Source organism: Glandiceps talaboti, chromosome 12, assembly GCF_964340395.1.
Source record: "Glandiceps talaboti chromosome 12, keGlaTala1.1, whole genome shotgun sequence".
NCBI classification, from domain to species: domain Eukaryota; kingdom Metazoa; phylum Hemichordata; class Enteropneusta; family Spengelidae; genus Glandiceps; species Glandiceps talaboti.
This window is the reverse complement of record NC_135560.1, coordinates 7,353,499-7,598,625: the sequence shown is the minus strand read 5'-3', so window position 1 is coordinate 7,598,625 and position 245,127 is coordinate 7,353,499. Positions and strand designations below refer to the sequence as shown.

Sequence of the window (245,127 nt, the reverse complement as noted above, 5' to 3'; positions counted from 1 at the left end):
ATCTGGATATATTAAAGTTACTAGTAATCTAACTCATACCTAAGTTACAGTATCGGTTTGAACAGTTCTGCAGCACGCCAGCATTCATTGGATCTAGTTGGAGCGAGATTATCAAATATTGTACGATGGCTACATACTGGTGTAATAGGAATGATATAATTATGACAACACAGTCAACTGTCCCAACAGTGCCAGGATACATTTGTAATGTCATAGAAGGCATACGTTGATATTAACATTATATTAGAATTATCATAGTTTAATCGGCGATTTAGGTAAGTATTTTCACTTCAGTAAAAAGTTTATAAACTCAGCGTAAGCCACTTTTATAGATATAAAAAAATACATTATCTTTTTATTTCGACAATTTTATTTCATTATTTACTCTGTTTATACTTTTACTCTGTTTATTTACTAAACTGGATAAAATGCAGTGCAGGAAGTCTTCTGATAGAATATTGAGATGAGTAAGTAAAATATCTACATTGAAATGGACTGAAAAGTACGCAGGAACAGGTGGTACCACAACAAGGGTTAAAGGAGGACATCGGCAGTGAAATAAGTTTATCATAGTGTAATACAATTTATACATGAATATCATTTATTTGAAGAGTTAGATTAACATTTCGTCTTCAAGACTCGGAAGACCTTTAAGATTCAATGGTATACTTGCAAAGTTGTATCATCGTTGTTTATAAACTTTTGTTTTAGAGGTATAACAGGTATGTCTAGATGTTCCATTATTCACATACTAAAAACCGCCAATGCAATCTAAAGCTAAGCGACCGGTCAGTTTCTCCAGCCTGGGGGGGGGGGGGGGCGGTGGATTCTTAAATCGGGCCGACAAAAAGTCACTGACCCCCCCCCCCATCTGTAAAACCAAAAACAGGCTGACCCCCCTATCACTTAATTCTAAAACATGATGACCCCCCCCCCCCCATATATAATATTCGCATGACAGGTTTTTTTATCGTGACTCAGTGTGGACTGCTTGACTGTCTTGCATCTACTTTACAAGATCCCGGGTTAGCACTATCATATTTATAATTATTGACTACACAGGGTAAATATATTCGAAAAGGAGTTTAATAGCATCTTGGCAATGAAAGGTAGGAAAGCTTGAGAAGGGAATATGTACATCTCTTATGGGGGTCCTAGGGGGTCTCCCCCTAGAAGCCCAGGAGGTTTTTAACTCTGAAAAGTCAATTTTTAGACTATTCAGACATTTTCAGAAAATAATTTCCAAGCTTTACAAGACAGCACCAACATGTAAAATGCAACTACATAAGGTTGAAATATTTTTGAAATATAGTTTGATAGGATCTTGACAGTAAGAGGTAGGGGGAAGATCTTGAGACTAGGATGTGTACACCTCATGTGGGGGGGGGGGGTCCTATGGGGTCTCCCCCTAGAAGCCCTGGAGGTTTTTAACTCTGAAAAGTCAATTTTGAGACTATTCAGACCCTTTCAGACAATAATTTCCAAGCCTTACAAGACAACACCAACATGTTAAAGCAACTACATAGGGTTGAAATACTTTTGAAATATACTTTGATAGCATCTTGACAGTAAGAGGGGACGAGCTTGAGACTGGGATATGTCCACCTCATGTGGGGGGTCTGAGGGGGTCTCCCTCTAGAAACCCTGGAGGATTTTTACTCTTAAAGCCAATATTTAGACTATTCAGACCCTTTCAAGCAATAACTTAATCCATGCTTTACAAGACAGATTTGGAGTTTAAGGCAATTTTAGACTATCTTGGCAAACGTTTCAGATCATTGAACGAAGCATTGATTGTGAAACAGCCAAGCATTTACATGACATGTTCTGTAACTAGTGTGGTAGGTAGGTAATACCGGTACATGTATATGAATATGTATAGTTAGGTTTGAACTAATAAGTAATGTTAAAGAATGAAAAAGAAACAGGGACAAGAACAAATATTGACATGTACCACATTTCAGACAAGGCTATATGCCATTGGAGAAATGATTTTTTTCTTCCATCACAATCTAAAACACAATGACCCCCCCTATCCACAATTTTCAAAACAGCATGACCCCCCTACTGCCAATTTCAAAAACAGGGTGACCCCCCTACCAATCCACCGCCCCCCCCCCCAGGCCGAAGAAACTGACCGGTCCCTAAATTGTTTAAAACGTTACGTGTAAAAGAGATTCGCTGTCTTGTCTAAAACTCGACAACATTTTCCAACCATGGGGCATAATCCTGCCAATACGAAATAAAATGGTTTAATCAGTAGCCCTCCATTGAGGAAAAATGACTAAATTTATTGTAATTACTCATTCGAGGACCATTTGAGGTCTGAATTAATGCAAATCATATCGAAAAAGAGTGTGTCGTCTGCTGAATAATACAACACATACATTCAACATACTTAATTGCATTTTTTCTAATAGTAACACTTTAAGAATTATAATGGGACGGTAGGTCGGTCGGTTAAAGATAAATCATGCTAAGTGTAAGCTTACATGTTGCATACTTTAAATTCATAATTATATTTTAAGCGATCTGATACTTATAAATGACATTTTCAGTAAGAAGGAAATTTTGAAACATTTGTTTCATCAAAGTTCCCAAATTTCAGCAATGAACGATGATTTTCGGCTCGATACTTTTTTGTCTGGCCAATATAGACACACTTTCAAATAATTTAATGAATTTGTATCTCTAAATGGTAACTGACCTCCACTGTGCATGTTTTCTCCAAATTTTCTCACTTTCTACTTGATCTTTTTTTATCATTATTTGTGTCAATATGACTTGAAATGATTTAATCTTTTGAAACCCTAAAATTAGTGATACTTTTATGATATAACTAAGTTATGTTTTATTTGTGAATGGTACTCTAACTGATCTCCAAATGGTGTTCATTTTTCAAAAAGCTCTTACCGTGGCCACCCCCCCCCCACGCTTGTATAGCAGGCGCACGCACGCGCGCGTAGCATGCACTTCTCCCCATACTGTTTCCAGTTCTCTCCCTACTTTGAAACTTACTGAAATCCCTAGGTTTATAATTATATTAACTCCATTTGTAATATTGTACTTTACAATTAGGTGAATGGTAATAGTTCACTTAATGTAAGAGATATCTTAGAACTTTTTGTTACTAAACCATGAATATTTTGCATGTCCCTGAACAGACAATCATACTTCTCATAGGGGTCCTGTCTAAAGAGCTTTATACATGTGAAGCAATGGATTTGGGACAGCAATTTACCAGATACACTTAAACTTACTTTGAATGTAAGAAGTAAAATCAACTATGCAGTGTGATGTACTGTGCTTTGAGAATCGAGAGTGTCTTCGAGAGAAGAATATTTCTTGTCAACAGATGTCGGGGGGGGGGGGTCAGTAATTTTTTTATTTGTCAGAGGGGGGGGGTGGATTGTTTTGTGGATGAATCACAGGGGGGTCACTATTTTTAAGTACAACACGAACAAGAAGTCACCGGCCCACCCCCGGTCGTAAAAACTGATCGCTCCTTAAGGGCGAGTTTGCCGCCAGAACGCGTGCATTTATTCGTAAAAATAACATTTTATCAGAACAATGCAAATGAGATAAGTAAATGTTGTTACTGTGTTGCAATGTTGGGCAGCGTACTAAGTGGTTTAATTGGGTCAATTTTTCCCCAATTTTGACTTTGTTCTAGACAATTCAAAGTATTCGGATTGCTTGTATTGAAAGGTACTAGTACGTATATCGAAATATATATCTGTAAGTTTCTGTCCAGATCTGATTTTATATTTTGAGAAACCAAACGAACTTGAGAGCCATGGAAATTCACCTCATTGTGGCGGGTATCGCGAAATCAAAGTATAGAGTGGTAGCATGCTTAACATAAGGTATGTAAACTTTCTGATGTGAACTAGCGATGTTACAACGGTTTGAATTTTGTTATTTATTTGACGTGGAAACGAGTGTACGAGTGGAGTCTTCAAAGTCAAGTCAAGCTTTCCGGTATTGAGAATCGGTAGCGGATATTTGAATAACTTTTTCGACAACTAACTTTCACTGGAACTTCAAAAATCATAGACATAGTGCTAAAAGTCATTATGTTCAAATGATACCAATAAGCAATCCATACATTTGTTCTGTATGCATGGGTAAATGTACGTATGTCTGTATGTATGCATATATGATGTGTGTGCATTCCTGTAAATTTGAATAATTTGATTTTAAAAGCCATTACACCTGTTCCACTACATGTACATACATAGATTGATATCACAAAGTACTTTCAGATTAATATAGTTTGGCACACCTTTTTGTCAATTCAGGGGTATATCATGTACTAATAGCCTACTATAACAAAGATTGTTGCATTCCAGCAATTATTATGTGTAGGAACAAAAAGCTCAATATTACCCTTACGGAAGGCATTCAGTTTAAATCTGGTTTTTATTATTTCGCAAGATTGAGGAAATATAGGGTCGGGATAATCATGAAATATAGAATTAAACACAGCAGCTCTAAAACATTCTAACTGTATTTTGTAATAGAACCTTGAACAATAAATTAGATTTACACTGAAAGAAGATACATTAAGATAGAACGTGGACTGAAACGTTACAGGTGCATTCGCTATCTCTTCCAAACAAAAACTCACAGAAGGCTATATATAGATATAGTCTTTCATCATCTAACTAATATCCCGGAGATGTTTCTCAATTCTTAAAATAGCCTGAGGGTACAAAAGTAGTAATCGTTGTCTTATCTTTTATTGAATCAACCCCCTCCCAACAAAAAAGTCCAAATCATACAGAATTGTACAATTTTGTCTCATTTGTACTTACTAGAATTACAATTGTGGTATGAAGTATTATAGATTCATCTTTTTAATTTTATTACAACATGCTAGATTACATGGACATTTGCAGTTTCAATTGACGTGTATTGGTGAGGCCATGTCATACAGAATGGGAAACGTGTATCATGTATCCCATTAAACAGAGACAGCAAAACATTCACCGTTTTCGAAACACCTAAAGGCAGCAACGATGAATTGTCGTGAATCATTTGTGGAATGATCTCTTTTTGATTTGTACTCTTGGACATACGCTCCTTGGAAATCAGACAAACCTCGCCAGTGTACAAGATTTTGTAACAATATGTTTAATATTTTCGAAACCCAGAATTGCTACTTAAGAGATTGTGAATATCCATGTTCACCGGATATTGATGGATATTTTGTTGTAGAATATTAACTTAATAAATATTCAACAGACTTTCTCGAAAGACATGTAGAATATTTGAAAAGATGACGCCATCAAATATGTTGATTTCTTTGAAAATGTATTTTAAAATATAAGTTTACATCTTAAGATTATATATACAGACTGACTACCCAAGTTGGTGACAACTTGAAGTAGAAAAGTATTTTATTATTCAAAGCACTTGTTTCTGAGAATCATTAGGTTGTTAGTACATTTTTATGCGAAATTTCCAATTTTCTCTTTGATTGTTATTCGTAAGCGTACTTTTGTTACATATCATGAAACAGTAATTGTTATGCTTAAACCGTTATGAAATGTGGCTTTGGGAACTTATAAAATTGTACAGTGAGTCGTTCTTTGTCTCAAAGTCAGTTGAATTACACCTAGGCATACTAAGCTTATAATGCCTACCAAGGGTAACATTGAATGCTTTCTTCTACACGTCATGCGGATAACCTCAGAAAGGTTCAGGAGACCGTCGGGGGGACTTGCGTGTCATTATTATTCAAAACAATATGGTAATTCGACAAACATCAGAAGTTAAATGCTAATCAATCTACGTTAAGAGGGTTAACAAATCTGTAATTGAAAGGGTCGAGGTAAAATGTCTTCTTATTTTGTCATCATGTTAAAATCAAAGGACCTATAATGTTAATATATCACATAAATGATCCTATGTTCCAAAATCGCGAGTGTCATCCTTTTTATACAAGTATACACAAAGAAATCAATTACGTTGTTATTCAATACCGCATATAGTTTGGCACGTCATTGTACACGCACATGAATGTATTACGACTGCCCATTTACTTCAATAATGGACAAATACTATACACGCTTTTACGTTTTTGTCTTTACAAGAGCCTCGAAATTGAAGATTTAAGAGTTTATTTGTCTATAACACATTGAACCTTGGCACTCAACCTTTGTAAATGGAGAAAAGTGGTGGTGCCACACACGAGAAAAAAATTTGTATAGTACTAAAGATACCATTAATCACGATCGTATGTACATTTGGAGATATGGCTGCTAGAATTCTGTATCATCATAAGTGGGAATTCAAAGGTTTTGCATATCATTTAACCGACAGTAACTATAAATCGAGGATTATTATGTTCATCGTGGAAGCAGTATGATAAGGTGGACTGCCATACGTTTTATTGACGGGATGATGTACATAGCTAAAAGTCAAAATAACAGTATTCTTTTACCCATGTGTTTTTGCCTGTCGACGATCTTGAGTTAGTTCTGGAGGTTGATGGCCTCTTTCTGTTATGTGTTGGCGAATTGTTTATTTTTTTAATGTTCTTCAAACGGTTCTTTTACAGGTTTCCACTATGTAGAGGAAACTGCATAGTAACAGTAGACAAGAGATTTGATAGATACCGACTGTCTTGTTCTCTTTCTTGCCTATAGCTTTGGGTTTGACCAGATTTTCTTTTAATATATTGCTGTGTTTGAAAGACACTGCTTACTGCTGTAAATGTCCATCAACATCCTAAACTTTTTTTAAAAAATCATTCAAGATGATCGACTGGGAACCACACAGAAGACTATTGGAGGTCACGTATGTCAACTTCAATTATCAGTCACTTAGATGTAATGCCAGTGTAGGAAAAACCATTCAGCCACTCTAGAGTGACGTAGTCAACGAGAATGATGGACCGTTTAGACAACAGACAAGTACCTTCACACCTGAATCTATATCTTTTCACGCCTTCGGTTTATTCAACATCTCCAGCTGTTCCATGATCACGTTTGTATCATTTTGCCAGATCTAGTGTAAAAACTGAATCAAGGACATTCAAGTAATTTATTCTAAACTTGTCGGTTTTCAAATCCCAAGGGGGAGTATTAAGAGAACTGATATACCAAAGGTAATTCTCGAGGATGTCTTTCCTTATTAGTATATGATTTTAATCGCATTAAGCCGGTATTTTTGCATACTTTTGACAGCAGAGCCGTCGATCAATGGTCGATCTTACATCCGTTGACACGAATGCAGTTGTCAAAATGGAGTCATCAAATGTGAATTTGTACCTATTGGGTAGTTTAACGTGTTCCAGTGTTGAAGGGTAATATTTTTCCGGTAATAATTATTTCTGACCAGTTTTCTTTAGCATATAAGATTCTGAAAAGGAAAGAATTTCTTTTCTCAAAAGATTCATTTTAAAAGAACGTTAACAATCACCTCATTTACCTGAACAAATTCTAATGTTATGACGTTGATCGTTGTTATGGTGTCTGTGCGGAGCTGAATTACGATGCCGTGGTTACTGATAAAAATATTCATGACTATATCATTTGTTTGTGATAATCATAGAATGGAAGTCATTGGATTCGTTCAAGTATACCCTTGGCAAATATATACTGACTCTTTCGTGTTAATGTTCACTGGCTCTGTTTAATACAACCATGCAGAAACCAACAAGAAACTGCACATGCTATACTTTAAGATGACAATAACAAGATTGAATGGATACAGTTTCTGGCGACAACAGTACTTTGACACAGCTCTATCTCAAGTGATGGATGAATGATAAGTGGTAGTTTGTTAGGACATTTAGTCGATCAAACCCATTTTACAGGCATACTTTCTTAGATCGCTAAGTATTCTTAAAATCGTGGGTTAAAAAATATCACGTTTATTTCATTTTCCTATATATTTCATTATACATGTTAACTAAGGCTTCGGCAACGCAATTTACGTCAATCTACTTATTTATCACTCAAAGGTTTCCAAGGATCCGATGATTAAAATGTTTGTGAGTTAGTTCACTTCATCATAGAGACATACACAGCACCTTAACGACGGCTGATCTGTAGTTAATTACGTCAATGACGCGTAGGTCCGCGAGATTGAAACAAAAGAACGCCTTGAGGACAATTGTTTTCCAGACACGCTATCTTATTAAATACTACAACATGTAGAGTCATGACACCCTAGACTTCCAGACAGATGTCCTGACATACATACATATATACATACATACATACATACATACATACATACATACATACATACATACATACATACATACATACATACATATTATTACACACAAACATTTTCTCTAAATGAAATGAATTTACATACCACTGCATCATGCAGGCATCCAAAATTGGCGCCCGTGTATCTGCGTTCATAGTTACACTGAGTACGTTGAAATGGTTTATTTCACCAAGAATATACAGTGAAAGGAGCTGTATGAAAACTATGTTTTTCAAAGATATAAAATCCCGTGGTTTTCACATTGTGCCTGCAACGCTGTAATTCACAGATAGCAAGTATATTACGCACAAAGGACTGTCGACAGTTCAGCAGCTGTGTTAGGCAACGAGCAGATTTATGGCAAATTAAAGGGGGGACTGAGGAGAACATATTTCGAGCTATCAAAGAACCCCCCCCCAAAAAAAAAAACAACAACAATATTTTCGTAACCCTCAAAAGGCTATACACAGATTTTAACATGTGCAATATAGGGTACCCCTCCTTTTCCCACATTCTGGAGATGTACAAATGTACGGTACACTACATTAAAATAACAGTGGCTATCGACTTAAACGTCCATACATAATAAGAAATTTCTTTACAAATTAAATAGACGTGGCCGTGGTCTCACATTGGGCTGTAACCTATAGATAATTAGACAGCAGGGTTTCCCTCTCGATCTTGATTTGGGGCAGAAAGAGCATCCCCATGATCGCTAGTGGGGAGGGGTTGGAGAGAGTGCCCCCCCCCCCCACGGTTAAACCAATTTTTGAATATAAGGACATTTTAGGACGTTATTTACACGCATAAAATTTCAAATCACAAACATTATTGAAAACCATAGAGCACTTAAGTCTTCAATATTGTTTCCAACATCCAAATGTTACTTTCTGTCAGTACAGTTATACATGGCTAGCTATATATTTATTTCACCTTTGCATCGGTACAAAAAGAACTATAAAATAGAATACAATATACAGACAGATAGCGAACAAGTATACATGACAATACAAAATCAAACAAAATCAACATGCATGAAACATATAGGCTTAGAAGAACTTCAATTGCCCCCTTAGCAATTTGATTTCATGACCACCATTATCTCCTTCGCCCCCCCCCCTCCCATTCCGTATATTCTGTGGTCTGAGGGGCAAGTCGTGTTTTTAACAATGCGATAACAATCTTACATAATCTTTGGGTTTTTTGTTGTTTTTAAATGTGACCTGAATTGTGTGAACTTGATATTTTCAATCGTGATCCATTCAAGAATTTGGGTTGGTTCTGTCAGCTGCATTGGTTATTTAGGTTCACATAAAAGTAACACGTCGAGAATGGATTGCTGCATACTTCTGGTATGATATGCTAATAAGAAGGTTTCCTCGATTAATCACTTCGGCGCTTTAGTATAAACAGCAGCGTCTACCTGTGGATAATAATAATTTTACCGGAAATGCCCGAGGGAAGATTTTTTCGACTAAAATGTCAGCAAATTGATAATGTTAAAGTGTACGTCTCGACCGCGGTGTATATCAAATTAAATACAGTATATAAGTAAGGGTGCAATGTAACAACGATAAACTATCTAGTTATTATTCTTGTAATAAGACCTCAGATATGCTTTCGGAAGGCTGCCGAACAAAACCCGAGGATGACACACTTGTGCTCTCAATGTGCATCTTTGTTCGCCTAATATCAAAAGAAAGCCCCGCGGCCTAGTCTAGAGTCTACTTGTTTAATTTTGTTCGCAAACGTAGTCAACATGGCGATTTTGTAATGAACCATAGCCTACGGCCTAGGTTTAGGCTGCGGTCAGAATTTATGGCAGGGGGTGCCTAGGGAGAAAATGGGGGGGAGCATGACAATTCTGATGGTCTGAGATGGGGGCTTGAGATATTTTGCTCATGGTTTAAACAAAATTAAACCTCAGGAGCGATCGCTTACCGACTACATTCCTTTATTCGGTGAAGAGGTGGGTGACTGTCATAATGTATATGCCTTAATATATATATATATATATATATATATATATATATATATATATATATATATATATATATATATATATATATATATATATACAGGTTTTGAAAATTTGAACCAAATTATATGCTATAGACCCTACAGAACTGTTTCGTGAGGTGCGTAGTCCTCACTCATCAGGGGTAGAAACGTTTGACACAGACACACATTCACTTACATGGATATCGACTGCAGAGAGAGAGAGAGAGAGAGAGAGAGAGAGAGAGAGAGAGAGAGAGAGAGAGAGAGAGAGAGAGAGAGAGAGAGAGAGAGAGAGAGAGAGAGAGAGAGAGGGGGGGGGTAGTGACGTTTGGATATGACCACTGTGGAGCGAATCTAATATACTACGTTTGTACGTATATGGTGTGTACCCTTGGAGATTTGATCAGTGTTTTATCTTTCACAATGAGGATACCCTTGAAGATTTGATCAGTGGTTTATCTTTCACTATGAGGATCGGTTTATGATAACCTTCAAGGAGGAGATAAAATAATCAGTTTGCGCAACAGCAATGGTATGCTTATGGGGTGGACCCTGGTAGAGATTCACCCACGGCAATCATAATTACGTTTAACATCAACGTACATACGTTATGATTCTAAGGAGGTGTTCTTGGTAACAATTTAGTGTGCCTTAGGGAACGGAGCCTTCAGTGATGACAGGGGGAGGGCCGGGGGAATGGGAGGGGGTCACTTTTCACAAATTTGTTCTCGGGGAGGGCCGTAGTTTAGAAAATGGGAAAGGGGCGGGCGACATTTTACTTCGACTCGTTGATTCTGTTGTCTATTTGTTTTCATTTTGGGGGGAATTTGGCATCCAAGTGCTGCCACATCGGTTAGGGATAGGGTATCACAATATCAGACCATGTCAATCAAATCACTGTTGACAACCATGTAGTGAATTAATTGCCAAGTGTGATGTGGAGAGAAGTCACAGTGGGTCTCACTGGAGTAAAACAGGAATAATGTTATTGAGATGTTGACCTACGTCCCGACAATATCAGGAGTGTGCCCATCTAGTGTTTGGAAGTTAATGTTCTGGCTTCAGCTCAGCTAATGAGATAAAAAACACAAGGTATGGATTGATGCAGTGCTGATTTCACGCAAATTCACAACAGTTGTAATAGTTGGGAAATAACAAATACCGTTTAAAATTTCAATGTGGTGGCAGCGGTGGGATCAAGTCCTTTAAACCACTGATTCTGGGACTAAAGTCCTTTGCCATGTCTGACGGCATTTAAACCATGTTTTTGAAATGTCTTAACAGGGGAGGGTAATGGTTTAGAGAAAGGAAGTTGAGGAAGGGTTTTAGCACGACAGAATCGGGAGGGTCATATTTCACGCAACAGCCCGGGCCTGATTTCTCACGGCCTCCCCTTGTAATTAATGAAGGCTCCCTTATCATCTTCGCACGTACACGATATGATCATTATTAGTGAATCTAAACACGAGGTCAAATACTCAACTTTAAAATATGAACTGTAATTACCAAGTGACTGTTCTTCCTTTGCCGTTATTTTTCTCAGTCCCAAATACAAATACATGCAGGTAAAACAAGTACAGCCTATTTCAAATTACTGATCACCGGCTATGTTTGAGCATGCAACTACGCAGACACTTCTAAGTAACTGCATATTCTACAGAAGATAGGAAGATTGCAATTTCTTGCGACATTTTGTCTAAATGAATTGAACCATTTAAACGTACTGCAACTAGACACAGACACGCGGGCGCCTATGTTTTGACGTTTGCATTTAATGTCTGCATGGTGGCACATTAGATCATTTCATTTAGGCAAAACGTCACAAGAAACTGCTCATTCAACTTTGCCTCGTTAAAGTGTAGCATGTGCAGTTTTCCTATCAGTTTCTGCACAGTAACTCGAAACGGACAGACAATATGATAGTATTACTTATATTACAACAAATTAGGAACCACCTTGCGTTAGAATTTCTCTGATGAACAGCCTACAAATGAATCTTGTAGTTTTAATTCAACTTATCCAATAAAGTAGACGTACACAATCGCAGTACACAGGAAAAAATTTGATTCATTCCCCAGTAATCAATAGTTTGTCATGCGATCCTTAATTCAATGCAGGTTGTAAACTTTCCAATTCGGAGGAGGGGGGGGGGGCAATTGTTTATTGATGTGTTGATGGGGGCAGTACTTGAACCACGAAAGGGAACAACTCAGAGGAGGTTGACAAGTTTCATGCAGACTGCATGATACTCATTATTGAAAATATAATGAAGCCAATGAGAGGCGTTTTATTATTTCGCTCATATAGACGAAATGTATATACGAAATACAAATGTGAATGTTGAGTATTTGTCATTAGTCGATCTCATGTTTAGCAGCACATCGAACGTACCTGGATTAAACAACATTCATTATACACGAATGGAGATTACTTTGAAAGTACATTTAAAATTTATTTGAACATATGTGCTGATTAATTTTGAAAATTGTAAGTCATGCTTTGTTTCGATATCCCACGCCTAAGAGCTTAACACATTACGTTTCACAGTATTTATGTGCCTTGGGATGATTGATATTTTCAATACCAGAGACAAGCCTGCAGTACAAAATGTTGATAAAATAACAGTACACTTTGGACGCTTGTAACCAGCAATGACGTTTATCAAATCCAGCTGTTATTCTATGAAAGGTGAGAGAGTGAACCGGATAAAGAGATGTGGAAAGCAAGAATACAGTTCTTCTTCCAAGAACAACCTTCGAAAGTACAATGATAACGTTTAATGAGTAATTCTGCTCTTTCGTTCAAATTGACCGTGAACATTATCCATTTAATATGTGTAGTCAATTTATTTCTTAACCATTTATATAATGATAAATGAAATAATGCCTGGCGTCTTAATGTGAATACCTTGCGATTATTATTAAACGATGATTGATGGCCCGTTAACGCATTAACTCTTGATCTTGAGAGGAAATGCTTCTTGAAACCCAAGTAATGTAATCAGTGCGTGTAGTGCACTAATTCATTGTAGATGGAGTGGATGAAATACTTCACTTCCTGGTGATATTGAAGTATAATTGTCTTAAAGTGTCATAATTCATACATTTTGGAGTCATCCCTCCTCCACTGAATTCATTAAAATTGAGATCGATGTGAATGATAAACCCGGATGATAAACAAAGACATTTCGTTGCCATGGGAAGTGATTTTTGTAAGACCTCTGTACTTCGCAACTTCGTTTTATAAACGAGATGTGACAGAATTTCTATTTCCGACGACGTTGTAAGTAATTTCTCGTGACAGCTTTGAACAAACGATATATTTGAACTCCTATCACAGGAGACACACTCTTTTTTATGTCATTTTTTCCTAGTTTAGTCATAGACCCGTTGGTGGGGCGTCTATGGTTTAATGTATTATTTTCAACCAGAGATTTTAATAGCTGTACGAAAATCTATTTTACCATTCACTTGCAAGGTTTAACGAGTCTTTAGTAGAACACACTCCAGGACCTCCCCAATAATACTTTACTTCTGTCTGTCTGTCTGTCTGTCTGTCTGTCTGTCTGTCTGTCTGTCTGTCTGTCTGTCTGTCTGTCTGTCTGTCTGACTGACTGACTGACTGACTGACTGACTGACTGACTGACTGACTGATGGATGAATTTGATTTTATTTTGTAAAATTTTGTTTCAGGAGGTAAAGATCAAGGTCAAATATACATATAATAACAGACAGTTCAGGTCGTATCTAACAATAAAGGGACGGATACGTGAATTGAGACTTTGTGCCTTTTGGGTTCTTGAGCTACTGTACAAATGGTAGAATTTTAGAACAAAGATGGTCACCGTTTAGTGAGAAGTGATATAAGCAACATGATGCATGTGTGTATGACTCTTCTTCTGTAGCACCCTTGGACAAAATATGAAATAAATTGGTAACATTTAAATAATACAAAGTTTGTAAAATAGTACACTATGGAAGACATTATTTATTTTTTTGTATTTGACCCTGAGGGTCAAAGTCATTCGAAATGGTCAAATGCTTAAAAGAAAGCTTTCCTCTGATATTATGGGAGTAGACACTTGAATGTGATCTCTATGCATTACAGTTTTTTAGTTATGCAGTACAATATTATCTGTACAACAAATATGGCTGCCATTCAGTTACTAGTATTTTCCATGATGGTCGAGGAAGGTCAAATAGAAGGATAGACGAAATCCCATGGCCAATTAATAATGCAAAATATGACTCTATAATTAATTTTTTACGTTGTGGGTTTTGATTAAAATGTGATCAAGGAGAAATTAAAGTTTGATTTCATTTATCTACCTATTGTCTTCCTCGTTCATTCTTTTACTTCGCTTGTGCATCACGTGCTTTCTTTCTCCTTGAGAATCAAACGTTCTCCGTTGTCAGATTTGTGCAGGTTATTACGTGGCCATGGTTTATAAATAAACTTGTATTAACTGTTGAATAATGAACAATAATCACCGACGCGCCATCGATTATTTGTCTCCCTGAAGACTGCGATAAGAAGTGCAAGCCCATATCTGATAAGCACATCCAGTACCAGAGGCTTTGTACCCTCTTTATGCCTTGCTTCAATTAGAGGTGCTCTTGCTTATTACCAACTCCGTGTATCTTCTTTACCATAGGCGTGACAAACAAAAAACTTCCCCCAATTTCAAAGTGGATCTAAGACGCGGATAAGATTGTAGAAAGAAAGCACCACAGTTGAATCAAGTTCACTTCTTACAAATAGAAAAAGCCGCATCTTAGAGACCCACTTCCGAGGAAGTTCTGAGCAACATACTAGCTCGTATAGCACCCATTCAAGGCTGTAGAGAGTTATCGCTTTGAACCAGCACTTCTTATAAATTACACTGCAGCAGACAATTTGCCCTTAAAAAACCCTGCACTTTTTCTGTGGTAGAAATGGTTGGGGGGGGGGGGGGGCTTCTTACTTAATTCTATGTTTCTTATGACCCGACCGACCCCATAATTATTTCTTATTTCTTACGAAATTAAAAAAAAATCGACGCCCTCTACGGGAGTATAAGAAAAAAATCTCAACATTACTGCTTCTCAGATGGCAACCCTACGAGCGTGTATTTGAGCGAAAATTGTCGCTTACTGCTAAAATTCGGGAAATTTAATAGAATACATGGTTCAAATTTTCTTTCTTAAAAGTACGATTACGAACTGAAAATATCACCAACATGTACATTTTATCCTTTTTCTTTTCAATTTTTAACTGACCCATCATTTTAAAGGTGTTCTGTTGAGAAACACAGAATAAAGTATGGCGCCCTTATCATGAATTGGCAATGAAATACATTGAACAAAACACATTCCACATCCTGAGCATTTGATAAAAAAAACAGCAGTGGAGAATTTATCACGCTAGAGGTATTTTACTAAGTGTTAACATATATCTTATGGTTACTCTTGTAATAGACTCAAATCAAGCACCGAGTCATCACATAGATGCTGCTGCTTTAATATTATAGTGCATTGCATATTAATTACTAATCGTTCTTACTGTTTCATATAACCAACTTGAAGCAGAAACGAATAAGAACTGCATATACTACACTTAGTCTAGTCTTTAAGATAACAAGATTGCAATTTATAGAAAAGGCCATCCTTAGAAGGAAAACTAGGTTGTACAGACCTAGCTAGTTATGTATGATTTATTTATTTAACCTTTGACTTGTTATTTTGCATTTATTTATTTATCACTCTGTACTTTCACGTTTAAAGTGACATATACGTCCATTGGGCTGGGAGGTTTCATATTCACTTTCTTAATTGCGAGATTTGATATATAATACCTCATGTCACTATAATAAACAAATTACTTACATACGTACTTACTTACTGCAATAAAAAAATATTTTTTCATGTAATAAAACCGACATTTGTAATATCTGCCGAAATTTGTAATAATTTGTGCAAACGACAGATGTAATAAAACTTGCTGACATTTGTAATTAAAAACATTTGAACACAATTACTGAAATTTGTAATAACACATTAAGTGTCTCAAGTTTTGACAACATGGCTTCAATCTCGCACGCGGTGTTTTATTTCTTCTCTGGTACAGACGGCAGAGATATTGGACATTTTTAATAAGACATCTTAGCAAATAATAAAAACGCCTTGCAGTTCGTCGGACATGACAGCGAGCGCATTTCATAACTACAACACAGCTAGCATGTATATGTATACATAAACATCTGCCACATGATTTTATGCACAAGGGAGGGGGGGCTACTTATGTATAGCCCCGCCCTTGTCAAGAATAAATAAGGACGTGAGTGTAATTATCTAATTTCATGAATAATTCATATCATAGGCAAGGGTACCTACTGACACAAGTCTGTGGGTTAAACATTGTTTCACAACCTTTCGCGATCACTCACACTCAGATGACTATTTCAAAAGGGAAAGCATACATTTGTGTTTCAAATATTTATTCAAATACAGATTGAAAATAGCCCGTAGACTTGAGCAAGTCTAAGCCAGTGTTACATACTAATTCCATTTGTTGTCGAGCCAGGCAGTTCTCAAGATGCAGCCAACGAATCTGTTTATACAAAACGCTGTTCGTACACAATTTTTTCAGTTGGTGGAAGTTTTGTTGTTTTGGTCTGTGGGCGGGGAAAGGCAGCCTGTATTTCAGTGGGCAATGTTTATATTTCAACAGAATATATGGGCAAGGGGAGAAGGTAATGATGAAAGATGGGGAGAGGACAGTAGGGAATATTCTGATATAGGGAGAAAGGATAGGGGAGACGGACACACATATTTTTTTTGGTAGTGGGTAGGCAGATCCTGCGGGAGAGGGGGGGGGGCATTTTGTGATGAGGGGGTATATATGAACTGCTTTCACTTTCCTTTTAATCGGCAATATAAAACTAAACATTGTGTTCAACTGTTTTGACAGGATTCACCATATTAGGTTAGGTCCCCTTTATTTGTAGCGTGGGTGTGGAAACCGTGTCAAGCAAAGGGTCACGACGAACTAGGTTATATACATATTGCTTTGTATGCCATCTATGTGCAGTATACTTAGTACAAATTGAATTTTTAAGAAGAAATGTTTAGGTCGGGTAAAATAGAATCATTTTATTGTGTTATCGTGTTTATACGTACACCATTCAGGTCTATCACAATTCTCAAAGAATTAGCTTCTGATTACAACCACTGACATCAGATTGTTGAGGACCGGAACCTGAAAGTAAACAACTAAATTAAAATTGGATTAATTAATAACACTTAGCACAGCATGTAGGAAGTACATAGATTTGTATTACTTTCCATCATTCGATAAGTTTTAAAACTTCCAACTTCCAACATGCTGTGCAAAGTGTTATTAATTAATCCAATTCAGTTGTTTACCTTCAGGTACCGGTCGTCCACGATTAAGGTTCACGTTATGTATGATCAAGGTTCACTTTTGCAAAACAAATTTCCAGTTCTCCTGGCATTTCAAGTTCACATAAAGAGGCCATACAAAGGTTCTTTATCAAACGATGGGGTGTAATACATGTCTCTGTTGTTCTAACATGCTGAGCCAAGTGTTATTAATCCAATTCATTTGTTTAAAACAGGTTTGTAACAGGTTCCGTTCGTCCAAGGTCTGGTGTCGACCACTGGTTTGTCTGTTTTACCAACTAGTAGATCGTTTGTGGTGTTTAACCATAGACAGCTAAACGCCAAGATCTCTGATTTATCCTGACAGTTGTGTGACATGCAAAGTACGTTATTCGCAAAGGTTAGCCTACGACTACATTAACGTGAATAATCTTCGATCATGTTACAGGTTATTTTCCTGCGTGCACGATCTTTAAATAATAAATTTTCACTGAAAACATTACCACTCTCTTCTGATATCAAACTCCTACGACAGTTTCAATCTTTATATTGTTTTTAATAGCAATACTTCCAGGAGAACAACATCGTAGAGAAAATCGCAAAAAAGTGGGGGTAAATTAGTACGTGTAAGTTCTATGTAGATAAAATAAATTTATACTAAATCATTAATAAATAACATGCATAAACTGTAATTGCATTTCTGCTTTCAAAAGTTGGGGTTTTCCAGGTTCAGAGCTTCTTATTAGTTCGTTCATCTCCCCTAATACATCAAAGTTTCGCAGCATGTTTACTGTCGTTCATTTTGTCATATTCTGAAAGAGCAGCAGACGTCTGAATTACACGAGCGCACCTTTGGGTCCATGCTACGACAATATAGCCACATAGTAACGTTGGACGCTCAAACAAAATTTTGCAAAAGTTACATGATTTAAGATACCCTTTCCCCAAAGTGCACTCTGGCGTTATGTAATGGTAATAGAGCTTGCATTGTGATTACGATGCAACAACATCATGTTTGTCAACAAACAAACAAACAAACAAACAAACAAATCCAACTTCATCTGTGTTGAGACCATAAGGTAAAGGACGAATAATAAATTTTGTTCGTGATTTTCCGGATTTCTAAAATTATTTTCTCTATATTTCAAATTAAGTTTTAAATATTGTTTCCTCTCACTTTTTTCCAATTTCCTACAGTTATCACTGTCTTATACTGCCACTAGTCGAAGCAGTTGATGTTTACACTCACTGCGCAATGTGTTAATTGTGCAATTAGGCCGTGAGTTTGTTCATTATTATTATTATTAGTAGTAGTAGTAGTAGTAGTAGTAGTAGTAGTAGTAGTAGTAGTAGTAGTAGTAGTAGTATTACAAGTGGAGGGGTTTAAATAGTACATAATAATGAAAAATGTTGGGAGAACTTTAGAGGAATATCACTTATGGTTGATGTGTATACGTAGGAGGTGTAAAGGTTGACGTTTTACACCCATAACTAATTGTTCAACATTTCCCATTCAAGCTTCAAGTCGTAACAATTGGGAGCTTGGTACTTGCCATGTATATGAATAAAAGTATGACAATATTATTTTATTTATGACTAAATTGGGGCCCAGCGAAGATCTCAATTGTCCAATATTCCCCGAAGCATTTAGGCACTAATATTTGATTGACAGCTATGGTAGCGGTAGCGATGACTCAGATTTTCACAAATCCCCTTTGGATTTTTCAGACAGATTGGTGTGCATTTAAAAAAGTTGAACATGAGCTGAGCGAAGTTTAGTTGTCATAAAATAATGTTGCAAAGTTTAGTGAAAAGAATATCGATTTCAAGTTTTTTCTGATATGAGCGCAGTAGTAACCTAAAATATACGAAATAACTCGAAACTCTCGATTTTATTTGCCACACAGCTTTCATGAAATTAAAGACTGATTTTTGTGAAAGCAAATGCTAGGTCAGTCTGTATGTATTACGTGTAATTTACTTACAGAATAACGAAGTTAGAGGTCTGTATTTATGTAGGTGTACATGTTAAATGTGCCGGTTTACAAATTACAATGGTTTTCTTAATGAGTTTTAACAACATAGTCAGCGATAGCACATCAATTTCCAGAAAAGAATTTAAAAAATGACAAATCTAAAACCAAGAGATTTTTTACAAAACCCCTTTGGTCTCTATTTATGAATTTTCAGACCGATTGGTGTGCATTTGAAAAAGTTGAACGTGAGCAAAGTCCAGTTGTCATAAAAGAACACGGCCATTGTTTTTCTATGGGAAATCTGACATAGTATTCGGAAGTAAATGTCAAATTTGCACTCAGCCTACAATCGCTTGATTTATTTTTTTTCATCTTTGCGTTACTTGCGATAAAATTTTGAGATTTTAAGTCGTTTCAATCTCTTCTAAAATCGTATGGTTTTGATTTGATTTGATCGCAATCGAAAATGCAATGTCATTGTGCTGGCATGCCATAAAGTTGACTTGACCTGTGTCTTCTGCTACTGTAAAACGTTGTAGAATATTGTTTCATTTATTACAAATTGTACTTTCATGAATAGCCGATAACATGTAATAATATATTAATCCGAATGCAAAAACGTACCTGAAATTATGAAATGTACGGCATACATGTGGAGTGCACGTGATATAGGTCATTCCAGGCATGATGATATTGTTACACTGTGTAACATTGTATCACATTCACATACAAGGTGTTTACGTGTGCATCTGCACAGCGTGTGTGTACTAAAACAACGCAAATAAAAGGTCACGACCTTGATGGTGACACAACTGCGAAATCATGGATAATTTATCAATATTCCCTTAAAAATGGAAGGCATGGAAGGCTACTCATCCTCAACTATATAAAGCGGCACTGTGTTCAATCATAACGCAACTAACGGTTTCCTTGAACGCAACTTTGGTTGGATATTTTGGTACACGACTGTCACTGTTGTGTCAAACCGGACCTTATTACTCAAAGACCTATGTAATCGAATGTTACATCGCTTATCCATCACGATCATGTCATATATATTCAACTGAAGTTTATGTACTACGTGTGCATATATATATATATGTATATATGATTTACACTGCCAAGAAAGGAAAGTTGAACTTTGTTCATAGCAAAAGGTATGTAGAGCTGATGACTTTGTTAACGTACATGGTTGTAATGTCAGCACAATTAACTCAAAAGGACAAGAATATGTCAAGATGGGGTTCGTTTGTACTAGGTGTATGTCAGATGTATTTCTTTACTAAAACATGGCATTTGTAATGTAAGCATATTTTATGTTTCCATAGAAGCCACTCTCCAATTTTAGATAATCTGTCTTACAATGGAACATTGGTCTAAGACGCCATGTGGAACGTTTGATGAAGAGAACTATGGCTAGACATGTCTTACAGTGCAAATTTTTGTTTTTTTTATTTTTTTGGTTTTGATTTTTGACGTGGGAGCGTGGCATATGCACTGCACTGTGCTTTGTCCATATGAATGTGTGTTCGCCGAGATGTATGTAATTTTCTAGGTAGACGCAACAATGGCAAGACAAACAATCCGGACTACGTATGCATTACAAAATATTTGCAATGCCCATTTCTGTTTTTAAGTCAACTTCGTGTAAATTTTAGCTACTTGTAAATTACTGATTATTCCTAGTCGTTCGGCAAAGTCATGTAAACAATAAAGTAGTGACCTGGTCACTGCCTATCTTGCTTGTGTATATTATATGTGTATGGCACACGTGTACAGTTGCATACACACATAAATGCAGTGCACATGACATGTGTGATTCGCGTGATAACTATAGCTACATTGTAATACATTCTAGTGACGTCAGTCGACTTGCACGCGCAAAATATAACAGTCGCCATCTTGCACTTGTCAGCAAGCTTCACGACTGAGAAATTCTGGATAATAATATTGATATTCCTGTAACAATCGATGTAGTGATACTGTGATCGATCCCAACTATATTGTGTCCTTATCATTTGAATTTGGCATGTGTCACTGGGACCGGGAAATATGTACGTACGCATACACACATCATGATGTTGTCAGTTGAGTTGGAGAATTTAAAAGCAGATGATATTTTGTTGGATAAAATCCAAGTACAAACAATAATATACAGTTGGAGTCAAAGATCATGTCAACTTGTACTCAAATGTGTGTGTACACGTACTTTGAAGATTTTGTAATAAAAGACTGAACCAAGCTGCATAAATGGAATTGTCAAGGACTGCTGGTATATTTTAGGTATTTACAATTTATTCTGGTGATTTTAGAGTTTTAGAATTGCATAGGTTTGATACAGATAATTTCAAAACTCATGAAACCTTGTTACAACATATATCACCAACCCATACATTCAAACAGCAATGATGTTTTTTTCCTAAATTTGAAATTTTTAAAGTGTTTTATGTCTAATTTTTCAAAAAATCACATAATATGGTTATTTTGGTTACCATGGCAACTGATGTTCATTAAATGACCACTTTTTTGAATTCAGCATGACAAACTACCCTTGGTAGTGGGGTCAGTGTGCAAATAAAAATTTATAATGTTATTTGTGAGATGTTTGTGTATGCAATGAAAACATGATTTTCACGTCTACCTTATGTTTCCATGGAAACAGCCATCCAATTTTATACAATTTATGTTACACCAGGTAGCACTAACTCATACATGTCTAATACAAGGACATTTTTTCACTGTATTATCTTATTTTTCAATGTTTTATGTCAATTTTTGGAAAAATGATTAACATATTATGGTGATTTTGGTTACCATGGCAACATATGTTCATAAAATGACCCCCTTTTTTGAACTCAGCATACAAAACTACCCCAGGTAGGGTGGTTAATATTTGAATAAACCTGATTATTATAAAAATTATGATTTCTATGTACTATTATTATAATTATTGACATAATGATGCCATTTTAGTAGAATGAAACCTGGTCAGTTTGTGCTAGGAAAGCGACGTCATGACCTAAATGCTTCAATAGTTCAGAGGCGGGCATCCACCCCATCGTTATATTTGTTCGACAGTTAACGTTCTCTCACGACCATTTTGCTGAAGAGGTCAACTAAATTTGGGATAGATTCATTAAAATTCGTAATGAATTGCAAAATCAAATCGCAGTCAATATGTTGGTGGAGGGTCTATGGTTTGCCTTGTACAGCAATTTATCTAAAGGGTAATCGTACTTATTTTAAACTAAGCCTCACCCGCGGCAACATCGTATCACAGACAATCTCCCTTGTCTGTGGATCGTATTCATTAAATAGAAAAAGAAAACGACAGTTAGCTTAAAACATATTATAAGAATGATAATCCACTCTGTGCTCAAAGCGCTTTACAATTATTACCCGGCACGGATCTATAGCGGCCCCATCGTCGTCGTAAAACACATCCACTTTTACGGCACCGTCCATGACGCACCCCAGTGTTGCGGAGAAATAACAGCTCTGGTTTGCGAGAATGAACGGCCCTTTACTTCCTCAGCTTCCTGGGGAGCATGCAATCCATTGCAGCCTCTAAAAGCCCATATGAGTAAAACATTCACATTGCAATCTCTATCCTATCAGGTCCTCAATCATACAGTTGAGGCACAACCGTGATTCAAATCTTGTCCATCAGAAACAAACGGCAGCAATGGGGGATCGAACCTGCAATCTGCAGATTCAAAGCCGACCACTCTATAATTATTCCCCCATCATGACATACCCATTTCTTAAAACACAAGAATGAAAACTAGATGGTCTCAACAAAACTCAACTAAAGGGCATCATTACGTTTGAAATAATAAGCTTAGTCTAGCTACATAGACCTCGGATGTTCTTCCGATAGAATACGACAAACGACCGAACATCACTATCGAGGAACTTCGTTCGCTTATCGTATCGGAAGAAAGCCCACACGTCTAGCAGTAAGACTACAGAAAGCTAGGGTGTGAAAAACAGTAAACAAAAAAAGGTATGAAAATAGGTGGGAAAGTTAAAAGTTAACGTACGTGTTATTATGTAAAATGCCAGGTGTTTCATTATTCATATTTTCAGAGTTCAACGTTCGCAATCATTTAGTCCAGAAGGCCCCTCTGTCAACTAAATCAATCAATTTTAATCAATATTTTATACATGTATATTGTATTCATAAAATAAACTGTTGTGAGAGTTATTCGTGGTTATTAAGTTTGGTGTAGCCGCACCATTTCCCAAATATTATTGCTCCATTATTAGTAATGATAACTACTGGGTTCTCTCCAAACCTTATTCAAAACTTTAGACGCTGCCCGCTTTGTTATGATCACATGAATCACAGACAAGTGTCTGTGCATGAATTCAACGCTTCCTGGTAGTATGTTTAATTAAGGAGTTATGAACAGTTATTCTACAGTATATTGTGCACATTTGGTATGTATACTTTATCAGAAAGTAATCTATAGACATTCTATGTGTGGTATTAGCCATATGAAGTCCAAAATGGAAAGACGAAAGCTAATTCAGACACAGCTTTCTTAAAACTGTTTGTGATGGAAATAGAAACGTTTATTGTATTAATCTTGGACATGTATCCTTTTGTATATTGTCGTTATAATAAGCAATCTTCATAATGTCCACACTGAGTATTTCCAAAACGTTTTAAGGTGCTGCGACCTTCTTCTGTGGGTCCATTGCTCTAACTCTTTGTCGTAATATGTATTTGAAGTTCACATATCTAATGTATGAATGGCGTTCTGATACTCACTTACAATGCACAGATAACGAATTACATGTTAATAATACATTATACAAAAGTCCAACAAATTTGAGATTTGACGAATCCCTTTGCGCATGTACTACAGTTCCAACTACATCAATATATTATGACTTATAACACGCTGCACGAAAGTTCACTGAATTTGAAACATTCCTCCCTTTGAATTTACTACAGTTTGATCATGGACCTCATGTAGGGTCTATGGTTTAATAGGAGGCGAAATGTATTGTTAATTCCTTTAATTTGCGTGCCGTATGTTGCGTACAAAATGATTTTAAACTCATGAAAATGGACTCACTGCAGCTGCCCTTGGAGGTAGGACTACCTCCATGACTGTCCAAGTTCAATTTGTTCATCACAACTTAAATCCCGCCATCTGGTCAGCATTAAGTGTGAATAGGCTAGGTGACAGAATGCTGTCGTAATTACATGCGTGCCCAGACCACTTATTAGATCTATAGGTCTGCGATTTGTGCTATCTAGACTCTAAATGGACAAATTCGAACTGTTTCTCCGATGGAAAAGGTAATGTAATTTGATTATCTATAACCCGAATCTAGTCAACCCGGAGTCGTTACTGTTAGATAAAAGATATCAAATTATTGCTCCGGGTACTGAATCCCAATAGCGCAAAAATTCAAATTAAATTCCAAATGTCAGTGTGGAGGATTGCCAACTCTCTTCTACTGCCCCCTGCATTCACTTCAAAGGCTTTTGACTATGTGACTTGCATGCAGAATAATCAAACGCACACGAAGCCTTGGCGCCCGTCGTCCGTTGCCGCTCTCCTTTGATAACTTGGATAGTTCTCATATATAGGGGTCAGGTTACAAAACTTGTTATCACTGGAGAACCCTTGTCTACACGTTCTGAGAAAACAGATTGTACAGAGGTTTACGCATAAGCTAAAATACGCTTGCACTAAAAGACATACAATTCACATATTAAGGACCATATCTGTACAACTATTAGTAGATATGAATTATAACACCAAAAATTATACTGTGTATTGGTATTTGGTTATTAAAAGGGTTGGGATTAAAATTTATATGTGAAAACAGCTGTCGGGTCGATTTACAGCAAAGTTAGACCAGGACGTACATAAGAATGATTCCACATTACTCTTACAGTTTCATGTTCTCTGGCTAGAGTTCTATGTAATCTTTATGGTAAAGATGACACTGAGGCAAGAACCTGGGATTGAGACCCTGGCCTTTAAAGGAACACTTTTAATGTTCCTTTTGAATGTGAAGAGGACACACTTAGAGATATGTATGATTCTATAACTTACATCTTACTCAGAAATTACATGAACTGTCTTTTTTCTCAATGTGTAATAATACAATTATAAATTTATGTGTCTTTCATTGCAGCTTGAGAAAAGGCAAATACAGGTTTTATTTAAAAAAATAAAGATACTCACGTTTATATTGTAAACCGAGTGAGGTGGTTATTACTGTTTTGGCTAAATCCCCGCCATCTCCATTCAAACGATTTAATTCTTTAAAATAGGACTCATGATTAGACTGCGCTAGATGTAACTGACGTACCAATTTTCGATCAGACAACCAACACTATTAAGAGCTTATATACATGTTAATTCGAGGTCGATTTTATCCACAAGTACTGAGTACAGGTTGAAATCGTGATCGCGCTGGGCAGCTAATTTTAAGGCATGAACTCAAAAATCAATTGATTGGATTATCGTACCATATCATATATACAGCTATACACATTACAAAGACGTTTATCCACAGGTGATTCAATACTGTTCAGGGTATACGATATTACAAGTAATTATATGTAACAAAACAGTTTCCAAAAATTGTTCAGTTTCAGCTAGAGCAGATTTGATATAGCGACAGTCACATTTCGATCCATCTACTATTACCTTGATCGAGATTAAAAGAATTCTATCAATTATTCAACGTCAGTTTCTCCGAAAACGGTGACACGATAAGTACGTAAATTGATTGTAATAACTCTTAATAGGGTTTTCATCTGAACGGAAGGATCAATTCATCCCAATTAAATTGTTTTAAATTTTCCGTTCCGAGCGAGGTGTTTATATTTCATTGTCTAATTTGTTTCTTGGAAACAAGGACAAAGTATTTGTGTAGCGTCAGTATACGACTCCGAGTCATGGCTTAACCAGATTAGGCTGGAGTCAGAATTTACGGCGGGGGGGGGGGATTATTTTGGATTTTCGTTGCCCCCCCTCCCGGCTACACATATTTTAACGTGTAATGATACAGTACCCCCCCCCCCGCTCCACTTCAGAGTTGATGGTATGGTCCACTACATTAAACTAACTGTGGAAATCAACTTCAGCGTCCATACATTTCTTTATGTATATATGTGGGCTTTGTGAAAAAGGTCTCACATTGGCTGTACTTTGAGATACTTAGTCAGCAGGGTTTTATCTTTCAATCGTGATTCTGAGCACAAACAACCCCCCCCCCGATAGCTAGTGGGGAGGGTGTAGGAGGGGATTTCCCCCTCACACAGTAAGAACTTCTTTAAAAAATAAGGACAGTGTCACGTAGGGGGCCATTTAAAGGCATAAAATTTTAAAGCCATAGAGTACCTTGAAAATTGTCTTCAATATCCCAGTTTACTCAAGTTAATACATTACTATACAACTGAGTGGCTACATTACCTACACTTTAACTTATCTCTATTCAGAGATATTTTGGCAGACACACACATTTGTTTGGCTATTGACTGCATCATAATTACATGTAAATGTATGGTAGGTAAATGAAGTGTACAATTTTTGCAAAGTACAAGGTATAAACGACTGCTTCTGAGGTTTGATTGTTCAAAAAAGTCTCCACAGAGAGAGAAGAATTAAGAGAGATAGATAGATAGAGAGAGAGAGGGGGGGAGACAGAGAGAGAGAGAGAGAGAGAGAGACAGACAGACAGACAGACAGACAGACAGACAGACAGACAGACAGGGACAGAGAGACGGCGACACACAGAGAGAGACGGAGACAGAGACATGAGACAGACAGACAGACAGACAGACAGACAGACAGACATACAGACAGAGGAAGGCATATAAAAAAAATTGGCATAGCTGTCACCCAACCCATCACTAAATATAGGTCCTAGAAGGTATTGCGGCAAAGCCGCGAGAAATTTGTTAATTTACTCGGTAAACGACCGCTCCTGAGGTTTAATTTGGTTCAAATCATGAGCAAAATATTTCGGGTCACCCCCTTTCAGGCCATCAGAATTTTCATGCCCCCCATTTGAACCCTCATTTTTTTCATGCCCCCCCACCAAATTTCTCCCCCCCCCCCGCTGTAAATTCTGATTCCAGCCTTATCGCTTTATTTATGACACGTGGCCGCCAGTAGTGAACACTTCACGTCATGTGCAAAGAAATTAAATTTCCCGCGATTCGAAGTAAAGCGGGAAATTATTGTCTTGGCTTGGCGTGACGTAATGACTGGCAAATATATAGGAGGCAAGCTTTGCACTTGTGTTCTGTTCAACCTAGTAAAATGAAAAGTGTGCTAGTATTCGTGAGTCTAGCATTGCCACCAGTACGTTGTGCATATCCACTACGAAATTATTCATTATTTCATTTTGCATGTTGCAGTTCTAGATCAGCTTTTTATTTCCGTTTCACAAAAGTCACCCTTCTGTAAAAAAGATGCCAGACTTTTTTCAGCATATGCTGCCTTGCTTTTCGAATACAGGTTAAACGTTTCCAGACACTTTTTTTCCTAAGAATTACGGGGGGTGGTTTTATTTCTGGTTTTTCCAGGACGGTTATGTGCTCTCTGGACTAAAACATGATCTCCTCCCCTCCCTGTTCAAATATTTCAGCAACAAAAAACATTATTGTGGTAAAAATGCTGTCAGACGCGAAAAGAGACACGTAAGAGTTCGAGAATCAATGGACCCATGACACGGCAGGGGAGAGTATGAGTTGGGTCGATCATAAGCCGATTTTAAAAATTTTGAACTAATTCTGATGCCATTTGGTGAAATATTACAAAAGAAATGCGACAATGTCAAATTTGTTTTAAGGGCTACCTGAGAAAATTAGTTTCATGATATCCAGAGGTTTTTTTCAGGGATGTTCTAAAATAGCTAATTCCACAATAGTTTTGCACATTCACAGATTGAATAAATTAAGACACGAGACTGGTCAACGAAAATTCGGTTTTTTTCTCTCCTAAATTTTAATAGCCAGATGCGTACATAGAGCAATGACAATGTACAAAGTACTTGCAAGAGTAACGAGAGGGTTCAATGATGCGTAAGCATTCGGGTTAAAACGTGACAATTGGCACATGTTCATACATACACCAACTGTCACGTTAATACCCGATTAATGCTTACACATCACGTGTAGGGCACATAATTATAGTCACCTTGACGAAATGCTATTGACACAGACAATGAAAATAAATAATGAAATTCCTGAGAGTTAACGCGAGGCACAGCTGCCTTTCCTGTCGAAATGTTAGTATTTTCACTCGGATATCAAATGACATTTTTGCAATACACTACATTAGTACTAATACACGTAAATCTACCCGTATAACAGGCACACTGTTCTTAGGGCCAAAGACAAGATTAGTATTAATAATGTACCACATCGAGTACGATCGCATGGAAATGAACTAGCATTAACTTCCAATTCGTGTTGTTCTGTATGGACCACCATATCTCTAAGACTGGTATCACGACGCCAAGCTGTGGTATGTTAGAGCTAATATGGGACGATCGCGATCGTTGTTACTCTTCTGATCATGTGATTTGATACAAGCTTCCCTAGACAAAGATGATACTTTAAGTAAAGCCTCATTGGTAAGGGAGTGATCAGTTTTTACGGCCGGGGGTGGGCCGATGACTTTTTGTTCATGTTGTACTTAAAAATAGTGACCCCCTGCAATTCATTCACAAAACAATCCAACCCCTCTCTGACAAATAAAAAAACACAATGGACCCCCCCCCCCCCATCTGTTGACAAGAGACACTCTTTTTGTTCTTGCAAAAGACACTATTCTCAAAGCATAATACCGCACACTGCACAGTTAATTTTACATGTTACATTTTCAGTAATTTTAAGTGTATCTGGTAAATTGCTAACCAAAATCCATTGGTTCACATGTATAAAGCTCTTTAGATAGGAACCCTATGAAAAGTATGATTGTCTGTTCACAGACATACAAAATGTCCATGGTTTTAATAACCAAAAGTTCTAGGATATCTCTTAGATTGAGTGAACTATTAATATTTATTAATTCAGCTAATTATCAAGTACAATATTATAAATGGAGTTAATATACTTGTAAACCCATGTCCGTAACTGTTACACATAATGATGTACTTGCATCATATAATGAATTGTTTACATCATATAAAGATATGTTCACATCATATAGTCATAATATATAGTTTTCTTTAGACTTAACACAACTGCGGCTTTCCATACATGTACACGTTTGCACTCCTCAAGGCACTTGTTTGTCCTGATCATAATTGTTCAGTTTAATCATGGCACTGACTCAAAACTCCACCCTCCCTCCCCCATTCATTGACCACACTGATAATTTTGAAAGGTTTAGAATAATGAAATGTGATAAATGTCATTGGTTTCAAAATAGAAATTAAAAAATGTCATAAAACTGTTTTCTGTACTACAGCAGTTTCTAAACTAGATTACTAATTCAATTCACTTACTACAGGCTATGTTGTCCAGTATATTGCTGGCAACATGATAGCCTTTAAAATAAATACACTCTAATACCATGGAAATGTAACATTATGATCTGCTGACAAAATTTTACTCTCAGTATACAGTCACTCAATGTGGATACTAGATATTCCAGAGGAGATGTAAAATCTAATTTTCCTCATAACTTTGCACCGTGTCAGTACTATAGAAGTCCTGGCTACAGTAAATAGCCCTTTACTAGATCATCATCAAACAAGTCTGTGTTTATAACTTTGTTTATCAGTCATTCACATAATATATATTCTCTGAAAATCCGATTAATATTGTGTTCACCTTGGAATATATTTCTTTCTTGGTAGTTTATGGTGTAAAACAATAGCAAGACAAAAGGGGGTTTCACATGTAGCCTGGTAACATGTATTAAACTTGGTGATGGTCACAGGTATCAGAGAAGAAGTGAAACACGAACACAAAAAAGTTATTTTTGATAAGACATGTAGTTCGTACTATACCTATGCTAAAGTAACAGTTCAATAGTTTGTACAATCAACATATTAGGGGTGAGATCAGTAGGTAAAAAAAGGCCTCAGAATCCCTTCCTCACCCCTTCTAACTAAATTGGTAAAATTGTTGCAGACAACACAATCAATTTCAAATCAGTATGTAGTATCATGTAGTGCTATGAATACAAAGCCAGTATGTAGTGAGGAAAAAATAGCCTTTTTATTGGCACAATAATGTATTCTAGGGCCATACATAACAAATATTTTTCCCATTTTTCAATTTGACATTTTTAGAAAAGTTTGTATTGGGGTACAAAACAGATTTCATTATAAAAGACCTCCTCTCACCCCATCCCTCACTAAAAGAATTTAGTTTTTACCCTACATTGAACTATTGATCTCAACCATGAATCAATTTGGAACTTCTAATGGAGATGATTGTAGTTATCATACATTATATGTACAAAAATGTATAGGAACTAGACTAACTATATACATGGACATTGAATATCCAATATCTAGACACAGGCTGGGTCAGGCACTTTCAATCACAGTGTTTGCCAAATATTATTTCAAAGTGTCCTATGTTTGTACACAATTCAATATGTTCAGGTCAATGGAGGAACAGATTTTAGAGCCAGTAAATCTTAAGGTATTTCATTTCTTATGTTTTACATGTACAGCTACACATGCAAGTTTTTGTTCCACAAGATGACACAATGCAACTCATGGCATGCAATAGCGAGAAGTCAATTTTCTAACAAATAACTGTTGCTTAAAGGTGGCCATGGTGCAGTGTTGTGATGCCATACCATATGTATTGGATGTATCAAGAGACAGAGTTTATGTTATATTTGAATGATTGTATATTTATATCTATTTGTTTATGGTTTATTTTATGCACATACATTTTTTGTTTAATAGCTTGCACAGTGCCCACAAGCAGCACCATAGCGGCTCAATGACTAGTACACATGCGTGTCCTATACACTAAGCGATGTTTTTTTGGTGGTTTTACCCAAGGATGCATTGCAGTACAATGACTACGCATGCAAATTCTATGTACGATGTGCAATCTCCATGCCAAGGGCACTATCTATGATATCACTGTGAGGCAGCCGGTCACAAATGAATCTACCCAGTTATGTGAGCTTGGGGGTTTTGGCCTAGTTATGATATTAAATGTATGGACATTGAAGTACAGGAGCATGGCTCATGATTTTGTTTAGTTGAAAACAAGGTGACCCCCCCCCCCCTTTATTCACCTCGTAAAAATGATGACCCCCCCCCCTTCTTTGAGTCCAAAATTGAGGTGCCCCCCCCCCGATTTACCGGCCCACCCCCGGCCGTAAAAACTGATCGCTCCCTAACCGACATTGGATAACCACGTTGATGGAAGTACGTGCAAAATTCAGCAGACTTTTCTCTGAAATCCAAATCACTAATACAAACGACGTAAACGAAGTAATTGTGAATAGGGAATGGAATCTTTACACTTATTAGGATGTGATGAACCATACTGCAAATATGAATGTGAATCAGTAGGTTTAGTATAAATAGATGTAGCTATATCATCACCATCAATCCTAAGAGAGATGTCAAGGAAATTGATAGTTATTTCAGAAATATCATAAGTATACTGAATAGCAGGATTAAAATGACATATTATGTAGTTAATAAATTGCATACGGTCCTCAAGTTTGAGTGAAGCTGCACCAACGCCGTCATCAATAAGTCGTTTATATAGATCAGGTAAGATCCCTTGATGCGAACTAAAAATAAGGTGTTCTTGATAAGACATAAATAAACAAGCATAACTAGGTCCAAGACAACTTCCCATACCAACGCCGCGTTTCTGCACAAAATACCTGTCATTAAAGGTAAAATAATTACACGTAAGAACAAGTTCAGCCAATCTCAGAAGTACGTGGGTAGGAGGGTCAAGTACAGGTCTTAAATTAAGGTAGTGTTCATTTGCAACTAAACCTTCATTATATGGTAAGGAAGTATACAAGGACTTAAACGTCCATAGAAATAAGGTATCGTGGCTTACCTTGTTGGAATTGGAAGCCATTTAAGTACTTTAAGAGCATGGTTCGTATCTTTAATGTAGGTAGGCTGAGATATGTGTTCCGTAGGACAGTTACAAGCTGAGACGATGGGCCTACCAGGAATATTAACCTTATGTATTTTGGGTAGTAAATAAAACACGACTGTCCTAGGTCGACGGACTATAAGGTTGCGTGCTTTTGTACGTAATTCGCCAGCGGATATAAAAGCGTTAACAATATCCATTATATACACTATAATGTGTGTTTGTATGTATGCACGTGCGTTTTGTTGTATATATAGAATACGTATTACACAAACATGCGCCCGCACACACAGTGTAAGCAATGTGCTTGATATTTATCTTTCCATCTCTAGTAAATGGCAAAACGTAAAAAGAAGTCACCGAGAGTATGTAAAACTATTGTTGCTATACATATACAATACCAGTGTCTTACAAACTCAGTCAGAGATAAACATATGAAAGATAAGCATCTAAGACGCATCTGAGATATACGATTCCATCTAATCTCATTAGCATTTTGGGATAATTTACGATTATTCTATGACTTTTTTTTCAAACAATACCAGGCAATGAACGCATCATAAGTTGATTCCTATGGCAAGAACTTGTACATATGCATCAGGGGCAATGGTAGAATATGCCCCCCCCTCTATAACCCTCCCCTCCCAGCTGAAGAAATAGGCCTGGGATTTTTTTTATAGTTGTGAGAACAGAAATATGCTTTGTCCGACAAGAATGTTGATATTATGGAATGTGTACATGACATCTTCTCTAATATTAAAAAAAGAAGTATCAAGTCCATACTGCAGTTCTTGTGTACTTATTTCTAACTTTATTACAAATTTCATCCCTCTAAGGTTCATTTTCCTATAAAGGGGAACACCACTGCAGGTAATAAGCACTTAGGAGTCGAGAATATTCATTGTACAGGTATTGTATTTACGCTGACTGCCACGAGACAATACATCGTTGCAAACCACAGCCTCTTTTACGGCACCGTCCAAAACGAGCCACCAACATTATTTCGCAGTGTTGCGGAAGAAATAACAGCTCTGGTTTCCCCTGAAATTGTGCGTACTGTAGGTGATGTAAAATCATGAAATGACTCCAGAATCAAAATGTATAAAAATGCCTTTACTTCCTGGAGTGGCTTTCTCATTTATAATATATGAAATTCAAACTGATGTGCTGGCCATCTGTAGATGTCATTCACAATGTTATATTATCACGTGTACAATAAATGACACCACAAGGTATGATACATTTATAACCCTTTATTAAGATTTTTATTCTTTTTCATATTTATTAATTTTTCATATAGACATCATTTTGTTTTTATCCTACACATTACAAAGGACAAACTGATTTACAATTAATGTACATACATACATACGTACATACATACATATAAACATACATATATACTTCCATAAATCGATAAAAAACAACCATGGCTTGTAAAGTAAATATTACAACTGCACTTTGCAAGTTCCGAAAGAATATTTACACTTCTACGGTACTTATGTATGGTTCTACATCATTACCATGCAAGGATGTTTTGACTTGTCACCCACACACACACACACAAAAATCAATGACAGAATGCAAACAGCTTGCGACACAAAGTATTGCTGTAGTTGAAGCGTTCAACTTAGGAAGCATTTGACAATTGCGACGAAATTACCTAACAAAAATAAATGCACACTACTTATTTCTATTCATTTCATAAACATACCTGATCACTGTTGATTGGTTATGAAGTCTACCTTATGACATGGCACTCCAATATAATATTAATGTTCAGAAATAGACACTGATAGACAATTAAACTTGCTATGAAATGAGCAACGCAATTAACATGTCAATCAATAGAAGGCAAACACTAAATGACCAGTGTCGCCATTTACTCTACCAAATGCATTTACAGTTTGCTTTTTAACAGTCTGCAGAATTAGTCGTCAACATACTGAGTAAAACATACTCAACAACAAAAAAAACATACACAACAGCTAGTACTAAAGATTGCATAAAACTGTTCTGTTCACTTATATCATATTACTGATTATGTACACATAAAGACAATCGTTCTGTAAATTACTGCATTATGTCAACAAAAATATGTTGCATTCTCCAAATACTAATAATACATTAACAAAATATTCAGTTATCGTTTAGTCTTTTAGCCTCAAAAACTAGCATTCTTGCTATCTTCAAAAAAAAATGTGACAACAACACCTGGTTATACAATTTTAACTTACGATAATTTTATGCAATCATTAAAATGTCACTGCATAACTATATTATGAGTGTTTCAAATACTGATTTCTTTCTTAAGAAATCATTGCATGGTAACAAAAAAAATGACCCAATGGCACAACCGTCAGAGTATTACCAATTTTTTTAGTATGTGGGGTTACCTATAATAGTGACAATTATCTCACAATATCATTATTTTCAAGACAGAACTTCAAATCACTTTTCAGTTTTGTTTCTTCTTGAACAAAAAGATTATTTTTTAGAAAAAAAATTAGATAAATTTGATTTGAATTTGTCCATTGGGCATCATGCAAAAAATTGACTCCAGCTTGTCGTAATATCTCACATAGAAACACATCATGAACCCATCCTTAGTGTATTGAATATCTGATTTCAGTTGTGCCGTGGAAACTTGCAAGTCTTCTTGCCTTGCCATTGGTAATGTTCCTGCTGATAAAGTGGCTATTTTCAGGCAAATCATTTGGATTCCCTAGAGTATAGTATGGCCTCTAGACTGCTTGCAAACAGGATGTAGCTTGTATGTATAGTATTAACCTTTACAATGGCTTGTCAATGGCTACATCTTACCTTGCATTCATGTGTGCAGTTTCCCCTGTTCCTTAGAAACTACAATGTATCAATCAATCAATCGTTATTTACGAACACAAGTTCTACTTCAGTAAGTGAAATACAAAGATCTCCTTTTACTGAATGTTGTGCTTACCAGGCATATCTTAAACACAAGATAGTTAGTCCTGAATGTGCGAACACTGTTTGCAAAATCCAGAATACTTATACCTTTTTCTTTCCATGCTGCTGCCACAGAAAATTAGTAAATTTTCAAGACAGAACAAAAAAATATCCTACAGACATAAATTTGTTATTCTGATGGCACTATTATGTTTACTACACATCACAAAATTTAATTATACATTTCACACACTCTCTTGTCCACTGGAAACATCTGTCGACATTGCTTGCTGACCAAAAACATGTGTCAACACCACAAATAAATGAAGCTCCTTACAATTGTATTATCTTAACTGGCAAACATCATATCATGAACAAAAATATATTGCACTTCGTAAAGGTTGCATGTCTTATAAAAGACTTGTTAATTTGCTAGGTGTACTGAAGTATGTTCCTATAGAGTTTGGGCAGGATAAAACAGTCGACTTATTTAATCAAATGAAATGATATAATACATATTAATTTTGATTCTAACTTTACGATAGCACAGTAACTGACACCATTCTAAAATGGACATTTGATATGCTATATCACTGTAGGTGTTAATTCTTAAAAAATACATTTTACTTGAATATCTCCTATTCCATCACTATCACACCCCGTGCAATCCTTCTCACCCACATCTTTCTCGCCTTTCAAATTAGACATGGTGTCTTGATTTGCAACTGAAAGTAAAACTGTTCAGAGTGTTGCTTGCTTGATGTATGTACAGGAGACTGAAGTACACACACAAATATCACATCTGTAAGTACTCCATAATATCTAGGCAGATAGTCATTACATTGCTATTGCTATTGCTTACAACAACTGAACGCCAACTGTATAAGTTTTGTTCTGCAACAAATTCTTGTTGCAACCAATCAAATGATAGAATCCAGTTTATTGACAGTTAGACTCTCTAGTTGTTGGTTGTAAAAAAGTGAAGTAAGGTGAAGCCCCTCTAGTGACGAATCTTTCAGTATACATAATACATCGGCATCAAAAATGAGGCATACGACAGTGTTTCCCAATTTTGATCGGCGAGCTGCTGGATTAATTATATTTTATTAGAAAAGCTGTTTGTTAAATCTTTGAAGAGCGTTCAATTGTCAATAAAGAAAATCAGTTTACTGAACTTGTCACAAAAATAGTCTAGGTCGTTCATGGGTACACAATGTCACATGTTAGACAACTAACTCATCTAATCTATTCAAGAGATTTATTTGATTTTTTTCGCTTATTCTGTAAAAGTGATTTGAAATGGTGTTTTTATCACCATATGTAACATCAGTGTTGTCATCATCATTGACATCATCATTATCATCATCATCATCATCATCATCATCATCATCAACATCATCATCAACATCATCATCATCATCATCATCATCAACATCATCATCATCAGTTCTCTTTCTCATGTGTCTTGTCTCCATGAGTGACTGAATTCAAACTATGTAATTGTCAAAAAATATAGCTCTATTCCAGCAAAACCTGTGATAACTTGATGTTTACAATGTCTGCACCACGCTGTCTCTCTCTGGAAGAACACGCCACTTCATCGTCCCATCAGCACCGCAAGAAAATAAATTATGGGATGGTGAGAGAGTCAGCTGAACAACACCACCTCCAACACTGCGGAACAGAGTTCCCTTAGCATGCTCACCAGGGAAGGAATATAACAGATTATGTACAGCTAGGCCCCACACCTGTCAAGAAAATAAACATGGAGATATCAACATGTACACTTATATTCACAAGTGTGCATTTCCCTTACTGACAAGAATTGAGGTGTTTTAATTAAAATTTGATTGAATATTGATCGGTCAAGAAAATAAACATGAAGATATCAATATTTTTATTACAATCATAAGTGTGCAAATCCCAAACTTACAACAACAGAGTACCTAATGGTGTTTATCATCGAACGTTGATGAAGTATTTGACATGTCAAGAAAATAAAAAAGTAGATATCGTAATTAATGCATACTTTAATACGACAACCGAGTAACTAATGTTGTTTTTATCAAATTTTGATAAAGGATTTGATTTGCTGCACTCAAGTAGTTAACCATGACCTATTTTGTAACCTTTTTATCTACTTGAGTTTGTACATTACGTTTTATTTACTTTGCTTGCTTAATGTACTTTCCTTTTCAGTCTAACTACATTTCGACACCATTTTGTTAAAATGAGGGTTCACTTCAGTTCACTAATAAAGCAAAAGTTTTGGATTACATTGGCACAATTCTTTTTGAAATAATCTGGGAAATAATCTTATTTTCATAACATAATATTTAGCTTCTTTACAATGTTATGGTTTGTCAATTTCACAAAATTTGCTGTAATGTGTAGGAAGTGTTAGTTTTATTTGTTGGCCAACGTTCCAAATCATTGTTCTATATGTCATGATTTCATATATACATGTAGTCATATATGAAATAGAGATATATAGTCATATTTTTTCTTTCTGAAAATGGAATAATTGTTTACCCTATTAGGAGTAAATTGCTGTCAAAACTGTCAGCTACAAATTACACCAGAAGGCATATGAAAACAACTATGAGATAAGAAAATAAATACTCGGTAACTTAAGCTCTATATTGTCTAGATATAATAGACCAATATGCTATCTGAATGACGTCAATGGCATGATCAGGTCGTTCTCTCCTTTTAATGGCCTCCTAACAGTACTTTGTATGAGTAGACACACATAAATTGATTAAAAAAGGAGACTTCCCTTGGGTCCATTCATAACCTACTTACTATCAATGAGATATGGCTGCACAAGTAATGAACATGATGACAAGAATTGTGTGAATCACGAAACTAGTGAACCACAATGGATAAAGAGAAGTAAGTAGCAAGGGATTAAAAACAAGGAATTTAACTATGTGTGAAGATTAGTACATTGCTGGTATATCATAATTAAAGTATGACTAGTTAATGATATCTAGTACATGTAATTTAAGTATACTCAGACAGACACACAAAAAGCACACACACACACACACACACACACAGACACACAGACAGACCACACACACTCAGACGAGGCAGCAGACAGACAGACCACACATACATACATACATACATACATACATACATACATACATACATACACAGACAGAGCCACAGACACAGAACATGTACACAACCAAAAAGCTTGCTAAGGCTGTAGAACTAAAGTACTTTACTCTAAACTGTCCTACAAATTATACTTGCGATTTTGCTCACCCTTTAATACTATTATTTACTATACACATGACCAAATGAAGCTCAAATAATGGCATTACTATCCAGATTGGTTTAGAAAAGATCCAATGTCTGACATGCACATACAGTGCATGAAACATGATTCAAACTTGAAAACACCCCTACAGGATAAGGGAACATCCCATGGACTTTGGCCAATTAATTATGTAACAGTATATATAACTATACCCCATAGACTTCCTCTGTAAAGGACAAACTATTTGGATAGAAAATCACCCTGTTTTTACCTTAAAACCACTGTTAAGATCACTTTCAGTTGGATGTTGGACAATTTGTTCATCTAGACACCCAAAGTAATGTCTCCACCAAATCTCAAGGCAATCGATCAGGCCGTTTTTGACTTTAAATCCTTTACACACACACACACACACACACACACACACAAACAAAACAAAACAGAGTTGTATCTCTCATACCTAAATAAGATAGCAAAAGTGTCCGAATGAAAATACTAACATTTCGACAGGAAAGGCAGCTGTGACCCCGCGTTAACTCTCAGGAATTTCATTATTTATTTTCATTGTCTGTGTCAAAAGCATTTCGTCAAGGTGACTATAATTATGTTCCCTGTACGTGATGTGGAAGCATTCGGGTATTAACGTGACAGTTGCTGTATGTATGAACATGTGCCAATTGTCACGTTTTAACCCGAATGCTTACGCATCATTGAACTCTCTCATTACTCTTGCAAGTACTTTGTACATTGTCATTGCTGTGTGTATGCATGTGGCTATTAAAATTTAGGAGAGAGATAAAACTAATTTTCATTGACCAGTCTTGTGTCTTAATTTATTCAAACTATGAATGTGCTAGATAGTGCAAAATGATTGCGGAATTAGCTATTTTAGAACATCCCTGAAAAAAACCCTCTGGATATCATGAAACTAATTTTCTCAGGTAGCCCTTAAAACAAATTTGACATTGTCGCATTTTTTTCCTAATATTTCACCAAATGGCATCAAAATTAGTTCAAAATTTTCAAAATCGTTTTTGTTGTTGTTGAAATATTTGAACAGGGAGGGGAGGAGATCATGTTTTAGTCCAGAGAGCACATAACCGTCCTGGAAAAACCAGAATTAAAACCAACCCCGTAATTCTTAGGAAAAAAGGGTCTGGAAACATTTAACCTGTATTCGAAAGCAAGGCAGCATATGCTGAAAAAAGTCTGGCATCTTTTTTTACAGAAGGGTGACTTTTGTGAAACGGAAATAAAAAGCTGATCTAGAACTGCGACATGCAAAATGAAATAATGAATAATTTTGTAGCGGATATGCACAACGTACTGGTGGCAATGCTGGACTCACGAATACTAGCATACTTTTCATTTTACTAGGTTGAACAGAAGACATGTGCAAAGCTTGCCTCCTATATATTTGCCAGTAGTTACGTCACGCCAAGACAATAATTTCCTGCTTTACTTCGAATTGTGGGAAATTTTTTGTGATGCCTCAGCCTGTAGCCCTACAGAAGTACTTTTAAATGAGTGTTCAGTTGTGCTAAAAACTTCCAAACTTTACATATCTCATTCAGTCATTTCGCCATTTCATGATCACAAATTTGTCATAGAGTATCTACATTCTGAATGTCAATGGCCCTATTTTCACACAGTATATACTTAGGAAATGAAAGTTTTACATTTTTTGTACTTTATTCAAGTTAACTCCAACCCAGGTTAAAATGAAGAAAGACATCACAGTCACCAATAAATTATTTCAAGAGATCAAATTTATATTAGAATTCACTATTGCTGCCGAATTCTCTATAAATCGGAAAATTAAAGATTGTCAATTTCCCTGAAAATGAGAAGACCTTAAAATTTCTTTCACTATCTCAAAACAGCCAGGCACAAGCATTCATATGGCAAAGGTTTGGAGAGCTTGAACTTTGATTTTCATTTCAGGGAAATTTGTCCCCAAAGCACATATTCAATCTTGCAATGACCTGGTTTTAATTTGGTTACAATTACCTTGATATCTCCTTCAGCAGAACCTGTCACAAAAAACTCCTCTGTTGGATCAAGGGCCAGACATCTTACTTCTGAATCATGTGCTTGGAATGTGTGTCGAAGTTGGCGCTGCCGGACATCAAAGATAGCAATGTCACCTTTCTTTCCTCCAGATATGATTAACTGTTGATGGGGAGCATACACAAGGCAGTGACATCCTCCTTCATGGCAGGTGAAAGCTGTAAGGATAGTCAAAATACAACACTGTATTTGAGTTTCAAGAAAGAAAGAAAGAAGATAGATAGATAGATAAATAGATAGATAGATAGATATAGATAGATAGATAGATAGACATGGATAAATATAGATAGATAGATAGATAGATAGATAGATAGATAGACAGATGGATAAATAAATAAATATAGATAGATAGATAGATAGATAGATATAGATAGATAGATAGATAGATAGATAGACAGATGGATAAATACAGATAGATAGATAGAGATGGTTAGATAGATAGATAGTTAGATAGATAGATAGAGATGGATAGATAGATAGATAGATAGAGATAGATAGCTAGATATAGACAGATAGATAGATAAAGTTAGATTTATTGTGTTTCTGTTTTATTGTGTCTGACCATGATGGCTGTAATGACTAAATCTATAACATTACTTTTCTTTACTGATTGGTATCTCAAATGAGGCAATTCAAACTTCATCTGTTAAATCATACACAGCAATTTTTAGAGAGTAACACTACTCGATCATTTAAAGTGATGGTATCAAGTGTCAAATAACACTGTTTCAACTGCTTCAATTGTGAGCCCAAACAAGGTCATTCTCAATGTAATCAATGTGCAAATAATGCTAGCAGTAAAAAGTAAGTAAACTATCAGAGACCGGAATGTAAACATAGACAACATCAAACATTGTCCACATCTATAATGGAGAGTTATTGAAACCTAATGAGTTATGACGACACCATTCCTTGTTGTTTCACCAGTTTATAATTTTACTTGCAAATTGAGTCCATGAGATGAGCCTGAAGCAACTAGAACTTATTTCACACGTGCTATGAATGCTATTTCACACGTGTAGTTGACAGTTCAATCACTTTACTTTGGAAGTTCACGGCTGGATATGAATTGGACAGATGCATTTTATTTAGTGTTCCTTTGTACATCCTCTTGAAAAGAAACAAATCCTTGAGTGAGCACTCAGACAGCTTTCAGTGTAATACAGCTATCTCTTATGGTAATTGGAAAGCTCTTCACACGTGCAGACAAGGTGAAATGGAAATTATACAGAGATAAGACTGTCCATCAATTAACAATGATGTACTATTTATGAGGTAAAATGGTGGTATTGATGATATCTGGTGAACACATTCATCAATGAGTCCTGCGTACCACACTCTAACATAGCGTATGAAGTCACGTTCTATGCACATGCAAGGTTGAAAACTGCAAATAGTCCTGAAATGCTATACTAACTTGGCTGGCACGGTAGATTTCTAAATATAAATATATATTCTTACTGATTTGAGACATACTGAATGTTTGTATAAGTCCTCTGAGGGTTTTGTTTTGTTGACAATAATAGTTGAAACACAAATTATGCACTGTTATTGCTGGTACAAGTTTTTTTTTTTAAACTTATATTTTTCATTTCTGTTTGCCTTAAAGGGACATGAGCTGAGTGTATGTGCTTTTGGACATAATTGTATTGATGCACATTCACAATTCAGGTACTTGTAGTATACTACTTACAGAATGTAATTAACCATCACTTGCAATTGACTTAAGTTAACGTGTTTTGATCCATTCTTACCCATGTCAGGGCTAGGTTAACACATGTCAACCCATGTTTACCCATGTCAGGTCTGGGTTAACACATGTCAACCCATGTTTACCCATGTCAGGTCTGGGTTAACACATGTCAACCCATGTTTACCCATGTCAGGTCTGGGTTAACACATGTCAACCCATGTTTACCCATGTCAAGTATCGGTTGACACATGTCAACCCATGTTTACCCATGTCAGGTATGGGTTAACACATGTCAACCCATGTTTACCCATGTCAGGTCTGGGTTAACACATGTCAACCTATTCTTATTCACGTCAGGTCTGGGTTAACACATGTCAACACATTCTTACCCATGTCAAGTATGTGTTACCAAATTTCAACCCATTTTTACCCATATCAGGTATGGGTTACCATATGTCAACGCATTTTTACCCAGGGTTAATTACCACATGTCAACCCATTTTACCCATGTCGGGTATTGGCTACCACGTCAACTCATTTTTAACCATGTCAGGTATGGGTTACCACATGTCAACCCATTTTTACCCATGTCGGGTCTGGGTTTACCCATGTCAAGTATGGGTTACCAAATTTCAACCCATTTTTACCATACAAATGCAATCAAATAATTAATGTGTTTAGTTAGCTAATGAATTATTTGTAGACCACAGCTTATGTATAGTCTCCTCCTTGAAATCTGTCAAAAATTTAATATTGTAACAATGTAACAATGTATTCTTTTTTGCTATATTTGTATCATATGTATGTTCTTTGAAAGTGTAGCTTAGTTTTGTTATCTGGTGAAATAAATAAAATCATGGTAACCCAACACAATCTTTCAAACCAGCAATCTAACCTATTACCCAACACCCTCCACACCCATTTACCCACCCTGAACTCCAAAATAGAAAATCAGGGATCCACCCTGTAGGAGAGACACAGGTTTATATAACAGATACATACCTTGCACAAGTGAGTTGCGACGTGGTAACAGAGTATCCCACAAACAGATATTTTTACTCTCTGAGGAGTAACCAGCTGTGGCAAGGAGACTTGATGAACCAACAAATACAAAATCTGTTATTGTTTTGTTGTGACACTGCAAGCTCTGTAAAAACAATAAAGACACATCAATTTTACGTCAGTTTTTTGTCCTGTAATATGTTTTTGTGTGTGCAGTTATTGAGATGTACAAGCTTTTAGGTTTTCTTTTCATTAAACTGAGGTCCATACGATTTGTTGACGAATTGTGACAAACCATTACATCAATAGTTGATGAAAATAATAATAAATTATATACAGGACCTTGTCAATAAGTTACGGATCAATGAGACAAACCCTTAAGTCACTAATTAAAACATACATGTGACATAAGAGAGGCTGTTTTTTTCCTTTATCAAAGAAAATATAAGTGACATATGGGCCTTAATTTTTTTAGTTGTATAAAATATAAGTGACATAAGGGGCCTTTGTTCTTTTAGTTGTAGAAAATATAAGTGACATAAGGGGTCCTGTCAATCAGAGTTGGAGACAAACTGTGACAAACCCTTGTCTATAGTGGAGGAAAATAATTGTAAGTGACATAAGGGGTGTTTTCAATAGGTTGTGCAAAGGAATTGTGAAAACCCCTATTCTAGTAATCTGGCTGAACATAGGAAAATACATGAGAATAAATTCTATTACAGCTTAAATTGGGAGAAATAATGACAATATTGAATGACCAGACTATAGTTCCCATATTTTCATTTTGAATGTGTACAACTTACTTGCATACGGTATTATGCAGCAAGTATGACTGCATAATTACAAAAATGCTCCTGAGATTTGCCTTCATACAATTGTGTGTCACTATGACAAAAACTATTAGTTGTCTCGTTTCATGTCTTGTCTCTTATTATAGATAAGAATTACCGAATTAATGAGTGTAGCTGGAGTACTGCAATGGTAACTATACAACAGTGTCTCATGAAGTTGTGTCAAATAACATGAGCTCACTTACCAGGTATGGTTTAGGACCTGCCGCAGCAAAAGTGCCAATTTGCCAGAGACAAAGTTGCCCACTGTCATCACCAACTCCAAACTGTTAATAGAGCAAATAGGTACAACACATCATTAGTATGTACATGTCAATTGCCATAGTATCTTGGACTTTTAAGGGCGACCTGATACAATAAATCTAATCAACGCTCGTTGCCATGGTTATTTAGGTCTTTTATACAAATACTACAAGTGTCAAGACAAAGAGGTTGGTAAGGATCTGAATGTGATGTCATCACCCACCACAGGTTCTCCCATAAACCCTTGCAGGAAATCCCAAAAATGGCTGGACACATGTAAAGTGTAGTGGAGCTTCTTTGCAAAGTTTACTAAGTTACCGAGGTGCTATTTTATCCCCCTCCCCACATCCCTAAATTACACAAAGTTGATAGCAAAAATCAATCCAAGTGTATTTAAGGTAGAAATAAGTCTGACTGGACTTTTCCTATAAGTTGATAGCAGTAGACTGGACTTTCCCTATAAGTTGAGAGCAGTAATCAATACAAGTGTACTAAAGGCAGAAATAAGTCTGACTGGACTTTTCCTATAAGTTGATAGCAGTAATCAATACAAGTGTACTAAAGATAGAAATATGTCTGACTGAACTTTCCCTATAAGTTGATAGCAGTAATCAATACAAGTGTACTAAAGACAGAAATAAGTCTGACTGGGCTTTTCCTTTAAGTTGATAGCAGTAATCAATACAAGTGTACTAAAGGCTGAAATAAGTCTGACTGGACTTTCCCTATAAGTTGATGGTAGTAATAAAGGCAGAATAAGTCTGAGCAGACTTTTCCTTGAAAGGGCTAATTTTCAATCCCAGGTCAATGTCTAAACACTTCCCAATGGGTATCAAGCCAACATTTTCACAAATACAGTCCCCAAACATAACTATTATCAAAAATACAGACACTGATTTCTTTCCTGTATATTCATACTACCATATTCCAGCATTAGGAGATAAAAAATCGGTAATACTCTCTAAAATGAGTTTTATAGGGGCTCTGAGTTTTGTGAGTGGGAACTTACACTCTTAAATTTGCCATATGGATGAGGAGTGAGTATATATTTTGGATTTTTAACTTACGAAACAATTTTATCATGGCTTCCCTACTTGAAAAATCAATGTGAAACAACATAGACCAAGTCAGTGTTTGTAACTCAATAAATTGCAAAAAGCTCAAAAATATGTAAAAGGTTTGTCATTGTACGAACAATAACAAACATTTTAAATGTTTATTAATCTTTTTTGCAATGTATTGAGTTACAAACACTGACTTGGTCTATGTTGTTTCACATTGATTTTTCAAGTAGGAAGCCATGATGAAATTGTTTTGTAAGTTAAAAATCCAAAATATATACCCAATCCTCATCCACATGGCAACTTTAAAGTCATCAATTATCCTGAGTATCATACAATGTATAATGGTGTTAATTCTGCCTCTTTTTGTGTACAAATTAGGTTTTTAATTTCACAAAAAACGTTATCCTAAGTTGGGCTTTCTTATCCTTATGTGGTAAATGTACATGGTGTATATGGCAAAACCGACGTCTAAACAATGGGGATTGGTGAAGTGAAGTCGTGAAGCTTAAGTCAAGCACTTCTATTGTACTGTAAAGTTCATATTCCAGCTAGAACGATTAGTATTGCCTCTTCAAATTTGACTCTTGCTTGCTTGCAGGGTATTAGTAATAGTTATAATCACCATCAGTTGCAGCAGCTGGAGTGATTTCAAAATGCTTAACTACAGAACATAATTACTTGTATGGAATACGTAAATGGACGTCTCTCTGGGCAATTATTTTGTCAGAGTATTAGGAATATAAAACATATGACTTTGGTATTTATAGACTGGATTATGGAGGCTTTGTAGATGACTATTATGAACCAAAGCAGCTGCAGCGAAGAATTTGAAAAGCTCAAAAGAAAGTATTATTGAAAATTTAGGTTTCTGGTATAGCTTTAATAATAGGTGAAGTGTTCAATTGCAATCTCTTCTTGAAATATGATAACCCTCAGTTTCTTTTATTCACTATTCTTGATTTGATGTTGAAAGGAAACACCACTTCAGGAAAATAAAGATGTTTTCATAAACTCCAGGTTCTGGAGAGTCATGTCATGATATATTATCACATAAATTTTGAACTATTGCCAAGAAGCACCAAACTGAAACGTGTTTCATATTCATTGTCTCAGCAGTGATCTAGCTTTGCCCCATGGGAGTTTTAATGCATAGGCATTAGATGAACAACAAACATTCATAACTATATATCGGAAGGTGGTATGCACTTAGGAGTCACTAAACAATGAATGTGAAACCAGAGTCGATTTGGTATCTCTTAGCAATAGTGCAAAATGCATGTATATGAGATATGAAATCATAAAATGATTCTTCCGAACCCTAAAATTTATGAATATGCCTTTCTTTCCCGGTATGATGCTCCCCTTGATATTGAATCATTGATGGAAGAACTGGAGTAACAATTCCTTCACAATTAATAATCTATCTAATTACAAAAATTGGATCAACTTGCAATCACCGAGTTTCTGACACCACTTGTCATGTAGACTACAACTCAGATGTGACTCCTTAGTCTTGCTGCTAGACCGCTTGGGCTATTCTGCTAACTGTGAAGGCGAGCTAGCGAGGGCGATAGCTTGTTGTATTGTATCAGAAGAAAGCCTGAGGTCTAGCAGCTAGACAAGTGACTCCTCAGTCTGTGTGACAAGGTGTAATTAGGTTACATATATCTGCATCACTTTGAACTATTTTCATGAATAAAGAGCAACTTGAAACATCTAGAAAGTTAAATTCTCATCCAGCTTGAAGTGCCATAAAGGCATTATAGCTGCAACTGTAATGTTTTTTTCAAGCTTTTTTGTTGGCTATAGATATGTACAACTTATAGATAAAATATACCTCTAATTGACATGTATGATGTCTAATTATTGGTATTTTAACAATTTTCAGTGACAATGTTGGTTGTCTAATTGAAAAATGATACCCCGCTTATACCTAGTGCAGTTTTAAGGGTATTTTTTAAACCCTGATAAAAATTGTGCTGAAGTTGTCACTTTAACTGCTGGGCTGTAACACGTATATTGTAGTAAACAGAACGAAAAGAAGTATTCCTACTGTTACGGTAGAAATTACCAAAATAGAAATAAAGTGAAGTATACGCCATGGAGTTTGAAGAAAGGAATTTTACTGCAACCTCAAAAATTAATTAACTATTTACACAAATAAATGGCTAAGAATGAAATAAAGTTTACAAGTATTACTACTAAATAAATAACTAATACCTTGCTTGGTCGAGAGCACAGTGTAATCAAAAGTTACTGTAATTTTGAGGGTTCGCCGCAGAACAGTCTTGAAAAGTGTCAATGAGTTCGAAGAAGTTCACAGTATAGTTCAGTTGCACGATAGATTAAGTCCGAAAATTGTCTACGTTAGAAGGCTACACATGTACAGTTGACTGACGTGGCAATATGCAAATACATCGACGAGGCAAAATTGTACCTTTTTTCATCCAGCACTTCAGAGCCGTAAGCTTCAACTTTTACCAACTTTCAGCACTTTTCCTCAGCCTTGCACTCCGCTATTCATTTCAGGCTTTCATCCTTCAAGTACTCAGATTCTAATGGCTATCTCCCTTCACGTCTTGTCCACTCGGATGTTTCCAGTCTCTGCTGAAATCTCGAGCTGTACTCTTATATAGTGACTTAACATCTGGCTAAAGTATTTGCATCTTGCATTCCAGGAACAGCTTCACCTGGGCGAACGAGGGCGCTGTTAAATGTGACCTACTTTGAACATGTAACGCATACCCTCATTAATTTAAATACGTCCTCTCGACCAAGACATCTCTCTCGACCAAGCTCGTTAAGTTAATTTTAGATAAATACATTCACAAAATATGGGCATCATAACACCTCCCCTTTAAAAGAAAAGGTTTGAATGTAATGAAACCCTGTCAAATCATCTGGTACTAGCTTTGTCAAATGAGTTTTCATACTATTCTTAAATTCACAAAATACACTCAAATTATTGGAATTATTTGTTGCACTTTAATAACAATCTCTACTTAACTACTTAACGCACTATGCATATTCAACTCTTGACAATGCATCTGCAATTACATTATCTTTTCCTTTGATATGACGTATTTCTAAATTATACTCTTGCAACATTAAACTCCATCTCAGCAATCGTTGATTCTTACTTTTCATCTTATGTACAAATGTCAACGGATTGTGATCAGTGAACACTAGGATAGGATGCAAAGTGACGCTCAAGTACACATCAAGGTGTTGCAAAGCTAATATTAAAGCCAAGCATTCCTTCTCGACAGTTGAGTAGTTTCTTTGATGCTTGTCAAATTTCTTAGAAAAATAACAAATAGGGTGGTCAACACCATCCGTGCCTTGTTGCATCATCACTGCCCCCATACCCATATCACTGGCATCTATAGCTAACTTAAACTGATTGCTAAAATCTGGAGCGGCAAGAACTGGTGAACTAGTAAGTATGGCTTTAATCTTGACAAATGCATCTTGACAACTTTCAGACCATACAAACTTACTATCCTTCTTAAGTAAACTAGTCAACGAATTAGCAATAATTGCAAAATTTGGACAATAGCGTCGGTAGTAACCGACCATACCCAAAAATCTCATTAGCTCTTACTTATTTCTCGGCACAGGAAAATTTACAATTCCTTCAACCTTGGCATGTACAGGTCTAGTTTGACCTTGACCTACAATGTGACCTAGATATGTGACAGTGGCGTGACAAAATTCACTCTTAGCTAGGTTTACTGTTAACTTGGCTTCAGATAAACGTTCAAAAAACTTGCGTAATCGTTGCAAGTGCTGTTGCCAAGTGTCACTATGCACACTCACGTCATCAACAAATCCTCCACATCCCTCCAAATTTGCAATTACACGATTTATTAAGCGTTGGAAAGTGGCAGGGGCGTTCTTCATACCAAATGGCATGACTTTATACTCGTATAACCCATCTGGGGTCACAAACGCTGACACCTCTCTCGCTCTATCGGTGAGTGGAATTTGCCAATAACCCTTCAATAAATCGAATTTGCTCACAAATTTTGCATTTCCTATTTTGTCGATGCAATCATCAATTCTAGGGAGAGGATAGGAGTCTGTTTTAGACAGAGTATTGACTCGGCGATAGTCGGTACAAAACCGATAACAATTACCTGGCTTTGGCACAAGCACGCATGGAGAACTCCACGCACTATAGCTAGGTTCTATGATGTCATTATCTAACATATATTTAACTTCATTTCTTAGATGTTCTAGCTTCATAGGATTCATCCGATAAGGATGTTGTTTAACAGGGGTTGCATTTCCAACATCCACATCATGACATATTTTATCTGTTTTCTCTGGAACATCGGAAAATAAATGCTTAAACTCTAGTATGAGATTTTTCAATTCTTCACTTCGTTCTCTACTTAGATGAGAAAGTTTAGTGTCTAAATCAGCAAGAATATCGGAATTCTTCAATTTGAAATCACAGTCAACACCCTGACCCTCAGACTGACTATCTTCTTCGTCATCATTGTGATCACTTAGCTGGGTGGTGACTGTGGATGACACAGACTTACTTTTACTATTCTCATCTCTTTCTACATACTCCTTTAACATATTAATGTGACATAATTGACTTTCTTTACGCCTCCCTGGAGTCTTAACAATATAATTCACATCATTAATCTTAGACTTGATTTCATATGGACCATAGTATCGAGCTTGTAATGGATGTCCAGGAATGGGGAAAAGGACTAAAACTCTATCACCTGGTTTAAAAACTCTATTCCTGGCATCTTTATCATACCATTACTTCATTTTCATCTGACTCCCTTTTAGATTTTCTCTAGCTACATCACATGCTCTAGTGAGTCTCTCTTTGAATCCAGAGACATAATCTAAAAGATTTATTTCACTTTCTTCACACAACCACTTTTCTTGCAGTAACTTTAAAGGACCTCGGACCGAATGGCCGAACACTAGTTCAAATGGGCTAAAACCCAATGATTCCTGCACTGTTTCCCGTGCTGCAAACAACACTAAATGGACTCCCTCATCCCAATCTTTCTCATTTTCGAAACAATACGTGCGAATCATATTTTTCAAAGTCTGATGGAAGCGCTCAAGTGCCCCTTGGGATTCCGGATGATAAGCACTAGACTTGTATTGTTCAATGCCCAACTGATGAAGGACCTGTTGAAACAGATTTGACATGAAATTTGATCCTTGATCTGACTGCACAGACTTTGGAAGACCTACTAGAGTGAAAAATTTAGTCAGAGCTTTCACTATTCTTTGAGCATTAATACTTCTAAGTGGGATAGCCTCAGGAAATCGAGTAGATGCACACATTATGGTCAGCAAATACTCATTTCCTGACTTTGTCTTTGGTAATGGTCCCACACAGTCGATTAACACTCTACTAAATGCTTCAGAAAAGGCGGGAATTGGCTTTAGTGGGGCGACTGGAATCTTTTGATTAGGTTTGCCTACCACTTGACACGCATGGCATGATCTACAGTACTTAGCCACATCCTGTCTCAATTTTGGCCAATAGAAATGATTTAAAATCTTATTATAAGTCTTATTGACTCCTAGGTGTCCACTCATGAGGCTATCATGGGCCAAACTTAATATATCCCTGCGATACAATTTAGGCACTACTATTTGATTGACAATTCTCCATTCGTCGCCAACTAGTGCATCTGGAGGTCGCCATTTTCTCATCAATAAACCATCCTTTTTATAATAACACACAGGGACTGTATCTACTTCCTTAAAGGATATTGACCTCTTACTTAATTCAATAAGTTCAGGATCCCTCTCCTGTTCTCTAATCAGTCGATCACGACTTAAGGGCTCTTCTTTTACCTGTTTATCACCCAATAAAGGTACATCAGCCTGATTTGAGACCTTGTCACCAGTATTTAAAGGAAAATGACATCCATCATTCAGCCTAGAAAGAAATGTATCCTCTAGCCCTATTTCTAAGTCACATCCTTTTTCATTAATTGGCATGTCCTCATTAATAGTCTCCTTTGAAACTTTACTCATGGCCCTTGTTACAGCACATGCAGGGAAAATTTCGGCTTCCTGATCACCATTTGAATCCTCCAAACAAGGCTGTTTAGTTACAATAGGATCGGGGAATACTTTTCCCCCCGCTAAATCATTGCCTAACAACATGGAAACGCCCTCTACGGGTAATTTAGACCTTACACCCACTTTAACTTGTCCTGAAACTAAGTTAGATTTCAAGTTTATAATATGAAGGGGAACGCTAATGAAGCCTAACTCTACACCCTTTATTAACACATCTGCTTTTGCAGAGCTCATTTCTGATAAAGGTAAAACACCTTCTAATATTAGGGTTTGAGAAGCAGCAGTGTCACGTAGTATCTTAATAGAATGCAAATTAGCCTCGTCTCCTATCATAGACACGTACCCTTCGAAAATGAATGGCTTAAATTCTTCCATCACATTTTGAGACATGGACTTTTCCATTTCTCTCCCTTCAACTCTCAGCGGCTTAAGTTGCCTGTTACGCCCTTCAGCGACTGTACAAGCAATGGGGTAAGATTTAGCATTCTTCTCTTTTTTCTGTAGAAACCAACATTCAGAAATAAGATGGCCCTTCTTTTTACAATAGGCACATGTGGGTACCGTCTTAAACATTCTCTCCTTACTTTTCTCAGAAGAATTAGAATCAGAAGCTTTCCTTTTCTCTGAAGAATCTGATCTAGCTTTTTCCTCGTGAGATTTACTATAATATGGAGATCTGTAATTAGACTTAGTAGGATTACTCTTAACATAATTTAGTTTATGGGTAAGAGCGTAATCATCAGCCATAATTGCTACTTCATGTACTACATCTACTTTATGTTCATCTAAATTTTATTCATCTAAATTTACATGTTCAAAGTAGGTCACATTTGACAGCGCCCTCGTTCGCCCAGGTGAAGCTGTTCCTGGAATGCAAGATGCAAATACTTTAGCCAGATGTTAAGTCACTATATAAGAGTACAGCTCGAGATTTCAGCAGAGACTGGAAACATCCGAGTGGACAAGACGTGAAGGGAGATAGCCATTAGAATCTGAGTACTTGAAGGATGAAAGCCTGAAATGAATAGCGGAGTGCAAGGCTGAGGAAAAGTGCTGAAAGTTGGTAAAAGTTGAAGCTTACGGCTCTGAAGTGCTGGATGGAAAAAGGTACAATTTTGCCTCGTCGATGTATTTGCATATTGCCACGTCAGTCAACTGTACATGTGTAGCCTTCTAACGTAGACAATTTTCGGACTTAATCTATCGTGCAACTGAACTATACTGTGAACTTCTTCGAACTCATTGACACTTTTCAAGACTGTTCTGCGGCGAACCCTCGAAATTACAGTAACTTTTGATTACACTGTGCTCTCGACCAAGCAAGGTATTAGTTATTTATTTAGTAGTAATACTTGTAAACTTTATTTCATTCTTAGCCATTTATTTGTGTAAATAGTTAATTAATTTTTGAGGTTGCAGTAAAATTCCTTTCTTCAAACTCCATGGCGTATACTTCACTTTATTTCTATTTTGGTAATTTCTACCGTAACAGAAAATGGGGGCCCGTCCGGGAATGAAACAAAATTATTCTGTGAAAAGGCAGAAAGTGGAACAAGCATAATTTTGCTGTTCTCGTTTGAGACATTGAGTTGTAAATTAAAACAAGAAAATTGAAAGTGAAAGTGAAGCCAACAATGGAGTTCGAAGCTGAGGCGTTTATGGAGAATCCCTCCTTCGAGGAGTTTGAAAAGTTGAGAAAACAAGAGTTACTAGTACTGGGTCAACACCTGGCACTTGCGGTTAAGCAGTCCATGAAAAAGGATGAAGTGAGAAATGTCATTATCAAAGCTTTAGTAGATAAGGGGAAGTTTCAACCGGATGTCTTGGATAAGATTTTAGAAAGACATAGTGCACGTGAGGGTGATATCGTGAAGTTGCAGCAATTAGAACACGAGTTTAGGTTGAAACAATTAGAAATGGAGTTTAAATCCAGAGAGATAGAAATGAAGATGCAAATAGAAAAAGAATTGAAGTTAAAAGCAATGGAAATGGGAAATGTGTCGGATCGTGTCACACCTTTATTAAGTACTGAAAATAACTTCGACGTGACAAAGCATATACGACTTGTTCCCCAGTTTCAAGAAAGGGAAGTAGATGGATATTTTCAACACTTTGAAAAGATTGCAGCTAGCTTAAAGTGGCCGAAGGAAGTTTGGACATTGCTATTGCAAAGTGTTTTGATTGGAAGGGCCCGTGAAGCTTTTTCAGCCCTACCCCTTGAGCAAAGTAGTGATTATGACTTGGTCAAAGACGCAATTCTAAAGTCTTATGAGTTAGTGCCAGAGGCCTACAGGCAAAGGTTCAGAAATATCCGAAAGTTGAATGACCAAACACATGTAGAATTTGCAAGAGAGAAGGAAAGATTATTTGATAGATGGTTATCGTCAAAAGGAATAGATAAGAGTTTCGATAAGCTTAGGCAACTCATGTTAATCGAGGAGTTCAAACAATGTGTACATACTGACATAAAGACACATTTAGATGAACATGTAACGCATACCCTCATTAATTTTAAATACGTCCTCTCGACCAAGACATCTCTCTCGACCAAGCTCGTTAAGTTAATTTTAGATAAATACATTCACAAAATATGGGCATCATAACACTACAAACAGGAGAACAAAGACATCATCGATAACTACACTAATATCAGGTAATTACAGCACATTCAGAAGTTTGATCTCTAAGGAAGTCTATTCGATTTTATTAATAAAGCTACACACATGTACAACCCTTTTTTTGTAATGTTGTTTTGCTAACAAGTGCTTCTAAAATTGACCATTTCGTGAGTCTAAGAACACTATATGAGCTACTAATTACGAACCCTTTGTGTGAAGGGATGTTATGCTAACAAGTTTATCTAAATTTGATCATTCCACATAAATTGTAGCAAACAGAACAAAAAGAAGTATTCCTACAAACAGGAGAGCGAAGACATACGTGTTAAACAGTACATCAATATCAGGTAATTACAGCACATTCAGACGTTTGATTTCTAAAGAGGTCTTTTCGATTTTATTAATAAAGTTACACACATGTACAACGCTTTGTCTGAAATGTTGATTTTGCTAACAAGTGCATCTAAAATTGACCATTTCGTGAGTCTAAGAACACAAGTTTGTGTTTATGATGTATTTATGACTTACTAATTATGAATCCTTTGTGTGAAGGGATGTTTTGCTAGCAAGTTTAAATACATTTGATCATTTCAAGAGTCAGAAAATACGAGTTTGAGATTCTGACGTACTAACATTCCCTCTAACCTACTCATTCTGAACTGTTTGTGTGAATGTTCATTTGCTAATGAGAATGACTAATCAAAATATGTTGCACTAATGATGTGATTCTATAAGTGTGTTACTGAAAGAAAATTAAGCTTATACATACAGGGTTAAACTTTCCATTCTACTATTGTGGCACTACGTTAAAGAAATTTGTTTCTTAATTTTATATTCCAGCTAACAATGTTCCATGTTGCTCTGTTAACAAGTACAGCTCATTAAGGATGTCTGACTAACAGCAAGATTCAGGAGAGTATGCTGTTGAATGAAAATGATACCAATATATGCAGGACTTCCTTATACTGTTAAGACACAGAAAGGAGGGGGGGGGGGGGATTTGCATCTTAACCTTTCTCAAGCTTCAAGTGTGATGTGTGAAGTGCTGTTTTTGCTAAAAAGCATCATGGTTCACACAAATCTAACTGACAACAAGATTTTATAAGCGTGTGCTGCTGAATGCAGGATTTCCATTAGACTATTGTGGCACTGAAAGAAATTTGAAAATTATTCCAGATTCAAAGTATTGTACCGAGACAGTTATTCCGAAACCCAACATATCGTGAGTCAGAATATACCAATTATTGATTTTATGACGTGCCCACATGACCTACGAACAAAAATCTGGCTAATAACTTGGAAAGACTCAGGATTATAAAGTCACAGAGTGAGTGTGAGATCAGACTGTGAAAGGAATGTAGGGATTTCAGATGAAATTTAAGATGAAATACAGTAGGTCTTCCAGGAAAATATCATAGTTCATAGCAACGCTAGACATTTAGTTGCCCTAGGTCTGTTAGAAACACACCAATAACCTGAAAATCTGTCCACCCCATCCTTCAGAAGTGAAGGGAAGAGTTCATAGTGAATAAATTGCTAAAATCACTGACTATGCAAATCAGATAATGAATATTCATTAAGTAAAAACTGAATAAACACAATGGTTGGTTCTTTAATAATGTCCCTATGCATAATATTTAAAGCAAATTGAACATTTATGTGAGGATTTGAAACATTCGTTTCTTTTGAGATACAATTAAAAAATACCAAGGAATGACTAACAGAGTAGTTTTTCACTATTTTGATATGATGGTAATCATTCATGTACATTATGAATTAATAAATGCTATAAGAAGTAGTGTTCCATTTATAAAAGTCAAATTTCATGAACTACATTGTCATTGTAATTTTTGTTATTCATAATATCTAGGAATGTTTCTGTGTTTGTCAAATTAGTAGGCCATCATTTAAAATACGTGAGTTTAACTAATCTGATTTGATAAAGTAGATTCAGTAAACCATTTTATGGCAAATTTGCAGAAGATACTCCCCAAAACAACACACAATTACCTGTCATAGCATTGTCTGCCTCCTTATTTCTAAATCACAGGGGACAGTTTATTCAAAACATGGCCGTATTAAAGCAAAATATCTGTGAGGCCATTTAAATGCATTAGTTACAGAAGGTATATATATATATATTAGTCTAGATGCTACCCATGATATTGAATCATCTCTGACCCTGTGTATCAAACTCAATGAGAAATCATGATTCAAAAGTTGTTCATGCAAATGAGAGAACCTCTGACTGTTATAATGATGTAAACAATGTATAAGTAGCATCCTGAGATATTTGGTCATTTTGTAACTATCCCAATAAACACTAACTTATCATTGGACAGTATTCTGTGATTGACTAACAAAGACATGATGTTAATGACTGTGTGCAGTGTTCTCCCAATATGCAAATCAATATGCAAACTACCATCATGTTATTTATATGTAAATTAATATGCAAATTAGCCACCATCCTTGCAATCTATCCTGGGGAGAACACTAGTGTGGGTGGTTTCGATTAAATTTGAAATTTCATCGAAGGACATCATTGAGCTAACGTAGACCTCATTGAGCTAGACGTAAAGAGAGATCTAGAGATTTGATGCCACGGATGCCGCTAGACTAGTATACATATACATGGACCGATCTGTAAAGTCATCAATGGAATATACTGAGAAGTAAACAACTGAGTGAATGTGATTGTAGGGGGAGAGTGTGACAGGTAATGGGGGCAAAGCAGTATTAGAGAAACACAGCACTGGGCAGATGGTGTCTGGCAGACGCACAGGAAAAAATCACTTGAAGAAAGTAATCTCCTTTGATGTTACACAACACGGCATCCGTTGATATACAAACATGGTATTAGTCAGCACTGATAGAGAAGGATGGATAATCTTCAAGATTAGGGTAGTCTTATTCTCAGTCCTAGTGTTCATAAACATACTCAGAAAAAAAGAATGATCGCTGCAACTGCGACATTTTTTTCATCAAATAAACTATGGCCTAAAAAAAATAATTGACTGGTTCTGATTTACTTAGCTCAATTTTAGAATTGGTGGGGTAGGTAGATTTTTTTTTTTTTGGGGGGGGGAGAATTTTTTTTTCATGTGCGAATGTCTAGTTCGGGTAATTATATTTTTCATTTTTGTCTATATGGTCTCTGTGTTATTGGTTTCTTCCCATTAGATGTACAGTCATTACAGATTGGAAGAACAGTTTTATATAATTGTCTTTTTAAGTTGATGTCAGTTTCTGCATCCACTATTTCTCGCGCACTTCACAATTTTCATGATTTCATTATTTTTTCCTCAAATACGTAAAAAAAATGTTTGGGGTCGGCAGTGAAAAACTAGGTGGGGTTGAGTAACTGGAACCACACAATTTTTTTAAAGGCTTTTTCAAAAATGCTAAAAATTGGTTAATCACTTATAAAAAGACAGGATATATCTTCATTAGGGGTCAATATTATTTGTAGGTAGTGTAGTGACAAGTTTAAATCTTCAGCGAAAGCTTGGCTTGAATTAGTTACCATGACTATTATTTTTCGATTAGACAACCACATGAATATGTTCAATGAAAATTGTTAAAATACCAATAATTAGACATTGTACATGTTAACCAGTGATAATATCAATCATCAGCAGTACAGAAACAGGTTGCAATCATGATCACTATTGTGGGCACCAATTGTGGGTGTGAATCCAAAAATCAATTTGATTAGGTGATGCAATACTGTTCATGTGTACAATATTACAAGTAAGTTAAATTTACAAAAAAAATATTAATAAATTCTAAATATGATATCATAGCCTTGGTTGAATTTCTAAAGTTTTTTGCAATGTTACTGATAAGTGGATCAATGACATTGATAACAATTGATACCACACACATGGAACTTTCCTACGTCATATGTAAGACTGTATTTATCATACTTGTAGTATTGGCAATAATGCACTACCAAGGATAAGGAAGGCCCAAGGAAATGCTGGAAACCCTACATGGCTGGCTAATGAGTCATTCCCTATTAGCAACACTGCAATGGTGTAATTAAGCACACAGACTCGCATATCACTTGTCCTTTGTGTTATTTCTGATTGTACTTATCAGATGCAAGCAATATATGTGACTGTATGTCACCCCCCTCACGTATGTACAATGCCCCCCACACCTGAGAAATTGAGTCTGAATTTGAACAAAGAACAAAGTGCAACAATATATTAAGCGATTCCATTTCTGTAAGTGAAATGCTACATTGTCATTTTAACACCAACTGTACAGTTGTATTACTACTTTAAGAACCGTTTTAACATTTCACACATCACCCACACATAAATCTGTAGTACTTGCTCTTTAAAATTAGTCAGGTTCCCTGTTCAGTATGTTACAGTAAACAGATTTATTTTGGTCCATAAACATTTGGCAGAATGGCACACTTTAACCTTGTGGACAGTGCAAGGGGAAAGTAGGCAATACCTATAAATCACTGATCCAGCTAAACATAGAAATTTGACAAATCAAAGGCTGGCAGGGCTTAGTTTTTGTGGAAAAGGATATTGTGCATATTCACGTTAAAATAACTCTAGCACTGAAAAACATAAGACTATATGTTACAGTTATATTACATTTTGTTTAGGTATTGTATTGTGTATTGTATAGCATGGTATTGTATTGTGTAGTTTGTACTGCATTGTATTGTATAGTGTTGTATTGTGTATTGTATTGCATTGTATAGTATTGTGTATTTTGTATTGTATTGTATAGTATTGTACAGTATTATATAGTGTAACAGTGAATCAAATTGCATCGCATTGTATTACATCACATTGTATTGCATTGTATTGTATTCTACTGAATGACACTGAATACTTATTTACTGTTCAATTCGCTGTTTTATGGTTTAAACATTAAACATTAAAGCATATCTTCTCCCCTTTGACATTGTTGTTGTTTTGGTCAATAAAGGTAATCTTAGTTTTATCTAAATTTTGGGACAACACAAAATGTTTATAAAAAATATGTAAACTTCTGTAACTACGTTATTTCAAAGTAAAATGAGTTGTCATGTCTTGGTGAGATAGGTGTATATCTTGATACAGTATTAGTATCTGTTTTTGTGTTATGGTAGACAATGCCAATTTTAGACTCTTGAGGGCGCTCATCAAACTTTGCAAATCAGAAAAGAATGATGTTCAAAGGTTATAGAATAGCTTATTGCCCGATGTCCTGGAGAATGAGAATAGTTATGCTAGTGTAATGATCCAAAATTTCAATTCTGTCACTGAATGTCAATATTGATGGGAAATGAGATAAGATTTCAGTAATTGAAATCCATACATTTCGATCCTGAGTAATTCTGCCTTTTACTGTTATTGTTGCATACATGACGAAAACTGTACAACAAAAATATCTGATTGAGAAAAAAGAATTCAAACTATATATTTTTTGGAGTGATTTGCAAGAAAGACACCATCTATAATCAGTTCACTGTTTGGCATTCGTACCTCAAAGTTAACTGTATAAGAACTATTACATTTTACCATACATGTAGATTAATTAAAGTGGCCATATGGATGAGAATCGGGTATTTATTTTGGATTTTTAATTCATAAAACAATTTATTCATAGCTTCCTACTTGCAAAATCAATGTGAACCAACGCAGACAAAGTCCTTGTTTGTAACTAACTACATTGCAAAAAACTAAAAAATGAGTCAAAATGTTTGTTATTATACTGACAAACAAACTTTTTACACACTTATCAGTCTTTTGCCATTTATTGAGTTACAAACAAGGACTTGGCATATGTTGTTCCATGTTGATTTTTCAAGTAGGAAGCCATGATAAAATTATTTTATAAATTACAAATCCAAATTAAATACCTAATTCTCATCCATATGGCCACTTTAAGCTACCAAAAATCTCAATACAAACTAAAATTAAGTTACGTTGAACAGTTTTTTTTGGCTATGTTGAAGATTCAAAGTACTGAATCACATCTATCAACAACTCAGAAAATTTTCCAAACCTTTTATCTAAACAACTGAAAATGTGGACAGAATACCTATAGTACAAAAATGCTCCATGTGGCAGTCATTGAATTTGAATCACACGATACAACATTCAGTTCTTATCACTTTTACTCACAACAACAAAAATTCATCTTAGTTCATACATTTACCGCTGTGTGCTCTCTTAAGGAGCTTCCTTTAAAGGGCACAGAGCGGTATATGTATGAACGGATGTTTTGATATACAGAATACCTATAGTACAAAAATGCTCCATGTGGCAGTCATTGAATTTTTTAATGTCGTTTAAATGTCTGCATGGAGTTCACACGATACAAGATTCAGTTCTTATCACTTTTAAATACTCACAACAACAAAAATTCATCTTAGTTCATACACTTACCGCTGTGTGCCCTCTTAAGGAGCTTCCTTTAAAGGGCACACAGCGGTATATGTATGAACGGATATGTTTTGATATATTAAAGCAGGGTTTGTTGATAAAACCTGTACAAAAATGCACTATTGATACTTGGGTACACACTCAAGATAGAGTGAAGCAGTTGAAGGCTTTTTAGCATACTAGAAAGAGTCCATCATGACTAAGTACTTAGCTACTTCACTACTGCTGTTAGAATTCTGAAGTAGGTAATCCTACAAGTACTGTTGTAGACCTAATATTCACTAAAGAGTAATTTTTTACATTTTTTTTTTTTGGGGGGGGGGGGAGAAGTAGTGACTAAAATGTCTTCTTTACTTGTATGTAAGCATACTTCACAAAGGCTTGGTAATTTTATTAAACTTATTCTTTAGGAACAAGCTGAAGCAGTAAAATATGAATGAAACAGTAACATTTTCTAGTCGAACAAGTAAGTCCCCGTCCCGGACTTCGTCCGGCGGGGACTAAAAATATATGCAGGTTTACAGTATTTGTTCTGGGCAGTTAGAGGGTAAAATCTTCTGGAGTTCACCAGACACGTTGCCACGGTTTCCCACTAGAAACAACAAATTTTACATGTCAACTACATATTCTACACTCTGCTTATTCAAAAGAACGTCTCAAATCTAGCAAAAAAAACAACAACCCAAACTGATTACACACTGTCCTCCCCCTAGGAATTTGCCTCATGGTGACTTTAAAACCCAACACCTATGAATTTGCAGTGCTACTGAATTTCCACCCTCTGTGTCTAAAGGATTCACAAACTTCAACAAAATTACTGTGTTCTCCCCTAGGTTTTCAAGCTGTCTCAAGATGATGGAAAAATTAATCAAATTGATGATTGTGAGATTTTGTACAGTAAGATATGAAATTGAGTGTCTATTGACACTGGTGTCTTTTATCAATATCATTGTACTCTATGCGTTGACATACTATTTCCAGCCTTAGATGGGCAGTAAATGGTTCCCACTAATCACAGTTTCCATGACACAGATAACCTTGCTAAAGGCATGCATGATGTTTTGCTTCTCTCTAATAATGTTGCTTTGTCTCCTGTCTAATCGAATGGCAGCAAAATAGGGCTGCAGTAGCTGTCACATAATATCCATTAAAATGCCACTGAGTATAACGTCTGTCCAGACAGTGCTCCATCGGATGTCAACACAAGAATAGATCACAACACATCTGTTTAAAGATAAATTTAGGCTGTTTGCCATGGTGATAACGCTTGAGTTTTAAACATGCTTTTCAAGTCATGACAACAGAATGTGATAGCAACTGACAACATGATTGAGTATGCACAAAGAATCAACTAGATTTTGATGGTGATCCAATCCCAGATCTAAATCTCATGTTGTAACACTTAAAACAAACATCAGCCATCAGGCACCAACCCACAAGTGTGCATGCCCTCAGCATTGGCCAAGATATACAATGTATATGCACACCACCAAATGCCATAATATTTATTTGTTATACAATAGACACTACACAAAAGTAGGGTCTATGGTTATACTTTATATTTTGACCTACCATTTCAACTGAGCCTAATACCACATTGCCACTGACAACTGATCAGTGTAACTTGGTTTGAGTGTGAGAGTGGGTGTATACAGTGTATATGAAAATGAGAGATATCATAGGGATGCAGTTGTATACCGAATATCATCAAGTAATCACCACAAAAGGAGCTGTGATATTAGTAGGATATACAACTAGGCTCACGTACCTACTTTTATATCCTTTACTTAGATGGGCAGTTAATAGTTTCCACCTGAAATGCAGTTTCTATGAGACAGAATTGATTCTCTTGATTTATATATAGCATCACAATGTTTTGTCTCGTGTCTGGTTGATGCTATTACTGTCACATGATGGCCATTAAAACATCACTGAGTATTATCACTCCTGTCCAGATAGTATTCCATCTGACATCCAATCAAGAACATATCACAACACATCTGTTCTTGTTCAAAAATAGATTTAATGAACTTTTTTCTATGGTGATATTCTTGGTGTTTAACATGCAAAATTTCAAGTCAGCATTGGTAGATGTGTGTTGACTGCAACAAATCACAGACCACATTTATTTGACCTATTTTGACAAAAATTTGATATACCATTTTTGACAATGTATATTTGCTAGGACGTATCTGTCTTGGACAGTAGTGCACACAGTGGACATAGTAAACTAAACCTAGTACGTATAAGGCAACTGACCTTCAAGTTGAGGGTCAAGGTCAAATTGAAATACTGACTATCTTCCTATAGTTTCCTGCAAGTACTCTGCACACCTCTCAAGCAAGTTTAATAATTTATAAAATTAATATCTATTCAACTAAAAATCAGTGATATCTAAACCAATGAAAATGAGCATTCACAAACTCATCAATGGCAAATCTATGTTATGTCAAAAATGCATTTACAAACCATGTACTCTAGTAAGATTAGCCTGACTTCAATGAGTAATGTCTGAAAGTACAAATCAGACAGCGTTTTGGAATATTCTGACTACGGTGCAGTTTTCCAGTGGACACTTATTAATTTGCAAAGCACATAGTATGTTACTCATTATCAAAAAGCCATGAGGTGTTCTTGTGGAAAACCAGATATATATATATATATATATATATATATATATAATTTATATATATCCCGGTATATAGTATTATACCATGGCACAAGCAAAGTTGACTCCAAAAAATATGGAATTTATACGCTGGTTATTTTACATCATGACAACACGTGTCTACGTCACAGCAACATGTGTCTATGTCACTTTGTTCAAAATACAATGTATGAGTCAAATTGTTCAAAATTGCCATTATTTTCCTTGTTGTGTTTTTATATTACTGGAGCTTGCATAATTATGTTATTTGCCAATATTTTTGTTTTTCTGGAAAATTCTTGCGATCTTTAAAGGATAGCAAAGAAAATTACTGGGAAATAACATTAAAACATCATAACTTGACGTCAATTCTAACAATACAAGGTAGTGAGTCATCACTCACGTATTGACTTCTCACAATACAAATGCTATCAGGAAATACAACTGTTGTATCCCTTCATTAAACGAATACCATGCGGATCAATTAAAATAGGATAAAACCATTTCACTTCTTTATTTCTCCACTCCTATTTACAATGCATAATGGATAACTAAAGCATTTCAGCTACTTGCCCGATTCACTAAGAACGTTCATATCAGGTGTCAAATAACAATGTTTTAATTATCAGCCCAGTAGTGGACGCTCTAAATGTACTCAATTTGTAAACAATGTTGACAGCAGACGAAACCCAACTGTGTCACAATTAGAATATAGACAAATGTTATTGACACATTCACTGCTAATGATCAGCTTAGTAACCCTTCCCAATGAGTAAACATTGTTCACAGATAGACTACATTTAGAGCGACCACTACTGGGCTGATAATCAAATGCTGTTATTTTACACCTGATATGAACTTTCTGAGTGAATGGAGCAAGTAGCTGAAACACTTAAGTTATCCATTTCAAAGTGGCTTTTTCCTCAAATCTGCCAAAAAAAGCGACTGTCTATTATGAACTGTCTTGTATGCTCTTGTTAAACAAATAACATGTTTATTCCATAAAACTGTAAATAGAATATCTGACATTCTTGTTTTGATAAAGGTGGACCACTTTATTTTTATGTTTCTAACGACCCAACCAATCTTATATTTCTTCAGTCCTATGATAATTTAAACAGGTCTTTATTGAAGACACTGATGTACCTTTCTGTGTTAATGAATAATTTGCATAATTAATGAGTTTCAGTAATTAGGCTATATCTTAAGACTGCATACTTCAATTTCAATACAATTCAGTACATACATTAACCATAACAGAGTGCATATGTCCTATAGTATAAAAGTTGTTGATTTCGCTTAAAGATTTAGTGAATAATTTACATAATTAATTATTTCGGTAATTAGGTTATATCTTAAGACTGCATACTTTAATTTCAATATAATTTACTTCATACATTAAACACAACAAAGTTTATATGCCCTATAAAATTTGTTGATGTACCTTACAGTGTTAATAACTAATTTGCATGATTAATCATTTTTGGTAATTAGGATATATCCTAAGAATGCATACTTGTACAGTGTTGATAACTAATTTGCATGATTAATCATTTTTGGTAATTAGGATATATCATAAGAATGCATACTTGAATTTCAATATCATTTAGTACATATATTAACCATAACAAAGCAGATATGTCCTATAAAATTTGTTGATATAGCTTACAGTTTTAATGAAACATTTGCATAATTAATGATTTTAGGTAACTACACTGTATCTTAACCAGATGTAAACTGAACGTCTTCCGTAAGGGCAAAGTTTTGAGATTTTCGTTCCTACAGACAATTGTTGGAATACAACAGAACATATCTAATAAGTTATTTTTTCTCATTGATTGCTATTTGCTCATTGCTGTTAGTGATCTCCTGGCCAACCACAACATGTACTGTGACATTTGTTGTGAATGTAAAAAAAAAAAAAAAAGAAGCGCATCGTCGTACCACTTTAGGGACGACATCGAAATCAAAAGCATCGTAATTACGCGTCGTAACGAGTAAAGACGAGTAGCTACTAGTAGCTACGATGTACTACGCGAAACAGGAGATAATGAGGTGTTCAAGTTCATGAATAACTGACAATAGATAATCAGTTCACTTTTCTTTGTTTCCCTTAAAGACGTCGTCTTTGAGCGTAGATACGCGTAATTTTTTATCGCCAACACACAATATAGATAGTGATTCTCACCTTCCGTGTTTCCAATGATGACATCGTCTTCTATCGTAGTTGATCGTAGTTTGTCATAATTTTCGATCGTCAAAGAAAACCACGTACTCAGCCAGTAATGTGCTGATGAAACTAGTACTGCACATGTTTTTATGAGTGCAAGTTCATGGGCGATATTCATAAAAAACAACAATAAGATACGCACGAAATCAAAGTTTCATTCAATAGTCAGTAAATCTTTTCACGAACAGGACGGTATGTATTCGAAATTTATTGTGATGGACGCATGGACGTAATATTGTAACAGTCCTGGGTTAACAGTAAATCTTTGAGGAAGATTATCGTACAATTGTGTGACTCTCAAAGCATCAATCGCGGTTAGACTTTCTTTTTTTGTTTTTTGCACGGTCAACAAACTAACAGTACAACTTACAAGCTCACGCTTGACGGCCATGGTATGGCCAAGAAATGCTGTTGAATTTCCGGGTTGTGGAAGTGCAGTTTTGACTTTTATATCATCGAATAACGGGATTTGTTTTATATATTCTAAAACAACAACTATTTTTTTTATGTTTCTCGGTACAGTAACATTCCTAAATGATGGGGTTGAGTTGAGAAATCGCAATGTTCGGCAACACGTGGCGTGATGCATGATGTCGGTAGATATATAAACATAGAGACGCAAGTGATGAACATATTCAGTTATTCGTAGCCCGAAATTTCGTTATATAAATGACGTTTTTCCTCAAAATTTTGAAGAAACAAAACCTTTTTAGGTGACTTCTAAATCAATCAAATCAAATGATATATTAATGCGAGACAAGCTTTAGTTTTTAATTTGTTTTTGTGGTCAATGTTCGAATTCGACTGACGAATCCTGCGACAAGAATCTAACACGATCAATGCACCGTTGACCAGCCAGACGAAAATGGTCGACATGTTTGTTGACCAGCCGAGAAGTGCATAAGGAACTTGCGAGGCAGTCCGAATAAATAGATGTAAAATCCGACGTTTCGAATAAAAATTCTTCTTCAAGGTATTTTTAGGCAAGACATATTAGGTAAACATCTGAATATATCTGAAACACTTAGTTGACTAGCCGACTGTACGAATGCCATAGAAGGCATCGAATGAATAACAAATAACATTGAAAAAAGTAAGCGTGAAACTGATTTGCACAGGAAAGAAAATCTTTTTGTTTCGTTATTTTTTTCACGATGAAGACTACGCGTAAATGGTCGTAGTTTGGGCTCATGAATAAACGGACAATAGGTGTTTACTTTTTATTGTCTACAACCTAAAGTACATGAATATGCGTTGAGACTTATGAATATTCACCGTAGTACATCGTAACTACTAGTAGCTACTCGTCTTTACTCGTTACGACGCGTAATTACGATGCTTTTGATTTCGATGACGCCCCTTAGACAACATTTCCTGATGAGAAACTATTTTTTCCTTTTTAGTGGCCTACAAAAATATGCCAATAATTTATTAAAACTACAAGCTACATCAATAATATTTTCAGGACAAGTGTGCTTTGGTATCGCAAATGCATGTATCAAATTATATTGAATTTTGAAGTGTGCATTCTTGAGAAATAGCCTAATTACCGAAAAGCATTAATATTCTTGGGATGTTTACCGAAACCTAATCAGTTCTTGTCACTACCCTACAGAACACATGCAATAAATTTCGTTTGAATTGAGCCGGTCGTGTTTTAGAAAATGGTGATAAAGTCGCACCACTTTAGACGACATTTCCTGACGAGAAACTATTTTTTTTCTTTTTTGTGGCCAATCGAAAATATGCCAATAACTTATCAAAACTAAGAGCTACATTAGTAATATATTCAGGACAGGTGCGCTTTGGTATCGCAAATGTGTGTACCAAGTTATAATGAATTTGAAGGGTGCATTCTTGAGATATAGCCTAATTACCAAAAATCATTAATTACGTAAATTGCTCATTAATATTCACAGGATTTTTACCAAAACCTTATCAAGTCTTGCCATTACCCTACGGAATACGTCTTCAAAATTTCGTTTGAATTGAGCAAGCCATCATGGAGAAAACGATGACACAGATCCTTTTATATTCATGACGATCGTGTATACAATGTACCGATAATATGCCAATATCTTATTAAAACTAAAAGCTACATTAGTAATATTTTCAGGACAGGTGCGCCTTGGTATCGCAAATGTGTGTACCAAGTTATAATGAATTTGAAGCGTGCATTCTTGAGATATAGCCTAATTACCGAAAATCATTAATTACGTAAATTGCACATTAATATTCACGGGATTTTTACCAAAACCTAATCAAGTCTTGCCATTACCCTACAAAATACGTCTTCAAAATATTGTTTGAATTGAGCAAGCCGCTATGGAGAAAACGATGACACAGACAGACACACACACAGACACACAGACTGACAGACTTCCACCCATAAATATATCTCTTCCTTACGGAAGAAAAAATGCAAGCTTCAAATTTCATATAATATGGTACATGTATATCAACCGCAATAATACGCAACTGTCCTATGAAGATTGTTGCTACAATTTTTACCTTTAATGTGTATTTTATATATCAACCACAATAATACGCACCTGTCCTATGAAGATTGTTGCTACAACTTTTACCTTTAATGAGTATTTTGAATAATGAATGATATTCAGTAATTAAGTAGTATCATGCACTCTAAAAATTCTGTATAATTTGGCACATACATTAACCTAACAAGGCACACTTGTCTATAAAAAATCATGTTACATTATAATTTTTTTTAGTTTTGCATAATTAGTGACTCCCTTACGAGAGGCATTCAGTTTGGTTTTCTTTGAGGTTCTGATTATTTTATTTTGCTTTGAACAGTTTTCCAACGAGACACCTAAAGTAACATGCTTATGAAAAACTAAGGAAAGTGGTCTATCACATTACCGATTGTCACCAACATAGGTTGGTCTTTTGGGGATTAATTAAAAATTTATTTAATTTTAGTTTATACAGAATATTTTCATAAGCCTGAACATTCCATTCCTCCTGGCATCTAGTTCACAAACCAGTGTTCAAATATGCTCACAGGAAATATCAGAGGATGTACGTCATCACCAGATTACATGTGTATACGTAAGGGGAGCACAGGAAATTGTCAGAATGTTTGTACTATGCATAATTTTCTACTTAGGCTCCTTCTAGCCTCAGTCTAGTTCAAGCTGCGTTTGGAGAACATTGCTAAATTTGTCTCTGCCTACCGAGTCAATCCCACCCACCATCCCCATCAACACCTTCGTTTACTTGTTCTAAATCAGGCAGTTCTCTCAGACATGTTAATCGCATTTCTTTATCCTTGCAACATGCGGTGCTATACATGCCAGACATAACCGGCTCTAATGTAATTACCATTTGTTTTCTTGCAGATACTTTCAATCTGTTCTGTAAATCTTCTTTGGTTACTCAGCACTACCACAGTGACGGGCCTTTTCCCCTTGTTCAATTACCCCAATACAGTTTACAGTCAGCTGAAAACTAATCAATCAGCTCATTTCGAATACAAATTCATTCACCTAGCTACATGTATGTCTGCCGGGTCCTCCCCAGGTAGCTAGGATAAGACACCTGCCGGGTCCTCCCCGGGTGCTCTTCTTGGCGTATTGTAAATTCTCCCCAGTACAAATTCAACCTAGCTATGTCTGCCGGGTCCTCCCCAGGTAGCTAGTATACAGACGCCTGCCGGGTCCTCCCCAGGTGCTCTTCTCGGCTTACTGCAAATTACCCCTGTACAATTCACCACCTAGCTATGTCTGCCGGGTCCTCCCCAGGTAGCTATGGTTACGACACCTGCCGGGTCCTCCCCGGGTGATCTTTTCGGTTTACTTATGTTTACATTCAGGAGCACACATAGGACCTATCTGCTGGGACCTCCCCAGGTAGCCTATACTCCTTACACCTGCTGGTGATCTTCCCAGCTGCAAGTGGTGCTGAGTAGCCCTCAAGATAGCCAAAGTTTGTGTATGTACTTTGTTATTGATTTAACAAGTTAGTTTGTTACTAGGACATTAAAGCTCAAGTTTTTTCTAGACATACTTGCCAGTCTCACTACTTCATTCTACATTCACACAAGGACAGTAACAGGTACCCAATATGTGGGTATAAATCAAACATTGTCATGCTATACATTAATGAAACATCTCATAGTACTCACAACTTCATTAATGAACTACCGGGAATACAATTCCCGGACATGAAATGGCAATTTATTTTGAGATTAATGACTACAGCAATACTAAAAGTCTCTGAACACGTGAATTTATTTCACATGATATCACTTTGCAGTCTGACCTTCAAGAATAACAAACGCAATCTCACCATACAAAAAGGATGGCAATTCAAAGCATCACTTTATCAACGTCATTGTCACCCAAGTAATGAGAAAGAACAAAATTTCAAAGTGTACCGGTATTACTCACACATGTCAGACCTTTTCAACATGCAGTTGTTTGTTGTTGCTATGCTTTTACAAAAAAAACAAGTGAATGTCTTGTTCACCAAAATTGACTGTTTTAGATTCTCCTTATTGTAGGAGAGTGTCATAACCATATATTAATATTATCACATTTTGATTGGGGGGAGGGGGGATTTAAAACCATGGTACTGAAGAAGGGGAAATCTGGTAAAAATAACAAGCGACCTATTGGTCAGAATAGCTCCGCTGTTTTTTTTTTTATTTTATTTTTTATTTTGGTGACACGTAGAAGTGGTTCAGTTCTTCAGCTCTTCACTATGCAGTTTTGTTTTAGCGATGCAATAAAGTGGTTAGTGGTTCATATGATGTCTCACTGTAAAACACATTTTACACAGAAGTTGGTAATGTATTGTACTTTTATACCATAGTCACCATTTTATAACAAAAATCTACTGTTATGAAAAATTGCACAAAATCTCAGAAAAAAATGACTGGGAAATGCACACAAGAAAAAGAAAAAAAAGAGGATTTTGAGGTTGGCTATAAATAATTCCATTGTCTTACAGCTTTAACCCTGGGAAATTTTAATGATGAATGAAATAAACTAGGGATCTAAAATAATTTTGAGGCAATTTCAATTTCAATTTTCTAACAAATTTACCAAGTCAACAACATTCAACTTGTACAACTTGTAGTAGATATATATAGGGAAGAAATGTATTAATCGTCATCTTAGTTTCCGGACGGCGACAATCCCCGCCAAGCACCCGAAAGATAGTCATTCTGGCAGCCATACTTTACAGTGGTAACACTCGTTCATGTTCTATTACCTTTCATAAAGAAAACACAACGAAATGGTTGAAGTGATCTTTTTTTTTAATTTCTTTTCATCACAACAACAAAATCTGCGTGATCAAAAGTGTTGTAAACTAAACCAGAAAGAATTATCGGACTGGCTAAACTTCCCGATGAACTGGAGTAAGGTCCAAGTCCAAGTAAGCCTCGATAGTACGTGAGAAAATCGTCTCAAACTAACGATACAACTTTCAAAATATAACTTGACATGTCTTCATTTGTTAGATTTATACAATTCAAGACGCGTTTTCACTCGAAAACAACAATTCTGTGAATAATGACACTCAGAACGCAGCGATTTCTCGGACGATGTTACCACTGTAACGTATGGCTGACAACGACTTGCTTCCGGGTTAGTCCCTCGTGCATCCGGGTACCTGGGGTTGTCGCCATACGGAAACTAAGAAAGATGGAATTTACAGTGTTTCTTGTGACCGGTGCGGCGCCTGTCAGCAGACTCGGCCATTTTTTTTATCATTCCATTGTATTTAAACCTTGTACTTGACATTTCGCAATATTATAATTCTCAACAAAATACCTCAACATGCCTCACTTCGCTCGTACTCAAAACAGCCCCTCGCGGTATGATCACTGATGACATGACGAGAGAACCTTTTCGGATTTACATGTAACACGGGGAAAGATACGCAAAACATAATGCAAAGTCTGAAGCCAAATTAAAGTTGTGATTATTTTAATTATTTTTACTTGCCAAATATTTGCATTTTGGAAATGGCAAGACACGTTCATGTCGTTTAACTTTACATGTGAACTGTCGGCCAATAAACAAAATTTGGTTGATTCACAGTCCGCAGTGAGACTGCTCTTGCATAACTTCAACCGCATGCCTTCCTTATGCAAGTTGTCTTAATTCTGGTTCACTGTCACTCCAAATTGCACGACAATATAGAATTAATCACAAGTTACATGTTACCTGAAAACATCACATTTTTGTGGGTCTGAAGTGAGATTTTAGTGAGTACCAAGAACGTCCTGTGTTGTTACTTGCTGTGGAAAATCGCCCGGTCAAATGAGGTCAGCTTCAGCTTCTGGTCGAATCAGGATAGAGTATGCAAATAAGGACGTTGCGGACTGGCTGATTATGTAGAAGGGGTGCAGAATTTGGATTTGAAGTTTACAACCCTGTTTCGAAAAAACGCTTGTCACTTCATGCATTTGGGCGCCCGACTGATTTCCAATATGGCGTCGGTCATTATGCTCATTAACATATTCATTTTTTTTTCAAATTACAAAAAAAAAATCATAAAAAATAAAAATGAAGATGTGTTGACTTGAAATTAACAAACCTGAGTAAGCTACCCCCTGCGCATCAACACATCTGATATCAAAGCAATCTGACGATAAGTTTTCACGGAGATGATGAAAATGACATTTTATGAAAAAAAATCATAAAAAATTGAAAATGGCACAGATCAACTTGGCATGAACAAATCTGAATAGCCTCCTCCCAGCGAACACGCACACCAAATATCTAAGAATACTGACTGTCACTTTCGGAGAAAATAATGAAAATATAAAAGTTTGACGGACACCTATGATTCACTCTACTCTCTATACTCTATACAACCTATACCTAAAGCTACGCTTTCAGCTTTCGCTGACAGCGGAGCTAAAAAATTCAAAAGTTTACACTTAATATCTCCAACCTAACACTGGACACAAACGAAGGTCTCCGGACCTGAAACCCTCAAGAAACCATCTTTGACTTAATCTGCCTATGAATATATTTCTTTAAATATCTGAAACAGTCATATAAGAAAAAAAGAGCACTTTGCTCAAACCATGAAATTTTATTTGTTTTAGACCTGACGTCAGTAGAATTAATGTTTATAAAAACATGTGTCATTCAGAGATGTATGACAACTTATAATGATCTTTGTTGTATTATTTTGAAGAATAACCCAAGGACCTAGTAGTTAGACTAGCCTACATCATGCCATGTATTCAACCATAGGTATGTCAAATAATGACTCCCTTCCTACCTTGTTTCCCTGTGGATTGAAGTGTATCCTTGTCACCTTGGGGTAGTTTCCGGCCACTCTGTGTGTTTGTAATTTCTGACTGTGCCCCCATTCCCACATGTGAACACTTCCGTCCACTGATCCAGTAAGATCTGGTAGCAAGATATATGATAAATGACATTACTTAATTGTTGCGAAAATAATAATAATTTATTTATCACACAGGAATTTTCCAGAGAAAAGTATCAGATTTCAGTTTTTCTCTGTAGTGGGCTCATCATGCTGTATCATTATTGATTCAATTTCTCCAATGCCATAACAAATACGTGAACGTGCAAAAAATGTTTTCATCTGTCTTCGTACAAAAAAAAAATCAAAAAGTTACTGAAACTTACAGTATGGTAAGCTTGGATGCGAAGTCATTCTTCTAACCCCATGAACTTGCCTCCGTAGCAACTGAAAATGAAAATTTAAAGATATTAGGAACGATGATGGTTAGGAATTGTGTATAATAACTAAATTATATAATGATGATTCTAAAAACCTTCCTAGCCAAAAGACTTGTCTTGGTGTTACTGCCATAGCTCTCTATACCAAGAATAGACATATGCACAGAATTCTGTTTTCAATTTGAAATTACCACCAAAATATAAGTACAGTAAAATGTCAATTATCCAGACACTTAGGGAGACAGGCTTTTAGTTTGGATATGCGATCAGTTCAGATATACGATCTGAGGGGTCTCAGGTCAGATTAGGTCATGTTCATACCATGCCTACTTGCACACAAACACAAACACACATACATCAACAACAACAACAACAACAACAACAACAACAACAACAACAACAACAACACAGTGAATTTATGTAAAGGCATACTGATTTAATAATAAATTTTGTTTGAATGTCCACTTTTTGATCGCCATTCATGAAACTTCACATACTCAACAGATTATGGATATCAACAATAGAACAATTATCTTTTTTTATATATTATATTTTAAATATTTTTTTGGTTCGGGGACACAAAGTGAGTTCGGATGACCGGGCAATTTAAATAACTGACATTCAGATAATCAATGTTTTACTGTAGATCTTACTATATGTGTACCAACCAATGATGTAAATGTGGACCCCCTGGCTAAAATTAGGAGGAAGGCCAATTATGATTGGCTAAGTCAATAGAAGATCCACGTTTGTAGTGGTAACTTCAAACTCAAAAACAGATTTGTGTGCTTTGAGGTGCATATGGCTTGACTTGGTGTAGAGACCTACATGTATAGTAATACAAAGACCAGTCTCTGGGCTAACATTGATCATCTTGAAAGTTTAACCGCACGACTAAAATCTCCTGAATTTGTTCTGTATGGAAGTGTGTATTCTGTAGCATTTGCTGTCCTATATAAACTCTTCAACCTCAAGTAGAGCTAGGCACTCCCAAGGTAGGATATCGAAATGTAAACATGTCTTGTGATATTTCTAGTAGACATAAAACCTCATGCTGTATCACTGCATCTAATGATTGATTGATTGATTGATTGATTGATTGATTGATTGATTGACATCTCAAGCATAACATGTATTTTGTAGCATGAAGTAAATACTATGTATTATTACATAGGTACAAGAGATTACTTGCACTGGTGTGTGCACATACTAGTGGTATTTGCACTGTGTGCGTGCCATTGTGGGTACTCATGGATATTTGCACTCGTGCTTGCAGCGTTTCCTGCCACTGAGAACACTGGAAGTACTCATGCAACAAGCCATCGAAGATGACACAGCCCCCGCAGTGGATGTTTGAGACTTAAAGTCCTAGCCCCCCCAAAAAATAAAGTGTGTTTTGGTGGGGACAAAGAAAACAGTATTGCTTTTGCAAATTGCCATGATTTGTCAATTGGATGATAATAATGTGTAACTGGTACAGAATCACTAATGATTTTACAATCATTATCACTGTGCTGATAACTTGTTTGTGAAACAGTTCTTTGTAATTTGTCTGATTTACACACCTGTGTCATGCTATGGACTCTATATGTAGCTATCTCACAAGTGTTTTTGTGAGTTAATGTTTGTTGTTTTGTTGAATATATCTGTACCTTTTTTAAATGAGGTTTTGTGACATTAATTTTAAGTACACATGACAAAGGTTGTGAAACAGTTCTTTGTAATTGGTCTGTTTTACACACCTGTGGCATGCTTTTGACGCTACATGAAGCTGTTTCACTGGTATATTGTGTTAATGTGTCTTGCTCTGTTGAATACATTTGTACTTCCTTTAAATCAGGGTTCGCGACATTAATTTTACGCGCACATGATCTTTCTGTTTTTGAGAATTTTTTTTTAATATCAACTTTAAGTGTTTGTTTCGTCTTATGTATATACTTTTCTTCAGTTGTACATGTTATGATGGCAGATGAACATATCCCATAATGTGCTGTAAGGTTAAAGGAATCACTTGGACTATTTGTTGTATAGACTTGTGTAGGAGTAATTTCAAAAGCCACACTTGCAAGAGAATCCTCAGTCAATATTGATGTTAGTTGTCTTAAATGGGTACAGAGATCATGTATTGTCTTGAAAATGATAAGAACTGCATGTCCATCAGGCATTGAATAACCTTGATCATTTCTGCTATGAGGATCGAACAAGTGGAACTGGTCATCTTGAGTAAATAATGCCATACCATAGTCTTTCACTATAAGAATACACTGGGATGAAATTTCTAGAGCACTCTCAAATACACTCTCCATTTTATGAAATTCAATATCAGTGGTAGGAGTAAATTGTTGGATCCTGTACTGGTTTACAAGCATACAGACACAACAAAGGCACACACCTTGCACAACAGACATAAATACAATAACATAGTTCTCAGAACCCGAGAACACTCTTCAGTTGAGGAGGTTAAAGTAGGATTTGGGCACCGTCCCAAATTAACTGCTGGTCTGAACATAGACCACTAGAGAACTAGAGAACACAAAGAGAACAAAAGCAAAGACAACAACCAAAATCTAATAAAACACATGTGATAGGACAGTACATACATAAAATAAAAGACAGGTGATAGGACAGTACATACATAAAATAAAAGACAGGTGATAGGACAGTACATACATTATTAGAAACTTGTCCTAGAACTCACTACAATATAAGTTGTACCAAGGATACAAACACTTGAAAGAACTAGAAATAGAAAGTTCAATTGTCTTAGTTTATATTTCAAATTACTGACTAGGTATTAGCAATAAAACAATCATGGGAATGTGTGTCCAACAATACAGGCAGTCTGTAGGAAGTTTTTATTCTGTGCACTACATGATCAATGTAAAATTAACAAAGATATTGTCCTTCTGCTGCGCTTGTATTCTTCACCTTTACTTGTATTATAATTATTACACCAGGATGTTGCTCCTGCTTGGAGGTGATATAGAAACAAACCCAGGTCCTCCAACACCAAAACAGACTTGCCCTGGTAAATTTGCAATTATTGGTAGTATACATCAAGGTTCACCCCAATTTTTGATTACTGAATCTGGTGCATGTCATTCATAAAAATTAATTGAAAACAATTCATTTCCCTTTATTTCTCTAAAATTTGATATCCTTTTAATTTTCATGAATGGAAAATGATTTTTCATCCAAATTTGCCGGAAATACGTACATTTTTAATGTGACGAATTTGGGCTAAGAATAACCGAATACGTTCAGTGCAAATGTGCAGTAACAAACATGGCTGCCACATTGGAGCTACCTCGTGGTACTACGATCGCGATTCACATCCAAACGTGATCATTTAGGACATAAATTTTACCATGGAACCGTACCGGAGTAGTTATTTCTAAAGAACATGTATACATTTTAGGATTTTGTTCGTATTTATCGATACAATGCGAAAATTGCCGTGACATCGTACATCGTATGCGTACTGTATTACGTATACGGGAAGGCTTGGAAATTACCGGCTTGATATACCCGGCCATAGAAACTACCAACATACCGTCTTCTACTTTACGACGGTACTACATTTACTGTTTTTGTTTCGGCTACCATTGTTATAATCAAGGCGATAAATAAGTTCATAAATGATGATAGACGCAGTGTCGCTGTTCACTTCCTTCATTAACGGCATTGAATAGAATCTCTTGAAGACGTTCACATCAAAACAAAGGGGCGCTGAACGCAAACAGAGGGGCGGTGCGCCCCTCAAAAAACCCTCGTGGAGAACACTGATAATGTAGGGTTAAACTTACAACGGAATCTACTGTATCGTGGAGAATGGAAGAAATTTTGTGCGAGCACTACAATTCATGAATGAAATCTAAAGCACATACGTCATCAGCCTCTTTTTGGATGATAACGTTGGCGATCTTGCACAATATTCTCAGATTTGGATTCACACTATTAGACATATTCATATATTAGACGAATTGGATAGGGACCAAATAATTCTCAAAAAGTACAATAAACCGTTTTCCGGCCATATTTGATGATTTTGATAAACAAATATGCATACTTGCGCTTACAACTTTCATTCAAAAGCTTTATTTACACACATACCATTTACCACAAATGTACAATTATGATTGGCACAGCATGAAATGCATTGTATGTAATGAAGTGTGCACTAGTTTTCATACAGGTACAAAGCGCATTGACAATAAAGATTAATAATTATCCAAAGCACATTGACAATAAAGAATAATAATTCTCCTTACCTTTTATCGATGCAGATATAAAAAACAAAAGTCACTCTTACAAACATCCGAATCTAATCTGAATTTGAATTCGATAATCTAAATTTGAATTCGATGATTGCAATTCTGAACCCATGTTCATACACATGTACAATTTACTCTACAAATTATTGTTACAGACATGTGAAATATTTTAAATGTTTGTAAATCAGCTAAACCACATCGCATCCAAAAGAAAATCAGCGTGCATATGTAACTCATATCTAATTATGAATGTACCAATTTTGGAAGGAATCGGTCCATGATTGTCCGAGATATGGCTGAGGACGGACACACGCATGCATGCATGCACGGACGGACGCACGCACGGATGCACACACGCACGGACAGAACCCAATTTATAAAGCCCCCGCCTCGGACTTCGTCCGACGGGGGCTAAATACTCTGAGTACGGTCAGAGTGAGGCTATGTGGACATCAATACACTTATGTAGAGACATCCATGAGTAGATCACCTGACTAAACATTGTTTATACTGGTACTATTTATGCGTATATCCTCACATACATCTTACCCCAAAATTAATCAGATCTAGCTATTACCCAAGAGAATGTTTACAAAATTTCATTTGATCTGATTTAGCTGTTTTTGAGAAAATGCTGACACAGACAGACAGACAGACAGACAGACAGACAGACAGACAGACAGACAGACAGATGGCCAACGTCACCACAAATATTTTCTTCTAATACAAGGGGTAAAAAACATGACAAAGTTAATATCAATTTGATAAACTACTCACTACGGTTGTGCCTCGACCTGTTTGTTTAAGGTCTGTCTGAGTAGAACCAGGTAGAGATAATAGTTGAGAGCTAGAGCTGCTCGATGTCAGTGCTCCTGATGATCCAAAAGTTGATCCTAATGTTGAGGATGATGTACTCTTTTCCATTGTGTGCACCAAGATAAAATCATCATCTGTCTGGCCTCTTGACATAGATGAACTACAAAATAAAAAAAAAGGATAGTTTCTGTTTGAAAACACATATTAAACTTTGAAATAAATTTCTATAGTAAATAGTCTTGTAGTAAGACCACGGATCTGCATTCGGAAGGTTGCGGAACAAAAGCCAAAGATGACGGTACCTCCAGTGCGCAGCTCATTAGGTGTAAACGTCTTCAATGTACACCTTATTTGCAATTATCATTATTTGTCTGGCTGTGAACAAAAAACAGGGATTTCATACAAAGATAGAGTGAATAGTGTTGACTTTCCTTGTTGGTGGCAATCAGGAATTAGACATGTTTTATGCCATGACATAGCAAGCATAGGTCATTGATCAGAGTATTACAACAGTGATCCCAACCAACCCCGTTTATTGAAGCTGATTGAATGTTCTTGATTGAAGCATTGTATAGTCCAGTACCAATCCCAGTGCAGAACTTGTGAACATTCATTTTTAAGGGGGTGGGGGAGGGGGTTTCTGACCTAAAACGTAGGAATTTGATGTGTTCATTTTGAGAGGTGTAGTCCTTTTTCATTCTCAAAGTTGACTTTAATGTATACAAATTAGGTAGGCAAGAATTTGTAGTCTGCAGAATCATGGTATTACGTAAAACTAACATTGATTTTGTGGGATTATATATTTATCACAAAATTAAGTTTTTCACATATTTTTCCTACAATTCTGAATCGAATTTTACAAATACCGCATTGTTTACTCACACTATTCTTTATCACATATTAAAACACGGCGTCCGGCAACTATGCAAATTTCATCATCGTGTGGCCTGATGCGAGTCAAGCTTACATACAGGTCAAACTGTTCTATTGTTTCTCAACCAAAAATAAAATTGTCGGTTATAACCTTGCCATGTACATGTAATATCAAATTTAGTTTCAAAGCATAATTAATCTCTGTCTGAATGTGACTTTTGCTCCGTCATTTTAATCATATTCGCTTGGGGTTGACCAAAATTGGTTGTTGTTATTGGGTGTGGTCATTGTTGCTAGGGCAAAAATGTTTTACAGAAAATCTGCAGAATAACACTTCTAAGAGTATATCCACCAAATTTCAAGCCAATCTGCCCAGTAGTGACAAAAAATCACATTTTTTGACCCAAAAATGGCTCTAAGTCGGCTAAATTGCATCATATCCCAAAGCAAATTGATGTGCATATGTAAGTCATAGTTCATTATCAATTTACTAAGTTTGAAAGAAATCGGTCTATGAATGTCCAAGATATGACTCCTGACGCACGCACCAATGGATGGACACAAGCACACATGCACGCGTGCATGCACGGACGGAACCCAATCTATAAGCCGCCATCCCGGACCATGTCTGGCGAGGGCTAAAAATAACAGTGCCTCTACATATCAGTCCACACTACCCAAGGATGTATGTAAAGTAATGTGTGCATTTACATATTGAAAGAACATAATTATTACGATAACTTAAAATTCGGCAGAACAGGGGTGATTTTGATTTTTGATCTGCCCTGTTTGACATCACACAGGTGAAGATCTGTACGTGTTTATGTGATAAAACATACGTTTCAAAAAACGTTCCAGTTCCAACCAGTGCAACTTTAAAACATACTTTCATAACATATTACTTGTAAGTTGTATATTAACCATAACCAATTATTTAACATAAATAACACCTAGTTTTAATTCTAGTTTCTTTTTAGCTTTGGTGTGTGTATGTTTTTTTCAGACAATCATCACTGATTTAAAGTGAGGTGTTACTGCATCATAATTGGCAGGTAAATTTATGCATATATAATGAGTATCGTTGAGTGGCATTTGCAGAGATATGGTAATCATGTCGTACTTTATGATAAAATCTCACAACACGGCAGATCATTCTATACTTCCATCATAGTCTAGCCAGGGATTCCCCTACCTGGTAGGGGTGTTTGATCTGAAATGTCGATACTTTGGTCGATAGACGTCAACATTACGATAATTACACAAAAGCTAACGTTGCTGGCATATGTATGTATAAGTGATGAATTTATATGTATAACCTATACACAAGAATTTCAACTAGTTTATTTTAATAAAGCATGGAATATTGTAATGTCTTAGACACATATCCTTTCTGTTAATAGTTGAAAGGATATCTACATATTCTTGTTTTTGTATCTGATTTAAATCATAACCAGGATTACTAAACACCATTCCAAAAAATAAAAGTATTTCCATAAATTTTAGGTTCTAGAGAGTCATTTCAATGATTTCGCATCACATAAATTTTACACGACATCAAGGAAACACAAAACTGAAACAAATTTATTTCACCTCAGCATACACGCTTATGTATTTAGATGAGCAACGAATATTCATGACTCATGACTACCTTCACATAAGTCATGAATATGTATTGTTCATCTGATACATATACAATAAAAGTCTCCCGAGACAAAAAAATTGCTAACGCTGCTGCATTTTAGCATCTGGTGTGACAAAAATCTTACCACCATCGCTACATTTTCTTTGCATGCGCCATCTTTGGTGACCTGCATTCTTAAAAGGCTTTTAAAAATGTAACAATTATACATTACATTTTTTGTCATGCTAGACACAAAATGGTAGCAATGCTACAAAATTTATTATCAAGCCAGATGTTCTGTTCAGGTTAATTAACATGCTTCCATTGTAAAATATAATGAACCTGTACTGCCGAGACATACCTATCGGTTGTTGTGATGTCTTCATAACGTTCCTCTATCCAGGCCATTGGTTGTGGATTAAGTAGCAATGATAAATCTAATTCTAAAATGTCTCTAGGTGTTGATACAACCATGCAGCTTGGATTGGCCTGCAAATATCAACAACATTTACGTTAGTATTATTCAAGATTCTCCAGTTTAAAGACCAAGGATTCAATCCCAGTTTCTTGCATTAGTGTTAAACCTATCACTGGCGACATACTGATTATACAGAATCAGTGGATTAACGTTTCCTTAAAGCTCTGCCAGATAAAAGTATTTTGTTTCCAAGGTGTATAAACTAAAGGGGGTAAAAAACTAGAAAAATCATTTCATAACTTTCATTTCCAAGCAAGTACATTTTTGTAGGAGTTCCCAGAAGTGGTTTGAAATTCCAGACTTTCAGGTCTTTCCAGCGTACAATCCTTATGTTACTTACACTGATTGTCAAATTTGAGTTTTGTTTTTTTGTAGTTGAAATGGTACCAAAATGCTTTTGAAAATGAAGATTGAGAAAAATGAATCTTATATGAGCAAACCATTAGGCTATACATACTACCAATATCCTTCTTAATAATATTGGCTGTAATTAAAGTTTAGAATTTCTGATATCAGATATTCAAGCTGTTTTCCTACTCTTTTACACTGGTGACTTACACACACCAATTTGCTCCAAAGTTGTAATCTATATCAGAAACTCACCAGTCATCATTATCAAGCCTGACTTTTGCAGTCAGAAAATACACACTGATTTATGTTAAAAAATAAGTGTGTGTTTCCGATAACATGGCCTCAGAAAGGTAGGTAGGTCGTGATTTGATTTGATTTGATTTTTTTTTATGTTTGAAAAATATTGGCCAAAAGAAACAAAATGTCGATCAGAATACTCCTTCTGTGATAGTTTGATGATATATGTAGAGACATCACTGGGAAAAGAAAGGTCAAGAAGACAAAGAATTTCTTATCATTTTGTTTTAAATGTTTTAACAAATGTTTGGGGTCCGAGGCTTAAACTAGTGTCGGTGAGGTTTAATATTGGAAACACATAATTAATTTTACTTGCATGAATAAACTTTTAATAGCGATGACATTATTATATTTATATCTTAGAATTAATCAATGTGTTATTTTTAGCTGAAACAAGGAATAACTAAACTCATTACATTGCTTTAACCTTCGATCTAATTCTCTACATAATGGTGGTATCTTTTACGTGCTGCAAATAAGAGTTGTAATATTTTGTCATGGAAAGAAAGAATTACACTATAGATAGCTTTATAATAGACAGTGAAAGAGTTGGCGTTGTGGGTGCTCCATACTGCTGCCGTATATTAAAGTAACAGCAATGCCATGGAATACAAACAATGGCGAACCCTTTCAGTCCCTTGATACTTTTACTTCATACATTTATTGGAAGAAGGAAGAATTGAATATTCAGAGCTGGATTAGTACATTATCACTGAGTTATTGAATATGTGAAATTTAAAAATTGGCACAAGCTGAGCTTATAAGTGTTTACTCAAGTGAAAATACTGGCATAAAACCTTGATTAAAAGTTAATGTTGATACATGCCTTCTCTAACATTACAATTGTCTTCTGGCATTGTTAGAACTGTTGATTGCATATGGTATGGTTTCCTCCACATTGTATGTGTATAATGAATTACATCATCGGATCTAGACTCTCTCACAGTCCTCGGAGCATCGCATTGCTAAAAGGGCCATTTTGTAAGTACCGATATCTACTGCATAATTGTACTCGAATATCCTTGTACTGATGTGGGCAATCATTGACTACATAGGGATAAGAATTTGTTGACACGTTACTTCATTATTGCAATAACACAGCATAGAAGTAACATGTCAACAAATGATAAGCAATATGTAGTCAATGAGGGCCCACAGTACAAGGATATTCTAGTACAATTATACAGTAGATATGGGTACATATAAAACTGCTAATAATGATGCTCCTGAGGACTGGTGAGAGAGTCTACATTGGATTGTTTATAAGTTATATCTTAATACTAGGTTTGAGTTCAGTACAAGCGATGGCTGAATGTGCTTTAATAAGCAGCGAAAATTATGCCTCCACACGTATAAACTCAACTTGTGCCCTTTGACTTCATAATTCCACAATGCTTTTTGCACCTCTTGAAATCAATTACTTTAATCACCATGGTACCGGTATGTAGACTGTAAGATACATTGCATCATTCTACCTTCTTCAGGTGTCAAGTGTTAATATATGATATGCATGACAACGTGTATTTTGCAAACTACTTTCGTATGCAAACTGTCACTATCTCTTACTCAGATAAAAGAAGAAACTACAGTTTGGTACTAAGTAACTATGGTAACCATTTCAAAAGGTGCAAACAAACATGGCATTCCATCATTAACCTCTAACACTTCTCTTCGATATGTCTTAAAATACACCTTTAAAATACTTCACCCTCTGTACATATATTATGGGATATGATGAACTGTGCCATTCACAGCTGAGAATATCCACAGCGATGAAATTCTAATAAACTTGTAGCAAAAATTTTATGAAGTGTAAACTTTAAATAAGTGTATGTTTCATGTTTCATAGACTTTCCCAGGGGGCGTCACTCCATGAATGAACATTGTCCATGAACATTCTCAGCTGTAGTCTCTTCATATCCACATCTGCCCCCAAGTCTACCGTGTGAGTACTGGGTGTTCAGATGCAAAGACATTCTTACAATTGCTATGATTTTGAGTATTCATCATGCATTTGCAAAGTTAAGGGTTCAATCTTGTTTGCATTCAATATACATATCGCATTATTGTTCAGACTAAAAATAGAAATAAGGAAATATAACATTTCCTTGTAGGGTTTGTTTTTGACGATCGATTCATTACTTTTGTCCTTGTAAATAACCACAACATCCTCTCTACACACACCTACACATATCAAATTGATATCATATCAACACTGCTATTGTTCCTCCCAAAAACTGAAGTGCCATATTTCCTTTCACGGATCATATTTTGACCATTGATTCATCAATCATTGTTGGGGTTTTATCTTACAAAAATACAACATCCTCTCTGCATCAATGCATACATATATCACTTTTTGATATGCAAATCAACATAACTGATCTCATTGATAAACCAGAGATGAACTAAAAATGCTCCCGTATGAGGAGAAATGTTGTTAATGTGCTTGTTGAGACTTTGAAATGTCTTTCTGTACTGTTGTACCTTTGCGTAATCAATATCTGTAGCAACTTCACTTGAATTCAGTACAGTCCTGGCTACATATCCCTTATTGCAAAAGTTCATCAAATATGCAAATTAGCAATTGACTTGATACCATCATATCTTTGCTCGGTCAATATCTTTAGTAAGTTTCATCAAATTTGGTGCAGTCTTTCTTGGAATAGGCCCTAATTGCCAAGGTTTGTTAATTATGCAAATGAGCAATTAATTGACACCACTAAATTTCATTATAAAGAACTATCATATCTCTGTATGATCAATATCTGTGGCAAGTTTCATCAAATTTGGCCCAGTCCTTCTTTTTATAGGCCCTAATTGCCAAAGTTTGTTAATTATGCAAATGAGCAATTAATTGACAGCACTTAATTTCATTAGGAACTATAGTGTCTCTGTATGATCAATATCTGTGGCAAGTTTTATCAAATTTGGTGGTCTTTCTTGGTATAAGTCCTAATTGCCAAATTTTGTTAATTATGCTAATGAGCAATTAATTGACAGCACTTAATTTCATTAAGAACTATCATATCTCTGTATGATCAATATCTGTGGCAAGTTTCATCGAATTTGATAAAGCCATTCTGGATACATAACCTGATTTACAAACATTCATTAATTATGTAAATTAGCCCTTAATTAACCTGACACAAGTTAACGTCTGTTATTGCCTTTATATCTTTGTATGATCCGTAGATGTAGCACGTTTCATTGAATTTGGTGTAGGCGTTCTGCATATATAGCCCCATTTATAAAATCATCAATTATGCAAAATGTCATTAATTATGCAAACCATTCCCACCAAAAACTAATCAGCGCTAAGTTAAAGCCCGACAATGCCACATAGTAAATTGCAGAACATTAGCTTCAGTACTTTTTGAGATATCAGTGGAACAACATTTCTGCACGGACAGACAGACAGACAGACAGACAGACAGACAGACAGACAGACAGACAGACATCACCATGACATCAATTCCCATACGGGAGCTAAAAACAGAAATACCATACTTCCTTTTATGGATCATTTTTTGACAATTGACTCATCAATCGTTGTTGTTCTCTTTACAAATCATCCACATATCACGATATACGAATCAACGTTACTATTGTTCCTGCTCCAAATTGAAGTGCCATAGTTCATATTTTATGGATGGAAAATTCACCACTTTTTGTTGGTTATTTTTTTTTGTTACAAAAATACAAAATTCACTCTACAACACATACATATATCACATTGATATGCAAATCAATGTTTCTATTGTTCCTAAAAAATTCATCAATTTGTGTTGGGTTTTTTGGTACAAAATACAATATTCTCTTTACAACACATACACATATCACGATGTACTACGAATCAACGTTTCTATAGTTCCCACACAAAACTGAATTGCTATTAAAGTTCATTTTGAGGATAATTTTTTGAAAACTCATCAATTTTTGTTGGGTTTTTGTTATAAAAATACAAAATTATCTCTACAACACCTACACAAATCACATTAATAGACAAATTAATGTTTCTATTGTTCCTGAAAATCCATCAATAATTGTTGGTTTTTTGTTACAAAAATACAAAATTACCTCTACAACACCTACACATATCATATTAATATACAAATCAACATTGTTCCTATTAAAAATTGAAATGCCATACTTCATTTTACGGATCATTTTTTGACCAGGATTTATACATAGTTCATGTTACCTGTCCATATGTTGATCACTGTAACTCATCAATTCTTGTTTTTTGCCCAAACATTAACCTTTTACATCACATACATTTTGAAAGTGGTCATTTTAGAAATGTACCCCTTTCCAATGATTATGCATCCATTGTAACTTAGGAGAAGTGGAAGATGAAAAACACTATGTCATAAGATGTAAACTATACAATGATTTCAGAAATGTTATGTTTGAATTAATTAGCGAAGAGAATGATTCTTTTGTAAATTTAAGTTCCGAACAGCGTTTTATTTAAAATAATTGTATTCGACCACTAGCAAAATTTATTAAAAGTGCCTTCAGCAGAAGAAGAGAAAGATTGTGTAATTTATTTTGTATATATTTGATTTGTTGTGATAAAACTTAAATGATATCTTTACTAGACAACTCTACTGATTTTTTGATGTACTCTAAAAATTTTATTCAGAGTGACTTATAAGCCTGTAAAGGCAAGGAGAAAAATGCTTCTTTTTGTGTATTCCTATTGGAAAATGTCACTATAATAAACTACTGCTACCACTACCACTACTACCACTACTACTACTACTACCACTACTACTACCACTACTACTACTACCACTACTACTACCACTACCACTACCACTGCTATTACTACTACTACCACTACCACCACTACCACTACTATTACTACTACTAACACTAACACTACCACTACTACTACCACTACCACCACTACTACTACTACCACTATTACTACTACTACTACTACTACTACTACTACTACTACTACTACTACTACTACTACTACTACTACCACCACCACCACTACTACCACCACTACTACTACCACTACTACTACCACTACTACTACTACCACTACCACTACTACTACCACTACTACTACTACCACTACTACTACCACTACATATATTACATTGATATAGAAAATATCTTTATTGTTCCCACTAAAAATTGAAGTACCATGTTTCATTTTATGGATATTTTTTTTGACAATGGATTCATTTATTTCCTATGGGCAAAAAATAGAAGAACATCTCTACATCAAATACATATATTACATTGATATAGAAATCTTTTTTTATTCTTCCCACTTAAAAACTGAAGTACCATATTTCCTGTTGTGGATCACTTTTGACTACTGGTTCATTAGTTTATTTATTTTTGTTTTACGGAAATACAACATCCTTTCTACAATATTTTAATATATGGCATCAACTTTCAAATCAATATTGGTATTGCCCCCATTAATTACTAATTAAAGCACCATATGTCCCTTTATGGTTCACTGTCAACAATTGATTAATTAGTTTTGTTGTCCAAAAATAGAACATCCTCTCTACATCACACACGTACAGTGAATCAATATATACATATCAATGCTGTTATTGTCTACACTAAAACCTGATCTACCATATTTCCTTTTATGAATTTTTTTCCCCCTACTATTCACTCAATCATTTTTTTTTGTACAAAATACAACATCTTCTCTATATCAAACTCAGTCAAGAAAATAGGTGAATGACCTATGAGCTGATCACACACACACACACACACACACACACACACACACACACACACACACACACACACACACACACACACACACACACACACACACACACACACACACACACACACACACACACACACACACACACACACACACACACACACACGCCGGGCGATCCCTATAGCACTACTGAACCTCAGTTCAGTTGTGCTAAAAAACCATGGCTACAGTGTAAATCTTCACTGAAATTTCATTATCTGAACACAAAAGCAATTGCCAAGAAAGCTACAGATAATGTGTCTTATAACACCCGCCACACTCTCCACTCCATTGTGGGTTCATTTAAATAAGGTCTCACCCCAGATAAGTAACAGCTTGATGTCATACAAATAAATATAGAAATGTTTTTGTGCCATCTGCAATTAGGGTGCTTAAAGTGGCCATATGGATGAGAATTGGGTATTCATTTGGGATTTTTTAATTCATACAAGGGTTGTAGGGTTGTTGGTGGCCAAGTGGTTAAACCACTTGCCTCTTACCACTGCATTCGGGGTTCGAACCCCATTCAGGGTTCGATTAAATTTACCACGCTGTAAGTAAGAAGAGTGTCGTTCAGTTTGACTCTACCGAACAACGCAGGTTTTCCCCGGGTACTCCGGTTTCCTCCTGCATTAACACTGAACCCATGAGGGATGGCCCTCACTGGACTTCTTGGGAGACAAGTGTTTAAATGCTTAAAGAACTATCCAGTATAAATAAAGATTATTACAATTATATCATGGCTTCCTTCTTGCAAAGTCGACGTGAAACAACAGAGACAAAGTCTGTGTTTGTGACTCAATATACTGTGTAAAAAAATGTGTAAAAGGTTTGTTATTGTATGTACAACACACTTTTTACACATATTTTAACATTTTGCAAAGCATTGAGTTACAAACACAGACTTGGTCAATGTTGTTTCACATTGATTTTGCAAGGAGGAAGGCATGGAGCCTAGGAGACAGACAAAACGAGCTTTGCTATTTTCCGTTCTCCCTTTATCTAAGAATGTAAAATATTTCTTTTTTTTGTTTCAATGCTGTAACAAGTTTAAGTTTAAGTTTATTTATTTTCTAAAGCACCTTTTCTATTTAAAATATTCAAAAGCGCTGCACATAAAATACAAAAACATAAATAAGGTGAATGCTACAAAGACATGTATGCCGTTAACACCCTTAAAATGTCAAATGTTAAAAGGATAGTGAATGGTCATTAAAATTATAGACTGAGACTTGTTATAACTTGTTATTGTGTATTTGCTTGTTTGGTTGTGGTGGTTGTTGTTGTTGTTGTTGTTGTTGTTGTTGTTGTCCACCTATATTTATACAATGTATTTTGTAAATCCTTTATGATTTTTTTCTATTCTGTCAATATTGCAATATACTCAATTTGACCAGCAGCCCCAGTAATTAGTAATTCCTAATCCCTAAGATTGTAAAAGGGGACGGACTCCACTAGTTGCAATGACAACTATTTTTCGTCTCCCTTTCCCAAGTTGAATACTTCATATATTGTAGAATTGTTATATATGTATATGTATATATATATTTCTGGGAATAAAGAAGATTATTATTATTATTATTATTATTATTATTATTATTATTATTATTATTATAACAGCCTTAAAAATGGGTAACAAATAAATAATAATGATAATATTGCTTTATAAATTAAAAAATCCAAAATAAATACCCAATCCTCATCCACATGGCCATTTTAATCAGTCATACACTAGAATATATAGACTCACTGTTAAGTTTTATTTTTTGTGTTGATGTTTTTCATTTTAGTGTGTTTTGTGATGAGCTGTGCCACCCTGTGGTTTTGTTGCTTATATTTTAATGTATTACTTTTAAGATCACTATTATGAAGCTTACCCAACATGCTATTATACAATAATTTTGGTGAGGAACAATGGTATAGAAGAGGATCTAGGAAACTCATGGTGGAGTTTACATATCAAATTTGTTCAATGTAAACTACACATGGTTGGACCGCAGTACTGTGCCCAGATCATAATCATCTGTTGTGAATGCATCTCTTTGTATATTACTGAATTAATGTGTTGTTGTATTTAAGTGTGTAATCACAAATTCAAATTGTCTAATGTAGTCATCGGAGTCATGATTGGCGAATGGTTAGAGTGGCCAGCTTGGAATCTGCAGGTTGCACGTTCGAGCCCCATCGATGCCATTTGTTTCTGAATGGCTAAAGTCACTGGGCAAGATTTGAACCATGACTGTGCCTTTGTCAAACCCAGCTGTATAATTGGGGACCTGGTAGGATAGAGGTTGCAATGTGAATGCTTTAATCCTACGCACATGACTCATAAAAGTTGTAATGGATTGTATGCTCCCCAAGGATTGAAGGAAGTATAAAGGGCCGTTGTGCCAATATAGATCCAAGCCAGGGTATAATAACTGTAAAGCGCTTTGGGTGGGAAAGTGCTATATAAAAACCAACTTTATCATTAATGCACTTATGTTGGGAAAATAAGATTACATATTGAATAGGGAGGGTATTTTGAAGAAATCTGAATTGAAATCCATCATTTTCTCAGCGTAAAATCATGCAAAAGAAAGGGTCGTAGGCGTTCATAGACGAAAAAACATGACAAGATGTTTTGAACACGTGTATTAAATGTCACATTGATCTGATGTTTCAAACTTTAATGACACGATATCATTAAAACCACAAAGTGTGAACAAACCCAGAGAAACTCTCATTGTTAATAGGCCACAATTTGAGAAAATAAGAAACACCATGGGATTTCAATTCCATTCATGAATTTACATATAACTAAAAGACTGCTAATGGCAATGTACATAACTGAAATCACATGTTTGCCATACATGTGCGGCGAGACAAACATACTTCAACTCTGAAAACACCCCTAGAGGATGACTTCCACTGTGTAAACACACACACAAGCATACACACACGTGCACACACACACGTGAGCTTGCACACACACACACACGTGCACAAGCATTCACATGCACACACATTTTTTGAAAACATAAAAATTATCTCCTATTACAACAAAGATGGCACCCTTAAGGTTCACATTTGCATGATGAATACTTCTGAACAGTTACATGCTGTGTTGTTAGAATTATTTAGGATAGTGCAAATGCTCAGAGCAGTGAGCAGCCAACCACCTGGGATAGTGGGTGCAAAGAAATAAAACTGAAATAACACAATACATACACTAAACACTCCATTGTATGATATGTTGGCCCAGGCAGCCTACACGTTACAGTGAAGGTGGGGGGGAAATAAAAACAATTAAAAAACATAAAATAAAGCTCATCAAATCAAAAGGTTGGCCATGTACTTAAAATTATCCAATTTGACTGGAATTCGACTAAAAAGTTTCATTTTTCTTGTTGATTTTTACTAGCAGTTTTCTATGTACACTGAAGGATTCATCATTGTGGACACTTCAACATTTTGCAGTTATCTATAAAGTGGCCATATGGATGGCGACTGGGTGTTTATTTTGGATTTTTAGTTTCGGCATCATCAATTAAGTTCTTAATTTTCCGTCCGTCCGCATGTGGGTAGGTTTGTTTGTAGTTTTAGAAGAAAGAGAAAAAAAATTTCATTTTGCTCAAAATTTCAGCAGAGGTCATGGAAAGACTGTCAGAACAACTTCACACATCACTAAATAGTTGCTCGAGACAATCAAACTCTGAATTGTGACATTTCTATTTCACCCAGTCTCATAAATTTAGGTAAGAACAGAAAATGAATCAACAGAAAAGTGAATTTTACATGACATGCTAGCATTGTGGGAATAGTTTTATGTTTTTTGTTTTTTCCTCCTGTCTGCCTGTTACGGTTTCAGAGAAATTCAAGGATGGTAAACACAGTGTTTTAATTGATGGAGCCGTATAAAAGAGTTTTATCATGGCTTTCTCCTTGAAAAACCTACGTCAAACAACATATGACAAGTCCCTGTTTTTAACTCAATAAATTATAAAACATTAATAAATAATATATAAAATGTTTATTATTGTATGTACAGTATAGTAACAAACATTTTATACAATTTTAAGCTTTTTGCAATGTTGAGTTACAAACGCAGACTTTGTCAATGTTGTTTCACATTGATTTTTCAAGAAGGAAGCCATCATAAAATTGTTCTATACATTAAAAATCCAAAGTAAATACCCATATGGCCACTTTAAATCAACAACAGTAATATGGAATGCGCACAATGAATCCGTTTGTCGATTCTCGATGTTGTTGTTTCATTTTGAATTATAACTGCCATTATGTTCAACTGACCAAGAGTGATGTTTTTACTCATTTTTTCTGAATTACTGTTGATAGGTTCAATGACCTGAATCAGCTGTAGGCTGAAAGCCTTGTCACTGTTGACACTATTTTTATCACTTAGCAATCAGCCATTAAAGCTACACTTGCTGTGACTGGAGTATTATTTTTTTTCAATGAAACATCCAACAACACATTCACTAAACGTTATCAAAATATCAGTAATTTCCATATATGTTAATTAGGGGTTCAATGATTGTATCTATAAGTACAACATTAGGTTGAAATCGTGATCACATTGTGGAGCTGATTTTTGAGTATGGACCTAAAAATTAATTTGACTGGATTTCTAGTACCATATTATGTGTACAGCTACCTAAATACATTTACCCAAAGGTGATTAAATGCTGTTGTAGGTGTACAATATTATGAGCCCATCACTGTATCTAACAAAATAGTTTTAACAAACACTCCAGTCTCAGCTTGAGCACCTTTAAGGGGAGTACCCAAAACAATAAGTCTTTTAAGTGTCAGTCAACTGGAGACACAAAGAAATTGAAAAATTTCAACTTCACATAAAAATCAAACAGACCATCTTCAATACCTAAAAAATCACTTCATCTATTTATAAATCAATACAAATATATTTTCAGGTTTTTTCTTTCCTATTTTTTCTCTCCTTCTAAATTTTTTAATTTCTATCTTTTATCGTGGCCAACCCTTTGACATGATGATAGTTAAATAAAGCAACTACACAATACATGAATCACAATAAAATAAATACAATCAAGGCAAGCAACAGTTGTAAATCTTCAAACAATACAATTACATATACCGCTACAACTGAAAACAAAAGTCAATAAAAATTTGCACAATTCACCACTTGAGGGTGCTATGCAAAGAAAAGATATCTATTCTTGAAAGTTTGGATCTATAACATTAATATGTTATAAAGTGCAAACATTGACAATTTACAAATAATAAACATTATTTTCTTAATTAAATGCAAGAGAAGTTATGCCAATCTCTTTACAATAGAAACTGTACAGTTGTTGATAAAAAATTACATATTTTGCACAAGGATTAGTAAATTCCTAGTAACATCTCTTGAACATCTTAGCATGTATACAGGTGTACCATGGCAAATAGCTACACACTTTCTACAGCTAGATTACAGGTAATGGTAATAGCTAGCAACTTCTAAATAGTTTGAAATTTGATACACATGTATAAGTTCCTTTAGGAACCAATACTTTTTGATATGCAATCCTTCTGTGTTTTGGACACATGAGACCGTGTTAGGCATGCACACGTTGGTTTTTATAACTACTACGGCCCATTTCATATTAGTGTTCACTGGCTCTGTTTTGATAGAAACCAAAGAAACTACAAGTTGTACACTTTAAGATAGCAAGATTGAATGAATACAGTTTCTTGTGACATTTGGTCTGAATGAAATGAACTACACATGCCACATGTCAAATGTTTTATTTCATTCAGACAAAACGTAGCAGGAAATTGCTATCTTATAGTGTAGAAAGTGCAGTTTGTTATTGGTTTCTACGTGGTTGTATCAAATAGAGCCAGTGAACACTAACATGAAATGATCTGTAGCTGGTGGAATTTGAACCCTGTGCACTTGTGACACGTGTGAAATAGGTACAACAATTGAAAACACCTGGCATATTCCATGGTACAACTGCATAATTACCAAATGATATCACTCTGGTAATTGAACCTTCGGTTTTCCAAGATAGACACAAACAAACACTAGTGTGGCAACATGTTGATACAATAGTGGTAAGCTATTGAATGGATGTTGGTTTAAATTATATTATAGTCTCAGTAGGGAGGTGTCTCTGAAAACAAGTTTATTTAGAGTTACATGAACTTGCAGTGAGTTACATGACCTTGCAGTGTTGTTTTAAGACTTCCAACGTTTAAACTATCTTGATCACAGGGTGATTACAGTCACACAACACAGGAACCGCTATCACCCACTTGTGTATTAAATCTACCACATTGAAGAACAATAGATTTAGTTTGTGTCTAGCTAAGTAAACCGAAGGCTGGATTGCCAGAGTTGTATCTAAAGAGATGCGATAAATTGAGAATGACTGAAAGGAACTGATCTACTTACATGGTTGATTGTAAATGATGATATTTTCTCGTTTTCTTTGTGAATCAAACGAGACCGACTTACTACAACTCTTCCATCAGTGTCATCTGTAGATTCCACCTGATAAGAAAAAAGTATCAAATTAGGAGTATCAAATAAACCTGACATGATTTTAACAGAAAATCACTCTTTTGGACATATTTAAACTTGAAAACCACTGATCGGATCTTGGATCGCTTTCATTTGAACAATTTTTCATCTACACACCATAAGCAGCGTTCTGACCAAAGTTGAAATCAACTGATCCAGCGGTTCTCATTTTGAGTTGTTTCACTCACACACACACACACACACACACACACACACACACACACACACACACACACACACACACACACACACACACACACACACACACACACACACACACACACACAGACAAAACTTAATACCTATAGCATGCTGAAGGTCAGTTCAGTTATACTTATTAATAAAATGACATTCATTTCTTTGTCTACAACACTGCAAGTAGAATTATGATCACAGTTAATGCCCTCCATATGCCATATACCAGTTTCAGATGATATTGCGGTCATTTTGCACTAACATATTATAAAAGATATCATTTTGATTGGTACATTAATTTAACACATGGCCAACAACCAATGAGAAGTCACAACTGTCCTTCCAAATCAAAATACATCATCTTGCCTGGTTGGTCCATGGTGCCAAAAAATGGATGGCAAACAACCAATCACATGTTAGGACTGTCTTTCCTAATCAAACTATGCCAACTTGTCTGATTGGTGCATGTCACCCTAAAAATGGATGGCAAATGACCAATCACATGTTAGGACTGTCCTTCCTAATCTAACTATGCCAACTTGTCTGGTTGGTGTATGTCACCCTAAAAATGGATGGCAAATGACCAATCACATGTTAGGACTGTCCTTCCTAATCTAACTATGCCAACTTGTCTGGTTGGTGCAAGTCACCCTAAAAATGGATGGCAAATGACCAATCAGAAGTAAGGACTGTCCTTCCTTATTAACATCCATGCATCAACTTATCTGGTTGGTGCATCTTCCCAATTTACATATTCTTACCTCATGACCCCTTGGCTTCTTCTTGAATATATAATGTATAAATATATCTTGGACTTGTTCTTGTCGGACTAAATAATTCCACAGTCTTTTCACAGGCAGAGCTGATCGACTGTTTGATCTAATAAATAACAAAACAATAACCATCAAATATTTTGATTTCTAGTTATCATGACTGTATCAGACTGTTGACCATTGTGAGAATCTCTCTATAGTGGTCCGAGTGTGAATCAAAAGATAGTGGCTACCGATACACAGGATTTTCATGTTACCATGATTCCGAACAAATTCTTTGTTCAACTGAGAAAACACAACGGACATACTAGGTTTTGTTACAAGTCGATGACAAGTAGTGTATGTCATTTTTAAGCAGAATGAAGAAAATACTGAAGAATAACATACTAATGCCTTGGTAGGTAGATTTCACGAAAAAATGGGGAAATAATAATGATTTTGAATGTTTTGACTCATAATGCAAGCTCTGCTGAACAAATGATCTAAAACACTTATTGAAGAATGTTGAATAATACAACTAATCCTGTTTTTTCTGTTTGAATGTGTACAACTTGGCTAGAGTGCAGTACATGTACTTGCTGTACATTTACAATGTATAATTTTGAACATGTTGATAATATCAGTATGCATAGATGCAATGAAGTCAATGTATTGATTAGACAGTTATCAAATTATTTAGAAGGTGCTCAGATCTCTCACTGCAAAACTTTGATAAAAGACAAAATAATTTTTAGACTAACCACTAGAGGGCGACATTTATATTGCTGATTTTGGTCAAACTATTACAAATTCCTATGAGAGTATACCTGAAAGGTGTATTAGAAGGGTCCAGCATGGCTTTGTATCTGAGAATGGCTGGTCCCGCAACCCCTGTGGTAAAAGCACCAATGTTGTCATACGCTAAGGTAGTAGAAATGTACTCTGGAGGTGGGCCGGCAAATAATTCCAGTTTGCCCATCAATAGTTGCTGCCATCTTTCTAGAGTCTTTATCACAGAGTGAATTAACGGAGACACCACAGGAAGCTCTGTAGGAGAATACGACAACAATTCAGTTTGAGAATTTAGGATTGCATCACTTATCAAGACATACCGCTTGAATATAAAAGAAGTTTGATACTTATACGAGTACTTCACAACACTTTTAAAATTAGAATTTCATAATATACGAAGCAACAAGTCATTGAAAATGACACAGTCCCCGCTATGATTGGGTTTTAAGGAACTGGCAGTTTATGTTGTCATTTTCAAACCTGGTTAATTTTGTTTGGCCTAATATGGTTGTTTTTGATATCACTACTTTGTTCAAGCATGTCCGAGTTATGGTTTTGGACATAAAAACTGCGCCAACAAAATGGCTGCCAGGCAGCCATATCGGATTGCATCACGAAGAAAATGGATGTGCACATGTATGTCATATAACACTGTGCTAATACCAAGTTTGAATGAGATCTGTTCAAGCATGACTGAGTTATGGCTTTGGACATGGAAAATTCACAAACAAAATAGCTGCCAGGCAGCCATATTGGATTGTATCACGACAACAATGAATATGCACATGTATGTCATATAACACTGTCCTAATACCAACTTTGAACGAGATCTGTTAAGGCATGTCTGAGTTATGGCTTTGGACATGGAAAATTCGCAAACAAAATGGCTGCCAGGCAGCCATATCGGATTGTATCACAACGAAAATGGATGTGCACATGTATGTCATATAACACTGTCCTAATAGCAACTTTGAATGAGATCTGTTCATGCATGTCTGAGTTATGGCTTTGGACAGGGAAAATTCGCAAACAAAATGGCTGCTAGGCGGCCATATTGGATCGTATCATAAAACAAATTGACGTGCATATGTATGCCATAGTATGTTGCCCCTGTACCAAGTTTGAAAAAAATCAGTCCAGGCATCTCCAAGAAACGGCTGCGGACGTACGGACGGACGGACGGACACATGGACGGACGGACAGAAGGAACCCAATCCATAAGTCCCCATCCGGACTTTGTCCGTCGTTGACAAGTAATACACAGCATAATGTAATACAGTTCATGACATGACATAAGAAATACAACTTCATTTTTTTCCAGTGAAAGATGCTATGACAGAACCCATGATGCATAAGTACAAGAGTACTCAGGGTATTTGCACAAGTGTTTGTAATGTTCTTTTCAGTCGTGCTTCCACAAGCTCTAGCAAGTGAAGGTGAGGCAGGAAAAAACTGCAGGCACGAGTGCAAATACCCATGGACAAAACTCCCTCTTAGGTGCAGTGTGCCCTCTAATGATAGCCAAATTTTGTTGTTGCGAGCCAAAATGAGAAAAACTGGCATTTCTTGTGAGTCACAACATATCAAGAGATAGGGAAACACCAAATTTTGGTGAGTCACTAGAAATTGTGTGTGTCAGTGGCGCCTCAAATTGGCTAAGTTAGAGGGCACACTGGTACTCATGCAGCTTGGGGTTCGATCATTAACACATATCATGTTCATCCGAAACAGCAACTTTCCAGAGAAATTATCTTGTGCGATCATGCACTTTCATGTTAAACGAATGGCCGTGCCCTCATTTGCATATCAATTGCATTGTTGACTAACCTGCAAGTTCAATACCAGAGACAGGAAGAAAGCCTTGTAGTTTGAACAGAACTAAGCGTACTGTGGCATATCTCATCAGACACCAGCTATAGGAACTGAAATCTGCATGCTCTTCACATGCAGATGTTGTGGTTGTGACGGTGAAGACATCGTCATCTTCGTACGGAGGTGACTCATCTTCCATATTAGTACTCTCATCATCAGAATCATAATACAACCCGTCCTGTGCTGGTGACACATACGGCTACAAAGTAATACAAGAATTGTTACTTCATACGTATAGTTATCAAATTCAAAATCACAGAATTTTACAAAGAACCACAAATTCTCTCAGAAAGAGGTAACTGTCCTTACATAATATTCCACTATCAAAACATTGATAATCTTCTACAAAATTATTTGTATCTGTTGTTTTCCTAGTGTGCTAGCATGTACCATGTAGCAAGGACATTGGGAAATCTTCATACAAACAAAAGAATCCCAGACTATGTACCAGAGGGCGATGTTTAACTTAGTTATGGGGGGGGGGGGGGGGGAGAAACTTTATAAAGACAAAATAATTTTTAGACCATACAATAGAGGGCGACATTTAGATTGGCTAGTAAATACTTAATATCCTAGAAGTAGGTAGTCAGGTGTTAAATAACTTTGTATGTTACTGACCTTGACCATAAAATAATCCATCATACTGGTTTCTGGTGATACAAATTTCTCTTTGAATGCTGTTCTTCCTTCTGGTGTTGCCATGATCCTTGGTGATAGACTGGTGTTACCTTGGTTTGGATTAGATTTACCTAGGAGTTTGAGGTGGAGTTGTCTCCTCTGCTTTGCCAGCTTCTCATCATTTGCCTTGGTTCCTGTACATAGTTATTTTATGATCAAATACATCAGTAGTTTGCAATCGTAATGTTTTTAATAGATTGTAGAATTTGACAAAAATATGGCACAAACATGATAGATTTTACAAAAAGTAAATAACAAATGGACAATAAGATATTGTTCGCTCGATATTTTTATTTATTCAGATGAGGAAAATAAGAGTGACCTAGGGGGCCTTCTGAGACAGAGTTTGATTTTATATGCAGTAAAGGACAAATTGACAAGTGCATGCAAATATTAGATTTAACACACAAAACTATGATTGCAGTAATCTGTCAACTTTTGCATAAACATTTTCATTCATTCATCTCTGGAAACGACTATAACATCACAGGCAGCCCAGAAACCATGTTACAAACAAACAAACAAACAAACAATAAATAATCAATCAAACAATAAATAAATAAATATAAAAATACACAAAACAAACAAACAAATATACAAGAGTAAATGACCATAACATCATAAACACTTGCATAGCTATCTACATACATGTATGCCATATACATTTACATGTACATACCGGTACAAGCCATTATGTTTCTGTATACTCTATAGTCATACAACATGACAGTATCAACGTTAGTATATAGAAAGATAGCATATTCTTTTAAGAGTATACAGACCTGTATATACGTGTAATATTCATGTCTTTATGACATTTTAATTTACTCATATTTTGGTCACTTCTTTGTGTATGTTTATTTTTATTTATTTATTTATTTATTTATTTATTTATTTATTTATTTGTATCACAGTTCCTGGGCTCCCAGTGATAATACCAGAACCAGTTCAGCAATTCTAGTCTACATGACTTACCTTCATCACTGGGTAGTGTCACATGAATCAGAACCTTTGCACCTCCTCCAAACACCGATGACCACATCTTCTCATCAAAGTTCTGTGCCACAAGTCGGTAGAGTTCCCCAGGGGCATTCGTAGTCAATGCATGGGCCAACAAACTACAGTAAACAGAAATCACTGTCTCACACAGGAAAATATTCAACTTTGGCATATCTTCATCGCGTTCTGTTGCCAGTAACGACTGCAGGGAAGAAACACCTGTGGAATACATGGATTGATGTATCAATATTAGCATTGTATATTACAGTGACATTTTTCAACAAAATGAACACATTGGAGAATATTTTGTCTATGGTTCCAAGAATCAATAAGACAGTAAAATATATCTGCTTTGGAATGTTAAGTTAGAAATGGAGAGAGACATTAACTCTGAATAATTAACTATTGCATTATCACAGTCCATAGCAGACAGATCAAAACATCACACTCTTTTTCTTATTTATACTATTCCAAATTAACTACATGTATATCTTCCTGTCCAGTTCTCTATAAAATATATCCTTTAGCTTCTACAATAAATACACTGTACTGATCTGCCCATCAAATTATTTTCAAGAAACTTTGCGATGTCTGATTTCAATACTTAGTAGTTGGTTTGAATCAAGTAGTGAAAAACTTTGCCTTATCATTGGTTGACTACAATGACCTCTGTGTGACATCAGAATAATGTCAGATGTCATCTTTGGATGAATTGACATCGCATTCTCAGTACCTGAAATCGAATATTACTGCCTAGTTGCATCATAAAAATAACAAATATTCGATTTCTTGGCCTACACCATAACTTCTGTTCCACGTGTTTCACATGCATTACTATAGGTGTGCGTGAAACTAAGTCAACCTTCATGTTCCATTTTGACCTTCTAGCATGAGATAAAATGTTATTGTAGGTACAGAGAATAAATCAACCTTCTTGTTCTATTTTGACTCTCTAGCATTAGGTGAAATACTATTGCAGGTACTGAGAATAAGTCAACCTTCTTGTTCTATTTTGACCCTCTAGCATTAGGTAAAATGTTATTGCAGGTACTGAGAATAAGTCAACCTTCTTGTTCTATTTTGACCTCTAGCACAAGGTTAAATGTTATTGCAGGTACTGAGAATAAGTCAACCTTCTTGTTCTATTTTGACCCTCTAGCACAAGGTTAAATGTTATTGCAGGTACTGAGAATAAGTCAACCTTCTTGTTCTATTTTGACATCTAGCATGAGGTTAAATGTTATTGTAGGTACTGACAATTGTAAACAAGCCATCCAACTTGTGTGTTGCTTATTGCCACAATACCACTTCAAAGAAACAAGATTTACATTTATATTGGCTTCCAAAGCAACCTAAATATATTGAAGAGATTCAAAATTCCAGTTCAAATTCAATAGTTCTTTGGTTTTTGTCACATACAAACATGTCTAGATATGGTTCATACAGATATTGTTGCACATTTCAGAACTTGCAGTGACCAGCTCAGTACAAGTACCTGACATGTTTTTGATATAAACCCACTCCTACCTCCTCCTTCCCCTTTTATCGACAGCTGTGTGAGTAAAATTTGTTGTAATTTAGTTTCTTACCAGGCCATTTCGATGGTGATGTTGTGACAGTAAGGTTTTCATCTGAGAAGTGTCTCTTTCTGCCACTGAGAAGATGTCCAGGTCGATACACCATACTTGAATGACTTCTTCCACTATACACATCCATTCCGGCTGTTCTGATGTTTCTCACCAAAGCACCGACACTGTCGCTATCACACAGACTTTGGTAAACACATGATGACAGGGCTGCACTGAGTGTGTGGAGAATACGAACCATGCTTAAGTTTTTACCGGGCCTTGGCGGCGTTGTGAACTGTACGATCGTATTGAGGATGTCGTGAGTTATATTGTTTAAATGAACAATAGGATCTGCTATGACAGTCTTGGCACTGGCAACACTTGCTGATAGCAACGGTAAAGTAGTGGGGAAGGGAAGAGGAGAAAGTAACTGCTGTTGTGTTTTCTCTTGTTGCAGCTCTTGTAAGAGAAGAATAAGTTCCATCTTGACTGATGCGAGACCACCTCCTGACGAGCCGTGAAGACTAGTATAACTCAACAATGTCCTAAGTAAATTCTGATTAGCCTTCAGCCAGCCTTTCCTACGAACAGCTCTCTCTCGCTTAGCTTCCAGATCCATCCGATCTGCCATCAGAATTTCATGCAAACTTGTACCCTGTTTGTTGTCAACCTCTGTTGAAAGTTCATGCTGAGACAGATACTCTGGTTGGTCAGAAAACAAATGCATTTGACCATGCTTTGAAGCTTCCACATCCTTGCCACCATAATTGCACAGATTCTTCAGTACCTCCACTTCTCTCTCCAGCCAGACATAGAGTTGATACCTCAGCTGGCCTCCGTCGACTTCAAAGCCTGTCGCCAATGTTCTTAATTCTTCCATGAGTATTTTGAGGCAGGCTTGAAATTTCAACTGTTGTGCCATGATATCAATATCTTTCTCAATCACACTACTGGACTCCATGCTGAAACTCTGCTCTAAACCTTTTGATTCATCTTTCTCTTGTGACATCACATGACTTTTATCTTCATCATGCCCAGCAGATTCTGTATCTGACTTGTTATCATCCTCATCATCATCATCACTCCATGTTAACTCCAACTCTTCTTCAAACCTTCCTCCAACCGGCTGGCTCCAGTCCAAATCAAGGGCAGAAGATTGATCAGCTTTCAACTTGTTTGACACAGGTTGACTCCAGTCTAAGCTCTCTGCATTGCTCTTAGCGAATCCAAATTCTCCAATAGTACCTGTATCGATCATGTCCTTGTTCTCAGGATTCTCGTCTTGTGATTCAGATCTGCTCATAAACTTTGACGTGTTCTTGATCTTCAGTTTTGGGAGTTTTAACAGTACTTCAAGTGCAGCGAGGGGACAACCAGCCACAAAGTGTCCACGGGCAGTGTGGAAAAACAGCTGTCTCTCAAGTGGTGTGATCTCATCCTTATACAATTGGTCAGCAGCCTGGATACTACTAAACCCTGTGATCAGGACCGAATTAGGTCCAAATCTGTCACGTCCTGCAAACTGTCTTCGTAACAGCAGCGGATGGGTACGTAGGTAGTTATAGAAGTTAAAGACATCAGGGTTGGCAGTGTACGCATCTAACAAACTCTGTCTATCACTTGCAAAGCTTTCAATACTTTGCGTTCGGTACAGTGAAGACTTCTGTGGTTGTTCTAGCAAAGTCTCTAGAGCTTTAGAACAGTCTTTAAGCATCCAGTATGCCAAACTACGAAGAAACGGGTCTGGACACACAGTCAAATTTGGCAGCCTCTCACCAGTCATGTCGCAACCCAGAATATTACCAAAGAGAATCTCTTTCTGTGTGGTAGGGATCTCCAACTGTTCTTCATACAAACGAGCAATAACCATGGCTAGCTGTATATCTGATAATTTATCTAAGCAGACTTCTATGGCATCTTTCAAGGCACCTGCTAATAAGAAGAAAGCTGCAGCATGTTCAAATCGTTGCTTTCCAAGAAGTGCGAAGGCATTTTTTAAAGCTGCCCGACGCCATCTATCCTCACTGAAGTCATTCTTGAAGAAGGCTGTCATCTTTGAACTTCTTACAGTCCTAAAAAACAAAGAAAGGGCAAACTCTTATAAATTTATTCATATTTATTTTGATATCCAATACACTTGCTTTTCTTAAAACATTAATTTCTTCAGAAGTCCTTAGCATATTGAGAAGATTTAACTTCATGATAAGATCAACATAAAAGGTATAATATAAATGTGACCATATTGCTCTTCTGCAATACGTGAGTACAAAAAATGCTTCGACTTCTCCCAATTTGTGTCTGTCTGTCTGTCTGTCTGTCTGTCTGTCTGTCTGTCTGTCTGTCTGTTTCTGTCTTTCTCTCCCTATTTCTAGTGTCTGTCTGTCTGTCTGTCTGTCTGTCTGTCTGTCTGACTGTCTGTCTGTCTGTCTGTCCATCTGTATGTCCATCCGTCTGCCAGCCTGTATCTGTCTAACCATTTCCACTGCTCCAGGACAACTACTCAGACTCCTAGTAACATCACTTGCTACTACATGTGTATATATAGTACATTGTAGTACTGAAATTCTCAGCTATCAATTCATAACCGTAGCTATTTTGAGGTCACGACAGTATTTTTTCTTTTTCTTTTTCATGACAGTAGGGCTGAACTGACTCAAACAACTCTACATCCCTGTTCTAATAAAAATGATAGTAGCACCTAGAGATGCACTGTTTCTATGTAATAAGTTGTACAAGTTTTATAGCCTTACCTGAACAGCCCTGTCACTAGAGTCTTTTTCCTCATTGCTAGATAGATGAGAGCAGCATCTAGAGGATCATTCTTTGACTGGAATTGTGCTTTGGCCACCTGTAATGTATCATAGTTTGGGTTTAATGTTCAGACGAGTATACAGTTTCATAATGTAATCATAAGAATTGGAAGAGACCCTGCATATATGATGCAGTGCTTTCTTATCGATACATACATGCATGTACATACATACATACATACATACATACATACATACATACATACATACATACATACATACATACATACATACATTCATACGTACATACATACATACATACATACATACATACATACATACATACATACATACAATACATGCATACATGCAACACACACACACAAACACATACATACACAAACACATACATACATACATACATACATACATACATACATACATACATACATACATACATACATACATACATATAATACATGCATACATGCATACATGCAACACACACACACACACACACAAACACATACATACATACAGAAATATTCACATATATTATGTAAGTTTCTTCATATGTTTGGTGGAAAACAGAGGGTTTCAAACTACAAAGTCAAGTTGAAGGACCACAGTGGCAATATATACCACATTGTTTGGTATAACCATCTCACCTTTTCCATGATTGTCTTCAGTGTTGTATTACTTCTGATCCACCATCCCACACCAACAGCTCGTAATTCAGCCCAAGTAGGGTCACCACGCTGTACAGCTGGTACAACAGCCAGCAGTTCCTCCTGTGCTTCAGAATGGAAAGCCCATGCAAAGCTGCTTGGCCCTATACCTTGCTGGTGGAGCTGAAAACGCTGACGAGGAGGCAATGCTCCAATCAGACACATGTGGTGTCGCATGGCTAGAAGAAATCGCAGACCACACTCATCTAAAGTATCACCTGAAACAGATAATAACAAGTAGGGTTACCATCATTTGTCTAGTCATCAAACCAATTTTTTCCTTGATAACGGTGATAGTCCTCAAAACTGACAGAAATGCCCCTCCCCCCCCCCCCCCCCTTTTTTTTATCTGAAACTAATATATAAAATGAAATAAAGGTACTTTTTGTAAACTATTGGTGCTGGAGTTTCATATCATGATGTTTTACATGCATTATGTGTAATTGGTAAGAAACACTAAGTTGAAACTTGTTTCTCATTCATTGTTTTGTAGAGGTCGTTGCCATAGACACACATCGTCTCATTAGAGTCAGCAGACATGCAAATACTATAGGAGAACATGAATATTCATGACTCCTAAGTGCTTATTACTTTCAAATAAAACAATCATGGATATCAATGTTCTACTAGGATATCAAATCTTCTAGATGGAAAGATTGGTTGGTTTTTCACTCAACCACATTCCTCTGGCTTAGTTGTGAAGCTCATACAACTCAATCTCCAAATTCTCCCAACACAAACTGCTCACAAACAACAACAGACTATACAATATGGCCACCTTTAATGACCTCTGTGTGACCCTGGTGTACTCATCCAAGGTCACACACAGGGGTTATGAAAATGAAGAATTCAAAATAACCTGTCTACAAACAAGTACAGAATATACCATGGCCAACTTCCGTGACCCCTGTGTGACCTTAGTGTACTCATCCAAGGTCACACACAGGGGTTATGAAAATGAAGAATTCACCTTACCTGCACTTTCATTATCAAGTCTTCCAGAACTGGCATAGCCTGCTCCTTCCTTACCCAGCACATTACCTAGGAGTGAATACATGGATACCATATAATTAGGGGCATTCTACCTTGAATCAATCATATCAACCATTACAATAAAGTAGAAATAGTGTAGTACCTAGAGATAATATTACTCAAAATACAATTAGAGAAATTGATATCTGGTACTCCAGAAAAGTACCATTCTTGTAAATTTTAAATATTTGTAAAAATATTCTTATTTTAAATGTCAATACTTCCAAAAGGACTCCAATTCTATTCATTTCATAGTTTAATGATTGATTACTCATTTTTCACCGTGATGAAATTAAAACCACAGAAAAGAGTGAATCCTGCTTTTGAAAATTAAATCCCTTGAAAGCCAGTAAATATTTTATGACTAATTGTAAAATAGATGAACTTGTGGGAAAATATATTCCATGATTCCATGGTTCACATTAAGCAAATCTTTTTCCTCCACAACATTCCCAGGAATTGAGCGATATCATTTCAACTCGACCCCTTCACTATCAGTAGTTTCAAAACACTCAGAAATCTTCAAATTTTAAAACAAATTCACGTCTATCAAACACCTACCATCAGCAACAGAGGGAACAGGTTTTCCAACAGGCAGATCTGTTCTAGTGGTTGCTATGGTATCAGCCAATGCTAGTAAATGCATCTGATCAATACTGGTTAAACCTGGTAGATGTACGTGAGTTAGATGATTAGTTAATAGTTTAACTTGAGCCATGCCAAAGTATGACGGGTTACAAAGTCTGGCCTTCACTTCAGGCGTCATGTCAGGTCGCCGAGGAGGACTTCCCAAGTCTAGCTCGTCATCCTCTACATTTGGTACATCAAAGAGGGCAGAGTAGTCCTGCTCACTTTCAACATTGGGGTTACCGAAGCCATTCATCAATCCTGGGCTTAGATTGGTAGGTTGATCTTTCATCACAGTTTCTTCAGACCGGTCAGCTTCAATGAGTGCATACAGCGGGAGTGGAGGAATAGAGTTAATTTCAATGTAGTCTAAATTGAGATCAGAATCTAACATCGCTACATCAGCTGGGCTGGCACTTATGCTGTGACGAGCCTGTGAATGTGTTCTGGTGTGAAGTTTTTGTCTCGGTTCGCTATCGCCTGCTACGACAGCTTTCATGGCTGCATCTTCACCAGCAACGCATCTGACGAGGTGAGCAAGAATGGCTTTGACGCGGTTGAATTTACCACACTTCATCAACTCATTCAGTTGTTTAGGGTGATACTGTGGGAGTACAGGTGATACTAACTGTGCAGCTTCAAAGAGTCCACACTGCTGAATCAGATTACTGACAGAATCGTCACTTTTTGAACCTGACTTTGGTTGCTTGGAATCCGTCGTCTCAGTACTAGAATGTTCTTTCCTCTCAGCCTTCGTTAATGGTATAGATTGAACACCGGAAGATGTCGTTTCAGTCACATCTTTTAGTGTCTTGTCATCTGCTCTCTCTGCCACTAAACCTTCATCTTCGTTCTTCCACTGTGAGTAGACGTGCATCTCATTCTCCATGCCGACCACTAGGATTCCATCCCTGACCCAAGACAACATCATCGGCAGTGGTGGAAGGCTATCTGAGGTATGTAACTCCACAGTTCTTAGTGGAACCCATCTGGGTTTTGTTTCTTCGTCATGTGGCAGGGTTGGAGCCACATGGAGACTCTTCTGGGCTATTAACGGATTGCGGAACGTTGCTGGTTTGTCTACACTTTGTTCAGAAAGCTGAGGCATGTTGGCCAATTCACCAGAAACAGGTGCATACATCAATATCTTACTTCCCGCCGTTACTGTCAATATATGTGACCCGTCTTCCTTTGATACCCAATCCAACTGCACTATTCTCTTTTGTAGAACTTGTCTTGATGAATTTTCACTATTTCTCAAATTCAATTCATTCAGTTGATTGTCTGGGTGTTTGTTGATCTGTGAGAAATTTTCGACCTTTGAACTTCTCTTCATAGTTTTGTAGTTGAGGGTTTCTGTTTCCAGACCTCTCTTTTCCACAAAGGTTGGAAAATTTGGCACACTGACTTTGCCAAGATTAACAGTGTCTTCTAGTATCCATTTTGAGCCACCAGTTGACTCGCACTCAAAAATTCCAACAGACAGATAAAGTGAATTGTCATTAAAGTTCTGAAACTCTCTCAAGTTATAAGCACAGGCAAAACGGCCATTGTAAGCACAACTAATGGCGATGGGATATCCATCAACTTCAATAGCACTTGAGCTACTTTCTTGTGCCATCAACTGCCATTCCTCCCACTGGTAGCTGACAGTGTTGAAAACATCATCTAAATTGCATTGGAGATCAGTATTGCTTGCAGAAGTGACAGAAACATTTGGTTTCCCTGTATCTGACTTAATGCCGAAATCAGAAACTTTGCAGTGCCAGAACCGAACTTGACCGTCAGAACAAGCTGTGCTAATCAGATATGGTGCCATGCATGCTGGGTAAATAGATGATGAACTGAGATGACCTGCGGCTGGTGCCACACTCACTACCTCTACCCCCTCTGGGAGGTTGAGTTTCTGAGTGCACACTTTGCTTGAAGTGATGCACAGCTTGGTGGTGGACTGTGAATGCTGTGGACGTGAATGAAACTGTAGGGGACTGTCACTACTCGATGACCTGGGTGAAGAATCTACCTGTGGCACATCAGGTGAGGTATCATCAAACACAAACTGTGGAACATCTCTGGAACCTGTAAAGATGAAAAAAATTCTCATTTTCTAAACAGATACAAACTAAACATTACCGAGTAGAAATAATGTTTTCATGTAAATATACCATATCTCATCTTTGTGCAGAGTTTGTATCAATGCATGTCTCTTTCATATTTGTGCAGGGTTTGAATGAAGCAACTTTGTAACATGAAAACAATATATGGCTGCATGTGTATAGTACAAAGACATGTAAACACATAGTGGTACTTCCACTCTTGTTATATTGTAAATAGTGCAATATCAACCTTTTACTGGTTGTACATCTAATAGTCAAGGTCTCACCACTAACCTGTGGGTGTAAGTGGTTGGGTGGCTAATTCAATATACCACATATGAAGGACAGAACGTCCCTCCTTGGTCTTCTCAATAACAACGAGATAGAACTCCTCATCAAACTGACAGGCATTCTGTCTAGGTGAGGTTGGATCTTCACCCTCATGCCTTGTGCCAGTGGGGGCCATGCCAGTAATAAATTGCTGCTGGAATACATGCATGAACTGTACACTTTGCCAATTCTGAAAATGAAATAGATTATAATTATGCAATTTGATTTATTTTTGCATTTATTAAAAACAGTCAAATTAATATTATGTAAATTCTTTAGTCAAGATCCTTTTTGATGGTTTCAAAATCAATACGCTTATTGTGTGAATGACAAGTCTCAATATATAACTGTTACAGTATAAAGGAAAGATGACACTAACCCTGTTTACACAAAAAAAAACCAGTACAGTTAGAGTTTCATTTCCTAGAATCCCTCAGAAACTGCAGCTTTCATAGTCTAGCAGTTGATTATAAACTAACAATACTGAAATTCAATACCTGTTTTGCATCTGTCAGGGCATTTAACTCTATAATACAGCCAGGTCTAGCAGTTGATTGTAAACTAACTATGTTGAAACCATTGATGACGTCATCAGCTTTGCCAGCAGTAACAAGAGAATTGAGAGATGAACAACTGCTCATATAAGCCTAGGGAGAAAGAGAGAGACGAAACCCAAGAGATTAGTCACTACTTGTAAATGTCTGTGGTGATCGTAATACTAACATTTCAAATTTTCATTTTCATCTCCTAGTAATGCCCTATCCGATTATCATTTAGTGTTAGTAATCTGATCACATGATGCCACTATTTGGTTGCTACAGAAATAGCTGATGCATAGAAAAGAGGAAATGAAGGGGAAATATATTTGGTACAGTAGACATGAAATGCAGCGTGGAAAATTAACAAAGCTTCCCACTCGGTCAGATTTTAGTCAGTTTGACTTTTTTAAAGTTTATCCTTGAATTTCCAGCTCTTCCTTTGCTGCCTATTTGTGGCTCCTAACAATTGTGAAGTTATAAAAGTGTTTTTGGTAAAATATGACAAATAGTGTACCTTTTCATCAATTGACCTTTGACACAAAAATGAATTCTGGGAAAAATCAAATATGGCCGATTTCAGTCATTAATTTGCAAGACTAATTGATTGTAGACCAAACAGAAATGGTAAAAGTGGGTTATAGTACATGTATATATACTCACCTCAGGTTGTTCGTAACTACTGGCAACTTCTGTAAGAATTGATCTTGCATCTATCACAGCTTGATAAAGCCTAAGACTAACTCCATCAGATGCAACAAAGCAGGCACTGGGTGAATTAGACACTGGTCCTAGGGAAGAACTTGGAATCAGTGTTGGTAGCCACGCTACATTAGAAAATGCTGATATCAGGGGTGAATTTATCCTAGCTAGCTCCTTCACCCCTCCAGATTTAGAGAGTGGTCCAACCGGATCAACTCTCCACAAGATCAGTTCACTACATAGTCCTGTTGGCGCCTTCAGATCTGGCCAGTTCATTTCTGATCCTAGCTTCTCACTCAGTATATCTACAGTCAGTTTGTCTATAGGACTCTTGCTGATTTCACTCGTTGAACTAAGAGGTGAACCCATCGTTGTTTTATCTTGATCGCAAAGTTGGATCTTACTAAGTGAGCTGCTTGATCCCCTACTAGCGAAAGATGGGCTGCGACTTCGACAGGTTGCAATGACTGGATCAATTTCCACTTTTGGAACGTTGTGATGTGATGTGGTTAAAAGAAGGGGTAACACTGGATGGCATGCTAAATGATTAACACGGAATCGATGTCCGCAGCATCTGGACACGTGTAATATACTAAGCACAGTTGAAAAGTTGGAATTCTCTGCAAATCCTATTTCCCATTGATTTAGTGTTCCATTGGTGTGTTTTGACAGCATCGATACTTTCTGTGGAATCAGATTCATTCCTACGCCTCCCTGTTTCAGTTTGGCTAGGCTATGCATGAAACTGTAACTCGGTGACAACTTTTCCATATCCGCTGCAGACCCCTTTCCACTCTCACTAAGTTTTTGTGCCATCTTAGACTCACACAGACTGTTAGTCCTGTACAAGACTATATTACTACACATGGTTGTTGCATCACCTGTTGGGAATGCCAGTGGAATTCGACAAGAGAAACTAATCTGTACTTGACGGTACGAACAAGGAATGTATTCGTCCAGGAATTCAACCAACCACACTAGGAATGAACCGTCCACTGGATGGATACTGAATACCATATCTGCCGACTCATTCCACTCTCTGATCAGACTTTCCATGCTAGCGTGAAGAGTTTCTGTGAAGGAGAGTGGCACAGTTGGCTCTTTTGGCCTCAGAGAAGCTTGCTTTGAAACTACATCAACTGACGGTATTTCCTCATGGAATCCTGACGTTGCACTTGAATGCATGCTGGCTGACGTATCATCACCTAAATAAAGAAGAATGCAATCTTTACAACACTCAGATACAATGACTTGACTTGAACTAAATTACTTAAAGTGACACAAGCTGAGTTTATAACCCTTTTTACTCAAGTGAAAATACTAACAAAAAACCTGATTAAACTCTTCTAGTATAATATTAATGTCGGTGCATGCCTTCTATGACTTAACAATTATCTTCTAGTGTTGTCAAATCAATTTATTGTTTGATTTGACATTTTTTGGTATGTACCAAAAATTTATGTCATCGGATCATTCATATGTTATAATACCAGATTTGAGTTCAGTTAATTGCAAGGGATAGTTACATTTGCTTCAGTAAGTATCATATATACTATGATTGACTTTTAAATACGCAGCATAAATCTCACCAAAAACTGTATAAACTCAGCTTGTGCCCCTTTAAATCCATCAAATTATTTAACATTTTTCAAATGCTGCTCAAATTTCAAAGTCAGAATGTTATCACATCAATCAATGGTATGGGATGAAAAGCAAAATCATTTACCATGCCAATAAGTTTGATATAAAAACAACAATTTTGACTTTGGGTACAAATATACAAATTGTACAGCGATATAATCAAATGATTCCCAATATCACCTCTTCATGCATTTGAAAGAAGTCAAAAGCTTACCATGATGTTTAGTATTTCATGCCAAAGTCAATAAAAAAAAACCTTAACTATCCCTACAAATGTGTGTTTAGGTATGTTAGGTGGGAAAGTGATTTCTACCGGAGTGAAACCAAAGTCACCAATTCTGCATGCTAACAGCTACACATACTGTACACGTAACAGTTCTCTCTCACCACCACACAGTGGCTTGTTGATAACCCAAAGCATGCATAAACTAGAGTTGGTAACTCTAGGGGGGGATATTAACCTGAAGCAGTGCAAAGCTACTTAAAATAGCTCAGCACACTTTGATGTACATACCCAACGCTTTCATTGTTAATCCAATGTCATCTCTACTATCCTGGTCTGTAAGACAAAACACCTGTGTTTTGACACCATTTTTCTTATAATTCTTCCTTATTCCTTATTTTTAGACCCACAGGTTTCAGTTACATTTCTTGTTACCCTTGGTTTTTGGACATAATACTCCCCAATGATTTTGTAGATAAACGTAATACAATTTGGGAAGCATTTCTTGTGAAGGGAAGGTTGTCATGCATACATGGGTTTGGGAGTAGTACGACAGGAAGGGATTAGATGCAATATACATTTACTTCACTCTGCAAAGCATGACATGATTTTCACTTTATTTTATTTCCTTCACTTACGTTAAAATATTTCCAAATTGTGAAGTAGCCCAAATTAGGAATCAAAGTTACATTTGAACCAAGAACATCACTTAATTTCTGGTCAAAGTAGCGCTTACACGTTTTCCATCCAAACAATTCCCTTGGACCTCTGAGTCTACATGTATACCTAGTTATCCATATCCATTCATTACACCGTACCTAAATCAAATTTGATTCCTATAAATGAACCACTTGTTTCCTTACCTTCGTCAGAAAGTGATTCTGTGATGTCTTCCTTGCTCTCTGATACCTCAGATGGTTCCGATTTCTTCTTGATTTCTTGTAAGATGTTTTCTGCAGCCAGTGTAAATTGGAATTCCTTGTTGTTCAGCCAGTGCACCATGAAGGAGCCCTCCCCACTTCCTGACATTGAACTGATGGCCGGCAACAAAGGAATATCTACAAAAAGTCAACATTTGATTACACATTTAGCTTTAGGGAATACTGTAACCACAAACTATGATCACCCTCACAGACACACACAGTCACACACACAGACACACACACAGACACAGACACACACACACACACACACACACACACACACACATAAATTATATTTTCTACATTCTTCAAACCATACATATTTTCTTTCATTTTAGTGCAAATACATGTTTTTACTTCACTAACACTTGAACGGAGGTTTACAAGTCGATTTATACGTCAGTTTTCATTCGAAAGTCGTCAGTCAATTTTGATATTTGATAAAGTCTTTTATTGAAGATACACTCAACTTCAGCATTTTTTTCTTTCTGAAAAGTTGCAAATCGATATTTGAAGCTGTGTTTTCAATTACAGATTTAACTAGTCAATTAATGAAGCTACAGCTACTGTGTGTGTGTGTGTGTGTGTGTGTGTGTGTGTGTGTGTGTGTGTACGTGTACGTGTGTGCATGCATGTGTGTGTGACACTGTTTTCAAAAACCACCAACTGTTTATTTTCATATGACAATAATTTATTAATGTCTAAATCTAACACATTCATGAGTACATGTAGTTAGTTCTCAGTGATGTGTGTGATTGTACATGATTGTTTTGTAAACAAATGTTTCAAAACTACACGAAGGGAAATAGCCAGGAGTTGGTGGGAAGGTGATGAGGGGTGGCACATTACAGGGGCATGGCAAAGAAGTTCTTGTTAAGTATGTCTGTCTGTCTGTCTGTACATACTTATGTACATGTATGTATGTATGTATGTATGTATGTATGTATGTATGTGTGTGTGTGTGTGTGTGTGTGTGTGTGTGTGTGTGTGTGTGTGTGTGTATGTATGTATGTATGTATGTATGTATGTATGTATGTATGTATGTATGTATGTATGTACATGTATGTATATGTATGTAATAGTATGTATGTATGTATGTATGTATGTATGTATGTATGTACATGTATGTATATGTATGTATGTATGTATGTATGTATGTATGTATGTATGTATGTATGTATGTATGTATGTACATGTATGTATGTATGTATGTATGTATGTATGTATGTATGTATGTATGTATGTATGTATGTATGTATGTATGTGTGTGTGTGTGTATGTGTGTATGTATGTATGTATGCATGTTTGTGTGTGTGGGCAGTGACATTTGAATAGTCCAGTGAGAGACAATATGCAATAAAAGTGTAACAAACTCATTATTGGGGTGAGGGGATGGGGTGGGGTATGAAAGGAATATTAGAAAATAGTCTTCATATGAACCTCACATTGGCACTACAATGAAATCCTTATTCAGCTTCTCAAGTTTACTATTTGTCTTCACTCTATGTTTTGAATGCTTTCATACCATAGTATCAAGATTTTCAAACCCTGTCAATTTATTTACCTGTGTTTGGGTTGATTGCAGATGAAATATGGAAATGAACAGGGAAGATTCCATGTCCATTGTTTTGGTGCTCTTGATATACATGTTTATGGAAATCATGCTCTCGCTGGTGACTTGGCAGAGGAACTTCTGGTTGGGTAGCTTTCCGTTTTCTGGAAAGAAATTGAAGTAGGTTAAAGTTCAATTGTTACCTGATACACAGGTCTGTGTGGAGTGCGTTTTTGTTTGTAGACAACAAGTCTTCATAGAAGACACAGCCCCCCCCCCCAATAGTTTACTTCTAAGTGACTGAATGGAGACATGATTTTTTGAAATTATTGGCAAAACACGATTTTAGAAATAAGTGACAACAAAGAAATATTAAAATGTGTCTGTGATATGCAGGAAATGGCTAGATTTCACTAACTGACCCTGAAAGTTGATGTCATGCTCAAAGGTCAAGGTCTCAATAAGAAAGTTTACACCAAATAATATAGGGCTAGACACTTGAATGGAGTCTTCAAATGAGTGTTTGAGATATGCAGTAAATAATGATTATATGTACATGAAATGCCAGGGGAACTGGAAATTTCTTTGTGAACATGAACTATTATGTAAAGTGGCCATAAAACTGTTCTTATCAAATGCTGGAATGTAATACAAGTCTCTGTACTTCCAACATGCTGTGTCAAGTGTTATTAATCCAATTCAGTTGTTTACTTTCCCTGTTTGTTACAGGTTCCATTTGTCTATGGTCTGATGTCGGCAGTTGTAATCACCACATACTCACTTTGATCGTCCTTTGATTGTAAATTTTTGTTTCAGATGAAGACTTTTGGCAAGTTTTTCTGTCATTCCTCCATGATGTTGTGGGGTGAGATTGAGGAGACTGTTAGCTGGTAATCGGCTTTCACTCCAAACTCTACAGATGTTATCTTTACAGGATGTTAACAACGCATTGCCAACAGCACCCCTGATGAACAAAACCAAAGAAATGAAGTTTTAGTTCCACTTTCAGTATTCCAGGATAGCCGGATATGGAACAGACATTTTCCTATCAGAAGTTGGTGTATCTTTGTTAAAGTATTATTTTTTTTCAATCAAACAACCAACCATGTATTCACTAAAAATCATGAAAATACTAGTACCTATCATTAGACATTGTACTTGTTAACTTGGTGTCGATTGTGTCTGTAAATACCAGTAATACAACATGTTGAGATTGTCATCGTGTTGGGGTGCTAATTTTCAGGTGCACACCCAAAAAATCAATTTGATTTGATTTGTTGTACCATATCTTGTGTAAAGTTGCACAAATACATTTACCCAAAAAAAGATTCAATACTGTTCAGAGTGTACAATGCTACCAATAAGTCATGATATCTAACAAAAAGTTTCAAAAAACATTCCAGTTGCAGCTAGTACAGCTTTTAAAGCTCACAAAGCAGTTGTACATATTTAGGTGAAAGGACTGAATTCAACATACTGTCAAAACATAGCATACACTTTAAAGAATCATATACCTGAGTGTGAAGACAAAGAGTTTAGAGTAGTTGTGATGTCAGCTTCATAGGTCCCATAAACCCCCTTGAAGGAAAACCCCAAAACGGTTGAACACGTACATGTCAAATGCAGTAGCTTCTTTTAAAGAAGATTCCAATGTTGTGCAAGTTACCTAGGTGGCATTTTATCACCAAGAATCTTAAGGTTGATAGCAGTAACCAACACAAGTGTACTTAACTTAAGATACTAAAGGTACAAATAACTGACTGGATTTCCCTTTCACACAGTATTTGGCGGCCATATTGGATGGTGGCCATATTGGGTGATGGCCATATTTGACTGTAAAATGGCTTAATTTTGATAACATTTTGACCGCTTTCAAAATTTGTACGATGTCACCTGAAATTTTTTTCTTGCTTTTAACTGAGAATGGGTTTAAGTTTTCTTGAACAAAATAACAGAAAACGATCAAGATTTTCATTTCCGAGGCACATACTACTTGAAAGGGGCTATTGGAAACACAGTTTCGTTGTTGTAGTTGTTATTATTTTGGAAAAACTTGGGAGTGATTTAAAAATGTGATACTAATGTGATATTAAGTGTTTTTCCCACAATTAAGAAATATGACGTCTAATTCTAATCTACTCACATTGTCATATACTTGCTGGTTTTTCTCCATGAGAATCCTGTTACTGCTCTGGGATGTGCAATATATACAAAGTTGTACTTGACTGGTGGTTCATTTTTACTGACTGGACTTGCCTGTCCAAGCCTTGGTTGTTTTATATCATACCATATTTTAACTAAACGATCAGCCTGGTAAAAAAAATACAATAACACTAGGGATGTAAACGATTGTTCAATTATAACATGAAATCTAACTAAAGTTCACACAGAATTATACAATCACAATTGTTCACAGGAACAACCTTACACTCCCTCCCCCACACACATGGCACAGATGCATACATACATACATACATACATACATACATACATACATACATACATACATACATACATACATACATACATACATATACACATACATATACACATACATACATACATACATACATACATACATACATACATACATACATACATACATACATACATACATACATACACACATACATACATACATACATGCATACACATGTCATAGACAGATGAACACAAAAACAGACAGACAGACAGACAGACAGACAGACAGACAGACAGACAGACAGACAGACAGACAGACAGACAGACAGACAGACGTGTGCACGTACATACAAAGAAAGTGATTGATTCTATTGCCTACCTTTCCAGCTGATGCAAAATATTGGCCATCTGGAGAAAACTTGAGGTGGTAAATCGGTGTGGCAGTTCTGTTGTCATAAAGAAGACATGTTTTTAGTTTCACAAAACATTAAGATTATGCAGACCATCAGATTACAACATTTCCTTCTTAGAAAATATTTTCTACATATTAAAGACAGAAGTTAGATCCTCCAACTTACTTGCATTGCCATACACACTCCCATATAGTATGCTCATCAGAATGTTCACTACTGTGCTCTGATATGTCTTCTACAGAACTGTTCTCAACCACACTATTTGCCCATAGTTGAATAGAATCACTGCCAGTCAGAAGTCTGCTACCTGAAACACAAATAAAGCACAATTTTCATTTTATTTTGACTGCATTTATTCTACTACTTTCCTTCTCCGTTTGAACTTCAGAAATCGAAACTGAGTTGGCAGCAACCCTCACTGTCTAAAATTAATTGGGCAGCATCTAGGTTAGACTGCAACATAAGCCTCCATCATGCTTTTCTTGAAATGTCATCCGATATACATGTGGCTCAACACGTCGTATCTTACACAGATGGTGTTTAGGTCTTTATGGTGTATTTGGTTGTTGAAGGATTATGTGAAGAGCTATTATCACATTCTACTAACTGTACACCTATAGTATCGCTAAGGTATACTCACAATTAGTTCTCAATCACCCAACATTGAGCAGGTCTTACACTAAACGTACAACACACCTTAGGTACAAATTTCCGTGAAAATCAAAATTCTAAAAATCTCACCAAACTTTGCCATATGAAAGGTTATTCCTGGTCCTTTTTAAAATAATGAAAGAAGTTTTGGGTTGGTTGTTTTCAAGGAAACCAACAATCTTTTATTTTCTCAGACAGTTATTACAGAGTATTTGGCGGCCATATTGGATTCTACAATGGCTTCAATTTTGATAACATTCTGACCTCTATTTCAAAAATTTTGTATAATGAACCCTGATTTCCCTCTCTTGACAACTGAGAATGGGTCTGAGTATTCTAGAATGTAGTTCAAGCGAAAGGTTCTTATTTTCAAAATGCACACTACATACAATCAGGCATTCCGAGTCATTTTGTTGGTATCATCTTGGCCTATTAATAATTTTTCAAGGATATTTTGTTGTACCAGGTACACTTAAACAACAGTCTCGGATCACCATTTGACTTTAATCACAATAACATGTGTGCTTATAAGACAAGTGAATTTTGGACATTGTATGGGCAAATGATATTTCAAGTTGGCCCATGTCCATGTGCATAGCCAGGAAGGGTTTACTCAGACTGCTTACATATGGACATCACCTCAGAATACAAAGTAATATCAAAACCATGTAACCAGTAAAATCACTGACATGACTCTCCAGAACCCAAAGTTCACGAAATGCCTTTATTCCCTGGAGCAGCATTCTCCTTTTAATATTAAACTAATTTGAAATAGCAGACACAGACTACTTCCAACAAAGTTTTGGTGTATTTTCAACAGACATAATTTCACAAAAAAGAGCAAACAGTAACAGCTCCTCGCACTTTACATATTTAACTTCCAAATTCCCCTTTTATCAATAATGATTATCTCTGATCAAAATAATATTTTCACACCAAAATAATTTCTTTTATTACAGTATCATCAAACAAGCATGTCATTAAAATGTGTAATCTTCATATCTTGGTAAAACTGTTATTAAATTTCATCTCCATAGTGTTTAAATAAATGTGTCTATTTATCCAGGGAAAACTTTGAAAGGCCGTTATGTAGACAGGAGTGTGGGCAGCATAATCAATCAATAAAAGTACCATCAAATAAAAAGAGAATGACCTTTAGAATTTGCTTAAGAGTTGTACCAACATTTCAATAACTGATGAGAAATGAAATTAATTTCAGCATAAATAGTATATCTCTTTAAAAAGCGTAAAAGAAAATGCTATGACCCATTCTGTAATCCCTGTTATTTCACTCACATGACATGGAAAGTGAAGTGACTAGATAACAAACATCAAACAGCTGTGAAATTAGGACATCCAATGTACAACATCAACAACATGTAAGTTAAGTCATTATATATATTATACCACTCACAAGCCAAGTTGATGTGTTCGAACAAAAACATGGGCTTTATACCCTGATTGTTCTACGTTAAGACAACTCACACCTACATCATTGATACCGTGGTACTGAAAATATGAGTCATAACTTTCCAAATTGCCATTATTTTCCTAAAGTATGCTACAGGAAATATACCAGTGCCAGTTATATTGAAGAAAATTCAGGCAATTTTGAGAGTTTTGACTCATATTTCGAACACAGCAGAACCAATGATGTAGATAAGCATTGCCATGTCACAAAAATGTTGTACCTGTATAACTGACTAGCAAAATTATAAATAACATTATCATTGAAAGTAAGAATCTAAAAACATATTTATTCTTGAGAGCCTTCTACTACCGATACAAAACTTCTAAACATTACATTATACTGCATAACAGTACTATTATTTGATTGATTGATTGATTGATTGATTGATTGATTGAGTGAGTGAGTGAGTGAGTGAGTGAGTGAGTGAGTGAGTGAGTGATTGATTGATTGATTGACTGATTGCCATTTGACGGGTGGTATGCACATATGAACAGATACAGATTGACAAATGGACAAGTTGACAAACAGATTGAATAACAGATTGCCTGACAACTGATTCTTTAATTGATTGATTGATTGATTGATTGATTGATTGATTGATTGAGTGAGTGAGTGAGTGAGTGAGTGAGTGAGTGAGTGAGTGATTGATTGACTGATTGCCATTTGACGGGTGGTATGCACATATGAACAGATACCGATTACATTATATTATTACATTATATTATACTGCATAACAGTACTATTATTTGATTGATTGATTGATTGATTGATTGATTGATTGATTGAGTGAGTGAGTGAGTGAGTGAGTGAGTGAGTGAGTGAGTGAGTGAGTGAGTGATTGATTGATTGATTGATTGACTGATTGCCATTTGACGGGTGGTATGCACATATGAACAGATACAGATTGACAAATGGACAAGTTGACAAACAGATTGAATAACTGCTTGCCTGACAACTGATTCTTTAATTGATTGATTGATTGATTGATTGATTGATTGATTGATTGATTGATTGATTGATTGATTGATTGACTTACGACATATTGATATCAGTGGCTAGATATGGAATACAAAATGTCTGTACTATTGTTCAGAGAATTTAATGATTTACTCTCATATTGAGGAATCAATCCCTACAGGGACATTTTGAACATGAAATGGTAAGTAAAAGGCTATTATACACTGCCTGACCTACATATAGCGACAATTAGTTTACAGACTTTATTAATTATTCAGGCTATCACCTCCGACACTGATATCAGTTGTGGGACTTGTGGCTACGCTTTATCATCAAATAGTAACGACAAAAATAATATGTTCATCCTTGTACATGCAACCGTAATAGATGAAGTCACATGCAACACAAACTTTCTCCGATGATTAATATTTCATGTTGTAAAGTACAAGTCTTCTAATTCTCCTGACACTTCCTTTTATACATTATCCACCCACACAGATATGTTTGCAGAATGGATTAAAATTAAACAAGTTAGTTATTTTCACCTACTGCTGATGTTATAATGATTACTTATGTATTAGTGTACAGCTGATCACTTGCCCAGTCTCTATGTAATTACGTACACAACCTACTTGGTAATATCCTCAGGGATTGACAATCACTGACATCATGTCTCGCAGTCCACCAAACCACCTTTTGGTATTTCTACATGCGGCATGAAATCGTGACAGAAACCATAAATACTTGATTCCAAATCCAGCAATTATGTAGCGAAAGTCTACAAAAATGGAGCCATCAGTCTGTGCGTGTGTGTGCCCTTTGGCTATACTAGAGTAGTGCGTACAACTATTGAAGTGGAAGAATGCGACTTGGTAGACTCTACATATCAACAAGGAACGTGGGGTTTCTATTGAAAAGGTTTTCAGCTCTTTTGCTTTTTTATCTTAGTTTATAAGAGAAGGTGCTGTACAAAGGCAGTCTTGGTAAAAACAACAACATGTAACGCTGCTATGACTGGAATAAAGCAAAAATATGGGGAAATAGAATATCTATATACTACATCTATATACTCTACAAGTAACATGGGGTTTCACTGAATAGTTTTCAGCTCTTTTGCTTGGATCTTAGTTTCTAATAGACGATGCCATACAAAAAGAGTCTTGATGAAAAAAATAAACATAATGTAAATGCCATAAGGATTGGAATATCAATCAAATGTAGTACATAGGGTGTCCATGTGCCAAAGACTTTAGATTTTAAGGCTGACATTTCAAAAATAACCTATCTATCTGAGCTACATAAAATTACTTCTATATGCCATTCTAAATTACTACATACTTTCCCACACTGATATATAAAGTTTGTTGACTTTACAGTGTGATAGAAGGGTTGTTTTTGCCATATTCTCTAAATGCTGATGACATCATCTGTCACATCACTATTGTTACAAGGTATCCTGTCCACATCCTCTAAATGCTGATGACATCATCTGTCACATTTCTACTGTTAAAGGAATAATGTCCACATCCTCTAAATGCTGATGACATCATCTGTCGCATCACTGTTGCTACAAGGTGTACTGTCCCCATCCTTTAAATGCTGATGACATCATCTGTCGCATCACTGTTGTTACAAGGTGTACTGTCCACATCCTCTCAATGCTGATGACATCATCTGTCGCATCACTGTTGTTACAAGGTGTACTGTCCACATCCTCTAAATGCTGATGACATCATGTCACATCACTGTTGTTACAAGGTGTACTGTCCACATCCTCTAAATGCTGATGACATCATCTGTCACATCACTACTGTTACAAGAATAATGTCCACATCCTCTAAATGCTGATGACATCATGTCAGATTCCTACTGTTACAAGAATATTGTCCACATCCTTTAAATGCTGATGACATCATCTGTCACATCACTATTGTTACAAGGTATCCTGTCCACATCCTCTAAATGCTGATGACATCATCTGTCACATTTCTACTGTTAAAGGAATAATGTCCACATCCTCTAAATGCTGATGACATCATCTGTCGCATCACTGTTGCTAAAAGGTGTACTGTCCCCATCCTTTAAATGCTGATGACATCATCTGTCGCATCACTGTTGTTACAAGGTGTACTGTCCACATCCTCTCAATGCTGATGACATCATCTGTCGCATCACTGTTGTTACAAGGTGTACTGTCCACATCCTCTAAATGCTGATGACATCATGTCACATCACTGTTGTTACAAGGTGTACTGTCCACATCCTCTAAATGCTGATGACATCATCTGTCACATCACTACTGTTACAAGAATAATGTCCACATCCTCTAAATGCTGATGACATCATGTCAGATTCCTACTGTTACAAGAATATTGTCCACATCCTTTAAATGCTGATGACATCATCTGTCAGATTCCTACTGTTACAAGGAATAATGTCCACATCCTCTAAATGCTGATGACATCATCTGTCACATTTCTACTGTTACAAGGTATAATGTCCACATCCTCTAAATGCTGATGACATCATCTGTCAGATTCCTACTGTTACAAGAATAATGTCCACATCCTTTAAATGCTGATGACATCATCTGTCAGATTCCTACTGTTACAAGGAATAAGTCCACATCCTCTAAATGCTGATGACATCATCTGTCACATTTCTACTGTTACAAGGTATAATGTCCACATCCTCTAAATGCTGATGACATCATGTCACATTTCTACTGTTACAAGGAATAAGTCCACATCCTCTAAATGCTGATGACATCATCTGTCACATTCCTACTGTTACAAGGTATAATGTCCCCATCCTCTAAATGCTGATGACATCATTCATCTATCAAATCACTACTGTCAATACAAGGTATAATGTCCCCATCCTCTAAATGCTGATGACATCATCTGTCACATTCCTACTGTTACAAGGTACAATGTCCACATCCTCTAAATGCTGATGACATTATCTGTCACATCACTACTGTTACAAGGTATCCTGTCCACATCCTTTAAATGCTGATGACATCATTCATCTATCAAATCACTACTGTCAATACAAGGTATAATGTCCACATCCTCTAAATGCTGATGACATAATTTGTCAAATTACTACTGTTACAAGGTATCCTGTCCACATCCTCTAAATGCTGATGACATTTCTGACATCAGAATGGTATCCTTCTCAATCTTGATGGCATTTGTGACATAAATGTTTCATGGTGTCCTGCTCATATCCTGTGTTAATGACATAATTTGTGACATCACCACTGTTTCAAGGTATCCTGCCCAATCCCCTATATGTTAATGACATAACTTGTGACATCAATACTGCTTCAGGGTATCCTCTCAATCTTGATGAAATTTTTAATATCACTACTCTCACAAGGTATCCTGTTCACATCCTGTAAATGTTGATATAGTTATTTGTAACATTACTATTCTTACAAGGTGTCCTGTCCACATCCTCTACAAGCTGATGTAGTTATTTGTAACATCACTACTCTTACAAGGTGTACCATGCTAATATGAATTGTCACAAGGTGTCCTGTCCACATCCTCCTGGTGCTTCTATCAGACAGATTAAAATACACCCTGTTCTCATCCTCTTAAATATTGCATAAAAAATAATAAAATTTATAATGTATCTCTGCAAACAAAGATCATGGCACAGAAGACAAGGGATTTTCTTATACTGGTAGTATGGAAAGAAGGATAAGTGAACACACAGACACTGGATACAGGGCAAACAGAAAGGGTTGGGGCTAGTTTCAAGAAACAGATATATTTTGAGAGTGTGACCAAAGGATGTTAATGAGTTGACACGTGTTAATGAGTATTCAGTACATGTAACATGTTGTTATATTTGCATGTCTACAAGAAATACTAAGTCGGAAAGCACAGTACTTAACATTACAGGGAATTAGTTTACCCATTAAGATAAGAAATGCATTTTTTTTGGTCAAATCTTTTAAAATATAAAAGTTAACAAATATTCTCCTTTGCGTACTAATAATTATCCATCATCCTGTGACCAAGACTCTTGTTTTGCCTGATTTATGTTCCTACGAATGATTTCTCTATGATTAAACTAGTTATCTAGCATCATACACTCAAATTATGCAAGCTATATAATTCCAAAATGCCACATGATTTATTTCATGTACCTATTATGACATTCCTTTTATGGAGCCATTCATTTTCCCTTTAGAAAAATACCTAGGCTATGTCAAATATGTCCATACACCACAATTAAACTGAATGCCTTCCGTAAGGGTAATATTGAGCTTTTTGTTCCCACACATAATAATTGGTGGAATGCAACAATCTTTGTTATATAGTAGGCTATTAGTAACTCGAATTTAGACATTTCCTGACCAGAAATGCTTTTCTTTTTTGTGGCCACCGCGTCTAATTTCCGAAATATGCCAATTACTTATTAAAACTTACAGCTACATCAATAATATTTTCAGGACAAATGTGCTTAGGTACTGCAAATGTATGTACCAAGTTATAATGAATTTGAAGCATGCACTCTTGAGATATAGCCTAATTACCGAAAACCATTAATTATGTAAATTTCTCATTAATATTTACTGGGTTTTTACCAAAACCTAATCAAGTCTTGCCATTGCCCTACGGAATATGTCTTCAAAATTTTGTTTTAATTGAGCAAGCCGTTATGGAGAAAACGATGACATAGACAGACACACACAGACAGACAGACAGACACACAGACTTCCACCCACTAACTACATCTCTTCCTTACGGAAGAAAAAACTGATGAAAACAAAAACATAATTCATCTGTATTATCTGAACACACATTAAATTTTGTATATCTTTGTTACTGAAATAGATTTACATGTTGGAACAGGCAAAGTGGCAGAAAGAGAGAAAAAACATATTACGCCAGTATTTGATTGATGTACTGGTAATGGTATATACAAAGCTAGATAATTTCTTGTGGGTAAGTCGCAAAATACCCAAAATAGAATACCCAAACATGTAATAACCAGATGTAAACTTAAAATGTGTGCTTGGGTAATGTGTGCTTGGGTTAGTTTCTCAATGAGGTTTACTGTGTCTAACAGTTATACAACTAAACTGTGTACAATTTTAACAAAAGCGTTTTAAACAGGTATTAACAAAAACTCAAATTCAAAAACAAGTAACAATTTGATAGATATATATTCAGTTAGTCGGTAGCACATACCACACTCAAATACATGATTTTTTGCCAGTGAATTAAAAATGTTTTAAATGATTGTCGTCAACTTGAAATGTTCTTTACTGGGTAAATATTGAAATTAGCTGGTGATTGTGTATGTCCAATCTTTCATGTTGTTTGAGCAGTTTACTTATGTTGATTAAGTGTTCATTATATATGACTTCTGTAAAATAAGTAAAATTTATACAAAGTAGCAGGAGAAATGATTACTGTAGGCACACATTTTCTCTGGCTGTTAGGTTCTAATAAATAACCCTGAGCAACTCATTGAAATTAAAAGCTACATCAAAAAGCTTTATAGGGGCACATGCACTTTGTTATAATCAATGTGCATACACCAAGTTATTTGAAATTTCAAGCTTGCATACTTACAATATTGCCTCATTACCCAAAAATCATTAATTATGCAAATGATTTCTTTAACATGATGAGTTTCATAGATTATGTGTTTTGTTATAATCAAATGTGTACTAAATTATAAGAAGTTAGAAGCTTGCATTCTCAAGATATTGCCTAATTACCAAAAAACTGTTATTTATGCAAATATATCATTAATATGCATAGGATGTTTACCAAACCTAATCAGTTCTCCAAATGTTCTCATAGATCTCTGTATCAAATTTCATGTCAAACTTGCCAGGTATTCTTGAGATGCCGATGATACAGACAGACAGACAGACAGACAGACAGACAGACAGACAGACAGACAGACAGACAGACAGACAGACAGACAGACAGACACAGACTCTCAAGCTCCTCATTCAGGAGCTAAAAATAATAATCATTCTATTTCTTGGTCGACACCATCACTTTTACTCCACACATATCTCTATAGGCACTCATGAAATAAGTCAATCTTCTTCTCTTTTGACCATGTACAATGAGGTATAACGCTACTACCGGTACCCAAAGAAATTTCAGACTAGTATAATAATAAAAATATATTTGACTGTTGCCACACAGAGTCCTGGTTAGATTTTACAACTACAATTTACAGTACATTTTTCACTGCATCAGTTTTTACAACGAAGGGTAATGACATCCCAGTGCACGTAATACTTCCCACTCTTCTGTCGGTTATAAAAATCAATACATCCAGACAGTACCAACCTATGTCAGGAATAATAAATGCCCTACTCTGACCATCAAAATAATATGGTTTCCAAAGCTGGTACTTAAGATGACATGACTTTTGAATTAAAGCAATTTTTGATATGCTGTCTACACTCTGATGTTCTTGTTGTGCATATACATATATGTACTCTAACATGACCCGTGCTAACTCAGCTGTCTACAATCTCTAATTATTGCTCATACAATTTTTTTTTCCTCGGATTTGCTCATTTCACTACTGCTCCCTTTGTAATGCTATTTGACCTTTTAAAATTCTAATGGAGAAGATAGTTTTGTGATTTGCAAGCAAACCTTTTACCTGGCTGATTTATTATCATTAATAATAATTTTAAATAACGATGGCGAAGATAATTTTGTGATTTGCTTGCAAACCTTTTACCTGGATGAGTTGACTAAATATATGGTATCAAAAAAACGATGTCATATCATTTGAAACTTCGCTCACCATCATGATTCCATGACAAATTGTATACCAATGACTCAATCTTGAAACATCCAGTTTGACACCAGCTGTAGTCCAGTTTCTATGGTAACAAAATCAATTTGATATCCAGTTACATTCCATTTCATTCTCAAAGTAGAAATGCTAATCCTTTCTGCTAACTTCAGTAAATAAAGGTAAGGAAATGTGGTTGAAATTTATACTATTTTCTATAGACAGTTTTATGCACATTTGACTCATTCATATGTATGTAGGTAAACATGAAGTTCATTTAGATTTTATCTATACACAATGCTAAGAAAATACTAAATGGTGCCATCATTTGCATCAAAATTAACTAAATGCATTCATTCAAAGTGAACATAAATTATGAAACTACTTCCTACAAAACATGTCCATCATATTTGATTTGAGTCTTCATGATCGTTTATTTGGAAACAACTGTGTTTTCCTGGGCACAAGGAACCCAGGATGCCATCAGGAGAGAGTGAATGCCATAGCAACAACAGTGTCTCGAAATCATCCTGACTCTAATCTCATACAGGTAGTTTTCTGAAATCATCCTTAGTTTCCACTCAAGAAGAAAGTTTCCTGAAATTATCCTTAGCTTATATTCTATAAGTGATGCTAAGCGTACTTAACTTCAAACGAAAATTCATCCTACATGCTGTAGGAGCTGTGACTGTTTGACAATAAAGCCACATGTAAACATAGTGATAATGTCTCTATTTACCGCAGGCTGAGAGCCTAAAGCTATATAAACTCAAGTGGTCAGTGTTTAGTAGTACTTACATGAGGGCTTGATTGATGCAGCAAAGGCGTTGGCTCAAATATATACACTTGATTTGCATAGGAAGCCGCAATCTGTGAGTACAACACAACTTATTAATTAGGTTTTAAAGGAAATACTACTCGTAGTTTAAGTAACCTTCATGTGCCAAAAATCACTTAAATGAGGAAAACATATTCATATTGTTGATTTTTCCCAAACAGCAGAAACTGCAATCATGAAACAATGCTGATTCTGATGATGTCCCAGATTTTACCAGATTGCGTACCTTTTAATGAGTCAAATTTTGTTGGGATTTCTTATGAGTCACCACATACATGTAGTAAGAGATAGGAGAACACTAAACCTTGGTGTCACTAGAGATTGTGTGTCAGTAGTATGTCAAATTGGCTTGGATGGTACTCTGCTGCGTATATGACGGAATCATACACATACGCATGTGCATGCACACACACACACACACACACACAATGTGAATACATTTTGTTGCATGTAAACACACATACGTACGTGCGTGCATGCGTGCGTGCGTGCATGCATACGTACATACGTACATGTATTGCGTACGTACGTACGTACGTACGTATGTACATATGTAATATGTACATACATATGTACGTACGTACATACGTACGTATGTACGTACGTACGTACGTACGTACGTACGTACATACATACATACATACATACACACATTCTGAACCTCAATAAAATTACAAGAGTTAGGTATGCACTATACCTTTCCATTTTCAGCAGAACAGTCAATACATCCTACTTGTATGTTTCCATGAGTAGCTCCAGGGATGATCTGAACACGTTGACAATCACTAGCTAGTATCACTATATCACATCCGGCAGCATATGCCTGTAACACACAAAGAGATAATGGAAAATACTTATAAATAACACACATCATTACTTCTGTTAAAGAAAGGTTAAGCCAAGTGTAATATGTCTGTGAAATCTCAGTTTCAATATGGATTGAGATGTGGGTGAGAAAAATAGCTGGCTGGCAGAGCTATAGAAAAAGTTGGTTGGGACAAGTCTGTTTCAACCTTATGACTCCACTGATAAGATGGCACTACGTGAGAACCTGGGATTGAAACCTAGGGCCTTTATGGGTATAAGTAGGTAAAATCTATTTTGTACATGTATCTGGCTTCCACAAATGGATTCCTATTTCCATATTTCCCCTCCCCTCTCTGTTACCAAGGTTCCAAGCCCTTAACAATTGCAAGTGTTGATAACCTACTACATTGTACTGTTGGTTGGATGATTGCAAACTTGCAGGAGGTACATGTACATGTATGTCCATGTGTAAAAGTGAGTGAGATTCTAAAACTGACTACATGTATTTAAGCACTTAGGTTGGGAAGATGAAAACAGCCAAAGTCAAAGACTTCATAATCCTTAAATACATGTACATGTATTAAATGATTCAATGTACATTGTTTCAAAGTCTTTCTTTTGGCATATTTTTCAAACTTTATCAGAGCAAGTTACACAAACACAAGAGTTTATGGTTAAATTGAAAAGTCTCCACATACATGTAACTAAGGCTAGGAAGTTATCAAAGGAACAAGAATATTATTCATCATACCAAATCTAGTAAAACAGATCGAAAATTTCCCATTTTTGTTAACGACAAATAAAAATTCAAAACAAAAGAATCAAACCGTGTCTTTGGACCATTCATTTACGAATGAAGACAACAAAGTAGTACATGTTTGCCAAATCAATCAAATTTCCACAGTTTATAGGTGTATAAACATTGTTTTATAAAGATTTTGATCAGATTTAATTACTTTAATTTTATATCACTTCAAAGAAATATCAAATGTAACCATTTGATTTGAAAATTTACAGTACAGATTTTTAATAATCCAGGTTACTGGGAAACAGCAGACCTACATCGAATGCTATGACAACTGTAGATGAAGTCTGGAGAGTGTTCTTGGAAACTGTCTCTTCATGTGAAATGTATATCACCATGAAGAGAAATAAATTATGAGGATATCGGATGTGGCGGTATAAAATAAATTATTGAAATTGCTAGAGGTGAAACAAGTATTTCATAAAATAAAACCTAGTATGTGACAGAAATCTACTGCCATTACTACATTCAAAACTCAGGTGATATCGTAATCACTTAGGTAGATATGTCTGCATAAGTCAAAATGTCACTGAAAAACAAAGTTATGAAAATCCTTCTCAAAGGAAGCTTTCTTTGAGTCCTTTTGACATAATACTTACAGAAATTTGAGTCTTCTTTCAAGACAATTTTGTATTTTCCAATACATATAATAACACAGTTTTCGGCAGCCATATTGGATTTGGTGGCCATATTGGATTCTAAAATGGTTTAATTTTGATATTAAACATTTTGATCTATATTTCAAAAATATGTACGGTGACCTCTGATTTTTTTTCTTAATTTGAACTGAGCATTAGTTGGGGTTTCCTTATACAAAGTAACAGCAACCTAGCAGCAGTTTATTTCTGAGATACGTTTCACATTAAAGGCAGTGAGTAGACAAAATCTACTTGCATCATCATCAAAATGCTGGTGCACAGTCCCGGTATGGCAATCTATGCATGTTTAAGCAGATTTTCACTCCTTTGTAATCAGCTGTTCTGAAACCTTTGCAATTTATACCAGGAACTAATAATGCCTGTGTGGCTCCCACTGACCAAGACTAATCTGTTATTTTGTTGTTGTTTCTTTAAAACTGTTAAAGGAGAACATCACTCCTGGAAATAAGGATACTTTCATAAACTTTGGGTTCTGGAGAATCATCTCATGATTTCAATCATATCACATAAATGTTGTGCTTTATGCTAGAAGTGCCCATTTGGTCTCAGAGGATCTAATAGATACTGTATATGCATGCATATTAAATTAACAATGAATATTCATGACTCCTAAGTGCTTATTACCTTCACTTTGATGTCTTATTTATAGATACAATAAATGTAGGTCTATGTACCACAAACTTTATTTCATTTTATGAAAAGTACAACACTAGGTCTTCAACGGAAAACTTAAATATTCAGGACTCAGAAATGTATATTATCTTCAAATAACACAACAAATCAATATTCATATTCTATTATTGCATATACATATCTGTTGACTTTGATGAGATAACGCACGTCCATGGCAAGGAGCTACATGTACATGTACATGTGCATTGAATAATGAATGAGGAACAAGTTTCAACTTGGTGTTTCTTGGCAATCGTACCTATGTTTTATATAACATCACGACATATATCTCCAGGACCTAAAGTTTATGAAAATGCCTATATTTCCACCAGTAGCGTTCCCCTTTAAATCGTAATGATTCAAGCAATGACTGCCCAATCATGGCAATATTTGACAACTTCAGTAACGGAATTCATATTTCAATACGTTTATCGTCTCAATGCTTTATAATTTCATATCAATACCTTCATCGTATTGAAATGAACACCTAGTGAATGCATATTGAATGGGTGCATAGTTACCATGGTGACCAATATAAATGCAGCTAGACATTTTAAACTGAAGTCACTGATGTTTAGTGACTAAATACTGGGTGTTCTCTACTGATTTTACATCAGTTGAGTACAATGTGAGCTGATTATTATGGTTTAGAACTGCAGTACGCATGGCCAATTATATGATTTCTAACATGCTCAAATTCATTCAAAAGTATGATGGATTTTCAATCAACGGTTTTCTATGCTTTTTGATGTGTAAGAATGAAGAAAGAAATTTTGCACATATGACTTCTTTGATGAAATGAACAAATTCATTCTAAATTACAAAATACCAATGAATTTCAATTACTGCTATTTCTTCACATTTGTGAAAAGTCTTCTACTATGATGCAGGAATCAGAATTTTTGGGTAAAAGAGCAGGAACTCATTGAAGTAGTCTGCACTGTTGATACATAATCATACCTAAAAACTGTCACATTTCAAATTTTTTTTTTTTTAGGTTGAAGAAAATTAGCTTAAATCACCCAGCAGCTTTAACCAATGGTTCCTCCACAGCGATGGATAAGAAACCGAACAAAGCAGTCGACAACGACAAATAGTTATACCAAAGGAAATGTCAAATTTCACAAACCATTTTTTTTAATGTTGCAAAAAAAATAGCTTAATCATTCAACAGCATGGCTCCTCCATGGTGATGGATAAGATGGGAAAAGACAGCTGATGAAATAACCAAACAATGGATTATGGCTTCATTTTATATTCATACATAGATGTACATTGTAGATGCGTTGAGACTAATCCGTCTAATGCATGACTACTGTCTTATCTTTATCAACATGCTTTAACTACAGTTACTTCAAATTTTTATCAAAAAAAAAAAAAAACGATAAATTTAACTCAAGCAGTCAATATTCAAATTTACATTTGTTTTCTATCTCTACTGCAAGATTGTAAACTTTACAGCATAGTCACTCCAGGGTCCACACATGTAGTGTAAAAGATCACATAGCAGATATTGAATATGCTGTATAATTTTCACTAAATACCATATTTTGTACAATTTCATTTTTTGTATACTAACTGCAAAATTGTTGTCTAGAGTATAGACAATCATTCCAGAGTCCATAGTTTAAAAGATTAAATAACAGATTTTGAATATGCACTGTATAATTTAGACTGTAAGATACTATACATTGTTTCTTTCCATCCCATCACGGCATACCTCACAGATTATGTATAATTTTATTTAAAAACAAAATTATCATTGTACATTTTTTTTTGAATCTTTACTGGAAAATTGTATCATCTATAACATAGACAGTCTCTCCAGGGTCTATAGTTTGAAAGATCAAATAGCAAATATTGAATACACTGTATACTTTTAATGGCATTTCTGTACAATTTTACTTTATGTATCTTTACTACAAAACTGTAATGTATTTAGCATACATGTAGGCCTTTACTCCAGGGTAGTTCAACAATGTCAAAGATTAAAATATTGAATCTTATTTAGGACAAAATTAAACTGTTTATAATTTTGTCTAAAATAAGAACATGTTTTGTACGAGTGAATCTTTTTGTACATATATTGTGTAAAAGTATGTATATTATTTAGCATACCCATACAAATTCACTCTAGGGAGTCAGACTATGGAGTAATGAATATTAAGACATACCATAATGTATATTCGATAACTAAACTGTATAATTTGAGAATACTTTCATATAAATTTCGCTATTTGTATCGTTATTATAAAAGTGTACTATTTTTAATCGACAAGCAGACATACATGCACATTCCAGGGATTTAAGAAACGAAAATGTATATTTGATAACCTGTATATTTTAGGAACATTTTTGTATAATTTTTTTTTAGACATTCACCCTGGAGTCTATAGTTTAAGAGATACAATTTATATATACACTGGACAATAAACTGTATATAGAAACAGTCAAATACATGCGTGGGCGAGTTCTTTTTTCTTTTCTGGTGCCACCTAGACGCTCAACAATTCTTGTGGGTTTTTAAAGACCCTAGCCTTGTTCTTCAATCATCTTTCAAATGAGTGCACTTCAATGAATTCAGTGAAAATAATCCACAAAAGCTGTTAAACCAAGGAAAATGTGAAAAAAAAGGAATTTCTCAATGGATTTCTACAAATGGGAATACAGTCTGTCACAAACACTTGTTGGAGCTCTTTCAAATGCTGTCAATAACAGGATGAAATTCCAATTAATTGCAAAAAGTAATCGGTAAAAAAAAAGAAGAGAAAATCTGAGAGCATAGGTTGCCAATACCTTTCATGAGTACTAGTAGTTTACTGGAAAAGCAACAAACAATCATTGTGTATCCAATACAAGCACCAAGTGGGAAACCTTTTGTTTGAGGACAGCTTCCGTCTTTCCTAGTTATTATTATTCAGGCAGGCACAAAGTAATTTCGCAGTTTCTGTGATCTCTACTTATACGGAAATGTATCTCAGACTGAGGATTGAGTGTACATGCACACTATATCTATATTCCTCTCAATCTTCCTGAATATTTCCATTACAAATATGCGTATTGAATACCAAACTGGAGACAGTAAGTCTTACACAGAGCTCCGTTGATTTTCCTGGCCAGTCAACTCCTATATTACAACAGAGGAATAACTGCTGTTTTTTCTCCATCTAATCACCTACCTATGTAACTTTCACATGTCAACAAGGATTTTAATCAAATTGCTGTCAGGGGTTTCAGTTTTCGAGTATCTAGATTTATTTCAAATTCCAAAATCTATGCTGCACACAAAAAAGGGCAAATTTAATCAAATTTTGGAGCAGGCTTCAGAGACCTTTCTTGCATAAAAGCTTTTTTTTCTCAGCTAAGCACAATATGAACTGTCATTACATTAACTCAATCGATCATTCCGTACATTGACTTTTAGTAATGGCCAACAATGTGATGTGATTTAGAGCAAATTGTGTTTGATACTGTAGCCCACAGACTTGACTATCTACCTTAACAATGTTGTTTGCCAGAACATAATACTACATGTAAGATGGCCAATTCTACGGCAAAGTGAATGTTGGTATCTAAGGTCTAGTCCCAATTTCAAGTCTATCCATACACTGTGCTACCAGAGATTTGGCTATCTGGCTTGACAATGCTGTTCATCAGAATGAGCCAGTAATTACTCTACATGTATGTCAAGTCAGATAGCCAAGTCTCTGGGCTATACATGTACTGTCAAGCCAGTATGTCAAGTCAGATAGCCAAGTCTCTGGGCTATCCTGTCAAGCTAGTATATCAAGTCAGATAGCCAAGTCTCTGGGCTATACTGTCAAGCTAGTATATCAAGTCAGATAGCCAAGTCTCTGGGCTATACTGTCAAGCCAGTATATCAAGTCAGATAGCCAAGTCTCTGGGCTATACTGTCAATTCAGTATGTCAAGTCAGACAGCCAAGTCTCTGGGCTACGCTGTCAAGCCAGTATGTCAAGTCAGATAGCCAAGTCTCTGGGCTATACTGTCAAGCCAGTATGTCAAGTCAGATAGCCAAGTCTCTGGGCTATACTGTCAAGCCAGTATGTCAAGTCAGATAGCCAAGTCTCTGGGCTATACCGTCAAGCCAGTATGTCAAGTCAGATAGCCAAGTCTCTGGGCTATACTGTCAAGCCAGTATGTCAAGTCAGATAGCCAAGTCTCTGGGCTATACTGTCAAGCCAGTATGTCAAGTCAGATAGCCAAGTCTCTGGGCTTTCTGCTTGGAATGGCTATTGTTCACATTTGCACTGTATAGACAAAAAAAAGAAGTAATTCCAGCAACAGAAAAATAGAATCCACCTGGTTCTACAGGTACTATGTATATCTTTACAAATGACATTCGCCACAGGTACATGTAAGGTCAAGATGCAACCTATCTAAAACTGAAAAAATATGGAAATCTAACAACTTTTACAAGAAAATTTATAAAAACATTGCAAAAACAGGTTCTGTAATCAATATGTGGGGATATATATTCAAAATTCACCTTGAGTATGTGACCCTGCATGACCTTTGAAATGAGTCTTTGACCTGAAATAACCTTTGACAGATGACCCTCCATGACCTTTGATGTGTGTCTTTGACCTGAAATAACCTATGTATTATCAATGCTGTTGCTGATACTCATCAAAGGAACACCTGGTCTGTCTATAACTGTACAATTGAGTATGTACCTGTACGTATACATGAGACTCTTAATGGTGACCTTAGGAAATCTGTGAAAGACTGACTAACCACAAATATTGCTGCACAGATACATGTATATGCTGCCACAAAACTGACCTTGTCCCTACAATATATACATGTATATTCTTGTTTAATAATCACCATGAAAAATTAGTGACCTAATACTTTTAGGACATGATACCACAGTCCTTAAAATTCCTGTGGTTTACATAATAATATTATACCTGTAGACAATCTGAGTGATATTCCCAGTTTCAAAAAAGATGGCATATATTTACTGTGTGATACATGGCTTTTATTCAAATTTAAAAATGTCATACATGGCTTTCATTCAAATTTTAAAATGTGTTTTGTTTGTATTTTGTTGGGGGAGGGAGGACTTTTTTGATAAAAATAGATAAATGTACAAAATGTGTATTTTCAGACCTTGGGTCCTAATGACCCCTTTAATCCCAAGTGATCTAACACCTGTATATAAATTGTCACAAAATCTGAGAGTATGAGTATGACAGGAAATTGTTATACACATACATGTACATCTGTGGCGCATCAAATTTGAGGAGACAAAGCACTGCCATAGGAAGGGGTATATGGGTATTTGCTGACCACATGGGTTGACTTTTCATGAAAAATCCCTAAACATGGGGCTACTTTGCAATAATGTAAGAAACGTTTTCGTGCTTTAGAAAAACATTCACAGCATTGGAATAAAGGTGAATGGCTATGATTTTCTCTAACAATGAATCTGTTCTTTGATTGGTAGATGTTTTGAACTTGGGTTGCACAGCCCAGTCTAAACATTTGAGAAATACTTGTATCCCCTCCACCCCTACCCCCACTCCCATTCCGGGGAGCCTCCACGACATGGTTGGCAAACAACATTGTCAAGCCCAATAGGCAACATGCCATCTTTGTAAAAGCCCAATAAAAACATTATTGAACAAACAAACAAAAAACCATGCCATAGTGCCATCTGTTCATCTGTAGAATGCACACTTACTTAATTGTACAAGTCAATGTTTAACATATATATCGGCTCTTGCACCTAATGTATACTGTTTGTACAATGTTTGTCAAATTTACATTCATCTACAACTTATGTTCTCCAAACACAGATATTAACAAAGATTACTTTGTAAGATATGACTGCATTTAACAAACCAATAAATTCATATCTTGTAAATGATTAATACACATCAAACGAATTGTCAATATTTAATGTCCATGTAGTGTATGTGTATGTTGACTTTGATGAAATTAAGATTTCATACAGAGATTACCGAGACTACATAATTCTACCGTCTCATCCATCATGTTGGTATGATTGCAATCTGTACATATCATGCACAATGTGGGTGTATACTCATCTAAATTACAAAATATTAAATGGAAATCTGTACTCTTAATGTCATATTATCAGATCAAAACACTGAAAAATGAGACTGCAATGCTTTACTTTTAGAGAACAGTTTATGATATATGATTGCATGTTTTTCTAGACTCCCTAGCTTCAAGTCAGTAGTCTGTAAAGTACACCGAAACGACATCTTAAAGTCTACCTGGCTTCATAATACAAGGGGGAGGCTACCTTGTCTGCACTTGTACGGCATCACAACTTGTATATCGCAACTGATCACTCACTGGTGACAATACATCCCCTTGTATGGCATCACACTGTCTATCGCAACAGATCACTCACTGGTGACAATTACTGACTAATTCATATGTTACAGTTCAAACTCATCATGCAGTAATTCATATTTCAGATGTTCCATTATTTTTGTGAGTGGTTGATGTTATCTTGCCTGCCTTGTATATTAATGATCATGTACAGCGACCTTTCTCTATGTAGCCTCCTCCCTCAGGAGCAAGCACACTCTTTTGCTGGACTCAAAACAGTTTCTTGGTACACATTTATTTCAGCAAGTTGACAGAACATATAATCCATTGTTGCTAAATATTTCACGAGCTAAGTTTGATAAGAACAGAGCACTATCACAAAAGGTACAAAATTCCCCCAGGTAATATTGCAGATTCAGAATCAGAAGCAGACCACAACTGTATATCATATTGTAGGAAAACCACTGCTATTTGATCTGTCAAACTATAGACCCTGGAGAGACTGTCTATGTTATAAATGATACAATTTTCCAGTAAAGATTCACACTTTTCTTTTTGCAGTTATATTCAGTCAGGTATTTTTGTGCCTATCATTCTTATTTATAGGCAAATTTCAAAAAAATTGCTTGTTTGTGATATAAACATGACTTCAGAAATTAGGGTAGGTAGGTCAAAATTTTCCTTTATTTCATTATATTTTTTCTATTTTTGTGTGAAATAGCTTCAACTCTAACACAAGATACTCACTGGCTTCTGTGATAGTTTAATGAGGTGTAAAAGAAGTAACGGAAGACAATTATACTGAAGTAGACAAATACTACAATATGCAAACTGTACTGTATAAAGTCAACTTGCACTCGGTATCTCTGGAATTCAAGAGTTTTGAAAATAATTCTTGAGCAAGGTAACTATGTCAAGAAAATTGACACAGAAATGGATGTAAATTCTCTCTAGTCTCTGGATGTAAAAATGTTTAGTGTTGGCGGCTTAAACGAGGGTCAACCGGGTTATCGGAAACTCACACAAAAATTTTATTTGGCCTTACAGAAGTCCACTTTATAAAGCTGCCCTAGCTGCAATTGGAACATTTTTTAAAACTGTTTTGTTAAATAATTTACTTTGATAAATTATTTTTCATGACGTTTCATTTTTACATTTTATACATATGGTATGTAAAATTGTATGAATTTAGTGTGTTGTGTTTTAATCTACGATATTTTCCTCCCTATTCATAATTCATACACATGTGACTGTAACATTGTATGATAAGCATATGCATGTATTGTACAGAAAATCAGTTACTGCAACGACTAATGTAGTAAGTACATGTATGTCTTTGAAACTTCACACTGAGTTTCCATCATCTATTCTGCTTCACATGTAGTTAAAGACGGCAACATGTACACCATGTAGTTTGTAGCTAAGATACTGAAGCAAACAGCATTATTAGAAATTACAATACAAATACAGTAATCAGACTTCTCTTACTGTAACCATGGCTACGACAGAAAATATTCAACTCAAACTACATACATGTACACAGAGATGATGGGGAAAAGACAGTGACAACAAAGAACAGAGGATTTTACATAAAACCACACTTGGGTATCTTTAATCAAAGATTTTCACAATCATAATGGAACACTAATCTTGTGTTTGTGGACTGTATTTGTAGAACTATAACAGCAATTCATTTGCTAACATCACTGTCAAAATGAAGCACACACATATCAAATCAAACACACTTTAGAATTAACAGAATCAACATTTGGAATAATTGCACTGTATAATGATATAGTCAAAAAGCTCATAGGGCGGTATATATAAAGAGAGAACAATAATAAAGCTATATACATACTTTAATATTGCATTTGACTTCATCACCTCGTGCAGTTCAATTTATTGCGGCTATTCATTACATTGAGTCTGATTGTTCTTGAATCTAACCTGGACTCAAAACATGGACTCAAATTATACAGTCAATAATACAAGCATTTTACCTTCTCTGTTGATGAATTGAATGGCCATACATTATTAACTGTGATATGCATTTACATTATAGTTTGATGATGGTGAATATTTCACTTTATGAGCAATACGGTTATTACAAAGTCCCTAATGGCAAAGATGATAGTTACAAATGTACCCTGTTGACTTTCTATTCATGCCCATAGTACATGTAGGTATTCAAATGTTTCTGTCCAAAGCAATGAAAAATGCATAATGTCAGAAAAATAACTTAACTCTGAACCGACATAGCATTTTATTATATTTACATGTACACTCTCGCTGTAATTTTCAGCTAACAATTTATAAAATTTGATGATTATAATTGACGTATGTTTGGGTGTTTTTATATGTTCTTCATATGGATTGATACTTTTTGTTTTAACATAATTTTACATAGTATTATGCATATACTTATATCTAAAACAGGTTAATACATTTGTAGTCCATCCTAATACACGTACCATATTGAATACATGTACATATGAAGTCAACAAAGCATTCTACATTTTTGTATGTTTTCATAACATGATGTTAACTTTATATATAGTCATATATTTTTAAATTCAGAATCTACTCTATTTTAATGTTTACATGTGTCTAGAAAGTCACAAATACATTTTAAATTCTTACAATGTGTTACACGTACACACAGTAGGCATTGAAATTATAAAATCCTCTTTCACATGAATTGAATAGTTCTTGCTAGTCTAGTCCTATATGCATTACGATCACTATGATCATCTCCACCATACAGTCAAATTGGTTACTCTAGCACAACATTCCGTTCCCCCCCCCCCCTGACAGTAATAGTTTAATGGTATTGGAGGGTTGATATAAACATGATGATGTTATCGCAATCCCTGCGTGATTTAGTCAAACACGGCCGTAATAATTGAAATAATTGAAGATTAATGAGCAACGGTCTGAAAGAAGTAACCAATTACAACATTACTGCTTGTTAGTCTGTAACAGATTGCTATTGGCATGCACTGTTCAGCCTTTCCCCAGCAGGAGATTTAGCTAGATTTTCAGTCACATTTGTCAGTTTGACTATATGTGGAGAGGATAGTGATTGTAGAAAAATTCAACAAATGACTGGACTAAGTTATTGCCATTCAACAATACATTTAGTTCTTTACATATTTCATATGTCATTTCATCCTACACATGAATCTACAGCTCAACAATTTTTATTTCAGATTACGGCAGCCGCTGCTATTTGTTTTTCATAACTTCACCAACTCTGTAATTTTTTAATCTGATAAACTGTTTTTACAACTGCTGACATCAATGCATTGACGAACGGAACCTGTAACAAACAGGGAACGCAAACAAATGAATTGGATTAATACAAGTAACACTTGGCACAGCATGTCGGAACAGCAGTGACTTGTATTACATTTCATGGATTGCTAAGAACAGTTTTATGGCCTCTTCATCATTCATGTGTACATTTACATGAAATGCCAGGGGAACTTCAAATTTGTTTGTGAATGTGAACTATTACATGTATATAAAGAGGCCATACAACTTTTCTCATCAAATGATGAAAGTTTCTGTACTTCCGATTTGCTGTGCCAAGTGTTATTAATCCAATATCAGTTGTTTACTTTCTCCTGTTTGTAACAGGTTCAGCTCGTCAATGCTTTGATGTCGGCAGTTGTAAAAAAATTGGCCAGATTGTGGAAAAAAAACACAACCTCAGTGGTAAAATGGCAACACCAAAATAATGAACTGTACATGATGTATCAGAGGGAAAATCATCATCTAATAAATTAAACTGTTCAAATCATCCTTCTGACTTTAAAACGTTTACAGCTGCTTTTATCGTCATTCATTACAGATTTGCCTAACTGAAATTCAACTCTTATGCATTGTTTAATGTATCTAAGCACATTCTATGATTTTTTATGTTACCGATCATTCTAGATTCGTTTAGTTCTTAATCTATCCTACCAAATATCTTAATTCAAAAACAGTCCATTGCATGTTCTATCATACATGTATAATATACACACATGTAGATTGTAGATTACGTTTAATGTTTTATGATGTTAAAAGTAATTAGCTTTATAAGTAAATCAGAGAATCAAAAATAAATGCTTTATTTTTATGTTTACTTGAAATTGAGTTTTATGTTAAAAAGTTCAAATGTGAATTTCATATCAAACATTTCGTTTGGCATGATGTCATCATGACCAAAAAAAAGATTAACTGTTTCAGGAAAATACCAGTAAATTTGATGTCAGGAAAATACCAGTAAATTCCATGCAGTAAGTATATATTTAGGATTGTCAATCCATTTTATTTTTGAGCCAAAATGAATCACTGCCATTTATACAGGTACATACTGGCAAAATGTAATACTTGGGGTTATCAGTCCTTTTTATTTTTCAGCCAAAATGAATCACTGCCATTTATACACGTACATACATGTACTGGAAAAATGTAATATTTAGGGTTATCAGTCTCTTTTATTTTTGAGCCAAATGAATCACTGCCACGTATACATACTGGCAAACTGTAAATATGATTAAGGGGCCAGGAATGACTGCCATGATCAGCGGTGGTATCCGCAATTGGTGGTGCAGATGTACACATAACAACTTATATGCACACTGCCTAACTTCATTATGTGTGAGAAAAGATTACTACAGCATATTTTTACATGTCCTAAATCGAATAAATTTATGGGAAACCAACATTAAATGATTTTGTTTATTGAAACTTGCAGAAAATGGAACAGATACATGTACATGTACGAAAATAATGCTGAGATTAATGATTCACATCTTATTGCAACAGTCCCACAAACTGTTGAAAAATATCTCCTTAAATTCAAATCTATAACCTTGGAACAGCCTGCTTACATACAGATGAACCCTAGTCAATACTCTAGCCATTTTGGTACTAAACCACTGAAGAAATCTTTCCCCATACACACAAGTAAATTTCCTCATGCATTTTACATCGAATTCAACATAATTGGATAATCACATAATCATGCATAAACCTTAAATGATGTACATATACATTTGTACATGAGGTAAGTTAGTGAAATTTGTGCAGTCACGCTAACAGCATTGAATAACTTTCATTCAAGCACACTGCACATGTACATCTATGGAGTATCCACTCAAGCATGGTTCCTGTGCAATGTGTTAGATGGTGTGGATGAGTTGTGATTCCATTAGCCTGTTATAACCTAGTACATGTATTTTGATCCTTATAAGCCGTTTGACCACTTACAAACACAAGCTTGGCTAACATATTTAGCAATTGTACACTTAATACACTTTGGCAGTTATTTACTTTTATAGGCTGTACACCTTTAGAGTGAGATACATGGTTGCACATTGCATAAAATCGAGTTTGGTATCATCATGGCAGTCAGTACAAATACACGTATACACATCTGATATAATTAGATGTTTATTGACAAGATGAGCAAGACCATCTTAGATGTTTGTCACGCTCATACCATGAATTTAATTTTGAGGGCTCATTTAATCAAGAAGAATGAGAATGGAGTTTAATAATTAGTAATTTGTTGAACTAACCCCTGACCTCAAACCACAAAAATATCTATTTCCAAGATTTTGGGGTAGAAGTTCAGGTGGTACAGATAGCTGATCTCTCCTCATGTACATGTATAGCTGGTTTATTTTTCTCTAATCTCCAAGTCTAAACTCTTGAAATGGTTGCTTTCCTATTGTTGTTGTTGTTGTTGTTGTTGTTGTTGTTGTTGTTGTTGTTGTTGTTGTTGTATCAACTAGGATTCATATTCATTATGATGAACCACTATGTTCCAAAGATGATCAAACTATAAATGATTTCCATTATCACATCATAAAACTCTAAATTTTAGTCTAAACTTAACATTTGTATTCTCTGCAATCATTAATTTAAAACAGAGCAATGACCCAAGTTTTGACATTCTCGGTTTGAACTTGTTCATCTTAGATTCAAAGTGATATATTACATGTATGTATATACCCTACTCCTACTGTACAACAGAGTGCAGTGATTAGCTATGGATGGCTAACCAAACTCATTCTTTACCCATATATGTATGTTTAATTTATCATATTTTTTTCAAATAACCACACCAGCTGCATCATTTCAACCTCACATAAAGTTATACAAGGATGGCTGTAACAAATTATTTATTGTCTGATTGGCTGAGAATCTTGACACATCTGCACTATATATATGTACACCAATACATGTTTATAATATTTAATCAATGGAAAAGTGAATACTGGAGACCTGGTTTAACTTTAAGTACATATACTTTTACTAGTACTGAAAACTCAGTAAACAGTTCATTGTGCTTAGTTTGACAGTGACATGGCTTTATATATATTAGTCCTATGAAGGCAATCACAAATGGAGTCTATTTGTTGCACAAATGAGCTAAACATGCACTAATCTGGGCAGTGTCAGGTAAAAATTTAAAGACTTGTACTAAACATGTGCCTATTACAACTTACAAGATGTTATGTTTGAGCTTTGTGCTGTAAGAGTCGACCATCCTGCACATAGCAGTCATATGGGGTTTGGATGGTAAAATCCACACATGTTCCTGAGGTGTTTTACTGGGGCTTTCCCACAAAATTGATGGTACAGAGTTTGGAAATCTCTTACCCTACTTATTATAGACTTGAAGGACTATCGCTACTACACTATTTCGGCTATCCTACATGACATTTTTATAATTTTTAATTTTCGCTCATCCTTCCAACTTTACTCTGATTCTTCAGTTATACTGGTATTAAGGCCATGTCCCACCACGCACATGTGTATTTGACCAATCACGCTCCATGGCAAAATGACATTCAAGATCACCGTAACTAAAGAATCAAGAGTACATTTGGTGAAAATTCAATAAATCAAACTGTCATTTACGATAGCATTAGTCCCTCAGGTATACAGGTGTAGGCTAGAAATCTCTTCAAAATTTTACCTGATTCCCATCGTCCCTTATCAGGGTTCCCAAACCATAATAAAAACACTGAAAGGACATTCACAAAAAGTACATACGGGTACATGTAGTTGTAAGCCATTGTTTTATCAAGTTATGCCTGCTAGCTAAAAATTGGCTTTTAACAGACAAGATTCAAACCATGCATATCATGTTTAATCAATACTCCCATTATAAAATGTTATATCAACAGCCTGAAGACAAACATTGTCAAAAACATATAGTGCTCGCATACATAATTCATGAACAACATAATTCTGCAACAACAAAGATACCCTGTCCATTACACACAATGTAAGAAATGACATCACTTGATGAACAGCCCACCAACCAGGTATTGAATCATTATTTTCAATACCGACTCCGACATCTTACTCATCACTTCTCATCAATCTTAGTTATAGCTATGAAAGTCAATCTAATGATGGCAAAGTCAGGCTAATAGGTGTAAATTATTTGGTGATATATTACACATTTGTCTTCTTTTCATCAGTGGGGAAATTGCTTTCTAATTTATTTATGATGTTTATTATAGCATTATTAACTGCATACATCACCCCATGGTTATCATCACAAGATATTTCATCAGCAAGCGAAACAAGTATTAATGGGTAGTTTGGCTTTATAATGACAAGCCTGGCAAGGAAATTACAGAATTTTTGCAGTGTTGAATCTCTAGATAATAATAGTTTGTCAGGCTCCTGTTGTCTGGAAGACTTACAAATGAACGACGGACCATTGGGATGGTTTTATGTCAAGCGATCCATGTTATTTCTGCCACAAACACACTCCTAATACAATCTGTTAATTATTACTCTCGTCTCTATTAATATGATGTAATATCATCAATCAATCATTTTCAGCTTTGATATATTTGGACTGTATATTAGATCTATGATGTCACCATAATTTTTTTCACCAGTTCATTTAATATCAGTGGCCTGAGAGATATAGCAAGAGTGGTTCGTATTTATCTCAAATTCAACTTATTTGTTTGGGGTAAAATAAAGGTGTAATCATGTACATGGTACATTGGTTTTTGTTCCTTGATAAATTAGTATGCATGAGAATGCTGCAATGTATACTGTATGTAGATAAGAATCAGTACCATACTCATGTAAAATCAATTGCCTACTGTCTCCTTGTCTCAACATTATAATCTAAGTATCAGCATTCACTTACAAACTGTTTATTAGAGAAAACACTCGTGGACTTTTCAAAACATCTTTTTCTTGAATAATTAATTGTCATAGTTTTTACAGGTGACCCAGGACAAAGGAAGGCGGAAGAGTATTAAAGGTGACTTGCCAAAAAAGTCAAGATGGCAGCCATGAATTCGCCCTTCATCGGCAAACTTGAGTTTTTGTGTAGGATTACTTAGAGTACATTAGTTTTGATTCATCTCTGTGAGAGTTGATCATTTACAATTGGCCACAGTGGTTTTGACTCATCTCTGCAGGAGTTCATAAAAATTAATCATTTACAATTGGCCACAGTAGTTTTGATTCATCTCTGCAAAAGCGTTCATGAAAATTGACCACTTACAATTGACCATGGTAGTTTTGATCTCAGCAGACGTCTTTAAAGAGTTCATGAAAATTAACCACTTACAATTGACCACAGTAGTTTTGTTTCATCTCAGCAGAAGTCTTTAAAGAGTTCATGAAAATTGACCACTTACAATTGACCACGGTAGTTTTGTTTCATCTCAGCAAAAGTCTTTAAAGAGTTCATGAAAATTGACCACTTACAATTGACCACGGTAGTTTTGTTTCATCTCAGCAGAAGTCGTTAAAAGAGTTCGTGAAAATTGACCCCTTACAATTGACCACGGTAGTTTTGTTTCATCTCAGCAAACGTCTTTAAAGAGTTCATGAAAATTGACCACTTACAATTGACCACGGTAGTTTTGTTTCATCTCAGCAGAAGTCTTTAAAGAGTTCATGAAAATTGACCACTTACAATTGACCACGGTAGTTTTGTTTCATCTCAGCAGAAGTCTTTAAAGAGTTCATGAGAATTGACCATTTACAATTAACTATAGTATTTAGAAATACAAATACATATACTCATCGGTATAATAGTATGATCGATTATTTGACGTACATTGAGCAGTGCAAGATACTGGGGAGTTCAGGTCACAGGTGAAAGATCACTTTGTCAGCATAAGAATAGTACATGCATATACAACAGGGTTTTTTGACATTCTATGATTTGATTAAGTGAATCAGTTTTTCAATGATAAATGTTGAATGTACATGTACACAATATGCACAATACTGTCCAGATGAGGGCCAGGTCACCCTGGCCAAACAATGACAAAACATTTTGTCTAAGGAACATGCCCTGTACTATTGCTTTCCATGACCATACAATATACATATACAACTTCAAGTAAATATTCTACTTTTTGAAAAATTAACAATATATCATGATCTATTATAATACTGTGAACATACAGTAAGTACATTTTATATTTTGGCTCTAAAATTTTAACTGAAGTAACATCTGTTCCAAAATAAGTCAGCGTGAAAATAAAATCTCTTTCCCTGGTAAATTCTGAATAACCATACACATGTACATGTAGGAATCAAAGGCAGATTTATTTTGAATTATTATATTTACTCACAAAAAATGGTATGTTATAAACACAACAAACTATAATGTATATTCAATAATTGTTGATTCGTCACAATAAACCAGAGCCAAAACTGTGAAAAATTGTCTTTCCAATAACATCTTTGCACGCCAAAATAGATACATTCATATGCAATGCTCACAGACACCTACATGTAGATGTAGATTCTGTGATTGCATGTATATTGTATGTGTAGATAAAGACCTATGCAGATGTATGTATAGTACACACTTAGATCGCCCACATTTGCCATTTCCAAACACTTCAATATACTTGAGGGCAATTCTCCATCAAACTATACATTTTCATCCTGCGTAATCATTTCTTACACCTTGTTGACCACATACATTTGTATACATTTGTACGTATAACAACAAATTGATGACAATTAACACATTAATGCAAGCATCATCCTGTCCATCACCAGCCATTTATTTTTTAATCATCTTCCTACTAAGGAGGATTAGCTGTTTGTAATTAATACCAATAGTTACACAAAAGAATTTTTACATTTCACTTTTTACATTTTGTTATTTCTATGCATATACATGCAGGCGATTTTGAATTTTTCATAATAGTATTAATACTAAACAAGGCAGAATAAATTAACTATTCATCCCTTTCTGGACAGGCTAATGCACATGACCTTCAAAAACAGCAAAAAGATATCAGTGAGGATTGCTCCATTCAATATACTACACATTTTTATTTGCATCAGTGTACATGCAAACTATTGTATTTGTACTATAGTGTGATACTGAAAGTATGACTGCATACCAGTAGGCAAATAGCATTATCATGCACTCATGTGAACACCCCAAGTAAATGTGTATATACATGTACTACACTGGCAGTTCCACATCATGGGGTTCTGTTCAACTACTGTCATACCAAACATTATCTTCCGTACGAGAAGGTTTTGTTTTCCCTTGAAATTACTCTCATGTTTATAGTTTAAAATCCATCCATCCATCAAGAAGTGATGACTTGTCATATTTTTCTTATCTCCCGCTGATTGTAGCGCCACTTCACACTGTAATATCTGATTTGAAATGACACTATAAATGACATTGATAGAGTAATTAGATTTCATGCTGAGTCCAATCAATACTGCATTTCATCTCTCTGTGACACCACACTATTGCCAAGATACAAACACAATAGAAATGAACAAAACATATTGTACTATACCATCTGTTATAAATGTATGTGTGACATAATAAATAGAGACAAAATTCTGATGTCACCTACTCAAGAATAGAAACTAATATTCTAACTATTAGTATTAGGATTCATTTGCATTTGAATTACAAAACCATTATTGGCTTTATAATTAACAATATTGAATATGCACACATGAATTTGTGAGATAATGATTACTTTGATAAAGCAGTGTTTGTCAAATAAAACAATCTGGTTGCTATTTCTGTTTTTCTAGACCGTGTTTTTCAGAACCAATGCAAACATCTGATCAGATCAGTTTTGTTGGTGGCATACATGTACATGTATGCCATCCTCAAATTGTATCATCACATTATGGATTGTCATATATTAAATTATTGCTTACTGAATTTCAGATTTCATTCTACAGATGTAAACACAAAGAGAGGTGCATCACATGCATCCACACACACACACACACACACACACACACACACACACGCGCGCGCGCGCACGCACGCACGCACGTACATGTACGTACAGACATGCATGCACATACACACAGACTGCATGTACATCTCTCATACTAGTCTAGTGCTATCCCTCATAAAATCTTTCAGCTCGCTCTTTCTTGTGGTTTTACCATTAATAGAGACCACGTTGGCATCCAGACTACTCTCGTACAGACACACAAAAGACAATTGCCACTGGCCAACATACACACAAATACAAATGTACACATATGCACACATACATTTTACATACATGTACATTTGTACATTGAATTCATTACATAATCTCAACATCAACACTGTTTGAACACATACACATATACATGTAATACACAGATATACATGTACATGTATACAAAATGTACCACACACAACATGCATGATAAACATACATACATTGTATACAAATACACAATAACTGCATGCACATAACAATACACACTCAAATTTCACAAGTACATACTCACATACCTATGCACAAATAACACACTAGAACAGACTGATTCAATTGAAACCATATTTTACATCCTTAGTATGATCTCTACGTTTCCATGGTGAACAGTCATTTCCTCTATCCAACTCAGTGACTATGAAATTTCGATTCAGATTGTTGACAGCTCGCCAGTTCAATTACAAGTCAGCAATCATCTCACTAACTTAAGTAAACACAATAATGTGAAGATACAGCACTGAAAACACAGCCAGCATATCATTATATTTTCAATCCTCAAGTATCCCTTTCGTTTTATGTACAATAGACAGAAATCTACCAATAAAAATCTTCTCTGCATGGAAGCACATGTACATGTACATCTAGAGATCTCAGCCAATGATATCAGTACACATTTTGTACACATGCAACATTTGTTCATGGCTGATTGTTACAATAAAACCATTGCATCTCAACCAACAGTTCAACCCAAAGTTCTCACATTACTATAATTTATAAATCATACTGTGGGAGACATGAGGATAAGATAAGATTATTACTTTCTTCAGAAAAAAAATTTTAACAGCTCTGCCAGACAACTGTTGTCTCCCAAATTTTAATCCTAATGTAAACAGATTATGTAATTCCTGTTTGTTTCCAAACAGTTTCTCAATCAATCAATCAATCAATCAATCAATCAATCAATCAATCAACCAACCAATCAATCAATCAATCAATCAATCAATCAATCAATCTTTTATTACACCAAACATACACTAGGAGAGAGTGACAGTATGGTATAGTACAATGGACCTTTGAAATATTCTTTGATGGGGCCAATAAGGTATGAATATCCAGTCAACAAAAAGACCATTTCCGATAAAGAATACATTGTAATACACTTGAATGTATTTCAGTGCACTCCATGTGTGATATGTTCCCTGCATCACATATTTTACATACAAATGTAACATCATATTTGTTATTCAAATTTCACATGATGCAATGAGAAACTACCATTTACATGACAAAGGGTACATACTTTCATGTATTTTACATACCATGCATTAACAATGTCATATATGTTATTCAAATTGTACATGATCCAATGAGAGAAATGACAGAAACTACATAAAATTGTATCACAAAGGGTACATACTATCAACACAACACTATATTTGTTATTCAAATTTCATATGGTCCAATGAGAGAATAAAAATCTGTAACTATTTGCATAACAAAGGATAACATTTTCAATGGTGTAGATGAACATGTAGTAGTACTAATACATGTACATTTTTGTATACTGTCAGTCTGAAGTATTTTGTACTTTTTAATCCAAGTGACTTGGTTATTTCCAAATCAAGGAGTACATTCAAGTGACCTTTACATCAACCAAATCTTCAATTAAGATGAATGAGTGCTTTAGAGTAACATGTTCCATGGTTTACAGCTTAGCTTAATACATACATGTAATACAGATAAGGTCGTCTTGCCATGACTACATATCCATGAGGCATGACAACTATATACACTTTGGAGTGGCCTACATGAAAAACTCAATTTCCTGACACTAACACTTCCCTCCATATAGTTCTAATCTTTAGGATTAGCTGAATACACCAGCTTATAATAATATATACTTGATGAGTCAGATTGACTGTAAAAAGAAAGGTTATTAAATGTGTTGATGATGTGTCCTCATTCTTAAAGTCAAACTCCATTGACCACAATGTATCGACCAAACGAAATCTTTCTAGGTCATTTCCTACCAATTTCTATACTAAAGTGCTAACAATCCATGACTGCAACACTTTCGCATGTCAAACTTTTGTATGGCATCTCTCTGAGAGACAGTTTTGACAATGTCAGTAATCAAACCAACTAATGCTTGACTTCTTGTTAGAATTTGATATAAAGAGAGAACTTCATGGATATTGAGGACTTTGCTTCACTCCACAAAAAGATCTCTCTTATTGACTTCTAACCTTAGCCAGAAAGAGCCAAGCATTTTTACCTTCCGTAAGGAAGGTTATAATATACCGATGAAGTCTGTGTGTCTGTGCATGTGTGTGTGTGTGTGTGTGTGTGTGTGTGTGTGTGTGTGTGTGTGTGTGTGTGTGTGTGTGTGTGTATCACGATTTCCGAAAAAACTGCTGCATCAATTCAAACGAAATTTCATAGACATGTTCCGTAGGGTAATGGCCAGAACTGATTAGGTTTTGATAATAATCCGATGAATATTAATGACCAATTTGAATAATTAATCGATCGAATGAGTATAAAGTTGGCGTCAGATTCAGATTCAGATTCAGGTAGCGTTATCTTATGAACATTATATTGAGCGTCAGATGGCCTCAGATCCGAATCCGAATAAATTATATAAGTTCTAACTATACTTTGAATGAGCATCTTATGTCTATTTTCCTATAACAACAATCCCTGTTACCAACCCAATGATATGAACAATTGGATACAAATTAGCATATATGTATACAATTATGGTTTTGGTTTTGCATTGCAGTTCAAATACTGATACATGTAAATGCGCACCGATGTACATAATCATTAGTTTGTATGTAATAATAAGACGGAACCCCATGCTGAGTGAGTGCCAGTGTGGCGTACTTGGGGTATTTGCACGAATGCTTCCGGTGTTCTCTGCTGTCGTATTTTCAAGACCATAGCAAGCAAAAGTGCTTCAGAAAACATTGCAAGCAGGAACGCAAATAACCCCGAGTAACCATACTGACACTCGCATAGCATGGGATTCTGTTATTATGGTACATGTACATATATGATTATCCAAAACAGCAAATTTGCATAAAAGCTATAATGCGCGATCATGTGATTTTGCGTGCAATGAATGATCACACTCATTTGCATACATTATGCAATAATATTTTTGGTATTGCACTGCAGTACACATACCACTACTATGTGCATGCATCAGTGCAAGTAATCTCTGGTAAATAATAATACCCATTCAGGGGTGAACAAATCCACTGGTCCTGGGTCCGGGACTAGCGATTTTGGGGGACGGACCACACAAATTTTACCTTGTCTTGTCCGTCGGACCAGTACCTTACACTGTTAATAACTGTTAAAAAGTCGTCTGAATATACAGATTCATAGGCAAGATTTAATGTTTCACATTAGCGGGACCTGGTACCACTAATTCTTTCAGCAGGACCACTGGATTTTTTAAGGTACTGGTCTGGAACCACCAGTTCACAAAATGATTTGTTCACCCCTGCCATTATTTGACTAATTGCATGAATAGATCATTTCCCTACACCTTGCATATAACAAGGACTGCTAAATATACACTTTTCCTTACAAAATTTCTGACAAAAATGTTGACATTGACTGTTTTGATAACATTATGTTGAATTTATACCGTACAACATGTTATGAACAGATCAAACATTACAGAGCATATTGGCTTCAATTTTGACAAAATACCATTTATAGATTATGGATTATTTCTGACAGCTACACTGAACCTAAATTAGCATTTAACATGATAATCAATAAAATTGGAGTAGACATTTAGCATAATGGATTCGTGATATGAAAAAACCAGACATAATCCTGTCTGGCATATTGAAAGACTCACGCTGTTTTCTGTCTAAGGTTTTAGATCATAGATAACTTTTTATGAAGAACAACATGCTGGTATATTTGTTGTTATTTAACACTCTCATGATGTTTATGCTAACAAAAGACAATGGCAATGTTCTAATTAAAAGTGATCAGTGGGCAAATTCTTGTTCTATTGGCCACCCTTTCTATTTCAGTTCCCTTTTTATTAGTTATAGCATAATGAATTGAAAATCCTGTCAACTGCAGGCACAGCACTTATGTACTCATGAATGATTTAAAATGTTATATTACAATAACCCAGAGTGGATTTCTTTTAATATCGACTTTCTGAAGCAATCACCTGGAGACAAGAATACTATGATACACAAATTGCTCTTTGAAAAAGTACCGGTTTGTCTGACCTTTGACCCTGGATTAGAGGTCAGAGGGTACAGCTTACAAAATAGGGCTTTGAGATGTAGTACAGCAATCAATACATGTATGTGAGGGAGGGTTTTCTTTCCTAAGGATGGATTAGACGGATTTCCACCGACTGCTTTCACGTTTTGACCTCTATCTCTTCAATTTCCCTAAAATCAATCTGATTTCTCTCTAAGGTTTTATGTAACTGAGTGGGAGTAATCTTCTGAGTACAATACCAGTCACCTTCCTAAACAGGTAGTTTTCAGTTACTTGCACGCCTACACAAATTACGAATTTAATCTCTTTTTTTTCTGATCTGAGTAATTTGTCTGTATATTCTCATTGAGTAATACTCTATGGAATAAACAACTTTCTAGAGATGCATTTAGCTTATAGCTGTTTCCGCAATCAGTGATTTTCCTATGGTTTCTGTCAAAAGCTTTGAACAATGAGAAAGGGGGAAATCAGGTAACACTGACATACATGTAGTTCCATGTGTAGCATAACCTTGTTTGGGAACCCTGTTACAATTACATCGTAATATTTCCATTACATACCAATGAATAATTACATAGTGGGAAACACATGTACACATGTATATAATTTTTTGTATGTATAATGTTTACTTGGGTAGATTACCACAATATGAGATCACTTTTTAAAGATAGCCACTTTGATGAGGTATTTCTTTTTCTCATATATTTAGCTTCACCTGCCCTGCAAGTATCTCAGATGTTCCTAGTTGAAACTATATCAAGATTGTAAGTGTAATAATGCATGTGCAGGTATAGACTCATGTATAAAAAATGGTGCAGGTACGTATCACTTATACATGTGTTTAGTGCTAGTCAATACCTTCTGAGTATAAAAGTGGATATCACATTACAAAACATGGGTAGGATACAGTCTTGAAATCCCATTATCTTTCTAGTTATATCATTCATGGCAAACCATCATCAAATTATCAATAAGAAATCTTAGAGAGTCAATTAAAGGGTACCATGAGTTGTACTAAACTTTTTCATTTGCCTGGATTTCCATCAAAAGTCATTCTGATATCCCATTATACAACAAAAAGATGTTTACCAAATTTCGTTTCAATCAGCCGGAGGGACGGACGGATGGACAGATGGATGGACAGATGGACAGACAGACAGACTGAGAAATAGTACATGTAAATTACTTTCAGTTCTGGCAAATATAGAAATATGGCACAACGTGAAAGCTAGTATCTGTACTGACCACAGTTGTTTAGTTGATATGATGGGAATAAATCTGTCCAGAGGACTTTGTCACTCGATGACTTACATGTACATGTACTTGGTGAAGTCATGTAGAATCCAGTCTGTCTCAAGACTTTGTCACTCAGTGACTAACCAGATACTTGTTGAAGCCATTTAGAATCCAGTCTGTCTCAAGACTTGTAACTTAGTGCCCTCAGCACTTGTTGAAGACTTCATTTGATGTCATTTGGAAAGACTTTGTTGCTCAATGACGTACAAAGTACTGGTTGAAGTGATTTGGAACTAAGCCTGTCTAGAGGACTTTGTCTCTCAGTGACTTCCAAAGCTTTCGTTTCCAGTTGGTTTGGAATCACAGAGTTTCAGTTAGCCATGACATAAACGTCTCACTTTCACTTTCATAGTAACAATACAATTTTCCTGTACAGAACATCCCCATCTGAACAAGCCAATTTTCTGATGGTTGCTTATTATAACTTTAGCAATTAAAAACACACATATGCATCTTTTCAGTGAAATTGCCCCTTAAAACCAATGGTATGTTGTCCACCATAGACAATAGAGGACTTTGCACACTGTATCACTTGCTGGTATGTCTAGTATCTTGTAGTTATATTATCTGTCCACTCTATATTACTATGCACTCGGGGCAGTGTGCCTTCTAGTGATAGCAAAATTGCATTAGTGTGGGTCAAATGATAGAAAATAAGTTTTGCTATGAGTTATCACATACATGTACATGTAGTAAAAGATAAGGGAACACAAGAAAGTGTATGTGTCCGTGGTGCATCAAATTGGCTTAATTAAAGGGCATACTGACTAAGGGTTTATTTCTGGTTTGTTTATTGACATCTAATAATAAATTATGAATAAACATGAATATGTAAATTGATAAAAAATGCCAATTACACGTCTGTTTGATGTTCATTTCAACCTCTTACCAGAGCAATTTTAATATCAAATCTTATTTCCTTTCTATGAACATAAAAGCCATTTTGGTACTTATTTACTGATAATTTTTATGCCTTCTTTGTTTCATAAATATGCTAAACTAATACAACAAATATATTTCTGCTGCGTAAGATACATAGGAGTATCATGAACATGACACTGTAACAGTACAAAACATTATGCTCAAGCGCTATCAAGGTCTGAAAATGTTACTTTTCTTGTTGGAGAAATTTTGATAGTGATTGTTGGATCAAGAAACACTATTCAATTGGAAATCAAACATACATACATACATATATACATACACACACATACATACATACATACATACATACATACATACATACATACATACATACATACATACATACATACATACATACATACATACATACATACATACATACATAGTCACATAGTCACATACAGAGACAGACAGACAGACAGACAGACAGACAGACAGACAGACAGACAGACAGGCAGACAGACAGACAGACAGACAGACAGACAGACAGACAGACAGATACATCTGAATCCACATTAATTTCATTCTTAATTTCCTTCAGTTCTCCATTTTCCCACACAACCATTTGGTTATTATTATTAAAAACTTTATATAAAAAAATGTACACTTCCTCCTATAGAAAAGAAAGGGTTACTGTTGAAACAACAATATGGTTAAACACCAATACATTTTTTTTATTAATCTAAATGGGTCTTATACTAAGATAGTAACAATCTACATCATACATGTAGTATTGCAGGAATAAGAGTTGCAGTTGTTGCAATAGGAAATGATGGAACAGATGGCAGACTTCACCTCTGGCATTCCATTTCCTCCAAACTACTAATAATGGAAGGGTGAGACTACCATATATATATATAGTGCTGGTACAGTGGTATTATCTTGTTTTCAGCATAGCGAGTAAATGGAATACTATTACTGGAATCACTTAGCATACATCTAATTAGTGGAGTTTCATGTCCTTTCTGTGGAGATGATGGGTGACTAGTTACAACAATGAGTAAAATTAGTGGTCAGTTTTCAATAATGAAAATGTATCAAATGACACAGTCAAATACTTATAACTCAGACCACTAGTGATCTGAGCTTATAATATCTTCACCACATTTTTATTCACTCCATACAAATGTATCACTAGAATGAAGATGATAACAGATAGCTAAAGTGGGTGTTTGCATAATGCCATTGCCCATGTTGTAAACTACCCTGGAATCTACATATGTGGATTGGATTTTTTACATTCGTCTTTCCAGTCTTGGTTGTATTCATTCTCAGTGCTTTTTCTACATGCGCTAAGTAGGTAAAATCTACCGAGGTTCCCCCTAAGTATTAAAACATTTTGACCAGGTTTCAATTATAAGCAAAATCATTGCAGAATGTATGGGAAATGTTGCCATTGTTACCACTCACACTTTCCTGTTTAGACCAGGGTTCCCCAACCTTAGCAATAACATTGATTCTCCTTTGACATGTTAAGCATACTTGAAGAACACTGGGCCAAGTTTCCTACATGTATGTGATAACTACATTTTTTGTATTTAAGTACAAGACTATTTATTACTATTTGACATAGCTCGTACTCTAGCGTCACTACCTAATGTTATATTTAAATACTTGTCTCCTTACTACATAGTATATAAACTGGGGTGATAGGGGTCCCTGATAATACTGCACGCATGCACATGTACTTCAGATTTGCAGAATACTCTGACCTACCCTGTATTAAATAGAAGTGATGGGAAGGCAATAATCTTCTAATATCTTACAATCTATCTGTACCACATTACAAAGACTTCATTTTATCCTTATCCATCTCATCACTGATGTCATCATCACTGTGTACAGCACAGATCTCATCACTGATGACATCATCACTGTGTACAGCACAGATCTCATCATTGATGACATCCCTACTGTGTACAGCACAGATCTCATCATTGATGACATCATCACTGTGTACAGCACAGATCTCATCATAGATGACATCATCATTGTGTACAGCACAGATCTCATCATTGATGACATCATCATTGTGTACTGCACAGATCTCATCATTGATGACATCATCACTGTGTACTGCACAGATCTCATTGATGACATCATGTGCACTGCACAGATCTCATTGATGATATCATCACTGTGTACTGTGCAGATCTCATCATTGATGACATCATCACCACTCACTACACAGATCTCATCACTGATGACACCATGTGTACTGCACAGATCTCATCATTGATGTCATCATCACCACGACACAGATCTCATCATAGATGACATCATCACTGTGTACACCACAGATCTCATCATTGATGACATCATCACTGTGTACAGCACAGATCTCATCATTGATGACATCATCACTGTGTACAGCACAGATCTCATCATTGATGACATCCCTATTGTGTACTGCACAGATCTCATCATCACAATCACCACGCACTGCACAGACCTCCATGTTAATTTCATGATATTGAAATACATGTATATCTGTGAAATATACACTGTGAAATATAATCATGAAGCCCTTGGGTCACATGTAGTATTCTTCCTAAGACATGCAACCAGCAACAATTGTGTTTATGCTATTTTTTACCTTTGTATATAAATAATCAAATGTAAATTACACATACAAGGGCAAAGAAGAACGAGGACATTCTCTCAATGGAATTTAGCTAACATATTCAACATTGAAATTTTCTCTTTTGACACATTTATAAACAATTTTGTCAGCAATAAAATAACGTGTACAAATGTAATATGATACATGTGAACAAAAAGTTATGGGGAAAAGAGGAATATTCCTTAAACTTCTGGTGTATTTATCACTTTGTTTGGCGAAATATTTATTGTGTTTATCTTCATCAATTTCACACAAGATTTCTAAAATTTAGCTTTTTGTCTTAATTTCAAATATGAACATAAAAACATATTGCTCGTAGACAGGTGTTTTCTTTTTGCTGCCTAGGGTGATTTCCTCCTCCAGAAGGTGTTGATAGAGTACCCTCCCAAGAAGGGAGATAAGGTATTTGAAAGGGCACAATTTTTACAATTCAAATACATGTTTGTCCTCTTACATGTATGTATACAGATCTCAGTGGTAGACCACCTCCTCCACCCACTAGGGAAGATAAGAGTACCCTTAGAGGGGAAATTTGTAGAGAGCCAACTCATGTATACATGTACATGAACAATGGTAGGAATGGAATATGGTAAATGAAACAACTCCCTGGACCAGATATCTAATCAGATCAGTGCAATCAATGATTTGATAAATGTTTACATTTTGAAAATTAAAATCTACAGATGACAAGCTTACACTTGCCTTCATATAATATTAATTTTACTTTTAATTATTGTATGTACATTATGGGCAATACATTTAAATCAAATATTGTTTATTGTAAGTCTTAATACATCAATGACAACTACCCCACACTGAAAACTCATTAATATGTTATTCATGGTTTACAAAAATATGTATATTCAATAGAAATATGAACAATGCAATACAGCAGCATAAACAACTATACCAGTATATTTTTTGTCATTGCATACCAACCTTTTCATTTTGAAAAACAATAGTTAGGACTTTTCCAAAGAAATCTTATTGTACATGGAGTGTCCACAAATTAAAACAATTGTATTGAAAGATTGTCATTCAAATACATTTTGTCTTTGGAATTTTTAACTCGAATTTGAATTTGAATCTGAATCTGAATTCAATTCAACGGTTGTGTAGAAATACACAATGCATTGACAGCTACTATGCATGGCAACCAGAGGTACATGTACCAAACATGCATTCTTGAACAATCAAAAAAGAACTTCAATCAATAGGAATTCGACCCCCACTCCAACCCAACCCCACCCCCACCCCCCACCTACTCATCTGATTTGATGAATTGATCATACAAATGTAGCAGTTACTACCTGTATAAAATTTATATATATATTCCTGCACAATTTGTGATCCACCCACCTCCAAACTCACCTACAAATGTAGATTGTCACAGCAGTCACTTCACCTTGTTTAAATGTGTCTCACAGACAGACAGACAGACAGACAGACAGACAGACAGTCAGACAGACAGACAGACAGACAGACAGACCGACAGACAGACCGACAGACAGACAGACAGACAGACAAACAAACAAACAGACAGACCATCAGACTGATTATTCAAAAGTCATATTTACATAATTAGTCTAACTCTTTACGTTGTACATACATAACGTTATATCTAGAGACGTGTAATATATGAAATATTACTTCTAACTAACACCTGTATTACGAGAGTGTGAGATTTATGCACATTTTTTCTGATGCCTTTCAAAAAGTGGGTCACCTACTAAGAGACAGGTGACATATCAAGACTGCTTTGTCATGATGATAATTGATTATATAAATCAATTCTCCTCACTTTAAATTATTCATCTAGGGCTTGCGACCCAAATGTTTTCCACATTCTGACAGTGATATTGATAATATTTAGATGTTATTCAACAATACTTTTTCTTCGTTCAACCAAGGAATCACGGAAAATAGTGGCAATTTTGAACATTTTGACTCTCATTTGACACTCATTGTGACATAGACGTGTGTTATCATGATGAAGAACGACCAGAGTAAGAGTATATATTCCATATTTTTTGTTCAACTTGGCTCATGCATGGTATAAATATATATTTCTCTATCCCTCACTGGTCACAGAACATTGGTTGAAGAATATCTGATGTTGCAAACCCTTGTTTACTTTTTTCAATGACATGCACAATTTGTTCAAAAACCCTTTCAGAATTAATGTTGTATATCAATTTCATTGGACTGACTTCTGACTAACTGCTAATGTAAATCATAATAAACTCTTGAGGGAACAGTGCTTGTATACATCATTTCATCTGTTTAAAGGGACAAGTCACGGAGACGAGTTATTTTATAAAGTGACAACTGATTGGTCATCACTGCTACTCAATCAACATGCTTAAAACAATAGAATAATACCTATCATAGTATCACCATACATTGTATCCCCTTGAAATAAACTTTGTCCTACAACTGCTGACTTTCCTTTTAACACTATTAAAATTACCTTTTGTTTTCTAATACAAAATACTAATTTTTCTACTAATTATCGTACATTTTGCATGATCAATCTTCCACAGATTGGCTATGGTTTAATATTTGTGTCACTGTCATGCATTTCCTGCTTTCACTACAAACAATGTATGTTAACCAATTTCAGGAAATCAGGGCATTTCCTTATTTAGCCTGTAGTAATGTGTTTACTATTAAAATGCATACTACAAATCTTGATTCTTGTTTCACTTTCACCCTACACAATTTCCAGCAAGTAAATGAACTGCATGTACATGTACATGTATTTGTATAAGATACAAATGTATAGGTACAAGTATAAATGTACTACTAATAGGCAAAAAAAAAAGAATTGTTTCTGGTCAGCAAGTGCATCACTTAAATACCCCCACATCAGTCTGTTTTTAGTGTTTGTCCAGCCCATGCAGTCTGCGGATCCATGGGGAAACACAAAAATAACCCTCCCTACTTCAGTGAAGACAACTGCACAACCAATCATGAACAAGCAAATGACACCTGCCCCCACATACACACTTGTTTTAAAGCACTAAATAAAAAGAACAGTAACTACCATAAATAGTAGACTGAGTGACAGTTTTGTTGAGAATTAAAAAAAAATTGCATTATTGCACCATTTTAGACAAACTGTCCTGACCAGAAACAATTTTTTTTTTTGTCTTATAATGGTAATGTTTTCCACAATGGATGTCATAACGTACTGTAGTACAATGACCTCTGGCACAAACCTGTAAATACAACAGCCCTTTATACTTCAACTCCCTAGTGAGCATACAATCCATTGCAGCCTCTACATACATTGTACATGTGAGAATTACATACATACATGTATCCACATAGCAACTTCTGTCCCATCAGGTGCCCAATAATACACCTGTGTGACTTGGGCACAATAATGGTTCAAATCTTGCCCAAGGACTTAAGCCACTCAGAAACAAGTGGCAATGACAAGATTTGATCGAGCATCTTGCAGATTCAAAGCTCGTCACTCTACATGTACATGTATTCAACCCTCAATCATGACAAGTACAATTATGTTTCCTATCTTTCCAAAGTACCATTTGCAATTTGATTATCAAACATTTAATCCTGATGTATTATGCTCTGTATTCTATCATTTTACTTCAGCTGGAAGTCTAAATAATTTCCTTGTTGACATGTTAATTTATAATTCTGCTACACTTTATATCCAAAAATTATAATTTAGATTGAGTTTTGTGTCACTATTTATGTCAAAATCAATTCTAAACAGTCTAAAGGACTGTGATATAAGAGAAAACAAAAACAAATTACATTTTTTTGGTAATGTTACTTGTGATGTGAGAAAATTTTGCTAACTGTGATTTGGTTCTTCAGATGAACTACATGTAAATATTGAAACTGCTCTATTGACAGAGAAAAGATGAATATCCAAGTGTCATTTATCAGGATTATATGACTAGAGATTATCACCTTGTCTGAGTATGATGAAAATAGCACATACAGTATTATTCATGTTGGCCATACCTACAATTGTACACACATAATCCTATACACTAAAAAAACGTCGACACTGTAAATGCTTTGAGAGGCTTTTCTAACTTTAATGTTTTGATTTTCCCAAGAGATAGTTTTACATGCAGTATTTATTTTTTCGTGTACTCTGTACAAATGCAGAATTTGAAAAACACTGCCTTTCATGAATGGCAAAATTTGAATCACATAACCTGTCACGAATGTCATAATCTGAATGACATCACATTTCGTGAATGGAAGAACATGGATAAATCTAAAGGAAACCTCTGGAGTATACACATTACAATTTAGATGGGGAAAACTTCAAAATATTTATATAGTCATATTGGTCTATATAAAACAAATTATTAACAACATCTTTTTTACCCCATAGTAACGACTTCGTATCAAAACAAAACGTCTGCATTTGTCCTGGTACGAGATGAGTTTGCAAATGGTGCACGGTGATAACATGAGTGGATTCCCCTATATTATTGACATTGTGTATATATTGTCAAATGTCACTATTTGGGCCACTATAATCGATGTCATGCCAATCACGGTTTGTGTGTAAATCTCCTCAAGCAATCACGTTATTACGACTTTTTACCATATACAACTTATGCTAACGATGTAGTAAAATCAATGAATGAACTTGTTCATATATATACAGGTAAAACGCCCACACTCGGAGCTTCGGACGACTATGTACAGCGTTGCGCTAGCGAGAGCCCAACGCGCCTCAGCTAAACGAAATATCAATATAATCAAATTACCGTAAAAGGAGTCCCGTCAACGTATCCAACGGCGAAACAGCTATCGCCTGCATTAACCGCACCCGTCAGCACCTGGTGACGATTCATGGTGTCGGGAGAGGACAAGAAAATGCTTTAAACAGCGACAGACAGCTAGCTAGCTTTCGTGATTAATACATTACCGTCCATCTTGAATTTAGTTGTCCCAGAATTCTTAGTTTTGCTCACTCACGTGAGACAAACAGTTCAGGGGTCAAAGTGTACACACATGTCAGCATGACGTTTTGAAGTTGTGTTTTTGACGCTGGGGTGCTGTCATTGGACTTTTGTTCCAGCAAATGTGACCAGTGGTAAGAATTTATCGTAAAGGGTTATCATACAACCAAAGTTTGTCCAGGTAGAGACAAACAATTCCAAGGGATTTGATAAATATGACGAACCACTTTTGACATAGCCTGTGTGTATTTCAACTTCAATTTCAAGACTCTCGTGTAAAGTTGTGTGGTCTTCAAGCCACTTTTGATACCAAGCTACATAAACCATAGACAATAGTCTCCCCTCTACTGTCTATGCATAAACTGCTTAAGTCGTACATAAACATAAAGCAACTCATTTTCAACTAAACATATATTCTATCTTGTATATTTCCCTCACATAAATGTTCAACTAAAATGCCAAGTATTGGGAAATAAACAAGCTAGCTAGGGACTGCACAACTCTTGAAACAGTGACCCCACAATGCTGAGGCCAGCTAATGCTACTAGACCCCTCGGGCTATACTGCTTACTATGAAGGTGATCGAAAGTGGCTCGTGAGGATGATAGCCCTCAGAAGAAAGCATGAAGTCTAGCAGCTAGACTAAGGCCAGCTGTTAGGACAAAAGATGCTCCTTGCATTGTTTATTTCCCATAATGCCTTGTACCAACATACATCCAAGCCAGATTTGCCAATTTTAATTTTTGTTATTTTGGAGAAGTCACACAATGTAGGGAATTGGTGACAATGACTTTTCGTCATTCCATTCAAGCATAAAGAAATAGAGCTCAGATAAAATTAACCTCGCTTTCATTCCCCTTTAAAAAATTGTACTTCAACTGCAGTAATAAGAGTGTAGGAGCATATACTCACAAGTATTCAAGTGCAGTTCTACCATTGGTAGATCTGTACAATATGTATTCCTGTAACCTTTTTGGTTTTCTTTGCAACCAACAGCAGTACACTCTACAACAACAAACATGGCTTACAGGGATACAAAGTCTTTCAACTATTCCAGTGACGAAGACTCATTCTCAGATGCAAGTAGTAGTGACCATGACAACGAGACGTCGTGGAAACGTCAGAAACATGACCATCCATCTGTTCAACAGGAAGTGATGAAGAAACCTTGCCCAGAAGATGAGAAAACAAAAACTCAAATTAGAGAAGGGGAGAAACTACAAAGTAAGCGAGTTAATAAGGTATGGGCATCTGTTCTACAGGGGCAGGAAGAACAAGCGGTTGAGTTTCAAATGAGTAACTTTGATATGGATCCATTCTCATCTATGGCTGAGAGAGATGTGGAAGCGTACAACTACAGACATGCTAGAGACTCAGAGGCTGGAAAAGATGGTGGACAACATAGACATGGTCGTGGTAGAGAACACAGAGAGTATGACCACCACCACCACCACCATCATCATCATCGTCATCATCATCATCCAGATGATGAGCGACATGGATCACACTCCCATCACTACCATGATCATAAAAGCGACAGACATTTAAAACGAAAACGAAGTGCCAAGGAAAGATTGGGAAAACGTAGTGCAAAGGACCGATTAGGGAATAGCCACCACAGTGTGAAGGACAGACTTGGCAAGAGATACTGTGATACTCCTATTGAAGTCAATGAACTGCATGATCCAGAAACAATTGCTCGGGAAATCATCAAAAGATTGGAAGAACAGAAAGAAGATTTGATCAGGAAAATAGTTGAAGTGCTAGGCAACAAGAAAGCTTTGCAGCTTTTAAGAGAAACTGAGGAAGTTGAAAGGACAGGTGGAATGATGACAAAGGTAGGTAAACTTATATACTGTTACAGTAAACCCTCTTCATATTCTGCTAATGAGCCTCTTGGAGTTGGTGTTATTACATCTGTCAGCCTGTAATATGTCATTTCTCTGCACTATCTAATTTCATTCATTCCTGGCACAAAGGGGCCATATTATCTGTGACATACAATGTATGCACATCACTGCATTTTACAACGTTATCAAATTTGACAAAATAGCAGCCATATTTGTAGTTAAAAATCAATATTTACTGCATAACTCACAAACTGCAGTACATACAGACTCCATTACTGCAAGTGTCTACTCCATATTATCAGGTACAAACTCTCCTAAAGACATTGACCTTTGACCTGTATATTGATGGTCACCAGATTGATCTTGTCATTATGTTTAGAATGGAATTATGGAAATATGAAACAGATCATGCAAATTTAAGAAACATTTACAAGCAAGGCATAGACATTCACATTTTGTGTAATCACTAGTCTTGTGTAATTCAGACAAACATACTTTTCTGTACCTTCATAAAATTACAGGATGGTGCCAGGAGACGACACCCTGGTGGGGTATTCTTGTCCATACTGAAATCAGACACAGATGTTACCAAAGAACAGCTGGATGAAATAAACAAGTGTAGTCGGCAGATGGAGAATCAACACAAGAGAAAAGCAGAGAAACGAAGACGGTACTTAAAGGCCAAGAGATTCAAACAACAGATGCAGAACATAGATAAGGACACTCACGAAGTAAGGAAAAAAGATGGTGATGAGGAAATGGAGAGTGGAGAAATTAAAGATGAAGAGATGAGAGACAAAACTGGAATTAAGAAGGAAGTCATGGAAGATTTCCGAGTTGAAAGAGAAGTTGGGGAAATTAAAGATGATGAAGATGTGAAAGATGGAGAAAATGTCAAATTCCAAAGTCACAAGTATGACAATAAAGATATTGCAGGCAGTACTGGAATTAAGAAGGAAGAATTTGAAGATTTTGAAATTAAGAGAGAAACTGGAGAAGTTGCTGAAGAGATGTAGGGAGACCACATGAACATGGAAAAGACGGATAGTCTTTGGATGCAGAGCAGTGGAGGAACGGGATAGTATTCCAAGAGGATTTATATGTAACGGTGAAAATATGTTAGTCAGAAAATCTAGAACTTCATAAACAACCTTGAGAAGTGTGGCTGGTTAATTTATTCTCAACATTACGTCTACACAATTTAGAAATCAGGAAACTACAAAACAGATAGAAACCTATGGCTATGAGAAATGTGCAAACCCTGTAAAGTTTTAAAAACCTTGGTATGATTTGAAAGATATGCCTCTTGGCACAAATTTCATTTGAACTTAAAGAGACCAGGGATACCTTCTATAAAGTTCAAAATACTCAACAATCAATATACACAAATGGAATGAAACATACCCGTAGTAGAAAACTCACTTCAAAATAGTCTTTCATTGAAATTGTCCAAACATTGCTGGAAAGCCACATTAGCAATAACTTGGGGTTTAAGGGAGGTTTGGGGTTGGGATTATAGCAGACTGTAAGATACGGCACTTTGCCCTCACCGGCCTCCTGTATCTGAAAGGGGTTGACCGATGTGTGAGGGCGCCCCGTCATGGTGTACCATACAAACTACATTATTGCACCATGTTCTGATTGACTCGAGTGCATCCAGTTCAGTTGGGGGGGGGGGGGGGGGGGGGGGGGGTAGTGGACTGTAAAGATATGTTGTGTCTCTCTGCCTTCAGTGACCTGCTCTATTTGAAAGGGGTTGACCAATGTGTGAGGGCGCCCCATCACAGCATATCGTACAGACTAGAATTGTAGCTATATGCTATAGTGTTCTGGGCATACTTTCTCCAAACATGTGTTACTGTCAATTTTATTGAACACTTGTAGGCAGCTAACATACAGCTCATGTAGATACTACATTTTCTATACAGTGAAAAGACAAAGCGAATGAGATCAGTCATCTACATGTACCCTCTGTGTTAAGGTAACCCTTAACGTAGAATGGGCCGTGGTAACAAACACTTAAAACTTTTGCTGTTACTTTGTTCAAGAAAACTCCAATCTATTCTTGGTTAAAATACTATTAAGAAATCTAGGGTCACTGTACATGTTCCGGAAATAAGCATCAAAATGATATCAAAATTTAGTCATTTTAGAATCCAATATGGCTGCCAAATACTGTGTTAACTGGGAAAATAAAAGAGTGAGTTTCCTTGAAAACAAGATGTTGACCAGCCCATTTCACATTAGTGTTCACTGGCTCTGTTTGATACAACCATGCAAAAATCAATAAGAAACTGCACATGCTACACTTCAAGATAGCAAGATTGAATGAATACAGTTTGTTGCGACATTTGTGTCATGTCAGTCATAAACCATTAGCGGTCCAAGTGCAACAAACCCGCGGGCTTGCCTGGCGAAAACGGGTGTCATAAAAGTTGTTTGCATCTCTAAAGCTGTTTGTAGCATTACTTATAATAGCCTAATAAATTGATAACAACTGATATAAGACGGAGATAAGGTTTGCCTCAATTGCAGTCCATGCAGACGGCCGAATAGAGGTTTTACAGCTGTTTACTTGTGTTATGTAAGAGCCCATCATCACATGTGTAAATATTTGTACTCTTTGATAACAAGTCCACTTGCTTGGCTAATGGCTTGTCCCAGTAATGATATATGAACTAAAATGCCACCATGCAGACATCAAATGAAGACATCAAAACATGGGCACCTACGTGTCTAGTTGTAGTACATTTTAATTTTAAATGATTTATTTCATTCACACAAACTAGCATAAAATACCCAGTTTCTCATTGATTTCTATGTGGTTATATCAAACAGAACTATTGAACACTTAGATGAAATGGGTTGTACTTGTGTGTGTGGTACATTGCACAAATACTGAAAACCTAGATATTTTTGCTACTAGAAAATTTTGTGATTTCAGACTCTTCAGCTAGTTCTTAAGGACTAATTTTGACTAATTACCAGACTGGTACATTGTGTTAATGTACCAGTACAAGAAGGTATTTTAGTCATTACTTATTTTTGCATCTTTGTTTTCCAGTGAAAATTTCCAGGTTTACAGTAATGCAGACCATTGAATTATCAATGCTGGTAGAGTGTGATCACTAGACCATCATACATTCTTCAGTATGTTAAAATAGAAATAAAGTGACAAATAAATGCAAATTTTAAGAAAAAAATTATTGTTCGGTTTAATACAGGTACTGGGTCTTTAAATGTCATGTTTCCTGCCAAGTCAGTACTGTGATTAGTGAAAAGAGTTTCTTTATCACTTTGGTTGTGTACTCTTTGGATTGTTCAGTATCTTAGCAAATCAACCTAACTTACCTAAAGCGATATTGCAACGGGCCATTTCCTTTGCATGCCCAAGAATTTGTTTTAGTATGGTTACATTAATATTTAATAAGTTGTTACAAACAAAAATTTTCTAGAGAAAAACATTTTTGTTCATAACTGTGAAGTCCAGGAAGTCATTCTTGTTTTATTAGCATTGCTGATACAAACCTGAAATTACTCCACACTTCATGTAGCAAACATAATGTACATACTGAAGTGCTACTGTATGAAGAGCGCCCTCATGAATATACAATCAGAATACTTGTGTTTTATCAGTAGTAATTCAGTACAAAACAGCTTGACTCTTTGACTAGTTTCATAGAATACGAGTGGGGTTTTTCCAGAAGTATACATTGTTACTAGCTTTTTTTTTATATTTACTGCCATGTATTGTATGTTTTGATAATTTATTTTTTCATATCGGTTATGAAATCATGAATATAGAAATTGAGATTTTCATGAAATTGTATGAAAATATTGTCTTACACATATGCTCTGAATTATGAGCAACATTTAATATTAATCTACATACATACATACATACATACATACATACATACATACATACATACATACATACATGTACATATGTGCGTACAAATATACATACATATATACATACATACGTACGTACGTATGTACATACATATACACATACACACCCACACACACACACAGGCAAAACTTGATGCCTATAGCATCCTAAACCTCAGTTCAGTTATGCTAAAAACCTGCACCTGTTTTCTTGACAAGGCGTCATTAAAACAAAAGGTGATTAGCAAAATGCCAGGCGTGGTAAGGGAAAGGAGCCAAGAGCCAACATATTCGCACATGAATGCTACATAGACCATGGCATAATGATATATAATGGTATCTGAGTGGAAAAATAGTCTGATGTGAAAACTAAGTCTGTGGTTATCCTTTCAGCCTACCATGCATGTACATTTTTACTTTGACAGGACTGTACATTTTGTTATGAAAGAAAAAATAAAACCACTGTTGATAAAAACATCAATTGTCATGATACTGAAAACATTAAATAGTTTTTAAAGCCTTGATATTTTACATGGTAAAGGTAACAAAAGGGCTGGATCACAGGTGCTCATGAAGTTGCTGTATCACAGAGAACTACGACAGTGGGGCCATTAGGCTGAGCAATGAGCTGTGTATAGTACGTGTAGTTTGTCCTATACTAGTAGTATTGCAGCATTTACTGATGTACAGTATGAAGCATAATTTGGATGTGTCACATTCCCATTGAGTAGGCCCCTTATTTTACAGAAGTGGTTTTCAATCACATCACAATTGAACCTTGCTGGTACAACATGACTTCCTGGGAAAGATGACAGGTGTTTCTCACATACAGCCAGGAATCCAAGAATCAAGGAATCAAGATCTAAGCATTCGGTTGACGGCAGTTGTTTTGAACGCTTTCCCTGGGCTATACTCTCATCTGATCGAACTTGATTTTGCCACTTCAGGAACCAATCATGCACATCTTTCAATACTTGAAGCCTTCCATCAGTCATAGATGTAACAGGTCTTTGGTCACGAAATATAGAAATGAGTTGACTTGTTTGTTTCAGGAAAGCAATAGTGCTGTCTAGGTGAGTACCATCATTCAGGTTTGACTGGTAGGTCTCCATCAGGTGAAGCATTTCACCATTTAGCATGTCTTCTGCTAAATGATTGTGCATTTTTTCATCTTTACTTGGACCTAGATGTGTGTCTGTGATTTGGTTGTATATTGGTCGGCTATTAACTTCACGATCCCAGACTACTGCACTCTTCAAGTGGTCCCAAGTTATTTCCTTCCCCTCATACATCAATAATCTTGTGTGCTGGTCCTTATCATGTCCACTGCTCAGGACACTGTTTCTCAGTTTCTTCACGGCATGTGAAAAGTCTTGGACATGAATTATATATGTAGTTGGGTCTACCAAATTAGGGCTTGTGTAGTTTGATTCAAGAGGGGAGCCTTCGAAGTTTGACTTGATGAATTGACGGTTTTCTTCACCACCATTATGTATGATGTAGTCAGTAGTGAAAGACCAGTCCTGCAACTTTGCAATGATATCCCAGATAATTACGTGTAGTTCAGATGCCGTTATACCACATGTAGGGAAATAACAAATGGGAAAGCTTAAGCCAGTGTATCCAAGAAATGTGAATTGTAAAACTTCTGTCGCAAGTTTGCGTGTCACTTTCCCTTCTTTCAAGATTTGCAAGTTGAAAGCTTCTTCTCCAACATCCACCCATCCTATAAGCTTAGGTTGTCCATCTACCATTGACAAGACCAGATCCTGTTGCAATTTTGTCTCGTCATAGATTAAACCGCCAGCCAAGCCATGTTTTGTAATATTGGCTTCCTTTGCTCCCTTGTACATCCCTTTAAACACTTCATCGTTGATAACAGCTGTTTGGGGAACCATATTCTTGTAACATGACAGCTGTCTGCCAGATGGCAAAATTAGCATTTTGCTGTCTGCTAAATCATGGTCGGACGTGGGGCTTCTCATCCAAAGATTTAAACACAAGCTTATTATTTCTTTCCTCCACTGCCTTCGGATGGGTGTTTTGCACCTTATGGCTTCATATTGGCTTTGAAGCAATAATTTCATTTCTTCTGATGCATCTTCAAAAATAAGATTTAATATAGCACTGAGGTCTTGATGGTCTTCTTCATCTAGTGTTAACTCTTCCTCTGTTTCTGTGGAAGCGCCTTGTGTATCACACTGTGATTGTGAGTTTGGTTGACATCCAAACTGACACTTCCGACAAGTGTTGGTATAACCACACCAGGTCAGCACTTGATCACAATTATGATGTCGAAACATCTTCTGTTGGTAATTTTCATTACCTTTGACACAAACCTGTTCCTCTACACATTTTGCAAGATACTGCTTGGGATCTTGAACTTTCTTCATGAACTTGTCTGCAAAAACACCTTTACATATTTTAATTGTTTCTACAAAAGACGCAATGTCAGAGACCGTATTCCTGTTTAATGTACGTATGTTTGAATCAATACCAATACTTCTCAAGTCAATGGTCTTGCCTCTGACTTGCAGTGCCCAGTGATCTTCATACACAAGAACTTGTTTTAGAATCATAGTACCATTACTTATGATATCTGTAGGAACTGCAAACTGTATGCAATCATTTCCAGATCGTGGTAAGATAACCACTGTATCAGGTATGTGTTGTGTGATATCACCCAGGGTAACACCTTCAACACCTTGTGAAGACATAAACTTCCATTCTATACCTCTGTACAACATCACCATCTTTCTTGTAGTGGTATCCAACATAGTTGATTTTGTCATCAGGGGAAATAACTCCTTAAGTGTTCTCCCATGAACAGATAACTTTAGGTCAGTATTTGTAGCTTCTTTACATTTCCCCCATAGCACATCCTGACGGATAGACCCTGTTTGTGGTTCCTTAATGTTATCCTTCAACCTGATGATAAATGCGAAGAAAAGAAAAAGTGAAATACATGTTATTGAAAAAACACAAAAATTGATTGAACAAAATCAAATATGACATTCATAGCTGTTTTAATTTTCCCTTCAGGTACAGTAAAAGGCATACCAAGCAGTTGATGCCAAACTACATGTCTTAGCAATGTGTCCAATCTGATTAACATCTGATGTGGTGAAAGCGGCTAAATGCAATATTTGTAAACCTCTATTTCCATCGTTTTGTGACATTTGTTTTTGTTCTGACACTGACCCTACACATGTAGAGTCTATGGTTTTGAGTGATCGTGAAGGCGGTGAACAAAAACACGCATCACAAAACGATGGAAATAGAGATAAAATAAAGCATTTAGCCGCTTTCACCACATCAGATTTTAATCAGATTGCAATGTGTCCAGTGCCAAAGACTTTTCTATTTGTTTTCACAGGCAATTTTGTTTATTTCAAACTTTTTTTTTTTCAAATTGAAAAACATGCATCTAAAACCAAAAATGAATACAAATTGCTCACCAATATGGCCAGTTGTATGTGTATTATCATGTAAACGATTAGTATCACTCGTCTGCAAGGTACGCTGTGACGGGGCGCCCTCACACATCGGCGAGAGGAGGCCGGTGAGGTCGAGGGCGAAACGTCAAGACGTATCTCACAGTCTATCACCTGATCTTTCATACGATTGCTTGAGTATGACAATAGTCAACAATATGACAGTTCCGGAGAAAACAGCGAGGATGAGCGATATACATCTGTCCACACACTACGACAGTGAGTGTAACCATGGATATACGATGCACGACATAGTAATGATATACTAGTAGGATTATCAAAAATGTTTCAAATAAATAATTACCAAATGATTTCCTAAGACTAAGAGAAATGTGGGTAATTCTAACGAAACTGCTTCAACCATTTCACAACGGAGTCGTCGTCCCTTCCTTCAAAACGCGTGCACCGTCTGCAAGCAGGACTAATGATACAGGGAGACCATATTGTAATTTGAGATACATGTACTTACCAACTAACTATAGTAAACTTTCCCATTGCTCATGCTTGAGTACTTCGTTTGAGTGACATCAAAACTACATGAATCGGATATATGACAAAATCGGCAACTTAAATTTGGCGGTTTGCGCATGCGGGTCAAGTTAAGTGTTCAGCAATGAACTGTGGGTAAAAAATAGAGCGAAATTCAAAATTCAAATTAACATTAATCTTACCTCAGACAAATGACAGAGGGTGTAGAAGTCCATTCAACAAAAAAACAAACAATGGCCGATGTGCAGACGACATTCGTCAGTCAATCCACAGGGTGCAGCAACTTAATGCGTGACATCAAGTGGCAAGTGATATAAGCTTACCGATTTGAGTTGTCGTATTCAAAATCAATTTTGTGTGTCGGAGATGACATTCATTCATTAAAGAGTCACCATATTTTTCAAATATTGGTAACAAATATTTAAACTCAAAATCACTAACTTTAAAATCAAAGCCAATAGAGGTACACAAACTTATGGCATACAAACTGGCCATCCAATTTTTCATTTAAAATCACAATTTGGTTAGTACGATTCGTACAACCTAATGTGACTTGTGTAAATGCAGATTCAAATTTGGTCAATAGGTTTTCCGGTATCATGTAACCCGATATTACATTGAGCGTCGGCAAGAGCGCCACACTCAAAGGATGTGGCGTGTCTTTATGTTTTAGCGCTAAATTTCTCTCCGAGTGCTCTGTATATACATTGTAGCAGTTTACATCACATAGACACCTAACTGATCCTAACTTGTACAAATCACACTTTGTTAGAATTGGGTAACTAGGTTTTCGGCATCACGTGACCAGATTCACCACACTCAACTATGGCCGTGCGTCTTGTTTTTTTTATCTATCTATATTGTTCTTGTTACCGACCACTTTAATGTCGGTAAATACTAGTATATCTCTGTGAGTGTTCTGTATACATTGTATCAATGTTCATCACATTTGCGCCTAACAGATCTTAACTTGTAATAAATCACAATTTAGTTGATTAAAGTTCGATTTGTACATTTTAATATATATTGCCAGTTCTTTATGATTAACCATGACATTGGAATCGCTTCAGCGCGATTAAGATTATATCCAGACCCACGTAAATGATGGAGAGAGTTACAAATTTATAAGTGCTCAAATTTCAAAAATGCTAACCATGGGCACTAGGTCTTTCATATTAAAGTGCAGAGCTCTTTACTAACGACATTGAGAAGCAATCAAAGGGGCGTGGCATTAACAACACAATCGCCACTTTAACCCAATACAAAATTTAACGTCCATATTATTGTATTTTTAACCAATCACATATCTCCTTCAAAATCATATGATCGTGATAGCTTATTCCCTAGTTTAGGCTGGGGTGAGAATTATTCCCCCTCTCATGTCGAAATCTTACAAAAGACAAACAAAGCGCAGGCCAAACACTAAACTAATTTATCGAAAGGAAAGCCAGAGAGAGAGATTTACTGGACACATTCCAATAATTACTTTACCTATATGTGTTCATACTGGAACACAAGGTTTAAAAAGTATAAGATAATGTTGAATAATTGATATCCCTGAATGCTATATGTGTATACATATTGTACAAAGAGCTATGCACATACAGGCTTTCTTGGCCATCGCAAAAACACAATAACTAAAGAAAGAAACATACCTACCTACCCACCTTCATACATACATACATACATACATACATACATACATACATACATACATACATACATACATACATACATACATACATACATACATACATACATACATACATACATATATACATACATACATAAGTCTTAAGTTGGAAGTTGGAAGTGGGAAGTCAGAAGTCTTAAGTTGGAAGTTAGAAGTAGGAAGTTGGAGGTCGAAAGTTGGAAGTCAGAAGTTGGAAGTCGGAAGTTGGAAGTCGGAAGTCCCCTGACGCCTTTTGCACATGTATGCTTAGATGTCATACCCAAAATTTTCTTACGTTCAGCCACGGAAAATACGAGTGACCTAAGGGGCCTTTGTCACTACAAGAACTTGAGGATGAAGGTCAAAGAAAGTTATCATTACAAAGCTTGCCATTGACTTGGGGAGGGGGGATATCAGTTTCGGCACCCACTATTTCTTGCAAGACTTCATGATTTTCATGATTTTATTATTGTTTTTCTCGAATACTTAAAAAAAGTGAAGGGTTGGTGTGAAAAACTAGGTGGGGTCAGTAACCGAAACCTTTCTTTATTTGGCCTAAGGGAGCAATCAGTTTTTATGGCCAGGGGTGGGCCGGTGACATTTGGTTCACGTTGTACTTTAAAATAGTGACCCCCCCCCCCTGCAATTCATCCACAAAACAATCCAACCCCCCTCCCCCCTGACAAATAAAAAAAATACAATGACCCCCCCCCCCCCATCTGTTGACAAGAAACACTTGGCAAAGCTGCGAAAAAATTTTATTTACTTGATAGCTACTGAGGTTTAATTTGGTTCAAATCATGAGCAAAATATTTCGAGGCCCTCTTTCAGACCATCACAATTTTCATGGCCCTCCCTTTGAACCCTCAATTGTTTTCATGCCCCCCTCCCCACCTAAATTTTGCTCAGCCTTATCAGTTACATCTTTTAATGTACAGATGGGAAAGTAAGTTGACGAGGCTGACAATGCTGAGAATCCAGAAAGCCACGCCTACATTGCGTTGAGTGGCAGGAGGCTCACATTAAGATTAGAGAGAGAGAGAGAGAGAGAGAGAGGGGGGGGGACGCTTAGTGATATTGCAAACACCGATTGAGCGAATAGCATAACTTACAATACGTTAACACACTTTCATTCGTAATCCATAATTGGAAGCACCATATGACAGATCACATAGCAAGGAATAAATGGCCACTAAAAGAAGGGCTGAGCTGAGAGAGTTTTATCTTTTCGAAAATTGAATGGTCTTGGGTACATTCATGGCTGACTTTTGAAAAATCGCAATTGGGTGCAATTTATCTAGATATTTAGAAAAGACATATGGAGATTTTGCCTAAAGATCTATATTCTATTTGAGATTTTCAATAAGTATATCACTTGGCCACTTAATGTGATGGATAAGCAAGCATGTGCTTGATTGATTGATTGATTGATTGATTGATTGATTGATTGAATGATCGATCTAGATTGATCGACCGACCGACCGACCAATTGATCGATTGATTGATTTTTGTGGTGATAAAAAATTTATCTTCTTTCCTTCCTCTTGGCTAGTTTTCTCTCTTCCATTGCTCACTGTTTGGCCTGACGGCTTCACAGTCATAGTTCTCTATATAGGCAACCAGAAAAACATATACAACACAATCTAACCTACAATTGAAGACCATGATAGTCCCCTAACTTGTGTGTTTCATGGCAAAGTTCATTTGACAATTGTTTGAATGGTACGTGTCTTACAAAACTTCATAATTTATTGACCACTTTGCTATTTGGCATTGATTATGGAGATCAAAGACAAAGGTCAAGATATAAGAAGAAAGCTGAACTTTGGGTTATAGACCTTTTAATGCAATCTTTGTTTATTCAAATTCTTGAGTGAAAATTTTGGTCGTTTTACCTTGAAAATGTTTGGCTATTTGACCTTGAAGAAGACTGTCAAGGTCAAAGGTCAGAGTCTTAAAAAAAGCTCATATTTGATAATATGAGAATATGTACTTGAGACACTACATATTATACCTCCAAGTTATGATACATATTGTGAAATTTAACAACAAATATGGCCGCCATTCGGCCATGTTTGATTCAGTCGTAAAACAACGCGACGTGCATATGTCTTACATATTATTAATATGTTAATTACCTTCATACCTGGTTTGGATGAAATCAGTTAGTGCATGCCAGAGATATGAGGGTGAACAAATGCATGCACGCACACACGTACGCATGATGGACGGACGGACGAAACCCAACATATCAGACTAAAAACTGTACAGTTGTGCAGCGCCATTGATGCTATTTTTGTCATAGATGTATGGTATGCAATTCTAGGTACCTGAAATAAAATATTACTGCCTGGATGCATCATAAAATTAAGAAACATTAGATTTCTTGGTCGACACATTAAATTCCACTCCACACACTTCACATGCACTACTATAGGCATGCACGAGAATAAGTTGATCTTCTTGTTCTATTTTGACCTTCTAGCATGAGGTAAAAATCTATTGCTGGTACTGAGAGTTAATACAAAAGAACTCAAACTTGTAAAGATTAAAATCAAATATTTCATGATGTACTGACCCACTGAAACATTTCAATGCAGTCCTCCACTCTGATTTATAATACATGTCCTTGGATGTAGTTCTTTATCACCCATTTCAAAAGGTACATATTAAAGTAAATATGTATTTCCAAAGAGACATGCAAAAGTGAATTGAAGAAGGCCATGTCAAAATGTGCCCCCACCATTGAATGTGGAGGTGGATTTCTGAATTTGAAGACAGCAAAACTTATGTATATTGAGTGGGCCGGCACAGGTGTGTATGGAGTTGTATGGTATGTTTGAGGGTAGCAACATGATTCACAAGACAATAGCATGAATAGAAACTCTCCACAGTCAATAAAATATAATCAATATATTGCAGTGTCATTTATTCACAAATGCAATTCCTTCAGCACACATCAGTACTCTGACAACAAATGTATAATCCAATCAAAATGAGAGAACCATATAGTTGAAGTAATACACCATCCAATCAAATTGCATGTTACTGAACAAAAAGCCATTATATCTTTGAAATAAACAGCAATACATCATCCAATCAAATTGCATGGACCATACATAATTTATGCATAATCATTCAATCAAATGCATGAACCATACATAGCCATGATCAAATCAAATTGCATAAATTGTACATTTATAATAATATATCATCCAATCAAACTGCATGAACCATACCTAATTTATGCATTACCCAATCAAATGCATGAACCATATATATTTTAGCAAAACATCATCCAATCAAATTGCATGAACCATACTTAATCTATGCATCATCTAATCAAATTGTATGAATCATATATTTCAGCAATACATCATCCAATCAAATTCCATAAACCATACCTAATTTATGCATCATCAATCAAATTGCATGAATCATATATTTTTGCAAAACATCATCCAATCAAATTGCATGAACCAATCCTAATTTATGCATCATCTAATCAAATTGCATGAATCATATACTTTAGCAATTCATCATCCAATCAAATTGCATCAACCATATATTTTTAGCAATACATCCTCCAATCAAATTGCATGAACCATATCAAATACAGTACAGTATAGTATAGTATACATGCAAAAGTTGAGGCAATATGGATTAATGCTAACTAAAATGTGATTGCATTTGGAAACCAGCATTAATTTGATGTATAATAATGTAAAAAAAAGAAATATATTTCATGTTTTTGTTTTTGTGAGCTTTGAAAAATAAATCAGCATGATGTGATATCATCTTGTTTCCATAAATAAAATAAAAAGATAAACATTTCAAAACACAAAATATATGACAAAATTTTTTTTTTTTAAACAGAGACCGTTATTAAAAGTCTCACATTTACAAAGAAATACAATGAACTGTTGTATCAATAATGTTTTTTTCCAATTGTGAAATCCATCATTTTCTATACCAGAGACACATTTTGACTGTTTGAAACAAAATAAATTACCCTGCATTTGGAAAGAACAGACCCTTATGATCGAAACAATGAAAGATGATATAGCATCAATATAGTCTGAAAGGTCCAGTCGTTGGTCCACTTAGTGTAACTGTTCGCTACCTACGAACATATTATATCGGGCCTAAAAAGAAATTGTGTGGTTCTGATTACGTTCATTTTTAGAATAGGTGGGGTAGGTAGATTTTTTTTCATGTGCGAGTGTCTAGTTCAGGTGGTTGTATTTTCCGTTATTTTCCATATAGACTCTGTGTTATTAGTTTCTTCCCATCAAATGTATAGCCATTACCGATTGGAAGAACAGTTTTACATTGTCTTTTTCAGTGGATGTCAGTTTTCGCATCTACTATTTCTTGCAAGACTTCACAATTTTTGTGATTTTATTATTTGTTTCTTGAATATGTAAAAAAAGTTTAGGGTCGGCAGTGAAAAACTAGGCGGGGTTGGGTAATCATAACCGAACAATTTTTTTTTAGGCCTACGCTGAAACAATGACTGGATCGTTGAGGCTAGCATCAATGATGTTGTAGCACAACTACATACATATAGTTTGATATGGGTAAGGATTCATTTTAGGGGATCTGATTTTTGGGACATCATGGAGCCTTGTTGGGTTATTAATACTACCTATCACAGTATATTACCTTAGTTGGAGGCAACTCAGATTTGAGAATGAGTCAAGTATACAACACTTGGCATAAATCTAAAAATTAAATGTTTATGATTCATGACAGCAGAATATACTTGTACATTTATGAAAAAGAAACAATGTGAGCCAAATCTGCTCAGTAAATTAATTGAGAGAGAGATTGAGAGTGAGAGAGAGAGAGAGAGAGAGAGAGAGAGAGAGAGCGAGAGAGAGAGAGAGAGAGAGAGAGAGAGAGAGAGAGAGAGAGAGAGAGAGAGAGAGAGAGAGAGAGAGAGAGAGAGAGAGAGAGAGAGAGAGAGAGAGAGAGAGGGGGGACAGACAGACAGACAGACAGAGACATACAGACACTTTACCACACCTATGGCACTACTGAATATTATAGATCAGTTGTTCTATGAAATCATAGGGTGCAACTCAAAGCTCTATAAAGGTATAGACAGAAGTCTGAATACTACATTTTAAAAATAAATTGTGTTGATCTACTTTGGAAAGGATCTCATCAGACATGGTACTGTCATTACTGCTTGACTTAATTGTTCACTTCGTCAACTTGTTCATGCCTTTTCTGTTTCAGCCTTCTATAGTATAGGTACATCCTGACAAGCATACATGTGTATAAAATGCAACATAGACAGGTATCTTATCACGATATAACAAAGATATCAAGACCTAAGGCCAGACAAAACAAATTGTATTTCTGACAACGACCGACCCTAGTTTAAGCCCCTGACCCTAAACATTTCTTTAACATTTAAAACAAATAGGTAAGAAAAAATTTGTCCTCTTGACATTTTCTTTCCCAAGCAATGTCTGTACATATTTCATCAAACTATCACAGAAGGGGTATTTTGACTGACATTTTGCTTGTTTTTGGGTTGCAGCAATAGTTCAAAAATGGAAACAAGTAAAAAGATAAGATAAAATACAATAAATTCCCAACCTACCTACCCTACGTTCATGTTATCAGAAACACAAAATTATTTTTTTTCGCCTAAGGGTAACAATAATATATGTCAGTATATTGACAATAAGCAAGTCATTATTAATTTATCAAATGGGGAACAAAAATGCAGGAAATAGTCATTTTCATAAACTTTGGCTCTTCACAGTTATTTTATGATTTGACATCACTGACATTATGCGTGATGGCCAAGAAATATCAAGTTGAAACTTAGACACAAAATGTCTCATGGAAGTCGGCAGATATGCATATAGATATGTGATAGCAGAAAATCAATGTTTATGATTGTTTCATTTGAAGGTAATAAGTACTTAGGAGTCATTGCGTACCAAAGTTTACAAAAACATCTTTATTTCCTGCTGTGTCATTTCCCTTTTTAAGTTTAATTTGTAAAGAAATTTATAACCTCTTGAAATCACTAGTATTAACCAACCAGGGCCTAGGAATGTAGATAAAAGCCAGCAAATATAATAATCTATTTTCTTCATTTTTCAACATGATATTAGCTACTTTCTGTCATACTCCATCAACATGTAAAGAATATTTCTGTCCACTTTTTTTTATAGTCTTTCACATTTCAAAAACTAGCTACACACCGTTAAAGGCCCATAATTCAATCCCAGGTTCTGACATTAGTGTTATCTTATCGGTGAAGCCATTAGAATTACAGATGATCATCCTTACGTTCTGGACGAACATTTTCAATAGTTCTACAACTGTTTTCCACACCTACATTTTAATCCTAATCTGAACATGGCCTGTATAATAGCCTGTTTACTGTTGAGATACATTGTCAGCTGGTCTTACCTCCTAGGCCTCATACAATTCAGGTAGCCACCCCCCCCCCCCCCCCAAAAAAAAAAAAAAAAAAAAAAAAATTGTTATCATAGTTATCCAGTACATTTACATATTTACATAAAATGTCTATTTCATGGTTTGCCCCATGTAGCATAACTCGTGTATATTTACATACTGATTCATTTGAATAAGGACAGTCTGACTGGTCGTCATGGTTAAAGGGACTACACACTGCGATCGACCAGGCTATTGGGTGAAAATTTTCAATGTGTTATTATCAGCTTTGACAATGTAATCATGACAAGTGGAGAATACAAGGGCTAGGAGGTACGACCAGTGTAGTCAACAGGCTAGGCCTTTCAACCCTCTTCTGTGTAACAATTTCACTAGCTTTAGTACCATATCAGTACAATGAGATCCACAAATGGTGTCTACAGTGAAACAACTTGCTGCACTGATTAGGTCCTAAACTACTGTTTCACTTCAAAAATACATCACAAAGTTTTGAACCAAACAGTTAAAAACATACTATATATAAATAGATGTAAATGTATCATTTTTACACAGTAAAAATTACTCGGCTTTTGTACATGAAAAGATAACTGTGACAACACAAGATATATCTTTCAAATTATACAGAACAAAACAAGTTTTCTATATGAACATCCCATGTTATTTGTCTCACTATAAAGTACATCCATCCATGGCGAGTTCATTTTTGACTTTTAACAAAACATCATCACTGAAGCTCCCATGCTCTCTGTAATGGAGCTCAATCCATGGCTATATTGTACTGTCATGGTTAGTGTCTCCTTGTTTTTGGAGTCATGGTACCAACAACACTCAATAGGCCATATTACACTTTTCCGAAAGACAAAAGCTTGTACAGTTTCTCCACTAGGAGTGCTGTTCAGGAGCAGCATTTGAACCATAATTGAGGGTCATGTTGTCTAGCAGAGCTTCCGCTGACAGAATCCTCATTTGCTAGTGTTCATTACAAAGACGGTGGCATCCTCAACCAGTCAAAACATTCTATTTAACTATGTTTCAGATGACATTTTTAAACTTCACAGTATTGTTTTTCTTCATGTGCTGCCATCTGATTTTAGCCCTCACTTTTCCTCATATGGGGCACGTACCCCCTTGTGACACTTCTTTTGAAAATGACTGCAACATTGGAAACCACAATGTGGCATAATAATTGTCATGTCAGTCTTATTTCCTAGACTATAACTTATAGTAGTTTGCGGGACTTGATTAAAGTGGCACAGTCTGCGCCCCCCCTCTTTTTCTTTGTCTAGATTAGAGTACAAAAATACTCCAACTAAAAGAAAATCTTCAGTTGACATATCGTTGAGCACACTCAACTCAACAGGTACACAAGAGAACAAAGACAATGGTGTTTTGAATTTAATGATAACCAAACAATTATGTCATCAAAACTATTTGACACATCAGGTCCAGATTCCTTGTGAGATCTCTGCCAGTCCACATAATTCAAATATATTTTAGTATTTGGAATGAAGTTTAGCCTATTTCAGTATGAAACAAAAACAATCCACCAAAACACAAAGTTACAGATTGTACCCCTTCAATCTCTCCTTCACAAGCCATGGAATTGTGGAGATTAGTGACAAGTCGCCAAGACAACCAATATATTTCACAATCTACAAATTTCTACAACTCATCCCACTTTCACAATGAAGAATAATTACAAGTTGATTTTTTTTATCTATGGCATACAATTTCCATCTCTTATAAGAGTTTCATCATCACGTCACGGCAACTATAAGTTCGCATTGTCATGGCACCTATAAATTTTCACCTCAATTTATCTGAACTACAACATTATTGAAGGTTTTTACATCAAGACAGCTTTTTTTCACAACCCTGCAATAGCGTTAAACTGTAGTATACTGTGAACAAGGCAAGTTGTACACATTCAAACAGAAACTATGGGATTCATACCCTCAATATTCTACATCATGACAATACATGTCTAAATCATTGGTCAAAATGTTCAGAAACACCATTATTTTTCCTAATTTTTCATAAATTATACTTGCAGAGTTATAATTATACATTCTCCAATATTTTTCTTCGTTCAGCTGAGAAATACTTTTAAATTGCAGGTTTTGTCACTTCTCGTCTTTGACTTAAGTGTCAAGATCATGTTACTCGTATTTCATCAGCCAAACAAAGACATATGGGAATAATATCTAAATATACAGTGGTGGAATCTACACTACAGTACTAGATTATTACAGCGCCCTCAAAGACTGTTTTACTGTCTCGACCATACTTTGGTATAGGTTTCTATTACAAGTAAAACCTTACACAGTGAATAATGTCTTCATGACTGTTTGTGTGTGCATAATTACTGACATCAAATTACCAGTACACCAGATTCCCTGACATATAACTACTATTGAAATCAAGCTATCGGCAAAGTAAGATGAACACAAACAATCCATACTACTGAGGAAATCAAGCTATCAGCAGACTAAGGTGAACATAAACAATCCATACCACTATGGAAATCAAGATATCGGCAACCTAAGATGACTATAAACTAAAGCTACTGTTGCAACATGTTGGTATAAGCTATCAATGGACGGTGATGTAAATACAGAAGGGTAGCTGGCATCTCTGATAGTAAGTTTTCCGAAGTAGTAAGTGGCTGCACATTCAACTTCATTCAGTGCTTACACTATCTTGATTATAGGGTGATTATATGTGCACAACAGACACAACACAATTTTTTTTGCTAAGGGCTGGCAACCCCAGTAACAGGAAGGGAGAAATCTGGTAAAACTGGCATAGTTTCCCACACACTGTATCATAATCTAGGTAGGGAACCCACTGGTAAAATGACTGGGGGAACTCAGGTAGATTTTACCTACTTATCACCCTTAACAAAAACACTGCAACACAACCACTTGTTTAATCTACTATATAAACCAACAAATAGTTTTAGTTTGTGTATGTGTCTATAATAGTTATATAGTTTGATTTACATAGTAATATATGTCAGTTTCAATCCACCTATACACTTCACTCCCACTATTAGTTTCTAATTTCAACAAGCTGTATACTAAGTAATGTTTTACTTATGGAGATTACAAAAATATACATGTATGGTGGTAGTCAATCTATTCCTTATAATCTAAAAACTATCAAATTATCTACTAAATTTTTTTTAGATTTTTCATTCTTAAAAAAAAAAGTCACAATTTCTGATATGAAGGCATGATTGTTCTGCTTGTACACTTCAAGTATTTTTGTTTCAAGAATTCCATACTGTTATGTTATACATGTAAAGGCTATTACTAAATTACTCGTCTAAAGATCATTGCATTTCCTTGTGTTTATCATTTTCATTGAAAAATCACCCCAGAATTGTTCTAAAACTTTCCAAGCTTGAAAGATGATTAAACTTACAGTAGATACAAATCTGTAAATTGTACAAGCTGTGAGATGAACATTACCTCAGAATTCCAGCTAAATTTCACGTTGAATTGAGGTGACGAAAAGATCATATACTGTTTTTTCAGGTCCACCCAAAAGTTTCTTTCTATGTGATCATTAACACGCGGGTGTGCGTGGTCATTTGATCATCCCTCTTCCCTCTTCTTTTGATTTTGTTGCACTTTCTTTTTATACAGTCCATTCTTTTTCAAATACTCCTTACTTTGGTGGGCTACAGCACCATGTTCTAGTTGAAAGTCACACAGCGCCCTCAGTGGTCTAGTTAATATCTGTCCGAAACAAAGAATCATGTCAGATATTTACACAGTACATTTAACATCTAGACTGATATTAGGTGGCATAACACATCGTATCTCACACTCTAATTTTACAACATATGGTAAATAAGAAATTATCAAAGATTTTGTTTTTTCTTATCATTATTCATTTTATTTTTTATTCAAGACAATTGTAGCCAGACTAGCCAAACTTTCAATTATTCAAATTAAAAATATACATTAAAAAAGGATATCAAAAACGCAACGCACAAAACAAAGAAAGAAAATAAACCACAAAATCGAGAAAGGGAACAGTTACATAAAAACATACTGTATACAATTACAATGTAGTGTAGTGTACAGTTACAAGTGCTTCCAGTGATGAGCATACACTGTTTTAATAAATTCACTCGCCCTGCCACATTTACATACACAAAATGGTAAGAAGTTCCAGAGTTGGGCCTACACATTTAAATGAATTTTGCATTACTGTGTGTGCGCCCTCAGTTATAATTTGAGATCAACTGAATTGGTTGCTTGTTTATGTCAAAATTTACTTTTTCTTGAATAAATGCAAAGAATATATGACTAAGCAAGACTTTTTCTTACTCTGATCAATATCTACACTTGCTTGGGGTAATATGGATAACTACAAATATTTGAGGCATTATTTTGGGGAAAATATGTCGTTTTTTTAAAAACAACATCATTTTTCCAAAATAACACTTACTCTAATACATAACCAAGATAGGCATACTTGCACTCATGGTGTTATGAAGTTTTGTCACTGGCCTACCTCCGTTAATTCTGGTTTATTGTCCAGGATAGCAAGAGCAAATGCCGCTGCCTCTAGAGTTGATAAAGCTGCATCAGTGGGTTGAGTCCTAATCACATACTCACTAACACAGTTTAGGGTCAGTTTCACCTACAATGATTTAAAACAGACAGGTCTTCAAAATCATAATACCTTGCACTGGTGTGCACATAATACTAGTGGTACTATCTGCACTCCAGTGAAATACCGAAAATATTATTGCATACCTGCATGCAAATGATATGCAAAAGAGGCTGCGATCATTCGCAACATCCGAAGTCATGAGATCACATATGATTTTTATGGAATTTTGCCATTTTAGATAAAAAAAAATTTTTAAAAACAGAACTGCATAACATGCAAGTTCCAGTGTGGGTACTCAGGGGTATTTGTACTTGTGTTTGCAGTGTTTTCTGCTGCACTTTCACTGCCATAGAGAACACTGCAAGCACTCTTGCAAATGCCCCGAGTTCGCCACACTTGCACTCACGTGTCATGTGGTTCTGTCATAATGTCATACACCCTACACAGCAGAAAGATCTTCAATATTATGAAGATGAGATGCTGACAAGGACCATTAATTAGCTCGTCAATACATACATACATAAACATTAGCATCATTGTAGTAAAATGGGTGCAATACCTTAAAATAGCATTGCTAGGTTTTTGCATGACTTTATTTCTCTATGTTCATCATGTCAACAATAGATTAACCTGAAGAAAAATTGTAGATTATTACTACCACTGCAGTACCTGTTTCCTACTCACTAACTTTTACATATACTATAAATTGCTGATGGAGAGAAATGCTTTACCTGCTTAGTTCTGTGTAGAAAACGATTATTGGAATATATACCTCTGGCCTGTGGCCAGGTACCGTCAATCAAAATCAAGTTGTATGATTGGCCTGTGTCACGAGGAATTGTTTCTATGTCAACAGCATTAGGTCCAGGGAATAACAATAAAGTGTTTGGATCAGAAGTAATCTTGTCCAGCAATGCATGCCTAGAAATAAATGAAAAACACAGTTAAATGTTTATGAAATTTAATACTTTCAGAAATATCTATAGTCATGATACTCTTATATTTGAAAAGTTTTTTTTGTCATTTTTGGAAGTCATGACATTTATTTCCTTCAGTGCTATTCTTTTAAATGTTGTCACTTTTTGTGACATTTTCTAAAAAACCCATTTAAAAATGATTTTTAAGGTTGACAACAAAAAACTAGGTAGGGTAGGTTGAATGGAACATTATCACTTTTTTGTTAGACAACATTCACTCTTTTATTGACAATATTGTCATCATCAGAATGTGTACATGTACCAAAGACTTCAACTACTCAATGTTTGTATTGTTGGAGGCCAAACTGTGGAGACGGATAATATTTATCAGCATGTTACTTTGAGTTGAAAGGTCTTGAGCCGATAATTTCATTTATTTTTTCAATGTTATATCCATTTTTTCTCATACAAATTGTTCAGAAAAAATTCAACTCCATGTCCCTTGCTTGATTTGATTAAAATCTGATGCGGTGAAAGCAGCTGAGATGTCTTTATTTACCTCTTTCTCCATTGTTTTGTGTGTCGTCGTTTGTTTTGTTCCGAGTGATCGCTGCCTTCCCACATCTGACCCTATATGATAGAAAGTCTCATTTGAACCTCGTAGTTTTGATACAGGGTCAGATGTGAGAAGGCGGCAATCACCCGGGACAAAACAATACAATGGAAATAGAGGTAAACAAAGCCATCTAGCCGCTTTCACCGCATCAGAGTTTAATCCAATCGGTCCCATACTCACCTGTTAAATCGTCTACCTCTGATTACATGAACCTTGTTTTCTGGTAAACTCATGTCAAGTATTGGAACAGTCCTCAAGACTCTGACAACCTCATGAGGGTGCTGAACTATGTATACATTGGTTGAAACATCTACTCTTTCAGTAGGCAGGAAAGGGCATAGGCAGACACTATCTGGCCGACTGCATTAAAAGAAAAAAAAACGTATAAAAAATATTTTATCAAACAAGATAGACAAATGAGGTTACATATTTTTAAATATCAACAATTTTATGATCACACACACAGAATTAAAAGAGACGGTGCACCCTTCTTTTACATTTCACATTTCTGAAGATTAGATGATGAAATCGTTATGCAATGTGGCTACTCTCTGGATAAGAGCAGAACAGTGGACTGACTTAGAAATCATATGTGCATTTGTATAAAGGCTAGGGGGTTATGTTAAGGATTAAGAATAGGACAAGACTACCTAGCACAAACACAGTTTGTATCAACGACCACTATCATGCTGTATTTTCCCCTATATAGGCTATAATTTCCGGTACACCACCCAGTTTCCAGTTTCCGAATTCCGTATGTGTCGGCTACCATGATATCCATACTGCTATAGGATTATACATGTTCAATAAATGATAGAATGGAATCACTATGAAAAATTCATTATAACTTACGAGCATCTTTCACATGTTGCTCTTCTCTCTGATTCCTCCACTGGTAGAGCTCCTAAATCGAAAATGAGCTCCTCTTCAGTCGAATTCGACACCATAGTCAGTGGTCGGCTGCCAGTTACCGCTTTGGCTTCCTCGCTATGACCCAGTAACCTTTGACCTTAAAATTTACATGACCTTCAGCCTTTTTCTACGGAGAAGAGTCACGATATATTAATATGTTGTATGTTATACACAAAAACCATGTACCCAAGAAAATTTTTGCTATTAAATTTAATCCTAGTACTACTATTTGGGGATAATTTAAATATTTTATCAAAATTGTATAAATTATATCATTTAAAATACTATTATTTATATTACTAGGTACGAGGTTAGGTGAAAAATGGCTTCCGTCGTCCCACAACAATCGAGATCGCAGAGCTTTATTAGATTTTAGAGTGATGTGAAGTTGAGCGGACTCTAGTAAAGAGGTTCCAAGGATAGAATCAGAAAACATAAACGATGGCAACAGCTGAACCGTTGTCATTAGTTCATATCATCCTCATCATAGGATTTGGAGGAGTGGTAAGAATACATCCAAAATTTATTATCTCAACTCAACTGTATACTACTCATTACTATAGTGTTATTTTTCTGCAATTTACACTGTGATATATCAGGGTGTTTTAGCAAATACACTATCGCATTGATAATATTCCTACATTGTACACAACATAAGCAAGTATTTGAACCACCAAAAGTTCTACGCATCAACAGAAGCTTTATCCATAGATAGTAATTTCTCTTCATTTTTTGTTTTGGCTTCCATAGGCATTCCTGATTCTGTTTATATTTGCCAAACGTCAAATTATGAGATTTGCCTTGAAATCCCGAAGAGGTCCACACGCACTGGTTGGTCACAATGCACCAAGATATCTCAAACATGAGATTGACAGAAGACTAAAGAGAATCCATGAAATTAAACATGAACCTAAACTACTAGAGGCAAATGATTATCGCTACAGATTTCTACAAGGTGAAAATCCAACGGGTGGTAAGTTTCTGTGTGTGTAAAACCATGGATGTATTACTGATTTGAGCACTAACATTACTTTACTCCACAATATGATATCTTGGAATGGACATGCATGCTTACACAGACTACAATATACTGACCTATTCAGTTTGTTGTATGGTGGATGTATTAAGAAACTACAGTACATGTACATACATATATACGGTACAGACACACACACACAGACACACACACACACACAAACAGACACACACACACACGCATACATACATACATACATACATACATACATACATACATACACACACACACACACACACATACATACATACATACATACATACATACATACAATGATACATACATACATACATACATACATACATACATACATACATACATACATACATACATACATACATACATACATACAGACATACATACATACATACATACATACACAGTGACACACACACACACACACACACATTTAAACATGTATTGTGATGAAAATGGGGAATTTAAGTGTAGCTTGATGAACCAGCTTAATGAATACATTAAAAGCCAAGAAAATGTTATATTGTGTACATTCACGACATACTTGTATGCTTTTTTTCTGAAAAGATATACAAGAGTATACTGAAAGTAAGTAGAATTCTGCTTTATTTGTTTTTGGAGCATTGTTAACATTTTGTTTAGAACTGCTTATATCTTCTTATCAGTAAATATGTTTTTGTTTCTTCCCAATAGAACAGGTAACATACATTTATAGAATGAAAGCAGTCGATGCTATGACACTCCTAGGTGAGTCCTTAATCTATTATATACATATACAACCATACAGGTGTTCCATCAAGCAATCAGTCAATCAGATTTCTATAGCACCAATTTCCAGAGCAATGTTCTGTTCAGTAGTGATGAATGGCTAAATCACACCATAGGCTTTGGTGAACAAATAAGTCTTCAGTTTTGTTTTGAAACAATCCAGCCAACCCAACTGAAATTATTACATTAGGGTTCAAACTTGTATTTGTATATTTTCAGTTATTTTGGTACATGCAGTACAGTTTATAATGGTTGCTTATTCCAGTCACCAATGAAGTTAGACTGAAAGTGTTATCACTGTGTACTCTCTTTTAAACAAATGAATGGTGAAAGGGAAAGGATACCTGATGAATTCACTATAAACTTGGATGTTAACCTAGATAATAATGTGTTGGTTTTGTTCACTTTCATTTATTAGTACAAAGTTAGCATCAGTCCAAACTTTGGTGAAAGTGATGTACATGCCTTGGTAGGGAACTCCCAGTAAACATATTTTTGACTGCTTGTATTGTTGTATAATTACAATAACAACAGAAACAGTCAACAATATGTTTAACAGAAGTTGCCTAGCCTAGGAAGGCCTGTACATCACATCCGCCTAAGTTCAGATCAATGCCAGCTCTGTACTGATGAATGAAAGTGAATTTGAAACCACTACATTTTATATTATTTAACATCAAAGTATAGTGAATAGTGAATTCACAGGGTATCCTTTGCATTTAACAGGAGAGCCAGCTACAGTGACTCTTTAATCTTGCACTAAAGTGAGGAAAAGTCATCAAATGATTGGCAATAGCTGTCAATTATGACATTGTGACAGGTTCTTCACTTCATCTTATATTTCATGGGAAAGAAAGGTTTTCTTTTTTTGTTTGTAATTATCACCTAAGAAATAAACATTGTAAGTCAGTTATTTACCTTTAATAGGCTGTAAGATACAGTGTGTCACGGCACCCTCAATGGTCTTGATCTTGACAGAAAGTTGGTCAATGTTTGAGGGCGCCCCAACATGGTGCACCTTACAGACCACTTTTAAAATTGTTTTCCATCATTGAAATGATATAGGTACAAATGTAGTTTAACATAGTTTAAATCCTTCAGCATCGAAAACAATGCATCATTTCCTGCAAACTAATTGCTCACCAGAATGTTTCCCAAATTTCAAACTTAGCCATTAACCGATACTTCTTTCTGTTTCTGTTATGCTTTTTTATCCCAAGATGAACAGCTGAGAGAGTTAGACCCATCTCTGTGCAGGCCCCCAGGATACAATTTAAGAGAAAAACTACTTGACTTGAGAGAAGGCCCATATGCTCCATTGAAGGCAGCTAAACTATCACTTCTGAGAGCATTTGCAGATAGCTATGAACATGCCAGACATGGCTTCAAGGTACATACTTTGATTTATAGAGTAGACGGAAAAAGTACATTCTCAAAGTATTTGTCATGTATACAGGTGCTTGAAGGTATGTTGAAGGATTCAGGTCTTACAGCTTTTAGCTGACAACAAACGTTGGAGTTCCCTGACGTCAAAAAATGATATATTACTGCAAGAATGAATATTCATGGCTCTGGCTCCATAATAACAAATGACCATCCTACTTGGTCAATACATTTTTGGAAGCAAATCCCGCATTTTCACTGATGTCTCATGACATCAGCCCACTATAGATCACCCCTGGCAATGCTGACAAGGTGCCAATGAAAATTTTGGACTCACTTGCAAAAACACTTTTGACTCTGTGAATTGAAAGTTATGTCTAAACTTTCTTTAGATAAGTCATATTCATTCTCATGTCCCAAGTCAGAATCGCTTATGATTTAAATATTTATCATAAAAACTACGCTACATATACCCCAGTATTATGTTTCTTTGTTTTTATTAAAGAATAAATTCATTATTTTTCACTGATCAGGGATGCCTGGCCAAGAGTGTGTCCTCTCATAAAAGAGAACATTTTTGTCAAGTCAAAATGATACAAACTTATCTTGTGACTCTACACATAGTAAGGGATGGGGGAACTCTAAATCTTTGTGAGACACAAGAAATTGCTGTGTCATTGGTGCATCAAATTCACTTAGAGGGCACACTATTAGCCAAGTTGTTCTAGTAAAACATACTATTAACATGAACATTAACACTGAAGACATGATGTAATGTAACTGTCTATAAATGCAATGAATCAAACTAATTGAATAGTGAAATTTGATGTTTCCAGCAGACCAAAAAATAATTAGAACTTTCTTGTAGGGAAAGTATCAAGATTTGCTTCAATAGCATCCAAATTCTGTCATTGGCAATGACAAATTTCTTATTCAATTCATCTAACTCCAAATACAAATTTGAGTCAAGATGAAACAAGTCTTCCTTGAGGACAAAGTCCACCAATAAAATAGTCTTACCTTTTAGCTGTTTCACAATTATACATACTCAGGAACAGTACTAAAGTATACACACACCAAATAAAACATACCTCCTTCCTGACACCACTGGTACTAGTTAACGCATGTGTAATAATATCATTTCAAGCATTTTTCTTTCTCATTTTATTATTTAAACCCTGAAGGACCCTAGACGTGTATCAAAGGTGAGTATTTCCAGTGCTAACACTTGTCAATGAGCATCATATCACCACCATCTCATCATGCATGCAAAGCTATGGTTTGGTACATGTCTACTAATATATATGTAGTTGTAATGGTTTGGGCACGGATGTTGAAGCGGACTGGTTTGTGACGTTAATTTCTTTAATTTTTTTGTTATTTATTTATTTTGTTAGCACAGTAGTCAGTGTGTGTAGTGTATCTAGATGCTAGAACCTTCTTTGGGGCTTCTTCCCTTGTGAGGGGTTTGCAGTGATGCATATACACCAATATTTGAAGATGCTGGAAATAGCGCCCTCACTCACCAGTATACTGCAAGGCAAAACATATGCAGTGTGATTTGCATTCGATGGTTTGTTAAATTTCTAAATATGTTGTTATTATTTTCCCTTTAGCCGTTTGGGGAAGCAGAGTATATCAGATACATGGGATTTCTCAATGAAATCTTAAATTGGTAAGATAAAACATCAATGTATCGTGTCCAAGTTATCCCCTGTCAATTTTTTTGGCAATTTTTCTTTTCTATTCGTCGTTATTGGTATCAACATTTTATTCATATGAAACTGTTGCAAGCTCCTGATGTTATACACGGATAGTTATTATTTGATGCCGCCATATTTGATCCCATCAGAGTTTTGATACAAATTATGAGAAAACAATGTTTGACTATTCATTGCAAGGTTGTATGCATCAAGAAGTCATTGGTATATTCAACTATAGAGGTGTGCTTACAGTTATTTTTATTCAACTCTATGTATTGCACATCAATCTCATTACAAAAAAAAATCATTTTTCAAGAATCACATACTGTGTAACACTACATTTTCACTTAGATTAAAATAGATTTTCCCTGATGTGTTTTTGCACTTCTTTTTACTCAGTTACCATGCATACCGGTACGAGTAATCTTCCTAAAATCAGTGAAAATTGGGTTGTGGAAAAACAACATATTTCTCTTTTCAGTGAAATTAAATCCCTTGAAAAAAAAAATATTTGACAGTATTTCAATTTCAAGCCGAATATTTATTTTTTTCTGTTAAATTTTCAGCATAAGGAATAAGATACTCAGTATGGAACACACTGGGACTGTCATTCATCGTAAGAAAGGAACCTCTCTTTGCAGCTCCATTGATGTTACGGATGGCAGCAAAGTAGAGAAGCTTTATCTCACCTCATCAGGATCAACACTGAAAGACAGTTCAGAGTACATCAGAATGAGCAGTGTTCGCAAAGCTGAAAGTCATGAAAGTTCTGTCTAGATAGGCTTAAATGAAATAGACAACTCGGCTATTCACAACTCTTTCATGTGAATAAATATGTTGTAAATTTTGAGCCAGGTCTAACAAATTTATGTCATCTTAAAACTACAGGTCTCTGTTAGGTACTTTGAAAGATGCCCAGGTTTGCAATGGTTTTGATAACATGTGGCACCATATTGCAGACATTGGCCAGATTTGATGACATGAATATGAAACATTTATATTTATAATGTCTTTCGATGTAGTTGTCACTGTTGAACAAGAATTGGTGCTGAACTTGGACCTGAGGCAGTTCTGCAAGGATTTTCATAACCTTGAGAGCACATTTGATATTTTCACTAATACTTGACAGAGACAAGAACCAAAGTGTGTGTGACACTTTGAAAGTGCAATAAATATGTCACTAGTTTTTATTACTGATGAAAAGCACTACTGCCAAAGTTTGAGATTAAGTGCTTTCGGGATGAGATGGGAGAAGGGCTCAGTTGGTTTCAATTGGTGATTGGAGGGGTTGAAGGGATTCTGTTGGTGATTGTAGGGGATGGAGGGATTCTGTTGGTGATTGTAGGGGTTGGGGGATTCAGTTTGGGATTGGAGGGGTTGGGGGGATTGGTAACCAGGTACCTGTGCTATGTCACAACACAGGTTGGCATATTTATATATGCATATGCATGATTCATTACTTAGCTAGACATCAAATTTCGTTTCAAAAAATTAATTTTAGTTTGAATTATCACAAAAAGTGGATGAATACACATTGACTCTGACAACCACAAGAGTATTAGAAAGATTGGCTTCAGTTAATAACTTAACCTCAAAAATGTATTCATTTACGTATATGACTTGTTACTGAGATTCGATCTGCAATATATGAATTCATACTAAACCTAAATATTTTAAGGGGACTGAGCTCTTCTTCAGAGGGTCCGTATTATAGTTTGACAGATGTGTAAGAACTGAAACAGAGGAGCTCAGACAGTACCCTCAAAATATGTGGGTTAAATGATTTTAATGTATAATGTATATATGTTTATGCATGCACATGAATGTAGTGTGAAATCTGTGCTATCCCATTTTCAGGAAAGGAAAGACAACTATCGTTGAATAGGAAGGACTTCCAAGCTACATGTAACATGATTGTGTCTGTACATTTTGTTCAACAAAGATAAACATTTTCACATAAACACGGTCCAAAGTATTGGCCATAATAATAAAAAAATATTTGTTTACTTAACAATTTCTTAAAATCTAGTTTATGTTTAATTTAGTGTGCATCATTGTAAATCAGAATAAACAGGAAGTGTTTATCAAAGTCCATCCTTCTATTTGTCATAACATGTTAGTGTTGACTGGCTCTGTTTGATGCAACCACACAGAAACCAATAAAAAAAACTGCACATTGTACACTAAAGATAACAAGATTGCAACTTCTTGTTACATTTTGTCTAAATGAAGTAAACCATTCAACATACTGCAACTAGACACAGACATGCAGGCACCAATGTTTTGATGTCTGAAAGGTGGTACATTAGTTAATATCATTTAGACAAAATGTAGCAAGAATCTGTATTCATTCAATCTTGCTATCTTAAAGTGTGGCATGTGCAGTTTCTTATTGGTTTCTGCATGGTTGTATCAAAGAGAGCCAGTGAACACTAACATTAAACCAGCAATACACTGAATGCTGTATTTGCCTCTTACATTGACATTGTGTAAAGTATGCAAGTATTTCAATAACATTATTTTTTAAATAAAGACTTTTATTGAAAACATACATTGGTTTACCTTTACTTTGAATACATGTATTCGTGTGAGATCAGTTCTGGTAGACTTTGGCTTCACTAAATATTTGCACTGTACTCCACTCTAGTATAGTTTTGAAAAGTGACCCAAATGTAAGGTCAAATGCCAACCTATATACTACAATACTTGTGTCAAAGAAAGATCATAGATTGATACATCATAAATGTATCTGTAAATCATTTTAATATACCCAGCCAATATGACATTGATATAGTATTGACAACCAAATATTATACAGGTCAAGAATATCAGTTCTGCCATGATCACTGACTCGTAGTTTTGTAACAGTCTGTACTAAGATATGACTTGTCTTGTTGTGCCACCTTATCAGATACCATGTGAAAGAAGCCTGATTCAGTCTTAACAACATTGATGTATCTGACAATCTAATATATTACATGTATGAAGAGTTACAGTCATGATTAAAAGCACACGTATGAACTATCCATGACTTGGTATTTAATAGCAGCACGGGAATGGCAGCTTTTTCAGAAATTTTCAAATTCTGTTCCATGTAGATGATTATATAACAATTTGATTATGGACATTATCAATTGCTACATAATCCATGATACGATGAAAAGGTTTCTAGAGAACCTAGTGTCTACTGGTAATGTACAGATAGCATGTCATAGATAAACTCTGGGGGGAAAAAAGTAGGTATCAAGTCTTGTTTTATAGATTCTAATATTTGGTGCTGTAGTGATATCAGTCGGTAGTTGATTCCAAAGAGTTAGAGCAGCATAGATAAATGCTCAATCATCAAGTCTGGAACTTTGAGTGGAAGTTCATGACTAGAACATGGCGTTTGTGTATGGTCATTCTGCAGAATGAGTTCAGCGAAGTATTTAGGCATGAGTCTGTTTGATATGTATGTGCTCCTATTTTGAGAATAAGCAGAGTAATCTGATTTGACAGAGAATGTCACAAACAGATGTGAATGTTGACATAAATATGCACACAAAAAATTATTTTATCATAGAATCTATTGACCATTACATTTGATAATCAAAACACTTTGACGACTTGCTATTTTGTATGTCAAAATACATTAAATACCTAGTTATAAATATCTAAAATGTAATAAATTCATATAAATGTACATATACATGTAGTATTGTTTTTTGTTTTTGATGGTTCACAAAATGTACATCCTGTAACTGGAGGACTGAAATAAACGGAATGAAAATGGATTCACTGAGTAGACGAGAATGTTGTTCAACTTTTGTATATGCAATTCACTGATCAATTCATCCTAACTTTAAAAGAATCACTTTCTGCAGCCTTAGAGCAAATATTTAGGAAGTTAATGTTTTCTATGGTTACTTTTTTCTACACATTCCAGCCCCGAAAATCAAACATTGAATGATTCATCTTCATCTTTAGAGTCACTTTCTTCAGGTGTCTGTTCACTGTATTCAGGAAGTTGATGTGGTTGTCTTTTGTTGAACCCAATGCTACATACTCTTCAAACATCAATTACTGACTGACCAAGTGAGCGAACGAGTGAGTAAGTGAGTGAGTGAGTGAGTGAGTGATCATGCAAGTCCCTTTCTGCTGCCATAGTGCACCAAGCATGGGGAATGAATGTAGTTGTCTTTTCTTGAACTTTTTTCTTCAATCTCCCCAACGTTCAACCATCTCCAGTTTAGTTTAAAAGCCATATCAGAGCTTGTTCATAGTGGAACATCTTTAGGGAATTTTTTTCCACACACTCCACTATCAGTGATTAATTCAACGTAAGAATCACTTTCTGCTGCAACAGGCATCATATTTAGGGTGTTGGTGTGGCTTCCTTTGGTTGAACTATTTGTCTACACACTCCCCAAAAAATCAATTATCATTAACTGATTCACCATCAGATTCAGAGTCACTTTCTTCAGATGTCTGTTCACGATATCTGGTACATTAAGTTAAAGAAATAATCTCAATACTGTTGATTTTATTAATTAAATATCAAAGCAATACAACAATGATGCAATGCATAACAATGTAATTTTTATTACTGTTCAACTATAGAGTGTGAAAACACCACCAACTCATTCAATCTCGGGATAGACTGTAATCAACTGTATTGAAATTTATCTGTGATAACAAGTTTGTTGGTGCCATATTCATGTTTGTTTACAGCCTCCTGCTTAATTACCTAGAATGAAGTATGGTACTCACAAAGTCAACAGTATAAAAGAGAATGGATATGTAAATATATGAGTGCATTACTTTTTTACCATTATCCAGTAAAAGCCATGAACATTATCCTTACATCAAGTCAGTAAAACATAGTAATTATTAGTTCTTGTATCAAAACCAAGGGTTATAATACCCGGTAATAATAATCTTTATTTATACTGGATATTAAACACTTATCTCCCAAGAAGTCCAGTGGGGGCTATCCCTCACGGGTTCAATGTTAATGTAGGAGGAAAGCAGCATACTCAGGAAAACCTGCTCTACTGAACGACACTCTTCTTACTTCATTTTGTACTTACAACGTGGTAAAATTTAATCAAACCCTGAATGAGTTTGAACCCCGACCAGTGGTAAGAGGCAAGTGGTTTAACCACTCGGCCACTGACAACCCACAAGCTTCTAATTACTTACTAGTAACATTTTGCCTGTTCAAGGTGATGGTCTTTGTCAAACTATCCATTTGTCAGTTTGACAAAGCCTGTTGACCTGAACCGGTGAAATGTAACTTGTAAGTAATGAGAACCCTTGGTCATGTATTATTACTATGAACATGTAATTATGTATCATATCAATTTCTATATTGGAATACATATACTCCCGACAGTCCTGTCTCTGAAATGTGTCATTCTTACTGACATATATGCAATGATAAAAGGATACACATTGTCTCCTACATCCAGTACATCTTCTCCCATGGTCAAGTTCATCCTCTCTGTAAGTCTCTCTGCTGCATGTTGAGCATATGCCTCCTATAGTGACAAGCAGATTTCATTGATTGAATAGAGAAAATAGGTGTGTGTTCTGATGATATTGGCTTGTAGTATTCAAAGTCATATCCCCAGAGACTTGGCTTACTGGCTTGACAATTCTGTTCAGGCAAGCAGTCTATTCTAACCTTCAAGCCAGGTCTCTGGGCTAGTATTTGAAATATTCCACCATGTGTAAAAATGATAACATTCATAAAAAGCCTACCAGGTGTAAAAATTATAATATTCATAAATCTTAAAAAAGCAGGTTTGAAAATATTAATTGCACTTAGGCCTAAAAAAAATTGTGTGGTTCCAATTACGCTCAATTTTAGAATAGGTGGGGTAGGTAGATTTTCTATTTTTTTTATACCAGTATTTTTTTTTCATGTGAGTGTCTAGTTCAGGTAGTAATGTCTTCTGTTGTTTTCATATGGTCTCTGTGTTATTGGTTTCTTCTCATCAGATGTACAGTCATTACAGATTGGAAGAACACTTTTATATTGTCTAATTGTTAAGTTGATGACAGTTTCCGCATCCACTATTTTTCACTAGACTTCACAATTTTCGCAATTTTATTTTTTTGAATACATAAAAAAATGTTCAGGGTCATCAGTAAAAAACTGGTGGGGTCAGGTAATCGGAACCAAAAAATTTTTTTTTAAACCTTAGCAGTCTTTGTGACATCACTAAATAACAACTGCAACCCATTGACGTCCAATAAAGCATCAATAAGAGAAGAACTAGTACCTCATATTTCCTCTGTTGTTCTTGTTCTAGTTGAGCAGATTCCTTTATATCTAATAATTTCGTACCATCTGGATGTTTCAGTTTTGGAGGAAACACAGCAGACAATTCTTCCACTTTATCCCGTTCTAAATTCTCTTTTATTTTGGGTGATAACAGTAGTTGAGGTTTAGTCAAATTTTCTGGAATTCTCTCAGACCTTAATGTCTTATTTGGCTTAAAAATCTCTCTAGCTGGTTTATTTTCCCCAGTTTTCAAAAACACATTTTCAGTCTCTTTTCCTCTTTGGCTTGCCATCCTTTTCTTGAACACAGATTCCTTTTTTACTATCGATTCATATTGGTTCCCTGCGATGACATTTTCAGTCCTTTCTGATGACATCCCATCAGATAATGATGGCAGACTCTCAGAAACCATCACTCTGTCCTTCACTGTGTCATCAGCGTTCTCCTCCTCCTCATCATCATCATCACTGTCAAGTTCTGTTACAGTACTTGACCCTATCTTCATGCTGGCAAACAATTCTGATGTTCGTTCTATTTGTTCTTTTTCTGCTATCAGTTGTTTCAATTTATCTGCAAACTTTCTGATCTTTTCTCCCTTGTCAGGAAGCTTCTGTAGAAATTTCCTGTAGAGAACGTAATGTCAGACAACTATGGTTATTTATATAGTTATACCTTTCCTCAGATACAATTTTGCAATACAGGTAGGGGAAATATATTTAAGTCATTACGTTACAACAAGGAAAACAATCTATTAAACTGGTTTGTTTTCCCCACTTTTCTAACAACAATCTAAGAAATACTAAGTGACTTATGTTGTGGACCCATTACGCCGCTCATCAAGATTTCTGTTAGTCTTGATGCCAACGCGATCTCTAACTAAACCACGTGAGTGAAGGTGTAAATCGTAACGGATACCGAATAGGGACTAGACCAGATTTCTGTTGCATTATACATATACCGTTACGTGATGATTACTACTACACACACCAGGATACTTCACGATGAAGCTAGATAACTACTATAGTCACTTACATATTTCCTAAAAGCTTGTCCTGTCGACATAGTAAATCGACGAGTTCAATTCTAGTCTTTTTGGAGAGGTTTCCAAGTTCTCCCTGTCTATCGAGATGAGCCATCAGTACTCACAGCACATCTACATGCAGACAAAACAAAGTGACATCTTTAGATTCTGCAAGCTCATGCGTTTTTACGTCGTCGTCTACTGTGTTTGCTATACGCATGCCCAAATAATTTCCACCAATGGAATCACTGGAAACACTGAAGGGAGGTGTTCATTCTGACCCCGACACTGACCGGCCGATAGCTCCCAACTTGTTTTTCTGGACGAGCCGTCCATTCTATAGCTAGCTTTCCCAAGTATAAAATCACACGCTGAGAAACTATGGACCTGCTAACGTTCATGTCACTGACATGTATATGTATTACTGTATTAAGTTATACAGCGGGAATGTGAGTGGTTATTGTTATCGAGTTTAATTGACCTTTGACCTAGTTAGGATATTAGATTAGATAATTTCTCATTTGAATATTGCAATGTTTATTTTTTATTTTGTTTTATTTTATTTTTTTGCAGACCACCATGTTTACAGATATATAGAAATGGGAGTACACGCAATGTCCCCTTTCTGCCGTTTTTGATAGGATTAGTCAAGTAAGTGCATGCCTCTGTTTTGTTTTGTTTCCAACGTACGCGCCTGCCGTTTTTGGTATGTATTGTATAAATTTTTTGGTGGTTTTTATGCAATTTGCGCAGTTTGAAGTACTCTCAAGACGTCAACATTATTTCACAAACTTTAATATGCATAACGAGTAAATCACAGACTTCAGAATAATCTGGTCTTTGCATATTTTTCATTCTGAGTTATGTAAGATTATGTCATCACCGGGGGTACTCTCAATATTTTCATTGGGGTGTGTGGCCCAAGTTGAAAACATCTACCCCATGTACAATCACAGGGTTCATTGAGCATGCAATTGATTGATTGATTGATTGATCGATTGATTGATTAATTAATTGATCGATCGATCGATTGATTGATTGGTTGGTTGGTTGGTTGGTTGGTTGGTTGGTTGAATGAATGAATGAATGAACGATTAATTGATTGAATGATTAATTTTTGTGGTGAAATAAAACAAATTTTTTTGTGATATTGATAAATGATATAACACTTTTTATCCATCTTTTCCTGGCTAGTTTTATCTCTTTCAGCTGTATATAATTCACTCTTTATTAAAGTAAATAAAGAGATCTTGTCCATTCTTCTTTTACCTAAATTAAACCCCTAATCTTATGATTATCTGAGGATAGGTTACAGCACAGTCAAGTAAGAAACAGATTAGCAATGGGTCCTCTCCCATTGCAGGAACTGTAGTCTTGAGTAAACATTACACTATTGTCATGGAAATAACTTTCAAAGGTGTGAATCTGCTTGGGGTCAACATATTCTTGCATAAATAACAAATAAACCCTCGTGTAAACTTCGGAAATGTTACGACTACTGAATGAAGTATCTACTTTTCTGACAAAAATCCCTGTGGGTAGGACAAAAATCCCAGAGTGTGACTTACTACAGAGCCATATAGCACAACTTCACCTATTGTCAGATTTTGTCGTACAGTGTGTCACTTTTTCCTCACTTCTACATTTTTCACTCAGATATACTTATTTAATATATAATCATAAATTTGACCATACCAAACAAGTAAGTTTTAAAAGGCAATAACTCAACTAAATCTCACTCGATTTTCAAAATGTTTTTGCAAAAATTTCTGCTTCCACTCAAAGATTATGCATTTGGTCCTTTGACCTTTGACCTTTATCGATGACTTAGTGTTGCTATAGAAAACAAATACCAATAGTTCCTGAAGAGCAACTCACATGCCACTTGGTAACTTTCAGCGTATATTTCAAACAAAAGGAGAACCTTGCAGCCTACCAGAGACAATGATCCAGCTCATATCCCCCTATTAACACCTCAGAACAATACCCATTGCCAATCTGTTTCTTACTCGTCTGTGGTTACAGCAACAATTTGCTTTATCTCTCATACCTTTGGGAGATTACCACACTGAATATACACTGAACCATGCAAAAACTACTTGTCTGTGCATGGTTCAGTGTTTATTTGGTGTGATAATCTCATACTGTTGGTGTAACTGATTCCGAGAAAAGTAGCTATGGAAAGAAAGTTTTATATCACCACAAAATCAAACAGTCAATTGATGAATATCACACAAAAAGTAAGTTTTATTTCACCACAAAAATTAATTTAGATGGTCAAACATCTAATCAATATATCGATCAATTGATTGATCAATCAATCAATTGCATGCTTGCTTCCCCTGTGGTACAATCCAAAAATAGACCCATTGTTAGAGATTTCCAGTCACAAACAGACAAGACCCATGAATTTATACATTTAACTTTTCATCAAATTAATAAAAGTTCTTGTTTAAGGGGAGAAAAATGACAAAAAACACGATATTTTCAAATGAAAATCTGTGTCCGTAAACCATTATATCAAAGTAAATCAAAGTGTGCAATCAAACAATTAAGGTAAACATTTTCAATTTTATTTTTTAAAGAAAAAGTAACTCATACAAAAGAATCAGTGCAATGTTATGTATTTGCTTTGTTTTGTTTTGTTGAATTTTGAATTCAATTGAATGTACATGTAATGCTTTTCTTCTTGTACCTTTGTTAAGCTCTTCTCAAAGTAAAGTACAATGGAAATCACAAACCCTGAAACAAGATGTCGCCTGGTTCGACAGAAATCTCACTAATATTGCCACAGTTTTTGTCTGGCCAAACAAAATATCTCTTTGATGTTGTAAGTATTCTCGTCTGGCTAGACAAAATCTAATTAATATTTCCGCATGTTATCGTCTGGCACAACAAGAACTGAACTACAATTGATACATTTTAGTCAATTGACTGTCTCAAAAATATCAAAGAACGTGCCAGACCTTAGGTTTTCCATTCAGGGACATATGAATTTGTCGTTGATCTCCTAAGACAATGGTAGCTGACACAAAGAAAGTGTAACAATATCGGTAAAGATGTTTGTCACGCCAGACAATTGACGAAATGCTGTTGGTAAGATTTTTGTTTAGCAGGCCGATAGAATGTAGCTTTGTTAATAAGATTTTTGTTGAGCCAGGCGACGTTTTGTTTCAGGGTTTATGATTTCCGTTGTAACAAGCCATAAACCCTACACAACCCTACACAAAAACCCTTTTGTGTAGTACTAGTATGGGCTATGAACAAGCACTGGAAAAACAATGTATGCATGTTAAAATGACTTTACTTTTTATATTAACTGTAAATGCAGACAGGATATGAACATGTACAGGTAAGTGAAAAATCCTTCTTTAATCAAAAGATTCTTTGTTTTATGTTGTCTTTTCAGTAATTTTACTTTCCTGTACTATGGTTTTCTGAAATGGGATGAGACTATTTTGATTGTAAATGTTGTTGGTTCTGTCCTACAAGTAATTTATGTGTTGGTATATGTTGTCTTCACGCAAAGAAAGGTAATTTCATGTCCTTTGTATATCTTCAGTGAAAACCAGGAAAGTAGAATCAAAGTATCTGGACAAAATGCTTACTTGTTGAGCCAGACAATAGAATGTATCAAATTGATCTGACAATGTTTTGTTGCTACTCTCCTGGTTTCCATTGTATGTTTTTTAACTGAATGTGTGTGTTTTTTCCCAAAGCAAAATATGCGTTCATTTTACTTTTCACAATATTTTACACCTAATTTTAGTTGTTCCATCCCTTAATTAAACATATGAAGGTAAAATTATTATGTATGAATGAAGTAAGATTACAATGGTATTCATTTATCCCACAAAATATTGTACATTTATTAAACAACAAATATAACTTGAAAGTAAAAACAAGAGGGATACATTTGAAATATGTTACATATATTCTGCAACTTGCAAGACAAACACAAAAATGACTATCCCCAGAAAATATGATAAATTTATCAAATGACTCACTTAACTTGTGGAAAAGTATGAACAAATTAGATAAATTTAAAAAATATGTTACACATATTCTGTTATACAAACACATTTTCCCTTCATAGAGCCTGCCTTTGACTGTAATTAAGCTATGTCTTGTTGTTCCACTCCTATCAACCTCCTGAGAAGGTTGCCCTAACATGGCACATTTTACAAACTAGCCCTGACTGTATGTAATACAGATTTAGCAGTGGTTTTGAGTCCAATGATCACTGAATTTTAGTTTTGGACCATCTGATTCAATGTGGACTAGTTATCAAAGTGTGATGGAATTAAACTGCAGTTTGGAAAAAATTATAAATTACTGTTGATTTGTGATCACAATGTGTACATTATTCATTAAATGAATAATGTATGAATTGCAGATGATAAACTTTCTTTTGCCAAATTTCTTTTAGATACATCTCGAAAGATCCCCCCAGCAGACAAGTAATGTGTATCGTATTTTTGTCTTGTATTGTATTGTATTGTATTGTATTGTATTGTATTGTGTTTACTATACCATGCTTTCCACAGCATGTTGTTAAGTAATAAAGTTATTTATTAAATTATGTGTTCACTAATAATCAGATTCTATATTATATTGCAGGAAATTTTAGTCAAAATTTTGTTACTGAGATTTCCATTAGATAAAATATAAACATGACAATAAAAATGATAGGAAAACAGTAAATGAAATTACAGTGACCACCCTTCTCTTGCTGTTGACCACCAAACCCTCACACTGATGGTCCACATGCATCACTTACTAAAAGAAGTAAATATCAACCACCATTCTCTTGCTGTTGACCACCAAACCCTCACACTGATGGTCCACATGGACCACTTACAAAAAGAATCAAATATTGACCACTGTTATCATACTGTGGACCAATAAAACCTAAAACTAGTAGTCCAGAGCACAGACAAGTAAGAATATTTGTCTGTGTTCAGATGGACTGCTTACAAAAAAAGTAAATTTTAACCCCTGACATTTTTTAGTCTAATTCATTGTCTATTTCTTCAGTTTCAGATATATCTACAGCTTGTGTATGGTTGTCTCTTCATGGCAGCTGTGTACTGTTATCTTCACTACATAGTTATAGACCATGCTACATTAACCGATAGACTTGGACTTATTACGTGTGTCTTAGTAGTTGTATTTAATACTGCACCACTTGCTGAAATGGTAAGATTTATCAAATTTATAACCAGCACTGTCAAATATATTGTACAACTCTGGCTGAAGCCAGTGAATACACAGAATCAGCAATACCTGACTTGTATCGGCAAGAAGAAATGGGCACTGTTCCTCACTTGCCCCAAAATGTTTCAAGGTATGAAAATTGTATATGTCACAGCATACTTCTATACTGCACAAATAAATATTATCATTACAAAGGCATGATGGTAGCAGCTACTTTGGTCATTGTGTTGTTAATGATTGCTTATGTTTAGGTACCATATCATAATAGATTTCTGGTTCCAAGATGCATTGTGTGAGAGGATGTCGCTTATGTTGTTACATTTAGTCTTGTTTTGTCTTTAGTATAAATAACATTTTCATCAGGAAATGATGGAAAGACACTCTTTGATTATGAGTGATTTTACAGAACAAAGACTAAATGCTACCAACGACGGAGAGGGATTTTACAAGTAAACCCAGGTGACAACCATCTCCCTGAGTAACGCATGCTAACCCCTCAGCATGTACACAATACATGGTATTGTATGGAGAGACACGCAATGCATCTTGGAACCGGCAACAGGTCTGTTAAGGCATAAATGGTGGCAACAACCTTTAGATGTCACTATTAAACTAAAATCATAGATTTCCTAAACTATCAGTAGTGTAGAGATTTAGCGCTTAGATATAACCTAAATTTAACCAGCTAAATTTAACTTTGGTAGACAGTGAATATTTTATCTTAAAAACATCTTTATTTTAGATCTCACCAGAAGCAAGGTGAGTGTAATATTACTGTAGAAAAAGTGCTATCAACAAACAAAGATAGACACAAACTAAAACTCATGTTAAATCGCAAAATATAGTTACTTTGGACTTACTTTTCTGGTTAAGTTAAAAACTAATGTGACCATGAACAATAACATACTCTTCAAAGTTTGTGTTGTTGCATACGGTAGATTTATACACATGAGTGATAGCAGTGCCTTGGTTATCTGGATATAAATTCCCGTAATCACAGTCTAAATACTGAATGAGGTTGTATATGCTGCCACTTGAGAAAAGAAAAGCCTTCTATCAGAAATGCCACCCTAGTAAATATAATTACATCAACATCCAATAATGGCTTTAATTTGTGTCTATCTTGAGCTTCACGGTAGTTCATCTGCCATTGTCATATCAAAGCCAGGGAATGTATATGAATATATAATATTATGCAACATCAATGTTCCATTCTGCATCTCACCAAAACTGGATGATTTGAAATCTAATTCTTCTGTCTGTGGTTGTGACTAGACTGACATTATCAAGACCAAGTCATCAGAGAAGCTATCAACCAGTCTGACAATAGCTGTATTTGCTAACTCCGTGTCCTGGTATATCTATGGTGTACTCATTAATGATCTGTATATCCAGGTAAAGTTGATCTTGAAATTGAGGTTTTCAGTTAACGTTTTTTCTTGTCATTGCTTTAAACTTGTAAATTTAACAGAAAGAGTTATTTACACAAATAATAACAATTATAACATGTACAAAAGAAGACTATTGTCTCTTTCAAAGTATTAGTACTTGATTTGCATACATAAATAAATGATATATATGGCAGCCTTTATTCCTTACAAGTCATCAGTATCCATTTTACACATACTGGTGTTTTGCCTGAACTGTGCCAAAACAGGAACCATTTAGTCATATAGATAAAGGTTGGAAAGTGTTCACCGACATCTTTGTCTCTTGAACATACCCAATGATTTCTTTCAGTTTATTTCAGTGAAATAAATGAATCTGAATATTGTCTATATCAAACTCAAAGACAGTAACCACATCAAACACTTTGGCTAATTTAGCCGCTCAGAAGACAATCATAAGCAATCATTATTTTGACAGCTCTTGAAGGTTTCTGAAACCCTAACATGAAGGCTTTGACTGCATTAAACCCACTCAGGTGACGTCAATCACTATATTGCCTTCAAAGTTTCAAGTCAGCCATTGAAGGCTTTCCTTAGCAACCAGATAATTAAGCCATCATTTTGGGAGCTCCTAAAGCCCTTACATGAAGGCTTTGACTGTACTATAAATCTGTTTTCCTTTTTGACCTTCACAGCTACCAAGTCTACAAGGACTACTGTCAAGCCTCCTTCAATTCTTCTTGATCTACAAGTACCCAGTGTCATCAAAGAAGACAGACTGAAGAGTTTTTAAGTCCACACTTGTCCAATTACAGTGATCAGACTTTTTAAAATTACTTTTATATGAAATTAGGGTGTATGTTACAGGGTACCATAGTAACAGGGTAAATTTACATATCTGTAGGTGCAATCACTCAAAGTGTTGGTTTCAGAGAATTGTTACATGTTATATTGATATTTTTGTAATTTTATACTAAGACCTAAACAAAAGAATTGTGTGGTTCCAGTTACCCAACCCCACCTAGTTTTTCATGCCAAACCTGAACTTTTTTTATGTATTGAAGAAAAAAAATAATAAAGTCAAGAAAAGTCTCACAAGAAATAGTAGATGCAGAAACTGACATCAACTAAAAAAGACAATATAAAACTGTTCGTCCAATCTGTAATGGCTGTACATCTGATGAGAAGAAACCAATAACACAGGAAAACAACGGAAAACATAACTACCTGAACTAGACACTCACATATGAAAAAAATATATATATATAACAAAAATAAGATACAAAGTCTACCTTCCCCACCTATTCTAAAATTGAGTGTAATCGGAACCGCACAATGTTTCTTTGTTAGGCCTAATGATATTAGTCAGATTGAGAATTCACTCAGGAGGATAGAATTATACCAGTTTTGAAGTCTTTACAGAGTTCATGGAAATATTTGAAAATGTCTTATTTCGCATTTGAACACACTGTGGCTTGGTGTCCACGTCTACAGCTATGCACTGGTATGTATGATAGATGTATGCAAACCCAGATTTCTGTTTGCATCAGTAACTTTGATTTTTTTTTTAAAGTCAAAGTCGATCATATAACCATGTAATATAATCCTTATACCTCAATTATTGAAATCTGAACAATGAGGCTGCTTGGCATTGTTGACAACTCAGGGAAAAAGAAAGATCAACAAGTCAAGGAAATGCTCAGTCTGTAAGTCAGTGTACTTATTGTATGTACAATGAGTAACACTGAAGTAAAGCACTTTCTCTATGTGCTACACTTGTATATAGCATTCATATTACGAGTAACACTGAAGTAAAGCACTTTCTCTATGTGCTACACTCGTTTATAGCATTCACATCAACTGTATAATGAGTAACACTGAAGTAAAGCACTTTCTCTTTGTGCTACACTCGTTTATAGCATTCACATCAACTGTATAATGAGTAACACTGAAGTAAAGCACTTTCTCTATGTGCTACACTCGTTTATAGCATTCACATCAACTGTATAATGAGTAACACTGAAGTAAAGCACTTTCTCTTTGTGCTACACTCGTTTATAGCATTCACATCAACTGTATAATGAGTAACACTGAAGTAAAGCACTTTCTCTATGTGCTACACTCGTTTATAGCATTCACATCAACTGTACAATGAGTAACACTGAAGTAAAGCACTTTCTCTTTGTGCTACACTCGTTTATAGCATTCACATCAACTGTATAATGAGTAACACTGAAGTAAAGCACTTTCTCTTTGTGCTACACTCGTTTATAGCATTCACATCAACTGTATAATGAGTAACACTGAAGTAAAGCACTTTCTCTTTGTGCTACACTCGTTTATAGCATTCACATCAACTGTACAATGAGTAACACTGAAGTAAAACACTTTCTCTACTCGTTTATAGCATTCACATCAACTGTATAATGAGTAACACTGAAGTAAAGAACTTTCTGTATGTGCTACACATTTATAGCATTCATTTACGAGTAACACTGAAGTAAAACACTTTCTCTACTCATTTATAGCATTCGCATCAACTGTACAATGAGTAACACTGAAGTAAAGCACTTTCTCTATGTGCTACACTCATTTATAGTATTCACATCAACTGTACAATGAGTAACACTGAATTAAAGCACTTTCTCTATGTGCTACACTCATTTATAGCGTCCATATTACAACGAGTAACACTGAAGTAAAGCACTTTCTCTATGTGCTACTTTCATTTATAGCATTCGTATCAGGTGTAAAAGGATACTGTTTTAATTGGTTTATTCATAGACCATAGGTGGAGGGTCTATGTCCTTTCTAGTGTGGTCAGTTGGCAAATGAAACAATATACTTTAACTTGATATGGATGCTATAAACGGTTGTGGTACATACAGAAAATGCTTTACTTTGGAGTTTGGGTCGTACACAGAGATAAAAACTATGGAATTGAAAAAATATTCATTGCATTTGGTTTTGAGGAGTGTCATTTTGGGCCTTTGAGTATTCAGTAATGCTAAGGTATTGCTAGATTATATATTTTGTCGAGGGTCACTTCTGATAAAGAAGAATTCAGATGGCAAAGAATTTTATAATTCACACATGGTTCTCCCCACAGGTGCTTGCGGAAGTGTGCGACAAAAACAACACACATTTTATTTTGAGCACAAAACACTGTTACAAGTCTGTTTTTTTATTCCTGCAATGTACTTTATCTTCTAGTCTAGTTCCTGACAGACCGTATTCCGTACTACATTATCTTCATACTATTCCGTCGAGTCAATCTCCTTACTCAAGGCGTTAATTATGGTTCAACCTCATGGTGGGCAAAGTGCAAACGGTGCATGTCGGTAGTAATCCATCACAATTTGACAGGCTGTCATCCTCGTTTTCATGTTTCTAGGACTGATGTGATATGCAAATGTCCAACCAGGACTCCACCTCCAGTCTGTTTAAACTAAAATCATGTGGGTCGCGACGACATCATCATGTTTATATGAACACTGTAGGAGGGAGCACAAAATTCTGTGTGAGAGTAATGGGATTGACTAGACAGTATAGTATGAAGATAACGTAGTACGGAATACAGTCAGCAACTAGACTATATATCTCCTCACTGGCACTCATCTCAAAACTGTTGTTTCAACAACTTCAAACTGGCATTTTCTACGTGTTCTTTGAGGAAAAGTATATTTACTTTAATAAAGTGAACTGCTGAAATTTTAATATTTTCATATTTAGGGAATTGGATCTTTTATATTCAAATTTGGATGTTTATATAGATGTAGATTATATAATTCTAAGATTTCATTACATCATATAATTGAAAAACACTAGCAAGAAATGACGTGCACTGAGCACTGAGCATAAAATGTATTAAACTGCAATTTCCAGAAACACCCAGGACTGATTTGAAATCCATGGACTGTATGAATCATAGATGAATCTTCCAAATACTTTCTTGGAAAATTATTTTAATTTTGCATTGTTTGATATGAATTTTAAGATTTATAAGTGCTTAGTGCTGGAATGTTACTATTTTTATATGAAGAGGAATGAATTTTAGATTTCTAGAACTGGTAACAGCCAACTATTAAAAGCATTTCCTCTGCTTGTCACAATCGTTTATAGCATCCACATCAAGTGTAAAAGTATTCTGTTGCATTGACCTTAATTATCAGCCCAGTATGTGGTGTCTATTTAATAATGTAACCAATCTGTAAACAATATTACCAGTACAAAGCACGTTTGTCATAAAATGACTAGAGAGTACACATTAATGTCACAAGATGTCTTGGTCTCACTTAGAGCAATAGATAATCACAATTGTGGCTCTCTCTATCATTACACTGTAATCAGTTTACTGTTTGTTAGCTAATCAAATCAACTACAGTTGGAAAGACCACATACCACTCTTATAGTTAAACCAGTGTTATTTTACACTTGATATGGATGCTACAAACAATTGTGGCAAGCAAGGAAAATACTTTAGTTGGCTGTTACCAGTTGTAATTGGGATGTTCATAAGTACAATTTGTATATTAAAGATTGTATAGTTTAATTTAAATACAATTGTATTTAATTGAAAAAGTGACAACTAATGTTCACAGATTATTGACCGTCTTCATTCATCTTAAAGGTCTCTCAAAAGTTCCCAGAATTTTCAGGACTGGTTTCAAGTTCCTTGGCTTTAATTCCAGGAGTGTACGCGTCATGGCTGGAGCATGTTTAAAAGTTATACAATGAACAAATTTTTTATCATAAATCATATAAGTTATACAATGAACAAATTTGTTATCATAAATCATATCAGTTATACAATGAACAAATTTTTTATCATAAATCATATCAGTTATACAATGAACAAATTTTTTATCATAAATCATATCAGTTATACAATGAACAAATTTTTTATCATAAATCATATAATAATTAAGAAAAAAAGGTCATATCTCTTAATTTGTCTATATAAGACATCTTATCTTTATGATTTTGTATGCAACATATCAAACCTATAGTTGAGTATATCTATTGCTTCTTATGTCTTTGAAATCTATATTTTAAAAGGGTGTTTATAAAGATGTCATTCTCATAGTCTGATGGTCATCTTTCCCTCGAAATTATGTTTTAAAATAACTAATTTTTTGTAAGTTGTGATTTTCAGATGTATTTCATAATATCTTGATAATGGTAATCATATTGTGCTAATGCCTCTCAAGATGGGCTTTCATACATTCCAAGCTCACTCGTTTTCACTCTATTTATGCAATACCTCATTGAACAAAAAAAACATGTGAATGCAGCAGAAGAGGAAAATAATACTTTTATTTGGTACAAAGACTAAAAAGCCTGTCAGTTTTAGTAAGACTTATGACACATGTATAAATATTCCCTTGTGTTATGTTTCTATGAAATAACCTGTATTTTATGCTACCTAAAAAAATTATTTTTATTTTGGATTTGAGCCCTATAATAATTGTAAACAATCAACTAAATCATAGGAGAGATTCTAAGCTCTGTATACACACGTATGTATTATTTCCTATGTCATTATTAATCCTGTACTCCAACATGAACAAAACACATGAGAAATTGATTAATCTGAAATTGACATCCCAAGGTTTCTAAATGTCTAGACACTAGCACTTTAATACTGTAAATACAGTATGTACCAATGTTTGGTTCATAAAAGGACACATATAACAGGTTTCTGAAAGGTAAACAAATTAATTTGTACATGTGTTTTCATCAGAAATCTTTTAGGACCAAAAACAACAGTTTAAAGTCAGGTTGTTGTTGTTGTTGTTGTTGTTGTTGTTGCAGTTTACGACAAGACTCTGTTATATATAATGCTGCCATTATAATGTGGAAACTTGTGTTTCAGTTGTTCCCCTATCAAAAAAATTGGAAGCTGTATCTTGCTGTAATACACTCATACTTCATATTTTATTCCAATTTTCCTTCTTAATTTAGCTCTCCTAATTGCTTACAAATTAATTATTATTCATTTCACCACTGACACCTACAAAGTATGTCTTATTTCATAGGGAAATCCAGCCCGGAGTCTTTCATTTTTTCATCGTAGAGGGCATTCAACTTATCGTTTTGAGCTGGAGTAAATGTATCTGTCCATCCACCAACAGAGCCTGTAATGGAAGGAAAACAACCCAAAGTGTATAACAAGACTATTATAGCTTCATTATTCTTTTCAAGGAAAAATTTGCACTGGACAATGGTTTGCCATCGTGTTTGAAGGTACAATACAGACCTGTGATTGCAGTGATTTAGCAAATACTGTATTTTATACATAGTGACATTTTGCATTTGGCCATTTCATGAAGCAGTCGATAACGTAGCGTGAAGAAATATCAATGAATGCACACCACATTAGGTCGAAAACAATTCTGGTATTTGGGGTACATGTGTTTGACAATCAGTTTAATTAAGTCAATATGTTGAATGTAAACATGATGATGCTTCATGAAATATCTGCTGAGAGTACCCCTCAAAAAAATAAAAATTATATATATATATAAATGATACAGTCCCTAAAAAGTAGTGAAATCAGGAGTATTAAGTCGTGTGTACAACGTGTACAGTGACCACTTGCTAGACATCTGAGGTGATGAGTGTTGAAGTTGACGGAGGTGAAGAGACATTTGTTTTTTATTTGTCCAGTGTCAGAACAGGATCAACCAATATAAGCTGTAGAAATCTATACACTTACCTTTCCTCATGAAGGGCCCAGCATTGGCATTATAGAATTGTTTGGGTATACAGCTGAGATTAGAGTTGGGATGTTTGCTCATATTTTCAAAGCTGCACCAGTCACTCACTATCTTTATTTGTTCTTCAGTCAATGGTTTTCCAAGGAAATCGGCAATTTTTCGTACTTGTCCTGGCAAATCCTATTAATGTAATGAAGAATGGACGTAACATGAAGTTTTTGATAATATCCCAATTGGATTTCGTCATTTGTCTGAACTAAGAATTAATCATGGTGATGATGGGGGTTATATGGACCATGTTTTTGACCCCCTTTTTGACTTGTGTAGGTTTTTGACTAATGATTGCATAATCATTATGTATAGGTTTGAATGTGTAATGTCATCATAATCTCCACTAATTTAAACCACATCTTCGACCGACCAAGAAAAGTGCTGAAGTGTTACCTAATATTCCACTACTTCTAATAATAGCTCACCTTTTTCAGATCTGCAAACTGTAAGAAAAGGATGTTTCCATCATTCCGATGGTTCCAGTATCCAAGCACGTGGTCAAACCATGAACCCCAGGCCACTGTAAAGTCAAATAGCAAATACATGTAATAAACAGCTCAGGGTGATTATGAGAATACACTATTATCTTATTTTATTAAAACTTGGTGGAGGGTAACACTTGCTAATCTGTAAAGAAAAAAAAGAATGCAGTGCAACTGCAATTCTAAATGCAAAAGGAAAACAAAAAGAGGACGAATGTCTGATAAGGTTGCTTTCGTGTAGACTCCTTGAAAATGCAGTATATGTACTCATGTTTGTTTCACAAATCCTACAAATCACATCCAGACTATTTTTTGCGATCTCTCTCTGGTCCATTACATATTCCAGAGTGAAGATTGTTGCTACATGTATATCCATGGGAATTAATATTAATATAATAATAATAATGTTGGTTCTTATATAGAAATTTCCCACCAAGTCTGGGTACTCGCAGCGCTTTACAATTATTACCCCTGGCTTGGATCTATAGCGGCACAACGGCCCTTCCTACTTCCTCAACTCCCTGGGGAGCGTACAGTCCATTGCAGCCTTTATAAGCACATATGATTAAAGCATTCACATTGCAACCTCTATCCTACCAGGTGTCCAGGTCCCCAATTATACAGCTGGGTTGACTAAGGCACAGTCATGGTTCAAATCTTGTCCAAGGACTTTAGTTACTCAGAAACAAATGGCAGTGATGGGGCTCAAACCTGCAACCTGCAGATTTCAAGCCGGACACTCTAACCATCCGCCCATCATGTCTCCGTATATACTTACCTTTTCCCTCTACAAACCTCTCTACAAAGTCGTCCCATTTCTCGATGGTCTGAAGCATATTATTCCAGTGGTGAAAATGATAGTATGAGACTGCTGTGTCTTTGGGATTACGTGATACATAGATAACCTGAAGACAGGAAATGGAATGTAAGCTTAGAAATCATTTCAATAGAGAGTCAAAAATGAAAACGAAATTTGCAATGTTCATGCAAGGGAAGTCGTCATCAAAAACGTTATTCCCAGTCTGTCATTAATAGACATAATGATGAATTTACAAGAAAAAAATCGCAAAATTTAAGGGCAGAAACAAAAGTCTGAAACATCGTCGTAAACTGCAGCCACTTTTACGGCACAGTCCAAGACGCCAAGAGGTGTCGTGGAATAAATAACAGCTCTGGTTTGCGACTCGGAATGGTAATGGCACGGTATTTCTGATATAAAATGTAACGACGTACTAGAACTTGTCATCGTCAATCAATGGATATACAATGTAGTGTCTTTTGGTGTATCATTCTATTCTTGAAGTTCCCTATCGAGTTGTAATTTCACACGGGGACGCCGGTGATGCCAAAATGTTCCACTTCAAGGCATTACAACTTAAGCCATGAATATTTTATGTCCAACTTCAATTTTACATCTGGCTGTCTACTGACTCTCGTGAGATAATGCTTGATGACATGATGACCATCCTGAACCTTATGTTTACGAAAATGCCTTTATTTCCTATAGACACGTTCCTAATTTTGATAGTATTTGTTTAAACATCACCTCACCTTCACTTTCTTTTCAAAGACTTTTGGTGGTGTGAGTTCATACGGAAGATGGGTTTTGATAACTCGTGGAGAGGGCATCTGATTGACCATGGGATAAACTGGAACCATCTTACCGTCTGGTGTCACTATGTCATTTTCCAAAAATGGCATTCGCAGGTATAGCGGCACGTCTTTGATCTTGCTGACGTCACAGTCATTGTAAATGAGAGACAGCATTTCCTGCATCATTGTTGTACCTTGAAATAGACAATGGTTCATTACAATGAACATTACTAATCAACAGACCTAAAAAGTTAACTGAAATTGGGGGGGGGGGGGTGAACGGCAATCCCCTCTTTTAATATATATACACAGGGTCTGTGGTTAAATCTGGGGGGGGGGGGGGGTTCAAACCCAGAGGTCAGAGGGCAATCACTTCGACATAGGGAGATAGACACAAATTAATTCCTGCAAATTATTATGTAACGACTGTAAACCTATATCTGATGATCGGAATAAAACATAGGGTTCCCTTAGTAACGCTATCTTATGACATATGAGGAGATATAAGGATTACTTTAGAACCATTCTTACGTTATACCATAGACCCTCCACCCACAGGGGGGAATATAAGAAATGGGAGGTACATATATACCATAGGCTGAGACCCTCCACCCACTATAAGTTATAACGCTACATTGTATAATGTGGGTGGAGGGTCTATGATATATACATTGATTTTCACAATTATTTTAATGACTGCAAAAAGTTGTGCTCTATAGAGTGTATAAAAGTTATGATATATGACCCAATGTCTTGCCTATGTGTAGCTGTTAACAGCTAAATTCTCAAGTGTACACATACGTGTAGCCCATCTGTAAACCTCAGACCACTATCGTTTATAATAGTGTAAACATTCGTTGAATATCTCTATTTACACAAAGAACTAAATCTTGTTATTTTTTGGATCACAACCCGAGTAAACATGACACCTTCAAAATACGCAGGGTTTTCAGGATGCACATGTATGTACCACACCGTGTTTTACAGCCTGTTGGTAGAGTGAGATTCCATATCTAGGGTCAATGATTTGTTACCAGTGATACCACCATAGTCGAGTAACACAACTAGTGGCACTCAGAGTGTGATTCCACGCACCTGATTTTGGATAGGTCGCAATGAATACATCGTCTTCACGAACTTCAAAGTTCTTCAGTGCTTCTAGTGTCGACGCTGGCACACTTGAAGGGAAAACCACGCCATTGTAAACGTGGTTTTCGCCTGGCTTGAACGCTTCTTCGTTGGCACTCATAGTACTATTAGTAGCTTTGCATTGGGTTCTGAAGCCGCTATGATGAGTAGTGTGTATAAATAAGGCGACTTGTTTTAAAATTTGCATATTACGTCACAATTTGTACACATCGATATACGAGTCGCTGGCATCATTGCTTGTTGGATAAAGTGATCCCGAGATTACTACATGTAACATGGCATCAACAAAAAAAAAAGATCTAAAACATTTGTGCAGGCTGAAGAATTTTGGCGGTTCCATAATTAGAGTATGGCTTACAAGAGCTGTCACTAGAAAAGTATCTGATTAAAAAGTCGTTTCTACCGTAATTACCGTGGAAATGACTTTTCATCTTTTTTTCCCCAAATCTTCCTATCCCCCCCTCGGGATATCAAATGGTTCACCCCTTATGTACACGGCAGACAAAACATGAATCTTTTCAAGCAGAATAATATTGTCACGGTTGTGACTTTGAGCATATAGACCCTCCACCCAGGGTCTATGCTTTGAGGTAATGTCAAACTGTTACATCACAGTAGAACATTGACAGGAGTGTAGGTACAATAGCACGGTATGTATCATTTACATTAGAACAATAGTAAATGCCATTGAATAGAAACACTTCCAAAAGAACAATTCGTTGACTTCAAACAAAAGATAACTCTGGTATGGTTTGCATCCTGGTAATGAATGTCAATGGTGAGGTCAGAATGGTCTGAGTTCATACTGAATAGAAAGCAAGGTGGCATCTGCATGAAAACCAATAGTGTATTAGGGTCTCTTCAGATGATGACGTGAGTGGTCAGGAAACTATTATTCATAATTATTATTATTATTTCTTTATTTCAGGCCATCAAGATGTCCCATAAAAATATTTTTTTTAAACATACATACATACATACATACATACATACATACATACATACATACATACATACATACATACATACATACATACATACATACATACATACATACATACATACAAACAAACAAACACACACACACACACACACACACACACACACACAGATAAAGACAGACAGAATAATATAAAACTGGCAACTATCTTGCAATGTACATCCAACAGTTTGAATGAAAATATGTATCAGAGCCAATGCCGATTCGAATTAAAGTATTGTTACTCTCTGGAGTACGTCTGTTCTTCCTGTGGGTTATACTTCCATGGTTAAATGTACATGTATACATCAATGCTGTGTTTAATAGGTCAAATCATAGACCCTCCACCTGGGTGGAGGGTCTATGGTCAAATACTAATCGCATTGTGTTATCATGTCACTTTTAAAGTATGCATCATCCTAGTACTATAGTTACAGCAAACATTTAAACAATACACGAACTGCATTTGTGAATTATCTCATTTATGTAACAATTTGAAGTATTTTACATATGTGCACCGTACCGTCCCTTTGTAAGGCGCACGAAGTGCGCCCCGAGCGGCGAAGCAATGAGAGTGTGACGGACTATTAATCGCTGTTCTAGACTAGAGTCGCTCACTCTCGGGACTTCGCCGCTCGGGGCGCAATTCGTGCGCCTTACAGAGGGACGAAAGTCATGAAGTCTGGCAGTGCAACGAAACTAGCCGTACGCATGCCAGGAGTACAATAAGCGATCCCGATCGACTTGGAGTATGTCTCTTCGTTGTGTCACGTGACTTTGTACGATAACATCCAGGGTAGCGCACAGGGGCGTGTAATATTTCATAGATTGTTGTTTTCTTATTGCTTAGAATGCCGTTTTCTTAGGAAAATATCGTACGAATCTGGCTGCTACAAATGTATCAATCTCTATACTACTAAGAAATATTAGTCTCTTCCCTTTACATGTAGGAATATATATATTAATCAAAAAGTTGTTATATTTAGTCTGTAGACCTGGAAAACAACAATCTATGAAATATTACACGCCCCTGTGGGGTAGCGGCACCCCTACACCTTGTCTCGTAGACATTCCTCTCAGTTACATGTATGGTTTTGAAAAACTAGAAGTGGAACTCAATCATTTACAATATTTTTCCTGTTCGTTTGTAAATTATTTTCTCATCGTAATTAGGGAATGTCCAGATTTTACTTTCAGGGGGGTATCAATTTTTCTCAGGAAAAATTAGGAGGGGGGGGGGCCTAAACAAAAATTTCACAATTTCACAGAGGGTCGTGGAAAATTAAAAACCCATGATTATTTAATGCAACATAAATCGACCTGCAATTCTGCCACTTCTCAAAGTAACTTGTCCGCGAAGATGTGCAAGACTTGTTTCATCAAAATCACTATCAGTGTTATCATCAGTACATGAATTTTCTGAGCTATCGTTATCACAATTGTCTCCATCACTGCCTAGAACATGCATTACAGAAGAGTCACTTTCAGTCTCAGAGTCACTACTATCTGTTTCACTCATTTGCAGTCATTTTTCTAGATCTAAATTCTTGTCTTCCTACTATGTGAGTGGATATTATGTCTATTTTTTCTCTTTTTAATTTCCTCTGGCTTGGTCATTTATGCTCATCAAGATATTTATCTAACTCTTTCACTTTCAGTTTTTCAAGAGTTTCACTCAAGAACACCTTCAACCTGTCATAGTCATTATATTTCTTGTTTTCTCTTTTTTTCTGTTGCTCTTCCCGATGTTTAATTTGAATCTGATGTTTTTTTACTCTCTCCAGATTTTTCAGATGTTCAATGTAGTTTTTGACAACACTTATGCTGACAATGTATTTCTCTGCAAAACGAGATATCGATATCGCAATTGCATCATGTAATTGTTTGAAGCATCAGCTCTTTATGTTGGCACGGGATTGGAGTCATCTACAGTTTGGTTTGTGTTTGCGAAATTACCCAATACTGGAACTAGAAGTTAAACTTATATATCAGCCAAAGTATAACAAGCAAAATGTTGATTGTTAAATTATTTCAGTTTTTGACTTCCTTCCAACAATAAAAAATGTTCACATTTATACTTGCATTGTTGACATTGCTGAGCAACACAAATCGGCATAGGAACTAAAGTTGTATTCAATACGTATCTTAAAAGTAGAACAGTTGTCAAGTATTTAAAGTATACCCACATTGCCCAATGGAAATATGTTGTTCTTGTCATTGTGCATGAAATGGTTATCTTCTTTTTTTCAGTATAATGATTTACCCTGTAAAAGTTTATACACATTATAAGTTATTTATGAGTATTTATTTATTTTTTAGCACAACTCAGTGAACAAAGGTTCAGAGGTTCAACGGCTATAGTCATGGCGCTGAAGCTATGTTTGTGTGTGTGTGTGTGTGTGTGTGTGTGTGTGTGTGTGTGTGTGTGTGTGTATGTGTGTATGTGTGTGTGTGTGTGTATGTGTATGTGTGTGTGTTTTGTAATTGTAGACAGACAGACAGACGGGCAGGCAGGCAGGCAGGCAGGCAGGCATGCATACATACATACATACATACATACATACATACATACATACATACACACACACACACACACACACACACACACATACATACATACATACATACATACATACATACTCCTCTGTGGATAGCTTCTAGACTGTGGCAGACATTGACGCTCAATAAATTGGCGATAATACTCACAGCGAACATGGCACCCAAACTGACAAGAATATCTACCTTATATAATTATCGTCTGCACTCAATGCAAGTCTAATTTGTCAGCAAACTGTGTACCCAACGGCCACAAACCAAGCTACAAACCTTCTAACCATACGTTTTGGCGGCTCACTATATTCAACCGTGTTATATATGTACAGGTGTGTCATTTTTAAATAAGATTCTTCATATCTCAAGTTCGACAACCACCAGGGTCACATTTAAGTAATTAAAATTAAGTTAAGGCAAAAAGAAATGGAGATACATGCGAGTAAGAAATTTTCTCAAACCTTATCGCATAAAAGGTGCCGCCTCAGAGTTGTAAAATCGTTCCCGGATGCTGCTCATGTTTAGTCTAGTGCCTGACAATGACCGTATTCCATACTACAATGTACTTCATCACAATCCCATAGTGATGAGTGGGATATTGATGAAGTACATTGTAGTACGGAATACGGTCCCTGTCAGGCACTAGACTACTCATATTGGGGGTTTTCTTCACGTTGTCGAAGCTGCACCATTCACTCACGATCTTGACTTACTATCTATCTATCTATCTATCTATCTATCTATCTATCTATCTATCTATCTATCTATCTATCTATCTATCTATCTATCTATCTATCTATCTATCTATCTCTCTCTCTCTCTATATATATATATATATATATATATATATATATATATATATCCATCCATCCATCCATCCATCCATCCATCCATCCATCCATCCATATGATCCATCCATCCATCTACCTATCTATCTATCTATCTATCTATCTATCTATCTATCTATCTATCTATCTATCTATCTATCTATCTATCTATCTATCTATCTATCTATCTATCTATCTATCTATCTATCTATCTATTAATTCATGTTCCATTTTAATGAAGCACACTACATGACATGGTGGCATATTGTCAATGATGAAAGCCTGTATAATCTAAATACTCATTCCTACATCGTTTGTTGGGGCAGAGATGAGCAATTTTTGACACAAAACACAACATTCCCACTATAATAGAAAAAGTTGATATACTAGTATAAATAGCTTGATATATTGGTATTATGTGAGCCTTGTTTATGTTACGAATAATCTGACACCATTCTAAACATTACTATTCTAAATTCACTCTAGATCTATCACACCGTAAAACCGAATCAAGCTGTTACGTATGCGGTTGCATGTGTTATTTCAGCGAGCCACGTATAGCATGAAGAGAAATGCACAGCTGGATTTGGCCCTCTCTACCGTCCAAAATCCATGTTTTTTTAACAGTTGAAATTATCAAACATGAAGTCTCCTTCAGTGTTCGTGTTATCAACCTTTTTCAAGTTTGGAGTACTGATGTCGGCGCCATATTGGAAATTGACCCATTTTATCAGAAAAATTATCAGCTATATACAGTAGGTTAATTACATTATATCATTTGTTGGTTTTAGTATATTTGTTTGCTCTGCATGCATACTACATTATTAATTCATACCGTTTTAGAGGTCGTTTATGACGCTTCCTAGTATAAAATGCAACCAATGGTCACCTGTCAATGCTCGTGATACCGGATAGGTGATAGGTCTGGATCTATACCCGATTAATATTGATATGTTATTGACAGTTTATATTAAAGCGCGAACCTATACTCAAAAATTCAATCCGATATTTTGGGCGAACTTTACAATAATTATGGACATAAACATTAAACATAAAACACAAGGCTAAAACATGTTACATCCGCCAACCAAATATTCATTATTTGATCTGATTTGCCATCATTCTCAACGAGAATTAATTCAGCAACTGATTCTGCTGTGACCTGTTGATTAAGGATCTGCATGATGATACCTGGCACCGTTGAGGATTTAGAAGTATTCAAGATGGACGCAAATATGATAATCCCAGGTCTCTTTCAACTTGCCTTCATTCGTAAATTGAAATGGTTCCTATTATTTGCACCAACTGCTGTTAATTATTTTGGATTTTCAATTCATAAAACAATTTATCGTGGTTTCCTACTTGAAAAATCAATGTGAAACAACATGTGCCAAGTCCTTGTTTGTAACTCAGTATTATTGAGAAAAGATTATTAAACGTGTAAAATCTTTGTTATTGTTCGTACAATATCGAACTTTTTACACATTTGTCTTTTTGCAATGTATTGAGTGACAAACACAGGCTTGGTCTATGTTGTTTCACATCGGACTCATACCTACTAACGACTGTTTTTCTCCGTAATTAAGTTCTCCTCGTAATTTTGGCAAACTATTTTGGCCGTACTCTTGCATTTCATTCTTGAGACCATGGAGGCTTCCCTTATAAGTTATACTTACATGTTCAGGCATACGGTTTCTGACTTTGCTGGACTGGTTTTACTTGAACTACAAAGGTCAACCCAATTCACACCTTCTAAATCCCCTTTGTCTTACACTATCCAATACTGATAAGACTTCAGCAGCAACTCAGCAACTCAGACCATAGACCCACAGGGTGGAGGATCTATGCTCAGACAAGGAGTTGGTTATAACCCGCTACACAAAGTTTGATATTAGCTCCAGTAGAGGACTGATAATCCTGTACATGTCAAACACTGAGTCAACATTTTGACAGCTAAAGGGTATACGAACAAATACATGTCCATATGAATATGATGGGGGGGGGGTGTTATCACGTTTTAGAATCACATGCACATATATACTCACACTTTCCTTTACACGACCACGCCCCCTCCCATCGCATTGGAGTAGAGACTACTACTACGTGAAAACTATTATTCAATTTCGAGAACCTGCTAACCAATCAGAAGTCGCAAGTTTGCATAATTTAAAGATGGCGCTGCGAGGGAGGTTGTTTTGATGAAGTCGGCTCTTTAAATCCCCTTCGTGTGGACTCAGCCGATTTTAATTTTATTTACCGCCTTATTTTAACCATTTTTATTTCCTAGTACCATGGACGAACTTTACTGGGTATCATGGGCATGTTTAGTGTTTACCGTTGGGATGTTTGCCGCGGGCATGTAAGTAAATACTAATATTTAAATGTTACGTTTGTATCGTCTGTCTGGTCACGGATCGACTCGATCATGGTCACTCATACCAAACGTTCCTCGGTGAAAGTTAGCGTTGATAATGAACCGGGTGTTTCCTTCATGGTTTATAATTGTCTTCGTTTGAATCGTACCTATAATTGATGTTCTGTTTGTACCATGACAGGCGATTAATTTATATCGTCCGTTCATTTGAATCGTTGTAACGGCAATTTTCATTTCAGTCTCTCACATATGGTTCATATTTACGTTTTTTGACGGTCATGCGTCGAAATATTCAAATTTACATGTATCACACGCAACATTTCTACACATCTGTGTACACGTGTACTATTTCAGTGGTTGTATTTAATAGGATAGGCAGTGAAAATACCGCTGAAACTGAAGACATCAAAACGGTATCGAAATAAATGAATGAATAAACAAACAGTTTGTTTTGAATTACTGTGGCCACGTGGCAAGTTTTATAATAGTTCTCAACTACACTACTACATAGAATGTCGTCTCTTGCCGTATTAAAGTTGAACCCAGTGATCGTAATACTTTAATTTGAAACTATCGCAGTTTCTTGACCTGTATCATGCAACACATGTTGCATCACCATAAATCAAAAAACGTGGAATGACAAGTGTGACAACAATTAAATTTTAAAACACAATGCATTCATTACATGTGTTACTGTTGTAACATATGGCCATCAGAATGACAATCATGTGTTAGAATAGATTGTTTTTTTCTACATGATCAATTTACATCAGAATGGTTTGAATCTGGTCCCATGTTAAAAAAGAGAAGCTAGCTATTAATGGCAATTTTTTTTGTATATAGTTATTTGTTTTGCCATACTGAGTCCTTCATTGCAAGACAGTGACATGTAACGGGGAAAAAGACTTGGCTGCTTGCAATAACAAGACGCAATGTTTTAGCCACATGGATGCTTCTATCAAACAAGATCGTGGAGAACAACTACACACATAATAACTAGACTATCTACCTTAATCTTTTTTTAGTTTTAATAGTAAATAACTACAACGTCATATTATATTGATAACCAACTCAGATGTTATCCTTACGTCTTTTTTTCTGACCGCAGGCTAAACAGCCTCTATGGTCAGCTCATTGTCATTATTGTTCTGTATAAATACTGTTTTCTGTAGTCCAGTTGTAATTATTGTTTTGTGATTGTACACTAGTTCTTGATTTTTCTAATGTTTGTCAAGGCGTTTTTTTGAAGGAGTTAACAGTTACTGTTGGTGCATTGATGACTATTTCTGGTAGGTTATTCAAAGTGGTGATGACACGTAGTGTTATATATATCATAAAGGGATTAGATTAATTCATTTATTATTGTGTGTATATAAATACACAATAAAAAAGTCAATTGAAAACTTTCTGGTCTCAATTAAACTCAACTAAAAAAATTCTGTCTAACTTTCACCCTTTTAAATTATATATGTTTTCTCTCTCTCCAAAGTCTATGTCAGTAAATGTGAGAACAGCAGCAACATAATGTAAACAGAATTAATCTACTGTATGAAAAACTCAGCACAAAAGATAAACATGAAAGAGATGGATGGAAAAGGGAAAGCAACTGTTAGACTGCTAAACTTCCTCTCCATTGTCTGTGGCTATAGACTTAGTAAAGGTGTTTCACATAAGCCTGGAAATTTTTTTCAGAAGACTAATATTTCCTGATTTCAACACCAAATATAATCACAATAATAAATAGTTACTAAAATGTCTCCATATACATAAACATGATACACAAGGCTCAGTAATTCATAAAAATTAGTCTTTGGAAATTAGTTAAAAGTGGTTGGTTAATTTTCTAGATGCAAAAAATATCAAGGTTTACTAAAAGGCATTCAGGGTTAACAAAATATAACCTTATACCTATATCATATATGTAGAAGAGATATACCTAAATTTGCATGATAAATCATAGACTCTCATCAGTCCTCATGCATCGCAGTAACACATCAACAAATGATTAGCCAAGGCCCCTATGTAGTCGATTAGGGACCACAGTACAAGGATATTCATATTCGAGTACAATTATTATGTGGTATGTATCGGTTCATTCAAAACAGTCCTGTTAGCAATGCTCCCGTGGACTGGTGAGAGAGTCAACTGGATAAATCAATCAATCTGATTGTTGATAAATATGACTAATACATGATAATTCTATTTTTACATAGCCCATCGTGTCTGCAAATAGTCAGAAGAAGAAGTACACAAGATGTTCCATTTTTACCCTTCCTTGCAACAGACCTTAAGTAAGTATATTTAGTTGTCTGTATTTTCTGAATATGTTCATTTGTATTTCAAAATTGATGGGTTCAGAATTTCTTGTATATTGTCTGGCCAGGTGTGTAGTTATTTTTATGTATGGAATAATACAACATCTTGAGTAGGTTCAACAATAGCCCAGAGACTTGTCTTAGTGCTACCGTGGGTTATACTTCCATGGTGCTACTATCTCAAGGAGAAGCTGTCTACTTCTGTACCAGGACATGTCTCCTCCAGGCTAGTTTGAAAAACACAATGACAGTTAACACATACTTAAGTCATCAGGAAGTGATTGATATATTGATGACAGTAGCCATAACCATATAGAGCACAAGGGGGTATCTGAGTATCTGTTATATAGTGTAATAGGGTTGTGGTGTTGTGATCTGTTTATTAGCACAGTACCACCTTCCTTGTTCAGTCAATATTCCCACTTTGTCAGTCTCACTGAGCTAGATGGAGAACAGCTGTAGCCTGTAGGTGTTTGCATATCTGCTTGTTTTGTCACTATTTTATCCAAACTTATTTGGTTGATGCAGAACACAAATTATGCTTCGATCTGTCTGAACACCAAAGCATAATTTGCTACGTTGTAATTTACCCCAGTTCAGTGTGCTTATACTTTATCTCAGCTTTGACTTGACAGACAGTTGGAAGTCCAGTTGAGCAAATCCTGCACGTTTCATGTTAGTGTTCACTGGCTCTGTTTGATACAACCACACAGAAACCAATAAGCAACTGCACATTCTACATTTTAAGATACCACAAGTGCAATTTCTTGTTACATTTTGTCTGAATAAAATAAACCATTTAAACATACTGCAACTAGACACAGACATGCGGGCACCATTTTGATGACTGAAAAGTGGTACATTAGTTAATATCATGTAGACAAAATGTAGCAAGAAACTGTATTCATTCAATCTTACTACCTTAAAGTGTAGCATGTGCAGTTTCTAATTGGTTTCTGCATGGTTGTATCAGACAGAGCCAGTAAACACCAACATGAAATGGGCTGTAAAACTGTAGTATCAAAAGCATACATACTGTTACATGTAATGTGTAACAGTCTAAATATCGTTTTTACCACAACTAGAATGTAATTTTGTGTTTACATTCTTTTTTGATGTGATGACTTTTGAGAACATACAAGTCTTACTCCTTCTCATATATACCTCTACATGGAGACCTTTTTCTTAAAAATCCATTCAAATGTCAAATGGTAATCAATATTCATGCAGACACATTCTATGAAGTGGGTCAGTTTTATTGTTAACATTCTATGGAACACCTGAATTTAGTATTTTGCTGTGCAGTGATAAACCGCCTGTTGGTTGAATACACTATTATATAATTTTGTGTCTAGTGTACGGTATTTTCATTATATATAAAGACATAATGACACTTTTGTAGCACATTGAATATGGGGAAATTTAATATGTAATAGTATACAGTTAGTTATAGACTATTAATAACCCTAGAACCCAGACAAAATGTAATGGCACTTGTAGCACATTGAATATGGGGAATTTTAATATGTATACAGTTAGTTACAGACTATTAATAACCCTAGAACCCAGACAAATGTAATGACACTTGTACTGTAGCACATTGAATATGGGGAATTTTAATATGTATACAGTTAGTTACAGACTGTTAATAACCCTAGAACCCAGACAAACGTAATGACACTTGTAGCACATTGAATATGAGGGAATTTTAATATGTATAGTTAGTTATAGACTATTAATAACCCTAGAACCCAGACAAACCTATTCAATTCTTTGATTACATATTTTGTTTCATTATACATACATTTTCCCTTACACATTTTTTTGTTGAGGGAGGAGAGAGAGAGAGAGAGAGAGAGAGAGAGAGAGAGAGAGAGAGAGAGAGAGAGAGAGAGAGAGAGAGAGAGAGAGAGGTAGGAGAGGGTGGGAGGGAGGAGAGAGAGAGGTGGGAGGGAGGGAGAGAGAGAGAGGAGAGAGAGAGAGAGAGAGAGAGAGAGAGAGAGAGAGAGAGAGAGAGAGAGAGAGAGAGGCGGGAGAGGGTGGGAGGGAGGGAGAGAGAGATGTACATGTATGTTATCATGCAGGGATGTAGAAAATAGCTTGAAGATGGAAAAAAATAACCGTGTATCAGTGATAAATTTCTGACTGCGAAAATTCTAAAAGATGAAAAAATTCTGAAAACATCTATAATTGTAAATTCTATCAAAGCGTTTACATAAACTAAGTTATGTGGAATTTCCCCACCTTTATTGTAAAGTTTTCTTTGATACATGAAATTACAAATTTCTTTTCCAAAAATGTTGACAGCAGATGCCTCCTCAGGTTCCTCAGAGTGTAAAAAGTCTGAACCATGGGGGAGAGAGAAACCCCTCCCACACACACACCCACCTCTGTGACTGCAAAGCAGTTGGCGGCTGCTTCACAAGCCAAATTCTGCCTCTCAAATCATCTTCTTTTTTGTGTCATGTAAATTTTCTACATCCCTGTCGTGTCAAAAGTGACAGATGATGTTGATTGATGAAAATAATTTCCAATGTTGAAAATACCATATCGTGAGGATTTAATACTTCAGGTCCCTTCAATGTACCAGTACTAGACAATATTATTAATCTAATGCATGCTTCACAGATCACAATAATCAGAATTAATATAAAGATCTATGAGAGGGGCAACAGATGTGATATGAAGTATGTAATTATTTTAGTATGTATAGTCTGAACATTGTATATATGTATATGTATAGTGTATTTCTTTCATTCCTATATCATGGGATTAAAATACCTGTCCTGTGCAAAATGGGATGTACATGTTTTGTATATTAAAATTCTGATCTGATAATGTTATTCATCCCCACTGTATCATCACCATTTTTTAAGCCGCTCTAGCTGTAACTGGAATATTATTTGTTCAATCAGACAACAAACAATATATTCACTGAAAATTGTTGAAATACCAATTTAATTAGACACTGTATATACGTTAGAGGTTCGAGGTTGATTTTATCCATAAGTAGTACAGTAACAGGTTTACAACTGCAGACATCAGAACTTGGACAAACGGAACCTGTTACAAACAGGGAAAGTGAACAATTCTTGGATCAATAACACTTGGCTCAGCATGTTGGAACAACAAAGACTTGTATTACACACCATGGTTTGATAAGAACAGTTTTATTATATTTAATAAAACAGTTTTGAAAAAAAATGTTTCAGTTGCAGCTAGTGTTGTTTTAAAGAATATGACATAGAGTATCATAGACTACTTACCTAATCATTTTAAAGTCTGTAATAGTCTAGTTCCTATACCATATGATCATCTCCACTCATTACATCTAGTCAAAGTCGTTACTCTAGCACAGAAGTCTGTGCTACCCCCAGCAGCATTCATATAAACGAGATGACTTTATTGCGTTCCCACATGATTTTAGTCAAAAAAGCTGTACTAATTGAATATTAATGAGCAATTGTCTGATATAAGCCTATTAAAACTACCTGTCAATTTGTGATGGATTACTACTGACATGCCCTGTTCACCCTTCACCCAGCATGGGATTTAGCCAGATTAAAACGGTAAAATGTTTGAATTTGATTAGACGTAGTGAGTGATGATGATGATAGTAATCATCACTCATATCGTACATGTATAGGAAATAGAAGTCTGTAATGTGCAGTTATTTTTGTCCTTTCCCTAAATAACTCTTTGTCCAAAAATTTCAGTTTTGCAATATGAGCTAGAACTTTCAAACAATATATGATTGTGTCTCTTTTGAGAAGCAATCCAATATTAACAACAGCACTACCAAGCATGTAATTTTCTGTGATTGTGTTCATGAAATCAGTTAAAAAACATATTATTATAGTCCATCTGATTAACCAATGGTCATCGGATGAATCACAATCACTTTGTCACTTTGTCATCCCAATTTTAAGTTGTCCCAGTATCAAGTCATTCCTCAATCCCATGTCTCAGTCTGGACGTGTCTCACCACATCAATCCTTACACATTGCATTAAAAAGTGAGTAGTGCACAGGGTTTCACACCATTTGATAGTGTGTGTATGTGTGCAGTCTGCATCCATGGTCCATACCTGCAGTACATTTCTGTCAACTGCCAACTGATATATATTACCTGAGTAACAGTGTGTGGAGCGCTCTATGGCTTTATATGCATTAAAATGCATTCTGTACAACTTCAAAGTCTAGAGTTAGTCAGTAAACTATAACAATATTTACAAGTCAAGTTATAGTACAGTTTTGATGGCCAAGTTGAAACTTGGCAAATTGAAAATGGGATGAAGTGATCAAATAATGTACTGAATATGCAAAAACATTGCTATCAGGTACTATATTCGGTCTTACTATCAGCATTGGATTATATCAGAAGTAGTCTACCAGTAGACTCAAAGGACTAATGCTATCACTGTGTTTGCTATCCTAACTGACATTTTGATTTTGAATTTCACTGTCCTTTCCTTATCTACAATGATAGCTGTGTCACTTTGGTCTCAAATGCCATTCCTGTATAAACTGTTATTGGTCAAATATGTAATAGGATATATTTTAATCATGCCATCAGCTCACATGCTGAATCCACTATTAGGTGTCGTCATGGAAATGCCATCTCACTCTAATTACATATGTCGTCATCTTTTCAAATGTCGATAATACTTTGCACATGTTTATGTGTGTGACAAGGCGTGGCTTTGAGACCAGTAGAACACAGCTATCACCGTATATGAGGAGGGATAGCGAAATTCAAAATCAAATTATCAGTTAGGATAGCAAATATAGTGGAATCATTCTTTGAATCTACATGTAGGCTATATCAGAAGATGACTATGTAATATACAACAGTTCTCAGTCTCATTTATTTCTGTTTGAATTATAATACCACTCCAGCTGTGCATGTGTCTCTTAAGTCTTCACAGATTTAATGATATATTAATTCTGATAGGTTTATTAAACCAAAGATATCTTTTTATTTACTGTGTGTGCACCATTTGTTTTGTTTTCAGCAACATTTTATGGTGCTATTATGGGCTAATGATTAGAGACTCTACAATTCTGCTAGTTAATACAATAGGAAGTTGTATACAAACACTTTGTATGATAGTTTATTTATATTATTCAGGAGAAAAGGTGAGTGATTTTCATCTTCTCAGTCAAAATCCTAGAAAATTCGTAGATATGAATTTGGCGTTGTTAAAGGTGGGACGTAGCTATTAAAACTCAAAATAAAAAACACTAATAAACTTACCAAAACAATGGAAAAAGGGGGTTTTAAAGTAGAAATTAAAGTTTTGAATGCAACCTCATAGGGAGCAAGTTCATGTCATTTTATATTGAACTCCTATGTATCTTTTTTCAAGGTATGCATTCCCTGTAGTTGGCCTGATCTTCGTTAATTCAATAAACTCGTAGTTGTCGTCTACGAAAGTTCTCCAGTTATTTATAGTACAAATCTCATCAGAGTTCCAGCTAATGTAATATTGTATTAGAAACTGTGTGAGGTCCTGACCCATTCCACCCACACCCCCTGAGGTCCCCACCCTACCACACACCTTATTCTATTATGGGCTCCTAATAGTAGCAAAACATTGATACAGTTAGAAGGAAGAGGATTTGGAAAGCACGGTTAGAGGAAATATACCAAATATATTGCATGTCTGTAAAAATGAGCATTTTGCTACATCTTGAACATCACAGTAGAATATTTGTGTTATTACTTATAAACATTCCTCTGTTCATTTTCATTGTCTTCCAGATAAAAATAATTGCTACATCTTGAACATCACAGTAGACTTTTCATGTTATTACTTATAAACATTCCTCTGTTAACGAAATTTATGTTTGTCTTCCAGGTAAAAATAATGCGGCAGATGTTTTATGCATTTGTCGGTGTAATGAGCTTTTTGATGTACCTAAATGTTTATGATCTCTCACCGGATCGATTTATTAATCAGCTTGGATTGGCTGCAAGTGCAGTTACCATAGCAATGTATGCTTCACCTCTAGCTCAAATGGTGAGTACACGTTACTTAGCAACCATCTCCATACTGATCAACTCCTTTATATCTCAACAATGATTGGTATCTTACGTAAGCTTTACACAAGGTTCATTTCATCTTCAATAATCAAGACATGACTATGATATCTATCTCTCTGTCAGCTATCTTGAAGAAACATAATTGAAACTCGTATATCTTAGAGTGCCCTCAAACAGTTGCAACGAGCACAAAATTGTCCAATCACAGGGTTCCTTTTATACACTATCAATGTCGACTGCTTTTCCAACACAGCTGCCTCCATCAGCAAATTTAACTTCGAAATTGTTGAAAGGTTTCTCGACATAAAGACATGGCACATATTCAAAAGTAAAGTTTTGAAAATAATCTCACTTTCTGGTGAAAAACCTAAAAAAAACTCGTCGAATTCGAAGCAGTGTTAGGGGTATTTTGTATGTATTCAAAGTCAGAAGCTTCAGGTTAGGACTTGAAAACTATAAATGTCAGTTTAAACAAACTCAATAATTTATGAGATTGAAAATGAAATGAAAAGGAATTGAGATTAGTTCTCTTTATTTGCTCTTTGTAGAAGGAAGTTCTTGTCAGTAGGACTACCAGATCGATGTCATTTCCACTTTCTGTGGCTACTTTTATTGCTTCCTCCCTATGGACACTGTATGGCTTCCTTCTCAATGACATGTATGTCAGTGTAAGTATCTTGTTACATTATTCTTTTTTCCTTCAACAATTTCTTTAGCTTTTCAAGTAACTGAACTACTTCTAGAGGCATGTGTATGAGAGAGAGAGAGTGAGAGAGAGAGACTGTGTGTGTACGTGCGTGTGTGTGTGTGCATGCACATATCTATGTACTTACGTATATATATATATATATATATATATATATATATATATATATATATCTGTGTATGTGTCTGTGTATGTATGTATGTATGTATGTATGTATGTGTCTGTATGTGTCTGTATGTATGTATGTATGTATGTATCTATCTATCTATCTATCTATCTATCCATCTGCCTATCTATCTATATATCTATGGATCTATCTATATCTATCTATCTTGCTATCTATCTGTCTATCTATCTATCTATCTATCTATCTATCTATATGAATCTATCTGTCTATCTATCTGTCTATCTATCTATACCTATCTACCTTTCTATCTATCTATCTATCTATCTATCTATCTATCTATCTATCTATCTATCTATATGAATCTATCTAGCTATCTATCTATCTGTCTATCTATGAATCTATGTTTCCTTACCTTTGAGTAAAGATTACTTCCTTTGTTAAAAAGTCTGGATATCTCACAATGTTTCATTGACACAAATATTTTTTCCTCTCCTTACAGTTACCGAACGTTCCAGGCATCATTACAAGTATTGTACGTTTTTATCTCTTCTATTTGTATCCACGTTCATCATCTGAGGTAGTTCACCCAATCTAGAATAGCTGGTCATGGCGTCCAAGACTGTGAGGGCTGCTCAGCACCAAACAGTGGGTGATCAGGGAGAAGACACCACCTCATTTCACATATTTCACATAAACATGAATCGGTGCTGTGGCAAGTTTTGTGTGGTAGCTATGGTGTGTGCCTTGGTTTTTACTCCCTGTTGCTGGTCTTTCCAGTTGTATGGTAAAGAGAAGACTTTTTCCAGTGGTTCTTGTTATGTATTATACTTATTCTGCATTGCAGGGACAGGGGTTGGCGGTTCATGTCCTCAGTTTTGCAGCACTCAAACTTACATACATTTTCCAAATATTTTTCAGATTTCAGGCCAAGCTTGCTGAATGTATGTTTGTACTATTTTCTCACTTCCTTTGTTCATCAAGAAATATTATGGACGTAACAACAACACAATGTATCACTTTTTGGCTGACCAAAGGAATGCATACCAGATTTCATAATATTTATTTATATTTAGAGCATACATTTAACATGCGATTTTATACCCTGGTCTGCTAATCCGCAATGTTTTCAACATTGACAAACAACTCAGGGCAGACTTTTGTATTAAAACTATAATCTGTATCAGATCAAATCAATTAGATTGTTCCAGAAATATTTCTATTTTGTATAACATCCACCTTCTAACTCAATAAGGAATAGTCTCCCACCTTATTTTGATTTTTAGTGTTAGTTTTTTTCCAAGAACTTTTTGTGTGTAATATCGAACACATATCACACTATAAGGAGAAGTATGGTACACAGCTGTTATAGTGTTATTTTGTAGGGTAGGAAAAACAGAGAATGACTGTTATTAATCAGTTTTTATTAACTTGCATATTAGGCCAAGAAAAAAAAATTTGTTTCTGGTCAGGACAGTTTGTCTAAAATGGTGCGACAACGCTTTTTAAAAAAAAAATTATCAACAAACCTATCACTAGCACTAAGTCTACGATTATGGCAGTTACTGTTAATTAGTACTTTAGAGCAAGTGTGTATGTGGGACAGATGTCATTTGCTTGTTCATGATTGGCTCTGCAGTTGTCTTCACTTAAGTAGGGAGGGTTATTTTTGTGTTTCCCCATGGATCTGCAGAGTGCATGGGCTGGACAAACACACACAAAAAAGACTGACGCAGGGGTATTTAAGTGATGTGTGCGCTGACCAGAACGATTCTTTCTTTTGTTGGCCTTAAACAAAATAACATCTCAAGAATTTTGATTCGTGTATTACATTACTAGACAAAAAGTAACTTAGTCCTTCAGCTTTTTTATCCACATTTTTGAATTCAACTCAAAAACCGATGCATTAATTTTTTTGAATGTATAGTGTTGTTGGTATACCATAAACTCTGTATACCACTGTTGCCAATATACCTCTCGCGCAAATAAACAGGACAAAATTAGTTATAGGTACATAGTGAATATTTAGGGTTATTTTTGTTGTAGTATGAGAAACACTTTGTTGTTTTACTTTCTTGAATTTGTTGGAAAGAGTGACAGAAACAAATCGATGATGCATTTTTGTGTACATTAAAAAAAAGATAACAAGTAAAGTAAAAATTTATATGTAAAAGGTAAAAAGTTGTATAGCGCCAAAATCCAAAAAGCTATGTCATCCATTTATCGTATTTTTCTTCCTTCGAATAATGTTCAAAGTTCAAAGTTCAAAGGTTATCCTGGTACATAGTCCTATGTAATCAGTACTTCATGTAATTTTGAAAGTTCAACTAGGTTTACAAAAAAAAAAAAATTCATGTCAGACAACAAATTCAAAATTAATATGTAATAACTTTTAATGTAATAATTTTTTCCCTCCTTCCTAAAAGTATCACATCTTTCTCTCTCAGTAAAGTAGTCGATTTATTGTTTAAAATCTTTATAGTAAGTAAAGATTTTGGGACAACTTCATTATTATGTACGACGACGAACAAATTTGGCTTTAGAAGCAGTGCCTTGTGTATGAGCTGCAACTCAATTACCTTTACATTTATCAAATATTCTGATATATATTTTGATGTCGTTGTAGTTAGTTTTCTCCTCTCAGTGGAGATTTTTGATATAGAGTATTCGAAAGTTACACTTAGGAGCAGCTGAGATAGCATAGTTATAATGACTGAGTTTGTACATAGCAATCAGTGTTCAAAGGCCTATGGTTATCCTTCGCATGTACACTATTGACAAAAAGTATTGTCACATACCGACGACATCGTTATGTGGTTGATGAAACTTGAAATTTCTTGTTCTTAATAATCAATTATAGCTTCCTCGCATTCTGCTCAGTATAGTCATCCCATTGTCATGTCAAAACATGACAAATCTCAAATATTTACCGTGTATGAAAGGGGGGCACAGTCAGTAACATAGTGGTCTATTGCTTTGGACACTAACATGTAGTCTAAACTAAAATATTCTTGTATATTGAATTGCTGCCATCATATTTTGTTAACATTGATGTACTCCTCAGTATCAAACTTTTGATTGTGTTACGTATGTGCAATTTGTACTCTAGCGTAGAATCCAGTCATTTTGGGATTTTTGCCATCATCATTCTCTCTACACATGGCATTTCACTGCATCGGCCGTGTATTGATTCAAACCTGACTTAGATTGTGATTTCTCACAGCAACGTCCAGCCCCGATATGTCTGTGTCCATCATGAAATCAACCCCTTTGTGATTGGCCGATCCTGTCTACTGAGACGGGTTCATTCAATCTTCTCTCTCCCAATTTGTAGTTATGTAAAAATTGATACCTCCTAGCGAGAAAGAGGACTTTAATTGCATCATTTCGCAATGGTAAAAATGTCAAAACCAAGAAGAATTTGCACCTAAAGTAAATGACCACGAACAAAATGCCAGCATAGGGGGAAAGGTGATAGCAAAAATCTCAATGTGACGGGATTCTAGGCTATTTGTACTCTGTCACTCGAAAATTTCAGTCATCAATTCAGGATCAGCATTTTGAATCATGCCAGCGTCTTGCAGCTATATTAAGGCTTCTGACTGCCATTGTATTGGGATTAAATTTGATTTCATAAGAATATTTAACCTTTGTAACCCATATTATATTATATTATATTTATTGGGACTAAAACTTGCTGTTCTTGTCAAAGACTATAAGAAGATGAATTGTAGAGATAAGAAAAGTACAACAATGGCATAAATAGCGTTGACTTTGACTGTTTGTGTTTGTGGCAAGAAGGAATGAAACAATGAGATGTAATTGGTGTCGGTATTAAATTGATCAGTTCAAAAAATTCAGTCATTCCAACTTTTGTTGATGTCTGAGTGTCCAGTTTACAATGTAGAAACATGACACTTTGCAATGTGTAACTTTCACAGATGTAAAGTGTGAGTGATATTGTTTTGTTTACCATGTTTTATCTTTGCATGAAGTCTTTACTGAGTCCTCTTCAGACAAGCAAAGTTGACGCTATTCATTGCATAGTTGTATCTTTGCATGAAGGTTTGCCTGAGCTCTCACTTCATACAGCAAAGTCAGTGCTATTTATTCCCTAGTTGCATCTTTGCATGAAGTCTTCCCTGAGCTCTTACTTCATGCAGCAAAGTTAGCACTATTCATTCCATTGTTGTATCTTTGCATGACGTCTTCCCTAAGCTCTCACTTCATGCAGCAAAGTTAACGCTATTCATTCCATAGTCGTATCTTTGCATGACGTCTTCCCTGAGCTCTCACTTCATGCAGCAAAGTTAGCACTATTCATTCCATTGTTGTATCTTTGCATGACGTCTTCCCTAAGCTCTCACTTCATACAGCAAAGTTAACGCTATTCATTCCATAGTCGTATCTTTGTATGAAGTCTTTACTGAGGTCATTTCAGGCAAGCAAAGTTGACACTATTTATTCCATAGTTGTATCTTCCATAGTTGCATCTCTTCAATATTCATTTATCTGATGTAAGTCAACTTTTTGTATTACATGACTATTACATCATATATATATATATATATATAGTAACGTTCCACATTTGGAAAGACTGAAAGATTGGCCATTGAGGGCACTCTCATCATCCCTTTCCACAAAAAGATGATAAAGAAGAGAGTGATGAGAAAGACACTCCCAGTAATGTATTTTTACAGTTTACATGTTATTATTCCAGATATCAAAATAAAGTATGGCTCTGACAATATAAACATTTGTTGTTGTTTTTACGTGAGTATAACCTGTCTGCACTGTCACTGCTTTAGAATTCTTTTATAGTGAACATTCTGCTTAAACAAACACCCTTTCAGGACCCAAAACTTACATTTTCAATTAAATACATACTTTAATATTAAGAACACTCCATTGCAGTAAACATTTTTCATGTCCCCTAGCAGTGTTCGAAATAACGCCTGTCCGGCAGTCCGAGACTGGCTATTTTTCCACCGGACTGGTAAAATAAAAAAGTTACCAGTCCGTCGGACAGGTTGAATTCAGCGTGTGTCGACAACTAACTTTGGGCGATCATACACATGTACTTCATAGACTGTGATGTGACACTGGCCGTCCTGGATAGCGCCTCCAACGACATCTTTTGGCAACTCCTCAGTTCATGTATTGCGAGTAAGAAACAAGTCAATTGGACAGAATGATGCACGACCTTGAAAATCAACCAATCAAAGTAGATTTTGCATGAGTTTTACAGCGCTGTAAAGTACTGCGTCAATCAACGATAACATGGAATGAGTTTTGAGAAATTATCAGAATTATGCTCCGCAATTATCTTGGCCTACCAACTCTCCCGGCTAAACGAAGAACACCGGAGGAAACCTTAAGCGCAAACAGGGAGTACGATGCCACGAAACGTAAGAGAACAATTGTTCAGTCATGGAAAATTGAATTTAAAGATAGCTGTACTACAACAAATGCCCAAACTTTCTTGAAGTTGTGGATTTGATATTGTCACTACCAGCAGGTACCTCTGAGTGTGAGAGGGGATTTTCTCTCATGAAGATAACAAAAACCCAATATAGGAACAAACTGAAGAGTTCATCAATGACTCTGCTGATGACTGTTCAACTCCATTCACCAGATATCAGTGAGTTTGACCCTACTCCTGCCATCCATCAGTGGAACCAGCATGCAAAGAGAAGGCCAAGCTTCATTGAAAGGAGTCACAGTAGGACCAGAGATCCAGAACAGGTGATTGATGAACTTCATGATGCAGCTGCTGTTTTACCTGAACATGAAGATGCCCATGACAAATCTGGAGATGCTTACAACCCAGACTCAGACTATGACTCTGACTTCTCAGATCTGCTTGAAACAGATGATAGTACTGGTGATCTGTCTGATGTTTAGCATGCAAAGCAAGCGAAACTGTGTACATTGTGTACCTGTTTTCTCCCAGACTCATGACTTTAAATATATGATTGTATTCTGTTATACATGGAAACTGACAGTACGAATTGTGAATACAAAGTAAAGTACTGTTACAGTATTGTGCAGTATGTACCTTGCAATTGATGATTGTTTACAAATAAAGGTTATTTAAAGAAAAAGATGATTCCATCCCATCTTCATTTGTTCACAGACAAGGTAATAGCCTATTACAGTATAGGTAACTCTTAGTTGTATTTGATTTCGTTTAATTGCAAGGCATAATATCAGGACAGGTAAGTTTTTGGCAGGACAGGCAACTTTTTAAAGTTACCAGTCCTGTTGACTAGTTGATATTTTCCACGAATTTCGAACACTGCCCCTAGGCAAAAAGAAAATAATTACGTTTCTGATAACATAGCCTCTGAAAATAGTAGGTAGGTTTGGATTTTATTTTATTTTATCTTGTTTTTATTCTTAAAAAATATTGCTTTGACCCAAAAACAAACCTCACTGGAGAAAGAACACAGACATGCATGAAGGTCAAGAAGACAAAGAATTTCTTTAACTTTTTGTTTTAAATGTTTGAAGAATGTTTAGGGGTGGTTGGGTTAGAAGAAAAACCATTTTTTCATGTCCCCTATTAAGAGATCATTAAATTGGGTATTTGGATTGCAATATTAGTCAAACAGACTGCCATGTAGGTGATGATCTGCCAACACTCTTGGTGGATGTTGACAGACATGATAGTGAATAACCTGTGGAACAGTTTGACATAAAAATAGAACACACAGTTTTAGTTTTGTTGCAGAACTATTTAGTTTTTCAAACTGAGCATGCTTTGAACCCAAACTAGAATCTAGGGATTGTGGGATTCTTCATACTTGTGGTAATATGTAACTGGAGTGATTGGAAGGATAGCCCTCCTGCAGGATTCTGGGTAACCAAGACTAGATTAGTTGTGGTCATACCTAATCTGGGGTGATTGGAAGGATAGCCCTACTATACTGCAAGGGCCTGTGTATTACCAAGACTGGATTATTTGTAGTTGAGTTGTGGTAATATACCTAATCTGGAGTGATTGGAAGGATAGCCCTCCTGCAGGATTCTGGGTAACCAAGACTAGATTTGTAGTTGTGGTAATACCTAACCTGGGGTGATTGGAAGGATAGCCGGCCCTCCTGCAGGATTCTGGGTAACCAAGACTAGATTATGTATAGTTATGGTAATACCTAATCTGGGGGGTGATTGGAAGGATAGCCATACTCAGTGGGCTGGGAAACCAAGACTAGATTTATAGTTACAAATAATGCAACGAATTGTTTACATTAATTCGTGTTTTTCAATGGAATTTTACCACATTTCCCATAATTCCCCATTCAAGATGGCTGATTTACAAATACTTGATAATTTATAACATAACTGCACAATATAAATCTACACTTGTTACTGTGATTACAATCAAAGTGGTCCCCTAGAAAGCTTGGTGACGACCACAACCTTGTAATATTAGTGAATACAACACCTTACGTGTGACTATGGCAAACATATACTAGTATGCCGTATAATCAGCGTGTTGTGATTAATGCCGTTTTTAAACCAATGTTACACAGTAAATTCAGCATAAAAACAACTGTTCGTGAATTAAACGGACTACTGTAACTATTTTTGTACATATATGAACAAGACCACTATACTATTTCTGGTGTCTTTGAATATATAACGAGAGCGTGTCAAGCCCATATGAAAACTAAACGGCACGTTTCTTTTACTGGCGACAGTCGCTCATACGTTCTTTCTCAATGTAATGTAGTGCTGTAGGCGTTATGACAGTGTCGGTGTAAGACAGTGCTGTGAACGTTAGAACAGGCCAGCAATGAGCACTGAAATGTTAAATTTAATAAATTTGACTTTAAATTTTCCTGTGATTTAAAGATTTAATACTTTTTTTAATATCTAACTTGATTCAGTAGATCTTACAGCCTAGTAGTATCTTTTAGTTAAAGTTTTCAAAATAAAAGTTTTAGCATACATATTGCTCTAAATATTACACATTTCTGCATTCTCGCAAACCAGAGTTATTATTTCTACCACTACACTTCGAAATAAAAGTACGGACCGGCTCGTTAAGAACGGTACCGTAAAACGGTCGTGGTTTGCGACGATGACATTTCTGTTAAAGATACAGATGCTTCAAGTTGAGTTTTAGCAAAGTGGGTAACTTTCGTCTGGCACGTCACGTACGTATATCAGTTGTATTGTACCGAGGTTTGTTCTTGACAATGCACGAGTGCAAATTTAATGTTCTATCATAATCCTTGAATGGGGGGAGATCGTTGGGACAAGTCTTGAGGCTGCAAACACAGTCACTTGTGGGCTACTATTCTATTCCATATGATAATATTCTAGTCAAGGATGATCATAATACAAAATAATGACGTTATTAGGTATTTACGAAGATTCAAAAAATACCGTCACCAGTGTTCTCTTTTCCAATGCAAACACAGTATCTTTTGAATATTCATTCGTAAATACCTATTATAACGTCATTATTTTGCATTATGATCTTCTTAGAATAGAATATTAGCTCACAAGTGACTGTGCAATACACGATCTCGACTCCTGTTATCAAAGTGAAACATCAAAACGAGGCACAAGTATCGCCTGATTTCTTGGATAATGTTTAACTTCGGAAATATACGTAACATGCGTACGTAAGTTGGTAGTCAGTCAAGTCGTACGATGTAGAGTGGCTGATCGTACGAGTGCCTGAAGCTTATCCGAAGACAATGAGTGTCTGAAATTTGAAATGGTGAGTGTATATATTCCGTAGCTGCTCTGTGTATAATTTTATAATTAATTGAATCAACAATTTATCAAAAATCTCTTAAAAACGTCTGTCTACTTCGAATCATTCTTTGTACATATTAAGCGACCGAGGAAAACAAATTGTTAGCATCTTTATATAGTCAAGCATTTATTTCAACTGAGATGGTTATGTTGACCTCAATCCTATTGTAAAATTGAACCCGGTAGGAAATACAATTTTCAATCCTTGACTACAATCGTAGCAACAGTCGCTTGTTCACACTCGACTCCTCTATTCCAAGTTGGTGCATAGAATTGAAACCGTTCACAAGAGTGTAAGACATGCAGGAGTGTGAAGACGTGAAATTGTAGGTCTGCTCGTAGTCCATCACGTAATATAGTGATAGCGTCTTCATATAAACCGGTGTTATCATTATGTATGCTTTCTAAAGTGATAGTCTTTAGCAGGGACATATACAGACAATAATACCATGGGAAAATAATAATTTATCTAAATTGCACACAATAAGATGGTTTATTGGGCATTTTGTAAATTAGTAGGAAAAGGTTTTTACAGAAAATAAATCATTTTTTAAATAGTAGGGATAAGAGTAAAAGTATTATATATTGCTATCAGAATAAAATATGTATATAAAGGAACATGTAAAATCGATATCTTTGTTGCGAAAAAAATGGATCCCGTTCCAGGCCATATGTGCACTACACCGGGTAGAAATTTCCCTAAAAATTTAAGTTCTTCTATTCTCTCCAAACCTTGCTATATGAAAGCTTTTTTCTCATCCCTTTGAAATAATAAAGGAAATTGGGGGCGCACGAGTCTTGTTTCCAAAGAAATCGACAATGTTACATTTTCCCATAAAGTTAACGGACAGTGGCCATATTGCTGAAATTATTTAATTGTTTACGTCACTTTGGCCTCTTTCAAAAATTTGCATGGTGACCCCTGACCTTTTTTCTTGTGAGATTTCTTGAACAAAGTAACGGAAAGAGTCTAAAGTGTTGATTTCCGAGGCACACTCTACGTTAAGAAAATCGATTATCTATGGGTATTAGTTACTGTTAATGTGGTCTTGATGAAGACACATTTTCAGACCCAAGAATGCCAGTCTTATGGTTAAGCTAAGATTTCGGGGTTTTTTTAACCACAAGGACAAAAGCTCCACACTAAACAAAAGAACTGAGTTAATATCCAAATGCCGACACGAGAATAAGTTTTATTTGTCCAACTTCAATAGAGCATCTATCACCTAAACTAAACCCGTTAACTAACGGAACATCAAAGCCCAACATGTAAAAACCCGCCAACACTTACTTGTCCGCACCCAATAACTCACACAGTAACAACCAACACCTCCACACATACAACACCTACCCATCGACACAGACAATAGTGATGGTATTTCTATTGTCTACACCCTATATATACAGCACACCCAGAGAGTAGGCCTCAGAATTGTCTGATGATCGCACTATGCGTGAAACTCCGAGTTACAACCAAGAAAGAGTTCCAGTACTACCAAAACTATTACGCTCTGCCACTGCGGTATAGAGCACTGTCTCACCAAGTTATATATATATATATATATATATATATATATATATATATATATATATATATATATATATATATATATATATATATATATATATATATATATATATATATATATATATATATATATAACTCGGTGAGTATCAATCTGCTAAGACAGTGCTCTATACCGCAGTGGCAGAGCGTAATAGTTTTGGTAGTACTGGAACTCTTTCTTGGGTGTAACTCGGAGTTTCACGCATATTGCGATTGTTTCCAAAGAAATCTAAACCTAAACTAAACCCGTTAACTAACGGAACATCAAAGCCCAACATGTAAAAAAATGAGTGTCTGATGATCGCAATATGCGTGAAACTCCGAGTTACACCCAAGAAAGAGTTCCAGTACTACCAAAACTATATATATATATATATATATATATATATATATATATATATATATATATATATATATATATATATATAACTCGATGAGTATTAATCTGCTAAGACAGTGCTCTATACCGCAGTGGCAGAGCGCAATAGTATTGGTAGTTCTGGAACTCTGTCTTGGTTGTAACTCGGAGTTTCACGCATATATTGCGATCATCAGACTACAGTTGTGTAACAGTGTATGTTGGGATTTTTTCAATGACTTATCATCTGTATTGAGGCGGGCTATATTTTTTATCCTCTGAAATTATGTATTATCTATATATTACTAATTTTGCTCACATAAATGACCTATCATGATATAATATTCCGAGAAATTTATAAAATTACGTGTGTGCAATCTTTATATCATACGCCATAGAGGGCGCCCCACTGTCTTGACTGGCGCACTATGAGGAGGGATTCTGCACATAAAATCGTGAACAGCTATCCTAACTGTAGCTTATCTGTAGACTTGAAGGACTAACACAACTACACTATTTCAGTTACCCTAACTGTAGCCTACCTGTAGACTTGACGGACTAACACTACTACACTCTTCAAGTTATCTATCCGAACTGTAGCCTATCTGTAGACTTGAAAGAGTAACGCTAATACACTATTTCAGCTGTTCTAATGCCATTTTGAGTTTTGAATATTCGCTTGTACGGGTACGAGTAGGTACGAACAGGTGGGCTAAGGGTGATCTGGAGAAACTACAAACTATAACGTGTTGTACAAATGATTGAAGTACATTGCGGGGCTAGTTTCAGGGCAATATTAGATAGATCAAGCATTTGTACCTTTTCAGTATTTAATTACCATTCTTCAAAATTCGGGTACGTTGTTGATAAATGTCATTTTACGTACAAAAAAGTAGGAGAGAAGACAAGAAAGAGCGAAAAAAGTTTCATCGTTTCACTTCCATGACCCCAAAAGTGTAATATGAAGGAAAATGAAGGAAGGACAATGCGATTTTCAGCCAGGGACAAAATGGTGAATTTTTTATTTTTATCGGATGTGTCATTCAATATTTTAAATTGACCTTCACACATATAAACAGACAATAATTATACATAACGTGATTCCTCAAAAAATCCACTGTAATGCTGTTGAAAGTGGTAAAATGTTGGCAGACCTACATAGGTACACGGAAACTAGAAGTGTGAGCGATAGTCTGCCCTCTCAGTTAGACTAAAATTTGCCTCTGTTTTAATTCCTAAATTGAGCGAAAATTGCATGCGTTCTGTGGCCAGGGTATCATGGGTATAGTGGTGCAACCTAATTGATTATGACGTCATAGTTCTGCCACTTAAATTGATAAAAACCGTTTATGCGCATGTCATAACTACGTAAATTGTTTCTCGTGATGATGATGTGCAGAGTTCTTTAGTAGTAACTATAATCAGCTGTGACATCATTCGAAACCTGGTGAGTCAAGAAGGTCGGAATGTTTAGGAGATATTTCTCTTCATTCAATCAATTATGCTGAACGAGGAACAACAAAACCTGCTGGGATTCTGTTAATAGATTTTGGAAAAGGGAATAACGATTTTTTTAATGTACGTGTGTTAAACTTTATTAATATAACTAAATCATTTGAAGAATTAAAATCACATGTTTAGGTTACTTGTCTACCGCTGTGAATGTTTTGTTGGCGTGCCAGTTACACAGTGTTCATTTATTAGTGGATATCTGTTCAAAGAATTTCTGTGAACGGATTTTTTTCTTACAGCGAATTTCAAAATTCCGTCCAGCTGCTCTGTTTGATACAATCATGCAGAAGCTAATAAGAAAGTACATGTATGTGGCTACAGCAAGATTGAATGAACACACTTTATTTCTTGCAACATTTTGTCGAAATGAAATGAACTGACGCCACCATGCAGACATTCAAATGCAGACGTCAAAACTTTTGGCGCCCGCGTATCTACGCCTTGTTCCAGTACGTTGGTTTAAATTGCATATCTATTTAGACAAAATGTAGCAATAAATTGACC

At 35.7% G+C, this 245,127-nt stretch overlaps 8 protein-coding genes across 9 annotated transcripts; 4 read left to right on the top strand and 4 right to left on the bottom strand.

Annotated features, from left to right (window-relative positions):
- Positions 1–37,140: 37,140 nt before the first annotated feature.
- Positions 37,141–162,749, bottom strand: LOC144443816 (dmX-like protein 2). 2 transcript variants are annotated; one of them, XM_078133371.1, is made up of 33 exons: positions 162,629–162,749; positions 128,708–128,833; positions 127,971–128,042; positions 127,182–127,260; positions 117,464–117,605; positions 117,265–117,331; positions 116,608–116,774; positions 115,246–115,428; positions 114,477–114,628; positions 112,853–113,047; positions 110,087–111,330; positions 109,385–109,534; positions 108,852–109,077; positions 106,396–108,540; positions 105,778–105,843; positions 104,743–105,020; positions 104,075–104,172; positions 101,346–103,396; positions 99,733–99,975; positions 98,698–98,891; positions 98,035–98,278; positions 96,243–96,462; positions 95,425–95,542; positions 94,340–94,438; positions 91,129–91,167; positions 81,402–81,529; positions 78,508–78,706; positions 73,403–73,463; positions 73,029–73,159; positions 44,670–44,750; positions 43,634–43,778; positions 40,879–41,096; positions 37,141–37,345 (listed from the first exon to the last, which is right to left on the bottom strand). In XM_078133371.1, exons 1-33 carry the CDS (start codon positions 162,713–162,715, stop codon positions 37,148–37,150), a joined length of 9,846 nt encoding a protein of 3,281 aa, XP_077989497.1. In that variant the 5' UTR covers positions 162,716–162,749; the 3' UTR covers positions 37,141–37,147. The 2 variants fall into 2 exon arrangements, with proteins under 2 accessions (XP_077989497.1, XP_077989498.1); XM_078133372.1 differs by lacking the exon at positions 91,129–91,167.
- A 107-nt stretch (positions 162,750–162,856) lies between these two features.
- On the top strand, positions 162,857–165,998 carry LOC144443755 (phosphorylated adapter RNA export protein-like). The gene is made up of 3 exons (XM_078133298.1): positions 162,857–162,957; positions 163,820–164,661; positions 165,195–165,998. Exons 2-3 carry the CDS (start codon positions 163,843–163,845, stop codon positions 165,687–165,689), a joined length of 1,314 nt encoding a protein of 437 aa, XP_077989424.1. The 5' UTR covers positions 162,857–162,957; positions 163,820–163,842; the 3' UTR covers positions 165,690–165,998.
- Positions 165,999–184,265: 18,267 nt separating this feature from the next.
- LOC144443673 (tRNA-uridine aminocarboxypropyltransferase 2-like) lies at positions 184,266–187,803 on the bottom strand. The gene is made up of 5 exons (XM_078133214.1): positions 187,681–187,803; positions 187,009–187,188; positions 186,027–186,216; positions 185,194–185,322; positions 184,266–184,409 (listed from the first exon to the last, which is right to left on the bottom strand). The coding sequence occupies exons 1-5, from the start codon at positions 187,773–187,775 to the stop codon at positions 184,266–184,268; spliced, it is 738 nt and encodes a 245-aa protein (XP_077989340.1). The 5' UTR covers positions 187,776–187,803.
- A 275-nt stretch (positions 187,804–188,078) lies between these two features.
- LOC144443749 (protein C1orf43 homolog) lies at positions 188,079–193,926 on the top strand. The gene is made up of 7 exons (XM_078133292.1): positions 188,079–188,244; positions 188,491–188,713; positions 189,446–189,499; positions 190,741–190,910; positions 192,088–192,108; positions 192,520–192,578; positions 193,173–193,926. Exons 1-7 carry the CDS (start codon positions 188,182–188,184, stop codon positions 193,381–193,383), a joined length of 801 nt encoding a protein of 266 aa, XP_077989418.1. The 5' UTR covers positions 188,079–188,181; the 3' UTR covers positions 193,384–193,926.
- Positions 193,927–196,873: 2,947 nt separating this feature from the next.
- On the bottom strand, positions 196,874–200,010 carry LOC144443893 (uncharacterized). Its single transcript, XM_078133490.1, has 4 exons — positions 199,907–200,010; positions 198,873–199,497; positions 198,037–198,125; positions 196,874–197,086 (listed from the first exon to the last, which is right to left on the bottom strand). The coding sequence occupies exons 1-4, from the start codon at positions 200,008–200,010 to the stop codon at positions 197,020–197,022; spliced, it is 885 nt and encodes a 294-aa protein (XP_077989616.1). The 3' UTR covers positions 196,874–197,019.
- A 266-nt stretch (positions 200,011–200,276) lies between these two features.
- On the top strand, positions 200,277–207,282 carry LOC144443219 (sugar transporter SWEET1-like). Its single transcript, XM_078132628.1, has 6 exons — positions 200,277–200,344; positions 200,469–200,546; positions 203,305–203,428; positions 204,933–205,094; positions 206,388–206,507; positions 207,196–207,282. Exons 1-6 carry the CDS (start codon positions 200,277–200,279, stop codon positions 207,280–207,282), a joined length of 639 nt encoding a protein of 212 aa, XP_077988754.1.
- Positions 207,283–212,447: 5,165 nt separating this feature from the next.
- Positions 212,448–216,594, bottom strand: LOC144443672 (sulfotransferase 1C4-like). The gene is made up of 6 exons (XM_078133212.1): positions 216,441–216,594; positions 215,304–215,539; positions 214,531–214,657; positions 213,696–213,790; positions 213,219–213,399; positions 212,448–212,637 (listed from the first exon to the last, which is right to left on the bottom strand). The coding sequence occupies exons 1-6, from the start codon at positions 216,592–216,594 to the stop codon at positions 212,528–212,530; spliced, it is 903 nt and encodes a 300-aa protein (XP_077989338.1). The 3' UTR covers positions 212,448–212,527.
- A 4,920-nt stretch (positions 216,595–221,514) lies between these two features.
- Positions 221,515–237,153, top strand: LOC144443532 (sugar transporter SWEET1-like). Its single transcript, XM_078133055.1, has 7 exons — positions 221,515–221,605; positions 223,138–223,209; positions 225,438–225,515; positions 230,554–230,677; positions 231,400–231,561; positions 232,133–232,252; positions 232,917–237,153. The coding sequence occupies exons 1-7, from the start codon at positions 221,547–221,549 to the stop codon at positions 233,010–233,012; spliced, it is 711 nt and encodes a 236-aa protein (XP_077989181.1). The 5' UTR covers positions 221,515–221,546; the 3' UTR covers positions 233,013–237,153.
- Positions 237,154–245,127: the final 7,974 nt, after the last annotated feature.

What these genes read in the sequence shown, in the direction of transcription:
- LOC144443816 (XM_078133371.1), bottom strand. Translation starts at nt 162,715, where the DNA reads ATGAATCGTCACCAGGTGCTGACGGGTGCGGTTAATGCAGGCGATAGC. An exon ending in TCAATCCACAGGGAAACAAG is followed by an intron (nt 44,751 to 73,028) that starts GTAGGAAGGGAG and finishes CTCTATTAACAG; the next exon opens with TTTGGAGTTGGTGATGACAG. An exon ending in TCGCAACTCACTTGTGCAAG is followed by an intron (nt 41,097 to 43,633) that starts GTATGTATCTGT and finishes CTATCCTTACAG; the next exon opens with CTTTCACCTGCCATGAAGGA.
- LOC144443755 (XM_078133298.1), top strand. Translation starts at nt 163,843, where the DNA reads ATGGCTTACAGGGATACAAAGTCTTTCAACTATTCCAGTGACGAAGAC. An exon ending in CAGGTGGAATGATGACAAAG is followed by an intron (nt 164,662 to 165,194) that starts GTAGGTAAACTT and finishes ATAAAATTACAG; the next exon opens with GATGGTGCCAGGAGACGACA.
- LOC144443673 (XM_078133214.1), bottom strand. Translation starts at nt 187,775, where the DNA reads ATGGTGTCGAATTCGACTGAAGAGGAGCTCATTTTCGATTTAGGAGCT. An exon ending in GCAACATGTGAAAGATGCTC is followed by an intron (nt 187,189 to 187,680) that starts GTAAGTTATAAT and finishes CTTTTAATGCAG; the next exon opens with TCGGCCAGATAGTGTCTGCC. An exon ending in ATAAACCAGAATTAACGGAG is followed by an intron (nt 184,410 to 185,193) that starts GTAGGCCAGTGA and finishes TGTTTCGGACAG; the next exon opens with ATATTAACTAGACCACTGAG.
- LOC144443749 (XM_078133292.1), top strand. Translation starts at nt 188,182, where the DNA reads ATGGCAACAGCTGAACCGTTGTCATTAGTTCATATCATCCTCATCATA. An exon ending in ATGCCAGACATGGCTTCAAG is followed by an intron (nt 190,911 to 192,087) that starts GTACATACTTTG and finishes TAAACCCTGAAG; the next exon opens with GACCCTAGACGTGTATCAAA. An exon ending in ACCCTAGACGTGTATCAAAG is followed by an intron (nt 192,109 to 192,519) that starts GTGAGTATTTCC and finishes TTTTCCCTTTAG; the next exon opens with CCGTTTGGGGAAGCAGAGTA.
- LOC144443893 (XM_078133490.1), bottom strand. Translation starts at nt 200,010, where the DNA reads ATGGCTCATCTCGATAGACAGGGAGAACTTGGAAACCTCTCCAAAAAG. An exon ending in GACAAGCTTTTAGGAAATAT is followed by an intron (nt 199,498 to 199,906) that starts GTAAGTGACTAT and finishes CGTTCTCTACAG; the next exon opens with GAAATTTCTACAGAAGCTTC. An exon ending in AACAACAGAGGAAATATGAG is followed by an intron (nt 198,126 to 198,872) that starts GTACTAGTTCTT and finishes TTGTCACTATAG; the next exon opens with GAGGCATATGCTCAACATGC.
- LOC144443219 (XM_078132628.1), top strand. Translation starts at nt 200,277, where the DNA reads ATGGACCTGCTAACGTTCATGTCACTGACATGTATATGTATTACTGTA. An exon ending in TTAAGTTATACAGCGGGAAT is followed by an intron (nt 200,345 to 200,468) that starts GTGAGTGGTTAT and finishes ATTTTTTTGCAG; the next exon opens with ACCACCATGTTTACAGATAT. An exon ending in TTTTTGATAGGATTAGTCAA is followed by an intron (nt 200,547 to 203,304) that starts GTAAGTGCATGC and finishes TTGTCTTTTCAG; the next exon opens with TAATTTTACTTTCCTGTACT.
- LOC144443672 (XM_078133212.1), bottom strand. Translation starts at nt 216,594, where the DNA reads ATGAGTGCCAACGAAGAAGCGTTCAAGCCAGGCGAAAACCACGTTTAC. An exon ending in AGTTTGCAGATCTGAAAAAG is followed by an intron (nt 213,400 to 213,695) that starts GTGAGCTATTAT and finishes TTACATTAATAG; the next exon opens with GATTTGCCAGGACAAGTACG. An exon ending in TGGGCCCTTCATGAGGAAAG is followed by an intron (nt 212,638 to 213,218) that starts GTAAGTGTATAG and finishes CTTCCATTACAG; the next exon opens with GCTCTGTTGGTGGATGGACA.
- LOC144443532 (XM_078133055.1), top strand. Translation starts at nt 221,547, where the DNA reads ATGTCGGCGCCATATTGGAAATTGACCCATTTTATCAGAAAAATTATC. An exon ending in TTCCTTGCAACAGACCTTAA is followed by an intron (nt 225,516 to 230,553) that starts GTAAGTATATTT and finishes TTTTGTTTTCAG; the next exon opens with CAACATTTTATGGTGCTATT. An exon ending in TCAATGACATGTATGTCAGT is followed by an intron (nt 232,253 to 232,916) that starts GTAAGTATCTTG and finishes CTCTCCTTACAG; the next exon opens with TTACCGAACGTTCCAGGCAT.